Source organism: Bubalus bubalis, chromosome 1, assembly GCF_019923935.1.
Source record: "Bubalus bubalis isolate 160015118507 breed Murrah chromosome 1, NDDB_SH_1, whole genome shotgun sequence".
Lineage (NCBI taxonomy): Eukaryota > Metazoa > Chordata > Mammalia > Artiodactyla > Bovidae > Bubalus > Bubalus bubalis.
The window spans coordinates 136,341,581-136,629,938 of NC_059157.1; the positions used below are offsets into that span (position 1 = coordinate 136,341,581).

General features: G+C 36.8%; 1 protein-coding gene, 1 long non-coding RNA gene and 1 other non-coding gene across 9 annotated transcripts in view; 2 read left to right on the forward strand and 1 right to left on the reverse strand.

The window, feature by feature from the left end:
• Positions 1-13,463: 13,463 nt before the first annotated feature.
• On the forward strand, positions 13,464-230,727 carry LOC123334037. Of its 2 annotated transcripts, none has more exons than XR_006551779.1 (4): positions 13,464-13,573; positions 193,897-193,966; positions 227,513-227,630; positions 230,670-230,727. It is a non-coding gene; the product is annotated as an uncharacterized LOC123334037 (long non-coding RNA). The 2 variants fall into 2 exon arrangements; XR_006551780.1 differs by lacking the exon at positions 13,464-13,573 and adding an exon at positions 108,115-108,185.
• On the forward strand, positions 207,726-207,832 carry LOC112587532. The gene has a single exon (XR_003112064.2). It is a non-coding gene; the product is annotated as a U6 spliceosomal RNA (small nuclear RNA).
• A 14,389-nt stretch (positions 230,728-245,116) lies between the features above and the next one.
• NAALADL2 (N-acetylated alpha-linked acidic dipeptidase like 2) overlaps positions 245,117-288,358 on the reverse strand; it is a 1,624,416-nt gene continuing 1,581,174 nt past the window's right edge. For all 6 annotated transcript variants that reach the window (XM_044938294.2, XM_044938269.2, XM_025283251.3 and 3 more), the window contains one exon: positions 245,117-249,105. In XM_044938294.2, the coding sequence (XP_044794229.1) occupies positions 248,907-249,105 (199 nt within the window). In that variant the 3' untranslated portion in view covers positions 245,117-248,906. The remainder of the gene's footprint in view (positions 249,106-288,358) is intronic.

The window sequence follows — 288,358 nt, forward strand, 5'->3', positions numbered from 1 at the left end:
AAAAGAACTAAGACATGCCAGTCATCTCTCTACAACAACCAATAAGACATCCATAAAAGAAACTGAACAGAATAGATCAGAAATGGCAGAATGGGGTAGTCTCATAATGAAAACCCTGTTGAAGAAAGTAGGTCATGCCATATAAAACTACTGGAAAAAAAAAAATCAATAGATGTAAATCCACATGTGTCTGGTAATTAAACTTCTACAAGCTACCCTCAAAAAAGGAAGAGAAGAAAATTGCAATATATCAGTCCAAACTGAGTTTAAGATCCTTAGATAAAGATGTGGTAATAAAGATCTGCTAATGAAAATTCTCTGCCAAAACAAAGCAAGCAAAAAAACAAAAAAAACAAGCTAATGGTAATTATATTACAACACCCCAAATATAATTGCATATGCTCAACAGGATGTAAAGAATTGTGGATAAAAATAAAGAGAAATAAAATGTGAATTGTTTGAAATTGTGAAAGAAATAGAGAAAAAATAAATCAGAAGTAAATCTTAATTTACTAAATGCCTAAGTGGAATTTATTTAAATGAAAATGTAATAAGGGGCTCTAAAAAAAGCAAGATAATTACCAAGAAAATAAGAATAAAGACTAAGTAAGGGCCAGGTACAAATTTGTTGAAATGGAAGACAGTCAAGAAAGAACTAACATCTGTAAAATAGAAAATAATTGACATTTAAAATTATAATCCAGTATTTAATCATAGCTCCTTAAGATATGTGGATTTTTGTTGCAAATGTATAGAGTTCTGATGAAAAATATTTTAAGTTAGTGAATATAAAATAAGAAGCTTAGATATTCAGAGAAACCTGAAGAAAGCTTTAGAAGACCATAAATGCTGTAATTTTTGAATTACCATTTTGTTCTGATTTTCTTTTGAATAGTTGTAATAAAAAATGACAAGTGGAAAAATGAATTGTATCTGCATTGTATAGGCACTTTAGAAGCATTTTCTCATTTAATCATTCAAATAATCCTATCATTGTTATTATTTTCATTGTGCAGATGGAAACAGTGAGGTTTAGAGGACTTAATAAGAGTTGGGATTTTTATATAATCTATTTTTTATTCCAAATTAATTGATTTTAAAAATTAAAAAGTCTTCTCAAGAATGGAAAGGTTAAGAAATGAAATATTCAGAAATTATTTTTCCTATCTCTTTTTTCACTGGCAAAGAATGAAAGTTTACATACAAGCTTTTGTGCTGTGCTGATATGCTGAAGGCATTGCTTTTATCCGCTAGATAATTTATTATATGTTAATATATCTTGCATCTTCTGATTTGAAAGTGAAAAAAGACACATCCTGATTAGAATTTCTATGGCAGTTCTATATAGATTTTACATTATTTCCAGATAATTATTTGAACTTATCTCACTTTGTTTTCCATTTCCTGCTTTCTCTTTTCAGAGAGGTAATTTCTTATAAAAATAACACCTTATTACAAAGACTAGTACATTTGAGTTTCTCTAAAACTTTTTATTCTTCCACTTTTATTTCTATTCTTGCTCTTCAAAGCAGCTTTATTTGTTCACCAATCAACTTAAAGTACCTTTATACTATCAATCAGTCATAAGATTTGAATGAATCATTTTCTTAAATATCTTTAGCAATAAAAATTAATGTCTTAATATTAAATATTAGGAACTGTATGTAAATTTCTATTTTCTTTTTACCCTTTTCTATCATATTGGACTCTTAAATTTGACAAAAATAATACTAGAAGTAAAATTTGTCTTGTTTTAATTTTTTTATAAGAATAAAAATAGGACTTTGTTAGTTATATTTAATAAAAATTGATTCTAACCACTAGAAAAAAAATGAGTGAGGCAGAAGCTCAACTGGTATAATTCTATATTTTGCATTCTTTTTTGAGTCATGCTCCTCTAATTTTATCTTTCAGACAGTATATTCCCACTCAGCTAGAGTTTTCCTTTTGAGAATACAGAGAGATCCCAACACCCTCTGCTAAGCTATCTCAGTGGGATGGTATGGGGAGGGAGGAGGGAGGAGGGTTCAGGATGGGGAACACATGTATACCTGTGGTGGATTCATTATGATATTTGACATAACTAATACAATTTTGTAAAGTTTAAAAATAAAATAAAATTTAAAAAAAAGAATAATAAGTTTAAAAAGAGACATAAGCAGTATAATAGAAATATCCATATATCGTTTTCTTATTGAAATACATGCTACGTTGAGAAACAAGTCACTGTGGTGGGGGGGGTGGATATATGGTTATTTAAGCCAAACCAAATACTCAAATTTTGAAATTTTATCAGAAAATTTCAATAGGCTAATAACTGAGACCTATACTGCTAATGTATCAGAAATGTTATTCCTTTGACTGTTGATAATGAACCAAAAAGAAATCAATTACATAAAAGCACAAATAATTATGTCAGTAAGAGGAAACTGATTTCATATTGCCACAACTGCATAAATATTTCTGTTAGGTAGTTAGGAAAAAGGAGTCCAAAATGACAGTGGCTAAAGACAAAGAAGGGAAAAGCCCATGAACATAGAACAAAGGAAGGTCCGAGGACTGGAGTGAGATAGATGTCAGGGAAGTGTGTAATTTCCTCGGTTCTGTCTCATTGCAACAAAAATTTGAAGCAACGGACCAGTGTTACACCCCTCGAATGGACCAGTGTTACAGATCTGTGTTATACAGCTCAGTTTTATTTAAAAAGTAAAGGAAAATACATCCTCGAGGCATGAAGGCATGCCAACCCAAAAGACTAAAAGAGAAGAGAGGCCTCAATCCTTCTAGGCTTCCTCCTCTTATACATTTCTCTCCTCCCCACTGAGCCTGCCGTGTTTAAATTGGGATAGCCAGGAGGGGTGTTTGTTTTACTTGAGGTCCTCACTCTGGTCCTTAGACCTTCCTTTGTACTATTTTCACATGCTTTTCCCTTCTTCGTCTTTCAGCCACTGCCATTTTGGACTCCTTTTTCCTATTATAACTATCTAACATTCCCCCCTCGAGAGGTGGGAGGTCCAATTTTTTGGGAATAGGGGCATCAAGGTCTCTCTGGCTACTTCCTGATGAACTGGAACAGCAAGGGTCATTGGGCCTCCCTCTCTTGCTAGTCTCAAGCCTCAGAGTCCTTATAGTGGTGTCCATCTAAGGGTGTGTGATATTTTCTGCGGTTGGCTATAGTTTTATATATCCTTGTTGAACTGGCACAACATGTTGTAGCTTATTGACTTAGGCAGAGATGAAATGAGTTAGACTATTGATAATACATGGAGCAATCATAAGCAGCATCAATATGGTGATAACAAGGATTAGTAGGGGCATTAGCCAACTCAAAATTCCCCATAGCCAGGAGAAGGATCCCCCAAAGAGAGATTGTAGCCACCCTGAGAACTCTCCAGCTCATTCTTTGAGATCCAGTAGGATCTGAATGTTTTTCTTGAGGACTGTGAGACTTTCTTTAACCTAGCTGGAGGCATTTACTCAGAAACAACATATCTCATTCAAGATGGCTCAAGTCCCTCCTTGTTCAGGGATCAAGAGACCTATCATCTGTCTGTTTTGGAGTACAATGCCTGCCAAGCTGTGTTGGCTTTTTAGAACTGTCCTGAGAAATCTTATCCCCAGAAAATTAATTTTGGGGTTGCTCGTTAGAATGGCATTTCTGAATAGGTATCTGAGATCTCCCAGGGGCTCACAGGTATATTGAGTGTCCTCTTCTGTTTTCTTCCATGGCTTGACTCGTGAGTAGTGAATCCAGAAGTCATGTCCTGGTACCTTGACTGCTGTGGGGGTAGAAAGTATTACAGGGTAGGGGCCCTTCCATATGGGCTGGAGTTGAGCCTTTGGGGACCCATCTTTCCAGATTTTAATTAGGACTTGAGTCCCTGGAGCATATAGTGGTGACTCTTTAGAATCTTTTGAATCCTAGTTGACATCCCACAAGTATACATCCTGTAGGAATTGCCCAATGGTTATGGTATAAAACCGGAGGGTCTGAGCTTCTGGATCTAGGAATAGGTCATTGACATAAATAAAAGGTCTCCCATATAGCATCTCATAAGGACTAAGACCACCTATTCCTTAGGGGCAATACAGGTGTGGAGGAGAGCTATTGGTAAAGCCTCCTTCCATCCCAGGGAGATCTCCTGGGTTATCTTTCATCACTGATTTTAAGAACTGACTGACTCTTTCTACTTTTCCTGAAGACTGAGGCCTCCAGGCACAATGGAGATAATAAGTAATGCCCAATGCTTTACAAACCCCTTGGGTGACCTTAGAAGTAAATGATGTTCTATTGTCACTTTGTAATGACCTGGGCAGACCAAATCTTGAAATGACTTCATGGAGCAGTTTTGTTTTGTTTTGTTTTTTACCACCTCTTCAGCCTTTTCAGTCCAGGTGATAAAGTCTTCAATCCATCCTGTGAATGTATCTATCATGACTAATAGGTATTCATACCCTTGAGAAACTGGCATCTGGGTGAAGTCCACCTGCCAGTCCTCTCCTCATGGTAAGTCCCATGCCATTGGACATGTTGGGCCAGCTGGGATCTTTGAGCTGTTTCGGGATTGTTTAATTGGCAAGAGGGACAAGAAGAGACCCCCATCTTTGGAGGGCCTTCTCCCCTAAATGTAAGGAATTAACCAACTTTCTCTGGAGGTTCCCAGACAGAAAAAGGAATCCCTCCTTGTGGAACCACCCCATATGATCTTCTTGAAAGCCCTCACTCTTGGCTTTAAGAGTCTCATCTTCAGTATATGCAGGAGTTTCTGATATATTAGTCTGTGGAACCAAGGTGGCAACCCCTGTTAAGTCATTGTTCTGTAATGCTGCTCTCTTAGCTGCCTGATTAGCTGCTTAGTTCCCTCATGCCACTTTCATGCTCCCTTTTTGGTGTCCTTTACGAGGGGAGACCCAAACCTCAGCAAGCAGATGTACTACCTCTAAGAGCCTAAGGATTTTATCACCATCTTTGACTGGGGACTCTTGGGTGGTCAAGTGGCCTCCATCTTTCCAAATAGCAGCATGTACATGTAGCACCAGAAAGGCATACATGGATTCAGTGTAAATGGCTACTCTTTTCCCTTCTCCCAGCTCTAAAGCTTGAGTCAGGGCTATAAGCTCAGTTAATTGAGCTGAAGTACCTGGCAGAAAAGGTTTAGACTTTATGGTCTCAAAATTGGAAACTACTGCATATCTGGCTCTTTTTTTTCCAAGACAAAGCTGCTTCCATCAGTGTACCAAATTTCCTCAGGATTGGTAAGAGGATCTTCTGAAAATCCCTCTCAGTGTTTTGTCCAATGGGCCAAAGTTTCTATGGAAGAGTGAAAGGGGAGAGAACGTTGGGTTGGGTTAAGAACCTCACAAGGGGATGTAGTCAGGCCTGGATTTTCCATCAGCACTACTTGATATCTGAGAATCCTTTGATCAGACATCCATAAATGGCCTCTCCCATTCAGGAGTTGTTTCACTTGATGGCTAGTAAAAATAGTTAATTTGCCCCCAAGACAGAGTTTTAAAGCATCTTCTATCAGGCTGCAATAGCTGCAAGACTTTAAAGGCAGGAAAGATCTCTTCCCAATAAGGGAGTTGGACACTCAGGGACTACCAGAAACTGGTGGGAAAATATTTGTCCATTCCAGCAACAAAGAAGTGCTCAAGTGAATCTTTTTATAATTGTTTTTCCTGTAGCACCCAAAATGGTACAGGTTTGGTGGGGGAAAGGCTCTGGAGCAGGAGATCAAGACAGAGTAGGTAGCCCCTGTGCCAACCAAGAAATTCTTGGAAATATCTGCCACATGCATCTAGTTGCACCCTTGGCTCCAGTCCAGGGATGGTTATCTGTGACAGGTGGGCTGGCTGAGTGGGCCACTTCAGTCCTGTTGAATTATCTTGAGGGAAGGCTTGGCACTTGACCCTGAGGCTCTTGGATCCCAAGGGCAGAGTGCTGCCCAATGTCCCAATTGATGGCATTTGTAGCAAGCCCTTTTAGGAGGCTTGTCATGGTTTAGACATTATTTGGCCCAATGTCCTGCCTGTCTACAGATTAAGCATTTGCTTCATGCCTTGTCCTTTAAAAACTGGGGGTTTGTCATAGGGCTTTCTTGGAGGGCAGCCAGCATCCGGGTATGGCTTGTCTGTTTCCTTCTCTCCCCTTCCTGGGCCTTGGCTTCCCTCTCCTGTTCTCTGTTATAGAAGGTATTGTGGCTATCTGGACCATCTCATCTAAAGAGGCCTCAGGGTCCTGCTGCTGTATTTGTTGTAACTTTATCCTGATATCTGATGCACATAGGGACAGGAATTTGTCCTTTAAAATCATCTATTCTTTGTAAGAGTCTAAGTCTAGATTGGTAAACTTTTGGAGGGTCTTTTAGACTTTACAGAAAGGCCATGGGGGTTCTCATTGGATTCCTGTTATTGCTGAGACTGGGCACAGTCCCACAACTAATAAGTTTCCTTCTATTTTCATGGGTGGACTTCCTTAGGGGTGGGTCTTTCTGAAGCTTATCCTACCCAGTACTGTCGAAACCTGAGAGCCAGGAATCCCCGGGTCAGGGTGCGGATCCCCAGGCAGGCTGAGGCATGACAGCCTCCTGAAGATGGAATCCCTGAGCTGGTCGAGGCAGGTTGGCTGCCTAAGAATTGGGTCCTTGGGCGGTCCCTGGGCAGGTCAAAAAATGTCGACCACCTGGGATGCCTGGAGTGGTGGATCCCCAAACAGGTTGAAGTGTGACAACCTTTCCAGGACTAGATCCCTAGTCAAGGGAGGTCGACTTCCTAGGACCCTCAGACTGGAGTTGGTCATCCCCAAGGTCTCCAGCATGACCAATGCTGTGTATGATTAAGGGGTTGTAACAGTGACAGCCTGTATTGTTTTGGGCTCCAAAATCACTACAGATGGTGACTGAAGCCATGAAATTAAAAGACGCTTGTTCCTTGGAAGAAAAGTTATGACCAACCTAGACAACATATTAAAAAGCAGAAACATTACCTTGCCAACAAAGGTCTGTCTAGTCAAGGCTATGGGTTTTCTTGTAGTCATGTATGGATGTGAGAGTTGGACTATAAAGAAAGCTGAGTGCCAAAGAACTGATGCTTTTGAGGTGTGGTGTTGGAAAAGACCCTTGAGAGTCCCTTGGACAGCAAGAAGATCCAACCAGTCCATCCTAAAGGAAACCAGTCTTGAATATTCATTGGAAGGAATGATGATGAAGCTGAAACTCCAATACTTTGGCCACTAGATGAGAAGAACTGACTCATTTGAAAAGACCCTGATGCTGAGAAAGATTCAAGGTGGGAAGAGAAGGGGATGACAGAGGATGAGATCGTTGGATGGCATCACTGACTCAATGGACATGAATTTGAGTAAGCTCTGGCAGTTGGTGATGGACAGGGAGGCCTGGCATGCTGTGGTCCATAGGGTTGCAAATAGTCAGATATGACTGAGCGATTGAACTGAACTGTATTTTAACTCATTGCTGGTTTTTCCACCGTGGACGGGAATAGATACCATGATGTAATCCAAGCCTGTGCTCTGAGACTGGGAACCTGGTGAAACAGCCATAAACCTTATCCTCTTATTGCTCTGAAGGAACGTAAGTCATTGATTTCTTCCCTTAGTCCTCTATAAGAACAGTTTAGGGTGTTTTCAATAGTAAATATTTCACTGTCATAGACCCACTGTAGGTAATAACAAAAGTAATGACAAAGGAGTGGGTTATCTGGTCTTGTTAGGGTCATTTAATAATAGAGGTATTTTAATAATAGGCTGGGTGGAGTGATACTGCCTACAAGGGGGCAGGGTGCTGGTTGTAGGAGTTAGTAAGTGGCTTAAGAACAAATTGATAAGTGACAATAGACCAGGTGTTCCATAAAAGTGGAGTGGAGATTTGATCCAGCGGTATGTTTGTAACTTTAGAAGTGTGGCAAAGGTTTGGGCCCAAACGGCCTGCAGAGCTAACTCCCAAAGTGGCAAACATTATCCCTGGAAGCCCAATTGCCCTTGAAGGGATGCCACCAGCAGATGAACTTCTAGCAGGCATTGTGTTCTTGTCACCTGCCTTAGCAGGTTCACTGAGAGATACTGTTGTTGCACACGTTATAGGAAACATGGAAGATGAAGACCTGAATCCTAGAGGGATTGAATATCATACAGTATTTCCTTCCCAAAGGCCAGCTATTTTCTGGTTGTCCCTCCATGAGATTGTAGAGGCAACACTGTGGGCCCAGACAGGGCTCAGGAAAAAAAGTGTGAAAGAGGAGGGAAGGAGAGAGGGCACAACTTTGGAAAGAATGACATAGCCCAAGGGCATAACATAAACCAATTAAAATCAAATGGGTCCAAGATGACAAGTCAAATTCAACTAAACCTTGATCCCCAATCTGCAAGCTAAATGACACCCTAGAGGTGGCAGGACAGTTCCAGTTCAGTTCAGTTCAGTTCAGTTGCTCAGTCGTGTCTGACTCTTTGCAACCACATGGACTGCAGCACACCAGGCCTCCCTGTCCATCACCAACTCCCAGAGCTTACTAAAACTCATGTTCATTGAGTCGGTGATGCCATCCAACAATCTCATCCTCTGCCATCCCCTTTTCTTCCCGCCTTCAATCTTTCTCAGCATCAGGGTCTGTTCAAATGAGTCAGTTATTCCCATCAGGTGGTCAAAGTTTTGGAGCTTCAGCTTCAGCAGCAGTCCTTCCAATGAATATTCAGGACTGATTTACTTGAGGATGCACTGGTTGGATCTCTTTGCTGTCCAGGGGACTCTCAAGGATCTTCTCCAACACCACAGTTTAAAAGCATCAATTCTTTGGCGCTCAGCTTTCTTTATAGTTCAACTCTCACAACCATATATGACTACAGGAAAAAACAAGCTGTGAATAGACGGACCCTTCTTGGCAAAGTAATGTCTCTGCTTTTTAATATGCTATCTAGGTTGGTCATAACTTCCAAGGAGCAAGCGTCTTTTAATTTCCTGGTTGCAGTCATCATCTGCAGTGATTTTGGAGCCCTCCAAAATAAAGTCTGTCACTGTTTCCACTGTTTCCCCATCTATTTGCCATGAAATGATGGGACTGGATGCCATGATCTTAGTTTTCTGAATGCTGAGTTTTAACCCAGCTTTTTCACTCTCCTCTTTCAGTTTCATCAAGAGGCTGAAGTTCTTCTTTGCTTTCTGCCATAAGGGTGGTGTCATCTGCATATCTGAGGTTACTGATATTTCTCCCGGAAATCTCGATTGCAACTTATGCTTCATCCAGCCCAGAGTTTCTCATGATGTACTCTGTATGTAAGTTAAATAAGCATGGTGACAATATACAGCCTTGACGTATTCCTTTCCCAATTTGCAACCAGTCTGTTGTTCCATGTCCACGTCTAACTGTTGCTTCTTGACCTGCATACAGATTTCTCAGGAGGCAGGTCAATTGATCTGGTATTCCCATCTTTTTAAGAATTTTCCACAGTTTGTTGTGATACACACAGCCAAAGGCTTTGGCATAGTTAATAAAGCAGAAATAGATGTTTTTCTGGAACTCTCTTGCTTTTATGATGATCCAGCGGATGTTGGCAATTTGATCTCTGGTTCCTCTGCCTTTTCTAAAACCAGCTTGAACATCAGGAAGTTCACAGTTCACATATTGCTGAAGCCTGGCTTGGAGAATTTTGAGCATTACTTTACTAGCCTGTGAGATGAGTGCAATTGTGTGGTAGTTTGAGCATTCTTTGGCATTGCCCTTCTTTGGGATTGGAATGAAAACTGACCTTTTCCAGTCCTGTGGCCACTGCTGAGTTTTCCAAATTTGCAGGCATATTGAGTGCAGCACTTTCACAGCATCATCTTTCAGGATTTGAAATAGCTCAACTGGAACTCCAACACCTCCACTAGCTTTGTTCGTAGTGATGCTTTCTAAGGCCCACTTGACTTCACATTCCAGGATGTCTGGCTCTAGGTGAATGATCACACCATCATGATTATCTGGGTCGTGAAGATCTTTTTTGTACAGTTCTTCTGTGTATTCTTGCCACCTCTTCTTAATATCTTCTGCTTCTGTTAGGTCCATACCATTTCTGTCCTTTATTGTGCCTATCTTTGCATGGGCAAATGACAGTTCCAAGGCACTGTCAAAAGAGGGAGGTGTGAGTGGTTCCCCAATGGTTGGGATGATCCTCCCACTCCTTAGCATTTGAAATCACCTAGCTAGCAAAAGCTAACCACAACACATTCCATGGCTGCTGCAGTCTCTTCTGTAATGGCCCACACCCTGTGGATTGTGCTTCTCTCTGAATCGGAACAAATCCACTTCCTACCTACTGCTGTGTCTCGAACTGAATTTTTTGTAATGAGACATCGGAGCCTGAGCTTCATTAGGTCCTGAAGCCAGGCACCATGGGTTTTGGCTTGGCTCAAGTCCTAGGAGAGAGGAGCTGAAGGAGAGGAGGAAAAATCAGTGGAAAAAATGTTGAGGAATCCCCCTCATAATCTGCTGGAAAATCTGCTCAATACCTGACCTGTGCTCCCAGTTTTCATTGGCCTGATCCTTGGCACAAAGAAGATTAAGGACAGGAGAACTCCAACCCGCTCAGGCAACAGCTACTGGAGCCCAGGAGATTTCGGAGCCTTTGTGACACACTGGGGAGCAGCCCAAGCCAGAGTCCCTCAGTTGCACCCACTGCCACTCACCTGTTCACAGGGGATTTCAGAAAACAAGAAGCAAGAGATTATAAAGGAATTAAGATTTTGTTAGGCATATGTCCTTCCAGCCATAGGAGTGAGGACCTCCTACCTTAACTGGAGGTCTTCTGGAATCTGAGACTGAGCCATGTGAGCTTTCTGCTGAGTTTGTTTTTCACTCTCAGTTTCTAGTACACTGGGCTTCTTGTTACTTCCCCTGCACTCGGTTTTCTTTACCTTCAGGTTCCACAGCAGTGAAAGCCCAGAGATTTCACTGAGTTTGGCTCCTGTTGTGCTTGGCCTCCTCCTTTCAGGGGCTGAGCCAAGGTTGTTTCAGCCAGGTTAAATCCAAGAACAGCACCATAGATGTAGGGGGAGTATGTGATTTCCTCAGTTCTGTCTCATCACAACAAAAAATTTGAAGCAATGGACCAGCGTTACACCCCTCAGACGGACCAGTGTTCCAGCTCCATGTTCCAGCTCAGTTTTATTAGAAAGTAAAGGAAAATACATCCTTGAGGCATGAGGGCATGCTGACCCAAAAGACCCAAAGAGAAGAGAGTCCCCAATCCTTCTAGGCTTCCTCCTTTTATACATTTGTCTCCTCTCCCCTGAGCCTGCCCTATGTAAATTGGGCTAGACAGGAGGGCTGTTTGTTTTACTTGAGGTCCTTGCTCTGGTTCTCAGACCTTCCTTTGTTCTATTTTTGCCTGCTTTTCCCTTCTTTGTCTTTTAACCACCACCATTTTGGACTCCTTTTTCCTATTCTATCTACCTAACATTTCTAACCTATACAATTGTGTGTATATAAGCACTGTGGGGAAAAGAAAAAATTCATGACACTATGAGTGAGTCTTTGGTAAATTGTAAAATGGCTATAAACAAATGCATTCATGCCCTTATAATGTGCCATTGCATGTCTTTTCATCAAGAAGTGGATCCTAATTTTCACCAAAGTGGATCATATGCTTTGCTTTGGCAAAAGACCTTTAACAAATATGATGCAAGGAGAGGCTTGAGAAACACTTTCTCAGTAAGACTTTCTCTTCCCTCCTATGTTCATTGTATCATTATTTACAATAGCTGAGAAATGGAAACAACCTAAATGCCCATAGGGCTTCCCTGGTGGCTTAGGCAGTAAAGCTTCTGCCTGCAATGCAGGAGACCTGGGTTCAATTCCTGGGTCAGAAAGACCCCCTGGAGAAGGAAGTGGCAACCCAGTCCTGTACTCTTGCCTGGAAAATCCCATGGACAGAGGAACCTGGTAGGCTACAGTCCATGGGGTCGCAGAGAGTCGGACACGACTGGGTGATTTTACTTTCACTTCCAAGTGCCCATCAAAAGATGAATGGACAAAGGAAAATAAATATAATGGAATATTGTTTATCCATAATAAAGGAGAAAATCTAAGCCAAAGCCCCAGTTCGTAGCAGAGACAGTGGCTGATCACACAGATGTGACTGAGCCCAGCTGAAACCAGCAGAAGAAACACTCATCTAAGCCCAGGGCCAAATAATTACTCATAGAATCATGAGTTAAGTAACAGATTTCTCCTAAACCACTAAGTTTTGTTATGTACTGAAAGCTAGCTGAAGTAGAGCATGCTGAGTGGGTTGAGTTGTAGTTGTTCAGTCATGTTCAAATCTTTGTGACCCCATGGACTGTAGCCCACCAGGCTCCTCTGTCCATGGAATTCTCCAGGCAAGAATATTGGAATGGGTAGCTATTCCCTTCTGGGAGACCTTCTTGATCCAGGGATCAAATGTGGGTCCTCTACATTGCAGGCAGATTCTTTATCATCTGAGCCACCAGGGAAGCCCCAGTAGAGCATGTTCAGTTCAGTCACTCAGTTGTGTGCAACTCTTTGTGACCCCATGGACTGCAGCACACCAGGCCTCCCTGTCCATCACCAACTCCCAGAGTTTACCCAAACTCATATACATTGAGTTGGTGATGTCATCTAATCATCTCATCCTCTGTTGCCCCTTCTCCTCCCACCTTCAATCTTTCCCAGCACCTTTTCCAATAAGTCAGCTCTTTACATCAGGTGGCCAATGTATTGGAGTTTCAGCTTCAGCATCAGTCCTTCCAATGAATATTCAAGACTGATTTCCTTTAGGGGCATGTTGAAAGTGAAAGTGAAAGTGAAGTTGCTCAGTCATGTCTGATTCTTTGCGACCCCGTGCATTGTAGCCTATCAGGCTCCTCCGTCCATGGGATTTTCCAGGCAAGAGTGCTGGAGTGGATTGCTATTTCCTTCTCCAGGGGATCTCCCTGACCCAGGAATCGAACCCTCGTTTTCCGCATTGCAGGCAGACGCTTTACCGTCTGAGCCACAAGGGAGGCATGTTAGGGGGACTTAATTTAACCTGTAGAATCCTGGGGGCTTTTCTGAGGAAAGTATCTAAAGAATGAATATAAGAGAGTCAACCAAAGAATGGAGGGGGAATATATTCAGACAGAGATAAAAGCATGTGTGAAATGAGAAAGAACTTGATATACTTAAGAAAATAGAAGGATGAAAATTTTCTTTCTTCAGATTTTACATTGTTCCAGAATCCCAATGCTTTCTTCCCCATGTTTCCCTATATACAACCTCAGACATAAGTTTTAATAATTAGGTTTCTATCTCATTTTCTGTTTGTCCAGCAGACAAAAACTCCAGATTCACTGCCTGTGGGTTGCTCTTATTTTTATCATGCTCTTTCCAAAGGATTGCAATGTTCCTCTGACCTTGAGTTTGCTGATTAGGTTCCTGCTACTTGTTGATAACATTTCTGATGCACATTTCTTAACATGGCTTGGAGAACTGACATTCCTAGATTTCCTTCTCTACAATTTCTCATACCACCACACTGTAGAAGTCTGAATGGAAAAGGTCATTGTGAAAGATGGTCATTCAGGTAAGTAGTTTGATAGATGATCAGATGATCAATGATAAATAAATGATTAATAGAAAGATAGATGTTAGGTAGGTACATGGATAGATATGGACAATTAGATGAAAAAGCAAGTTAAAACATCTATAATGTAATCCCATTTTTATAAAAAACAGAATAATATTATAAGCAACCCATGTACTTACAGACATGCACATATATATGCATCAAACATAACAGAGGTCGCTTCTGCTTATATAGTCCCAAAATTATAATTCTTTTTGTTTTCTATACTTCTGTATTGTTTGAATACATTGATTTAAAATTTCTATCTAAGACTCACTCAGGATATGTGTGTGTGTATTTTAGTTAAATTAGCTGCTGAGATATAAACAAAAAAGGTACATTTTCCTTGGCCAGTTAATGAAGATTCATGTCAGGCACTTATATTTATGGCTAAGAGTAGCAGAGTTGACAGGGCTTGAAGAGGCCAATTTATGTGAGTCAATGTCAAGAGAGATGAACTAGTTAAAATCTGAGTGTGGTATTTACACAATTTGCAGCATGCCACCCATGACACCTTAATAGTCTCACGGGGTTATAAGTGTTTTATTATAAAAATCTATGCTTACAAATGAATTCTTTCTGTTTTTCTAAAACAAAAGTAGATAAAGACTAATTCAAATATGCTTTTTTAGTTAAATGTTGCTATGATTGAATTTTTGTCCCTGTAAAGAGGGAGCAGGTAACATAGGAATATGACTGAATATTTTGCTTTTCTTAATGGAGCCAAAGTCAAAAAAATATAAAAAGCAAGAATCATAGTTTTCAGCATCTCTCTCCCTTATATGTAGACATGTAAGAAATATGCTTAACAAATGCTCACACATCTGATCACATTACAATTACCTTGTGAGGCTGTGAAGCATGTGCTATTATCCTCCTTGTTTTTATAGTTGTAATATCCAAGGCTCAGCATTAAAGGACTTATTTAGGGTTACACACTGGGTCAGTTGACTGTTTTTGCAAAATCAATAAAATAATTCTTTGGGTAAGTTTAAATTATTCCTCCAGGGACAATTTCAACTGGAGACATATTTCTTTTCATGAATAGTTTCTTTACAGGACAGGTTAGTTTCTTTACAGGACAGGTTAGTAGACGGGACAGTTTTATTACAAAGTATTTGGTCAAACTAAATTTGATTTTCTAGATGACTAAGTAGCCATTTATTGTAGATAAAGATTTTAGATAATATGAAAAGGTCAGGTAAGAGCTGAAATATGTAAATTTTGTGCTACCATTCATTTTATGTCAACTATTTCTTCATTATGTGTGGAGATTTTGGAGTTGATTTCTCTCATAACACTCAGGCAGTATGAGAGTGTTTCATTTTGTATTGATGAAATCAATAGAAATTCAGGCTTTCTTTACAGGATAACCATCATCAAACATCTAAATTGTTTTACAGATTTTTATTACTCATACTTTTCAACAACCTTGTGAATATGTGAACAATATTAACTTAAAATGTAAACAGGGAAGAAATATCTTAGGCATAACAAGTTAAATGATTCCTCATATATATAGATTTTTATATTCCTCACAGCTTCATGAATTATTAGTTTAAAATGATACTGTTGACTTTCTTTGTGTCCTCTGTTTATTATTAAATATTTTATGTGAATTTAATACTGATTACAATTCTGGAAAAAATGTGGGGATAAAAATTTTATATCAGATCATAGCATAAATTCATTCTATCAGGTATTTCTATTTTTTAACAAAAGTTCTGCATGTGTAATATAATTAAAATATTTTATTCATCTCTGAGGATTAAGTTTTCATCTAATTCATTTTATTTAATTTAGAAGTAATGCTCATTTGTATGACCTTTCATAAATATCTCACTTGTATGAATAGTTTAGGAGTTGAAATAAATACTAAAGAGTTAAAATTTTCCACCAAATTGGGGCTATCTAGATCTGGTTGTTAGTTAAGAAACACATTTATTTTCACTGGGTCTTCTCTTTCTATCAACCCTTATTAGTAGGCATCACTACTAATTGCAAAATATAACTTTAGGGGAAATAAGTTGACATGTTCCAAATCTAATAAAACCTCTGCTATGCAGCTGACTTAAGAAATAGTGCAAATAATAAGTTTTTTTCTATGTACCTTTATGTATAATAAATTAGGAGAAACATTCAACAAATAAGATTGATATTTTTCTTTTTAGGCATCTTGATCAAATAACAAATCTCTTGATAAACTTTGATGAGTCTGAGAAACAGATGTTTTGGGCAACTGACTTCCAAATACATGTTTTTACAACTTGATGTTCAAGGAAGGGATATTACTGGGGAGATCCACTGTTACAAAAGAGAGCAAATAAGAAAAGGAGATGAGAGGAGAAGGGAAGAAGGAAACAACTGAAAATAGTAGTGTCCATGTGCTTCTCTACTATCTGTAGGAGCATAGAATGGTGTTATAACATTGCAGGGTGAAAAGTGACCTTGAGAAGCCTGAGGAAATAGACTCTCTCTTGAAGTGAGAGTGTCATCCCCAATGCCTGCCAAGAACTCAGAGGCAGGGCTCTGACACTGCATCAGAGTGATGGTGGAGGTTTGGCCAACAGGGTGAACCCTGGGCAGTGTTGGCAGAGGGCATCAGAAGAAGGGTTGTGCAAAATGCCTCCCTCAAATGGCTTCGAGGAAGCTGATTTCAAGAAGGCTGAGACAGAAAGGCACGTTGTTGTTGTTCAGTTGCTAAGTTGCGTCCAATTCTGTACAACCCCATGGACTGAAAGCCAGCTAGGCCTCATCCCTCATCATCTCCCAGAATTTGCTCAAATTCATGTTCATTGAATTGGTCATGCTATCCAACCATCTCATCAAAGGCACATATACATGTCTTTCATTCAGCAGATATTTGTTGAGTATCGCTCATCAGGGATTATACTTGTTTCTGAACCCAAACAAGTTGGGTTCTTGTTAAGACTGTTGAGACTGACCCTGGAGAATCCAAAACATAACTATAGACACCTTTTTTTTGCTAGGTCTATTCAAATTCTATGTGTGGTAGCATTATAAAAACCAGCAGAATGATTCCCTGATTTTAAGGTTAGCTCATTTATTCCTAAGAATGTTGTGTAAGTTGTCTGTGATCCTTTACTTACAATTGAACTGCTGACCCAACTTTCCCTAAGAGATTGTCAGGATGAATTCTTTTATGCCTTACATTTCTAATTACCTCACTTAAATAAAAAATCCTAATGTGAGGATTCCTCTTCCCAGTTCTATATCACTTGGAATAATTTGCCTTACTTAATTTCAATCCCCTGCTCCTTTCCTGAGTTTTCTTTCTGATGGCTAATGACCATTAACAACAGCAAAGACTTCTATGTCCTTAACTGTATCTCTGAAGCTTTCTTCCCACCCCAAACAAAATCTGCTCTGCCTTGATGACTCCCTCTCAAATGAAAAGCCTTCACATGTTCCTTGTCTTTCACAGTCTGTGTACCTTTATCCTGGCATTAGGATACAAATCCTCCTTGCCCTCTGTTGCTTCCTTCAGTTAATTTCTTCTCCAAAGCCCAGGGCTTTAGACAACCATTTCTTTCAACTTTCCCATCAACTTCTTTCCCCTTGTTCATTGCCAGCTTTCCCACTACTATAATCAACATTCTTGGCAACTTCACCACTCACATGGACGATCCTTTCAAAGCCTTCATCTCTAGTCCTTTCATCTTTTCTCCTCCATATCATGTCGTCCACACTCTCACAGATACAGTAATTGCATCAAATGTAAAACTTCCAAATATCCTTCCTTTTTGCCACTTCCTAGTCTTCTAGCTTATATCCCTTAGCATTTCTGTAGCATTTCTTCCACTTCACAGAGAGCTCTAATATATTACCTATCACTTTCTTATGCTCACTAAGTTTGTCTTCATGTTCCCTTTTATACTGTAAAATCTATTGTTTACTTAAATGTCCTTACACACCCTCTACTTGTTTGAATATGAATGGTAAAACCCTAGCTAATGCTAAAGGTAATTTTCTATTACCTTTGTACCTGAGTTTAAGATGACGAATATTTCTAAAGAACACACACACTCACTGACTACCTCACATTAAATTTATGTTTCAATATATGAATTCTGGGGAGGCACACAAACATTCAGTTCATAATAAACACCGACCTTCCAACCTGAGACACAGAGTCATTGCAACAGATTCACACACCTGCAACCTGAAGCAGAGTTGGCTGACTAACCTGAAGATCTGAAATGTAAAGTAGAACTACTTTAGCTAAACTAAAGACATATAAACCAAAAATAAATGCTTCTTGTTTTGTACCCTGAGCCCTCTAGCTTTCTGAGATTCTCTGTGTTCAGCTATATCCATACAGCAAGTTCACCCCTGAACACTACATCAGTATGGTCTCAGGTGACCAGAACTCATGTACTCAAGAGTCTCATGCTTTCAGGATTGAAATCTAGATGCTATTTTTGAGTATTTTCACCTTCACTCCGCATCCAAAGAGTCACATACTCCTGCTTATTCTTTTGCACTTCTGAAAATCACAATGTCAAATTGTAAAGATTACCTCAGCATTTTCACTCAGTTTTCCCTTGTATCCTGTGACTGTATTTTCTTTAGCCACCTGCCCACATTTTGTTCTCTCAAAGTAACTCAAATTCATGCCCTGTATGTTAGATTTCAGCTTTTACTCAGTTTTCTTCCTATCCTCAAATCATTTAAACATCAATTTCTTCTCCTTAAATCATTAAAGCTCAGCTCTTTCAAAACAAAGCCATGTTAAGCTAATTATTTCTGTATCTCAGGGAGTAAATTAATAGATATTTTGTTTATGGCTGCTATGTGCAGGGTTTTATGCTAGCTTTTTCGGGAGTACTGAAATGTATGAGACACAGTCCACGACCTCATTTACACTTAGGTTTCAGAGACAAATCGCAGTTAAAAACCACAGAACAGGATAGTATAAGATAGGCACCTCATGGGATGGCTAAGTGGTCCTACCATTGTGCCATAGCTGGTCTGTATATATTATGTTTCAGCCACTTTTAAAATTCATCTTTCCAGTAATGTTGATGTTGAGTATGTACTAGAGGGGAGAAAATCATTTAAATTTAGAATGCTGTCCACTTAAACTATATGAAATTTTGTCAAAAATGGAAGTCAGAAAATGCTGAAATATAAAGGTATATATATTAGCTTCATGCTATGAAACACAAAGTTAAAAAAATAAAAATTTTCTCTTTACTCATGTGGATAACTAATATTTGCAGGAACTTGAAGTTTTAATATACAGTCTCTATTTAGTAAAATGGGAATAATAAAATTCAGTATCTGCATTGGCAGGGCTTTAAAATCAATTTAATCTTTATAAAGTAATTTAATAAAAATATTAATCCATTAGAGCTGTAAAGAATTACTGGTTACATGTTTTTATCATGGATTCTTATTAAAAAACAAAATAATCATTTTGTTTTCTTTAAAAACAAAATAGTCACTCTTTTAGTGAGCCTTCTAATTAAAAAATAGTTATTTCATATATGAATACTGACTTCTATGGTGAGTATGCAAAATTCCATGTTATAGCCATCGTTCATTTTTTTCTTATTGTTTTACACAGTAATTTAACTTAATCCAATATTTGTGTGTATAACTAAGAGGCCCAATGAGCCAGAACAGATTTTAAGACCTTGTTGCCCCTTTAACTGAGAAGTCAGTTTGACACTATTTCCTTAAGGAAATAATCAACAGATTTGCATAACAACAGACGGCATCAAGTTTTACTGCTGGTCCCTGAATTACAATATTAAATTTTGTGTTAAAAAAGGTATTAGGCACACAGTCTTCTGGAATAACCATAATCATTACATCATATTGCTTTCAATTTGAATTAGCATATAAATGAACAAAGATGGCCAACCATGTAGCCAAGATGAAATTTGCCTTCTTCAGTATTTAGTTGCCTTGGAAGCAGATTGTATAAAATGTAAACTGGTGTGCTTAGATGCTGATATTTGTTTGTCTGGAAATTTAGAATTCTCAAGTTAGTCTTAGGATTGCAGAGGCACACAGAGCAATTATCTAAGTTTTCCCAAAAGATTTTTGAAAACGTGTTAAAAAATGTCAGAGAACTAAGCAAGTAGAAACAATGGGCATTCGGAGTTCAGTGGACAAATGCACAGGGATATGAAACAAAATGATACATTATAGTAGCTGTAGCCTTACCACTATAGCTGGCTTACCACCAGCTATAGTCATGTGAAGAAAAAGCCCTGGCAAAATATAGAGCAAGAATTGGTGGGATGGTCTATGGATAATGGAAATCATTGCAAGTATTCAGTCATGCAAACATAGGATCCTATCTGAATTATCAGGTGGCTGAGATCAGTAGCAATGTGCAGACAAAGAACAGAATCAGAGGGATACGCAGTATTTGAAAGTCAGAGCAATAGTCTCAGTGAGAGATGATGCAAGTTTGAACCAAAACTTGAATGTTGGAGATGCAAGAGGAATATCTTTACTTATACAAAACATAGTGTGATTAGAATCTTTTGGACTTGGAAATGGATGAAATGTGGTAGTAGAATGAGAAAGAAAATAAATTCAAGACAATTACTCAAATTCAGAATGAAATTGGATGAAACAGGATGAACCTTTGCTAGTAACTGAGCTAAGGAGAAGAACAGAGAAGCCAGTTAGTCTGAAGTATGTTCTTTCTGATCTGCTGAGGAAACATCCAGTTGGCAACACCCATTGAGTAGTTCTCATAGGGATGGTCTACTCCAGGCCTGAAGTCATTGACTTGGGTATCAGCACATGGTGATTCAATTCTTATGTGGTTGCCATCATCTAAGATTGTGCAAAGTGAGAGTAAAATAGAACAAGAACAGGATCCTTAGACCCACCAACATTTAAGAAGGACCTGGAAAAAATGAATTCACAGAGGTGACTTAGAAGGAATCATTCAGTTCAGTTTAGTTGCTCAGTTGTGTCTGACTCTTTGCCACCCCATGAATTGCAGCACGCCAGGCCTCCCTGTCCATCACCAACTCCCGAAGTTCACCCAAACCCACGTCCATCGAGTCAGTGATGCCATCCAGCCATCTCATCCTCTGTCGTCCCCTTCTCCTCCTGCCCCCAATCCCTCCCAGCATCAGAGTCTTTTCCAATGAGTCAACTCTTCCATGAGGTGGCCAAAGTACTGGAGTTTCAGCTTTAGCATCAGTCTTTCCAATGAACACCTAGGACTGATCTCCTTTAGGATGGACTGGTTGGATCTCCTTGCAGTCCAAAGGATTCTCAAGAGTCTTCTCCAACACCACAGTTCAAAAGCATCAATTCTTCAGTGCTCAGCCTTCTTCATAGTCCAACTCTCACATCCATACATGACCACTGGAAAAACCATAGCCTTGACTAGATGGACCTTTGTTGGCAAAGTAATGTCTCTGCTTTTGAATATGCTATCTAGGTTGGTCATAACTTTCCCTCCAAGGAGTAAGCATCTTTTAATTTCATGGCTGCAATCACCATCTGCAGTGATTTTGGAGCCCAAAAAATAAAGTCTGACACTGTTTCCACTGTTTCCCCATCTATTTCCCATGAAGTGATGGGAATCATTAGAGAATCATAATCAGAAGGAGGATGGGGGGAGATTCCTAAAATCTAACTCAAAAGATGAGGGAGAGGTTCAGAGGAAGGAATGGATGTTAATGTCAAAGACCACCAGATAAGGGCTTCCCAGGTGGTGCTAGTGGTAAGGAACCCACCCACAAAGGCAGGATACATAAGAGACACGGGTTTGATCCTTGTGTTGGGATGATCCCCTGGAGAAGGGCATGGCAACCCTCTCCAGTATTCTTGCCTGGAAAATCCCATGGACAGAGGAGCCTGGCGGTCTTTGGTTCATAGGGTCACAAAGAGTTTGGACATAACTGAAGTGACTTACTGCACACACACATGCACATGCACAACATAAAGACAGAAATAATCCAATGGATTAATTAACTAAGAAGTAATTGATACATTTTATCAGAGATGTTTTAATGAATGCTCAGATATGGGAACCTGATTTCAGGGCCTCACAGCATAAGCAGAAAGACAGGAAAAAGACTGAGTGTAGTTTGTGTTGACCTGACTATGTGCTGTGCTTAGCCTCTCAATTGTGTCTGACTCTTTGCTATCACATGGACTGCAGCCCACCAGGCTCTGTCCTTGGGAGTTGACCTGACTATAAAAGAAGATAAAATAGTTTCTTAAAAAGTAATATGGAATTGAGGGATTTTAAAAATTTCTTCTGTTCATTTGAGAGTAAACTGGAATGTGCTTTTTTAAGTCAAAAGAAACAAGGAGGGGAAGAAAAGTTAAAATTTGATGGTACAGGATAAGAAATATTAAGAGAGAAAATCTCTTGAAACAGTAAGAGATGATTAATAAGTCAAATCTATTTTGACATTTTTATTTTTATTTTTTATTTTTTTTACTTTACAATATTGTATTGGTTTTGCCATACATCATCATGCATCTGCCACGGGTGTACACGTGTTCCCAATCCTGAGCCCTCCTCCCACCTCCCTCCCCTTACCATCTCTCTGGGTCATCCCAGTGCACCAGCCCCAAGCTTCCTGTATCCTGCATCAAACCTGGACTGGCGATTTGTTTCTTATATGATATTATACATGTTTTAATGCCATTCTCCCAAATCATCCCCCCTCCTCCCTCTCCCACAGAGTCCAAAATATTGTTCTATACATCTGTGAAGTAAGCCAGAAAGAAAAACACCAATACAGTATGCTAACGCATATGTATAGAATTTATAAAGATGGTAATGACAGCCCTGTATGCGAGACAGCAAAAAATTTGATGGTACAGGATAAGAAATATTAACAGAGAAAATCTCTTGAAACAGTGAGAGATGATTAATAAGTCAAATCTATTTTGAAGATTTTAAACTCTTGTAAGCACATAAAAGTTAAAGTAACCAGGATATTTTTGTTTAAAAAAAAAAGAGTAAGTTCTCATCTTTAGACTTTCAATTTCCCAATATCAACCCGTGACTATAACTGAAACCATCCCAGAGCCACCCTTCTCCATGTACTGCTAACAGTTTGGTGTATGGGTGCTATTAGGATGCTGGTTAAGTTACCTAAGTTGTGTCTGACTCTGTGCAACTCCATGGACTGTAGTCTGCCAGGATCCTCTGTCCATGGGATTCTCCAGGCAAGCATACTATAGTGGACTGCCATTTCCTTATTTATCTGGTATGCTTTGAGAACACACTTATACACATGTATGTATATGCATATATACATTGCACTTTTATAAACAATGAAACATACACATATTGTTCTGGAATTTATGTTAAAAATATCATTGTTATTTTTTCAGGCGAATGAACCTATGTATCACATTCTTACTAAGGGCTGCTTTCTTATGACTCTTTATCATGGTGAGTGGAAAGTTGCTCACTTGTGTCCAACTCTTTGTGAACCCATGGACTATACAGTCCATGGAATTCTCCAGGCCAGAATACTGGAGTGGGTAGCCTTCTCTTCTCCAGGGGATCTTCCCAATCCAAGGATCAAACCCAGGTCTCCCACATTGTAGGCAGATTCTTTACCAGCTCAGCTACAAGGGAAGCCCAAGAATACTGAAGTGGGAAGCCTATCCCTTCTCCAGCAGATCTTCCTGACCCAGGAATCAAACTGGGGTCTCCTGCATTGCAGGTGGGTTCTTTACCAACTAAGCTATGAAGGAAGCCCATGACTATTTATTATAGTATGGATGTATTTTATAGATCACCCCCACAATAATGAATGCTTAGCTTGTTTTCAGCTTTTGATATTGAAAGTTGTACTTTAAAAATAGTCTTTTATCTAAAAAAGAAAGAAAGATCAAATACAGATAAAGGTGTTATTTTATCCCTGCTTTATTGAGATATCATTGACAAATACATTTGTGGACATATTATTTTATTAATTTTATTATAGGCTATCTTAGTTTTCCCCCTTATGTTACTCTGTATTACAGGGTAGAAGAGCACCCTCCCTTGGTTCTGGAATTTCCCCCCATTGAGTCTTTGTTTTTCAGTCACTAAGTTATGTCCAGCTATTTGTGACCCATGGACTGTACTACGCCAGGCTTCTCTGTTCTTCACTATCTCCTGTAATTTGCTCAAATTCACGCTCATTGAGTTGGTGATGCTATCTAACCATCTCATCCTCTGCTGCCTCCTTTACCTTTGGCCTTCAATCTTCCCCAGCATTGAGGTCTTTTCCAGTGATTAGGCTTTTCACATTAGGTGGCCAAAGTATTGGAGCTTCAGCTTTAGCATCAGTCCTTCTAATGAGTATCCAGGGTTGATTTCCTTTAGGATTGACTGGTTTGATTTCCTTGCAGTTCAAGGGACTCTCAGGAGTCTTCAGCACCACAGTTCAAAAGCATCAATTCTTTGGCACTCAGCCATCCTTATGGTTCAACTATGCAGGTGGTGCTAGTGGTAAAGAACCTGCCTGCCAATGCAAGAGACATAAGAGATACAATTTCAGTCCCTGGGTTGGGAAGATCTCCTGGAGGAGGACATGGCAATCCACTCCAGTATTCTTGCCTGGAGAGTACCATGGACAGAGGAGCCTGGCAGGCTATGGTCCATAAGATCACAAAGAGTCAGACACAACTGAAGTAACTTAGAATGCACACACTGGAAAAGCTATAGCTTTGACACGACGCACTTTTGTCAGCAAAGCGATGCCTCTGCTTCTTAATTCACTGTCTAGGTTTGCCATGCCTGGGGAATCCCAGGGACGGGGGAGCCTGGTGGGCTGCCGTCTATGGGGTTGCACAGAGTCGGACACGACTGAAGCGACTTAGCAGCAGCAGCAGGTTTGTCATAGCTTTCTTTCAAGGAGCAAGCGTCTTTTAATTTCATGGCTGCAGTCAAAGTCTGCAGTGATTTTGGAGTCCAAGAAAATAAATTCTGTCACTCTTTCCACTTTTTCCCTTTGAGCCTAGGTACAGGAAAAGACACATGTCATTTCAATATCCAGCCTCTGTTTATGAACCTCATAAAAGGCCTAAGCAAGGGTTGCAGTCTTCTTCCCAAAATGTCTCTTTTCAAATTTGCAAGGCTTTTCCGAGCCAGGATATAACCTGTCCATCTGCCAATGTGTGGGTTTTGGAGAACATTTCTTTCTTTAGTCTGTGCCCTGGCTCTGCCCACATATATTTATTCACCTGCCTACTCCTTTTCCTCCAGGGGAGAGTTTTCAGTAATGATTCCTCTAGTCTTTGATCAGTTTTGCTTTTCTAACACACAGTTTCATATACTTTTTCACAAAGTGGTCTCACTAGTGTCATGACATTTGGAGAGCCCACATAGGAGAAATCAAGCTGTTTCTACTGTTTTTATTTTCCATTTAGTTGATCTGATGTTTAAACAATCAGCCAAATTCTGTTAGGCAACTGTGTTACAGAATTCCAGTGAGTGAAATGATGATAGAATCCCAAGCACCATAATTTTCTAAATCTACTTTTTAATGAGAATATTTTTTGTAAGGAAGACAGCCACAATAAAGCAAATTATTACCTAGAAAGAAAAAGTCACAGTTTGATCATTTCAAAGGCATCAAAAGGAGGCAAAAATCTCTAAATATGATTTTGAAGATTATATATTATTAGTGAAATCTTTTAATGCATCAATAAAATTAATTAAAATCTGAATGCTGAGCAGAAAAGCAATTCTATCATTTCAATAACTGTTGAGCATTAGTATTAGTAACATAAAACTTCATAGTATCTTTCTATCTAACCATATTAAACTTTTAAACCCTATGTAGATTATTGTTTGCTTTCTGTCTTGAAATTTCTGCTTTTGTGAAATTAGCAATGTTCTTGGTTCCCTTCTCAGGGGCAAGGCTCAGACATTTAAATTTCAGAAACAATAAAATAAGAACAATAAATATAGTGTGAGGTGAAGAAATGACCATAACTGAGCACATTTGGATTATTTATTCTGTCCTACATAATTGGTTCACAGGAGTTTTTTGTTAAGTGGAAGAATGAATGATGAAATTGTGGGGAAGACATTTTGTGTATACATTTTGACTATAAAATGAGGACTATAGAAACTCCTCATTGTCTGGGAATTTATCATATGAATTTTAGCAAATGGAGTGTTGGATAGGGCAGAATATTATCCATAAAAACATTTGTTTAAAAATTAATTATTGTTTTGAAAAAGCTAGACATGCACATTTTTTCTACTCACTTTCAATTTTTAGGCCTTGCTTTATTTTCCTTTTTATTTTTAATTATGTAAAATATTTATTCTGCAGTCAAAGCCATAAAGCAAGTTTAGTCCTGTAAGTTTCACTTATGTGATTAGTTTATCACTCATACTGCTTACATAGTTGTTTTTTGTTTCTTATTCTAATGTCCTTTTTCTTAGAAAATATAAGCAAATCAAGATATGCATACACATGTGGTTGGCACTAATGTTAAAGAACCCACCTACCACTACAAGAAACATAATGAGACAGGGGTTCAGTCCCTGGCTCGGGAAGATCCCCTGGAGGAGGATATGACAGCCCACTCCAGTGTTCTTTCCTGGAGAATCCCATGAACAGAGGAGCCTGGAGGGCTAGAGTCCATAGGGTCTCAAAGAGTCATACATGACTGAATCAACTTAGCATGCACGCACACATACAGACACATATGTTTCTCTTTCAAATGTGAAAGATGCTTTTGTATGAAGAAACTATGAAAATTTCACCTTTCTTAGAAATTATTCCTATGACCAGTATATAAAGAGCTTTCACAATCCTTTTTATATATTCATAATAATTCATTTAAGGATAAATCAGAATTTATTTCACCAGTCCATGCTGATAAAATAGAGGTATTACCAATCTTTAGTTATTATAAAGAAAGTCACAATATTCTGTGTATGTGTCTTGATTTATTGTTGCTAGCATATCTAGAGATAGATTGCTAGAAGTAGAATGGATAAAAGGTAGACGCATAAGCAATTTTGATAAATCATACAAAATTCATCTCTGAAGAGGTTATAACATTTGAATTCCAACTAATGATAGTCACTTAAAGCAGCTTGTTTTTTGTGTGTCTGGCATTGTTTTAAATTACGAGCTATATTTTGTGGTAATCCTGAGGATCTAAATTTTTTCTTCCAGCAAGGGTTTTGGTTTTTTCCCCCAAACTGCTATTGATTGCTTTTCACTTTCAATGTTCTGGACATAAAGGAGTCTAGGATTAAATACCAACTGCTACCCAAAAGCACAAAGCATAGAATTCCATTTTTATTCAGGTGTACTTTCACTTTTCACTTTCTTGCATCGGAGAAGGAAATGGCAACCCACTCCAGTGTTCTTGCCTGGAGAATCCCAGGGATGGCGGAGCCTGGTGGGCTGCCGTCTATGGGGTCACACAGAGTCGGACACGACTGAAGTGACTTAGCAGCAGCAGCAGCAGCACACATGCGTCTAAAAAGCAAACCCATCTTTCAGGTAGTGTAAACCTCAGTACTTCTTTTGTTTAGAGCTTCATGTTTTTTTTTTTTTTTAAAGGGAAAGGGTAGATTTCCAAGGCTTTCTAGAAAGTCTAGAGGAGTTTTGCAAATGTTTATTGGCTGTAATTTATCCACAATCTAAATGTACTTTGCAGAATGACCTTTGGGTTGAATCTGCTCTGCCGTGGTACTGGAAGTAAAAATTATATTTCTCGAAGACTTTTTTCTTTGCTTCTTTATTTGAGGTCTTAAGCTCTTTCTCATTCTCAAAATTGTGTTTTTCATTTTGGTTAATTAATCTTGACAGAGAATATTTGTCTGTGTGTTTTATATTGATGATTTTAATATTCCTAGATATATTTATTAGTTCTACTCTTTGTGGTTCATCCAGCTACTGGATTTATTTGTTGTCCATCCTTTATAATCTAGTCATATTTATAATATTTATAATTTTTAAGTTGAATACTTATTTCTCTCATGTTTAATAAGTAAACTGTTTAGAGCTGATTACTTATTCTAATTACAGATTTGGCTATATCCCATACATTATTATATGTATTACTTTCATTGAATTCAATTATTTAAGTAAGTTATTATTTATAAGAATTTCTAAAAGTGAATATATATGTGTGTGAGTTGCAATGTTTCATATCTTTATGTTATTACTTTCTAGTTTTATTATAGTTTGGCCAAAATATGTGACTTATAGGGTTGATTATTCAGATGTATTGAGGTTTCAGATATGTGAAAGCAATGTAATCAAAATTTGGTAATGTTCCAGGGGTAATAAAAGATAATTATTCTCTGTACTCTGCTTATATAACTCAGATTCACTGTGGACATATCAGCCTAAACTTTCTCACTGTGCCAATGACCCGCATCCCTCTGCAGGGCCTTTTGTCCTGTATGGTAGTTGATTAGTTACCATAACAGTCCGTTACCAAATCTTTGATCCAGTGAGGCTGAGAACATGGGCTCTACTACTTTAGGAATAGAATTTCTCTATTTAATTTCTTCTTGAGGTCCAGGAAGCCACTATGCCAAAATTTTTATGTATTCAAGATATTTTTCTCTTTAGTCCAGCTTCCATATGAGGTACATCATAGGGCCATTTTCAGCATGATGCTGCAAAGCCTTTATAGGTAAATTCTTTGTGCCTGGGATGTTTTCTATTCAAGGGGGTCAGTTTGCTTTCGGAAAGCCTAAAGTAGCTGCTGATGCATGCTGTGTGCTGTTCCAAGGAAAGTGGCCTTTATCTTAATGTTAGTCTGTTTTTAGTGTAAGCATCCAAATACACCCTGTCAAAAAGAAAATGCTAGGTGTGGGGCATTTGGGCCCAACTGTGCTCTGTTTATATCCTATGGCTTAAGTACCATCTTCTCAGGAAGGTCAGTTGTGAATAGATTTGTGCTATTCCTTTCAATCTGATCCTATCTTCATTTTATATGAAAGAAATTCTCAAAGTTTGTCTTTTATGGATAATATCCTCCCTTATATAAGCTTTCCTTCACTTTTATAGACCTTTGGTCATTTAAGTCAGGATTTTAAAAACACCAGATGTCACTTGAGATGCTGTTTTTTAGCAATCCTTTGAGTCATTTTTACAAGCATTGTGGGGCTGGTTGATATTTTAAATTCCCACCACCACCCCCCCCACCCCCCCACAACATGCAAATAACTTAAGTTGGTCTACCAACCTGGAAGTATGATTTAACTTTGTAAAGATTACAGTAGCAGGGATACGTATAGTGGACCAAGAGGTATGGGCAATTGAAATAGAGTTATACTTCATAGAATGAAAGAGAGGATAAAAAAAAATTTGCCCCCAGCTTATCTTTACCTATGCGTACTAATTTTGGAATGTTCAAATTAATCAGAATGTCAAATACCTGGAAGTCCACAGGTACTGACGTTTTTATTACTTTCTCAAGATATTTTGCTAATTGGGCATTTTAGTAGAGACTGGAATTCAATTAGCATTTTTAAATCAATGTCTCTTACTGTATTTCTGTTTCAAAACCTCAGCAAACAATAACTAATGAGAAAGAATGGCTAGAGTGCATTTTCCTATTTCAGAAATCAGAGGACACAAAGCGGCAAATCTGTAAGATGTTTATTATACTGAGGGTACTGAGGATGAACAACAGTTTTTGATGCACCAAGTCAAAGTTCTACATGAAAATTATCAGGCAGTACTTTCATATTTTAAGCCAAAATTGTCAATAGTAAGTAGATAATAGGTAGGTAGATAGTGCAATATTGTAAAAACAATATTGCAGAGGAACGTGGAATGTTGGGTTCATGAATCAAGGCAAATTGGAAGTGGTTGAACAGGAGCTGGCTAAAGTGAATACTGACATTTCAGGAATCAGTGAACTAAAATGGACTGGAATGCGTGAATTTAACTCAGATGACCATTATATCTACTACTGTGGGCAAGAATCCCTTAGAAGAAATGGAGTAGCCCTCATAGTCAACAGAAGAGTCCAAAATGCAGTACTTGGATGCAATCTCAAAACGACAGAATGATCTCTGTTTGTTTCCAAGGCAAACCATTCAATATCACAGTAATCCAAGTCTATGCCCCAACCAGCAATGCTTAAGAAGCTGAAGTTGAACAGTTTTATGAAGACATACAAGACCTTTTATAACTAACACCCCAAAAAAGATGTCCTTTTCATTATGGAGGACTGGAATGCAAAAGTAGGATGTCAAGAGACACCTGGAGTAAACAGGGAAATTTGGCCTTGGAACACGTAATGAAGCAGGGTAAAGCCAAGAGAACACACTGGTCATAGTAAGCACGCTCTTCCAACAACACAAAAGAAGACTCCACATGGACATCACCAGATGGTCAATGCTGAAATCAGATTGATTATATTCTTTTCCGCCAAAGATGGAGAAGCTCTATACAGTCAGCAAAAACAAGAAAGGGAGCTGACTGTGGCTCAGATCATAAGCTGCTTAATTGCCAAATTCATAATTAAATATAAGAAAGTATAGAAAACCACTGGACATTTCAGGTATGACCTAAATCAAATCCTATAAGATTATACAGTAGAAGTGAGAAATAGATTCAAGGGATTAGATCTGATTGAGTGCCTGAAGAACTATGGATGGAGGTTGGTGACATTGTATAGGAAGCAGTGATCAAGACCATTACTAGAAAAAGAAATGGATAAAGGCAAAATGGGGGTCTGAGGAGGCCTTACAGATAGGTGAGAAAAGAAGAGAAGCTAAAGGCAAAAGAGAAAAGGAAAGATATGCCCATTTGAAAGCAGAGTTCAAAAGAATAGCAAGGGGGAGATAAGAAAGCCTTCCTTAGTGTTGAATGCAAAGAAATAGAGGGAAAAAATAGACTGGGAAAGACTAGAGAGCACTTCAAGAAAATTAGACACCAAGGGAACATTTTGAGCAAAGATGGGTACAATAAAGAACAGAAATGGTACGGACTTAACAGAAGCAGAAGATATTAAGAAGATGTGGCAAGAATACATAGAAGAACTATACAAAAAAGATCTTCATAACCCAGATAGCCACGATGGTGTGATCACTCACCTGGAGTCAGACATCATGGAATGTGAAGTCAAGTGGGCCTTAGGAAGCATCACTATGAACAAAGCTAGTGGAAGTGATGGAACACCAGTTGAGCTATTTCAAATCATTAAAGATGATGCTGTGCAAGTCCTGCACTCAATATGCCAGCAAATTTGGAAAACTCAGCAGTGGCCACAGGACTGGAAAAGGTCAGTTTTCATTCTAATCCCAAAGAAAGGCAATGCCAAAGAATGTTCAAACTACCACACAATTGCACTTATCTCACATGCTAGCAAAGTAATGCTTAAAATTCTCCAAGCCAGGCTTCAACAGTACATGAACTATGAACTTCCAGATGTTTAATCTGGATTTAGAAAAAACATAAGAACCAGAGATGAAAGTGTCAACATCCATTGGATCATCAAAAAAGCAAGAGGTTTCCAGAAAATCTTCAACATCTGCATTATTGACTATGCCAAAGCCTTTGATCGTGTGGATCACAACAAACTGAAAAACTCTGAAAGAGATGGGAATACCAGACCACCTGACCTGCCTCTTGAGAAATCTGTATGCAGGTCTAGAAGGAATAGTTAGAACTGGACATGGAACAACAGACTGGTTCCAAATCGGGAAAGGAGTACATCAAGGCTGTATATTTTGTCACCCTGCTTATTTAACTTACATGCAGAGTACATCATGTGAAATGCCAGGCTGGATGAAGCACAAGCTGGAATCAAGATTGCTGAAGTAATAATAATAACCTCTCAGATATGCAGATGACACCACCCTTATGGCAGAAAGCAAAGAAGAACTAAAGAGCCTCTTGATGAAAATGAAAGAGGAGGTGAAAAAGTTGGCTTAAAAGTCAACATTCAGAAAACTAAGATCACGGCATCTGGCCCCATCACTTTATGGCAAACAGAGAGGGGAACAACAGAAACAGTGAGAGACTTTATTTTCTTGGGCTCCAAAATCACTGAAGATAGTGACTTCAGCAATGAAATTTAAAGATACTGGCTCCTTGGAAGAAAAACTATGACCAACCAATATGATAGCATATTAAAAAGCAAAGACATTACTTTGCCAACAAAGGTCCATCTAGGCAAAGCTATGGTTTTTCTCTGCTTTTGAATATGCTATCTAGGTTGGTCATAACATTCCTTCCAAGGAGTAAGCGTCTTTTAATTTCATGGCTGCAGTCACCATCTGCAGTGATTTTGGAGCCCAAGAAAATAAAGTCTGACACTGTTTCCACTGTTTCCCCATCTATTTCCCATGAAGTGATGGGACCGGATGCCATGATCTTCGTTTTCTGAATGTGAGCTTTAAGCCAAAGTTGAAACTCCAGTACTTTGGCCACCTCATGCGAAGAGTTGACTCATTGGAAAAAACTCTGATGCTGGGAGGGATTGGGGTCAAGAGGAGAAGGGGACGACAGAGGATGAGATGGCTGGATGGCATCACTGACTCAATAGATGTGAGTCTGAGTGAACTCTGGGAGTTGGTGATGGACAGGGAGGCCTGGCGTGCTGCGATTCATGGGGTCGCAAAGAGTTGGACACATCTGAGTGACTGAACTGAACTGAACTGATGGTTTTTCTAGTAGTCATGTACTGATGTGAGAGTTGAAATATAAAGAAAGCTGAGCACCAAAGAATTGATCCTTTTGAACTGTGGTGTTGGAGAAGATGCTTGAGGGTCTCTTGGACTGCAAGGATATCCAACCAGTCCATCCTAAAGGAAATAAGTCCTGAATATTCATCAGAAGGACTGATGTTGAGGTTGAAACTCCAATACTTTGGCCACCTGAGGTAAAGAACTGACTCTTTGGAAAAGACCCTGGTGCTGGGAAAGATTGATGGCAGGAGTAGAAGGGGACAAGAGAGGATGAAATTGTTGGATGACATCACTGACTTGATGGACATGAGTTTGAGTAAGCTCTGGGAGGTTGGTGATGGACAGGGAAGCCTCGTGCTGCAGTCCATGGGTTCACAAAGAGTTGAACATGACTGAGCGACTGAACTGAACTGAATTAGATAGATAGATATATAGCCAGGGCTTATAGGGTACAACATCAGTCTCTTAGTCGTATCTGATTCTTTGAGACCCCCATGGACTGTAGTCCTCCAGTCTCCTCTCCCATGGAATTCTCCAGCCCAGAATACTGGAGCAGGTAGCCATGCCCTTCTCCAGGGGATCTTCCTAACCCAGGGACTTAATTGGGTCTCCTGCATTGCAAGCAGATTCTTTACTGTCTGATCCAGCAGAGAAGCCCTCAATATCTTCAATTATATAAATAACTTGGTTGATTTTAGAGCACTGGACTCTGGTACCATATGTTTCCTTGTGTAATTTTACATGATCTATATATATACATAAATCTTATTTTATTTATATATACATATAATATTTTATTTATGTATATGTGTGTGTGTGTGTGTATATATATATATATAATCTTTTTGTCTCCACAAAATTTTTCTGCTACAACAAATAAGAGTAAGAAACCAAACTCTTGTTCAACTGCAAGAGTGGGCCTAGGGTATTGATGAAAGGACACTGACTCTGCTTTAAATATTCTTTATTGGCTTAAAATTATTCACATAGTTTTGTAGCAAAAGCTGGCATTCTGTTTTTCTCCCTAAGGCAAAAAAAAAAAAAAAATGCTGTCTTATAGCAAAATACTCATTTAAACTGAAGGAAGATGTTGATAAGAACTTCAGCTAAGGGAGCCAGTCAGGTTTCAGAGCCTCTACTATAACAGGCTTTTCCACATGCTGAAAGTGAAACCTGATGCAGGATAGAATGCTTCCTCTAGGTAGAACAGCATGCATTGAGTCGTAACTCCCATCACTTTCTTGCTGTAAATCCATGAGAACACACTACATCTCACTTATATTCAGTTTCCTCATATGTATGTTAGAAGGATAACCAGATCTCCCTCTGAGGTTTGTTGTTAGAAGAGCATTACTGACATTGGTAGGTAAGTACCAACATTCAGAAATGGTCTTCATGCTTAAAGGCACAGACCTGCTGATGAATCTCATCCTGAGCATCCACCTGTTTCAAAGCCCTGGTGTTAGAAGGTCATAACAGATATATATATATAAGCATAAATTTTATATATATTTCAGATGAGGTTCAAAAGTTATTGGTCACCAAATATGACATATCTGATTGACATTCAGTTGGAGAACAATGGTATTTTATTGATAATCATGTAAGTCAGAAGAACTCGATAACTATAGGTACCATATACTTGACAAATGATAATATCATTGTTGCAAAGTACAACTGCCAGAAAATATGTCAGTGTTAGTTCAGTAAGCCTGGGAGATTTTGGATTCTGGGCCATGGCTGATGAGAGTTAAAAGACTTGTGACCAAAACAGAGGCCATTTGAATAACAGCAGTGTTTGGCAATGCATACTACACTCTCCTAGAACGATGCTGATGATCTTAATACAGTGGTAACAAAATTGATTACTCTTACAATAGACATTTTTTAACTTTTAGAAATATATTTTCATCTCAAGAATATTTTGAAGAAGGAAATGGCAACCCACTCCAGTCTTCTTGATATGCAGATATGCAGTCACTTTACAAACATTGATACAAATAAAAAATACAAATGTTTTAGAATATATATATGTATATTCATCTTTTACACTCATTTTTACAAATATGAAAAGGAAAAACCAACTCATACAAAAATTAAAATATCAAAATTGTAAGATAATTATAGACTTATTTTTTAATTTACTTTTTAATTGGAGGGAAATTGCTTTACAGTACTGGTTTTTATGGTACCACAAAGTGAATCAACCATAATTTTATTTATATATATATATATATATATAAAATATATACATCCTCTCCCTTTTGAGCCTCCATCCCTCCCCCACCAGTTTCACCCCTCCAGGTCATCACAGAGCACCAGGCTGGGCTCCCTCTGCTATATAGCAACTTCTCATCAGCTATCTGGGCTTCCCAGGTGGCACTAGTGTTAAAGAATCCACTTGCCAATGCAGGAGATGCAAAGGACGTCGGTTTGATCCCTGCATCAGGAAGATCCCCTGGAGTAGGGAATGCCAACCCTCTCCAGTATTCTTGTTTGGAAAATCCCATGGACTACAGTCCATAGGGCTGCAAAGAGTTGGACATGACTGAGCAGGTTAGCACACATACACACACACCAGGTATCTATTTTACACATGATAGTATATATATATTGATGTTATTTTCTCCAAAAGCACCACTCTCTATTTCCCCCATTGTGCTCACAAGTCCATTCCCTACTTCTGCATCTCCATTCCCTGCAAACAGGTTTGTAAATACCATTTGTCTTGATTCCATATATATGCATTAATATGCAATACTTTTTACTCTTTCTGACTTACTTCACTCTGTATAACAGGCTCTAGGCTTATATACATCACTCAAACTGACTCAACTTTTTAAATTTTTTATTAAAACAAAAAGATATAGTTACTATTTCTGTTGAGTTGCAACCCAAAGTTGATATTTTAAGATTCTCAGTTCAGTTCAGTTGCTCAGTCATGTCCTACTCTTTGTGAACCCATGGACTTCAGCATGCCAGGCTTCCCTGTCCATCCAACACCTGGAGCTTGCTCAAACTCATGTCCATCAAGTCAGTGATGTCATCCAACCATCTCATCCTCTCTCGTCCCCTTCTCCTTCCACCTTCAATCTTTCCCAGCATCAGGGTCTTTTCAAATGAGTCAGTTCTTCGCATCAGGTGGCTAAAGTATTGGAGTTTCAGCTTCAGCTTCAGTTCTTCCAATGAACCCCCAGGACTGATCTCCTTTAGGATGGACTGGTTGGATCTCCTTGCAGTCCAAAGGACTCTCAAGAGTCTTCTCCAACACCACAGTTCAAAAGCATCAATTCTTCAGGGCTCAGCTTTCTTTAAGATTCTCAGAAAGAGATAATTCTAATGTGTATGAGAGAGAGAGAGAAAATAAGGAACGTTAAAAACAAGCTAAAATCTCTTACAGTCATATTAATAAGGTAACAGTAAAGTTGTCACAAGCTATGGCCACTTACTGAACAACAGGATGGGTCAGTCTACCAAGAAAGTTTCTACTGCTTGGAAGTACTGAAGTCTGGACAACTATGTGCAGGCCTACAAGAAGGATGATGCAGAAGAGAATGCCTTATGTTTTGAAAAATGTTTAGATAACTTGAAAGAGTTTAGGTAACTCTTACAACTCTACATTTCATAGCAGACTTTAAAATGTCAAAAGATCTAAATTTGTTTACATAGAATATGTATTTAAATACTGTAATCAGCCTCCTCATATGATATCTATTTTATTTTTAGTTGCACGAGAACCAATGTGTGCTTCCCTGATAGCTCAGTTGGTAAAGAATCTGCCTGCAATGCAGGAGGCCTTGGTTTGATTCCTGGTTGGGAAGATCTGCTGGAGAGGGGAAAGGCTACCCACTCCGGTATTCTGGCCTGGAGAATTCCATGGACTGTCTAGTCCATGGGGTCGCAAAGAGTCCGACATGACTGAGTGACTTTAAAAAGAAGATAACCAATGTAATCATCAATAGGATCAAATATGACCAAAACAGGCATGAAATCCATGCTTAGGAACTGTTCAAATGAGTAATTTCAATTCCAAACTAGACCATTCCATTATACAAAATAAAAATATCCTTTGACTATCAAGGAGATTTCAAAATTGTCCTAAACCACAGGACATAGGGAAAATATACTTTGAATATTTGGATTATATAGCAATTCCACTATAGTTAGTAGACAAAGACATACGTCATGGTTCTACTCACAGACAATCTGAAATTTTTATCAATGGCCAATACTCAAGTCCCAAATATATTTTAATTAAAAGTTAGTAGGTTAGGCAAAATTGGCCATAAAGTTAATTTTTCCTCCTCAATTTGAAATTCTAAGTGACTTAAACAAACAAACAAAAAACAACAACAACAACAAAAATATTAAGCCTAAAGTCTAAAGTACTTTTTAACCACACCAAATCTAATTTAGTATGTCTAAGTTAGATAACTCTCTAAATAATTCACTTAAATAATTGGAGATATTGTCTTGTCTTCTCTTGTGTGCATGCTAAGTCACTTCACTTGTGCCTAGCTCATTGCAACCCCGTGGACTGTAACCTGCCAAGCTTGTCTCCTTGTATATTATCTTAAATAATCAATGCACTCAATCAATAAAAATTTCTAATTTAAATTAGAAAAATTTACTGATATTTATTTTACTTATTTTATTTTGTATCAAAATAAATGAATCAGTCAGCAATAAATGGATATTCAGGTTCCCATAAATATTTTTTGATTCTTAAGAGGACTTTTTTTCCTTTAGGCAGGGATTTAAAAATAAATAAAATTAAAAAAAAAAAAACCTCGGGATTATAAATATCCTATGTTCTTGTTGTTCCATTGCCAAGTTATGTCTAACTCTGCAACTCATGGACTTTTGCAGCACACCAGGCCTCCCTGTCCTTCACCATCTCCCAGAGTTTGCCCAAGTTCATGTCCATTGCATTGGTGATGCCATCCAACCATCTCATCCTCTGTCACCTTCTTCTTATGCCTTCAATCTTTCCCAGCATCAGGGTCTTTTCCAATGAGTTGGCTTGTCACATTAGGTTGCCAAAGTATTGAAGCTTCAGCTTAAACATCAGTTCTTACAATGAGTATTCATGATTGGTTTCCTTTTTGATGGACTGGTTTGATCTTCTTGCTGCCCAAGGGACTCTCAAGAGTCTTCTCCAGCATCATAGTTTGAAATCATCAGTTCTTTGGTGCTCTGCCTTCTTTATGGTCCAAGACTCTCACATCCATACCTAACTATTGGAAAGACCATAGCCTTGATATAAGTGATGTCTTTGCTTTTCAATACACCATCCAGGTCTGTCATAGCTTTGCCACAGTTTGTAAATGTGCAAAATCCCAAAGACCAATTACAAGTCAACAATAAATTAATATAAAATCACATACAGAGCAAGATTACTGATCTATCTTTCCAAAGGAACACTCACTAGGTAAATTAAAGAACACTATTACAGTTTTGGTTTATAATTTTTATTTCTAGTTTAAAAACTACTGAGAAGGAAATGAAAAAATAAAATCATCTTTTATTTTCTGTGATTTGTATTTAGAGTCAGTGTCTTAGCTCTCCCTGAAGCCTCCTTTTCCTGATACTGTTCTTTTATCCCACTGTCTTGTAGGTTTAAACCCCACAGATTCATGGTTTAAACACTCATATGCCAAAGACTCAACTGTTTTATTTTCAAACTTTGAATTCTCTAAGGACTCCAGACTCAGTGTTATAATATGTAAACAATATAATGTTCTATAATATGTGATGTTAATAACTTTCTTCTTCTTAAACTCCTTCACTTGCTTGATGAAAGTCACCCTACCTGTCTCTTTTCTTAAAAAGCTCTTAAGTTATCTAAACCCTGCTATCCCGTTTGGCCTTTTCATAAAGTATCTCCCAACAACCTGTAGATATATTTGTCTACTTTCTGTTCAGTGTGATAACACATATCAAAGACATTCTAACTTAATGGCTTTTCTTTTGCTATTAACTTTATTTTGCCTTTCATGATGTTCTCCCAATCTTTGTGTGGCTATTTTTCCTTTATCATTTAGATTCCAGTTTAAATGTCACCACCTCAAAGAGATCATCTTATTCTACAATACATGATTCTGATTTAATTCTCTGCTCAGCTCTTATGTCTTATTGATATATTTTTAGGTATTTATATTTGAGGAGCTTGGGTGGAGAAGGAGATATTTTCGGTTTTACTTTGTTGATTTCAAAACATCTCTAGAAATTGTTGGACCGAAGTCTCAATAAATATTCATTGACTGACTAGTAGCTATTATTAATTGTATTTCAAGTTCTAATTCCAAAGAAACTATAAGACTATTTTTTTTCAACTAATTTATTTCATGCTTAGCTTTCATACTTACTCTTCTTCCATTCATTCATTCAACAGGTATGTATTGAATGTCTGCCCTTTGTAATATGTAAGACAGGTCACTCTAAATTTTCAAGTTGCTGCTTCAACCCGAGGTTGTGAAATTGAAAAACAAATGCTAAGAAATGGAATTACTTTTTGTGCTAGTTTTTCCCCTCTCTTGAAATACTACATTATTTTTTCTTTATTTCAATCTCTAGCCACTCAAGCTTTAGTTAAATTTCAAAGAGCTAAAACTGCCTTCAAGAATAATTTATTTTAAGGTCATGCCTGACCAGCTCCATTCACATAGGAGATGTTGATTATGTTCTTTACAATTTTCCTTGGGAGATTTGACGTGTATTACTGATATGCAAATTATATATTGAGTTTTGGAATTAAAATAATATGGGGTGCATGTTTGCTTTTTTGAGCAATTATTTTTTTTTTTCAACCAGTATCTCCATATTTCATGAACAGTGACTTTTCCAGTGTACATTTGTATTAAAACTCTTGCTTACTTAACTCAGTTATTTAATTCTTTATTTCATTGATATTTAGATGTCTGGAATGGAGAAGGCAATGAAAACCCAACTCCAGTACTCTTGCCTGGGAAATCCCATGGATGGAGGAGCCTGGTAGGCTGCAGTCCATGGGGTTGCTAAGAGTCAGACACGACTGAGAGACTTCACTCACTTTTCACTTTCGATCACTGGAGAAGGAAATGGAAAACCACTCCAGTATTCTTGCCTGGAGAATTCCAGGGATGGAGGAGCCTGGTGGGCTGCCATCTATGCAGACACGACTGATGCGACTTAGCAGCAGCAGCAGATGTCTGGAATATTTCAGACTCTACCTGGCAAAATAGTTTAGGTAGGTTATTGTGGAAATCTGTACTTTATACAAGTACTACCCCCCGTGCAAATCAATAAATTGAAGAATTTGTCTAACCATTTGTAATAAAATACAGCAACTTGGATAAATAGAATTATGACTTTATTCTTGGAATGAAAATCAAATATGGAAAGAGTTTAAATCAAAGATTTTGAGAGTATGTACACGACAGAAAAGGAATGGATCTAGGAAAAGTTAAACTGGGATAAAAATCTATTTGTCATCTTACTAACTCATGGGAACCTGTTTAGTTAGAGTATTAGATCACTTCTCAAATAGCACTTCTGTCTTTAGGGAAACATTTCCATTTTCAGATATAATACCTTGAAGAAAGCAAAGAACTAAATAGTAAACATTTCATAAAGCACAAAGGGACATGAATATTAAAAGTACTCATGAACACATGATTACAGTTACAGCAAATTTGAAATGAAATATTTACCTTTATTACAAGTTATTAGGCCTGTACCTATAGAACATTTAAACAAATCAATCAATTTATTATAAAGTACCAAGCAACTTGATTTCCATTTGTTGCTACTGCTGTTGCTGTTGTTATTTTATTAACCAAACTGACTCTTTTTGGTCTGAATCAATTTATTTTCTTGCTGTTGTGTAGAAACATTCTTAATGTTGGCTATGGGCATTCAATGGCAAAACAAACAACAAAACTGAGAAGAAAAATGACTGTAGCACAGATTTTAAGAAACATATTTTCCTGCTCACTGATCTCCTTTTATCTTCTGCCCATATGTTTCTGTGTTGCAGTTTTATCTCTTCCACACTTATGGAATGCTTTGGCAGGGGAAATGAATTCTGATGAGACAGTCTTGGTAATACTCCAGAACATTTTTAAGTTCAGATACCAAACATAGGACCTGCATTGCTATGTATTGCAAGGATTTAACCTCTGCTTGTCAACTCTCTCTGACTTATTTGTTTGTTTATCATGATTTTATGATGTGTGTTTGTAATACTCAGTGATTCAATTGTGTTGTTACTTTTGACAGATTTTGATCAAACCAGGGACTTATTTTTAAAAATTCACTACTTTTGGCTAAATGAATTATTTTTCAATGTATGAGGAAGATAGAAATGTATGTATCATGGAAATATATGCAAAGAAAGTACTTTTCAAGTACTTATAGGACCAGATAAAGTGCAGTCATGCAAGGTGAGGCATGTAATGCCAACAACAGTAATAGTACTGGTAGCATATTCACCCCTGATTAGCCTCAAGGGGTAATCTTGCTTTATTTCTTCTCTCAACATAATGCTTTATGCAAATAATTTACATATATTAGTAAGTCAGTGGGTTGCAGCTTTCAGACTGAATACAAAATGTGTCATCTCCCATGGTAAAAATACAGGTATTTGTATTTATATATACATTTGGACAGTTCTGAGTAATAGACAGTAATATTACTGCCACACCCTTCTCTCTCTTGCTCTGTCTATGTCTCTGTTTTTCTGTCTCTCTCAAAATTTCTCCCTCTTTCTCTTTTCTTTATTTTACTGTCTTTGGAACCACTGTTCTGCTTACACAACAAACTCTCATTCCTGCTCCAACTACAGTTGTTCTGGCAGAAATAATAGAAGAAGAGTTGGAAGAAGTAACATTCATTTCAACAAACCTTTATGAAGTGTGTACAAGGTGCTAGGTACCAAGCTCTTCCACTCATCCATTCATATTAACCATGATGGAAATATGAATAGCAATGACAGACATTTCTCATAAAAAATAATTATGCCATCATCGTTGTCTTTCATATGATACTAATTTGCATTTTGTGAAGCTACAAAGTTACACGTTAATACGCAAGATCTTTCACTGGTTATAGTTTTGTTCCCTATGTGAAGACCTCATCAGTCTTTTGTCCATTTTTCTGTTTGAGTTGCAATTATATAAGGGAATTTAGGACTGCGTGGTGCTGGAATGACTTTGAGGAGATACCCTGAGTCCAAGGGCAAAGGAGAAGCCCCAGCAACATGGTATGAGGGGCAAAATCACATTTAGAATCAAGCCCCATAACCACCAGAGATACTTAGAGAGGTCAAGCATATTTTGCATGCACCAGGATCCAGAGACCCCACAGAGACAGACAGAACTGTGTTTGAGTGTCTCCTCAGGAGGTACAGGTCAGAAGTGGACTGCTGCAGGGCAGTGGGGCCTGGGGCTCTGGGTGCAGTAGACCTGGGTATGGAATAAGCCCTCTTGGAGGAGGCAACCATTAACCCCACCATAGAGCTGCCAGAACTTACACAGGAGTGGAAAAAAGACACTTGGAGGGCACAAACAGAACCTGTGTGCACAAGGACCCAGGAGAAAGGAGCAGTGACCCCACAAGAGACTGAACGAGACTTGCCTGGGAGTGTTCAGGAATCTTGGTGGAGGCTTGGGTCAGTAGTGGCCTGCTGCAGGGTTGGGGGCACTGAGTGTAGCAGTGCTTGCATGGGACCTTTTGAAGGAGGTTGCCATTATCTTCATTACCTCCACCACAGTTTGACCTCAGGCCAAATAAAAGGGAGGGGACACATCCCCACCCTTCAACAAAAAATTGGTTTAAAAATTTACAGAGCATGGCCCCGCCCATCAGAACAGGACCCATTTTTTCCTCTCAGTGAGTCTCTCCCAACAGGAAGCTTCCATAAGCCTTTTACCTTCTCCATCACAGAGCAGATACACTGAAAACCACAATCACAGAAAACTAGCCAATCTGATCACATGGACCACAGCCTCTTCTAAATAATGAAATGAGTTCTGAGTCATGCCATGTAGGGCCACAATAAACTGTGTAAAATTCTGAAAGAGATGGGAATACCAGACCAACTGACCTACCTCTTGAGAAACCTATATGCAGATCAGGAAGCAACAGTTAGAACTGGACATGGAACAACACACTGGTTCCAAATAGGAAAAGGAGTACATCAAGGCTGTATATTGTCAACCTGCTTATTTAACTTCTATGCAGAATACATCATGAGAAACACTGGACTGGAAGAAGCACAAGCTAGAATCAAGATTGCCAGGAGAAATCTCAGTAATCTCAGATATGCAGATGACACCACCCTTATGACATAAAGTGAAGAGGAACTAAAAAGCCTCTTGATAAAAGTGAAAGAGGAGAGTGAAAAAGTTGGCTTAAAGCTCAACATTCAGAAAATGAAGATCATGGCATCTGGCCCCATCACTTCATGGGAAATAGATGGGGAAACAGTGACAGATTTTATTCTTTTGGGCTCCAAAATCACTGCAGATGGTGACTGCAGCCATGAAATTAAAACACGCTTACTCCTTGGAAGGACAGTTATGACCAACCTACATAGCATATTCAAAAGCAGAGACATTACTTTTCCAACAAAGGTCCGTCTAGTCAAGGCTATGGTTTTTCCAGTGGTCATGTATGGGTGTGAGAGGGGCTGTGAAGAAAATTGAGTGCAGAAGAATTGATGCTTTTGAACCATGGTGTTGGAGAAGACTCTTGAGAGTCCTTGGACTGCAAGGAGATCCAACCAGTCCATTCTAAAGGAGATCAGTCCTGGGTGTTCATTGGCAGGACTGATACTGAAGCTGAAACTCCAATACTTTGGCCACCTCATGTGAAAAGTTGACTCACTGGAAAAGACTCTGATGCTGGGAGGGATTGGGGTTAGGAGGAGAAGGGGACGACAGAGGATGAGATGGCTGGATGGCATCATGGACTCGATGGACATGAGTTTCAGTAAACTCCAGGAGTTGGTGATGGAAAAGGAGGCCTGGCGTGCTGTGATTCATGGGGTCACAAAAAGTTGGACATGACTGAGCGACTGAAGTGAACTGATGTAGGGTCACTCAAGATGGACTGGTCATGGTAAAGAGTTCTGACAAAACAGGGTCCACTGGAGAACAGAATGGCAAACCACTTCAGTATTCTTGCCTTGAGAACCCCATGAACAGTATGAAAAGGCAAAAAGATAGGATACTGAAAGATGAACTCCCCAGGACAGTAGGCACCCAATATGGTACTGGAGATCAGTGGAGAAATAACTCCAGAAAGAAGGAAGAGATGGGGCCAAAGCAAAAACAACCCCCATTTGTGGATGTGACTGGTGATGGAAGTAAAGTCCAATATTGTAAAGGGCAATATTACATAGAAACCTGGGATGTTAGGTCCATGAATAATCAAGGCAAATTGGAAGTGGTCGAACAGGAAATGGCAAGAGTGAATGTCGACATTTTAGGAATCGTCGAACTAAAATGGACTGCTGCTGCTGCTAAGTTGCTTCAGTCTTGTTTGACTCTGTGCGACCCCATAGATGGCAGCCCACCAGGCTCCCCGATCCCTGGGATTCTCCAGGCAAGAATACTGGAGTGGGTTGCCATTTCCTTCTCCAATGCATGAAAGTGAAAAGTCAAAGTGAAGTCACTCAGTCATGTCCGACTCTTAGTGACCCCATGGACTGCAGCCTACCAGGCTCCCCCATACCATGGGATTTTCCGGGCAAGAGTACTGGAGTGGGTTGCCATGCCTTCTCCAAAATGTACTAGAATGGGTAAATTTAACTCATATGACCATCATATCTATGACTGTGGGCAAGAATCCCTTAGAAAAAAATGGAGTAACCTTCATAGTCAACAACAGAGTCCACAAAAGAATCTTTAATCCAATTTTCTGTTGAAGGGTGGGATGTGTTCCTTCCCTTTTATTTTGATCCAATCTCAAAAACCACAGAATGATCTCTGTTCCTTTCCAAGGCAAACCATTCAATATCATGGAAATCCAAGTCTATGCCCAGACCAGTAATGCTGAAGAAGCTAAAACTGAACAGTTCTATGAAGACCTACAAGACCTTCTAGAACTAACACCCAGAAAAGATGTCCTTTTCATTAGAGGGGACTGGAGTGCAAAAGTAGGAAGTCAAGAAACACCTGGAGTAACAGGCAAATTTGGTCTTGGAGTATGGAATGAAGCAGGGCAAAAACTAATAGAATTTTGCCAAGAGAATGCACTGGGCATAGCAAACACCCTCTTCCAACAACATAAGACTCTACACATCGACATCACCAGATGGTCAATACTGAAATCAGATTGATTATATTCTTTGCAACCAAAGATGAAGAGGCTCTATACAGTCAGGAAAAAATAAGATCAGGAGTTGATTGTGGCTTGGATTATGAACTCCTTATTGCCAAATTCAGACTTAAATTGAAGAGAGTAGGGAAAACCACTAGACCATTCAGGTATGACCTAAATCAAATCCCTTAAGATTATACAGTGAAAAGGACAAATAGATTCAAGGGATTAGATCTGATAGACAGAGTGACTGAAGAACTATGGACAGAGGTTTGTGACATTGTACATGAGACAGGGATCAAGACCATCACGAGAAAAAGAAGTGCAAAAAGGCAAAATGGTTGTCTAAGGAGGCCTCACAAATACCTATGTAAAGAAGAGAAGCGAAAGGAAAAGGAAAGATATACCCATTTGAATGCAGAGTCCCAAAGAAGAGTAAGGAGAGATATGAAAGCCTTCCTCAGTGATTAATGTCAAGAAAAAGAAAACAATAGAATTGGAAAGACTAAAGATCTCTTCAAGAAAATTAAAGATACAAGGGGACTTTTTATGCAAAGATGGGCACAATAAAGGACAGACATGGTATGAACTTAACAAAAGCAGAGGATATTAACAAGAGGTGGCAAGAATACACAGAAGAACTACACACAGAAAAAAGATTTTCATGATCACTTACCTAGAGTCAGACATTCTGGAATGCTAAGTCAAGTGGGCCTTAGGAAGCATCACTGTGAAAAAGCTAGTGGAGGTGATGGGATTCCAGCTGAGCTATTTCACATCATTAAAGATGATGCTGTGCAAGTCCTGCACTCAATAAGCCAGCAAATTTAGAAAACTCAGCAGTGGCCACAGGACTGGAAAAGGTCAGTTTTCATTCCAATCCCAAAGAAAGGCAATGCCAAAGAATGCTCAAACCACTGCACAATTGCACTCATGTCACATGCTAGCAAAGTAAGGCTCAAAATTCTCCATGCCAGGCTTCAACAGTACATGAACCGAGAACTTCCAGATGTTCAAGGTGGATTTAGAAAAGGGAGAGGAACCAGAGATCAAATTGCCAACATCCATTGGATCATTGAAAAAGCAAGAGAGTTCCATAAAAACATGTACTTCTGCTTTATTGACTGTACCAAAGACTGACTGTGTGGGTCACAACAAACTAGAAAATTCTGAAAGAGATGGGAATACCAGATCACCTGACCTGCCTCCTGAGAAATCTGTATGTAGGTCAAGAAGCATCAGTTAGAACTGGACATGGAACAACATACTGTTTCCTAATCAGGAAAGGAGTATGTAAAGGCTGTATATTGTCACCCTGCTTATTTGACTTACATACAGAGCACATCATGAGAAATGCTTAACTGGATGAAGAACAAGCTGGAATTAAGATTGCCAGGAGAAATATCAATAACCTCAGATATGCAGATGACACCACCCTTTTGGCATAAAGGAAAGAAGAACTAAAGAGCCTCTTGATGAAACTGAAAGAGGAGAGTGACAATGTTGGCTTAAAACTCCACATTCAGAAAACTAAGGTCATGGCATCTGGCCCCATCACTTAATGGCTAATAAATGGTAAACAATGAAAACAGTGACAAACTTAATTTTCTTGGGCTGAGAAATCATTGCAGATGTTGACTGCAGCCATGAAATTAAAAGATGTTTGCTCCTTGGAGGAAAAGTTATGACCAACCTAGACAGCATATTAAAAGCAGAGACATTACTTTGCCAATAAAGATCTATAGAGTCAAAGCTATGGTTTTTCCAGTAGTCATATATGGATGTGGGAGCTGGACTCTAAAGAAAGCTGAGTACTGAAGAATTGATGCTTTTGAACTGTAGCATTGGAAAAGACTTTTGAGATTCCCTTTGACTGCAAGGAGATCCTACCAGTCCGTTCTAAAAGAAATCAGTCCTGAATATTCATTGGAAGGACTGATGCTGAAGCTGAAACTCCAATACTGTGGCCACCTGATGTGAAGAACTGACTCATTTGAAAAGACTCTGATGCTGCGAAAGATTGAAGGTGGGAGGAGAAGGGGTGACAGAGAATGAGATTGTTAGATGGCACCCCTGACTCCATGAACATGAGTTTGAGTAAACTCTGGGAGTTGGTGTTGTACAGGAAGGTCTGGCGTGCTGCCGTCCATGGAGTCACAAAGATCCAACATGACAGAGTGACTGAACTGAACTGAAGGAAATTTATCTCATTAATGGAGAACTTGGAGACTTAGGATAAGCAAATATTTGTGCAATTTAACAATTCTTTTTTGTTATTTTTAAAAATCTTCTCAGATTTTGTCTCTTTGACAATGTGGCTGTTATTCCATGCTCTTTCCCTCTCTCTCTCTCTCTCTCTTTTTTTTTTTTTTTAGGGAAATTCTTAACATTGATGAGCATGTATAAAACTTTATGTGTTGTAATAATTTCTTTTCAAAGAATTAATTGAAGTAGTAGCATATTTTGTTTAGAAATAGCACAGCTTTATTTATATAATTGCTAAAATTTTAGAATCATAATTTGTTTCATGGTAGATAAGAGAAATTTGAGAAACCCTATAGATTTTGAGTACTGTCCTCCTGGGAACTCATTGTACACATTGTTCTGATATATCAGTTGTTCTGAGAAAGGGTGTGGTTTATTCTGTGGATATTGTGTGTCACACTTCTTTCTTTGCCTTGGTCTTTAAGTACATCAAAAATGAATATATATGAATCAAATTCATCAAAAGAACAGCACTAAGGTAGAGTCTAGGAGGCTTTCAAACATGAATCTTCCAACTCTTGTCTGCTGTGGATTCAAGATTAGCATAAACTCTCAAGCATTGATGCGTGATGAGAGGTACAGGTCATGGACAACCTCAGGAGCTCACCCAAGGCTTACTGTTCTGAAGCATTTATTAGAACTTCATCATGTAGGCATGATTAATTGCTCATATGAGTGATCTCCTGGTGAGGAGTATTTTAGCAATGGTTCAAGTGTGAGATTGCTGGTAAGAATAAAGTTGTGCGCAAGATCTACACTCCTTTAATCTGGCCTCAGGTTGTCTCCTCCTAAAGTGATTCTCTGGTTCCTTTAATCTGGTCTTAGGTCGTCTTTTCTATAATGAAGAATGCTAACATCTTACTTTGGGGGGGGTAATTTCTATAAAGAGCTCAAAGATACTGTTATGTGTATCACTTGAGGTAGAACCAAGACCCGCCCCCCACCTCACCCCCAAAGCTGCACTTTTGTTTCTTGGCTGCTTCTCCCTTGTTTCTGCATCCCCTCCCTTCCCTGATTAGCACCTGTTTAAAAAGCTTTCATGTCCAGGATCCCCACAGGAGGTCAGTTTCAGTAGGACAAAATCAGTTCAGTTCAGTCGCTCAGTCATGTCCAACTCTTTGCAACCCCATGGACTGCAGCATGCAGTCCTGTCTGTCACCAGCTCCCAGAACTTGCTCAAACTCATGTCCATCGAGTCAGTGATGCCATCCAACCATCTCACCCTCTGTCCCCTTCTTCTCCTGCTTTCAATCTTTCCTAGAACAAGGGTCTATTCCAATGAGTCAGTTCTTTGCATCAGGTGGCCAAAGTATTGGAGTTTCAGCTTCAGCATCAGTCCTTCCAAAGAGTATTCAGGACTGATTTCCTTGAGGATTGACTGGTTGGATCTCCTTGCAGTCCAAGCGACTCTCAAGAGTCTTTCCCAACACCACAGTTCAAAAGCATCAATTTTTCAGTGCTCAGCTTTCTTTACAGTCCAACTCTCACATCCATACATGATTACTGGAAAACTCATAGCTTTGACTAGACAGACCTTTGTTGGCAAAGTAATGTCTCTGCTTTTTAATATGCTGTCTAGGTTGGTCATAGCTTTTTTTCCAAGGAGCATGCATCTTTTAATTTCATGGCTGCAGTCACCATCTGCAGTGATTTTGGAGCCCCAAAAAATAAAGTCTTACACTGTTTCCACTGTTTCCCCATCTAATTGTCATGATGTGATGGGACCAGATGCCATGATATTACTGTTTTGAATGTTATGTTTTAAGCCAGCTTCCTTCATTCTTCTTTTTCACTTTCATCAAGAGGCTCTTTAGTTCTTCACTTTCTGCCCTAAGGGTGAGAACTTGTTAAAATGTCTCATCTGCAAAACTGAGGTTATTCACATTTCTCCTGGAAATCTTGATTCTAATTTGTGCTTCATCTAGCCAGGCATTTCACATGATGTAGTCTGCATATAAGTTAAATAAGCAGGGTGACAATATACGGCCTTGGAGTACTCTTTTTCCTATTTGGAACCAGTCTGTGGTTCCACGTCCAGGTCTAACTATTGTTTCTTGACCTGCATACAGATTTCTCAGGAGATTAGTAAGGTGGTCTGGTATTCCCATATCTTGAAGAATTTTCCACAGTTTGATGTGATCTGCACAGGCTAAGGCTTTGGCGTAATCAATAAAGCAGAAGTAGATGTTTTTCCGGAATTCTTTTGCTTTTTCTATGATCCAACATGGTGAACTCTGGGAGTTGGTGATGGACAGGGAGGCTGGCATGCTGCTGTTCATGGGGTCACAAAGAATCAGACACGACTGAGCAACTGAACTGAACTGAACTGAAATTGTTTTTTGATGTCACATGAACTGATTTTATAAAGCAAAACCTTAAAGAATTAAAATGTTTCCGAATACTTTAATTTTGTCCCAGAACAAATCTCAAGAATAAGAATAAAAATTATTCAACATGCAATAAGGTAAAATATAGAATATTTTATAGAATATAAAAATAAAATATAGACTGTTTTACAATCAATCAAAAATCACCAGATATTCAAAGAAACAGGAAATAAAACCCACAATTATGAGAAAAGTCAGATATTCAAAAATGACACAGAAATAACCCAGAGTATAGTATTAGCAGACAAGTACAGTCATTTTAACTTAACATTTTAAGTCATTTTAACAAGTTCATTCTTGAACATTTAACATGTTCAAGAAACTAAAATCTTAGCTTAAGATAAAAATCTTAAGTCCAAATATTTAAGCAGTTCAACAAACTCAAAGTACAAGAAAAGTTCAAAAAAAAAAAAAAACAAAAAAAACTATATCAAGGCACATGGCAATCAAATTTATTAAAAACCATTAAAAAAACAAAAGTCTTAAACACAAACAGAGGGGAAAATAGACAAATTACATTCAAAGAAACAAAGATAAGAATGTCACCAGAGTTCTTTTTGTGAATAATATAAGCCAGAGACAGAAGAGTAACAAGAGACTTTAAAAAAAAAAAAAAAATCTGTCAACCTGATATTCTATACTCAGTGAAAATGTTTTTTAAAATACTTGAAAACTACAGATTTATTGTTATGCAGAAGCAAAATAATTCATAAACATTATACCTGCACTATAGCAAATTTATACCTTGCTTCATATAACAAACCATTACCTAAAATTGGATCATAGACTTAAGATAAAACTTAAAATATACAACTTCTGGAAGGAAAAAGAGAAAATTTTTGTGTCATGGTTGGAACAGACTAACCAAATAAAGAAGATAAATGAATGTCTAATAAGTACACGAACAGTACTCACATCTTTAGACAAGATATACATGAAAATTAAAACCAAAATGAGGTATACCTACATACCTATTAATATGTGTACACGTTAAAAAGATTTACCTTCAGTTCAGTTCAGTTCAGTCGCTCAGTCATGTACGACTCTTTGCGACCCCATGAATCACAGCACACCAGGCCTCCCTGTCCATCACCAACTCCCGGAGTTCACTCAGACTCATGTCCATCGAGTTGGTGATGCCATCCAGCCATCTCATCCTAGGTCATCCCCTTTTCCTCCTGCACCCAATCCCTCCCAGCATCAGAGTCTTTTCCAATGAGTCAACTCTTCACATGAGGTGGCCAAAGTATTGGAGTTTCAGCTTTAGCATCATTCCTTCCAAAGAAATCCCAGGGCTGATCTCCTTCAGAGTGGACTGGTTGGATCTCCTTGCAGTCCAAGGAACTCTCAAGAGTCTTCTCCAACACCACAGTTCAAAAGCATCAATTCTTCAGCACTCAGCTTTCTTCACAGTCCAACTCTCACATCCATACATACCACTGGAAAAACCATAGCCTTGACTAGATGGACCTTTGTTGGCAAAGTAATGTCTCTGCTTTTGAATATGCTATCTAGGTTGGTAAAAACTTCCCTTCCAAGGAGTAAGCGTTTATTAATTTCATGGCTGCAAATCACCATCTGTGGTGATTTTGGAGCCTAGAAAAATGCAGTCATCCACTGTTTCCCCATCTATTTGCCATGAAGGGATGGGAGAGAAGCCATGATCTTCGTTTTCTGAATGTTGAACTTTAAGCCAACATTTTCACTCTCCTTGTTCACTTTCATCAAGAGGCTTTTTCATTCCTCTTCATTTTCTGCCATAAGGGTGGTGTCATCTGCATATGTGAGGTTATTGATATTTCTCCTGGCAATCTTGATCCCAGCTTGTGCTTCTTCCAGCCCAGCGTTTCTCATGATGTACTCTGCATATATGTTAAATAAGGAGGGTGACAATATACAGCCTTGACATACTCCTTTTCCTATTTGGAACCACTCTTCTGTTCCATGTCTAGTTCTAACTGTTGCTTCCTGACCTGCATATAGGTTTCTCAAGAGGCAGGTCAGGGGGTCTGGTATTCCCATCTCTTGAAGAATTTTCCACAGTTTATTGTGATCCACACAGTCAAAGGCTTTGGCATAGTCAATAAAGCAGAAATAGATGTTTTTCTGGAACTCTCTTGCTTTTTCCATGATCCAGAGGATGTTGGCAATTTGATCTCTGGTTCCTCTGCCTTTTCTAAAACCAGCTTGAACATCAGGAAGTTCACGCTTCACATATTGCTGAAGCCTGACTTGGAGAATTTTGAGCATCACTTTACTAGTGTGTGAGATGAGTGCAATTGTGCAGTAGTGTGAGCATTCTTTGGCATTGCCTTTCTTTGGGATTGGAATGAAAACTGACCTTTTCCAGTCCTATGGCCACTGCTGAGTTTTCCAAATTTGCTGGCATATTGAGTGCAGCACTTTCACAGCATCATCTTTCAGGATTAGGAATAGCTCAACTGGAATTCCATCACCTCCACTAGCTTTGTTTGTAGTGATGCTTTCTAAGGCCCACTTACTTCACATTCCAGGATGTCTGGCTCTAGGTGAGTCATCACACCATCATGATTATATTGGTCTTGAAGATCTTTTTTGTATTGTTCTTCTGTGTATTTTTGCTGCCTCTTCTTAATATCTTCTGCTTCTGTTAGGTCTATACCATTTCTGTCCTTTATAGAGCCCATCTTTGCATGAAATGTTCCCTTGGTATCTCTAATTTTCTTGAAGAGATCTCTAGTCTTTCCCATTCTGCTGTTTTTCTCTATTTCTTTGCATTGATCCCTGAGGAAGACTTTCTTATCTCTCCTTGCTATTCTTTGGAACTCTGCATTCAGATGCTTATATCTTTCCTTTTCTCCTTTGCTTTTTGCTTCCCTTTTTTCACAGCTATTTGTAAGACCTCCCCAGACAGCCATTTTGCTTTTTTGCATTTCTTTTCCATGGAGATGGTCTTGATCCCTGTCTCCTGTACAATGTCACAAACCTCATTCCATAGTTCATCAGGCACTCTATCTATCAGATTTAGTCCCTTAAATCTATTTCTCACTTCCACTGTATAATCATAAGGGATTGGATTTAGGTCATACCTGAACGGTCTAGTGATTTTCCCTACTTTCTTCAATTTAAGTCTGAATTTGGCAATAAGGAGCTCATGGTCTGAGCCACAGTCAGCTCCCGGTCTTGTTTTTGCTGACTGTATAGAGCTTCTCCATCTTTGGCTGCAAAGAATATAATCAATCTGATTTCGGTGTTGACCATCTGGTGATGTCCATGTGTAGAGTCTTCTCTTGTGTTGTTGGAAGAGGGTGTTTGCTATGACCAGTGCATTCTCTGGCAAAACTCTATTGGCCTTTGCCCTGCATCATTCTGTATTCCAAGGCCAAATTTGCCTGTTACTCCAGGTGTTTCTTGACTTCCTACTTTTGCATTGCAGTCCCCTATAATGAAAAGGACATCTTTTGGGGGTGTTAATTCTAAAAGTTCTTGTAGGTCTTCATGGAACCATTCAACTTCAGCTTCTTCAGCATTACTGGTTGGGGCATAGACTTGGATTACTGTGATATTGAATGGTTTGCCTTGGAAATGAACAGAGATCATTCTGTTGTTTTTGAGACTGCATCCAAGTACTGCATTTTGGACTCTTTTGTTGACTATGATGGCTACTCCATTTTTTATAAGGGATTCCTGCCCACAGTAGTAGATATAATGGTCATCTGATTTAAATTTACCCATTCCAGTCCATTTTCATTCGCTGATCCTTAGAATGTCAACGTTCACTCTTGCCATCTTCTGTTTGACCACTTCCAATTTGTCTTGATTTGTGGACCTAAGATTCCAGGTTCCTATGCAATATTGCTCTTTACAGCATTGGACCTTGCTTTTATCACTGGTCACATCCACAACTGGGTATTGTTTTTGCTTTGGCTCCATCCCTTCATTCTTTCTGGAGTTATTTCTCCACTGATCTCCAGTAACATATTGGACAACTACCAACCTGGGGAGTTCCTCTTTCAGTTTCCTATCATTTTGCCTTTTCATACTGTTCATGGGGTTCTCAAGGCAAGAATACTGAAGTGGTTTGCCATTCCCTTCTCCAGTGGAGCACATTCTGTCAGACCTCCACCATAACCCGCCCAACTTGGGTGGCTCTACACGGCGTGGCTTAGTTTCATTGAGTTAGACAAGGCTGTGGTCCATGTGATTAGATTGATTAGTTTTCTGTGATTATGGTTTCAGTGTGTCTGCCCTCTGATGCCCTTTTGCAACACCTACCATCTTACTTGGGTTTATCTTGCCTTTTACGTGGGATATCTCTTCACGGCTGCTCCAGCAAAGCGCAGCTGCTGCTCCTTACCTTGGACAAGGGGCATCTCCTCACCACCGCCCCTCCTGACCTTGAACATGGAGTAGCTCCTCTGGCTGTCTTCCACTTGCGCAGCCATCGTTACTTGGACGTGGGGTATCTCCTCTTGGCCATGCTTCTGTGAGGTCCGTTGCAGCCGGCTCGCTTCTTACGGTCGGTCACAGTTGAATTACCTTATCAACTGTTTATTAGAAGGCAGAGTTATTAGAACTTCCATACATTGCTTATGCAAAAGAAAGAAATATACAACTCAACTGAAAAATAATTTGGTAGTTTCCAGAAAGTACATACCTGTTAAGCATTTTACTACTAGGTATTTATAATAGAAAAAGGAAATAAATGTCTATACAAAGACTTACTTATGAATGTTTATGGCAGCTTTATTTTTAACAGCCCAAAGCTGGAACCAAAGCAAATGTCCATCAGTAGGTGAATGGATAAACTCTATTTTTTAAAAAATAAAACAGACTACTAAACAGTTTAAAAAAAAAAGAATTTCAACAAGTGTTGGAAAACTAAGACCCTGAACTAAGTTTAATCCATAACCTGTTTTTATGTGGTCTACAAGGTAAGAACATTATTTACATTTTAAGAGTTATAAATAAGCAAAGAATATTCAATAGAAACCTTATATGGCCCACCAAAAATTTACTATACAATCTTTTTTCTTTTTTTTAAAGTTTGTTGACCCCTGCACTATAACACCCTTTTAAATTCTTATAGTAGTTTAGAAATTCCTAATTCTCATATCTAGAAAATGCCTTATTCCATAATCTCATGAAGTAGGCAGTTAAGTAACAAAATTACAGGGTTTGTTATCTGTTACAAATTCAACACTTCTGAAAAGCTTTAATATCTTCCCAATATCTTCATATAAAGTTCCAAATCATCAGCATAACTTAAAATGTTTCTTATGACCTGATCCTTACTTAACCTTCTAGTCTTGTCAGTGGCCAATTCTCACTATTTTCCAGCAAATATGGACATTTTTTTAAGCATAGGAAAGCTGCTGACTATATTAATATCAAATAAAGTAATCCTCTAGATAATGAGTATTAACAAATAAAGGCATATCAGTGTCATCAGGAAGACATAAAAAATCATAACTGTGTGTGAACCTAATAATAGAGCATCAAAATACAAGCAGCAAAAGTGGCCAGAACTGAAAAGAGACATAAACAAATCAACATTACAGTTGGAAATTAAAATACTGTCTTTTTCATAATTGATAGTCAATATCACAGAAAATCAGCAAAAGCATTGGATTTTTGAATGCACTGTATTTTCAGAAACAGTGAAATTGTAACATAAATTCTGTAGGACTTAATTACTTAATTGTCTACTTCATTAGATTATGGGAGGTGGCATTATCTAAATATAACAATTATAAATTTCCAAACTTAAAAAAAGAGCACATGCTTTTTTTTTTTTTACAGATAATTTCTTCCCAACCAATTTCTCTAGAATAACTTTAACTTATACTTTTTAATATAAATGTATATTTTGTATATTCATATATATATATATATTTATATATATATATATAGAGAGAGAGAGAGAGGGAGCTTATTTTATTTTAATCAATTGCAAGCTGTAGTACAGGAGCAGAATATCAAAGAGAAGGAAAACAGAATGAAAGTCAATATACCCAATATGCCTACCTAAACTTCTCTTTAAAGAAACTCCTTGCAGTACACTTGAAAATCATTACTTTTGATTTCCTTAAACTCTCTCTAAATCAAAATTTAGCTCCAACCTAATTTTATTCTCTTTTCTCTAAAGCACTCATCTCATGTCCTTTGATCTCAGAATACTTATTAAATTCTGTGTATATTTCTATTACATTTATTTTGTTCATGAAAGTGTCCTAAATATGACCATGTAAAATTATAACTGCACTTTGCAGAAAGTTGTACAAGTGCGGATTCACAAATATTCTGTTTTTATATTCTACTTCATATTCCTTCTTGTTTTTCCTCTTTTTGAGCAGACTCCTAAGAAAGATACCTCTATAACTATGGCCATTTTGTAAATGACATTAAGAAAGGATGTACTTTCCAGCTTAAAGGGTCTGACCTGGCATTTTTTTCTTAATAGACAAGGTGATTTTCTGAAAGATTAAGAAGAAATCAGTAAAAAGCAGGTATTGTATTCATAGCATCTATGGATTGTACCTACTTACAGTTTCTAAAAACTAGAATAACTCAAGGAATCCAATAATTCTCATACTGCTTTCAATGATTTGGTCTGTATAGGCAGTAATGCAGCCAAGAACTTCAAAATCCAGAAAGGTATGAAAAGATTGAAGCTATCCAGCATCCTAGAGGCCATCTGGAAACCACTAGTGACATAAAGCTTTTGTTTTAATGTTTCCATGGGCCCCACACAAGTTAAAGAATCTGAATAGACTTAGTAAACAAACAAAGAAAGGGTCTGGAAGGCAAACTTGGTGAAAGAATTAAATAGGAAAACCAAAAAGAAAATCTTTTCCTAAATTGTATCCATAAGCAAGATTTAACTTTTTTTTTTTAAAACAAGTTTATCCTCATGTAAGTTTCAGTTCTAAATTCATAGCACTCATGTCTTCTGGAAACTCTTCAGCTGAGAATATGTTTTCAGCTTAGAATTCTAAGATTATTAGTGACCTCAGACTTCTGAGAGAAACAAATAGAAATTGCCTCAAAGATCTCAAAGAATTCATCAAATAATAATTTTTTTTTTCAGTCACAACACATGTGGTTGTTGTTCAGTTGCTAAGTCGTGTCCAACTCTTTGTGACCCCATGGACTACAGCACGCTAGGCTTTCCTAAGGAGATAGTGTCCTTCACTGTCTCCCAGAGTTTTCTCAAATTCATGTCCACTGAGTCAGTGATGCTATTTAACCATGTCATCCTCTATGCCCTCTTCTCCTTTTGCCTTCTATCTTTCCCAGTATCAGGGTCTTTTCCAGTGAGTTGACTCATCACATCACGTGGCCAAAGTATTGGAGCTTCAGCATCATTCTTTTCAATGAATATTCAAGTTTGATTTCCTTAGTATTGACTGGTTTGATCTTCTCATGGTCCAAGGGACTCTCATGAGTCTTCTCCAGCACCACACTTTGAAAGCATCAATTCTTCAGCTCTCAGCCTTCTTTATGGTCCAACTCTCATAGCTGTACATGACTACTGGAAAAGCCATAGCTTGGACTATATAGACCTTTGTCAGTAAAGTGATGTCTGGTTTTTAATATGCAGTCTAGGTTTGTCACAGCTTTCCTTTCAAAGAGCAAGCATCTTTTAATTTCATTGCTGCAGTCACCATCTGAAGTGAGTTTAGAACCCAAGAAAAAAAATCTGTCACTGCTTCCACTTCTTCCCTATTTGCCATAAAGTGATGGAACCGGATGCCATGATCTTAAGTTTTTGAATGTTGAGGGTTTTTTTTTTTTTTGAATGTTGAGTTTTAACCAACTTTTCCACTCTCCTCTTTCACCCTCATCAGGAGGCTCTTTAGTTCCTCTTCACTTTGGTATCATCTTCATATCTGAGCTTGTTGATATTTCTCCCAGCAATCTTGTTTCCAGCTTGTGATTCATCCAGTCCAGAATTTTGCATGATGTACTCTGCATATAAGTTAAATAAACAGGGTGACAATATACAGTCTTGTTGTACTCCTTTCCCAATTTTGAACCAGTCAGTTGTCCCATGTAAGTTTCTAGCTGTTGCTTCTTGACCTGCATATAGGTTTCTCAGGAGACAGGTAAGGTAGTCTGGTATTCCCATCTCTTGAAGAACTTTCCACAGTTTGTTGTGATCCACACAAAGGCTTTAGTGTAGTCAATGAAGCAGAAGGAGACATTTTTCTGTAATTCCCTTGCTTTCTCTGTGATCCAACGAATGTTAGCAATTATCTTTGGTTCCTCTGCCTTTTCTAAACCCAACTTGTATGTCTGGAAGTTCTTGATTCACATACTGCTGAAACATGCCAGGCTCATCTGTTCATGAGATTTTTCAGGCAAGAATACTGGAGTGGGTTGCCATTTCCTCCTCCAGGGAATCTTCCTGACCCAGGGATTGACCTGCATCTCCTATGTCTCTTGCATTGAAGGCAAATTCTTTACCCAGCAAGCCATCAGGGAAGCCCCTAACATATTATTAAAAACAAGCATTAATGATCAAGAAAAGAAACAAACAATAGAATGAGATATATGAATTCAAGTATTAGTATTATTATGAGATCCAGAAAATAAATGTTTAAGTATTAGTAAAAGTAGAAGTAGACATCAACAGAGAGATAAATAAGCAGAGTATAAAATATGAATAGGCAAATGGCCAATTAAAAACCACTGGCCCTTCCCACAAGTACCCGAGTCATGGAGTGACACTGCAGTGGTGGCAGTATAGGAGTTAAAAACCCCCAGCAAAATATCTTTCTAACCCTTAAAGTAGAAAAATGGAGACCTTGTGATCTGTTTGTTGTGAAACGCCAATTATTTTTTTCTCTGTTTTGAGGAGGGAGGAGTCTTGCCAGAGGGTGTCCCTAGTCCTGTGCTACTGCACTAGTAGACAGAGGACTGAAATTCTGAGCGAAACTGTCTTTCAGAGCAGCAAACCAGGAAAAGCACTCCCTGGAAGGCAGACAGTGTGGGCAAAGCAGGTCTCCTAATTCAGTGTATGAACCACACAAGTTCAGTTTACCCCTGAGTTGAGCATATATGAGACAGATTCAAAGCAGCATAGCAAAAACCTTGGAATATATTCTGATATTAGAATCACTGCCCCAGCAACTGAGACAGAACTCTCAATCTAAACCTAATCATGCAAATTGCTAAAGAGATTGGTGGGTGATCAGAAGATTTTAATAGGACCCAGAGTCTTCACAACATACTAAAATTGTCTGAGACACAATCCAAAATTCATCCACATGAATGAACCAGGAAAATTCTTAAGGGAAAGCATTGTCAACAGATGCCAATGCGAGGATATTCCATATGGTGGAGATATCAGAGAGAAACTTTAAAGCAGCTATTTTAATCATGCTTCACAAGATAAAATATATGCCCTTAAATGAAAGATAAGAAATTCTTAGAAAAGGAATAAAGAAAACTGTAAAAGAAAAGGACAAATGGAAATGTGGCAAATATCTAAAATTATCTGTGATACCATGATACTGCAAACTATAAAACATTACCCAGAAAAATTGAAGAAGACCTAAATAAATAGATATATTCCCAGACTGGAAGATTCAAATTTAAGACATCATTTTTTCCAAAATTAAAAATATAAATTATCTAGGATAGACAAAATAATTTTTTGTTGTTGTTCTTGTTGTAATTTTTTTTTTTTGGTGTGTTGTTATTTTATTTTTTTATTTTTAATTTATTATTATTTTTTTTTCTTGTAGGATAGACAAAATAATTTTTAAAAAGAACAAAATTGGAGGACTTTAATTAGCAGATTTAAAGAACCTCTCTCTAAAGCCACTGTGATTAAGAGAATATGGAATTATCAAAAAGTTATTTAGATCAATGAGAGAGAAGTGGTGATTCAGAGATAGATTCTCATGTATTTGGAGCTAGGAAAACTATATATTTATATGGAGAAAATAAATTTTGACTCTTGCCTCATTGTTATATATAAAAATTGAGATGTATCATTGACCTTGTGAAAACTGAAGATGTAATATTCTTGAAAGGAATCATAGGAGAAAATCCTTGCAACATTCAAATAAGCAAACATTTCTTGTATTAGATACACAGGAAACCACACCAAGAAAATTAATGAATTGAACTTTATCACAAATAAGAACAATTTCCCTTTAAAAGATTTTGAAAACAAAACAAAGGATGAAAAAAAAATAGCAACAAAGAAATGGGAAAAAATTGCGATACAAATATTTGTCAAATACTTGTATCCAAAATGCATAAACAATCTTGCAACACAAGAATGTGAATAGCCCAATTTAAATATAAAATATTAAAACAAACACTTCACAAAAGAATGTATGTTTATGACAAATAGGCACTTGAAAAGATGTTCAGCACCATTAGTCATCAGGAAAATGCAAATTTATACCACAATGAGTATATCCATTAGAATAATTGCATATTTAAAATCTAATAATAAGTGTTGATGAAGATGGGTAGCAACTAGAACTCTCATATACACTGGATGGAGTATAAAGTGGTACCATCACTTTGGTAAGCTTTTTGGTTAGAATATAAGTTAAACACATACCTACCATATAGCCGAGTCATTCCATTTCTAGGTACTTCCCAAGGAGAATGGTTTGTCAACCAGTCTTCTCCCTGAGTTAAAATAGGGTCATAATATCTTCACAGAGATACAAGCAACTAAGTTTAGAATAGTGTTAGGAGACAATGCTGAGCCTTTTTACATTTTTGAAATTAAATTATATCTCAAGATTAAAATATATTTTATTATAAATTTTTTAAAAATTTTTATTTTATTTTTAAACTTTACAAAATTGTATTAGTTTTGCCAAATATCAGAATGAATCCATCACAGGTATACATGTGTTCCCCATCCTGAACCCTCCTCCCTCCTCGCTCCCCATACCATCCCTCTGGGTAGTCCCAGTGCGCTAGCCCCAAGCATCCAGTATTGTGCATTGAACCTTTTTTTTTTTTTTTTTTTTTTAATTTTATTTTATTTTTAAACTTTACATAACTGTATTAGATTTGCCAAATATCAAAATGAATCCGCCACAGGTTTGCATTGAACCTTTTTAAGGCTTTTTCTTTTGATTTTAAAGATCTTGGTAAACAGTTTATAGAAAAAATCTTGTAAGACAATATATGATAAAGAACATAGAAAATTTTAGTTTTACCTATGATTTTTACTCTCAAAAATAAATATTAATGGTTACATTCTTATTATTTCATATAGTTTTGAACATTGTAAAATATGAGATAAAATCAATAAAAATAAAGATTTTTATTATTCCTTATTATTTTAGAACAAATGTGAGATCATAAAAGCTTTTTTCAAAACTTCAGCATTACCCAAGTTACATTTTCTCTTGTTATCTTAGGTACTTTATTTGCTTCACTAGTTTTGCTTTTTTTTTTAATGCAAAAGTTTCCAATGAACAATTTCTAATAGACCTAACAGATATACAGCATCTTGTTAAAAATTCATGCTGGCCAGAATATTAGAAGGTCAGAAAATGCCTTTGAATTTATACCATGGTCTTTTACATAATTCATTCAGGTTTTAAAAGGGAAATTCCTCATTAAGTAAAGGACCTAATGCTTATTAATTTATATGCTTAAACAAGGGGCACCACTAATTCATTTATTAAATATCAGAGACCATATGCTTTCACCCCTTGTCCTCGCTTATGATTAATTGCTTTAAGCCAATACAGATGCAAGCAAGGGGGGGGGACAGTAACCTAGGTGAGTTTCTGATCTCCTTTTCTAACCTAATGGAAGATGGCACTTCTTTATATTCCTGTGCAAAAAGCTCAGATGATGCAGTTCAAAATTAGTTTTCTTGTATAACTATGAATTTTTCAATCCTTGATCAATGTGATGCAGTCACTTAGATGCAATGAAAATGATATGCAGAAATGTAGGAAGTGAATGGACTGGAAGCAGTAATGGAAGCACTAATGGAATGCCAGAGTCCATGTCCAGACTGAACACATTCCTCACGGACACATATAATTCAACAGAACACATTGCTCAAGAATGTTAGCTGGAGATAATACATTTCTAGGGCTGCCGTCTATGGGGTCGCACAGAGTCGGACACGACTGAAGTGACTTAGCAGCAGCAGCAGCAGCAGAGGATAAGGGGGTGAAGCAGAAGGAAGGAACTGTTTGGTTAGGTGAGGTTGAGGAATATTGGGTAAAACATAGATGTAGATAAGGAGAGAAAGGGAGAAAGAGAGAGAGATGTACAGATACATATGTATATACACACACATATTTCCTTCATGGTTGGTTGGCAGGTTGTATGTGTATTTTTTTTGTTTTGTCTATGTTTATCATTTAAGTTACTCTCCCAGCAAGCAGAAGAAAGACATTGCCTAAGTTGAACAGAGTTGGGATATAATTATTGTATATCTTGTATCTCACAGCCTTGACAAAGATGGAGAATAGACTTGAAAAATACAGAAGCTAGGATCTAGACAGTAAGAACTTATTAAGAATCCTGCTGGGGAACCACCATGGATTGCATGAGCTCCAACTGTCTTTAGGTCAATTGTTTCAGCCCTTGAAACATTCATTCAAAGTTAAGATGGAAAAACCATAGGAGATAGAATTCAGTTGGCTAGTTTAGGTTACATGTGGTGTTTTTATACATAAAGGGCTCCTTTGGTTTATAATTCCACCAGGAGTACACATAATCAAGGAGAAGTAACTTCAGGGAAGAGATCAAGGTACTATTTTCCAAAGAAAGGTAACTCTTGATAACTACAAGATATAATAAAACTCACTACAATGCAGGATTCCCAAGAATATTTTTATATCTATTGTTTCCAAAGTTTATTTGACTTTGACACTTTGTGAGGTTTTATATATATATATATATATATAATTTTTTTTTTTTTTCAGAACATCAATGTAACAAATAATGTTTTAGGATCCAGCCTGTGGGAAGCCAGACTTACAAGCACAGCACCAGTGATCAGACTACATTGTTAGTAGAGGACATTTATTTACTGGATATGACTCAGTGCTGTTTTTATAAAAGATCTTTTAAGTGTTTTGGATACTATGTTTTATGCATAACTACGTGCAAGTGCAAGTAAGTCAGAGAGTAAAATTGTCTTATTCTGCTCCAGTTATTATAACAAAATACTATAGCCTGGGTGGATTAAACCACTGATTTTGTCACAGTTATGGAGGCAAGAAGTCCAGGACCAAGGTGCTGGCAGCTTTGATATCTGGTTAGGTCTTGCATTCTGTCTCATAAACAACTACTTCCTTACTATGTCCTTACATTTTCTTTCCTCAGTGCCCAAACATTAGGGGAGTGAGCGGGAGGGAGAGAAAGCTCTCAGGTCTCTTTCTATTTTTATAAGGGCACCAATTCCATCATGAAGACACCATCCACATTACCTCATCTAAATCTATCTCCCAAAGACCTCATCTACAAATACTATAACATTGCAGGTTAGGGTTTCAAGATAAGAGTTTTGAGGGAGACAGAGGCATTCATTCCCTAATAAAAATATTCTAGATTATTATGTGAAAAAGGAAAGAAATTCCATCTTATAAGACTTTTTACCAAATATTAGATTGGTGCAATGGAGAAGGAAATGGCAACCCACTCCAGTACTCTTGCCTGGGAAATCCCATGGATGGAGGAGCCTGGTAGGCTGCCGTTTATGGGGTCACACAGAGTCGGACGCGACTGAAGAGACTTAGCAGCAGCAGCAGGTTGGTGCAAACATAACTGCAGTTCCAGACCGTTAATTTTAAATCATTATAAGTAGGATCAAACAAATCTTTATTAATCAGAATATGAACCATTGCAATCAACACAATTTTGCCAATGAGAAGTGTTTACTCCTGTAGCATAAACATTTGTGCTTTGGGATTCAATGAACTCTTAGAAAGCATTTTCAGCCTCTTGTTGCTCGTGGAACTGTTTTCACTGCAAAAAGCTGTTGAGATGCTTAAAAAAATGGTAGTCACTTGGCAAGAGGTCAGGTGAATATGGCAGATGAGGCAAAACATTGTAGCCCAATTCGTTCAACTTTTAAAGTGTTGGTTGTGCAATTGTCCTGGTGACGAATTGGACCCTTTCTGTTGACCAGTGGTGACTCCAGGCATTGCAGTTTTCAGGGTATCTCATTGATTTGCTGAACATACTTCTCAGATACAATGGTTTCTCTGGAATTCAGAAAGCTGTAGTGGATCAGACTGGCAGCAAATCACCAAACAATGACCATGACCTTTTCTGGTGCAGTTTGGCTTTGGGAAGTGCTTTTGAGCTCCTTGTCAGTCCAAGCACTGAGCTAACTAGTCATCGCCATTTTTTGTATAAAATCCACTTTTTTGGCACATCACAATCCCAGAGGATTCTCTGTTCCTTGTTGCATAGAGTAAGAGAAGATGACATTTCAAAATGACAATTTTTTCGATTTTCAGTGAGCTCATGAGCCATCCACTTATCGAGCTTTTTCACCTTTCCAATTTGCTTCAAATGCCATATGACCATAGAATGGTTGATGTTGAGTTCTTCAGCGACTTCTCATGTAGTTGTGAGAGGATCAGCTTCAATGATCCTCTCAATTGGTCGTACTCAACTTCCAATGACTGTCCACTGTGCTTCTCATCTTGAAGGCTCTCATCTCCTTTGCAAAACTTTTTGAACCACCACTGCACTGTATTTTCCTTAGCAGTTCCTGGGTCAAATGTATTGTTGATGCTGTGAGTTGTCTTGGCTGTTTTAAGACCCATTTTGAACTCAGATAAGAAAATCACTCAAATTTGCTTTTTGTCTAACATAATTTTCTTGGCCTAAAATAAGTATAAAATAAATAGCAAGTAATGTTATTAGGAAGGAAACATAAAGTAAGAAATGTGCATTAAAGTGATGTATAACATAACCGCACATATTAAGGATGTATTCCAATATCAAATGGCAAATTTCAACAATCCAAAAATCACAATTACTTTTGCACTAATCTAATATGTATCTTCCACACTTGTTGAATAGAGATTCAAAAGGAGAGATAGTTTTAACAATGGCAGGAGCAGTAATTAAGATTTATGAATCTTTTCTGAGTGCTAGGTCTATGTTAAACACTATGCTGCTGCTGCTAAATCGCTTCAGTCGTGTCCAACTCTGTGCGACCCCATAGACGGCAGCCCAACAGGTTCCCCCGTCCCTGGGATTCTCCAGGCAAGAACACTGGAGTGGGTTGCCATTGCCTTCCCCAATGCATGACAGTGAAAAGTGAAAGTGAAGTCGCTCAGTCGTGTCCGATTCTCAGCGACCCCATGGATTGCAGCCTACCTACCAGGCTCCTCCATCCATGGGATTTTCCAGGCAAGAGTACTGGAGTGGGGTGCCATTGCCTTCTCCACTATACATTCATTATTTTATTTAATTATCACAACAATCCAATATTGTTATTCATGTTCTAATTTTATAGGTGGGAAAATAGAAACAAAAAAGTAGCATGCCCAATGACTTGACTAATAAAATAGAGAATAACAGAAGGGCTTTATTTTTGTGTGTGTATAAAAATACCTTATTTCATTGTTCATATGTTCTCATTTATTTAAATAATGTATTGTGAACACTTACTGAAATGTACAAATACTTTAAAACACTTAAACATTACTATTCTGCTTAAAGTGTTTGTTTAACTGTTGAGTTTCGTGGCAGAAACTTTGGCTATTTACCAAAGTAACAGAAAAAAAAAAACAAAACACCTCATCTGAGTGTAAAAATTGTTATGGCTTTTGGCATATACTTCTTTTCACCTGATTTATTAGCCCTTAAAAACATGCAAAATTAAATATGTGCTACTGACACCTCTGTAAAGATTATGGTTAATTTATTTTATAATTACATCTCAGGCATTTTTATGAGAGTTGGATGACTTTAAATCTGATGTGGGATATAGATCTTTCACTCATTCAATTTAATTATGGTCAGGAGGTTCTGAGCCATTCAAAGAACAGTTTTTCCCTGCTTAGTTTACTAAGGCAATATTTATACATAGTTATCCACAGTTTGAAGAGTTTTTGAACGGAAATGCCAAAGCTTACTTCTCTTTCACAGTGTATTTACAGGCTTCAAAAATAAATAAAGTTGTTAAGAAGTTATTTTCAACAATCATATTTCATTTATTCATTCGAAGAAAGAAAAACTTGCTTAAGGCCATAACTTCTAAAGCTATTTTTGTGATAGACTAATACACTCTAATAGAACTTAAAGCACTCTGCTAGATGGCAAATATAAATTGTTGTAAGATAGTAGAAAATATACTTTTTACTTTTTTTTTTTTACTTTTTAAAAACTTTTTACTTTTTATATGCACACATACATGACTCCTACTTGAGTCATGTAGTTAAGACTGAATTTCTTATGTTTGAAAGTTGACAATACATATTAAATTCATACTGCAAGCCAGAAAACACATTTCCACATCTCTCAAACTCTCTGTGACCATTTGAAATATAATAGAGATGGGGAATGTGATAAAAAGATAAGTTGGGAATATATAACTATTTTCTTCAAGAAAAAGCAATTGTCCATATTAGGAGAAGACTAGAAGTTCCTCCTCTTCATGCATCGCAGCCTTGTGGTGAAAGGGCTTGTACAACTCAATGAAGCTATGAGCTATGCTGTGCAAGGCCACCCAGGACAGATGGGTCACAGAGAAGAGTTCTTACAAAACATGGCCCACTGAAGGAGGAAATGGCAACCCATTCCAGTATTTTTGCTGCAAGAACCCCATGAACAGTATGAAAGGGCAAAAATATAAAACATCTGAATACGAGCTCCCCAGGTCAAAAGGTGTCCAATATGCTACTGGGGAAGAACAGAGGGTCATTACTAATAGTTCCAGAAAGAATAAAGTGGCTGGTCCAAAGAGGAAACAACACTGAGGTGTGGATGTGTCTGGTGGTGAAAGTAACGTCCAGTGCTGTGAAGAACAATATTGCATAGGCGCCTTGAATGTTAGGTCCATGAATCAAGGTAAATTGGATGTGGTCAAGCAGGAGATGTCAAGAGTGAACATTGACATCTTAGGAATCAGTGAACTAAAATAAAATGGGAATGGGTAAATTTAATTCAGATGACCATTATGTCTACTACTGTGGGCAAGAATCCCTTAGAAGAAATGGAGTAGCCACCATAGACAACAAACGAGTTTGACATCCAGTACTTGGTTATGACCTCAAAATCGACAGAATGATCTTGGTTTGTTTCCAAGGCAAATCAACATCACAGTAATCCAAGTCTATGCCCCAACAACTAATGCTGAAGAAGCTGAATGAAGTTGACTGGTTCTATGAAGATCTACAACACCTTCCAAAATTCACACCAAAAAAGGATGTCCTTTTCATCATAGCAGAATGGAATACAAAAATAGGAAGTTAAGAGATATCCCTCAGATATGCAGATGACACCACCTTTATGGCAGAAAGTGAAGAGGAACTAAAAAGCCTCTTCATGAAAGTGAAAGTGGAGAGTGAAAAAGTTGGCTTAAAGCTCAACATTCAGAAAACAAAGATCATGGCATCCAGTCCCACCACTTCATGGGAAATAGATGGGGAAACAGTGGAAACAGTGTCAGACTTTATTTTTGGGGGCTCCAAAATCACTGCAGATGGTGACTGCAGCCATGAAATTAAAAGACACTTAATCCTTGGAAGGAAAGTCATGACCAACCTAGATAGCATATTCAAAAGCAGAGACATTAATTTGCCAACAAAGGTCCGTCTAGTCAAGGCTCTGGTTTTTCCTGTGGTCGTGTATGGATGTGAGAGTTGGACTGTGAAGAAGGCTGAGTGCCGAAGAATTGATGCTTTTGAACTGTGGTGTTGGAGAAGACTCTTGAGAGTCCCTTGGACTGCAAGGAGATCCAACCAGTCCATTCTGAAGGAGATCAGCCCTGGGCTTTCTTTGGAAGCAATGATGCTAAAGCTGAAACTCCAGTACTTTGGCCACCTCATGCGAAGAGTTGACTCATTGGAAAAGACTCTGATGCTGGGAGGGATTGAGGGCAGGAGGAGAAGGGAAAAACAGAGGATGAGATGGCTGGATGGCATCACTGATTCGATGGACGTGAGTCTGAGTGAAGTCCTGGAGTTGGTAATGGACAGGGAGGCCTGGCGTGCTGCGATTCATGGGGTTGCAAAGAGTCGGACACGACTGAGCAACTGAACTGAACTGAACTGAAGAGATACCCAGAATAATAGGCAAGGTTGGCTTTGTACATGCTGAGTACAAAATGAAGCAGGACAAAGGCTAACATAGTAAAAGCAGAGACATGACTTTTGTTGACAAAAGTCTGTAGTGTCAAAGCTGTGGTTTTTTCCAGAAGTCATGTATGGATGTGATAGTTGGACCACAAAGAAGGCTGAACACTAAACAACGGATACTTTCAAACTGTGGTGCTGGAGAAGACTCTTGTGAGTTCTTTGGACAGCAAGGAGATCAAGCCAGTCAATCCTTAAAGAAATCAACACTGAGTATTCATTGGAAGGACCAATGCTGCAGCTGAAGTTCTGTCCTTTGGCCACCACTTCCAATGAAGAGCTGACTCATTGGAAAAGATCTTGATGCTGGGAAAGATTGAATGCAAAAGGAGAAAGAGGTAGCAGAAGATGAGATGATTAGATGGCATCACCAACTCTATGGACATTAATTTGAGCAAACTCCAGGAGACAGTGGAATACAGGGAAGCCTGGTGTGCTGCAGTCCATGGGATCACAAAGAGTTGGACACAACTTAACGACTGAAAAACAAAAAAGTAAAACAAGCCCCTACTCTAATTCCATTTCTGATATTCAGTACTTTCCTAATCTTAAACAGATTGCTTGGTCCCCTGAAGCATGTGTTAAATGAATGGTAGACCTGTAAGGAAGCTAGGGGAAACACTGCCCAAAGTTTTACCACATTGCCAGCACCCAAACTTCACTGTTTCTTAAATGAAGTCATTCTCTTTGGTTGGAAAATTTCAGTTGCAAGAGATGTCCTTACCTTAAGGACAAGTCATCATTGCATGGCAGTAGTTTGAGGTTTGATTTGAGGTTAGACCTTGACAACAATGTTTTTTTCTACTTGTGTTTAACATACACACTTAATTTCCAAGTTAAATACCTTTTTTGTCTTATTCATTCTTTTTGGACAGACTTGTTTATCACAACCTTAAAAAAAATTAACATCCAGAATCTCAAATCCTGTATGACTTGAACAGAGCAAGAGCAAGATATATCCTGATACGGTGACTACTCTTCTGACTGGGGCTTCCCAGGTGGTGCTAGTGGTAATGAATCCACATGCCAGTGCAGGAGATTCAAGAGTTGGGTTTAATCCTTGGGTCAGGAAGATCACCTGGAGTAGGGAATGGAAACCTGTTCCAGTATTCTTGCCATGAATTCCACGAACAGAGGAGCCTGGTGGGCTACGGTTCATACAGTTGCAGAGTGGATACAACTGAGAGACTGAGCATGTCTTCTGATGCAGCTAAACTCACATTATGGAGGGTTGTTTTGTTTTAATAACCATAATACTCCAATGTATCATATTGAACATGCAAGCTGCTAAATTCCTACATCTTTTAATACATACATTGCTAAATTGCAAGACTGTTACCCTGTCCTTTCATAGCCAAATCTTAACTCAGAATCCAGGAGTCAACTTTTTCCCGGTATTAAACATTATCATCACTACTTCAGTATAAGGCTGTTTTGAAAGTAGACCTTTGTTGTGCTGAATGTTATATGTTGTTCATAATATTACGTCATCATAGCTCTTACAAGTCAGTGTCCTATTCACATCATTGGTAGAGATTTTTCAATTGTCAAATTAGAGGATTAGCCTTTATATAGGATACACTTTCTCTCTCTCACATACACAGATACATTTCACATACACTTTAGATATACTTTGGATAGTAGTTTAACCAGATCAAAATCAAATTATTAATACTTTTATTATCATGGTTAAATGCCTTGATGAAATCAGTATTCAGCATATCTGTGATCTTGCATCAATGATTAGTGTACCAATTGTATCAGAAAATGAAGTTCAGTCTTAGTATTAAATAGTTCATTTTTGAAGAGCCCTCAAACAATTTGCTAAATAATCTACTCCATTACATGTGTCATTCTGGAGCAGAGTTCTCAGTCTAGGCTACACATTAGAATCACCTGGGAATCTGGGGTGAATGCCGATACCCAGGCCCCACCCAGATCAACTGAATCTGCAGCTCTGCTAGGGGACCCTGAGAATGGGTCAATTTATAAAAAATCCCCAGGTGCTTCTGGTAGTTTTTATGGCACGCCTACCTCAAGCAAGACATAATACTCAGTTGTTCAAGTTGACTTTAGCTGAACTTCATTTCATGTGATACACTGACTTAAATCATTATTAATTGAATAATTATATGATGTTAATTAAATGATGTCAAATCGTTCCCTTTTCAATTATAAACTTATAATCATCAAGAAGGATGCCTCAGTTTGGTAATAGAATTTATTAATGTGTTTCAGTAACACAAATATTCCCTTTAATAAAACAAAGGATCATGATGTAGCATTTTGGCAGGCAGGAGCATCTAGAAAGAATTTTAAAACATGGGTTTGAGTTCATTATATTCATCATGACATTTCTATTAGTAGTAAGGGATATATATGGTTTCCATTTATAGAAGTAATCAAAACATTCTTTTTAAAAACAAATCCTATTGGGGCTTCCCTTGTAGCTCAGTGGTGAAGTATCCACCTGCCAATGCAGGAGTCGCAAGTTCGATCCCTGATCTGAGATGATCTCACATGCTGTGCAGTAACTAAGCCCATGCACCACACCTACTGAGTCTGTGCTCTACAGACCAGGAGCCACAACTGCTGGAGCCCATGAGCCCTAGAACACGTGCCCCACAATAGAAGCCACAACAATGAGACACCTCAGCACTGCAACTAGAGAGTAGCCCCCACTTGCCACAATTAGAGAAAAGCCTGCACAGCAACAAAGACCTAGCACAGTCAGAAATAAATAAAGTACAGTTATATTTTTAAAAAACAACAAATCCTAATATTGATGGTATGCAGAAATGATCATGACAAAGTTATGAAATGGACTAAGAGTGAGGAAATAGTAGTTTAAACTTTTTAGAATCTACTCAATTACCTATTCTTTTAGAAATGTTACAATGATATTTTTCATCTCTTCTCTCTTTAGGATTTCTCAAAATTGCACTCTGAATATTTTCTAAGTACTACTTAGTAAACTTGTAAGTCATTCACCATGCAGGGCTGGAGACAAGTCTTTTGAAAAGATCCTGGTTCTTGCTTAGCAGCTTATGTTCTGTGTTGGTTTACAATGTCTTTGGTCATCAGATTTTAGCTCCACAAATCTAATATTGATTCTGTGTTGTCCCAACTCAATGAGCTTCTTAATCATGTTTGAATTTTTTCTTTTTTTTTTTTTTGCCATTGTTAAATAAAAGTGGAAATCGCATAATTCTACTTTGTCTTCTGTATCTTTCTTATCTTGCAAGTTTGTGCTTTCTTGTGTTCACTCTAGCACTGAATGTAAAAGTTCTCTGGTACTTTTTAGTATTATTTTTAAAATTTACTATATTTTAGAATTTAGGATACTATAGGGCTATGCCACTATTTTAAATAGGATTGCTTAAATATATCACGTATTTTTTTTTCTGTTTTAGTTTTAGGTTTTTTTAAAATTTTTTTTCATACAGTCTATTAAATTAAAGGAAATTTCAGATCTTAAATCTTATCTTGGAGATCATTCTAGCAAGTATTCTTAATTTATAGATTAAGAAAATGAGAGCACAGGATCTACTAATTAAAAAGCAAGCTATATGCCCCAGAGGAAAGTGAAAAAGTTGGCCTAAAGCTCAACATTCAGAAAACAAAGATCATGGCATCCGGTCCCATCCCTTCATGGCAAGTAGATGGAGAAACAGTGGAAACAGTGGCAGACTTTATTTTTTGGGCTCCAAAATCACTGCAGATTGTGACTGCAGCCACGAAATTAAAAGATGCTCACAGACTGGTTCCAAATAGGAAAAGGAGTACGCCAAGGCTGTATATTGTCACTCTGCTTATTTAACTTATATGCAGAGTACATCATGAGAAACACTGGGCTGGAGGAAGCACAAGCTGGAATCAAGATTGCCGGGAGAAATATCAATAACGTCAGATATTCAGATGACACCACCCTTATGGCAGAAAGTGAAGAGGAACTAAAGAGCCTCTTGATGAAAGTGAAAGTGGAGAGTGAAAAAGTTGGTTTAAAGTTCAACATTCAGAAAACAAAGATCATGGCATCCGGTTCCATCACTCTATGGCAATAAGATGGGGAAACAGTGGAAACAGTGGCTTACTTTATTTTGTGGGGCTCCAAAATCACTGCAGATGGTAATTGCAGCCAAGAAATTAAAAGGAGCTTATTCCTTGGAAGGAAAGTTATGACCAACCTGCTGCTGCTGCTGCTGCTAAGTCGCTTCAGTCCTTCGTCCATGGGGTTTTCCAGGCAAGAGCACAGGAGTCGGGTGCCATCACCTTCTCCGATGACCAACCTAGATAGCATATTAAAAAGCAGAGACATTACTTTGCCAACAAAGGTCCGTCTAGTCAAGGCTATGGTTTTTCAGTAGTCATGTATGGATGTGAGAGTTGGACTATAAAGAAAGCTGAGCACCGAAGAATTGATACTTGTGAACTGTGGTGTTGGAGAAGACTCTTGAGAGTCCCTTGGACTGCAAGGAGATCCAACCAGTCCAACCTAAAGGAAATCAATCATATGTGTTCATTGGAAAGACTGATGTTGAAGCTGAAACTCCAATACTTTGGCCTCCTAATAAGAAGAACTGACTCATTTGAAAAGACCCTGATGCTGGGAAAGCTGAGGGCATGAGGAGAAGGGGATGACAGAGGATGAGATGATTTGACGGCATCACCAACTCAATGGGCATGAGTTTGAGTAGGCTCTGAGAGTTGATGATGGACAGGGAGGCCTGGCGTGCTGTGGTTCATGGGTTCGCAAAGAGTTGGACATGACTGTGTAACTAAACTGAACTGATATGCCCCACACTATGACAAGCATTACTAAGTGCTTTGTTATTGCACCTAATATCCAAAAAGAGAAAAGATAAAAAAATCAAAAAGCTAAGAGGTAGATATTTGCCGGAGTCTAGCTCCAGCAGCCAGGGAATCAGCCTGAAGGGGTGAGCGGTGTCAGCAGATGATGATGTAGCCTCTGACTCATAGTCCGGAACAACATGTTTGTTTCAAGCTTCAGGTTCTCTTTTATACTTTGACAAAAGCATTAGGTCAGAGGTTTTTAGTTTCCCCCACCCAGATTTACTGTACTTAACTTGTGATTACATTGTAACTCATGCTACATTCCTCAGTTTATTTCTTATCTTTCTAAATCCTGTTTGCCCCTAGCATCTTAAGACCACTATCTCCTAAAAAGGCTTCTAGCTATTCTTAATTATTCCTAAACCCTAAACTCAGCAATCTTCTTTAGCCATAAATATTTCCCTCACAAACAGGTCTCAGATAACAACCCTTCCAATGGCCTCAAGCTGTGGCCTATGTGCTTATCCTAGGAAATTCTTTGTAAAGATCCTTGAACAAATGTCAATGGTTATTTTATAGATTATTTTCTGGGCACAGCTGTAGAAGGCTTTGTGCTTTCTCATGCTTCTCTCAAGCACCTTAACATTCTTTCCAGCCAACTCAACCGAAGAAAGGAAAGAACAAGTCATAATCACAAGGCCTAACTCCTTCATCCCAGGGCTGTGCCTGCGAGATGAGAAGAGGGGGTTGGGTCCGTGCCTCCATTTTGTCAGTAATGCCTGATGCGGCTCCCAACAGATATTATTTTCTTTCCATTCTGTGGGTGAAAATACAAAAAAAAAAAAAAAAAAGAAGCTTATGAAGAGAATCTGCAATGGTTATCAGCTATTAGTTTTCAGATTTATTATGTATATCCTGTGTTATTCTGTAACTCCAACTCATATTACTAGAGTTGCTTCCACCCGAGTATTATAAAATAATGTGGATGAAACAGAACTAGAAAACTATATACCATGCCTGCATTCTTTTTGTTGTTGTTTAATCTCCATGTGTTTGTGTTTCTTACAGTTTTTTTTATTATTATTGATAACTAGTCTCATATCATTGTGGTCAGAGAAGATGCTTGAAATAATTTCAATTTTCTTAAATTTATTGAGATTTGATTTGTGACCCAAGACATGGTCTATCCTGGAGAATGTTCCATGTGCACTTGAGAAGAAGGTGTATTCTTCTGCATTTGGATAGAATGTCCTGAAGATATCAATGAGATCCATCTCATCTAATGTATCATTTAAGATTTATGTTTCCTTATTAATTTTCTGGTTTGATGATCTGTCCATTGGTGAGTAGGGTGTTAAAGTCTCCTACTATTATTATGTTACTGTCAATTTCTCCTTTTACGAATGTTAGTTTTTGTCTTACGTATTGAGGTGCTCCTATGTTGGATGCATAGATATTTACAATTGTTATATCTTCCTCGTGTATTGATCCCTTGATCATTATGTAGTGTCCTTCCTTATCTCTTGTAATCTTCTTTATTTTAAGGTCTATTTTGTCAGATATGAGGATTGCTACTCCAGCTTTCTTTTGCTTCCCATTTGCATGGAATATATTTTTCCATCCTCTCACTTTCAGTCTATATGTGTCTTTAGTTCTGAAATGGGTTTCTTGTAGACAGCATGTATATTGGTGTTCTTTTTGTATCCATTCAGCCAGTCTGTGTCTTTTGGTTGGAGCATTAATCTATTTACATTTAAAGTAATTATTGATATATATGTTCCTATTGCTATTTGCATAATTGTTTTGGGTTTATTTTGTAGATCTTTTTTTCTTCTCTTGTATTTATTAACTATTTAAGTCATTTTAAGATTTGTTGTAAAACTGGTTTGGTGGTTCTGAATTTTCTTAACTTTTGCTTTTCTGAAAAGTTTTTATATCTCTCCACCAATTTTGAATGAGATCCTTGCTGGGTACAGTAATTTTGGTTGTAGACTTTTCCCTTTTAGTACCTTAAATATATCCTGCCATTCCCTTCTGGCCTGCAGAGTTTCTGCTGAAAATCAGCTAAGTATATGAGGTTTCCCTTGTATGTTATGTGTTGCTTCTCCCTTGCCGCTTTTAATATTCTTTCTTTGTGTTTACTCTTTGTTAGTTTGATTAATATGTGTCTTGGTGTGTTTCTCCTTGTGTTTATCCTGTATGGGACTCTTTCTGCCTCTTGGACTTGATTGACTATTTCCTTTTCCATGTTGGGAAAATTTTCAACTATAATCTCTTCAAAAAATTTCAGGTACCCTTTCTTTTTCTCTTCTTCTTCTGGGACCCCTATAATTTGAATGTTGGTGCATTTGATATTGTTCTAGAGGTCTCTGAGACTATGTTCAGTTCTTTTCATTCTTTTTACTTTATTCTGCTCTTCAGAAGTTATTTCCACCATTTTATCTTCCAGCTCACTGATTCATTCTTCTGCTTCAGATATTCTGCTATTGATTGCTTCTAGAGTATTTTTAATTTCACTAATTGTGTTGTTTTTTTCTGTATGTTTATTCTTTAATTCTTCTAGAACTTTGTTAATTGATTCTTGCATTTTTTCCATTTTTATTTCAAGGTTTTTGATCATCTTTACTATCATTATTCTGAATTCTTTTTCAGGTAGTTTGCCTATTTCCTCTTCATTTATTTGGACTTTTGTGTTTCTAGTTTATTCCTTTAATGGTGTAGCATTTTTCTGCCTTTTCATCATCATTATTATTTTTTTAACTTATTGTGTTTAAGGTCTCCTTTCCCCAGGCTTCAATGTTGAATTCTTTCTTTGTTCTGGTTTCTGCTCTCCTAAGGTTGGTCCAGTGGTTTATGTAAACTTCCTATAGGATAAGATTTGTGCTGAGTTTTTGCTTGTTTGTTTTCCTCAGATGGGCAATGCTGAGTGAGGTGATAATCCTGTCTGTTGATGATTGGATTTGTATTTTTGTTTTGTTTGTTGTTTAGATACACAGGATGCTACTGGTGGTTGGGAGATGCTGGGTCTTGTATTCAAGTGGTTTTCTTTCTGTGAGATTTCACTATTTGATACTCCCTAATGGCAACCCACTCCAGTATTCTTGCCTGGAAAACCCCATGGATGGAGGAACCTGGTAGGCTCTAGTCCATGGGGTCGCAAAGAGTCGGATACGACTGAACGACTTCACTTCACTAGGGTTTATTTTCTGGTAGTCTAGGGTCTTGGGGTCAGTGCTCCCACTCCAAAGGCTCAGGGATTGATCTCCAGATCAAATTTAAAGGATGTTGTGATGTTCATTGCCACTGAAGTAGTCCATATGGGATGAAGAAGCACTATGGGAAGAGTCCATGAGTAGACACCATGTTTTGGGTCTGTTGGATAACTGAATACAACCGAGCTCATTATGCTTGCCACACAACAGGCCAATGAATCAGAGATGAGGTGTTGAGGCAAGGAAAAGACTTTAATTGGGAAGCCAGCAGACAGAGAAGATAACAGAATAGCACCTCAAAATAACCATCTTCCAGGCCTGCATTCTTAAAAGTATACCCATTGATTCTCAACTTCAACAGGGAGTTTCACGTATAGCCACAGTAACTTGCTTTGATGTTTTCTTTTTTCTCATTATAGTAATTCATGATTTTTTTTTAATCTCATGTATTCATAAAGCTATATTACTAACTAGAGCAGAATTTTTCAGCTTTAATTGCATTGCCACTTTATGCTAGATAGCTATTTGTTGGAGCAGGAGGCTGTAGGATGCTGAGCAGCATCCTTGGCCTCTACCCAGTAGATGCTGGTAGTATCCGAAAGTTGTGACACTGAAAATGTGTTCAGACACAGGCAGATATCGTGGAGGTGGCAGGCAAAACTGCCCCTGGATAAGAACAATTGCTCTGGAAGTTTGGGTCACAGGATCATATCTTTTTTCTTTCCCTAAAGTAATTTTCTATGCTCCTAAATTCTTAGTTTTAGAGTAGCTCAATTCTGTTCTTGGGCAGTTATAGACTTTTAGAAGGCATAAGAAAAGTTTTAAAGTTATCATTTACAAATCACTTTCTCCACTCTTTTCTCCATATGACATGAAAAGATCTTCTTATTTCTTTCTAAAATATTTGAAAGAGAAAATTACTATCATGACCAAATAATTCAGGAATTTATAATATATGGGCCTTTCTTCAGATGGAATTCATAGAAAAACTCTATCACTAAGACCCTTGCCATTTTTCCTGTTTTGTGACTTTTAATAGGAAATCATTGTGGTTGGTTAGGCAAAAGTAGCATATTTTTAAAACAAAATGCCTTTGCTATCTCTTTCTTCACTAATCAAGCTAATTTACAAATAATTATTTATAATCTTGACATAAAATCTGACTCATTTTTTCAGATTTTTCCTCCTAAACATGTTAAAATTCTCATTATAGCAATTTAGATCTGTGTTTCACCCCACATCTGCCTTCATGTTAATATTTTTTCATCTTATTACACTTAATCTCAGCATTATTGTTTAAAAGTGTAAAGACATTTCAGTTCAGTTCAGTTGCTCAGTCGTCTCCGACTCTTTGCGACCCAATGAATTGCAGCTCACCAGGCCTCCCTGTCCATCACCAACTCCCTGAGTTCACCCAAACTCATGTCCATCAAGTTGGTGATGCCATCCAGCCATCTCATCCTCTGTCGTCCCCTTCTCCTCCTGCACCCAATCCCTCCCAGCATCAGAGTCTTTTCCAATGAGTCAACTCTTCGCATGAGGTGGCCAAAGTACTGGAGTTTCAGCTTTAGCATATTTCCTTCCAAAGAACATCCAGGACTGATCTCCTTCAGAATGGACTGGTTGGATCTCCTTGAAGTCCAAGGGACTCTCAAGAGTCTTCTCCAACACCACAGTTCAAAAGCATCAATTCTTTGGTGCTCAGCTTTCTTCACAGTCCAACTCTCACATCCATACATGACCACTGGAAAAACCAGAGCCTTGACTAGACGGACCTTTCTCGGCAAAGTAATGTCTCTGCTTTTGAATATGCTATCTAGGTTGGTCATAAAGACATTTAGTTTCACATTAAACACACATTAAATTTTCCTTAGAATAGTATCTACACCACTGTTTTTCTTCTCTGTATTTTAATTGATATGCATTGTATTATTTATCATTGACCTTTCTTCATGCATTTGCTATCCCTTTTGAGATTTAAGAATCTTCTTGATTTGTCAGTGAATGTCCTGAAAAATATGCCCTCTATAAACCTAGAAGATGTACTTTGCACTGCAGGAGAAAATGGTTTTGTTCACATAATCCTGGTCCAAAAAACCAAATCCTGTTCTTTGATTCCACTGATGCAACCAGCTGTTCATTTTTCATATCTATTTTCTCTTCCAAAGGTATGGCCTTCAAGTTGGGGGAAAAGATTTAAACACCACCTGGACTCCATGCCCTTCAGTTCCTTACATAATATTTGAAAAGTGTTATGAGGGACTCAAGGTTTGTTGCTGTTTGCTTATTTTTTGACTCCAGTATTAATCCCATGTGTTCAGCCCAACTGGGTGAAAGGTTAATGAAATTTTTTGTTCTTAAGTGTGGGGGAAAACTCTCTCACATCTTATTCACAGATTCCAAAATGAGAGCCTAGCACCTGAACAACTGATAAGCCACGACTCTATTGCCCTTTGAAGAGAAATCATCTGTCTTTATATTTAATGTCTTACAAGTACCATTCGAATTTGGCTAATTTTCTAGATTTTTGCATTGTTATGTCAGATATGGAGTATTAGTTATTTGAAAAAGCTGCTGAATTTACTCTTGCTACATCTTCAGATGCCATAGAACTCAAATGATTAACAGAAATCTGTTAGATTTTTCTCTTTTGTCAATATTTTGAAACTTTGATTTTGTCAACCCTTTGGGTATCTTTTTTATTAAAAACTTTCTATTACAATTATTTCTCTATCCTCTCTAACTACATTGATGCTAAGTGATTGTTTAACCAGGTCACTTGCTTTTTTTTTGTCCAAGTAGTATGTCCAACTTCCATTTATGGAACTTTCTATTGGAGTTTCTCAGACAGTAGGAAAAAGTTTACATAAAGCCAAGAGCTATTTGGAAATGATTCCTTACTTCTCTTCACTTCCATATACACATTACTTTACAACTCCTCCAAAAATGTTTCTTTCATCCATTCACTCTGCACATATATTTCATCACTGTTCTAAACTCTGAGTATTTGACTGAAAACAACATTACCAGGACCATATTCTTGTCATGCTTACCTTAGTGTAAGGGGAGGCAAAGAGATGGCAAAATTCAATTCAATACATACAATAATTTCACATAGTGATAAAGCTATGTAGAAAGTGAAATGGGGTTGTATGTAGGAGAAAAGTGGCATATCTTTGCATGCCTTGAAGATAACTTGGCCAGTTCTGTCTTACTTTTGGCTCATGCAAATGCACAAGCACGTTGGCTAGTGGCACACCTTACCCTGATTCTGGAACAGTCACTCATCCTTGACTAGCAGCAGATAACTCCAGAACATCAAATTGGAGCTGAATTTGCATTATATTTGTTTGCTTACTATTCCTGAGAACTATTTCAGATGTTGGAATAAATATAAAATTTACACATACCCAGAAATAAAGGTAAATATCCCAGTCATTAAGACAATAGATTTTGGTATCAGAAAAGAAAAACAAAAATTTTTTATTTTCAGAGTGGCTGGAGGCTAGCTTTGAATTTGAGCAAATGTACTTACTTCTTGGAGCCTCAGTTACCTCACCTATAAATTAGAGCAATCCTGTGAGCAATCTGTGTCATAGATTTGGAATCAGAATAAAATGTAATATCTAACCAAAAACAAATAACTGAATACCCAGCATAGGACAACAAAAATATGAGTTATCTCTTCTGTTTTTGATAGCAGGTGGGGTAGAGTGTTATCTCTTATTTCTATTCATTTTTGATATGATGCTACTTGATCTAGAAAAATTTTAAGACTGTAATGTTTATTTGTGATAACAATAGCATGCTGACTTTTCTAGCATAGTCCCCAGTTTTTAAACTTTATTCCATTTTAAAAACTATCAAGCCTGTCTTGGTTTTCCTTGGTTTTCTGTTTGAAAAATAGGAATAAATTATAGATACTTCAAATATACTGTGCTCTGTGTGTTGATAAATAGACCTTGCTTTTCCTGCTTTTTGGCTGGCGGTACCATCTTCTGTACAGATGATTTAGAAGCCAGATGCAGAGCAATTTGAGATGTAGATGCCTCATACTGTGAAGCAATTATTGCCCTAGAGGCTCTTATCCTGCCTGTTTATAATTTTGTTATAAAGCAAACAAACTTTTTACTGTGAAATATTCATCAACCTGTAGCAACAGAATCATTAAAGATGCAAATTTACATGACCATATTGGTAGACATGTTGTAAGGGTCTGCATCATAGCATTAATGGTAACAAACAAAATCTAGGATTTTATCCAAACGCATTTATTATTGATGGAAGCTTATTTGCCAGTCCCCTGTTTTGTTTTCATTGCTCAAAATGTAGGGGGAAAAACTCTCAGGGAAAGATTATAAAGCAAAAGCCTAGATAACTCAATTAAAGTATTTAAAATCCTGAATAAGGGGTCTTGGAAATAATCTAGTAAGAAAAAAAGAAAAAGAAAAGAGAGACAGAGAGAAGTAGATATAGTTGTATATAAAAGAGAAGCTATATTGATAGGGGAAGGAAATGGGATTGAGGTGAAAGACAAGTCAGTGTTTGGCCACATAACATCTGTTCATGTCCTATCCCTGAAAATAAAGATATGCACTCAGAATATTTTGATTATCTTTCTGCCTAACACCCAAGTAACAATAAGAATTGTGCATAGAATTTTATATCATTGTCAAGTAAGTACACCACCAACTTTACTGTTAGGGGAAAAAATATTCATTTTAAAGGGAAAGAGGAAGTCTGGATTTCCTTTTAACTTCTGGATAAAAAGAAAAAAAAAATTACCTCAGGGAGAAGTACAATTCAATTTCACTTTTTAAAACCCATATTTGTAAAATATCAATCAAACTGAAATAGGAGAGGCCTCCATTAGACTGGATAACACAGACATTTATTTTTTAATACAATATGATTATATGTTTATATTTTCTACTGCCTCTGAGAGGATCAACAGCTCTCTCAGTGAGAGAACAGGCTTTCTTCTGTAAGTTTCAATTTGAAGGAGAATAAATATATGCTATACATTCAGATTTCAAAGGTTTTCACTTTATCTAAGTGCCAAGGCACTCTTTCTATGAGTGATTTCTTCAAAACTCCTAAAATAAAAAAAATGTTAAAACGTTTATACTTCTGGATGGAAAATATTGGAGTAATCATTAAATGAAAAAGGCAACATCAGCAAAGTCAAAATGTCTTAATGTCAGCTAGACAGCACAAGAAGAATATTTAAACATGAGTGAACAACTTGCTCCTCTGGTATTCATTCATCATGAGGAAAAGGAAAGGGGGTGGAATCAGTAAGGAAATAATGAAGAAAATATGTCTAAACATTTTTATTTGTCATATACAACATTTCCTGCTGATCAAGCTGGCTCCTATGGATGGCTAATGAGAAGAAAATGAAGATAGAAGTGCTAGGGGAAAAAAAAATGTAAGAGGTTTGTCTCCTTTTCATTAGAATGTACCATGGGAATATAAAAATAGAGGAGAAATGAGATTTAACATCTTTTTAGCTTCAAATGATTTGTTACTTCAAAAAGAAATTACAAAGTTCTGGCTTGTTAGAAGTTTGGAAGTCACCACTCTATCTTAACAACCAAAAACTGAAAAATCAACTCATGTTAGAGGTGTAAGAAAGTTAGGTCAGAGTAAAAGAGGTGCCCCCAAATTTAGACAGACTGATGGGCAAAAACAGAGAATCACAGCCTACTGAAGAAAAAAGCCATGCACTAAAACCTCCTGGGGAGACAGTGCTGGGGTAGGGAAAACAACTGTATTTGATGAATTGCTGGAGGCTCAGTGTGGAAAACTCTGAGAGTAAAATCTTCAACGATACCCAGGCAGTGGGAAGCCATCCACTTTTCTGAGTTTTGGAGCCTACTAGGTTCTCACAGTGAATACCAGATTAAAAATCCTCTTATACTTTTGCCATAGGTGAAAGTGAAAGTGAAGTCTCTCAGTCCTGTCTGACTCTTAGTGACCCCATGGACTGTAGCCTACCAGCTCCTCCCTCCATGGGATTCTCCAGGCAAGAGTACTGGAGTGGGGTGCCATTGCCTTCTCCAGGGGATCTTCCCTGACCCAGGGATCGAACCCCAGTCTCCTCACATTCCAGGCAGACGCTTTAACCTCTGAGCCGCCTTTGCCATAGATAGAAAAACGAAATCATGTTGAAATACTGCAGAACATTCTGTATTTCTTAACAAGGTCTGACCTCAGGGAAATGATTTAACCTGAGGGTAACCTGATGAAGTTTTATCAGAGCCTCACTGACCTGGGGCTACTGAAATACCCAACTCCACATAATACGTTCAATTCAGTTCAGTCGCTCAGTCCTGTCCCAGTCTTTGCAACACCATGACTGCAGCATGCCAGGCTTCCCTGTCCATCACCAACACCCAGAGCTTACTCAAACTCATGTCCATTGAGTTGGTGATGCCATCCAAACGCTTCATCCTTTGTCATCCCCTTCTCCTCCCACCTTCAATCTTTCCCAGCATGAGGGTGTTTTCAAATGAGTCAGTTCTTCATATCCGGTGGCCACAGTAGTGGAGTTTCAGCTTCAGCATCAGTCCTTCCAGTGAATATTCAGGACTCATTTCCTTTAGAATGGACTGGTTGGATCTCAGTGCAGTTCAAGGGACTCTCAAGAGTCTTCTCCAACACCACAGTTCAAAAGCATCAATTCTTCGGCACTCAGCTTTCTTTATATTCTAACTCTACATCCATACATGACTACTGGAAAAACCATAGCTTTGATTAGATGTACCTTTGTTGGCAAAGTAAAGTCTCTTCTTTTTAATATGCTGTCAAGGTTAGTCATAACTTTTCTTCCAAGGAACAAGTGTCTTTTAATTTCATGGCTGCAGTCACCATCTTCAGTGATTTTGGATCCCCCCAAAATGAAGTCTGTCACTGTTTCCATTGTTTCCCCATCTATTTGCCATGAAAGGATAGAACCAGATGCCATGATCTTTTATTTCTGAATGTTGAGTTTTAAGCCAACTTTTTCACTCTCCACTTTCACTTTCATCAAGAGGCTTTTTAGTTCCTCTTCCCTTTATGCCCAAAGGGTGGTATCATCTGCATATCTGAGGTTATTGCTATTTCTCCCAGCAATCTTGATGCCACCTTGTGCTTCATCCAGCCCAGCATTGCTCATGATGTACTCTGCATATAAGTTAAATAAGCAGGGTGACAATATACAGCCTTGACTTACTTCTTTCCTGATTTGAAACCAGTCTGTTGTTCCATGTTCAGGTCTAACTGTTGCTTCTTGACCTGCATACAGATTTCTTAGGAGGCAGGTCAGGGGGTCTGATATTCCCATCTCTTGAAGATTTTCCACAGTTTGTTGTGATCCACACTGTCAAAGGCTTTGCTGTAGTCAATAAAGCAGAAGAAGGTGTTTTTCTGGAAAACTCTTGCTGCTTCGACAAGCCAGTGGATGCTGGCAATTTGATCTCTGGTTCCTCTGCCTTTTCAAAATCCAGCTTGAACATCTGGAAGTTCACAGTCAATGTACTATTGAAGCGTGACTTGGAGAATTTTGAGCATTGCTTTGCTAGTGTGTGAGATGAGTGTAAATGTGTGGTAGTTTGAGCATTCCTTGACATTGCCTTTCTTTGGGATTGGAATGAAAACTGACCTTTTTCAGTCCTGTGGCCACTGCTGAGTTTTCCAAATTTGCTGGCATATTGAGAACAGGACTTGCACAGTATCATCTTTAATGATTTGAAATAGCTCAACTGGAATTCCATCACCTCCACTAGCTTTGTTCATAGTGATGCTTCTTAAGGCTTCCTAAGACTTCCCATTCCAGGATGTCTGGCTCTAAGTGAGTGATCACACCATTGTGGTTATCTGGGTCATGAATATTTTTTGTGTATAGTTCTTCAGTGTATTCTTGCCACCTCTTCTTAATATCTTCTGCTTCTGTTAGGGCCATACCATTTTTGTCCTTTATTATCCCCATCATTGCATGAAATCTTCCCTTGGTATCTCTAATTTTCTTGAAGAGATCTCTAGTCTTTCCCATTCTATTATTTTGTTCTATTTCTTTGCATTGATCACCGAGGAAGGCTTTCTTATCTCTCCTTACCATTCTTTGGAACTCTGCATTGAAATGGGTATATATTTCCTTTTTCTTTGCCTTTAGCTTCTCTTCTTTTCTCAGCTATTTGTATGCCTCCTCAGACAACCATTTTGCCTTCTTACATTTCTATTTCTTGGAGATGATCTTGATTACTTTTTCTTGTACAATGTCATGAACATCTGCCCATAGTTCTTCAGGCACTCTGTCTATCAGATCTAATCCCTTGGTCTATGTGTCTCGTCCACTGTATAATCATACAGAATTTGATTTAGGTCATACTTCAATGGTCTAGAGGTTTTCCTTACTTTCAATTTAAGTCTCAATTTTGCAATAACGAGTTCATATAAAGAGTTCAATAAGGAGCCACAGTCAGCTTCTGGTCTTGTTTTTGCTGACTGTATAGAGTTTCTCCATCTTTGGCTGCAAAGAATACAATCAATTTGATTTTGGTATTGACCATCTGGTGATGTCCATGTGTAGAGTCTTTTCTTGTGTTGTTGGAAGAGGGTGATTGCTATGATCAGTGTGTTCTCTTGGCAAAACTCTGTTAGCCTTTGACTCGTTTTGTACTCAAATACCAAATTTGCCTGTTACTCCAGGTATCTTTTGACTTCCTGCTTTTTCATTCCAGTTCCCTCTAATGAAAAGGACATCTTTTTTGGGTATCAGTTCTAGAAGGTCTTGTAGGTCTCCATAGAACTGTTCAACATCAGCTTCTTCAACATTGCTGGTTGGGGAATGTACTTGGATTACTGTGATATTGAATGGTTTACCTTGGAAATGAACAGAGATCATTCTGCTGTTTTTGAGATTTAATCCAAGTATTGCATTTTGGACTCTTTTGTTGACAATGATGGCTACTCCATTTCTTGTAAGGTATTCTTGTCCACGGTAGTAGATATAATGGTCATCTGAATTAAATTCACCCATTCCAGTCCATTTTAGTTCACTGATTCCTAGAATGTCGATGTTCACTCTAGCCAGCTCCTGTTTGACCACTTCCAATATGCCATGATTCATGGGCCTAATATTCCAGGTTCCTATGCAATATTGCCCTTTACAGCATTGGAATTTACTTCTATCACCAGTCACAACCACAACTGGGTGTTGTTTTTGCTTTGGCTCCATCTCTTCATTCTTTCTGGTGTTATTTCTGCACTGATCTCCAGTAACATATTGGGCACCTGGGATAAGACACATATTGACCTGGGATAGGACATGTCTTTCAGTGTATTGTGTTTTTGCCTTTTCATACTGTTCATGGGGTTCTCAAAGCAAGAATAATGAAATGGTTTGCCATTCCTTTCTCCAGTGGACCACATTTTGTCAGAACTCTCCACCATGGCCCATCCCTCTTGGTGGCCCATGTAGCAAAGAAGAGAAATACCCACTTCCTGTGTACTCTAGCCACCCTGTCTCCTGTCCTCTTGAGTAGGTTGTAGGCAAGGAGGTTATTTGGGCAGATTGGAGAGACTGAGATGCAAATGTGAGGTTCACACTTAGTGTAAAGACAGAGGCTCACTAAGAGACTGAGACCTAATTTTAGGGCTATGAATGCTTCCTGTTCCCCACAGATTATCACCACATTACTAAGGTCAATTTACATTTCCTTTTCCCTAGTAAGCCATGCCTGCCTATCAAGAAAAAAATCATAAGACATATCAAAAGGCAAAAGACACTCAGTCCAAAGAGACAAAACAGGGATCAGTACCACTTCAGATATTACAGAGATGTTAGAAGTATCAGACCAGGAAATTTTTTAAAAAGCAGTAATTAATATACTAAGTAATGGATAAAGTAAACAACATGCAAGAACAGATGGATAATTTAAGTGAAAAAAAAAAAGATGGAAATTTCAAGAACCAAAATAAATACGATAGATCAAAAACAGCATAACAGATACAAATACTGATTTTAATGGCTTCTGAATAAACTGAAACAACTGAGGAAAGATTCTATGATAACATCTTGATATTGAGCTTAATAACATCTCAATAGAATTCTCCAAGATCAAGAAACAAACAGACCAATAAATGAAGATCCTGGAATATCCAAGAAGTATGGGATAACTATAAAAGTTATAACATGCACATATTGGAAGTACCAGGGGAGAAGATAGAGAGGAAGAAGCAGGAGAAATATTTGAAATAATAATGACTCATAATTTTCCCAAATTAATGACACCAGTTCACAGACCCAGGAAACTCAGAGAATGCCAAGCAGGATAAATGTCAAAAAATTTGTAACTTGATGTATACTTTTCAAACTATAGAAAATAAAAGAAAAAGAAAAAACTTTCTAAGAGAAGCCAGAGTGGGAAGAAAAACATCTTACCTGCAAAGAACAAAAATAAAAATTGTATAAGATAAAAAGAACAAAGATAAGAATTGTATCTAACTTCAATTCAGAAACTACTGTGCAAGCAAGAAGAGAGTGGAATGAAATATTTAAGATGTAAGAGAAATAAAACCCACCAGCCTAGAATTCTGTACCCTGAAAAATTATCCTTCAAAAGTAGAGAAGAAGTAAAAACTTTCTTTAGATACACAAAAATTGAGGTATTTTATTGCCAGTAGACCTGTCTTTTGAGAAATTCTAAAAGAACTTCTTTAAGGAGAAGGAAAATAATGAAGATGAGAAACATTTGTCTACATAAAGAAAGGAAGAGCACTGGAGAGGTAATAAGTGAAGGTAACATAAAGTGCTTGTTTTTTTATCTTAATTGATCTAACAGATAACAGTTTGTTAAAAAATATCAACAATGTATATATACACAGTAGCTAACTGTATTTAAGTATACATACTCATATATGCTTTTATTTATTTATTTATTTTAATTTTATTTTATTTTTAAACTTTACAAAATTGTATTAGTTTTGCCAAATATCAAAATGAATCCGCCACAGGTATACATGTGTTCCAAGTGGAGGACCAAAATGATGCAAAGGATAGAAGGAAGAAATTAGGACTATTTTGTTATTATAACATAAATACAGTATCTGTGAAGTGAAGTGGTATAGTATTATTTCCAAATTGATCTGGATTAGTTGTAAGTGTTTATTACAAACTCTAGAGTGACAACTGAAAAAGTATAACTGATATACTAAGAAAAGAGAAAATTTAGCCATATGGAAACTTCCACATCTTCTTAAAGAATACCTATAAAACTCTACAGCTCACTCCATATTATTGGTTAAAAATTTGAAGCTTTTCCACGAAGGTTAAAAACATTGTAAAGATATCCCCACCCACCACTTCTTTTCCATATTGTATCACAAATCCTGGCTAATGCAGTAAGATAAGAAAAGGAAACAAAGGGATTAAAAACCAAGGAAAAAAAAGTAAAACTGTGGAGATAAGGTGGTGATTTATGTATAAAATCTGAAAGAATGGCAGAAAAACTCCTGAAACTAATAATCTATTATAGCAAATTGGAATATATGGTTAATATACAAAATTCAGTTGCTCTCCTATATACCAAAAACAAACAAGTGAAATTAAGAATATACTTTATAGGAAAATATGAGATCTATATGAGGAAAACTATAGAACCATGGTGAACAAAATAGGAGAACTACATAAATGGGGAGATAGTCCATGTTCATGGGTATAAAGATTCAATATTGTAAAGATGTCTGTTCTTCCCACTTGATTTCTAGATTCAGTGAAATCCCAAGCAAAATCCTAAAAAGTTACTTTGTGGATATTGACATAGTGATTATAAAGGTTTTTGAGAGGCAAAAGGCCCAGAATAGTCAACACAATATTGAAGGATAAGAAAGCTGGAGGACTGATACTACCCAACTGATACTACTCAAACCATATTATAAAGCTACAGTAATCAAGAGAACATGGTATTGGAGAAAGAGACAGATTAAGGGAATAGAGTAGAGAGTCTAAAGCTAGGTATGTAATTGGCTGATCATTGAAGAAGTAGCAAAGGCAATACAATGGAGCAAATATAGTCTCTTCAACAAATGGTCCTGAAACAACTGTATACCCACATACAGAAAAGCTAATCACAGACTTCACATCCTTAAAAAAAAAAAAAAAAAAAAAACTCAAAATAGATCACAGAAGTAAATATAAAACAGAAAACTATAAAACTCCTAGAAGATGACATAAGAGAACATCTACATAACTTTGGGTTTGGTGATGACTTTTTAGATATAATATCAAAGGCATAATCCATGATAGAAAAATGGATAAGCTGGGCTTTATAGAAATCTTATGTTTTGTGTAAGATTGTTAAGAGAATAACAGGCCACAGACTGGAAGAAAACATATGCAAAAACACATATCTAATAAATGACTTGTAGCCAACATATGGAAAGAATTCTCAAACTCAACGAAGAAAGTAAACAACTTGACAACTGGGCCAAATATCTGAACAGAAACCTATTCAAAGAAGATACACAGATTTCAAATATTCCTATGAAAAGATACTATATATATCATCAAGGAAATGCAAAATAAAACAATGAGATTTTGCCATATACCTATAAGAATGGCCAAAATCCATAACACTGACAACATCAAATTTTAGCAGTCTCATAGAGCAACAGAATCTTTTCTTCATTGCTGGTTGAAATGAAAAATGGTACAGACACTTTGAAACAGTCTGACAGTTTCTTATAAAACTAATCATACTCTTACCATGCTATTCAGTAATTGTCCTTGGTATTTACCCAAAGAAGTTGAAGGTTTATGTCCATAGTAATAACTACTAAAGGGATATTTTCAACAACTTTATTATAATTTCCCAAACTTGGAGTCAATCAGGTATATTTTAGTAGGTGAATGAATCAATAAACTGTGGTACATCCAAACAATAGAATATTATTAAGTGCCAAAAAGAAATGAGCTGTCAATCCATTAAAAGGTATGCTGCTGCTGCTGCTAAGTCTCTTCAGTCATGTCCGACTCTGTGTGACCCCATAGACAGCAGCCCACCAGGCTCTGCCATCTCTGGGATTCTCCAGGCAAGAACACTGGAATGGCTTGCCATTTCCTTCCCCAATGCATGACAGTGAAAAGTGAAAATGAAGTCGCTCATTCATGTCTGACTATTAGCAACCCCATGGTCTGCAGCCTACCAGCCTCCTCCATCCATTGGATTTTCCAGGCAAGAGTGCTGGAGTGGGGTGCCATTGCCTTCTCCGATTAAAAGGTGTAGCTGCTGCTGCTGCTGCTGCTGCTAAGTCGCTTCAGTCATGTCTAACTCTGTGCGACCCCATAGACGGCAGCCCACCAGGCTCCCCCATCCCTGGGATTCTCCAGGCAAGAACACTGGAGTGGGTTGCCATTGCCTTCCCCAACGCATGACAGTGAAAAGTGAAAGTGAAGTCGCTCAGTCATTTCTGACTCTTAGCAACCCCATGGTCTGCAGCCTACCAGCCTCCTCCATCCATGGGATTTTCCAGGCAAGAGTACTGGAGTGGGGTGCCATTGCCTTCTCTGATTAAAAGGTGTAGAGGATACTTAAATACATTTTACTCAAAGAAGCTAACCTTAAAAGACCACATACTGTATCATTCCAAGTATACTACATTCTGGAAAGACAAAACTATGGAAGACAATTAAAAAAAAAAAAAAGTGGTTACAAGTGGTTAGGAAGAAAGAGGGACAAATAGGTGAAACTCAAAGTTGTTTTTTTAATGGTAGTGAAGCTACTTTGTATGATACTGTATGGTGGCTACATTTCATTATAAATTTATCAAAATCCATAGAATGTACAACACCAAGAGGAAGCCCTAATGTGAACTATGGTCTCTAGGTGATAATGATGTGTCAATGTAGATTGGATTTTAACAAATGTACTGCTCTAGTGGAGAATATTGATAATGGCATGTGTGGGGGCAAGAAGAATATGGGAAATGTCTCTACTACTCTCTTAATACTGTATGAACCTAAAATTACTTTAAAATAGTCTAGTTAAAATTAGGGGAGCTTATTGAAGTGATGGAGAAGGCAATGGCACCCCACTCCAGTGTTCTTGCCTGGAGAATCCCAGGGACGGGGGAACCTGGTAGGCTGCCATCCATGGGGTCGCACAGAGTCGGACACGACTGAAGTGACTTAGTAGTATTGAAGTGATAATTTCACAAATATGTAAGTTAAACCTTACATATTTACATAAACCTTGTGTTGTTTGCTTTAAACTTAAATTGGTATATGTCAATTGTATCTCAATAAAATTAGGGGAAAAAATGTGGAGAAAGATTTATACCAGTCTTGCTCTAAATCTTGATAGATATTAATCCACATGTTCTGTGCTGAGTTGATGTCAAAGGCCAGCCATAAACTCTCATGGGATACCAATCCACTTGCTGAGATTTTTTAAACCATTTTGATCTATTTTTATTGTTGCCATTTGTTTGTAGCATCAGGTCTGAAATAAATGAATAATAAGCCTCTAGGAAAGTCAGACAGAGAGAGTTCTTTCTGGCTCACCTGGGACAAAATTCAGCATTTCTTTTCCATTTTTTTTTTTTTTTTTACAAGCTATAAGCACTAAGAATCCCACTTAAATGGAGACTGAGAATCTCTGAAGAAAAGCAACTATTCAGAACTTCTAATTAAAAATGCTATAGATCTTTTCAATGTCAGTGTTACAACATGCCGGGAAAACTGCTGTTCACCAAGCTGTAAAAAACTCCTGAAATTGATTTGATATTTTAATATGTCCTGTCAGGAATGGTGACTGAGCAGAGATTTTGCCTTACTTACAAATTCATAATTTAATGAATACTGGCAGAAGACTTGAGACCCCTAGGTCAGAGACAAAACGGATGGCATTAGTCACTGCATAGCCAGAGCCAGAGTATTGTGAATTTCCTGGCATTCCAGTTCTCTCTGGGCAATACGATGAGATCCAAGTGATACCAGAACATCAGGCAGGTGGGATATATCAGATCTTCATGAATATCTTTGTATAACTGCAGAGATTTCACAGACACGCAGATGTCCGAGCAACAGTTCTTAAAGTGTTGCCCGGAATAAGCAGCATTTTTGATGTCTTCTGAGAACTTGTTACAAATGCAAATTCTCTAGCTTCAGCCCAGACTTAGGGAATCAGAAACTCTGGGGTTGAAGCCCAGCAATCTGTATTATTTTAGCAATAAATCTCCAAATGATTCTTATATGCACTAAAATTTGAGAATTATTAAAGGAAGAACACAAAAAGCTTGATTTATAAACTCATAAAACAATGGTTCTGTTAATGTTTTACAAGATACTGCCTTTGCTAGAATAATTGCCAGAGCTATAGCTTGTGCATGTGTTTCATTTATCCATTCATTCTTTATCATCTATATACTGTTAAACTCAGTCACTCTTAAGTACTCAGCATATACAAGATAACATTATTTTTTGTGCTTAGGACACAGCAGAGAAAAAAAAACAGTAACGGGTATGAAATGCCACATACTCAAATTAGTAGTAACAAGTAATTTTAAGTTTTGCTGCTGCTGCTGCTGCTGCTGCTGCTAAGTCACTTCAGTCATGTCCGACTCTGTGCGAGCCCATAGACAGCAGCCCACCAGGCTCCCCCGTCCCTGGGATTCTTCAGGCAAGAACACTGGAGTGGGTTGCCATTTCCTTCTCCAACGCATGAAAGTGAAAAGTGAAAGTGAATTCGCTCAGTCTTGTCCGACTCTTCGCAACCCCGAAGACCGAAGCCTACCAGGCTCCTCCGTCCATGGGATTTTCCAGGCAAGAGTACTGGAGTGGGTTGCCATTGCCTTCTCCGAATTTTAACTTATACACAATAACAAATAAGTGAATAGTTTTTACCCATGCTTAGTACACATTAAAATCACCTGGAGAGCTTGACTTAGTTCCACACAAAGCCAATTACATTAGGAATTTGGGGTTGTAACACTGTTTCCCAGGTGATTCCAATGCAACCCAAAGTGAAGAATCATTCACTAATGTTGATTATCTTATTTAAATAGCATGCTGTTGCTGCTGCTGCTGCTGCTAATTCGCTTCAGTCGTGTCTGACTCTGTGCGACCCCATAGACGGCGGCCCACCAGGCTTCCCCGGCCCTGGGATTCTCCAGGCAAGAACATGGAGTGGGTTGCCATTTCCTTCTCCAATGCGTGAAAGTGAAAAGTCAAAGTGAAGTTGCTCAGTTGTGTCCGACTCGTAGCGACCCCATGGGTTGCAGTTCACCAGGCTCCTCCCTCCATGGGATTTTCCAGGCAAGAGTACTAGAGTGGCATAAACGACCTTAACTACTGAATCTGATTATTGACATTCTCTGCAGTGAGATATTAACAAATGGTCAGCCTTTAGTCACAATATTTTCATGTTGCTAACATTAGTGCCTATGTGCATCCATCCCCCTAGATTTTTTTCCAAGAAAATCCAAACATTCTATACAAAAATAGGCACCTTGGGGAGTCAAAGAAATATTTCTTGTTTCTGACATCAAATACATCAGTCAATTTACATTAAGTTCAAATATCTCTTTTTAGAATCTTTAAACTTAAAATAAAGATACATCATATCTAAAGAGGAGGGTAGATAAGATTTTAAAGAAATTTTTCCAAAGCTTCTTTTTTTTTTCTTCTTTATGTGATACTAGAAGATGAAATAAGAAAGTAAGAAATAATGTGAAAATTGAATGAACTTAAAGGGGATTCACATTGGAAAAGAAATTAAGCTATGATTTGAGATCCCCTCTAGAAAATTTACCTTTAGAATATCTAAGAAATAATTAACCATTTGAAATACAGAAAAGATTTTAAGAGATTGCTTATATATGTAGTGATGAAAGCACTATTCTGGGGGTAGATCAGATCAGTCGCTCAGTCGTGTTCGACTCTTTCCGACCCCATGAATCGCAGCACGCCAGGCCTCCCTGTCCATCACCAACTCCCAGAGTTCACTGAGTCTCACGTCCATCGAGTCAGTGAGGCCATCCAGCCATCTCAATCTCTGTCGTCCCCGTTCTCCTCCTGCCCCCAATCCCTCCCAGCATCAGAGTCTTTTCCAATGAGTCAACTCTTCACATGAGGTGGCCAAAGTACTGGAGTTTCAGCTTTAGCATCATTCCTTCCAAAGAAATCCCAGGGCTGATCTCCTTCAGAATGGACTGGTTGGATCTCCTTGCAGTCCAAGGGACTCTCAAGAGTCTTCTCCAACACCACAGTTCAAAAGCATCAATTCTTCGGCGCTCAGCCTTCTTCACAGTCCAACTCTCACATCCATACACGACTACAGGAAAAACCATAGACTTGACTAGACGAACCTTTGTTGGCAAAATGTCTCTGCTTTTGAATATGCTATCTAGGTTGGATATAACTTTCCTTTCAAGGAGTAAGCATCTTTTAATTTCATGGCTGCAGTCACCATCTGTAGTAAGAACATGTTAATTTATTCCCAGTCCTGCCTCTTATGCATTAGACAGATTTGAAAAATCTTGTACATGCTTCTTGATCTGAAAAATTCTGTCAGGCATTCTTTATTTCAAGATCAGTGATCTGTTGTCATAGTTGTACTACATGGTAAACAACCACAGAACCTTAGTGGCATACAACAATGATTTATTAAGATAATGATTTTGAAGTTCAGAGATTTCAGGTAGGTGGTTCAGGTTTCAACTAGGCTTGCTCACATGTCTGAGAATCAGATGACTATAAGGTGGGGGCATCTGACTATAGGCGGAAACAGCAGAGCTCTGTTCCACACTCTTCTCCATTATCTCTGGCAGGCTAGCTGAAGCATCTTCTCAAGGAAGATGAGAAAGAGTGGGAGTACATGCCAGTGCTTTACAAGCCTTAAGTCAAATGGAAGACCACTATGAAGTTATATGACAGAGTTCATGGGTATAGGGAAGGGGGAAGAATTGGGAATTGTTTTCACAATCTACCACAATTCACACTCCAGCATAATTATTCTCATTCCTTCCACATGTAAAATACATTCACCCATCCCCAGACCTTCATCCATCATTTTAAAATTCAGGATTGTGTAAGGTTTCTTTTGATCAGGAGGTTTGTAAGTGAAAAAAAGTATGAAACAGATACAGCAATCAATCACTGGTCAAAAGTCATTCTGGAATTCTGGGCAAATATTGCCAGATAAAAAGTTGCTAGGCTGTTGATTGATGAAGTCAGAGGAAAATGTGAATAGATGTACATAAAATGTATTTTAAAAAATAGAGATAGGAGGGGTCAAAAATAGTTTTTAGGGAGAATAGTCAGAATGCTGTTAAATAATAGAGGTGCTATTAATTATACAGTGCACATTATAAACTGTAACTTAAAACCTCATTTTTTATGAATACATTTTTTTAATTGCAATAAACCCTTTTGGTAGAAACTCATTTAAAAAAAAATGAAAATATATGTTTCACTGAAAAAAAGTACCAGCTTTTCATTTTGCAAATTTGATGATGAATGTTTAACAAAAACTAGATGTCAGAATTTTATATTTATCAGGATGATTTCATATCTTCCTTGGTAGCTCAGACAATAAAGAATCTGCCTCCAATGCAGCAGCCTCAGGAGATGCAGGTTTGATCCCCAGGTTGGCAAGATCCTCTAGAAAAGGGAATGGCTGCCACTCCAGTATCTTGCCTGGAGAATTCCATGGACAGAGGAGCCTGGTGGTCAACAGTCAGAAACACCTAAGCAACTAACACTTTCAGTTTCTTTTCATGGTATTAGTAATTCTATACAAACTGTAACAGCAGAAGAAAATTTGGTTAACAACTGTCATCATATTCTATACAAAAATTATATTAAAATGATAACTGAAATGACAGTTTAATACCTGTAGCTTTAAAAAATGTATTTACATATTTCTTTATGAAGCATGATTTTTCATTTACATTCAATTCAGTTCAATCGCTCACACATGTACGACTCTTTGTGACTCCATGGACTGCAGCACACCAGGCTTCCCAGTCTATTACCACCTCCCAGAGCTTGTCAAAACTCATGTCCATTGAGTCAGTGATGCCATCCAACTGTCTCATTCTCTGTTGTCCCCTTCTCCTCCTGCCTTCATTCTTTCCCAGCATCAGGGTCTTTTCCAATGAGTCTGTTCTTCGCATCAGGTAGGCAAAGTATTGGAGTTTCAGCTTCAGCATCATTCCTTCCAATGAATACTTAGAACTGATTTTCTTTAGGATTTACTGGTTTGATCTCCTTGCAGTCAAGGGACTCTCAAGAGTCTTCTCCAACACCACAGTTTAAAAGCATCAGTTCTTCAGTGCTCAGCTTTCTTTATAATCTAATTCTCACATCCATACATGACTACTGGAAAAACAATAGCTTTGACTAGATGGACCTTTGTTGGCAAAGTATTATCTCTGCTTTTTAATAAGCTGTCTAGGTTGGTCATAGCTTTTCTTCCAAGGAGCAAGTGCCTTTTAATTTCATGTCTGCAGTCACCATCTGCAGTGATTTTGGAGCAGCCCAAAATAAAACCTGTCACTGTTTCCACTGTTTACCCATCTATTTGCCATGAAGTGATGGGACTGGATGCCATGATCTTAGTTTTCTGAATGTTGAGTTTTAAGCCAACTTTTTCACTCTCTTCTTTCACTTTCATCAAGAGGCTCTTTAGTCTTTCTTTGCTTTTTTCCATAAGGGTGATGTCATCTGCATATCTGAGGTTATTGACATTTTTCCCAGCAATCTTGATTTCCACCTTGTGCTCATCCATCCCGGCATTTCGTATGATATACTCTGCATGTAAGTTAAATTAGCAGGGTGACAATATACAACCTTGACATACTCCTTTCTCTATTTGGAGCCAGTCTATTGTTACATGTCCAGTTCTCACTGTTGTTTCTTGACCTGCACACATGTTTCTCAGGAGGAAGGTCAGGTGGTCTGGTATTCCCATCTTTTGAAGAAGTTTCCAGTTTGTTGTGATCCTCACAGTAAAAGGCTTTGGTGTAGTCAATAAAGCAGAAGTAGATATTTTTCTGGAACTCTCTTGCTTTTTTCGATGATCCAGTGGGTATTGGCAATTTGAGCTCTTGATCCTCTGCCTTTTCTAAATCTGACTTTAATATCTGGAAGTTCACAGTTCCCGTATTGTTGAAGCCTGGCTTGGAGAATTTTGAGCATTACTTTGCTAGTGTGTGAGATGAGTACAACTGTGCAGCAGTTTGAACATTCTTTGGCATTGCCTTTCTTTGAAATTGGAATGAAAACTGATCTTTTACAGTCCTGTGGAAAATGTCATTTACATTAAACCATGGTTTTTGATTTGGGAAATACATTTACCAATTTCTCTTCCAAGCTTTCTTTTGAACCTAGAAAAGTGAAGCAATTGTTTTTAACAATTTGATTCCATTATCAGAAAGAACTTTTAAAAAGTCAAATTACATCATTTTTACTTTTGTTAAGTGTCATCAGATATTTTAAAAAGACAAATTAATTCTGAGAAGAGTTTGATATTTTTCCATCAAGTAATAAAGAATCAAAATAAAATTTCTATAAATTAATTTTTCACCTGTAACACCTGACAATATTGTAAAAAATACTGCAAATTTAGTTAAAATCTCAATACTTAAGATAAAATTATTTACCATTAAAAAAAAAAAAAGCTGTTGAAGAAGCAGCTCCATACTGGAGAAAATAAATTATTCTTAATAATTAGGAAGCCAAATGAGTGAAAATGTACTTTGGGTTGTGGTTTTAGTATATATCATTATTCTGTCTATAGAAGTGATAATGCTACACTAAGCAAATCAGAAACTATAATTGTTAAGATTTATTAATATTTATATACTGTTATTGGAGAAGAAAATGGCAACCCACTCCAGTATTCTTGCCTAGAGAATCCCGTGGACGGAGGAGCCTGGTGAGCTGCTGTCCATAGGGTCGCCCAGAGTTGGACATGACTGAAGTGACTTAGCATGCATGCATGCATTGGAGAAGGAAATGGCAACCCTCTCCAGTATTCTTGCCTGGAGAATCCCAGGGACTGAGGAGCCTGGTGGGCTGCCACATATGGGGTCTCACAGAGTCAGACACAACTGAAGCGACTTAGCAGCAGCAGCAGCATATACCGTTATATATGTGGAGGCTTTCCTGTTGGCTCAGCAAGTAAAGAATCCATCTGGAATGTTATATATGTGTGTGCATAATTTTATACAGTTCAGTTCAGTTCAGTTGCTCAGTCATGTTTGACTCTTTGCAATCCCATGGACTGCAGCATGCCAGGCCACCCTGTCCATCACCAAATTCCGGAGTTCACTCAAACTCATGTCCATTGAGTTTTGCATCAGTGATGCCATCTAACCATTTCATCCTCTGTCATCCCCTTCCCCTCCTGCCTTCAATCTTTCCCAGCATCAGGGACTTTTCAAATGAGTCAGTTGTTCGCATCAGGTGGCCAAAGTATTGGAGTTTCAGTTTATACATATATCTATATAAAGTTAAATAATCATATGTAGACATTAAGACATGGACTTCCCTGTAGCTCAAATGGTAAAGAACTTGCCTGCAATGCAGGAGACCAGGGTTTGACCCTGGATTGGGAAGTTACTCTGGAGAAGGGAATGGCAATCCACTCCAGTATTCTTGCCTGGAGAATTCCATGGACAGAGAAGCCTGGTGGGCTGTAGTCCATGGGGTTGCAAAGAGTTGGACACAACTGGGTGGCTAACACACACACAGACATTAAGATAAATAAAAACGGAAAGAAGTTGTCATCAGCAGATTTTATTTGAAGGATATACACTAACAGACAAGTTATCATAGATTAAAGGCAGGAAGATATGATTACAAAAGAACAAAGAAAGGTCAAATATATGTGTTAGTTGCTCAGTCGTGTCCGACTCTTTACAACCACATGGACTATAGCCTTCCAGACTCCTCTGTTCATGGAGTTCTTCAGGAAAGCATACTGGAGTGGGTAGCTATTCCTTTCTTCAGGGGATCTTCCCAACAAGGGATCAAACCCAGTATCCTTCATTGCAGATAGATTCCTTACCATCTGAACCACCAAATAAATAATGACTGTCTAAAATAATAGTAATGATAATTTTGGTTTTTAAATAATATATACATATATGTATATATTACATTAGCATAAAGATGGATGGTAGTCATTGAAAGTAAAGTATTCAAAAGTCTTTATGTTATCATGTAAATGGTAAAAGTATAATTTTTAAGTCTTTAATAGTTCTGTATAACATTTTGTATTATCTTTGGTTTTCCCTATAATGAAAGTAAAATGTTTCACTAAGAAGATAATAAAACAAAAAATCCAAAAGGCTATAATAATACTTAACCCAAAAGAAAGCATAAAAGGAGTCAAAGAGTAATCTTGAATATTTGGGACAAATAAAAATAGGAAGAAAGTCTGTAGAGTTAAACTCAAACATTTCAGTAATTACATTAAATGTAAACATTTTAAATATTCCAATTGAAAGATAAAGATTATGCAGATGAATTAAAAAAAAAATCCTATTTTCTGCCTTAAAAGAAAATTCTTAAATACTAAGGAAATGTGAAAATTGAAAACAGACATATATGCAAGCCAGCACTAACCAAAAAATAACTGGTTTCACTGTAGTGGTATCAGGTAAGTGAAAAGTGTCAGTTGCTCAGTTGTGTCAGCTCTCTGTGACCCCCATGGACTGTAGCCTGCCAGGCTCCTGTCCATGGAATTCTTTAGGCAAGAATACTGGAGTGGGTAGCCATTCCCTTCCCCATGTGATATTCCTGACCCAGGGATCCAACTGGGGTTTCCTGCATAGCAGGCAGATTCTTTACTGTCTGACCCACCAGGGAAGCCCATTAGGTAAGGTAAGCTTTCAAGCAGAAAGTATTACTGGAGACAAAGAGAACATATTATAGTAACAAAAGGATCAGTCCACTAAGAATATTTAACAGTTTTTAATTTATGTGTTACTACTATCATAGTCTCAAATACATAATGCAAGAATTAAAAGAACCATAAGGGGAAATAGATAAACACACAAATTGAAGAGTTTTAACAGTCATCTCTCAGTAAATATAAATATAGGAAAAAATGTTTTATAAACAGACATACTATATATTTTCCATTTTAGATTGTTTTAGCTTTTAAGCTTTAAATTTGTTATTTATGAGCCATTTGCCAAAACTTAAGTAAGTACAATGAGCCAGACTAAGATATAGAAGGAAAAATGAATCCTTTTCTTTAAGGAACTCACAAAAGAATGGGTAGATACAATATAAATAGATTATTGCATTACAGAATAACAGAGTTACCTTGCAATGGAGATGTGGGGAAGAAGATGTAGGATTCAGAAAATGTACTTAACTTTATCTTGAGATGTGAAGAACGATTTCATGAGTGAACAGAGCCCTGAAAGAACACTAAAGCCCTTCAAGAAGGGACATTATTTCTTATTCATTTTGCATTATCAGTGTCTAGCACACCTGAGAACAGTTTTTCACCTGAAAAACAGAATAAAGAATGATCCAGGCAGATACATGTTGCCAAGAGAGAGCAAAGGACCTGCTGGTTCTGTGCAGGTTTTATGGAGCCTGTAAAAAGATTAGATAGGAAAGGTAAGTTGGCAACTAGGTGTAAAGTAATTCAGATGACCATGACCTCTGTATGACTTGAGGTTCTTCCTGAAAATAACAAAAGGCAACAAAACACTTCAGTTATCTTTTTGATAGAAAGATTTTATAGTTTAAGTGTGAAAAAAAAAAAAAAAGAGGATCACTTATCTATCAAGTATTGACCCAAGAAGAATTTGTGGAAATATTGAGTATTGTCTTGTAGAGCTTAAGAAGGTAGTTTAATAAGTATGTTTAAAATGTTCTCTATTTGGAAATGCCAACATTTTCCTTTTGTGCAGTTATTTAAATAATATGAAAAATTTTTATGTATTATATGTAAGCCAAATTTTTCACTGAAATTGTTTGTTGCAGTTGTTTGAACAACAAATATATTAAATATGGCCTGATTCAGAGCTTGTATATTCTTGTCTTAAAGCTAAATGTGGATTCAAAAGAAAACTGACACCTACGGCAAATATCATCCTAAAAAGATATTTTAGAAGAATATTATACCATGATTTTACTTTTACTAGTATAGGCTTTCTGGTAAATAATGTGGTTTTTAATTAAATGACCATTTTTTGTCCAAGTAATATATCTCTTTTAACATAAATAATTGCAAAACAATAGTGGAAAAAAATGAGTCTATCTAGAGTTAAATAAAAGTTAAATAAAAGTCATTGGTGACATAAAGATAAAAATATACCAAAATCTTAACCAATAGGAGAGGAAATACACTTTAACACAGGAATGTCTTTTGAAGAAAGATTTTAAAGGAAATATTGTAAACTATTCCATATTCAAGGAGTATATACAAAATCACTACCTGGATTATAATTGATGAAGTCACATGTAATGAAAAATTTTGACAGTATTTAATTTTGTAGTTTAATGGAAATTTTCCAAACATTTGCAAAGATCTACAAAGTTATTAGAGTCAAGTATATTTATACATGTGATGGAGTTCAAGGCATGTTACCCCCATATATGGCACTTTCCCATATTGAATTTAAAGTTGAAGGAGTTTGAGAAGCAGGAAGCAGGTTTTGACCTCCTCCCCCTGTACCCTTTTTCTCTGAAACAGGTCATAAAACTCTCCTATGAGAGAAAGCCTGCCTATACCAAGGAAAGGAGCATCCTTGTCTCTGAAGACAAACAGACAGAAAGGAGGATCCTAACAAACAGGACTCTGTAAGTTTCCCCCAGTTTACTCCATTTACTTCTTACTCCTTAACCTGCCATATTTACTACTGCCTGCTCTTCATCAAGGCCCTGGTGGCTCAGATGGCAAAGAATCTGCCTACAATACAGGAGACTGAAGTTTGATTGTTGGGTCAGGAAAATCCCTGGAGAAGGAAGTGGCTACCCACTCCAGTATTCTTGCCTGAAGAATTCCATAGAGAGGAGCCTGACAGTGACACTTTCACTTTCACTCTTCATCAAACAGCATAAAAATGCACAAACAGCATAAAAATACACAGGAGAAGGCAATGGCACCCCACTCCAGTACTTTTGCCTAGAAAATCCCATGGATGGAGGAGCCTGGTGGGCTGCAGTCCATGGGGTCCCTAGAGTCGGACACGACTGAGTGACTTCACTTTCACTTTTCACTTTCATGCATTGGAGAAGGAAATGGCAACCCACTCCAGTGTTCTTGCCTGGAGAATCCCAGGGGCGGGGAAGCCTGGTGGGCTGCCGTCTATGGGGTTGCACAGAGTTGGACACGACTGAAGTGACTTAGCAGCACGCTTTACTGTTGGAGAAGGTAATGGCAACCCACTCCAGTACTCTTGTCTGGAGAACCCCATGGATGGAGGAGCTTGGTAAACTGCGGTCCATGGGATCGCTAAGGGTCGGACATGACTGAGCAACTTCACTTTCACTTTTCACTTTCATGCTTTGGAGAAGGAAATGGCAACCCACTCCAGTGTTCTTGCCTGGAGAATCCCAGGGACGGGGAAGTCTGGTGGGCTGCCGTCTATGGGGTCGCACAGAGTCAGACACAGCTGAAGCAATTTAGCAGCAGCAGTAGCAACTATTTCTAAGGAGAGTTTTATTTCCCCGTGAAGGCTCCAGGGTCATGTAAAACTTATGCTAAATAAGTTTGTATGTTTTTCTTCTGTTAATTTGACACTAAAAGGATTGAGAAAAAATTTCCTGCCCTGCACATAAAGAAACATGTATAATGGGGAAGAGGAGAAGAAAATGTAACAAAAAAGAATAACAAAATTAACCAGTTTTGAAAATAATGTTACATTTAATTCTGGTCATAAATTATGACTACATCCTATAAATATATTAATGCTTCTTATAATAGGATATTTGGACTTCCCTGGTAGCTCAGATGGTAGAGAATTGGCCAGCATGCGGGAGACCTGGGTTCAATATCTGGGTTGGGAAGATTCCCTGGGGAAGGGCATGGCAACCCACCCCAGTATTCTTGCCTGGAGAGTCCCCATGAATTGAGGAGCCCGGCGGGCTTCAATCCATGGGGTTGCAAAGAGTCGGACATGACTGAGCGACTAAGCACATAATAGTATATTTAATTACCTGATAAACTGTAATGGCTACTTCAATAATCTACAATTTTTAAGTTTCCTAAATATTCATTTACATGATACACTGTAACAGCTCTAAGACTTTTCAGTCTATTGGACCACTGACATGAAATTTACAAAATTGTTAAATACGTATTTACATGATGACTGGGAAAGCTTTTATACAAAGTCAATGATCTGTTTCTTCAAAATGCTTGAGAATATTTACAAAAGATCAGTTTTTTCCTTCTTCTTCCTTTTTTTTTTTCAAACAGCTCTCAGTATGTGTTTCCTTTCGTGCAGAACAGTTATGTCCTGTTTGTCGTTAATGTGTGAAACACAGGTTAGCACAGTAAGTTTTAATGTGCCTGGTGGAGATATCATATTAGTAGGACAATATCTCCTTGTGTAAATAAACAAAAATGCGTATTTATCTGAGAAACCATGAAACTCAGATTTGGGTCCATCACTTTTGTCCCTCCAAATAGGAAAAGGAGTACGTCAAGGCTGTATATTGTCACCCTGTTTATTTAACTTATATGCAGAGAACATCATGAGAAACGCTGGACTAGAAGAAACACAAGCTGGAATCAAGACTGCCGGGAGAAATATCAATAACCTCAGATATGCAGATGACACCACCCTTATGGCAGAAAGTGAAGAGGAACTCAAAAGCCTCTTGATGAAAGTCAAAGTGGAGAGTCAAAAAGTTGGCTTAAAGCTCAACATTCAGAAAACGAAGATCATGGCATCTGGTCCCATCACTTCATGGGAAATAGATGGGGAAACAGTGGAAACAGTGTCAGACTTTATTTTTCTGGGCTCCAAAATCACTGTAGATGGTGACTGCAGCCATGAAATTAAAAGACACTTGCTCCTTGGAAGGAAAGTCATGACCAACCTAGATAGCATATTCAAAAGCAGAGACATCACTTTGCCAACAAAGGTTCATCTAGTCAAGGCTATGGTTTTTCCTGTAGTCATGTATGGATGTGAGAGTTGGACTGTGAAGAAGGCTGAGCACCAAAGAATTGATACTTTTGAACTGTGGTGTTGGAGAAGACTCTTGAGAGTCCCTTGGACTGCAAGGAGATCCAAACAGTCCATTCTGAAGGAGATCAGCCCTGGGATTTCTTTGAAAGGAATGATGCTAAAGCTGAAACTCCAGTACTTTGGCCACCTCATGTGAAGAGTTGACTCATTGGAAAAGACTCTGATACTGGGAGGGATTGGGGGCAGGAGGAGAAGGGGACGACAGAGGATGAGATGGCTGGATGGCCTCACTGACTCGATGGACGTGAGTCTGAGTGAACTCTGGGAGTTGGTGATGGACAGGGAGGCCTGGCGTGCTGTGATTCATGGGGTCGCAAAGAGTCGGACACGACTGAGTGACTGATCTGATCTGATCTGACTTTTGTCCCTCAGCATACTAGTCCTTAACTCACACACTAAAACAAATCCAGCTAATCAATATTCATGAAACTATTTAAGCATTCATATATACCACTGCCTGTGTCCATCAAATTGTCTTTCTTGGAATCCTTTTGGGACATTATTTTTATGTTTATTTATCTAATATTTAATTATGATTTATGTTATAAATATTTCTTTGTCTGTCACCATTGGATTGTTTCTTTAATCCAACATCTGCCTTATTTGTTTGCCAGGCCCTATCTTCCTACACTAAATGATAAATAATTATTTGCTATATCTTTTTGTTATATTAAAATGCTTTTAGTAAATTACCAACAATTGTCCCCATAATATCAATTTAATTTTCTTGTATTAAATTATTCAAAATGCCAACCTGACACTTTGTGGTAGAAAATGTAGAACTACATATTTTGTTGTTGCAGGTAATAATAAATATGGAGAGAGAAGATGTTACCTTCTTTTATTTTTAAATGAGAATGTTAAATTAGTTTGACCAGTTAAAAGATGTAAATTATTCTTTATTTCAGATGGGATTTTGGTGACTCCATATGTTCTATAAAGCTTTAGGAAAGGGCCACACAACACAGTGTATTTTGCTTGCTGAATTTTTTTCTTTCAATCATAGTTCAATGAAAAGGTTGACTGTTTGCTTTTTAAAATCTGTTGAAGATTTTTGAAATATATCAGCAGTTCTCTTTATTGTGTTATGAGTTGGATCCATAGTAAGACATGAAATAAAGATAAGGCCAGAAAAACGTTTCTTAACATTTTTCATAGTAAAAGTATTTATTTGTATTTGAACACCTAAATCATTATATATATAGGAAATTTCATTTATACTATTTTATACTGAAATTTTATTCCTCTTACTATTTTTCAATATCAGCTAACAGAATTATTTTGGCATTCAAACATTTAATGCAGAAAATGATCCAGTCGCTTGAAGATTTTTATGTCTTTTGTTTTTTTCTGAGTTACAGTAACATCTGTCACAATTAGGGAGGCTTAGGAATTAAATGCATAAACCAATATTCAATAGTGCTTTAAAAATAAAAGTGTATTTTTTAGAATGTATAAATAAGTTTAATTAGGCCTCTGAATTTCTAGAGGCAGAACTGCTGATCTTTTGAACTGTTTGTTGATAAGCGTCTTGAAGCAGGTCAAAATTTGCCATGTAATTATTTGGCAGTATTCCTATACATGCATTTTGGAAAAGTGTAAAATTGACTCTTATATCTCCTCCTCTGGGTGGTAATAGAACTTGTAGCATTTGAGAAATGTGTTACATTTGTCAGTCAGGACCTTCTTGTCTCTATTTTATTTCAACTCTACTAAGGAAAATAAATGTGGCCATTCTGTTTCCAATTACAAAAACATTTCTACCATGGTTATGCAGCTACTTTTTTCATTCTTATTGAATAGTTTCATTTTCATTTTTTAAATTTCTTTCTTTCGTGTTCTGGTAGGCATGCCAGAAAACCAGGAATGGAAATAAAAGAAGTTATTTCATCCAAATTATAATTCTAAAAAACGATAATTGCATTTCCATCAATTCATTTTTCATGTGATTTTAAGGAGGGTGGATTCAATCTGTGGTAGGCTGATGCTCAGACCTGTCCAGTATCTAGGTTTGTCTCTTACACATAAGCAGTTCACCAATCCTTGGGTGGATTCAGCATAAAAGTAGACCATTACCTTAAGCCAGAAAGGATTTTTTAAAGTACATTGCTTTCTGCTGATAAAGGAATTCTAAGACTTTAAATCCTGCCATTATTTATGTACTACACAGCCCATGAAGAAAATGATCTGCCATAGTATTAAGGATGAGATAATACATTCTTTAGCTTTAAGGTAACAAAATAAAAAGGCGATGACCTTTAACTAATAATCTCTTGCAAGAAAGGTCAATAACTGCCAGGGAAAAAGACAGGTTTTAAGTCTGTTACTGAATTAGAAAAAATCAAACTTTGGAAAGGTTTTGTATATTTTGTCAAATAGAAAATAGGTCTGAAGTTACATTGAATATTAATAAAGTATTTAGTGGTGCATATTTTAGTGATTGAGTTTAAGAATTCAGATAGTAAACCATGATATTGAATATTAACAAATAATTAAAAGTAAAATTGCAAGAATAAAAGGAAAGAACCTTAAAAATAATCTACAGATTTTTCAGAATAGAAAAAATACTCAGCACAAACCAGGATTAGGTAACAATTTAGGAATTTATGAACCAACATTAAGAAGCAAACAGACTCATATTTAATTAGATTTCTTTCACATCAATAGAAAATTTCCATTTCTAAAAGTTGGTATAACTACCATTATAAATATAAGAACCAAAATTGGTTTTAAATTTTAAACATTTAAGTCACTTTGAATTCTTTGACGGTTTAAAGGAATATGTTCTTAAAGTAAAATAAAAAACCTTATGTGGTCATTTGAATGGCAAGCTATACCACATGAGCTTCTGTGTGACCCAAAAAGAAGAAACAAATGTAATCATAAGACTTTCAAATAGGCAACCTATCATTTTGAAAACTTTTCTATCTTTTCAAAGATATGTTAACAATGCCATATTAATGTTCTTCAATAATTATACAACATAGACTCATTCACTTTCACTTTCATGCATTGGAGAAGGAGATGGCAACCCACTCCAGTGTTCTTGCCTGGAGAATCCCAGGGGCGGGGGAGCCTGGTGGGCTGCCATCTATGGGGTTGCACAGAGTCGGACATGACTGAAGCGACTTAGCAGCAGCAGCAGCAGCAGCATTCAGTAGGTTCCCACCTAAATTCAATGCCAGACCAGACACACTGCTTTCTTACACTAAAAACAAGAAATATGTTAACTCAAAATATTACCCCCTTTTTTTATGGCATCTGCTATGATAGTCTGTACTGAATTTATTGTTCATCTAACTCAAAAACTCCTTTTGGATGCCTGGTAATATTTAGTTCCCTATGTCTTTCAAATATTTGTAGATTGATATATTATAAATGTTGATAATGTGTTTAACTTGCAGGATTACCTTACAACTTTAATGTTTTACTAATTATTTTTTATTTATTCTTTTGATTAAAATACCATCTTTTCCAAATTTAATTCCTAGAGTTTATTATCAGCACAAAACAAATATACTGTTTTTTAATATTAATTATTAATTAATCCATATTACAATATTCTCCTATATTTTTATTCTGTAGGTTTTGGGGGTTCCTGTTTGCAAAAATCACACTTAACAATTATATTCTTTCTATATCTATGTTTACATATGTGAGATCATACTATTTCTTTACTACTACTACTAAGTCGCTTCAGTTGTGTCTGACTCTGTGCGACCCCATAGAGGGCAGCCCACCAGGCTCCCCCATCCTGGGATTCTCCAGGCAAGAACAGTGGAGTGGGTTGCCATTTCCTTCTCCAATGCATGAAAGTGAAAAGTGAAAGTGAAGTCGCTCAGTCGTGTCAGACTCTTAGCGACCCCATGAACTGCAGCCTACCAGGCTCCTCCATCCATGGGATTTTCCAGGCAAGAGTACTGGAATGGGGTGCCATCGCCTTCTCTGATTTCTTTTCTAGTCTCATAAAATTGAAATTAATCAGATTTCCATCTTTTCTACTGTTGAATATAGCTTAAACAGTAGTTAAAGATCTACAAATCAATTAAATATGAGATAGGATTCAGCTGTGAAACTGTCAGGTGCCCATGCTTGTTTTAAGGTTGATCTTTAGTCATTTTCCGGAGAAGGCAATGGCACCCCACTCCAGTACTCTTGCCTGGAAAATCCCATGGACGGAGGAGCCTGGTAGGCTGCAGTTCATGGGGTCACTAGAGTCGGACACGACTGAGCGACTTCCCTTTCACTTTTCACTTTCATGCATTGGAGAAGGAAATGGCAACCCACTCCACTGTTCTTGCCTGGAGAATCCCAGGGAGGGGGAGCCTGGTGGGCTGCCGTCTCTGGGGTCGCACAGAGTCGGACACGACTGAAGCGACTTAGCAGCAGTAGCAGCAGTTAGTCATTTTTTCATTTGTTAAGGCCTTTTTGAGTTTTTTTTTTACATCTTCTTGAGTTTATTTTAGTAATTTAAATTTAGCTAGAAAGTCACTCCTTTTCTTTGGACTTTCAAATTTGTGTTGAGAGAGTTAAGCATGGTGTTTCCAGTGTAGTTTTTGGTGCATCTTCTTTTGTATGACTGTATAGTTTCTCTACCCTTCCTTTCATCGTGAGATCATCTGTGATTTATCTGTTTTATCTTTTTAAAAAAATTACATTAACCAAATTTTGTATGAATTTTATTTCCTACCTTATTAGTTTCAGCTTTGTGTATATATTTTCCTTTCCTTTTTTTTTTTTAAGTAAGTGAAATAAATCTTTTAACACTTTCCTATGAGTACAAATTTCACTGTGAACCACAATTATGGTATCATAAATGACAATTTTCATTTCTTTCAGAGGATTATAATCTTTATTTCTATTTTAATCTTAACTGCATGTGATGAAATGCTTCATTTCCAGTAGTTCAGAAGTTATATTTAATTGTACTTGACTATCATCAGAAAATAAAAGTTATATAATGATCTTTTTTATTTTTTTGGCTTGGTAAGATATTTTTTAATCCAAATACATGATTGACTTATGGAGTTGGTGATGGACAGGGAGGCCTGGCGTGCTGCAATTCATGGGGTCGCAAAGAGTCAGACATGACTGAGCGACTGATCTGATCTGATCTGATATATATGAAAATGCACAAATTATTAATACTGTATGGTCAGCCATTTCAGATGGCTATTCTCTTGCTGTCTGTACTTCCCCTGCTCGATGAGTTCCTGCCTCACTCACCTGATCATCCAGTCTTCTTAATTATAGGGCTCAATCAGTAACTGCCCCACAGGCCTTTGCCCTCTGCTGCAGCTGCTAATTTCCCTGGAAATTGACAAGTAAACCTGACTATCATTTCCTCCTATAAATGCTAGCTTCTTTCTCCCCTAGTAGTAAAGACTGCTGCCATGTCTTGGTCACTGTCTGCCCCATATGGTATGGTGTTACTCCAGGACACTTTGTGTAAGATTCCCCCTTTACAATAAGTCATTGATGTCTCTCTCATTGTCTAGGCTCTTTCTTCCGTCTTGAGGCTGGGTAACTACAAGGCTCGAAGGCCTCCTGGGTGATAGGTAACAATACAGCTCAAGGCAGCAATCCAGAAGTTGCCTTTGAGCTACCTCAAATCTCCACCCTAAATGCCAGAGGTAACTATTAACCTGGCTTCTATATCATAATTTAGTTTTGCCTGACTTTGACCTTGATATTAAAAGGAGACAGTATATCTTTCTTAATGATTATTCCCTCATATTTATTATATTAGATTAATCCATGCTGTTTTATGCTATTGAAGCTTATTCATTATTACTGTTGAAATATATAGGGTTTTGCGGTTGGAATATATCCCAGTTTATTATCCTTTCTAGTATAGATGGATGTTTGTTTTTTTCCCCAGCTTAGAATGATTACAAAAGTGATCTTCTAAATAATTTTATATGTGTATTTTGGTACTCATGTGCATTCATCCTTTTAAATTAATATTTAGAAGTGAACTTTCTAGGTGACAATGTCCAATTATAGTTGATTATCTCAAACAGCTTTACAAAATAGTTATTTTTGTTCTCATAGCAATGTATGCATTCCTCTTGCTCCTTATCCTCAACAATATCAATATTGTCAATCTTAATTTTAGCCATTGTAGTAGCATGTAGATGTATAAAACTGTGGGCTTCATTTGCTTTTTCCTTCTTATCCATGATGTTGAGAACCTTTTCATAGTTTTATTAACTATGTGGATATACTTATTGTGGAGGATGTGTTCAAGTTTGTTCCCTAATTTTGTACTGAATTGACAGTCTTTCTTCACTAATGGGTAGCAGTTTGCTGTTTATTCCCGGCAGAAACATCATTAGATACATAAACTGCAAGTAGCTTCTCTTATTTTCTGATTGGTTTCTTTTCTTCTTTGTAATAGCTTTTTAATTAAACCTTTTTATTTTGAAATAATTGTACATATTCCCATGAAGTTCTAAGAAATAATATAGTATCCCATGTACTCCATACTCAGTTTCCCCTTTGGTAATGCTTTGAAGAACTATAGAATAATAACACATCTGGATACTACCATAGACACAATCAAAATACAGAACATTTCCATTGCCACAAGGATCTTTAATGTTTTCCTTATATAGCCACACCCACTTCCCCTCCCTCTAGCCCCTCTTTAACTAAGGACAACAACTAATCTTTTCTCCATTTTTATAATTTTGTCATTTCATGAATGTTCTGAAAGTTGGATCATACATCATATTTTGAATTTGGCTTTTTTCATATGGTACATTTTTCTGAATATTCATTTAGGTGCCAATAGTTCACTTAATTTTATTGCTGAGTGGCATTTCATGGTATATTTGTACCACAGTTTTGTTTTTTAAATCATTAGCCCATTGAAAGATATCTGTGGTTGTTTCCAGTTTGGAGATACTAAAAACAAAGCTACTATTTGTATCCCTATACAGGTTTTGTTTGTTTGAGGGGATAGTAAGTATTCATTTCTCTGAGATAAATACCTAGGGGTGAATTACTGGGTTGTGTGTAGTTACATATTTCATTTTTTTAAGGAAATTGCTAAATAATTTTCCAGTGTGGCTAAATACTGTTTTACATATTGCATTCCTACAACAATGCATGAGTGATCTAGTTTATCTGTGTCCTTGCTAACATTGTATATTTGGTCAGTATTCTCTAGTCTTTCTGATAGATATATAATAATATCTAATTGTGGTTTTAATTTGCATTTCCCTAATGGCTAATAATTTTGAGCACGTTTTAATGTATTTAACCTTTGTATGCTATTAATACCTTTAGTAAAATATCTTCACATCTTTTGCTCATTTTTTATGTGTGTGTGTGTGTGTATGTGTGTATATATATATATGTGTGTAGTGTGTGTGTGTGTGTATATATATATATATATATATTTTTTACTCCTGAGTTTTGAGAATTTTTATATTTGAGATAATGGTCCTAATCAGGTATGTGGTTTGACAATGTCTTTTCCCATTCTAAAGCTACTTTCTCATCCTATTAACAGGATCTATTGCAGAACAAAATTTTACAATTTTGACAAGGGGCAGCTTATTAGTATTTCTACATATGAATGATGCTTTGGTACCAATTCCAAGGACTCTTTGCCTAGTCCTAAATTTTAAAGATATTCCTCCTTTTTCCCGAAAGTTTTATAGTTTTATGTTATAATTTTAAGTCCAAGATCTTTTTGTTCAGGGAATGATATTTCTTCCCCTATGGATGTCCAGCTGCTTCAGTATCTTTTGTTGAAAAAGTGATCTTTCCTTCACTGAATTGCTTTAAAAGTTTAACTTTGTAAAAACCATTTGAATTTTTATGGGGGTCTGTTTCTGGGTACTCTGTGTTCTCTTGACCTGTATATCTAGTTCTCTACCAATACCACAAAGTCAAGGCTTCTGCAGGGCTGGCTTCTTCCAGAGGGTCGACGGGAGGGTGTGTCTCTCACTTCTTTCAACTTCTGCTGGCTGCTAGCATTCCTTGGTTTGTGGCCGCAGTACTCCAGTCTCTGCATTCATTGTCACCTTGCTCTCTGTGCTTCTGTCATCAAACTTTTCTCTGTATTCATCTTGTTAAGATACTTGTGCTTACATTTAGGGACCACTTGAGTAATTCAGGAGAATCTTCCCATCTCAAGATAGTGAACTTCTTTGCAAAGTTCCACTTGTCATACATGATAGCATTCACAGTTTCCAGGGTTTAAAATCTGGATATCTCTGTGGGTCATTATTTTATCTACCACATGTAGTATGATTTGTATATTATATGATTAACTCATTTTGAGTGTGAAATTCCATGAGTTTAAGTAAATTTGAGTTGTACAACAATAAGCAACAACAATTTAATTAGAACATTTCCTTTACTCCAAGAAGAAACTATATGCCAGTTTGCAGTTATTCTTTTTCCCTGCCTCCAGTGCCAGACACTATCAAATACTAATCTACTTCTTTCACTACAGATTTAGATATTTATTTATTTATTTATTTTTTATTTTTTTAAATTTTATTTTATTTTTAAACTTTACATAACTGTATTAGTTTTGCCAAATATCAAAATGAATCCGCCACAGGTATACATGTGTTCCCCATCCTGAACCCTCCTCCCTCCTCCCTCCCCATTCCATCCCTCTGGGTCGTCCCAGTGCACCAGCCCCAAGCATCCAGTATCGTGCATCGAACCTGGACTGGCAACTCGTTTCATACATGATATTTACATGTTTCAATGCTATTCTCCTGGAATTTAGAAAGATGATAACAATAACCCTGTGTACGAGACAGCAAAAGAGACACTGATGTATAGAACAGTCTTATGGACTCTGTGAGAGAGGGAGAGGGTGGGAAGATTTAGATATTTATTTTTAAAATTTATTTTATTGAAGTATGCAATAAAGTTTACAATGTTGTTTTAATTTCTGCAGTACAGCAAAGTGATTCAGTTATATATGTGTATATATATATTCTTTTTCATGTTCTTTTCTGTTATGGTTTATCTCAGGATATTGAATATAGTTCCCCATGCTATAAGTAGGACCTTGTTATTTACTTATTCTATATATAATAGTTTGTATCTGCTACTACCATACTCCCAACCTATTCTACACACCTCTCCCTTGGCAACAGGTCTGTTCTCTACATCTGTAAGTCTGTTTAGGTTTCATAGACATAGACAAGTTCATTTGTGTCATACTTTAGATTCCACATATAAGTGAAATTATATGGTATTTGTCTTTCTCTTTCTGACATGCTTCACTTAGCGTGACAATCTCTATTTGCATTTATGTGGCTGCAAGTGGCATCATTTCATTCTTTTTTATGGATGAGTAGTGCTCCACTGTATATATTTACACTTCTTCATCTACTCATCTGGCAATGGACATTTGGGTTGTTTCCATGTCTTGTCTATTGTGACTAGTGCTGCTATGAACATAGAGGTGCATGTAACTTTGAATCATAGTTTTGTCTAGATATATGTCCAAGGGTGGGATTGCAGGATCATATGGTAACTTTTAGTTTTTTTGAGAAAGCGCCATACAGTTTTCTGTAGCGGCAACACCAATGTACATTCCCACCAACAGTGTATGCGAGTTCCCTTTTCTCCACACTCTCTCCAGCATATGTTATTTGTAGACTTTTTGATGATAGCCATTCTGACTGATGTGAGGTGATACCTCACTAGAGTCTTGATTTTCATTTCTCTAATAATTAGTGATGTTGAGTATCTATCTCTTCATGTGTCTGTTGATATCTGTATGTCTTCTTTGGAGAAATACCTGTTTAGGTCTTCTGTCCATTTTTTGATTGGGTTGCTTGGTTTTTTATCACTGAGTTGTGTAAGTTGTTCATCTATTTTAGAAATGGACAAATTTAACTATTTTTATATGAACATTTCATATAAATGCAATCATATCGTATATGTTACCATATATGTTACCTTTCATCTGGCTTCTTTCACTTAGCATAACATTTTGAAATTCATTCATGTTACATTATGTTTCAGTAGCCTTTCTGTTTGACTGATGAATTATATTCTCTTGTGTGGATGCATCATATTTTGTCCATCCCATTCACCATTGATAGACATTTGCATAGTTTTCATTTTTTTCCCCATTATTTAAAATGCTCATGTGAACATTTAACGTACAAGTTTACATTGTAGTAATGTATGATCCCCAAATCTCAATGGGATATAGCCCCAATGGTTTATTTTATTTTATTTTTTTGTCACTTTTCACAACTGCCATGTCTAGGATGCAGCTTTGCTCCATGCTATCTTTATTCTAGAATCCAGGCTGACAGAGTAAACCCTAGCAAGCCCATGTTGTGGCAAAGGAATAAAAAGGCAGGGTGGACCATGAGCTGGCTCCTAAAACTTCTACTCAGAAATCACACATTTTACTTTACATACATGTCATTAAGCAAAGTACCACAACACCTCTCCTTACATCAAAGGGGCCAGGAAACATAATGCTTCTACTAGGAAGGGGAACAAATATATAACCACAAAAGTGTGAGCCACATAAACTATCTTACCTAGCAAAATTGTAACACTAACTAAAAATTAATTTATCTCTAAATTTTCATACAAACAATGATTGATGAACTATGATTCCTTCTAATAAAAGAGTGTTAGGAAGTATTAGAAAGAATGAGGAGAATATCTATGAACTGATATATCTGAAATCATTTCATATATTGTGAAAACAAAGCAAGCTGTATATTGTGAAAAGAAAATACTAAAGTGTATCTCCTGTACAGTATCTGTTATATAAGAAAAAAGGAATATAAGAAAGTATTCATTCATTCACTTATCTGTGCAAAAGAAATGTGAGACTGATAAGCCATAACTAATTATATTGATTATCTGAAGATGTAGGTGGGTATAGGTTAGAAAGTATTAACGAAATGATAATGTTTCAATAGGGATGAAGGGAAAATGGATCTTCTGTATTTGTTTATCACTCTGACATTTAGAACCATTGAAATGGTTCACATTTCACAATAATAAATATTCTAAGTCAGCTAGGAGGTGGGAGAAACCTAAATGCACTACAAAGAATAGCATGTCAATTTATTTGTATCATAAATGAATAACATAAACAAAACTAAGTAGGTGGGAAGAAAACAACTAAACTAACTTTGGAAAACGGAATTTCAGCTGTACAGTGTAAAGCTAAATACAAGGGTACTATATACAAATATGCTCTAGTTAGTACCCACCCCCCACCATAGGGGATGTGAAATAGCAATTCTGAAACTACTTTATGACTTAAAAAGATTAAGTAAATCCATTTTGAACAATGAGAGGTAAATCTTTCACTATGGGGGAAATAAGTGACACATATTGAAAGCGAGAATGCTAAAATCAAACCTGGAGCATTAAATCAGAATCAGAGGTGTCGGTATGAACTCATGGCTGTATACATACACAAAACATATGATATAGAAATAAATAATAAGTTTCCTAGCTCTGTCCATTGACTGGGCCTTCAAGTAGTGTGTACAACTAACAAGCAGATTTTGGTTTCTAAATATCATTTATTAATAAAAGGAAGAAGGGATAATTGGAAAAATGACTGATTCCAGAGATGAGGCAGGGAAAATACATGAGTCTGAAATATGTTGTGATTCCAAAAAGTGAATAAGTGCTCAAGAAAGGATTGAGGCATGTTGGGATAACCTGAGGAGCCAATAGCCAAAAATGGAACAGTTTGATCAGCAGTATAGATATAGTATTTCATTAATATAATATTTCATTGTATTCAGTTCAGTTCAGTCGCTCAGTTGTGTCTGACTCTTTGAGACCCCATGAATTGCAACATGCCAGACCTTCCTGTCCATCACCAGTTCCTGGAGTTTTCACAAACGCATGTCCATTGAGTCGGTGATGCCATCCAGCCATCTCATCCTCTGTTGTCCCCTTCTCCTCCCGCCTTTAATCTTTCCCAGCATCAGGGTCTTTTCAAATAAGTCAGCTCTTCCCATCAGGTGGCCAAAGTATTGGAGTTTCAGCATCAACATCAGTCCTTTCAATGAACACCCAGGACTGATCTCCTTTAGGATGGACTGGTTGGATCTCCTTGCAGTCCAAGGGACTCTCAAGAGTCTTCTCCAACACCACAGTTCAAATGCATCATTGTATTCTATAGAATATATTCTATATACTATTTATTTTATATATTATGTGCATTCTATATCCTTCAGGTTTATATCCTTCAGATATAAATAATTGACTAAATAAATGTGGGAATTAGAGGCAAGAATCATTGAAAGATGATGCTAAAGTTAGTGGGCAAAATTATAATGGTATATGGGATCTATGCTTAGACTCAAAATATCCCCACACATGGTTCTTTCTGCAAGGATGGAAATAACAATGCTATAGTGGAGAAATCTGGCAGACACCAGTTAAAACAAGAAATTAAAGTCAGCGCCACAACTAGTAAGTGATGTTGATATCATATACCCCCTCATATGATGGCCTGAAAAGGGTGCAACTTCATTCATATGGTATTTTTGGCAAAAATACATAACCTTAATCTGATCCTTAGAAAACACCAGACAGATTCAAATTCAGAGACCCTGTACAAAATAAATGTCCAGTAGCATCAAAGTTGTATAAGACAAACAAAACAAGCATTATGGAACTGAGGTAGACCGTAGGAGACTAACAGGACATGACAACTAAATGCAAGGTGGGATCCTGCATTGGAGCCTCTTCACATTCTTGGTATGTGCTCCCATAGGGCTGAACCTGACTGAAGAAGTACTCTGACTAGTCTCCTTTTAAGATTCAAGACCAGGAACCTCAGGTGTACTTCGAATACTGTGCAATAATCATACCATGTTCCATCATTCATTTACTTCCTCACCCGCCTCAATGAACATTTCACTTTATTCTCTCCTCATCTAACATACTCTACTTCCTCTTCCTCTTTATTCTTATTTTATCATCTTGTCCCAGCTGGTTCAAGTGGTAAAGAGCCCACCTTCCAGTGCAAGAGATGTAAGCTACTCAGGTTTAATCCTTGGGTCGGGAAGATCCCCTGGAGGAGGGCGTGGCAACCCACTCCAGTATTCTTGCCTGGAGAATCCCTTGAACAGAGGAGCCTGGTGGGCTACAGTCCATAGGGTTGCAAAGAGTCAGACATGACTGAAGCGACTTAGCACACACAGAGGTTATTTCACTAGGAAATCAAAATAACCAGAAAGAAATTCCCAATGTTCACCTTGGCACCTGGTATCATCTGGTCTCATACGGTGGCTGCTTTTTTGTTACTAAAGTTGGACTGATTATGATCTTATTTAATGCCAAACACTTCTCTCATAGTATAAAATTCATTTCTTCTTACCTCTCTAGTGCATCATTCAACTTTCCCATTTCATTCCTGTATCATTGTTTTCTCTCTCTGCTGCATCCTTGTTATGAGACATTGTCTTGCTAATTTGCCTTAAAAAATCATGTTGACACAGACACTCATCTATTTTTCTGCTCCACTTTACGGCTAAATCCTTTGAAAGTATTGTCAATATTTTTCCTTTCCTCTGACCATTGTCCATTGAATCCACTCCAATATTGATTTTGCACCTAGCGCTCCATTAAACTTCTTCTTGTCATGTCAGCAGTAACCTCTACATTGCTAAATCCAATACTCAATTAATAGCTATTGTAATACTTGACCTGTTAGCAATCAAGTCAATCTACCTTCACCCTTAAGAACTTTTTTCTTTTTTTTGGACTGGGTTCCCAAAACTACAAAATTATGGCTTTCATCCAGTGTCATTCCTAAAGTCAAACTTTGGGGGTGCCCATATTCAATCCTTCTGGCCCTTCTTTTCTATATTTGCATCACTCTATAGATGTTCTCATTCAGCTGTATGTACTTAAATATTATCCATATGCTAATCATTCCCAAAGATATATCTCTGGCCAGGACCTTTCCTTTGAATTTCAGTCCAGTATATCACTGACTGCCTACCTAATATTTTAGATATCAAATAGATCTCTGAAAGCTAGCATGTCCATTTTATTACTCCTCCAAGCCCACTTTATCTAATGCCATTATGATTCCAGTTATTATCAGCTTCATATTTCTAGTTAGACAAGTCAAAAAACTTGAAGTCATGTTTGAATCTTCTCTCTTTCTCACACCCCAAATCCTACTCATCAGTAAATCATGTTTGATTTTAACATTTTTTACCACTTACTATTCTAGTGGAAATTACCAGAACTTACATTATGCCAAGAGCCTCCTGATTTTCCTGAGCCTACCTTTCACACCTACCACCTGTTTCTACACTGTACAGAAATCATTTCTTTTAAATTATAAGTTAGATTGTATCACTTTTAGTTAAACCTTCCAATAGTTCTCGATTTCATTTAGAAAAAAAATCAGAAATCATCAAATGGCATAAAAACCATATGTATCCTCAACTTAATATCTCTTTGACTTCATCAACTACTGTACTCTCTTTGCTCTCACTGGCCTTTTTGCTGTTCCTTGAATGTATCAGGCACAGGTCTTAAGACTAACTGCTTATTACTTTTCAAAAGGATTTCTCCCATGTATCTTCATGACTCCTTTCATCACCTTCCTAAAGAACTTATCAGAGTTATGGCCATTCCATTTTAATTTTCAGAGCTTCTAACACAGTGCTTTGTGCTCCTTAAACTAACAATATATGCTCTAACAAAATAATAATATTGTATTTGACATGTTTATTGAAAGTCCTTCCTTTACCTGCAATAGAATGTAAGATTAATGAGGATTGTTTATGTATTCCCTATTGTCTCTCTACCATGCAAAATAGTACACAGTAGGTGCTCAGTAAATATTTAATCACTGCATAAATGAACAATCTCAGTTTCAACCTCAGTAACATAGAATGATTTATGCCTGAGCTTTCTTTCCAGATAAAACAAATGTTCTTTGTAAGATACAAAACATTGAACAAATGAGTGATAGTAGTATATTCTTCAACAGCTATGAATGTAATCTTCTGAAATAGCTTATTCATTATTTTATCTTTAGACCAAAAATATGTCTCATGGAGGTGGATGACATAATGCAAAAGACTAAAATTAATAGCTCAGTCTTTAAAGACTTTTCCAAACACTATTCACTTTCAAATATTGAAAATCATATTTTAATCAAGTGTATATGAAATGAAGTTATCCTTCAAGAGAAGAATATGGCCAGTAAGAATTTCATTCCAAATAAGAGCATGTTTGCTGGTTCTAGGGGTTATGATGTGTACCTAACCCCTACATTAGGATGTGTGTTCATATGTGAAAGTGTCATTAGTCGCTCAGTCATGTCTGACTCTTTGCGAGTCCATGGACTGTAACCCCTCAGGCACCTCTGTCCATGAAATTCTCCAGGCAAGAATACTGGAGTGGGTTGCCATGCCCTCCTCTAGGGGAATCTTCCTGACGAGGGATTGAACTTGGGTCTCTGCATTGCAGGCACATGCTTTACCATCTGAACCGCCTGGAAAGCCCAGGTTAGGGTACAGCTTTCAGCTAACCTAAAAGCCTAGGATGTGACTTTTGAAAGCCGCAATTCAAATCAACCACTAATGATAAAAGTAGACTTTCTTTTTTCAAATCACTTTATTACTTTGCACCTTCTCTCTTTTCTTGTTTCTACTTTTATGTATATATCAAGACCAGACAGACCTACTCATGGTATTTCTTACCTTCAAAATTACTTTAGGATAGATAAATATCCAAAGCCATGTAGTTTTCTCTTTAGTAAAAAAAAGAGAAAGCTTTTAGTCCTTGAAGATTTATATTTTTTTGATAGCGTTAGAATACAATTTTATATTGCTCATAGTAGCTTACCAATTATTTTCTTAAAGTCTTTAAAGATTTCCCAAACTATAGCAAATGCACTTAGGCTACAGAGACATCAAAATGTATAAAAGAGTCAACTCCTGGCTGTAGGCAAACCTCAATTTAGTATGTGAAAAGAAACACTGTGACAACCGATGTACTGAAGAAGATAAAAGAGTAGTCACTAAGTAGCACAGCTTTAATGAACTGACCCAGAGTATAAAAAAATAATTAGACTCATAATTAGAGAGTAGTAATTCATACCTGAAATTATATGGAGTTTTTGGTTGAATTGATGCAATACTTGAAATGCAATCCAACCTTCACTGTCGTTGTGAGCAAGATAAGACCTAAAACTTATCTTCCCTCAGAAGCAGCACTGACTATGAAAAGTGCCCTGTGTAAGAGCTCATTTTTAAAAACAAAAATTTTAGTTCCCAGATATTAGCAGTTGAGCTAACAGTAGAAATTGGCCTGTTCCTTCTACCCTGCAAATATCAATACTTTCTGCTATGGGGTATCTTAACTATCCAATGAGACAGCTTAAAAGTGCACCAAAGTTAAAAATATCCATTTTCATTGGGCAAAGTCATTTAGTAGACATCATAAGTAGTATAATGAATTAGAGAAATCCCGGAGAAGGCAATGGCACCCCACTCCAGTACTCTTGCCTGGAAAATCCCAGGGATGGAGGAGCCTGGTAGGCTGCTGTCCATGGGGTCGCTAAGAGTCAGACATGACTGAGCGACTTCACTTTCACTTTTCACTTTCATGCATTGGAGAAGGAAATGGCAACCCACTCCAGTGTTCTTGCCTGGAGAATCCCGGGGACGGGGGAGCCTGGTGGGCTGCTGTCTATGGGGTCGCACAGAGTTGGAAATGACTGAAGCGACTTAGCAGCAGCAGCAGCAGGCTGTTCCCACTGAAATCACTTGAGCCTAACATGAAGTTCACTCAGATACCAAGTCATTCCTAGGAGCTCAGAGAAAAATCTCAAAGAATGTGCAGGCTGTTTGGGGCAACAAAATTACTATTAGCAATTAATGGATAGAAGTGATCTCATTTTCATACCTGAAGTAAAACCACCAAAGAATTAGATTTTGCTTTTAACATGTTCTTCATACCCAGCTGATTTTTTGTTTCTTATCTCCTATTTCTATTCCCTGTTTCATTCTGCTAAATGCATGATTCCATCATTAAGCCAGCATCTCCTGAGTTCCGACTATGTGCCAGGTACACAGATCAGTAAATTATGAAGCATGTGTTTTCACAGGGATCTTTGCTAACTCCATATATCTATTACTATGGGGCACTTCACACTGTTCATTGTTTATGATGATTAATACACTCAATGCTCACAACAACCGATGGATGTAGGTATTTGATCATCATTTTATAAATAAGAAAACATCACATCAGACAGTGTAGAGCTGGCTTTAAGCCCAGTCTTCCTGACACAATGACAAGCCCCTCTATGACCAAATTACCACACTCTTTCAATATGGACCTTCTACATTCCCCACCTTCAGAGCTACTCCACGTTGTTTAGTTTATCCACAAAGCTTCACCCTTTTGTCCTTGATGATGAGCTGATGGTGAGCTCCAGCACTGAACCTTTTTCTCTCTACAATAGTCTCTATTTGTTTCAACTATACAGATCTCTTTATAAAGCTCTGGAAAATCTTCAGTCTCTGCTAGAGAATACAGGAATCACTAATAGAGGAGCTGGTTAGGATCCTTCAAGGAGGCAGCAAGAGGAAGGAAGGGGAGTATGACCTTTAAGTGAGAAAGAAACAGCTGAGACAGGTAGGGATGAGAAACATGACTCAAAGGCTGGAGCAGGATAGAGAAAAGATATTTTTAGTGACAATTTGCAGGTGTTCCATTGTATCTTAAGCAGATCTGGATTATAAACAGGAGAAGTATAAAATCAGAATTTTTTTTTTTAAGAAAAAACAATGACTGCGTTCTGTTTGTACTTGTCTTCAGCATGTGCTTCAGAGTGGATGCAGAATGTTATTAAATCCAAGAAAAAAATAAATATGAATTTATCTGTTTTGGGTATTTCTCAGTAGTGCCAGAAATCCAAACCTGTATATGTTGTAGGACTCTGTCACAGACTCTAAAAGGAGTGATGAAATACATATCTGATGGTCTCAGTTTTTTTCTGAACAATGTCTGTGTGAGGCAGTGACCATGTTAATTTCTTAGATTGTACAACTGTTTCTACAAGGCAAAGAGAATCAGGAAGAAGAATGATTTTCCCATTTAAGTCTTACTGGAGAATATTTTGGCATGTAAAGAGAATTAAAAAAATTATGCTATAGGGGCTAAAGTTTAAGAGCCATTGGCTTTTAAAAAAGATTTTATTGAAGTATAATTGATTTATTAGGTTGGTGCAAACGTAATTGCGGTTTAAAGCCTTGAATTTTAAATCATTATAACTAGGCTCAAACACATCTTTATTAAGCAAAACAGGAACCATCACAATCAACAAAATTTTGCCAACAAGAAATAAATTTATTTACTCCTGTAGCATAAAAATCTGTGGATGAACTCTTGGAAAGCATTTTCTGCCTCCTGCTTATTGTGGAAGCATTTTCCCTGCAAAAAGTTGTTGAGATGCTTGAAGAAGCAGTAATGAGTTGGCAAGAGGCGAGGTGGATATAGCAGATGAGGCAAAAGTTTATAGGCCCACTCATTCAACGTTTGAAACATTGGTTATGCAATGGGCAGTTGGGTGTTGTCATGAAAAAAAATTGGGCCCATTCTGTTAATCAATGCCAGCTACAGGCATCGCAGTTTTTGGTTCATCTCATCAATTTGCTGAGCATACATCTCAGGTGTAATGGTTTCACTGAAATTCAGAGAGTTGTAGTGGATCAGACTGGCAGCAGACCACCAAACAGTGACCATGATCTTTTTTTGTGCAAGTTTGGCTTTGGAAAGTGCTTGAAGCTTCTTTTTGCTCCAATCACTGAGCTGGTCATCACCAGTTGTCATATAAAATTCACTTTTCATGGCACACCACAATCTGATTGAGAAATGGTCTGTTGTCATTGCATACAATAAGAAAAGATGACACTTCAAAACACCAATTTTTCTTTTATTTTTTGGTCATCTCATGAGGCACCCATTTATCAAGCTTTTTCACCTTTCCAATTTGCTTCAAATGCCGAGTGACTGTAGAATGGTTGACATTGAGTTCTTTGGCAACTTCTCATGTAGCTGTAAGAAGATCAGCTTCGATGATGGCTCTCAATTTTCACTGTCAACTTCTGATGGCTGGTCACTACACTCCTTATCTTCAAGGCTCTCATCTCCTTTGCAAAACTTCCTGAACCACCAAGTTCCTTATGTTCCTTAGCAGTTCCTGGGCCAAATGTGTTGTTGATGTTGCGAGTTGTCTCCACTATTTTACGGCCGGTTTTGAACTCGAATAAAAGAATTGCTAAATATGCTTTTTGTCTAACATCATTTGCATAGTCTAAAGTAAATATAAAATACTCAAGCAACTAATAGTCATTAACAACAATACATAAAATGAGAATGCATATTAAAATGATGTATAGCATAATCACATTTATTTAAGAATGTATCCCAATATCAAGTGGGAAAGTTCAACAATGCAAAAGCACAATTACTTTTGCACCAACGTAATACAATGCTGTGTTAATTTTTGCTATATAGCAAAATGATTTAGTTATACGTATCTATCTATCTATATAGATATATAGATTCTTTTTCAAATTCTTTTTCATTATGTTTTATCACAGGATGTTGAATATATTCCCAGTACAATATAGTAAGACCTGTTGTTTATCCATTCTATATGTAATAGTTTACATAAGAACTTTTTAAAAAATCTTTTTTTTAATTTATTTTTTAAATTTATTTTTGATTGGGGGGAAAATTGCTTTACAATGTTGTGTTGGTTTCTGCCATACAACAATGCAACTCACCCATAATTATACATATACCACCTCCCTCTTGAACCTCTCTCCCCTCCCCTCACCCTACCCCTCTAGGTCATCACAGACCACTAGGCTGGGCTCCTTGTGTTTAAAAACAACTTCTTGCCAGCTATCTATTTTACACATGATAGGCACCCCACTCTGTACTCTTGCCTGGAAAATCCCATGGAAGGAGGAGCCTGGTAGGCTGCAGTCCACGGGGTCGCTCTGGGTTGGACACGACTGAGCGACTTCACTTTCACTTTTCACTTTCATTCTTTGGAGAAGGAAATGGCAACCCACTCCAGTGTTCTTGCCTTGAGAATCCCAGGGATGGGGGAGCCTGGTGGGCTGCCGTCTATGGGGTTGCACAGAGTCAGACACGACTGAAGCGACTTAGTAGCAGCAGCAGCAGCAGTGTACATATGTCAATGCTACTTTCTCCATTTGCCCACTCTCTTCTTCTGCCAATGTGTCCACAAGTCCATTCTCTATATCTAAGTCTCCATTCCTTCCATGGAAATAGGTTCATGAGTACCATTTTTCTTGATTCCATATATATGAATTAATATATGATATTTGTTTTTCTCTTTCTGACTTTTCACTCTGCATAACAGAGAGCCATGCACTTTTGAGCAGACCTAACTATTCTGAATTTGTATTTTAGTGATAAATCGAAAACCTGGCTAAGGATGCAAGCTTTAGAATTGGAATATGGGTTCAAATCTAGTCTCTGCTGCTTACTAGATGAGTCCTCTCAGTTACACAGTTGACCTGTGAAAGCCTTGCCTACACCATCCATAAAATAAACACAACATGCCCTACTAGAATAAATAGAACAATGATGGTAAAACATCAGAAAGAGTCCCTAACTCACAGCAGACAATCAATAGTAGCTTTTCAAATTTTATGTCGTAATGGCAGGAACTTGTATAAACTTTTAAAGTTCTAATTAAAAGGAAGAGAACAGAGGAAAAAAAGATCTCAATTTAGAATTCCAAAGCCTCTCAGAATTTCTTCAGTGAAGACTATGTTTCTTTTCCCTGGAGTTTGAGTAGCCACATGAGACCTGCTGTGGACTGGGGCTCAGCAACGACATGTCAGGATGGGTTCAACTCCATGACACATATGAGATCAATGTTAGCTCCCTCAGGGTAGATACCCACCTCAGGGACATTTCTGAGGCCTCTAGAATTTTTGATGTCACCAAGCTGAGCTAGACATGCACACACAACACTCCATGGGGAAAAAAGTAAAACTTTGCTTTTTGACAAGGAAAGTGGAATGATGTTAAATCTTTGCTAGTTCCACTTAAGTTAAGACACAGCCCTCACAGCCCCCAGTTCTCTAAACTATAAAACCTTCAACCTCTGCCAACAATGCTTATAAATTGTGACTCATCTCATAGCACCTATTAGCAATCTTCAGTGCTAAATTGGTACTTTCAACGTGATAAGTGCCTTTCTAACCTGTGAAAGAGCATCCATTTTCTTTTCCACTTAGAAGTGAACTGGAGGTATTTTTATTGTTGCTGAGTTTTCATGTGTTACTGAACTAGTGGAGAATCCCCTGCAAAATACTCTGCCTTAAACTTGTTAACAGTGTGTGAGGAAACAGTCTTAACACTTGAATCTTCATTCCCACATCAAAGCAAATAATCATTATTTTAAGTCATTTCAACTCCATCCAAACAATGTAAAGGTATCACAGACTTTATTACAGTAGTTCCCCCTTTTTCACAGGGAATACGGTCCAAGATTAACAGCAAAACTGATAATAAAATAATAATAACAAAACAGAGCAGTTACAAAAATAAACTATAGTAAGAATGATGTGAATGTTACCTTTATTTCTCTCAAAATATTATTATAGGATTGTACTCACTTTTGGAGAAGGCAATGGCACCTCACTCCAGTACTCTTGCCTGGAAAATCCCATGGAAGGAGGAGCCTGGTAGGCTGCAGTCCATGGGGTCGCGAAGAGTCGGGTAGGACTCAGAGACTTCACTTTCACTTTGCACTTTCCTGCATTGGAGACGGAAATGGCAACCCACTCCAGTGTTCTTGCCTGGAGAATCCCAGGGACGGCGGAGCCTGGTGGGCTGCTGTCTACCGGGTTGCACAGAGTCGGACACGGCTGAAGCGACTTAGCAGCAGCAGCAGCAGCAGTATTCACTTTTCTTCTTTTTGTGATGAGATGCCTACACGGTGAGATGAAATCAAGTGAATGACATAGGCATTGTGATGCAGTGTTAGGCTACTTACTGTTGACCTTCTGACCATGCATCTGAAGGGGGATCATCTGCTTGGGGTGGTTCTGGATCACCCAGCATGATGATGTTGATGGTTGGATGTTAGTAACAGATGATGTTGATGGCTGGGGATCCAGCAGAATGGAGTAGCACAGTGGGAGATTTCATCACTCTACTCAGAATGGTGGTGTACACAATTTAATATTTATGATTTATTTCTAGGATTTTCCATTTAATATTTTCAGACTGTAGTTGATTGCAGGCAACTGAAGCCACATGAAAAGAAACTGGGTGTATATGTATGGGATCTGATAGGTGATCATCTTCAAAGTGAGAAATGGTTTTTTTTGTTGTTCAGTCACTAAGTTGTCTCTAATCTTTGTGAATGCAGTTATTGGAGACCAAAAATTTCTTGACACTGACTCATGCAATAAAATAGAGTTGTTCCTTTAAGAGCATAGCAACTTGCTGTTGGTACTTGCAGTTTAATATCAGTACTCTTCTATAAATAAAATTACAATGTTTTTGATAATAATTTTATTAAAAAATTGTCAGGTAAGAAGGAAAGATAGTATACGTTCAGTGGCAACTAAGTTTGTCAGGGGACTTTTTATCATCAGTATTGGAATAAGAGAGAAAGAAAATGATGAGCAAGAGGCCCAGTGAAAATATGAAAGTTATGTGCTTTCAGGAATGTGGCCAAGAGACACAGAAAATTATTTCTGTGCCTAAGCATGTCATCAGACCTGTGGAAGAAAATAATATGTAGTCTGCAAATACAAAAAGAGTTGGCAAAGAAAGATAACGTCTAGCATATATATAGTAATAGGTTAATAAAGGAGAAATAGGAGTGAAAATAAAAATAAGACACTAAAGATGGGATGGAGAAAATTAATGACAAAGGAATAATGCATCAGTGAGAAATGAAATTACTAATGAAGGTGAAAAAGAGTTCATAAATAAATGTACTGGTATTCAGAACATTTTCCATTTTAACCTCAGGTATCAAATGCAGTTAAAAAAGAGTAATATAATGTAAGGACTTAAGAGTTAGCCTAGGTAAAAAAACTTTAATTCTATTTTAAAGAGGGGAATGAAGGCAAAAGACAACTAAAATTCCCTTAATGACAAAGTAATTTGGTGTTACTTATTGGATACGAGAGTTGGACTATAAAGAAGTCTGAGCACTGAAGAATTGATGCTTTTGAACTGTGGTGTTGGAGAAGACTCTTGAGAGTCCCTTGGACTGCAAGGAGATCCAACCAGTCTATTCTGCAGGAGATCAGTCCTGAGTGTTCATTGGAAGGAGTGATGTTGAAGCTGAAACTCCAATACTTTGGCCACCTGATGTGAAGAACTGACTCATTTGAAAAGACCCTGATGTTGGGAAAGATTAAAGGTGGAAGGAGAAGGGGATGACAGAGAATGAGATGGTTGGATGGCATCACCAACTCAATGGACACGAGTTTGAGTAAACTCTGAGAGTTGGTGATGGACAGGGAGGTCTGGTGTGTTGCAGTCCATGGGGTCACAAAGAGTCTGTCAGGACTGAGCAACTGAACTGAATTGAACTGATTGGATACAATGTCAGTATCAGATATTATAGAATATTCTAAATAACATTGAAATGCACAAAAGTGATACACTTTTCTGCAAGGTTCAAGATTAAGAAATAAAAAGACATTTTTCTTGCTGAGATTACTGTATAAAGTATCATCATCACATCATGTAGTTGCCCAGTCACGTCCAACTTTTTGCAACCCCATGGTCTGCCAGGCTCCCCTGTCCATGGGATTCTCCAGGCAAAAATACTGGAGTGGGTTGCCAGTTCCTTCTCCAGGGGACCTATCTTCCCGACCCAGGGATCGAACCCTGGTCTCTCACATTGCAATCAGATTCTCTACCATCCAAGCCACCAGGGATTATAGTGGTTGTTTGCTGAGCATACATTACTTGCTTCCCTGATGGCTCAGTGGTAAAGAATCTGCTTGCCAAAGTAGGAGACACTGGTTCGATCTTTGGGTCCAGAAGATCCCTGGAGAAGGAAATGGCAACCTACTCCATTATTCTTGCTTAGGAAATCCCATGGATGGAGGAGCCTTGTGGGCTGCAGTCTCAAAGAGTCAGACACAACTAAGCAACTGAACATATACACACATTCATAGAACAGACTGAAACAAAGAGGTTAAGACAGAGTAAAAGCACACAATTTGCAAGGGCTTGAAATCAAATTAATGTCTGTTTGACTTTGGATCACTCAGTTCTTCAACATGTGTGGCTGGAGGGAATTTGTGTAATTGGGAGAGTTATTTACATGATAAATATTATGTTATTACTTTCATATCTTTCTACTTATTCCTAAATTAACTCATATATTTATTACCCCAGCTCCATTTTGGAGAAAGACTGAGTTAAAAATAGTTCAAAGTAGATAATATCAAGATAAATGATAAAAAGATAAAACATTAAATCTTTCATAAAACTACATTAAATAAATTATACTAGTCATTCTTATTAAATTTCTAAAGGCTTCCATATATAGAACTGATAAAATCAATCTCCAGTGATTACCTAAATAAATAATAATAAGACTCAGGGAGAAGATTGAAAAATAATGAAAACCTGATAAAATAAACCTGTATGATACATTAATAATAATAGTAAGCATTTATTGACCTTTACTTTGTGCCTTAGAAAGCATCACTACAAACAAAGCTAGTGCAGGTGATGGCATTCCAGTTGAGCTATTTCAAATCCTGAAAGATGATGCTATGAAAGTGCTACACTCAATATGCCAGCAAATTTGGAAAACTCAGCAGTGGCCATAGGACTGGAAAAGGTCAGTTTTCATTCCAATCCCAAAGAAAGGCAATGACAAAGAATGCTCAAACTACCGCACAATTGCACTCATCTCACACACTAGTAAATTAATGCTCAAAATTCTCTAAGCCAGGCTTCAGCAATACATGAACCGTGAACTTCCTGATGTTCAAGCTGGTTTTAGAAGTCAGAGAAACCAGAGATCAAATTGCCAACATCTGCTGGATCATGGAAAAAGCAAGAGAGTTCCAGAAAAACATCTATTTCTGCTTTATTGACTATGCCAAAGCATTTGACTGTGTGGATCACAATAAACTGTGGACAATTCTGAAAGAGATGGGAGTACCAGACCACCTGACCTGCCTCTTGAGAAACCTATATGCAGGTCAGGAAGCAACATTTAGAACTGGACATGGAACAACAGACTGGCTCCAAATAGGAAAAGTACATCAAGGCTGTATATTGTCACCCTGCTTATTTAACTTCTATGCAGAGTACATCATGAGAAACAGTGGGCTGGAAGAAGCACAAGCTGGAATCAAGATTGCTGGGAGAAATATCAATAACCTCAGATATGCAGATGACACCACCCTTATGGCAGAAAGTGAAGAGGAACTCAAAAGCCTCTTGATGAAACTCAAAGTGGAGAGTGAAAAAGTTGGCTTAAAGCTCAACATTCAGAAAACAAAGATCATGACATCTGGTCCCATCACTTCATGAGAAATAGATGGGGAAACAGTGGAAACAGTGGCTGACTTTATTTTTGGGGGCTCCAAAATCACTGCAGATGGTGACTGCAGCCATGAAATTAAAAAGAGCTTACTCCTTGGAAGAAAAGTTATGACCAACCTAGATAGCATATTCAAAAGCAGAGACATTACTTTCCCAACAAAGGTCTGTCTAGTCAAGGCTATGGTTTTTCCAGTGGTCATGTATGGATGTGAGAGTTGGACTGTGAAGAAGGCTGAGCGCTGAAGAATTGATGCTTTTAAACTGTGGTGTTGGAGAAGCCTCTTCAGAGTCCCTTGGACTGCACGGAGATCCAACCAGTCCATTCTGAAGGAGATCAGCCCTGGGATTTCTTTGGAAGGAATGATGCTAAAGCTGAAACTCCAGAACTTTGGCCACCTCATGTGAAGAGTTGATTCATTGGAAAAACTCTGATGCTGGGAGGGATTGGGGACAGAGGAGAAGGGGACGACAGACAGTGATATATATCAGTTCAGTTCAGTCGCTCAGTCGTGTCTGACTCTTTTCGACCCCATGAATCGCAGCGCGCCAGGCCTCCCTGTCCATCACCAACTCCCGGAGTTCACTCAGACTCACATCCATCGAGTCAGTGATGCCATCCAGCCATCTCATCCTCTGTCGTCCCCTTCTCCTCCTCAGTTCTCATACTAGTCCATATGCAGCCACTCCTAATTCATCCACAGTATCATTTAAGTGTTCCTCTCAGTTGTTTGCGTCAATAACTTTTGCTCCAGGTAAGCAGCTCTGATCTCTGGCTCTCCAGATGAATCTGTCTCTCCAGATTTTAGTACACTGGTTTGCCCTGCAACTTTAGATCCATGATGGGTACAAGAAAAGTAATCAGTTTTCAGTCTGTTTAACTTTTTCTAGTTGTGAGGACAGGCATGTGGACTCAGCTCTTTACATGTCAAAGTTGAAACAGGAAGGACCTTTGACCTCATATTATCACCTCCTTTTTACAGGTGGTGAAATTAAAGAGCTCACATAACTTGCCCAAGGTTATGCTCTGAGAATTACTGAGTCAAAGGCATGATCTTAACCACTATGGTGTACTCTCTCTATATTACATAAAAATATTAAAGATGTGAATAAAATCATGTTGGAACAACATATGGGAGTAATTATCTTTAGGAATTAACTCTATAAAGGACAGCCTTATGAATGAGGTAACATGCGTTACTGCAGAAAATGAGGAATTTGCCAGACATGGAGGGTGGGAACTTCTAGGCAAAGGAACAACATGTATAAAGGCATAGAGACATTGAAAAGAATGTCATCTGTTCAGATTCAGTTACTGAAGTAGAGGATACATGTTCAGGACACTGATAAATCTGGGGACAGATCTTGCTTTTGTGAAGGACAGTTCTCAGGGCTGTGCATGGAATTTATAACTGACAAAAAATGAAGTCTTTTAAAATGAAGGATTCACTAGAAAGATGGCCCATAGGAGGTAAGAGATAGTAGCAAGAATTTAGTAAAGAGACTTTAACTGAGTCAAGAATAAAACACAAGGGATGTGTTTACATACTTGATAGCTTATATGCAATGTTTGATTAATTTTGGATAAAACAAAAATAGCAAACCACAATCTCTCAAGAGGCCGATTGAAATCTCCCCAAGCTCTCTCTGTTGCTAATTAAAGTTCTCATCAGTACACAGCACCTAAGGTAGGTGAACTTATTTCCAAATCAAAAATAGACTCAGAGACTTTGAAAACAAATTTATGGATACCAAAGTGGGAGGAGGGATGAATTAGGAGTTTGGGATTAACATAAACACACTACAATAAGTAAAATAAATAATCAACATGGACCTACTGTACAGCACAGGAACTCGACTCAGTATTCTGTAATAACCTATATGGGAAAAGAATCTGAAAAAGACTGGACATATGTTTATGTATAACTGAATCAGTTTGCTGTATACCTGAAACTAACATGATGGTATAAACCAACCATTGTTGTTGTTGTTTAGCTGCTAAGTTGTGTCCTACTCTTTTGCAGTCCCATGGACTGTAGCCTGCCAGACTTCTCTGTCCATGTCATTTCCCAGGCAAGAATACTGGAGTGGATGTCCACTTCCTTCTCCAGGGGATCTTCCTGACCCAGAGATTGAACTCATGCCTCCTGCATTGCAGGCAGATTCTTTACCATTGAGCCACCAGAGAAACCCAACTATTCTTCAATGTAAAATAAAAATTAAATTTAAATAAAAAATAAAAATAGAGTTCTCATCAGTATACGGCACCTAGGGTAGATGGGCTTCATGAGACATTTTACCCATATTGTGAATACTGACATCACAGGGATTTGAATTCATGTAATGCTACTGTTTAATACTTACATCACATAATTATTATTTTTAAGTAATTTTAAAAAGAATTAATTTATATATTTATTTTTGGCCGTGCTGGGTCTTCGTTGCTGCATACAGGTTTTTCTAGTTGCAGTTGAGTGGGGGCTACACTTTGTTGTGGTGCACAGGCTTCTCATTGTGGTAACTTCTCCTGTCTTGGAGCACAGGCTCCAGGCACACAGGCTTCAGTAGTTGCCGCACTCGGGCTACAGTAGGTGTGACACAGGGGCTCGTAAGTTGTGGCTAGAAGAGCCTAGAGTGCACTGGCTCCAGCAGTGACAGTGCACGGGCTTTAGTTGCCTGTGGTGTGTGGGATCTTTCCAGACCAGGGATCAAACCCATGTTCCCTGCATTAGCAGGCCACACGCATCATCTACTGCACCACCAGGGAAGTTCACATTATTATTATTTTTATAAAAACAGGTCCTGTTACTAAAACCATACTTGTAATTAAAAAAAAAAAAAACGGGTATCAAAGTCTCAAAATATTCCTATAGAAAAATGGTTGAACATAGTTATAATTCCAGCAAAAGCAATTTAAACAAACAATAGGCAGTGCACTTTTAAGGCATCTTCTTTCACCCAAGCACTCTTGTTTTGAATATGACTTAGGATAACCACAACGATGCATGTAAGGTGGAATTTGTCTTTACCTTTTTCTCTAAGTTCTCTGAGTTTTGAAACTGTGCACCCCTTAGCAATGTTCTAAACTACTTTTCTGTAGAACAATTTATGGCAAATGGAACTTTGTGTTCAATTCTTTATCAGCTGACCACTGTATTGATATTCATTTTTTTTCCATGATGTTCTTACTCATTCCTATTAACATTATAGCATTTATCTATATATCCATGCTTACTTCAAAAATTAAAAGTGAAAGACAATTGTAACCTTTATTCTGCCATCCTTAATCAAGAAATATAATACATAAAAAGCCAACCAAGCAACCAACCAATAGAACAAACAAACAAACAACTTAAAGGAAGGTAATTGTTTAAATAATTAAATAGTAAATATTGGTGCTCCTACCTTCTGGTGTTTAAAATCTAGGCTAGCTAGGATGGTAGCTAACTCATTCACTTTCCATGTGTTTAGTCGCTCAGCTGTGTCTGACTCTCTGTGACCCCACGAGCCTCCTTTCTCCAGGCAAGAATACTAAAGTGGGTTGCCAAGCCCTCCTCCAGGGGATCTTCCCAACCCAGGGATCAAACCCAGGTCTCCTGCATTGCAGGCAGATTCTTTACTGTCTAAGTCACCAGGGAAGCCCATTCATTCACTCTCCATTGTCACCAATTTGAATCGGAAAGCAATTCCATATAATGATTTCAAACATATTTTATTGCATGATTATCGGACATTATTACAAAAGGAGTTGGGAGAAGGAATTAGGCTGGGCTGAAAGTAGACCCCCTGGTCATTATTCTCTAGGACTAGAATTGTCTGAGTGAGGGATTCTGATCCTAAGTTTACAGAGACAATGAAACTAAGCATGAAAAACTAAAGCTAGGTTAGAAGCCAAAATTAGTAACTCATAGAAGGGAGCAGAAATGAATAACCAAACCAAAATAAAGTGGTTGGGAACAAATAAATATGAAGAACAGGAATACAACAATGATAAAATTGGGAGATAAAGAAAGAAAAAAAGAGTTATCCATCAAGTAACAAACGTTAAAAAACTGAGCATCTAATTCAAATATGAAAAGTTAAGAAAAATTGCTTCATTCTCTGTACATCTCTGTCTTTGTCTCTGTTCCTGTTCCAGATTGGATATTTAAGGGATGATGCTCTTCACCATGTGACCTAGTCAAAGCTCAGAGAAAACAGGATTTCAGGCTCCACTGGACTAGCAAGACTAGATGCACAATTATCATCAAATAAATCAGTTCTACTAGCAGTGTAAAATTTAGTTTGTGTGCACTCAGTTGTGTCCGACTCTTTGTGACCCCATGGTCTATAGTTCACCAGGCTCCTTTGTCCATGGAATTTTCAAGGTGATAATACTGGAGTGGGTTGCCATTTCCTTCTCCAGGGGATGTTCCTGACTCCAGGATCAAACCTATGTCTCTTGCATCTCCTGCTTTAGCAGGCAGATTCTTTACCAGGTGAGCCACTGGGGAAGCCCTTTGTAAATAGCAAGTTAATTTCAGTGAAATAACAACCAAAAAAAAAAAAATCAAGAAGCCAAAAATGTCTCAAATGTCCATGAACAATGTTGTGATGTATAAATAGTTTTAAACAAGTTTTAAACTAGTCTCAAAGCATCATTTTATTACCTAGTGTGAAACAAGTTTGACTGTTGAATAGTAAAGTTTCATCAATGACTACTATATAAAATCTACAGCATAATATATAATGCATTCATTGAATAAAAATATTGAGTATGTCAAATATTAAATAGATTAGTGAGGTTGATTCCAGGAAATTCAGAGAAATTCAAGGAAAGCATCCAAATTAAGAAAAGAAATGGTAAAGGAAAAGTCATAAAAAATTTAAAGAGGTGTGAACATAATGGGTCAAGCAGTCTTTATCTGCTCAGAGGATTTTGCAAGAATAAACCTATTAAAAGAATAAATTTACTGCAAATCTCATCCTTACAGTTTCTGTAGTTAGAATGAAACTCATTTAAATGAATATTTGATAAATGCATAAATGAATAAAGATGAAATGAATAAATGAATGAAAAGGGAACATAAATACTAAATGGTGGAAATTAAATGAATAATTCTCTTGAATAAATCAATTTCACTCGAGTTTGCCAGCATTCTATGTAGAGCCATATCATCTAAAATGGTAATTCTGAATGGATCATGTTAATGAATTTCTCTACACAAGAAGTATATAAATTTATGGCTGTAATCAATATACTCTAAATACACTTCATTTAGTATTCTGTCCTTTAAGTACCTTAAACATAAATGATATATTTTTTTCACTGAGTTAGATTATTCACCATTTCTTTCAATAATTTTTTAACATTGAGGTTACTTATGGTCCTGGGAATAGGAGGGATCCTTCTCCATGTGTTTTCTTCTCAGAACATTAAACATATTAGCCTAATTACTCCCCTCTTACTACCAGTCTTATTCTTCTGGAACATTTCCAATTGTCCTTTCTATAGCAAATTTTGGGTTAGGTCAACACAAAGTATATTGAATCCCAGTCAGACCAGCTTATAGAATTTAGGGTAAGGCAATGTTTTGTGTCTGTCTTCTGAATAGCCAAGAATATATATATATATATATATATATATATATATATATATATACACACACACACACACACACACACATACATAAATTCCTAATATTTTAAAAGGAGAATTATGCATAAAAAACACTCATTTTCCTACCATGAAGAAAGATGACTAGAATTTTTACAAAATAAAACTTGTGAATATTTTATTAACAAGAAGGGTTTCATACATTTAAGTTTCTGGAGAAAAATCATCTCTTGAAGGACAAAGTTCTCAGATACTGCTTAAATGAATAGCTAAGCCTCATTCCTTTGGGATTAGAAGAGTGATTATGTTGAATTCAGTCAGTATTTTTTATATTCATGAAAAATGTGGACAATTAAAAAGATAATCCTCTTTTAAACTTTCAACCTTAAACAGTTAATTTACTTAAACTACCAATTCTTTTGAAATAGTGCAAAGGTAAACGTTAGCCTGAATCACTCTGAATTATTGCCAAATCCATGTTAGTGGGCTCTAAACTCTTAAAATTTTTAATTCTGTTTAAAAAAAAAAACTCACAAGGTTCTAATTATTAGTACTACAAATTAGCAGGTATGTACTTTTGGAAATGTACGAAATTAGCTCATGGGAAACTTTGTCCCTGTGCCAAATCTGCAGTTGGCTCACTGTACAATTTCAAACATAATACATAGCTTTTATCTAAATATTCTAAATGCAGAATTATCTATATATATATTTTAATAAAAATTACTTATTCTAATTGGAGGTTAATTAATTTACAATATTGTATTGGTTTTGCCATACATCAACATGAATCCGCCACGGATGTACACATGCTCCCTATCCTGAACCCCCCTTCCACCTCCCTCCCCCTACCATCCCTCTGGGTCATCCCAGTGCACCAGCCCAAAGCATCCTGTATCCTGCATCGAACCTGGACTGGTGATTCATTTCTTATATGATATTATACATGTTTCAATGCCATTCTCCCAAATCATCCCACCCTCTCCCTCTCCCACAGAGCCCAAAAGACTGTTCTATACATCTGTGTCTCTTTTGCTGTCTCACATACAGGGTTATCTATATATTTTTAAAGCATTTTCATTTGCTTTTTAAAATTGTATTTATTTATTCTAATAAAATTAATATGTACAAAGGAAATATATAATTTATATTTAAAATACATAATGATATTAATTTCCTTAAATACCGCCTAACTCAATAACTAGAGCATTTCAAATGCTCATTCATTCTCATATGTGTCCCCCACCCCTAGCTCTTTGCTTTGACTCCTCCATGTTTATCTTTCTGTTGTTTTTAAAATAGTCTTATAATAGATCTTTATATCCCTAAAAGTTATTTTTCTTGCTTTTACTTCCAGAAAAGTAATACACTATATGTAATTTTCTGAGACCTGTTTTCAGTCAAATTATTTTTTTAACACAACACTATCTATAGTATATTACTTCTTATTTTGAAATATATTTTGTTTTTGAAATATTTTATCTTGCCTTCTGAGCAAATATATTTTTGTGGTTTTCCTAATTCTTTCTTCTTTCATTTAGCACATATTTATTGAACACCTACTAGCTGCTAGCTACTCTTTCAGTAGAAAACACACATACACAGTTCCCTGATACTCATGGAGTTTATATTCTAATAAGGATAAACATCCTTATTTGTGAAATTTGTGGAACCATTATCCAAATATTCTATTTTATAACAGAATATAAAATATTAATATTTTATTAATATTAAAATACTTTACCTGTGGCTAAGATAATTTAATTTCAATCAGTAGTAATAATAATCAGCATCCTCTACAAATTTTGGTAATGCCAAGCTGTAAACATCTTTCATCTAAGGCTGAAAAATAGTAGTAAATTTCAGTTTTTATTTTTTAATTATGGGTGAAGTTGAACAACATTTTTATGCTTACTCATTACTCATATTTTTTTTTGAAACCTGTTTGTGTCTTAACCCTCTTTTCCTATTGTCTTCTTAATGTTGATTTGTGAGAGTCCCTTATGCATTTCTAGGTAACAATTCTTTTTTGAAAATATAGTCTAATTTTTTTATGAAGTCTTTTGGTAAACAGAAGGTCTTAATTTTTAAGTAGACAAATTGGTCAAGATTTTAGGATAGGTTTCTTTGTAAGTTGTTAAGGAAATCCTTCCCAATTCAAAAGTTATAAAGATATTCTTTAATTTATTTGTTTAAATATTTCAAAGTTTTGTCTCAATGCCCTTATTCCAACTGTAATAGATTTCTGTATGCAGAGTTGTTGTTGTTCAGTTCCTCAGCCATGTCTGACTCATTGCAACCTTGTGGACTGCAGCACACCAGGCTGCCCTGTACTTCACGATCTCCTGGAGACTGCTTGAACTCATGTCCATTGAGTCGGTGATGCCATCCAACCATCTTGTCCTCTGTCATCCCCTTCTCCTCCTGCCTTAAATCTTTCCCAGCATCAGGGTCTTTTCTAATGAGTCAGCTCTTCGTATCAAGTGGCCAAAGTATTGGACTTTCAGCTTCAGCATCAGTCCTTCCAATGAATATTCAGCATTTATTTCCTTTAGGATGGACTGGTTTGATCTCCTTGCAGTCCAAAGGACTCTCAAGAGTCTTCTCCAACACCATAGTTCAAAAGCATCAATTCTTTGGTGCCTTCTTTATAGTCCAACTCTCACATCCATGTATGACTACTGAAAAACCATAGCTTTGTCTATATGGACTTTTACTGGCAAAGTAATATTTCTGCTTTTTGATACACTGTCTAGGTTTGTCATATTTGTTCTTCCAAGGAGCAAACATCTTTTAATATCATGGCTGCAGTCATCATCTGCAGCGGTTTTGGAGCTCAAGAAAATAATGTCTGTTGTTGTTTCCACTGTTTCCCCATCTATTTGCCATGAGGTGATGGGACCAGATGCCATGATCTTAGTTTTTTGAATGTTGGGTTTTAAGGCAGCTTTTTCATTCTCCTCTTTCATCTTCATGAAGAGGCTCTTTAGTTCTTCTTTGCTTTCTGTCATACGGGTGGTGTCATCTGCATATCTGAGGTTATTGATATTTCTCCCAGCAATCTTGATTCCAGCTTGTGCTTCATCCAGCCTGGCATGTTTCATGGTGTACTCTGCATATAAGTTAAATAAGCAGGGTGACAATATACAGCCTTGATGTACTCCTTCCCCACTTTTGAACCAGTCTGTTGTTCCATGTCTGGTTCTAATTGTTGCTTCTCGACCTGCATATAGGGCTTTCAGGAGACAGGTAAGGTGGTCTGGTATCTCTAAAAATTTTCTCTTTAAGAATTTTTGTGATCCACAAAGTCAAAAGTTTTAGCGTAGTCATTAAGTAGAAGTAGATGTGTGAACATTTTATTTTATTTTTCCATGTAGATATGAATTATTTCAATATTATTTAACAAAATGATTTATGCCATCCCCAGGAAATTTTAAAATCATCCTTTTTGAATCTCAAGATTCTAATAAATTGTGTGTGTGTTCAGTCACTCAACTGTGTCTGACTCTTCGCCAAACTCCTCTGTCCGTGGAATTTTCCGTGCAAAAGTATTGGAGTGAATTGTCATTTCCTCCTTCAGGGGACTTACCCCACCTTAAGATCAAACCCTGTGTCTAGCATCTCCTTCATTGGCAGGAAGATACTTTTACTACTGTACCACCTCGAAGCCCCTCTAACAAATTTTGTTGGATAATTGTTCTGTCATTTTCTTCCTCAAATGAAGGTAAATGTTGATGTTATTGACACTGGGTAGGGAAAGTAATCCCATCTTGCTCTTTTTCAAGATTATCTTGTCTATTCTTAGTATGTTGCTTTGCCATGTGTAGAAAAATATTTCAGAAAATTTTATTTGATTTACATTGAATTTATAGATAGATTTTGGGAGACTTTATTGTCACTATGATAGATATGTTAACTTCTCCTTGAACTTTTATCAAATTTTCTTTATATACAGTAGCTAATTTATTAGATTCATCTGAGTTTGAAATGATTATATTTTCTTGAATTTGTCAACATGTAATGATGATTTTTAGCCCTAATAATGCTTTTGTCCTTAGTTAATTTAATGCATATGTATTAAGTGTTCAGTAAATACTAGGAATTTGAGATGCAAAATAAGGTAATAAAACATCACACATTTGGCCCATTTCAAGAGTTTCTTTGGGGATGATTCCTTTGTTTGCTGGGCATGTAGCAAAGGAGTTCAGCACACATCACTTCAAGATATGCTGCTCTGGCAGATTGATTGTTTTGATTTAAAGGCAATTGAGAAAAAAAATATAAGAAAAACATTCTGATCTTTTTCCTTTTTTGAAAAGCAGGAGATGGAATTCCTGTGTGAAAGATGCCCTCCCTATACTAGAAAAGTAACATTCTTATCATTAAGAAGGAGAAGTTGAGACTAAGAGACTTCTATACAAACCAGACTTTGTTAAAATAATTCCTTTCTTATCTTCCTTTAGCCTCCCCATACAGTTTACTCAGGCTTCCCTAGTGGCTCAGTGGTAAAGAGTCCTCCCGCCAATGCAGGAGACACAAATTCAATCCCTGGGTTGGGAAGATACCCTGAAGAAAGAAATGGTAACCCACTCCAGTATTCTTGACTGGCAAATCCCAAGGACAGAGGAGCCTGGCAGGCTACACAGTCCATGGGGTCACAAAGAGTCAGACATGACTGTGACTAAACAAAAAAAGCATGATTTACTTACTTTTCCACAATTGCCTCTGTTCAACCTAATATAAAATCATCCTGGTTTCACCATTTCTTTGGGGTCTTCATTCCTTGTGAAAGATCCCATATCACATAAACCTACCTTAAATAAATGTGTATGCCTTTCTCCTGTTGATGGCTTGCTGCTGCTGCTGCTAAGTCGCTTCAGTTGTGTCCCACTCTGTGCGACCCCATAGACGGCAGCCCACCAGGCTCCCCCGTCCCTGGGAGTCTCCAGGCAAGAACACTGGAGTGGATTGCCATTTCCTTCTCCAATGCATGAAAGTGAAAAGTGAAAGTGAAGTTGATCAGTTGTGTCTGACTCTTAGTGACCCCATGGACTGCAGCCCACCAGGCTCCTCCATCCATGGGGTTTTCCAGGCAAGAGTACCGGAGTGGGGTGCCATTGCCCAGTTTAATCTCAGACTCCATCAAGAAAAAAAAAAAAACAAAAAAACTCTAAGAGATTAAAGGTAAGATATTGCCTCTCCTGCAGTAGTGAAAAATATTTTCAGGAATCAAAATCATAAGAGGCCCTAATAGCCTTGTTAGGAAGACCAATCTTGCATGAAAACTGTTCTTGTCTGGCTTGGCTGTGCCTACATAACCTGCCACTGCAGATGTGATCAGAGCTCATTTCACTGAGTCTTCTCTGTTTATTCCCCAAATCTGTTCAATATTATTAGATGACTTTTCTGCATTGTATCATTTCCACTTTCATAATAGGAATTTTCTTAACAAAACCAGATTTCCTTTAAGATTCACAATATTCAATAGAGCTCATGTACTGTTCTCACTCTCATTTCCAAAGGTCATTCTTCAGTTCAGTTCAGTCTCTCAATCATGTCCGAATCTTTGTGACCCAATGGACTACAACACACCAAACTTCCCTATCCGTCACCAACTTCCAGAACTTACTCAAACTCAAGTCCATAGAGTTGGTAATGCCATCCAACCATTTCATCCTCTGTCATCCCCTTCTCCTCCCACCTTCAATCTTTCCTGGCATCTTAACCAAAGAGTCAGTTCTTCGCATCACGTGGCCAAAGTATTGGAGTTTCAGCTTCAGCATCAGTCCTTCCGATTCATATTCAGGAAATATTTCTTTACAATGGACTGGTTGGATCTCCTTGCAGTCCAAGGGACTCTCAAGAGTCTTCTCCAACACCATAGTTCAAAAGCATCAATTGCACTCAGATTTCTTTATAGTCCAACTCTCACATCCATACATGACTACCGGCAAAACCATAGCTTTGACTAGATGGACATTTGTTAGCAAAGTAATGTCTCTGGATTTTAATATGATATCTACATTGGTCATAACTTTTCTTCCAAGGGGCAAGTGTTTTTTAATTTCATGGCTGTAGTCACCATCTGCAGCAATTTTAGAGCCCCCCCAAAATAAAGTCTGTCACTCTTTCCATTGTTTCCCAATCTATTTGCCATGAAGTGATGGGACCAGATGCCATGTTCTTTGATTTCTGAATGTTGAGCTTTAAGCCAACTTTTTCACTCTCTACTTTCACTTTCATCAAGAGGCTCTTTATTTCTTCTTCACTTTCTGCCATAAGGGTGGTGTCATCTGCATATATGAGGTTATTGATATCTCTCCCAGCAATCTTGATTTCAGCTTGTGCTTCACTCAGTCCAACATTTCTCATGATGTCCTCTGCATATAGGTTAAATAAGCAGGGTTATAAGTTATATAGCCTTGATATACTCCTTTTCCTATTTGGAACCAGTCTGTTGTTCCATGTCCAGTTCTAACTGTTGCTTCTTGACCTGCATACAGATTTCTCAGGAGGCAGAGCAGGTGGTCTGGTATTCCCATTGCTTGAAGAATTTTCAATAGTTTGTTGTGATCCACACAGTCAAAGGCTTTGGTATAGCCAATAAAGCAGATATTTTTCTGGAACTCTCTTGCCTTATTGATGATCCAGAAGATGTTGGCAATTTGATCTCTTGTTCCTCTGCCTTTTTTAAATCCAGCTTGAACACCTGAAAGTTCTCAGTTCACATACTGTTGAAGCCTGGCTTGGAGAACTTTCAGCATTACCTTCCTAGCATGTGAAATGAGTACAGCTGTGCAGTAGTTTAAACACTCTTTGGCATTGCCCTTCTTTGGAAGTGTAATGAACTGATCTTTTCCAATCCTGTGGTCACTGCTGAGTTTTCCAGATTTCCTGGCATATTGGGTGCAGCACTTTTACAGAATCATCTTTTAGGATTTAAAAAACCTCAACTGGAATTCCATCATCTCCACTAGATTTGTTTGTAGTGATGCTTCCTAAGGCCCACTTGACTTTGCATTCCAGGATGTCTGGCTCTAGGTGAATGATCACACCATCGTGATTATCTGGGTCATGAAGTTCTTTTTTATATAATTCTTTTGTGTATTCTTGCCACCTCTTCTTAATATCTTCTGCTTCTGTTTCTTCTGCTGCTGCTGCTGCTAAGTCACTTCAGTCGTGTCCAACTCTGCAACCCCATAGATGGCAGCCCTCCAGGCTCCCCTGTCCCTGGGATTCTCCAGGCAAGAATACTGCAGTGGGTTGCAATTTCCTTCTTCAATGCATGAAAGTGAAAAGTGAAAGTGAAGTCGAGGTGCATACAATTTTGGTCCTTTATTGTGCCCAACTTTGCATGAAATGTTCTCTTGGTATCTCTAATTTGCATGAAAAGACCTCTAGTCTTTCCCATTCTATTTTTTTCTACTGTTTTTTTGCATTGATCACTGAGAAAGGCTTTCTCATCTCTCCTTGTTATTCTTTGGAACTCTGCATTTAAATGGGTATATCTTTCCTTTTTTCCTTTGCCTTTCACATCTTTTCTTTTCTCAGCTATTTGTAAGGCCTCCTCCAAACAGTGGTTTTGCCTTTTTGCATTTCTTTTTCTTGGGGATGGTGTTGATCACTGCCTTCTGTACAATGTCACAAACCTCTGTCCATATTTCTTTAGTCACTCTATCAGATCTAAAATAAGATCATTCTTATAGGCTTAAAATCAGTTGTCTTTTTAGACAATAATTGGTTAAAAAATGAACATTGATTCAATTTAGGTTAATGCAACTGAAAAAATTTCCTTCTAGAAGGGAATTTTCTGTTCTGGAATTACCTAGCGTATGGATGGTAGAGAACTTTGTTCTTCTTCTGAATTTTGTTTTAACCAAATTTAAGATCTGGAGTTCGGAGAAGGCGATGGCACCCTACTCTATTACTCTTGCCTGGAAAATCCCATGGATGGAGGAGCCTGGTGGGCTGCAGTCCATGACATCATGAAGAGTCGGATACGACTGAGCAACTTCACTTTCACTTTTCACTTTCCTGCATTGGAGAAGGAAATGGCAACCCACTCCAGTGTTCTTGCCTGGAGAATCCCCGGGACAGGGGAGCCTGGTGGGCTGCCGTCTGGACACGACTGAAGCGACTTAGCAGCAGCAAGATCTGGAGTTACTATAATAACTGTAACTAACTTGAGATGAAAGGATATGAAGAGGAGCAGAGTGAGGAGAACCATACAGAAATGGGACAGGGATCATTAAAGCCAAACTTTTGAGCCAAACCAACCTTTGACTTTCTGGTTTGAGTTTTGGACCACCTGCTTCCTGTTTCTGCCCAGCATCCATGGTCATATTCCATCCTGGCCAGGGTTGGGCCCAGAGACAGGGATGCTTGAAGTCTAGCTCAACAAGTTTTAGGACAACACCCTAAACACCTGTAAGAGTCTACACTTATGGATTTCTCTGTTCCCAGGAGAAAATGGTTATGATATGAAATAGAAAAATTGGAAAACATATGACATAAATAAAGAAACCATATAAGAAAGGCAAAACTATCTTTTCTGTTTTTGTTTTTTTTTTTTTTTTTTTTTTTAATGAGCCTACCATTTACATTGGCAATGGTCACTAGAAATCATGTATCTGGCCTCAGTAATTATTTGAATAGCACCTAAAGTCATCCAATGGGAAACAGCAGGTTCTGTGTCCACCTACCTCATAATAACCAAATGAGATCCAGGTGTAGACAGCAGGGCCTACCTTCAGGTTCAGCCATGAGGTTGCCAATCACACAGTACGTTAAATGAACAGCACTTGAATGGCACCCCCTGGAGTTATATAACATTTACAAATCTGTTTACAGAAAAGAAACCTTACTAAGAAAAACAAGTTAAGAACAACAATTATAAAACTAGAAAAATTGCTTTCTTTTACTTTCTTTTCAAGATTCCTTTGAAAAGTGATGCATTTAATTTTATTTAATTCAGAAATTTCTTTTTGGCCTTTAAGTTGTAAATAGAATTGTTCTAGTATTCTTTACATCTTGAAGTTATTACGATTTATTAAGTCATTTATTGCTAATACTGAAGTACATTATAACAGATAAACCTGAACAAGAGTTACTTTTCATCATGATCATTTAACAACTAAGGAATTCAATGCCATGAGAATTAAATTTTTGTCTATTTTTATCTATTTATTTTCACTAGTTCATCTACTGATTTCTAATATTTTGTATTTGAAGATATTAAAGTTCAATATTTTTACCTGCATATGAAATACATTTCCTCATTCTAATAATTAAGATTTTTATGTTAGGTTAAGGAGAAAAGTTTATTAAATTCTTCTAAAATCTATATATTCTCCCCAAATCAGGAAGACCAGATACTAACCAAAAAACCCCTCTGTTTCTTTATACAAAAGCAGTTTTTGTAAAGTAAATATACTATAGTTTTATAGTTTAAGTAGGCAAGTGAAAAAAAAATTGTAGCATCTTTGATTTGAAAAAGAGAGAAAAAAGATAGATAGATCTCAGGAGAGTAGTCCTTAAACCTTGCTGACTTCTCTGCTATGAATCAACTTGGAACTGGAGCATGCTAGCAGCATTTGAACTATATAAAATGCTCTCCACATGATATATGTTAATTGAGCTAGAGTCTCATCTCACATAACTTAATTGGAGAATGATAAAGGTCATTAAATTTTAGGTGGCTATGTGGATAACATATAGAATGATAGAAAGAGAGGACCACAAGAAAATGTGAAACCTGGAATAAAGAAAGCAGAATGTATACTGTTAGGAGGTTTTACCAATAATTGTGTAAGTAATCAAGGAAAGTGCATAGCTAATATTTCCCTTCCCACTCTTGATGCCTCCTCTGAATTTCCTATATCTTGAGAAGTATCAACCATCCTTTCTTTTATGCAGAGAGTAAATAAACTTTTTCCATGAATAAAATAAGTCTTCTTAAATAGTGTATCTGGAAGAAGAAAATAGACATTATTTTTGATACATCAAAAAAGCTGGATTAAATTTGAATTAAAAAAATAGGTGTTTATAGGAAGGCATATACAGTTTAGACTAGAACAACCCAGAATTATTGAAATTCACTCACAGCTTAAGTTTAGTTTGTCTCTGTTTCTCCATTGTTTGGAATAATGTGTATAGAAACATATCTATAAGCAACAAAGCACATGATTGACATCTTTTCTAAGACCTAAACACTTTCTTGAGCTCTTACACTTGGTTATGAGAATTCAGCATTTGTATGTTCATTTCATAAATCTCAGTAACTTTAAAGAATTCTGCACTGAACTCAAATAGAAACCCCCTCACTTTGTCTGTCTCTCTAGGCACCTTTGTATTCAGGTACTTTACATAAAAGGAAATCAGAGTAAGAGATTAAAAACCCTAATGTTCTGATCAAAAAATTTAAAAAAATAAATAAACATGAAGAAATAAGTCCCAACCATAGTTTCCTATTAAACTCTTCAAAGTGTAGCTATAAAACTGATTTAGAAGAATTACTGTTGAAGCTTATCAAAATATACCATTTGTGACATAGTCCGTTTTTTTAGGTTACTGATTTTTAAAATTATTTTTGTTAAAAGAACATTTCATAGTCAAATGGAAACTTCATTTGGGAAGGCATCGTAGCTGTCTTGTTCAGCTTTATGGACTAGAGATCAACCAATTCCTGAATGGATGAATCCATCTTTATTGAAAATATAGATTTGCTTGTTAAATAACACAACGATAGTATTATAACAATACTCCCTTGAAAACTTAAATTTAAATCCAATAATAGGAGTAAAGAACAAATAGATATGTTTATTTAAACTTGGAAAACAGAGGAATGTTGATATTTCAATTTGATGTTTGTGAAAATGAATCCAGCAGGAAAATAAGCATTATTAGTTTCAACATTTCACTATTTTGTGGTTATTTTAATTTAGCAGAAGTTTACTAATATAGAATAAGATCTACTTTGAAAATATCATTGAGTATACTTTTTATATGTTTATAAAATAAAAGACTTCTATCATACCAACAGAGCCAAAATTACTTTTTTCTTCTTTTAAAAAAAAATTGGAGTATAGTTGATTTATGATGTGTTAGTTTCAGGTGTACAGTAAAGTGAATCAGTTATATATGTATCCACTCTTTTGCAGATTTCCTTCTCATTTAGGTCACCACAGAAAATGTCTTCTTTTTTTTTTTTTTCTTATGTGTGTGTATGGTGTTTGAGAGTGTTTTAATTTCATTCTTTTCATGTAGCTATTCAGTTCTCCCAGCACCATTTACTGAAGAAACTGTCTTTTCTCCATTGTATGTTCTTGCCTCCTTTGTCATAGATTAGTGGATCATAATTGCATGGATTTATCTCTGGGCTTTCTGTCCTGGTTCATTGATCTATATTTATGTTTTTGTGCCATTACCAAACTGGTTTGATTACTGTAGCTATGAGACCCCGAATAACCAAAGCCATCTTGAGAAAGAACAGAGCTGGAGGAATCAGGCTACCTGTCGTCAGACTATACTACAGAAGTACTTTCAAAATGACTGCACTTTTAATCTAGTTACCAAATACTAATTTACATTTTTCCAATAAGCAGACTTAGTCTTTGAGAAAATTTTTATACAAGATATATCTTTCAAATTATTAATGTAGCATATAAAGGGCATAAAGGGATGTAAATCTCTGTCTGTTCACGATATTTCTTACATGAAAAGTCAGCAGAATTTCCACAAGCTCAACTGCCATTTAGTCAGCTTTTTTAAGAATAGTGTTGATGTTTAAACTCTTTTATGGGTGCCAAGATTCACTGTTTAAATATTCAGCTTTAAAACGATTGCCAGAAAATGACACAGTGCCATTTCCCTTCTCTTGTATGTTTGATTTATAAAATTAAATTGAGTTAAAAGTGAGGCATATTTTTGCCAGAATTTCATTAGACAAGCAGATACTTCACATCAAACTTGTGTAATATTTTTTGCACTTATCAATGCTTCAGGTAAAATTCTTACATTTTTCAGTCATGGTATCTATGTAGAAAATGTCTTTTAAAATGCACTGAAAGAGGGAAATATTTTAATGTCATTTCTATGAAAGTATAGAAAGATGCTTGTCAGTTTCCTGACCTGATTCTTTACACATTCAGAAAGTCTCAGAACTCGAAGAGAGGACTAAATTTTCTTTATTATTAGGTCTGCCAAAGATTAGACTTTATGTAATTACCTAAACAAACAAAAAAAATGGTTAATTACTGCAATATAATTTCAGGCCTTATATATAAATCCCATTGCTTCTTATTTAAATAACATTTCTATATGAAAATTCATAGGATTTAATAAGCATATCCCCTGGAGAAGGAAATAACGATTCCAGTATTCTTGCCTGGAAAATCCCATGGACAGAGGAGCCTGGTGAGCAATATTTCATGGGGTTGCAGAGAGTCACACACAACTGAGCAACTGAGCACAGTAAGCACATAGTTAAAATTATTTTAGCCACTGATCTGATTAAGATCTGTTTCCTCTCTGATTCAGATATAAGTCATATTCAAACTCTACTTCCTTGATTGCCTTTATTGTCTTCCCTACTTGGAATGACATGGCATTTTCATTCATCAATTTATCTTTTTAAGAACTTCATCACTTTGTGCTTCTGCTCTGGCCCTAGTTTGATTTTAGTTTGTCAGTTCACATATAGCTTCCATGCACCACCTGTAACTTTGGGCAAGTTACTTGAGTTTCTATCCATAAAGCATTTATATACAGCAAGCTTCAAGCCTTTATTACCCTTAGCACAGGCTTTCATTGTTCTTTTCACCAGAGTCTGCACCTTTTTACACTGCCCTTTCCTTCTGATGAATACTTACTGGATTCCTATGTGGTGGCATATAATCTGTTACTTAATCATGAATTCATTTCTTTTAGTGAGTCTTGTTGCATCAAGGCAATTGCAATCCCCTTGAAGAGAATCCATCTGTTAGCTGGTTGGCATTATACAATGTTTGGCCACACAACATCCTTGATAATTTAAAATAATACCCTACAAATTACAGAAGCAGTAGTTATTATCATAACAAAAATAGCTAGCATTCATTAAATTCTTATGCTTGCAACTGTAGCACTTTTACATTCATTGTCTTTTTAAATCCATATAATATTCTGAAATAGAACCTATTTTCACATTATCTTACAATGAAGGAAGTGAAAAATGGGAGAGTGGAGTGACTTTCTCAAGATTACATAACTACCAGTAAGCGTCGTTATCATCATTGTCTTTGGTGGGCCGATAGGGGCTGCCTGGCCCAAAAGCACAACGCACCTCTATCTTCCTCACAGCCCCAGAGCTTCACATTCTTATTGCATGAACTCTTCATTCTTATTTCTGTACTTCTGTCCAGTCAGTTCCACATAGCACCATGTGTTCCATGTTCAGTTTCCTATAGCATTAGGGAGAAGGGTGGTGATTAGTAATATTTGAAGCCTGTCTCCCTGTGGAATCTCTATAGAGTTCTTTTTTTTTTTCCTTTTCTTTTTCTGTTCAGTTAAAGAAATGTAAATAGACTGGAGTCTGTCAACACCATACAAATCTTAATCTAAAATGGATTTTTAAAATTGCAATTGCTTTTCATTATATTTGTATAGCAATTGCTTCATTAATATGAATGTCTTCCAGGTTTTATTTTCCAACTTCTTAACAAGAACTTGTCATAGAATAAAATGGTCAATTTCACAGAATACTGGATTTGGATAAGAGTTTAGAGACGCTCAGTCCCATATATTTTGTCAATGATGAACCGGAGCTTAAAGAGGGGTCTTACCCATGTACCTTATTTAGGCTGACAGATAAGCTATTGCGATAGAGATTCAAAAATACAGGAACTACAAAAACATCACTTTTCCTTCTCTCTTTTTTGTGGAAGCCCTTATGTGAAAGGCCAAGATCATCAGGGAATCTCTGCTCTGCTTGTCAGAGAGCCAGATTTTTTTTTCTTTGTTGCTCTCAACTCTCCTATAGTATTTTCATATTGTGCATGATAGAGGCCGAGACACTGCCTTGGCACATCTACCGACGGGAAAAAGGAAAGAGAAGTGGCAGAAGTGTTCTATCTAAAAGCCAAGATCCAAAGGAACACATGACACATCCACTTGTAGTCTGTGGGTAAGTTTAATCAGAGAGTCATACCTGACTGCAGATGAGTCTACAGAGTGCATTCTATGCGGGCAGCCCTAGGGCGAGTTTGGGCACTATGGTAACAGGGAAGCTGGACTTTGGTGAACACCTGCAGGTCCCACCAGGACACATAGAAAATGTAGATGGAAGACTTATACTGCCAAAATCATTTGCACTACTTTATGTTGAGTAAATATATAATGCTAATGTTTTACAGGCTATTTGTCTACTATTATTTTCTTACTTACATATAGCTGTTGTACTAGTGCTATTTGTTTCCTATTGCAACTTATGAGAATAAAAAATACTGTGCTTGTCAAAACTGTTCTATAACTTCCAGTCAGTTGATGTGGCAGGGAGACATGAGTGCTGACTTTTTTAATTGTAATAAAGGTGCACACATACAAAGAACATATACTTATTATATAGTCAGAGACTTTTGAATTGAGGTAGATAATACAGGTATTCAAGTGTCTGTACCTTTAGTAACATCAGAATTTTTGAGTTACAGACTACAAGATGAGGAATCCTTTCATGAGGGTTGCAAGAGAAAGTTCAGTGGTAACCATGGTGAGGTAGGTTATCCACACTTGGATTAAGACCCATCAGGAATCAAAATCAGAAGACTGCTTTATTCATACCTTTATTATTTTGTAACAGTGATTCTATATGATGCCTTGATTTTACAATAAAATAGAATTAAATTTAAGAAGTTCAAAGTTAGACAATTATTTGCATTTGACTTCTATAACTGTAACAAATAGATCTAAAACTTCTAGCACAAAAGCTGTTGCTTGTTGTGTTATATACTGTTACACAATGGCAGAAGACAAAATGCAGTTAGATCCATTTGGCTCATTCCTTCATATATATATATATATATATATATATCAGCTGGAACAAACATTTGGAATATAACTCAGATAGGAGACTCCAGAATTTGTCATTTGGCCCATGAGCCCTACTTTAAATTCTCTAAAATTTCCTTATCAAAAATAACTGATTTTATTTTTTACATTGTTCAATATCCATATGGCACATAAGAGAAATGGGTACATCAAAGTGCATATCATAATCAGGGAATTCTATGTAATTCTGGGATTATACATTACTTCTACAGAAAATGTATTTTTGAAATATAAAGAGTATCAACAATACTGTCATAAATGGTTGATTATTGTCCACATTGCTCATAGATTTTATAAATTAGAAGATCTGGGATAATGAATTCTAAATAAATATTTGTCCAATGAATGTTGATTCTTAAAGATGCATTCACATATGACTGACTTGTTCATCTATGGATATTAACTGTTCAAAATTCTGGAATCTGAGTGATTTGAATTTGAATCCAAGCTTAGTCACTTATATGTTATATGGGTTTCTTAGTTAAGTTCAGTCGCTCAGTAGTGTCCAACTCTTTGCAACCCCATGGGCTGCAGCACACCAGGCTTCCTTGTCCATCACCAACAACTAGAGCTTGCTTAAACTCATGTTTATTGAGTCAGTGATGCCATCCAACCATCTCATCCTCTGCAGCCCCCTTCTCCTCCTGCCTTCAGTCTTTACCAGCATCAGGGTCTTTTCCAATGAGTCAGGTCTTTGCATCAGGTAGCCAAAGTATTGGAGCTTCAGTTTCAGCAACAGTCCTTCCAATGAATATTTAGGAATGATTTCCTTTAGGATTAACTGGTTTGATCTCCTTACTGTAGAAGGGACTCTCAAGAGTCTTCTCCAATACCACAGTTCAAAAGCATCAATTTTTCAGTGCTCAGCTTTCTTTATGGTCCAGCTCTCACATCCCTACATGACTACTGGAAAAACCATAGCTTTGACTAGACAGAACTTTGTCAGCAAAGTAATGTCACTGCTTTATAATATGCTGTCTAAGTTTGTCATAACTTTTCTTTCAAGGAGCAAGCATCTTTTAATTCATTGCTGCAGCCACCATTTGCAGTGATTTTGGAGCCTTAGAAAATAAAGTTTCTCACTGTTTTCCATTGTTTCCCTATCCATTTGCTATAAAGTGAAGCAACTGGATTCCATGACCTTAGTTTTTTGAATGCTGAGTTTTAAGCTGACTTTTTCTCTCTCCTCTTTCACTTTCATCAAGAGGCTCCTTAGTTCCTCTTCACTTTTTACCACAGGATGGTTTCATCTGCATATCTGAAGTTATTGATATTTCTCCTGGCAATCTTGATTTCAGCTTGTGCTTCATCCAGCCTGGCATTTTGCATGATGTACTCTGCGTATTAGTTAAATAAGCAGGATGACAATATACAGCCTTGATGTAGTCCTTTCTCAACATGGAACCAGTCTGTTGTTCCATATCTGATTCTAACTGTTGTTTCTTGACCTGCATAGAGACTTCCCAGGAGGCAGGTATCCCCATCTCTTTAAGAATTTTCCACACAGTCAAATATTCCACACTGTGATCCACAGAGTCAAAGGCTTTAGTGGAGTCAATGAAGCAGAAGTAAATTTTTTTTCCTGGAATTATTCTCCTTTTTATATGATTCAACAGGTGTTGGCAATTTGATTTCTGGTTTCTCTGTCTTTTCTAAATCCAGATTGAACATCTGGAAGTTCTCAGTTCACATACCTGTGAAGCCTAGCTTGGTGAGAATTTTGAGCATTACTTTGTTAGTATGTGAAATGAGTGCAATTGTGCAGTAGTTAGAACATTCTTTGGCATTGCCTTTCTTTGGGATTGGAATGAAAACTGACCTTTTCCAGTCCTGTTAAGTTTCATAAATTCTCAGGTTCTCAGATTTCTGCAGTTGATAATAGGAAAATAAATGCTTGTGAACTTTTAGCCAGCAGTAGACACTGGTTAACAGGCTAAAAAATGACTAATACAGCAACAGATGTGTAGTGTGTGCCCAAGAAATGGTAGCCATTTCCATTCCAACTCTGCCCCTATATTTTCCTGTACAATGACTGAATATGATTTATTTCCACATCTCAACAATGTCTAGTTAAATGCCTTGTACAATAGATAGATTTGTTGAACTGACCTGCATTTGAAATAAATTGTAAAAAAAATACCAATATATTTCAAGAGAAAACATATCTTTTGGTTTATACTATCTGGACATCACAGATGGAAAATTATAATTAATTTGCCTCTGATCTGAAATACCAGATAATAACTTAAATCCTGCAATTTAGTTTGTGTGCAAAGACTCAGTCTAAGATAAATATTTATGGTTTTCTTTGGAACTAGTGTGTCTTGGCAGTTGTTCAATTCACTAGATGTGCTATTAAAACAGTATAACTGATTCAGCAGTTTCACTCAGGTGTGGGTTTGCCTAATGTTGCAGATCTCCTACAATACCCTGGAAAAGAATAAATAAGGGAATCCAGAGGTTACACTAGTTATATAGTCGTTAGGAGCAGGCTCCATAGTGACTTGAAGTGACTTTCTTAATTGTAATTTCTCCATTTTTCATTATACTTGAGTCTTAAATTATAACTGACTACCTTCCTTAAACTCTTCATGACAGGTCTCATGCTGACCTTGAAGTAAATATAAAGAAGAAAGCAGATGTTAAATCTCTTCCTCACCTAAAATACAAATAAGGACAATACATGAAAAAATAAAATCAGCTGTGCTCCCTAAGCCCTGTTTTTCCTCATACTTTTTTTGGTAAATTTTTATTTCTATCTTGAAAAAATGTTTTTCACACATTTTAAAACAGTACTCATCCTAGATTTTACACATCACAGTACCTGACAAAACTGTTAAAATATAATTTTATAGCTATTTACTACATAAATTGAGATTATATGTATGCTCACATTTCTTTCATTCTTAAGAGTCCACTGGCATTATTTGAAAAATGCCCATTGTTGATGTTACCCACCCCTCCCACAACTGTTTAAGAATCTGAGGCTTAAACAAAAAACAAGAAGGCAGAATCTTGCTTCTAAAAACCAGCGAGAAAGTTCACTGCTTATGTTTTTCTCATGATCTCACAGTGAGATAGTATTAATTTGGAACAGCCTAGTTCTTTGGGCATTTTCATAATCTGTGATGAGCCCTTGATGATTGACTTCAGTGTCTAAGCTCAAGGGCGCCCCAGATTTGGAATTGCATTCACAATTCTCTTAGTTTGTGATTTACAGACACAGTGCTAGGTGGGTTGAGTTCTGAAGACCTAAGCTTCTCTCAACAGAATGTTAGGGTAAATACATTAGCCTAATTACTGGTTTACACTCTCCTTTCCTTGTGGGATTGTTTTTAAGGGTCTTGGTCAGGCTATGCTAGTTACTTTCAATGAATTCCTACCTTTGAAAGTCAAGAATAACAAATTTGGAAATTTAGGTAAATTGAATCAATTCCACTTTAGATTTGCACTCTAGAGGCTTAGAGTAATAACACCTTTTGAATAAAAATAAATGTTGTTATACATTTTACCTTGGTAAATGGTACATTTTGTCACATTTTATTTGAATTCAATGTAGGAAATATTTAAATAATAAATACTATTAAGTCTTTGAAGGGATATAAATTCCTCAAATCTGAAAGTACTTAAGAATTCAGTTCAGTTCAGTTCAGTCACTCAGTCATGTTCAGATTATTTCAAAACTGGTAGATAATTAGATTTTAAAATACATTTCTTCTATTAAATCAGGGTATTTTCACAGGAACTGTAAATAGAAATATCATAATTTTTATCAGAATTAAAAAAGAATCTCTTTTGCTTGAGAATGAGTTGGATTTTTGTGCCCCGGTTCTAATAAATCTAATCTATCATAAGTGACAGTATGTGATTTCTGAGACCAAGTTCTAAAAAGCACTGTGGCTACCCCATTGCTCTTTCTCTTAGATTGTTACTTCTGGGTGAATCCACGTGCATTGTCATAAGGATACTTAAATCAGGCCTATGGAGAGAGCCACATAGTACAGAACTGCCGCTTCCTGCCAGTAGCTGATAGAGAAATGAAGCTTCTCACTAATAGCTACATGAATGAACCATTCTACAAGTGGATGGTCCAGACTCAGTCAAACCTACAGATGCAACCTAAGGGCATCTTAACTGCAATTTCGCAAGAGATCTCTAGCTAAGAACCAGTTCACTAAGCCACTTATACATTTTTTAACCATATGCACTATGAGATCATAAATGGTAGCTGTTTTAAACTGCTAAATTCATGGGCATCTTTTCATGTAGTAATAGATAATATCATCTTCAAGAATTCATTCCTTCCACTGATTTCTACCACTCTCTAATTACTTATTCTGAATTTTGATAAATAAATTAGCTGACTGAATGCTTGTACAGAATTTTTTTTTCCAGAATTATTTTCTACATTCTGTGTATAAAGAAAATCTCTAGCATATACATACAGCAATAGGACCTTTGCTTGTCCTGCCTCAAACACATCTGTACTGCTGATGAACTGGAGAGAATTCAAGAAGTTGTCATAGACTTATAGCATCAGAATGACCTTAAAGGGCAAACTAATCCAGCCTACCAATTAACTAACCAATGCATAAACTAGAACATCCATTTCATCACTCATCAACTGTATTTGAACTCACAGTATCCAAAGAACAGGCTTCTGTCTGCAGACAGCTATAAATGTCAGAAAATCTTCTTTTATATTAAGTGTTTGACCCTTTCAATTGAGCTTATGTTTTGAGGGTAGCCATATAGAACAAGTCTAGTCTCTTAAAAAAAAAAATCGACCCTTCCTTTTAAAACTGAAAAATGCAAACCTATCTTAACACTAATATTAATCAGTTCATTTTCTTATTTATTTATTCACTTACTCAAAAAAATCTTATTGGATCTCTACCAAATATAAGTCACTATGATAGAAATTGTTTACAACTCAACAATGCATTCAAACACATTGTATTCAAGAAAGGAAGGTAATATATGGAATTCAAATCATTGAATTAATTATGATCATCGTAATAAGGTAATACGAACACATACTATTTTTCACCATGAGGAAAGAGTTAAGATGGTAGAGTTGAGACTGCTGACTTCAGGAAACTGCTTGTGTGGCTGGCATCGGGGAAGATGGATTTTGGGAGTGCTCCCACCATTCCTAGAACTATATACTAGTTCACTGTGCTTAAACTGTTTGTGTAAAAACTATAGTTTATGCTGACCACCTGCTTTCCTTCCGGGAAGCTGGAAATTCAGTACATTCTAGGCCAAGGGTGCTTATGTTACCAATCGCCAATAAAAACCCTAGGCAATTAGTCTTTAATGAGCTTCTCTGGTAACTATAGTTCACACATGTTCATACATTCATTGCTGGAGGAATTAAGCATGTCTCTTGTGAGTCACTGGGACAGCACTTTTAGAAGCTTCAGTCTGATTTCATTTGAAATTTGTCCCTGTGCCTTTTAGTTTTACTGATTTTGCTTTGTATATTTGAATCAAGCTGACAGTTCATTTTTTTTTTATACTGTCATATGAAAACAACAAAGTTGGGATGAAGAAATAAGAAGGAACAGTCACCAAGCAGAAACATTGGGAGTCTCTATGTGTTCACTTTTAGATACTAAAAAGGAAAACTAGAGATATACCTTCAGGGCAAATGATAGTCGATGAAAGAATGTTTGTGTCACTGTGCCTAAATCAAAGCTCTGACCTATGCTAACTCTATACTTTTCTTTCCTTAATGTCCTTAAGCAAGTGTTTCATTCAATAGAAATGCCTTCATAACTATAAACTGTGAACTATTTCTGTTTACTTATCTGTAAAAATAGTTAATAATAGCATCTACTCTCATAATTTTATTCTGAATATTAACTACAAAATGAATATGAAATGATTTGAACATCACTGTTTCTGGAACATCATGAGAGTTCAATAAATGTGAATTATTTACTACCATAGAAAACAGGAGAGGCTTCCCTGGTGACTTAGATGGTAAAGAATCTGCCTGCAACACAGACACTAGGTTCAATCCCCGTGTCTGGAAGATCCCTTGGAGAAGAGAAAGGCAGCCCACTAAGTATTCTTGCTTTTGACTTTATGTATCACATCAAACTGTGGAATATTCTTAAAGACATGGGAATACCAGACCACATTATCTGCCTCCTAAGAAACACGTATATACGGGATAAGAAGCAACAGGTAGAACTGGACATGGAACAATAGACTAGTTCAAAATTGGGAAAAGAGTACATCAAGGCTGTATATTGTCATCCGACTTTAACTTATATGCAGAGTACATCACATGGAGTTCTAGGCTGGGTGACTCACAAGCTGGAATCAAGATTGCCAGGAGAAATATCAACAACCTCAGATGTGTAGATGATACCACTTCAATGGCAGAAAGTGAAGAGGAACTAAAGAGCCTCTTGATGAAAGTGAAAGAGAATAAAAAAAACTGGCTTAAAACTCAACATTCAAAAACGAAGGTCATGGCATCCAGTCCTATCACTTCATGGCAAATAGATGGGGGAAAAGTAGAAACAGTGTTAGATTTCATATTCTTGGGCTCCAAAATCAATGCAGACAGTGACTGCAGCTACAAAATTAAAAGATGATTACTCCTTGGAAGAAAAGCTATGACAAAACTAGACAGCATACTAAAAAGCAGAGACATCACTTTACGGACAAAGGTCCATCTAGTCAAAGCTATGGTTTTTCCAGTAGTCATGTATGAATGTGAGAGCTGGAGCATAAAGAAGAATTGATTCCTTTGATCTGTGGTGCTAGAGAAGACTCTTGTGAGTCCCTTGGACAGCAAGGAGATCAGACCACTCAATTGTAAAGGAAATCAGTCCTGAATATACATAGAAAGGACTGATGCTGAATCTGAAGCTCCAATACTTTGGCCACCTGATGCAAAGACCTGAATCATTGGAAAAGACCCGACTCATTGGAAAAGACCCTGATGCTGGGAAAGATCGAAGGCAGGAGGAGAAGGGGGTGGCAGAGGATGAGATGGTTGGATGACATCATTGACTCAATGGACATGAGTTTGAGCAAACTCAGGGAGATGAAGGACAGGGAAGCCTGGCATATTGCAGTTCACACGGTCACAAAGAGTGGACATGACTTAGTGGCTGAACAATGGTGTTGAAAAATAGAAAAGAAATAAAAAAAGTTCTTCAAAATATCACAGAAACTAAAAAAATATAAAAAAAATAAAACAGCTGAATAAGACATAAAAGATAAAAAAGGTGGAAAATAAGCTGGCAGGACTCAGTAGTCCGAAAAAGGAATGAAAAAATAGTTATGGCAATTCTCTGGAGGTCCAGTGGTTAAGTCAGCACTCATGCTGAGGCTAAGGTTCAGTCCCTTTGGGAAACTATGATCCTCCAAGCTTAGAGTTGCAGCCCCCCAAAATATAATAATAATAATAATAAAAGCAACAAAACTACACAAAATAATGCAAATATTAGAGAAATAAAGAATCAGCCTGAGGAAATCATCAAAGTATTAAAAGACAAAGAACACAGATTTTTTTAAAAAAAGCAGACAATGATAACTGTGAAAGATAACACAAATGGATTCTAACACATGCACAATTATGTTCCTGAAAAAGAAAATAGAAAAATTAAACAATAAAATCTATACTTAAATGGAATAAATGAAAATTTTCCTGAAATACTTAAATTTGAGGGGCAAAAAGATTCACATAGTAACCAAATATAAGATGTATCTTAGTGAAATTAAACTGAACTTCAGGAATAAAGAATCCTGTCATTAGTCAAGTGAGAAACAGAAAAGAACAAGAGATATACCTTGTTGTTGAACCATTGTTTAAGAAATTTTAAGGCAAAATAGAAAATACTAAAGAAATTTACACCTTTCTAAGTTCCCCTGATTAAAAGGCAACAATCATGTGTTCTCAAGTTTGCTAGAATTCAGTGGCACTAGTGGTAAAGAACCTTTCCTCCAATGCAGGAGACATGAAAGACACTAGTTCAGTCCCTGGGTTGGGTGGCTTTGACTAGACAGACCTTTGTCGGTAAAGTAATGCCTCTGCTTTTTAATATGTTGTCTAGGTTGGTCACAGCTTTTATTCCAAAGGTGCAAGAGTCTTTTAATTTCATGGCTGCAGTCACCATCTGCAATGATTTTGGAGCCCAAGAAAATATGTCTCTTACTGTTTCCATTGTTTCCACTGTTTCCCTGTCTATTTGCCATGAAGTGATCGGACCAGATGCCATGATCTTACGTTTTTGAATGTTGAGTTTTAAGCCAACTTTTTCACTCTCCTCTTTCACTTTCCTCAAGAGGCTCTTTAGCTCCTCTTCACTTTCTGCCATAAGGGTGGTGTCATCTGCATATCTGAGCTTATTGATATTTCTCCCAGCAATCTCGATCCCAGTTTGTGCTTCATCCAGCCTGGCATTTCGCATGATGTACTTCGCATAAAAGTTAAATACCCTCTGAATACATCCTCTATGCCTCTGAATCTTTAATTCTTATATTTTTAGTTTGTTTTCTTTTTAATCTGTCATCTGGAGACTATCTCAATTTCATCTTTCAGGCTTTCTTTTTGGTTTTTCAATTCATCAATATTTTTAATTTCTAAAAGAATTACCTTACTGACAACATTAATTTAAATATTTTATTTTAAATTTCCTTTCATCCGTATCTTTACTCTTAACTATGGTGGTTCTTTTGGTCATAACAGTTATTCTCATTTGTTTTGTGGGCTTTCCTCAAATAAAAAGTTTTGTCAATTTATTGCTTTAAAATGAATCTCTAGATCGATTGATATTGATATCTGCAATGAATTTTCTTTCTCATTGTATGGGGTAAATTTGTTTAGGTATTTTCCCCAATGCTACCTTTTCCTTAAATGAGAGCTCTGATCTGGAGCTCTGCTTCAATGGGAGGATTTATGCATTGACTTTGGACATTGCTTTGAGTAAGGGAGCAGGCCAATTGGATGGGCCATACTCCTTGAATGTTACAACAAATACACATTGCTCTTCAAAAGCTTAGACAGTGGTCTTTCAGCTCTTCAGTTCAGTTCAGTCACTCAGTCAGCTCTTTCTTGAGGTTCAGTTCAGTTCAGTTCACTAGTTCAGTCATGTCCAACTCTTTGTGACCCCATGAACCACAGCACGCCAGGCCTCCCTGTCCATCACCAACTCCCGGAGTTCACCCAAACCCATGTCCATCGAGTCGATGATGCATCCAACCATCTCATCCTCTGTTGTCCCCTTCTCTTCCTGCCCTCAATCTTTCCCAGCATTAGGATCTTTTCAAATGAGTCAGCTCTTTGCATCAGGTGGCCAAGTATTGGAGTTTCAGCTTAAACATCAGTCCTTCCAATGAACACCCAGGATGATCTCCTTTAGGATGGACTGGTTGGATCTCCTTGCAGTCCAAGGGACTCTGAAGAGTCTTCTCCAACACCACAGTCAAAAACATAAATTTTTCTGCCCTCAGCTTTCTTTCTAGTCCAACTCTCACATCCATATATGACCACAGGAAAAACCATAGCCTTGACTAGATGGACCTTTTTTGGCAAAGTAATATCTCTGCTTTTTAATATGCTGTCTAGGTTGGTCATAACTTTTCTTCCAAGGAGCGAGTGTCTTTTAATTTCATGGCTGCAATCACCATCTGCAGTGATTTTGGAGCCCAGAAAAATAAAGTCAGCCACTGTTACCATTGTCTCCCCATCTATTTGCCATGAAGTGATGGGACTGGATGCCATGATCTTAGTTTTCTGAATGTTGAGCTTTAAGCCAACTTTTTCACTCTCCTCTTTCACTTTCATCAAGAGGCTCTTTAGTTCTTTTTCACTTTGTGCCATAAGGGTGGTGTCATTGCATATCTGAGGTTATTGATATTTCTCCTGGCAAACTTGATTCTAGCTTATGCTTCTTCTAGCCCAGCGTTTCTCATGATGTACTCTGCATAGAAGTTAAATAAGCAGGGTGACAATATACAGCCTTGATGAACTTATTTTCCTATTTGGAACCAGTCTATTGTTCCATGTCCAGTTCTAACTGTTGCTTCCTGACCTGCATATAGGTTTCTCAAGAGGCAGGTAAGGTGTTCTGGTATTCCCATCTCTTGAAGAATTTTCCACAGTTTCTTGTGTTCCACACAGTCAAAGGCTTTGGCATAGTCAATAAGGCAGAAATAGATGCTTTTCTGGCACTCTCTTGCTTTTTCGATGATCCAGTGGATGTTGGCAATTTGATCTCTGGTTCCTCTGCCTTTTCTAAAACATAGGGTAATATTTGAACTGGGACTGAAAGCTGTTCCAGAACTAATCAAAATTGAGCCCTGTAGGACTAGTTTTGATCTTCATATACTCTTCAATATTTTGAGTATGACATCACCCTTTAAATATTACCTACCTCTTTGCTAAACTTTTTTAATGTCCACCTTCCTAAAATTTAGGACAATGTTTGGTTTATTTTCTCTGTAGCTATTTTTATAGAGGTATAATTGACATTTATATTAGATTTAGACATTCAATGTTTGTATACACTGAGAAATGATCACCACAATAAGTCTAGATACCATCTGTCACCATATAAAATTACAAAATTTTTTCTTGTGATGAGAACTTTTAATATTTACTGTTTTAGCAACTTTCCAGTATGCAATACAAAGTTATTGACTATATTCACCATGGTATACATTACATCTTTTTGATTTATTTATTCAATAACTTGAAGTCTGTACCCCTTGACCACCCCCATCCAATTTTGCCCATCCACCAGCCCCCCTCTTCTCTGGCAACCATCAATTTGTTCTCTTAATTTCTGGGTTTATTTTGTTTTGTTTTACTTGTTTATTTTGATTTGGTTTTTAAATTCCACAAATAAGTGATCTCATGTGGTATCTGTCTTTTTCTTTGCATGATATTCTCAAGGTCTATTTATGTCATTAAAATGGCAAGATTTCAAAATTAAACCACAATAAGAAATCACTTCATAGATTTAGAATGGCTATATTTTTTTAATAAAAGAGACAAGAAATAACAAGTGCTGGCAAGAATGTAGATAAAAAGTTACCCTCATGAACTGCTGGTAGGATGTAAATTGGTTGCAGCCACTACAGAAAGCAGTATGGTTGTTCCTAACAAATGTAAAATAGAGCTATCATATGATCCAGCAATTTTACTTCTGAGAATTTATTCTAATAAAATAAAAACAATAATTTTAAAATATATGTATACACTTGTATGTTTATTACAGCATTTTTTATAGTATTAAAGTTATGGAAAAACTTAAGTGTCTATCAATGGATGAATGGATAAAGAAGACATGGCACATATCTGTAATGAAATAGTACTCAGCCATAAAAATGAATAAAATCCCAGTAGCTATTCTTCATAAACAAAAAGGTAAACAAACATATAATTTCAGTGCATAAAAATAGAAATCATTTCTCCTATTTTTCTCAAGGAGACAAGGAAAATTTGTGTGTCTTTTCTATATCTGCACATACTTGACATTTGTTTTATTCATATTTATACATACATTCTTGTTTTGAATTTGTATTTTCTTTTTAGATACCATATGTTCACTTTAAAATGTGTTAACTTAGAATCCTTTCTTAGATTTAAGAATAGTCAGTTCAGGTAAATTAGACATATAGCCAATAAATTTTTCAAGAAGATTAGTAGGTGCATTGAAGAATAAAATATTAGCAATTGGTTCATTTAATAAGCTTTTTTGAAGCTCTTATGATTTATTACTATAGTCTGTATTTGAGATTAGTATTACAGATTTGAAATAAAATTGAAAAGAAATTCCTTAATCATACTAGTTCTATATCTGATGCCAATAATAGCACTAATACTTTTCAAAATATTAATCTTTTTCTCAGGACATTTTTGTAGGTTCCATTCATTTACTTTGTCCTTAGATGTTCTTATTTTTCTCCTTGAGAGTTGATAGATTCCTCCTTTCACAGAGAAGTCATTTGATGGGCCCATTTTTCAACCCGACTTTTGTTTTCCTTGCATCAGTAATAGAGTCATCATTATTCTTCTCACCAAGATCTAGTTCATTATCTGATAAGAACAAATATTCTTCACATTCAATTTTGGATATTTGATTTTTCTTATTTGTGTTCTCAGTCGGCAAATACTCATTTGCTGGAAATGAAAATTCATTCTTTCCCATACATGAATTATTATTTATCTCATTAATATAGCTTGGTTACCATTTTTTCTTTCATCATTACAACTAAGATATTTACTTCTCTGTTATTTTTATAGTTTTAATTAATGAGAGTTCATGCTAAGTATTTCTGGTATTTCCTGGTATTAAATATACAGGTAGCACAAAGAAACATATCCTGAATTTGCAGAGGATAATAACTTTATTGAATTTATTCTCTTTTATTTAAATGAAACCAAAAGCATGCCAAACATAGAACATTTACTTAAGCTTTATCCATTCCCCACAATACAACATAACAATTTCTCTAGCACATCAGAGATTTTATGAACAATGCACTTTCTTTAACTCTGTTAAAGAAAAAAAAAGTGCATTCACTTTGATGAAACTGAAATAGCATCAAGATCTAAAATGAGAATGAGTAGGGAAACAATAATTTTATGGATGTCTAAAATAGCAGCTTTAAAAGCAGAATGTTCAACCAGGCAAATTGATTCCACCATCTTCTCCTCTGGCATAGTCTAACATGTTTGTAACCTAGTCTCTTGGTTGCTCATACCAACTAAAAGATGCAATTAACTACCCTAGAAGAGATACTTGATAATGTAAGAAAGATGATGTGAATTTGCTGCATTTAACTATAGCACACTGCTTCTGGTGATCCTCTGCAAAATATTATCTACGTGCTGTAGAGTAACAGGCATTTTTAAAAAGAAATGTTTCTATGATTCCAAGGATAAGATTCCCAAAGGGTATGAGGTTGAGTACTTAAGAAACCCTGAAATTTTACTATACCAAATTGGGAAGAAGAGAAAACCGGAGAGCCACGAAACACACACACATACACTTCTGTCAGTCAAGTTCTCTAATGGAGAAATAATTTTGTAATGTGGCAGAGTCAAAAAGATTACTGACTAATCTTCTTAAAAGTGTAAAGAAAGTATAGTTTTGTGTGCAGGTCAGACATCCTAAAACAGTTCCTTTTATTGGGAATAAAAGGAATATATGAGACAAAATGTTTGTTGAATAAAATATGTGAGGTACTATGCAGATATAAATAGGAAAAGATTATATTACAGAGATTTTAGGTAGGATAAGAGAGCTAATTCTCTAACAATATATACTATATCATTATTACTGATCTGAACTTTTCATACAAGATGATACTCTTTACACCATTGTCTGCAATATTTTTTCAAGTTAATTATCTAAATTTTCCCAACAATATAATCATGTCACCCTCTTCTACTTAATTTTAGTAACAAGTCTTTAAGGTTCTGAATGTGGGCTCTAGAAACATAATTACCAGATTACCTCCTTTCATACTTCTGAATAACATGGGTAAATGTGGTAGAATGAGCGTGTTATTAGGTAAATTTGTAAATGCCTAATGCCTGCATTCAAGTAGTGCTAAATAGTGAACAGATGGCTGACTAGAAAGCGACTTTCACTGCACATTATACAATATGTCCTCAGTTTTGACCTATCAATATATATTTTCAACTTGGATAATAAACTTGCTAGTAGATATTTCAGATATCACAAAGCTGAGAAAGATAGTTTTTGTTTTAGCTGACAGGATTGAGATGCTTTCAAACTCTGATGTTGGAGAAGACTCTTGATGGTCCCTTGGACTGCAAGGAGATCCAACCAGTCCATCCTAAAGGAGATCAGTCCTGGCTGTTCATTGGAAGGAATGATGTTGAAGCTGAAACTCCAATACTTTGGCCACCTCATGCGAAGAGCTGACTCATTTGAAAAGACCCTGATGCTGGGAAAGATTGAGGGCAGGAGGAGAAGGGGACAACAGAGGATGAGATGGCTGGATGGCATCACTGACTCGATGGACGTGAGTCTGAGTGAACTCCAGGAGATGGTGATGGACAGGGAGGCCTGGTGTGCTGCGGTTCATGGGGTCACAGAGTTGGACACGAGTGAGCAACTGAACTGAACTGAACTGAACTTCGGTATTCTTACCTGGAAAGTTCCATAGACAGAGGAGCCTGGCAGGCTATAGTCCATAAGTATATATATATATATATATAACCACATAAAATATGATTAGTGTGAGGGAGTCACTGATAGTCCTTATCCTAAATATTAGCAAAGTCTTAACATTTACCTAAATTTAGAATTTTTAGATTTCTACATAAATAATATTGTCCTCCTGAATTTTATCCACCAACACACTGTGTGGACCCATGACCTGCAGAGCACTTGGGGAGAAGGTGGACTGTGCTCTCTTCCTGTATCACAGCCTTAAGTACCTGGGGATATCACTCTTAGAAATAGCCATGATTTTATGAGAGCCACTCTTATAGTCTATCCTCTGCATAAAAGCACAAACATAGTTGATTAGCTGTCACATTAGACTGAGCTGTGAATATAATTATTGTATTTTGAGCATATCATAATAGAATTAGTAGATTTTTTTTTCCGTTCTTAAAATCAGGGGAAACCTGTACTTTCCCTGAACGGATTTGTTTTATCTTATGAACACTGGTTTCCTCTGTTTGCTTTTGCAATGTGTAAGCAAAATAAAGATGGGAATTTGTGATCAAACTCTGGCATTCTACTGTTAAGCATTATGAAAACATTTCCGCATATTGTTTGCCCACGGATTATCATCTATGTTCCATCCATTACTCAGATCCTTTTTTTAACTTAGTTTATCCATTAGTATTACACTTATTTTTTATAAATTACATAACTTTTATGGAAGATAGAAAACAGGGAGTGAAAGAGAGATGATAACCATGATTGCAGACCACAAATGAAAACATAATTTCTATTATAGTAATTGAGGTGAGAAGAAGTTCTAAGGAATTACAAGTATACCTTACTTATTAATGACACATAATAATAGTTCTTACTGGGATTCCCAGGTGGCTCAGTGGTAAAGAATTCGCCTGCCAAGCAGGAGACACAGGTTCAGTCCTTGGGTCAGGAAGATACCCCATTGAAGGAAACAGCAATCCACTCCAGCATTCTTGCCTGGGAAATCTCACGGACAGAGGCACCTGGTACGTGGCAGTCCATGGGATTACAAAAAAGTCAGACACGACTTAGTGACTAAACAACTAAATAAAGTAGTTCTTATTATTAAAATGTTATTTATTTGAAAATTCTCAGGAAAAATATATGCTACATGACGTATGTATATGATGTAAAACACAGAAAATGTAACATACATATATAACTGAACATATACACTTGTATACAATGTATAGTTACGTGTAATATACAATAAATAATATATGATCATAATACATGGTGATATATAGTCCATAATATATAATACATATATGTACGTGTGTGCTAAATCGCTTCAGTCAAGTCTGATGTCTTGTGACGCTATGGACTGTAGCCCACCAGGCTCCTCTGTCCATGGGATTTTCTAGACAAGAGCACTGGAGTGGCTTGCCATTTCCTCTTCCAGGGGATCTTCCTAACCCAGGGATTGAACCAGCATCTCTTATGTGTCCCACATTTGCAGGCAGATTCTTTATCACTAGAGGCACCTGGGAAGCCCTACAAACATAATACACTGTAGCATAATATATGTGTACAGTATAGTATCTCTCTTATACTCTATATGGGTTAGTGTGTGTGTGTTTGCATATACATTTTTCATGGCTACTTGAAATGTTTAATAAAATGGTAGAGAAAGCACTGTACATGTAGGAATTTGGGGTTTAGGGGAATACTCTGACAACAATGTAGTCTGAAAGAATTGACTATTATGTGAAATGAAGCTGGAAAAAACAATAGCTGAAGGTATAAATCAGATACTTTTCAGTATAGCAATTTTGTTATGGTCTCCAGTTCTAAATATTTTTCTAATCTTGATTATTATTTCTTGTTTGACCCATAAATTATTTAAAGGTGTTTTTCCCCTAAGTGGATGATTTTTTCTTTTCTTTTTTTTTTTTGTTGTTGTTGTTGTTATTTATTTTTAACCTCAGTTCAGTTCAGTTCAGTTCAGTCGCTCAGTTGTGTCTGATTCTTTGCGACCCTATGAATCGCAGCACGCCAGGCCTCTCTGTCCATCACTAACACCCAGAGTTCACTCAAACTCATGTCCATCGAGTCAGTGATGCCATCCAGCCATCTCATCCTCTGTCGTCCCCTTCTCCTCCTGCCCCCAATGCCTCCCAGCATCAGGGTCTTTTCCAATGAGTCAACTCTTCCCATGAGGTGGCGAAAGTACTGGAGTTTCAGCTTTAGCATTATTCCTTCCAAAGAACATCCAGGACTGATCTCCTTCAGAATGGACTGGTTGGATCTCCTTGCAGTCCAAGGGACTCTCAAGAAGCTTCTCCAACATCACAGTTCAAAAGCATCGATTCTTCGGCGCTCAGCTTTCTTCACAGTCCAACTCTCGCATCCATACATGAGCACTGAAAAATCATAGCCTTGACTAGACAGACCTTTGCCGGCAAAGTAATTTTTAACTTAATTGTATGCTAATCAAATGAAAATTTTATGTAACAAATTTTTTTAAAGTTTAATGAGACATTTTATAACCATATACTTACAACTATATATTATATGTTTATCACCATATATATCACATATTGTGTGTATATTTGTAAATGTACATGTATAATATATAATATGTATGTTTATATACACATAGATATAGATTTATATCTTTTATATTTTCATTAAATTAAATCTGTTAATATTATGGCAAATTTCTGGTTATTTCCTTAAAGTCTTGTTAATTTTTCCTTAGACTACACAAAGTTTATTTCTGCTTATATATCATTCTGATCCAAAGCATTTGTCATTATGTATTTATGCTTTTAATGTCATACAATGTTTTACCCGTAAAATTCATTTTGCCTGATATTAACATGGCTACAACTGTCATTTGGTTAGCTCTACTTTGCATATTTCCCATTTATGTCTGTTTCTTACACAATTTTTTTACCCCTGTAAATTAGGTATCACTCTTATAAACAGGATATAGCACTATTTTAAATCCTTTTTGACAGTTTTCATCTCTACTTGTAGTTTTTATCTCTTTATATTTGTTGTGATTTCAAGTATATATGGTTTATTCCTATCATCAATTTGGGGCTTTCTATTTGCTTAGCATTTTTGTGATTTTTGTTCTACTTGCTTTCCTTCTTTTTAAAAAAAAAATTATTTTAGTATAGTAGATTTACAGTTGTGCTCATTATTTTTAACTCAGATTGCACGCTGAACAAAAGTGTGAACCAACCCTGATGAAAAACTCAGATCCTTTTTGTATCCATAATACAAAAATATGATGATTAATATCAAAAAATGCTCTACACAGGTAATTTTAGAATTCTCAAAGTACTTATTTGATACTAAAAATGATTTTTTCAAGTAGTATCACAGTGCTAATAATCACTACCACGATTAAGTTAATTTTAAGATGATACAATGTGAATCATCCATTTCTTGATTCTTAAAGCAAATGAGTTATAAACCCTACCTTCTTGTTTGACAAACTAACAGACAGTTTTTCTAATGAAATGTTTCATTAATATTAAGGAATCTGGATTTCTGCTTCCTAAATGAGACTCCAAAAAATAAAAAAAGTTACAAAACTTATCTTCATCCAACTATTACAGTACAACATCTTATAAGACATGCTATAAAGTATAACTCATTTCTGTCCTTTCCTCAGTTTTTACAACTTTCATGAAGACTATGCCTTTAATGAATAGTTTCCATTATTTTGACGGTACAGATTCTTTGAAAATTAACTCAATGGACTCTTTATAAACCTATTTGTTTTTTATTGCCCTTATTGGGAATTCCTTCAGTTTATTTGGAGGTTTTTAATTTTTATTTTATATTGGAACATTGTTGAATGACAATGTTATGTTGGTTTCAGATGTATAGGAATTCATTCAGTTATACATATATATATATATATATATATATATATATATATATTCTTTCTCAAATTCTTTTCCCATTTGGGTTATTACAGAACATTGAGCAGAGTTCCATGTGCTATACAGTAGACTTTTGTTGGTTATCTATTTTAAATATAGCACTTTGTACATGTCAGTTAAAAACTCCCAATCTATTCCTCAACTCCACTCTTCCCTACTGGTAACCACAAGTTCATTTTCAAAGTCTGTGAGTCTGTTTTATAAATAATTTCATTTATATATATATATATTTTAGATTCTGCATAAAAACTATATTTTTGTTTTTCTCTGTCTGACTTACATCACTCAGTATGATAATCTCTAAGTCCTTCCATGTTGTTGCAGATGATATTATTTCTTTCTTTTTAATGGTTGAGAAATATTCCATAGTATATATGTATCGCATCTTTATCCATTCCTTTGTCGATGGACATTTAGGTTGCTTCCATGTCTTTGCTATTGTAAAAACACTACAATGAACATTAGGGTGCATATATCCTTTCAAACCATGTTCTTTTCTAGGTATATGCCCAGGAGTGGTATTTCTGGATCATATGATAGTTCTGTTTTTAGTTTTTTAAGGACACTTCATTCTATTCTCCAAGGTGGCTGTAACAATTTACATTCCCACCAACAGTGTAGGAAGATTCCCTTTTCACCACACCATCTACAGCATTTATTCTTTGCAGACATTTTAATGATGGCCACTCTGACTGCCATGAAAGGATATCTCATTTTAGTTTTTTTTTGCATTTATCTAATAATTAGCAATGTTGAGCATCTTTTCATGTGCTTTTTGGCCATCTTTGTGGAGAAATGTCACCTTAGGTCTTCTGCCTATTTTCTGATTGGGTTGTTAGTGTTTTTTTCTTTTTTTTAATGTTGAGTTGCATGAGTTGTTTGTAAATTTTGCAGTTTAATCCCTTGTTGGTTGCATCATTTGCAAATATTTTCTCCCACTCTGTGGGTTGTCTTTTCATTTTGTTGACGATTTTCTTTGCTGTGAAAAATCTTTTTAGTTTAATTAGGTCCCATTTGTTTATTTTTATTTCCATTACTCTAGAAGACAGGTTGAAAAAGATCTTGTTGTGATTTACATCAAAGAACATTCAGGCTATATTTTTCTCTAAGAGCTTTATAGTACCTGATCTTATATTTGGGTCTTTACTCTTCAGCTTATTGATGTGGTATATCACATTGATTGATTTGTGAATATTGAAAAATCTTTGCATCCCTGGGATTAATCCAACTTGATCATGGCTTGCTAGTATTTTGTTGAGGATTTTTGTGTCTATGTTCATCAGTGATGTGGACTTGTAATTGACTTTTTTTTTTTTTTTCAGTATCTTTGTCTGATTTTGGTATCAGGGTGATGGTGACATCATAGCATGAGTTTGAGAGTGTTTCTTCCTCTGCAATTTTCTGGAAGAGTTTCAGAAGAATAGGTGTTCACTCTTCTCTAAATGCTTGATAGAATTTGCCTGTGAAGTCATCTGGTCCTGGACTTTTTTGTTTGTTGGGAGTTTTTAAATCACAGTTTCAATTTCTGTACTTATGATAGGTCTGTTCGTATTTCCTATTTCTTTCTGGTGGATTCTTGGGAGATTGTACCTTTCTAAGAATTTGACCATTTCTTCGAGGCTGTCCATTTTGTTGGCATAGAGTTGCTTGTAGTAGTCTCTCATGATCCTTTGTATTTCTGCAGTATCCACTGCAACTTCTCATTTTTAATTTTATTAATTTGAGTCCTCTCCCTCTTTTTCTTGATGAGTCTGGCTAAAGGTTTATCAATTTTGTTTATATTACATTTATAATCATCATATCTTCTTCTTGGATTGATCATAATGTAGTATCCTTCTTTGTCTCTTGTAACAGTTTATATCAAAGTCTATTTTGTCTGATATGAGTATTGCTACTCCAGCTTTCTTTTGATTTTCATTTTTGTGGATTTTTTTCCCAATCCCCTCACTTCCAGTCTGTATGTGTTCCTAGATCTGTACATGTTCCTAAGTCTGTCTTGGTCTTTGGTTGGAGCACTTAATCCATTTGCATTTAAGGTAATTTTGATATGTATGTTTCTATCATCATTTTCTTACTTGTTTTATTTTTTTTATTTTTACAGTATATGGACTTAAAATTTCTTTTTTTTTTTAATTATTTTTTTAAAATTTTATTTTATTTTTAAACCTCAAACACTGTATTAGTTTTGCCAAACATCAAAACAAATCCGCCACTGGTATACACGGGTTCCCCATCCTGAACCCTTCTCCCTCCTCCCTCCCCACACCATCCCTCTAGGTCGTCCCAGTGCACCAGCCCCAAGCATCTAGTATCGTGCATCGAACCTGGACTGGCAACTCATTTCATACATGATATTACACGTGTTTCAACGCCATTCTCCCAAATCTTCCCACCCTCTCCCTCTCCCACAGAGTCCCTAAGACTGTTCTATACATCAGTGTCTCTTTGCTGTCTTGTACACAGGGTTATTGTTACCATCTTTCTAAATTCCATATATATGCGTTAGTATACTGTATTGGTGTTTTTCTTTCTGGTTTACTTCACTCTGTATAATAGGCTCCAGTTTCATCCACCTCATTAGAACTGATTCAAATGTGTTCTTTTTAATGGCTGAGTAGTACTCCATTGTGTATATGTACCACTGCTTCCTTATCCATTCATCTGCTGATGGACATCTAGGTAGCTTCCATGTCCTGGCTATTATAAACAGTGCTGCGATGAACATCGGGGTACACGTGTCTCTTTCCCTTCTGGTTTCCTCAGTGTGTATGCCCAGCAGTGGGATTGCTGGATCATAAGGCAGTTCTATTTTCAGTTTTTTAAGGAATCTCCACACTGTTCTCCATAGTGGCTGTACTAGTTTGCATTCCCACCAACAGTGGAAGAGGGTTCCCTTTTCTCCACACCCTCTCCAGCATTTATTGCTTGTAGACTTTTGGATCGCAGCCATTCTGACTGGTGTGAAATGGTACCTCATTGTGACTTTGATTTGCATTTCTCTGATAATGAGTGATGTTGAGCATCTTTTCATGTGTTTGTTAGCCATCTGTATGTCTTCTTTGGAGAAATGTCTATTTAGTTCTTTGGCCCATTTTTTGATTGGGTCATTTATTTTTCTGGAGTTGAGCTGTAGGAGTTGCTTGTATATTTTTGAGATTAGTTGTTTGTCAGTTGCTTCATTTGCTATTATTTTCTCCCATTCTGAAGGCTGCCTTTTCACCTTGCTAATAGTTTCCTTTGATGTGCAGAAGCTTTTAAGTTTAATTAGGTCCCATTTGTTTATTTTTGTTTTTATTTCCAATATTCTGGGAGGTGGGTCATAGAGGATCCTTCTGTAATGTATGTTGGAGAGTGTTTTGCCTATGTTCTCCTCTAGGAGTTTTATAGTTTCTGGTCTTACGTTTAGGTCTCTAATCCATTTTGAGTTTATTTTTGTGTATGGTGTTAGAAAGTGTTCTAGTTTCATTCTTTTACAAGTGGTTGACCAGATTTCCCAGCACCACTTGTTAAAGAGATTGTCTTTAATCCATTGTATATTCTTGCCTCCTTTGTCGAAGATAAGGTGTCCATATGTGTGTGGATTTATCTCTGGGCTTTCTATTTTGTTCCATTGATCTATATTTCTGTCTTTGTGCCAGTACCATACTGTCTTGATAACTGTGGCTTTGTAGTAGAGCCTGAAGTCAGGCAGGTTGATTCCTCCAGTTCCATTCTTCTTTCTCAAGATCGCTTTGGCTATTCGAGGTTTTTTGTATTTCCATACAAATTGTGAAATTATTTGTTCTAGCTCTGTGAAGAATACCATTGGTAGCTTGATAGGGATTGCATTGAATCTATAAATTGCTTTGGGTAGTATACTCATTTTCACTGTATTGATTCTTCCAATACATGAACACGGTATATTTCTCCATCTATTAGTGTCCTCTTTGATTTCTTTCACCAGTGTTTTATAGTTTTCTATATATAGGTCTTTAGTTCTTTTAGGTAGATATATTCCTAAGTATTTTATTCTTTCCATTGCAATGGTGAATGGAATTGTTTCCTTAATTTCTCTTTCTGTTTTCTCATTATTAGTGTATAGGAATGCAAGGGATTTCTGTGTGTTGATTTTATATCCTGCAACTTTACTATAATCATTGATTAATTCTAGTAATTTTCTGGTGGAGTCTTTTGGGTTTTCTATGTAGAGGATCATGTCATCTGCAAGTAGTGAGAGTTTTACTTCTTCTTTTCCAATTTGGATTCCCTTTATTTCTTTTTCTGCTCTGATTGCTGTGGCCAAAACTTCCAAAACTATGTTGAATAGTAATGGTGAAAGTGGCCACCCTTGTCTTGTTCCTGACTTTAGAGGAAATGTTTTCAATTTTTCACCATTGAGGATAATGTTTGCTGTGGGTTTGTCATATATAGCTTTTATTATGTTGAGGTATGTTCCTTCTATTCCTGCTTTCTGGAGAGTTTTTATCATAAATGGATGTTGAACTTTGTCAAAGGCTTTCTCTGCATCTATTGAGATAATCATATGGTTTTTATTTTTCAATTTGTTAATGTGGTGTATTACATTGATTGATTTGTGGATATTGAAGAATCCTTGCATCCCTGGGATAAAGCCCACTTGGTCATGGTGTATGATCTTTTTAATGTGTTGTTGGATTCTGATTGCTAGAATTTTGTTAAGGATTTTTACATCTATGTTCATCAGTGATATTGACCTGTAGTTTTCTTTTTTTGTGGGATCTTTGTCAGGTTTTGGTATTAGGGTGATGGTGGCCTCATAGAATGAGTTTGGAAGTTTACCTTCCTCTGCAATTTTCTGGAAGAGTTTGAACAGGATAGGTGTTAGCTCTTCTCTAGATTTTTGGTAGAATTCAGCTGTGAAGCCGTCTGGACCTGGGCTTTTGTTTGCTGGAAGATTTTTTATTACAGTTTCAATTTCCGTGCTTGTGATGGGTCTGTTAAGATTTTCTATTTCTTCCTGGTCGAGTTTTGGAAAGTTGTACTTTTCTAAGAATTTGTCCATTTCTTCCACGTTGTCCATTTTATTGGCATATAATTGTTGATAGTAGTCTCTTATGATCCTTTGTATTTCTGTGTTGTCTGTTGTGATCTCTCCATTTTCATTTCTAATTTTATTGATTTGATTTTTCTCCCTTTGTTTCTTGATGAGTCTGGCTAATGGTTTGTCAATTTTATTTATCCTTTCAAAGAACCAGCTTTTGGCTTTGTTGATTTTTGCTATGGTCTCTTTTGTTTCTTTTGCATTTATTTCTGCTCTAATTTTTAAGATTTCTTTCCTTCTACTAATCCTGGGGTTCTTCATTTCTTCCTTTTCTAGTTGCTTTAGATGTAGAGTTAGGTTATTTATTTGACTTTTTTCTTGTTTCTTGAGGTATGCCTGTATTGCTATGAACTTTCCCCTTAGGACAGCTTTTACAGTGTCCCACAGGTTTTGGGTTGTTGTGTTTTCATTTTCATTAGTTTCTATGCATATTTTGATTTCTTTTTTGATTTCTTCTGTGATTTGTTGGTTATTCAGCAGCGTGTTGTTCAGCCTCCATATGTTGGAAATGTTTTTGTAGGGGCTTGTTTAAGGGTCTGCTGTTTGCTCAGTAAGACTTCAAGTATCCTATCTGCTGATGGGTGGGGCTGTGTTCCCACTCTGTTGGTTGTTTGGCCTGAGGCATCCCAACACTGAACTCGACAGGCTGTTGGGTAGAGCCACGTCTTGGTGAAAAATGGAGGCCTCATAGGATGGCTCATGCCAATGAGTACTACCTAGAATTACTACCAACAGTGTCTTTGTCCCTGAAGTGAGCCATAGCTGTCCCTCTACCTTTACAAGAGGCCCTCCTGGACTAGCAGGTCATTCTGGCACAGGTTTTTTAGGAGGTCACAACTTTTTTCCCTGGGACCTGGTTATCACAAGACTGTGGTGCCCTCCAAGAGTAGAATTTCTGTTTCCCCCAGGTCAGATCAGATCAGTGATTCAGTCGTGTCCGACTCTTTGAGACCCCATGAATCGCAGCACACCAGGCCTCCCTGTCCATCACCAACTCCCGGAGTTCACTCAGACTCATGTCCATCGGGTCAGTGATGTCATCAGCCATCTCATCCTCTGTCGTCCCCTTCTCCTCTTGCCCCCAATCCCTCCCAGCATCAGAGTCTTTTCCAATGAGTCAATTCTTCGCATGAGGTGGCCAAAGTACTGGAGTTTAAGCTTTAGCATCATTCCTCCAAAGAAATCCCAGGGCTGATCTCCTTCAGAATGGACTGGTTGGATCTCCTTGCAGTCCAAGGGACTCTCAAGAGTCTTCTCCAACACCACAGTTCAAAAGCATCAATTCTTCGGTGCTCAGCTTCTCCACAGTCCAACTCTCACATCCATACATGACCACAGGAAAAACCATAGCCTTGACTAGACAGACCTTTGTTGGCAAAGTAATGTCTCTGCTTTTGAATATGCTATCTAGCTTGGTCATAACTTTCCTTCCAAGGAGTAAGCATCTTTTAATTTCATGGCTGCAGTCATCATCTGCAGTGAGTTTGGAGCCCAGAAAGATAAAGTCTGCCACTGTTTCCACTGTTTCCCCATCTATTTCCCATGAAGTGATGGAACTGGATGCCATGATCTTCGTTTTCTGAATGTGGAGTTTTAAGCCATCACTTTCATCAAGAGGCTTTTTAGTTCCTCTTCACTTTCTGCCATAAGGGTTGTGTCATCTGCATATCTGAGGTTATCGATATTTCTCCCAGCAATCTTGATTCCAGCTTGTGCTTTTTCCAGTCCAGAGTTTCTCATGATGTACTCTGCATAGAAGTTAAATAAGCAGGGTGACAATATACAGCCTTGACGTACTTCTTTTCCTATTTGGAACCAGTTGTTGTTCCATGTCCAGTTCTAACTGTTGCTTCCTGACCTGCATACAAATTTCTCAAGAGGCAGATCAGGTGGTCTGGTGTTCCCATCTCTTGAAGAATTTTCCACAGTTTATTGTGATCCTCACAGTCAAAGGCTTTGGCATAGTCAATCAAGCAGAAATAGATGTTTTTCTGGAACTCTCTTGCTTTTTCCATGATCCAGCAGATGTTGGCAATTTGATCTCTGGTTCCGCTGCCTTTTCTAAAACCAGCTTGAACATCAGGAAGTTCACGGTTCACATATTGCTGAAGCCTGGCTTGGAGAATTTTGAGCATTACTCTACTAGTGTGTGAGATGAGTGCAATTGTGCAGTAGTTTGAGCATTCTTTGGCATTGCCTTTCTTTGGGATTGGAATGAAAACTGACCTTTTCCAGTCCTGTGGCCACTGCTGAGTTTTCCAAATTTGCTGGCATATTGAGTGCAGCACTTTCACAGCATCATCTTTCAGGATTTGAAAGAGCTCCACTGGAATTCCATCACCTCCACTAGCTTTGTTCGTAGTGATGCTTTCTAAGGCCCACTTGACTTCACATTCCAGGATGTCTGGGTCTAGGTCAGTGATCACACCATCGTGATTATCTGGGTCGTGAAGATCTTTTTTGTACAGTTCTTCTGTGTATTCTTGCCATCTCTTCTTAATATCTTCTGCTTCTGTTAGGTCTATACCATTTCTGTCCTTTATCGAGCCCATCTTTGCATGAAATGTTCCTTTGGTATCTCTGATTTTCTTGAAGAGATCTCTCGTCTTTCCCACTCTGTTGTTTTCCTCTACTTCTTTGCATTGATCGCTGAAGAAGGCTTTCTTATCCCTTCTTGCTATTCTTTGGAACTCTGCATTCAGATGTTTATATCTTTTCCTTTTCTCCTTTGCTTTTCACTTCTCTTCTTTTCACAGCTATTTGTAAGGCCTCCCCGGACAGCCATTTTGCTTTTTTGCATTTCTTTTCCATGGGGATTGTCTTGATTCCTGTCTCCTGTACAATGTCATGAACCTCATTCCATAGTTCATCAGGCACTCTATCTATCAGATCTAGGCCCTTAAATCTATTTCTCACTTCCACTGTATAATCATAACGGATTTGATTTAGGTCATACCTGAATGGTCTAGTGGTTTTCCATACTTTATTCAAGTCCTGTGGAATTCCTGCAAGTTCCACAGACCTTCAAAGCCAGATTCTCTGGGAGCTCTTCCTCATATTGCCTGAACATCCCTACCCAAGCTGGGCAGCCTAATGTGGGGCTCAAAATTTTCACTCCTGTGGGAGAATTTCTGTTGTGTAGTTGTTTACTAGTTTGTGGGTCACCTACTCGGCATGCATGAGTTTTGATTATGCCCCTCCTACCATCTCACTGTGGCTTTTTCTTTGTTTTTGTATGTAGGGTATCTTTTCTGGTAGGTTCCACAGTGGTTTTGGGTGTTTTTTTTGTTGTTGTTGTTGTTCAACGGCTGTTCAGCAGTTAGTTGTGATTTTATTGTTTCCATAAGGTGAGTTTATGTATTTCTTCTCTGCCATTTTGTCTCCAAGCCTACTTGTTTTCCTTTAGACTGGAGTTTTATTTGTATCACTCATTTGGAAATTAAATAGTAAACTTACTTCTTTCTGCAATTTCCTGGCTTTTCCTCTTCAGAGTGGTTTTCATTCTAGCTTAGTCTTCTACTGAGATATAGCTTTTTGAGGTTCCAGTTTTGGAAGGAGATTGCTTATCTGTTTTTATCTTTGTATTGGGCATAGGCTTGTTTGCTTCTTCCTAACACCCTTGCCTATCCATCAAAACTGAATTTCAAGGTTAGCAAATTACAGAGATCCATAGGCCCAACTCCATACATACAGAAAAAAGGTGTATCTTCTTCACTTTATAGCTCCAGAGGATTCATTTCTAAAGATTTAATTTAAAAAAATTGTGTTATTTTTTAAAATCCATCCTTGGTTATTTTCAATGGGTCAGTTATCATGTTTCGCCTAATTCTAGAAATAAGTCACTTAGAGGAGTTTGAGAAGATTAAAGAATAGTTTCCAGTACAGACTGTGAAGGATAATATTACAATGATCTGTAGAATGTACTCATTCCTTCATGTTCTATTTCAAGAATTCCAGGAGTGAATATTTTTACTTTGAAATTTTTAGTATTGTACTCCTTTTGATAGGATTTGTATAGACTCTAATTAACTATGTTTCAGAATCTTTTTCTTTCTTCTTTAAAAGAAATCTTTTATCTTTAAATCTTTAAACCTTTAAATCTGTAAGATTTGTATTGTTGTGTCTCATTCTGATTTCTTTTCTACTTCAGATGCTCCTTGTTTATTTGATATGAAAAAATACCTGATCTGAGCCTAACAAGTGATCTTTAAAAATTCAATTAGCTTTCTTTAATGTATTTCATGCATTTATAGCATCAAAGAGCCACATTACTGCAAATTAATTTTGAGAATGGTCTTTGCTACTGTTCTTATATCTAGGAGAGGATAAAAAGTCAATTTCAACTCAATTTGCTTTTTGTATATTCCAGATGATGTGTTATTTTTAAATTAAAAAATGAAATCTTTTATAGCGTGTTTATATTTTGAGTGAAGACAGGCAGGTGAAATGGGTTTAAGACTATTTGCAAATATTTTGCTGTGATTTAACTTTGTAAACATATTTACATTCTATTTAGCCTTTTACAATAGAAAATGTTATAACATCTGTGAATGGCAATGACAATGGCATACCTTGTCTGTTAATATTTTATAAAATTTGATCCTAAATATTTACATTAGCGCTGAAAATATAGGAACAAACGAGTCCAAATTATACCTATCACAACATGGGGTTGCATTATCCAGGCCCAAATAAAATTGAATGCTTACAATCATCTGTGAATTCAATTTGGAGATGAATGAGGGGAGGGGAGGTCTCATGTACAATATTGTTGGAAAGAAGTCACATTGAGTTTGCTTTAAGAAGATATTAGAATGATTGACTATGGGCTTTAGAAACCTCAATTATCTAAAAACTAGCAAATACATATGAATAGATATAAAGTACCATTCTATGATAATCAGTATAGGAAAGACTCATATTCTTATGTCCCATGTCCTGAATTTCAAAAATGCACAATTTGATTTCTGTCAGAGTCCTGTGTAATAGTAACCTCATCCCTATAGGAATTAAAAATGTTTTCTAGGGCAGTCAGAGAATAAAAGATTTCTTTGTCCTGAGGGCTCCCAAGGTATTTTGCTAACGAACAGAGAGTAGGAGGAAAACAAGGGCTGTAGGCCACTTTAAAACGAGCAGTGGGCATCAAAATCCACTGGATTTGGAGCAGAGAGTTTTCAAATCTTTGACACTAGATCAGTATAAATATTTGTCTTGAGGGATGCTCAAGGATACACTTAGAAATGGACAGGACAAAATTGGGAAGAAAGATGAAATATATGGGTGGCTTATTATCCCAACTGCCCCTCACACCTCAGTTTGGCATAGTGAGTCCTGAGAGCATGGTGGGTTTACTATGTGGAAAGCCAGGAATGCCTACAATAAGGGCACTGAGCTTAGGAGCTAGTAGAAGATTTTGTGGGATTTTGCTACATTAATTTAAAAAGGAAAATTCAGATAAGAAATAGAAAAATCAGACTGTTATTAATATAACAAGGAAATTTGTATGACTTTTGTAAATCTCAGTTCAGTTCAGTCACTCAGTTATGTCCGACTCTCCATAACCCCTGGGCTGTAGCACACCAGGCTTCCCTGTCCATCACCAACTCCCAGAGCTTGCTCAAACTCATGTTCATTGAGTCTGTGATGCCATCAGACCATCTCATTCTCTGTTGTCCCCTTCTCCTCTGGCCTTCAATCTTTCCCAGCATCAGTCTTCTAATGAGTCAGTTCTTCCCATCAGGTGGCCAAAGTATTGGAGCTTCAGCTTCAGCATCAGTCCTTCCAATGAATATTCAGGACTGATTTCTTTTAAGACTGACTGGTTTGATCTCCTTGCAGTACAAGGGACTCTCAAAAATCTTCTCCAACACCACAGTTCAAAAGCATTAATTCATCAGTGCTCAGCTTTTCTTTATAGTCCAACTTTTATATCCATAAACGACTACTGGAAAAACCATAGCTTCACTATATGAACCTTTTTAAGTCTGCTGCTGCTGCTTCTGCTAAGTCGCTTCAGTCATGTCCGACTCTGTGCGACCCCAGAGACGGCAGCCCACCAGGCTCCCCCGTCCCTGGGATTCTCCAGGCAAGAACACTGGAGTGGGTTGCTATTTCCTTCTCCAATGCATGAAAGTGAAAAGTGAAAGTGAAGTCGCTCAGTCATGTCCAATTCTTAGCCACCCCATGGACTGCAGTGTACCAGGCTCCTCCATCCATGGGATTTTCCAGGCAAGAGTAAGTCTAAACAAATACAAATGTATTTTTGCAACTTTATTAGGCATCATAGAATTATTTTAATAAAATCTAATTTATAGACTATTTGATGTATAATTATAACATAAATTGAATTTATCTATGCTCTCTTCTTCTACTCCCCCTCCTATCCAGTTATCCTGCTTAAAACAGAGTTGGTTTCACTCAATTAACATGTGTTAGAACGGCGATTCCCAAACTTTTTGGTATCAGGGACCAGTTTCATGGAAGACAATTTTTCCACAGATAAGGGGAGTGGGGTGCCTTAGGGATGGTTCAAGTGCATTATATTTATTGTGCACTTTGTTTCTATTATTATTACACTGTCATATATAAGGAAATAATTATACAACTCACCATAATGTAAATCAGTAGGAATCCTGAGCTTGTTTTCCTGCAATAGATGGCCCCATCTGAGAGTGATGGGAGAGTGATAGGAAGCAGCTATAAATACAGATAAAGCTTCACTTGTTCACCTGCCACTCACCTCCCACTGTGCAGAGTGGTTCCTAACAGGCCATGGACCAGTACTGATCCGTGTCCTGAGGGTGTGGATTCTTGCCTTAGAAGATGTTTTACAGATGTTTCTATGTGTACACTTATGTCCATGTCCAACTCTTCTCACATTAGCAGTGCTTTCCATGATTTCCTAAGCTCCTGCTCAATAAAAGAATGGAAAATAAATGTGCAAAACAAGACACTAGAGAAGCAGAAGGAAGGCAAGAAAGACAGTGGTAAAGTTAGGTAAATGAGTGACAAAAAGGAATCAGAGTGACAGTCAGGGAGTAATAGATCTTTGTGAAATAAGGCATGACTTCAGTCATAAAGCAGCCATACTATATACAAACTTAACTCATATTTTAAAAAGAAGATAATATAAATACTTGTCTTTTCCCTCCATCAAAAAACTAATAAAGACTAAAGCAAACATACAATATGTATATATTTTTAAATATTAAGCTGTTTTGTAATTACCTACATTCCTTCCCTTCTTGCTTAGGGCAAATTAAAAGGTAATTATGTATTTCATGGATGAATACATAATACAAAAAATGTCTTTATCTGTAGATAAAAATGTGTGACATCATTAGTATTTACTTATCTGGCTGAATTTGTTCTAATATAATTAAGCAGAATAGATTTATTTATTCTAAATGCATCATATTTGTGGCTCTGTATGATATTCTCTAGGGCCTTGATTTAAAAAAGCATGTCTACATTTTTAAAAACTGCTTACCAGTTGAGCACATTCCAAAGGAATGCATATTGCCTGCAGCTGAAACAACGAATTAGGTTTTCAACTATTCACATTGCTACATTCCTGCTGCCAGGAACGTGCCCAATGCTGGAGAACCTTTCCCAATTCTGCCTCTTGGCACATGGAGAGTCACTGTTGAATTAGAATCTCTTGTAAGATAAAAGGACAGATAAAAATGACATCCAGTTTATTGTGGGGAGAAAAAAATTTTTTTTTTCTTTACACTCCTCTGATTTAATTTAATATACTTTCATATATTCAGTAAAACATTTGGTTAAATTTTCTCATCTTTCATACTTGAGTCTGATAACCATGCATCAAACTGATGAAATCTGATCAATCAGACCTTTCTCCCTAAATCTTCTCCTTATCGCCTATAATACCCACAGTAATTCTCCTTTTACAACACTATGTTTAACTCTCTTCTATAAGATTCTGGGATTCGTTGATGAGTCCTCAAGAGATGAGAAGACACAATTCAGGAAGAAAATTAAGAAGTAAAACCCCAGACTTCCCATACTAGTTTCAAAAATGCTTGGCTAATTTTTGTGTGTATTGAGGTTTCATACAAAATTATGTTATAGCTTTAAAAAATATTTATAATGAGCTGAAAATTAAATAACCTGAGAAACATTTTAAAATAAACACACTCAAGATTTCTATTGAAAGGCAAATGTTAGGTAGGAAGGACATGATATCCTGTTGAATATCACTTAAGAACCTCTTAACAGGAATAATTTGATCACATTGGATACCATCGACTAGCAAAGACTTGACACAGACTGTCATTTTTCATTTCAGGCTAAGAAAGGCACCCCACTCCAGTACTCTTGCCTGGAAAATCCCATGGATGGAGGAGCCTGGTAGGCTATAGTCCATGGGGTCGCTAAGAGTCGGACACGACTGAGCGACTTCACTTTCACTTTTCACTTTCATGCATTGGAGAAGGAAATGGCAACCCACTCCAGTGTTCTTGCCTGGAGAATCCCAGGAACGGGGGAGCCTGGTGGGCTGCCGTCTCTGGGGTCGCACAGAGTCGGACACAACTAAAGCGACTTAGCAGCAGCAGCAAGAAAGGTTCAAAGTTTTTCAACCACCCCATTATCAGGAGTGTGACTTTTACTTAGGAATCATAAACAGCCGGGAGATAAAATAGAGAAAGAGAAAAGAAGCAGGAAAATAACGTATAAAATTTACATATTAGCAGATTAGTTTCCTAGGGCTGTCAAAACACAGTGTCATAAACTGGGTGGATTAAAACAACGGAAACTTCTTTCTCATACTCTTAGCTACAAGTCTGAACAAGGGTGTGAGCAAGGCCATGGTTCCTCTGACATCTGTAGGGGATTCAGATGTCCTTGACTCTTCCTAGCTTTTGGTGGTTTGCTAGAAGTCTTCAGCATTCCTTGGCTAGCAGCTGCGTAACTCCAATTTTTGACTTCAGCATCACATAATGATCTTTTATGTCTGTATCTTTACATGGCCATCTACTTGTAAGGCTGCCAGTCATGTTGAATTAGATAACCCACCCTATTTCAGTATGAGCTCATCTTAACTATTATATCGGTCATTACTCTATTTCTAAATGTCACATTCTGAGGTATTGGGGAATTCGGATTTCTTCTGAGATGGGGAAAAGTATAGAATTCAATCCATAGTATCTGAGTTCAGCAAACTATCCATGGGCCAAACACAGCCACTGTTTTTATAAATAAAATTGTATTGTAACACAGCCTACCAATTATTTTATAGTTGTCTATGACTGCTTTCATGCTGCATTGGTAGAGTTGAATAATTGTGATAAAGAACTTAAGCCTCCTGAAAATCTATATATTTAATATCTAATCTTTTGTACAAAAAGTTTTCTGACTCCTGCATTAGACTAAAATCATCCTTCTTTTTGTTAATATGCAAATGACATTGAAAAAGAGAGATAGACAGATGGACAGACTATGGGTTGAACTAAAACACATTGCCATATATTTTGTAGGTCCTTCCATCAACAGATGGGGTCTATTTTCCACCCCTTGAGCCTGGACCAAAATTGCAATCTGTTTTGACTAGGAGAATGTGGCAGGTGATACCATCTGAGATGTTCATTCTAGGCCTCAATGGATTCTCCAGCTTCCTCCTACTGTAAGGATGCTTCCTTTGCAAAGCCTTGACTAGACACTTGGATGATAAGGACTAAATCTAATAATGAAGAAAGAGAGAGAGGTCAACCAATAGCCAGCAACAGGGTTCTGGATATTGAATGGGTGTGTCTTAAATCCACCAGCCCTGGTCAGCCCTCTGGATGTCTACAGGTGAAGGGCTACATGAAGAGAAATTATCAGAAGAACCACCCAGCTGAGCACTTATCCAACCCAAAGACTTATGAAAAACAATAAATCATCATTGTTTTAAAGATCAGTTTTGGATGGATTTATTATATAATAGGTAACAGGGTCTTTTCCAATGAGTCAGCTCTTTGCATCAGATGACCAAAGTATTGGAGCTTCAGCATCCATCCTTCCAATGAATATTCAAGGTTGATCTCACTTAGGATTGACTGGTTTGGAAAAGACCCCGATGCTAGGAAGGATTGAAAGCAAAAGGAAAAGAGGGTGAACAGAAGTTGAGATGGTTAGATAGCATCACCGACTCAAAGGACATGAACATGAGCAAACTCCAAGAGATAGTGGAGGATAAGGAAGCCTGGTTCGTGGGGTCACAAAGAGTCAGACACGACTTAGTGACTGAACAACAACACACTAGGTAACATAAGAGAAACACTAAAACTGTGTGAATAAGTTTTTGTTGTTGTTGTTGTTTAACTTGTCTGAGTGTTAATTATATTAGCTACCTCCTTGGCAGTATTGAGATAAACAGAAATATCTTGCTATAACTCCCCTAGAGTTTGCTGTCCCTTCAGAAAATGTATGCTTCGGTTTCCCTCTCTCCTCGGTTTTAAATCTGACATTTTCTTCTTTTGTGTGGTTCACTAACTTCTTTAATACAGCATGCCACAAATGGTGATACTCCTGGTACATAAAGTAAAACCTAAGGTTGCTTATTTAAGTTAATTTTTGTGTAGTGTAATTTGTCTGAATAAGATAATAAAATAATTCCATTTTACACTGACTTGTGCTATGACCCAGCACTTAATTTTATTTTAATATAATTTTAGCAAAAAGCATAGGGGCCATGGTACTGCATGCATTTTTGTGTACAGAATTGAAAAAATCCACTTATATGCTTTCATATGCTTTACTCAATGTAAGTGTATCAGCTATGGATAATGTCCCATTTTAAAAAATATTTCATTAAAAAGGGATGAATCTGTAGTAATTTTTCAATAGAAGAAAGAATGTTACCTACTTACTATCCCCAAGACACATATTTAACTATGAATATTTACAGAGATTTCAACTATTTAATTGTTATTCTTTCTGCCTCCATATGAAAGATTTTTATAGAAGACATTTATACAAATGGATGGTCTTTCATTTGTATGTGTTTTCTTTTCTTTTTTTCTTTTTAAGTAGTCAGACGCTTGGCTAGTTTTATTGAATATACCATAGGGAACACTAACTGCAGACATAAAATACATATTCTTAAATTAGACATAGAAGACTTTTCCTGCTTTTATTGCAGCGACAATATATCATGGCAAAGGCCTTGTTTAAGACAACTTGAAAGTTACTGTGACCTAATGAAGACAAAGGATATGGGGGATACAGAACTTATTAATACAGAAGTAAGTCAGTGCTGCCCATTTTAGGTGCAAGAACGTATCTTGTGTAAGTGTTCACAGAGAGCAGGAAGGGGGTGAAGTGACTAATATCTATTCTATCCCAGTCCTGAAAACACTTGTAAAGTCCACACTTGCTAAGACTCACAAATCCTGAATGTTAATACTGAGAATAAAGAGAGCTGTAACTACAATTTGCAAGTGCTCATCTCTGTAACAGACTCAGTAACATTCTCTTAACTGCTTTCACGCCTGGCTTTGTATTTTTATTTCTCATTTCCCAATACATACTATACGTTTCTACTTGCTTGTAAACTTTGTTTTATTAGATAATAATAAAAATAAAATGGAGGAAAAGGCCAATCCTTTATTGGAATAAAACTATCCAAGTTAATTCTACTCTAAATCCTAGCAGTACTTAACTATAGGAAACTGAAAGGAACATACACTATCTAACAAAATGCTAACTGATTACTAATGAATTAAGAAGGAATAAAGTACTTATAGAAAACTACAGAGCTCTTCTGTGTACAAATCCACTCTACAGCCCCTCAGTTACCATAATTTTTTAACCAGCAAGTGGGTAACCACTGCATAACAGAGCTAGATTAAGGGAGTTTATTTTAGCCATATACTTGGTTTTTTGTTTGCATTAATTTTGCATGTGACTAAATTCATCCTTTAAATATGAAGAAATGTATTTTATCTGCACTGAAATTTTTTCTTCAAATCATTGTACCACTTTTCCTACACTCTCAGCCAATCTGTGCAGGGTACCTTTCACACAGACAATATGGAGTTACCTGCACATGCATTCTGATAATCCTGATGTTTGGACAGGATTGACTTCATTACCAACTCCAGTGGCGGGGTGCTGATTGTCTCAGACCAAGCAGAGCTTATCAACTTACTAGACAGAGTGACTTATTCAAAGATAGATTTTCAAGCCAATCAGAGACAATAAGATGTGATATTTTTTCGGTGAGATCAACTCTCTCTTGTCGTATAGAAGTATAATACCAGCTTGAAGCTGCTCAAGGTCTCCAAAAAGTCAGCAAAGGAGAACACCTAGAGGAAGTGAAGAAAAATACCATAAATGCATTGATTTCTGGAGGAGGAAATGGCAACCCATTCCAGTATTCTTGCCTGGAGAATTCCATGGACAGAAAAGCCTGGTGGGCTACAGTCACATGGGGTCACGAAGAGCTGGACATGACTGATGCAATTCAGCAGCAGCACCATTGCTTTAGTCCTGAACTGATTATGCTGGATTGTGCTGTATTGACTTTAATAAGCCAAGCACATTTCTCAAAATATTCTTCCTTTATGGTGCTGGGTTAGAGCTGGTAAAAAAAGGAACTTACACAGCATTTTGAAGAGATAAATGAAGCAGCAACTGTCAGAAGTTCATTGTGGTCAGACATGACACTACATCGCCTCACAGGTCAGTCAGTCCCAGCTTGTCCTTCTTCTCCACTCAGTATACAGGTAGTCTTCCTGAATTGTAGCTCTGATGATTAATAGGAGCCCTAATCCAGATCCTTGGACTCAAATCTATAGAGGCGGTAGCTACCCAGGGACTCCAGGTTCTCATAGACCTCTTCTCTGTTCTCCCTTTATGGTTCCATTGTGATTACTGAATGTGCTTGGATTATCAGCTTTTCCCTGAAAATTCTTACTTGTTCAACTATGCAGTGCTTCAAGCCTAAACTCCATTTCAGACCAGCAATTCCCCAGCTTCTCCCATATTTCTGTTAAGTTTAATTCTATAAAATCTTATATCTTATTTGTATGGTATTCATACTGGCTCTGCTTCCTTCACTGATACAGATATTGGTAGTGAAAGTGGACTTAATTGGTTTCTTTAGGACAATTTGAAGAAAAAAAATGATAAATTATGATTTCAGAGCTTTAAATGTCTTCAAAAAAAAAAAAAACAACACTGCATAAGTAATCAGAAGAAGTTTAAAACCTTCCTTAAAGCAATATACTTAGACCCAAGCAGGGGCCCTTCCCTTGGGCCCTGCATCTCAGAGATTCCACAAATTGGTATACCTTATTTAAAAATTACTGGTTTTCCCCAGAATACAGTTATCCTATATGGGTTCCTCATGCTACATGTACAATTTTTTCTAAGTATTCCTTCAGTTTCTAGAACTGTCTTATGCTATTAAGGACAGGGAGGGATATTAGGCAGAGCACCCCAAACCTAATCTAGGATCTTCATGGGTCATAGTTCTGGTTTTTACCATTTGGGATGATGGCCAAACTTTTACTTCATGTAGGGATCCACCCTAAGCTCTGTATCTGGGCTTTTATTCCATACAGGTGTAATCTGATCACTTTCCCTGACTAGAACAGTAGTTAATTTACAGTTCACTGTTTTGTGTGAAGTTGCACCAGCTGAATGGTATTGACATCCTGAATTTGTACTATACTCACTCATGTTGGACATAGAACAAATTTAGGGCTCTGGGCTATCCACATTCCTTCACTGACCCTTGGAATGAACCACATCTCGGGTCCATGTGTCAACTCTCACTTGGGCATATATTGACTACAGTGCTCTCTCTTGACTGTTTCATTGACAATAGCAGCGAGTCCTTATTCCTGTGCACTTCTAATAGTGACACTCAACATGGTCACCCTTACCTTCCACAGGTTCCACACCACATACAAGGTATTTTTTCCAGAGTATTTATACCTGTGATATTCACAAATTATCAACACCATTGTCTTGCAATGCCAATGGGCCTTTCTGATTGATATCTTCTGTTGCCTTCAGTTGCTGTGGCTGTGTCATATTTTCTTAGATCAGTCCTAAGAACTAACAGGTAAGGGACAGAAACTCTATGTGAATGAAAGCCTTCACCTCAGTTCACCCCAGGGCCTTACCTATCCTCCTTGCTGTTATCAGTTTGTGAAAAGCAAGAAGTCTTGAGAAGATACGGTTGGACAATGAGCTGTTCTTTGTTTTTACTTCACATGTATACCTGTGGTGAATTCATTTTGATATTTGGCAAAACTAATACAATTTTGTAAAGTTTAAAAATAAAATAAAATTAAAAAAAAATCCAAATGGTAAATTTAATGAGACCAAATATTAAATATCATTTTCCTGTATACTTTGGTTGAGACTTGCACTTGTGGTTATCATAAACAAGTTCCATTTATGATAGCAATCAGTTTGGGGAGAGTCCCTGGAAGTCAATATTCATGGACAACGGTAGGGATATTGCAGTGTCATGTGTAACAATGTATTATAAAAAGCATTGAATAAATGGCATTAGGGAATTGAAACAATGAAAACAGATTTTGAAGAGCCATGGTATTTTGAGTCCACTTAGTATTTTTTAATATTGATGATCATAGTCATAATTTCTAAGATCCTGACTTATTTTTATAACAGCCATTCTACTTATTTTCATAAAAGCCATTTTCAATATGAAAAACATAAGATTATTTCTTATAATTAAGGAGTAGAAAACAAATATCTTAAATAGATATCAAAATTTTAAATCAAAACTATTTAATTATAGCAGAAATATTCACTTTAATGAAATCTACTTTGGGGGGCTCCAAAATCACTGCAGATGGTGATTGCAGCCATGAAATTAAAAGATGCTTACTCCTTGCAAGGAAAGTTATGACCAACCTAGATAGCATATTCAAAAGCAGAAACATTACTTTGCCAACAAAGGTCCGTCTAGTCAAGGCTATGGTTTTTCCAGTGGTCATGTATGGATGTGAGAGATGGACTATAAAGAAAGCCGAGCGCCAAAGAATTGATGCTTTTGAACTGTAGTGTTGGAGAAGACTCTTGAGAGTCCCCTGGACTGCAAGGAGATCCAACCAGTCCATCCTAAAGGAGATCAGTCCTGGGTGGTCTTTGGAAGGACTGATGTTGAAGCTGAAACTCCAATACTTTGGCCACCTGATGTGGAGAGCTGATTTGTTTGAAAAGATCCTGATGCTGGGAAAGATTGAGGGCAGGAGGATAAGGGGACAACAGAGGATGAGATGGTTGGATGGCATCACTGACTCAATGGACATGAGTTTGGGTAAACTCCAGGAGTTGGTGATGGACAGGGAGGCCTGGCGTACTGCGATTCATGGGGTCGCAAAAAGCTGGACATGACTGAGCGACTGAACTGAACTGAACTGATTCAATGTTAATTATTTTTATAAATATAAAACTTCAACATTTTGGCACTCAATGTCTAGCAAATTGCCAATATAAAGAATTAATATTGGCCTTACAATATTAGAGTCAGACCAAAATATATACAAATATATGAGTAACATAAGAAAACATTTCACAGCCACAGATATTTTAAATACCTTTAGAACCACAAGTTAAAACAGAAAGAGAAGCAACAAAAAGTGCACTTGGCAGTGTACTTTTATTATGTAAGATTTTCTTACACTCGGAGAAGGCAATGGCACCCCCCCTCCAGTACTCTTGCCTGGGAAATCCCATGGACGGAGGAGCCTGGTAGGCTGCAGTCCATGGGGTCCCTAAGAATCGTACACGACTGAGCGACTTCACTTTCACGCATTGGAGAAGGAAATGGCAACCCACTCCAGTGTTCTTGCCTGGAGAATCCCAGGGTCGGGGGAACATGGTGGGCTGCCGTCTCTGGGGTCGCACAGAGTCAGACACGACTGAAGCGACTTAGCAGCAGCAGCAGCAGCAACTATTACATTCATGATATCTGAGAGCTAGAATTGACATAATATTGTTTTTTTTCTTATCTGTTACCCAAGTGATTTTATAGCTTAAATCCTTACCTCACTTCAAAAAAGAGTCTGTCACTGGCACACACAAATTACACTGTGTATAGGCATTCAGACATGACTTTTGAGAGCACAGAACACAAGATATATTGAGGTTTCTATGACCTAATACTTAATACTCAGCAGGATTGGTGGGTACTCTTAACATGTAGCATCCTTTAAAGTATGGAATCATGGGTCCAGTTCTAAGAGCTGGCTTTTAAATTTTAGCTTTCCTGAATTATTTGGTATCAGAGAGATTTCTTGTCACACTTGCGGTTGACACAGTGTTGACCTAATTGTGTTGTTCAATATCACAGATCCCAAATGCAATCTCCTTGTATTCATAGAGAATAGAAACAATAGAAACACTAGGAGTATTTTTCCTGTAAATTCTTATTTGGTATTTTAAGTTACCAAGGGCAAAGTCCTATGTCTATAGTGCTGATGGTCTTAGTATATTATGAGTCTGTGTTTTTCCAATTCATAATCCATCTCCATTTTAGCACTTCAGAATTTGTTGGGGGAGAGGAAGAAAGAGTGGGCCCAATCAATTCCATTATTCCATTATCTGTTAGTCCATTGTTGATCCTGATCATAGATCATAGAGATAGATAGGCATATAAATATATATATGTGTGTATGTGTATACATATATATGTGTGTGTACATACATATATGTATATAAATCTACACACACATGTTTCTGTTCTTGTATGACATTTGACTTGAAAGGCATTAAATATGATGATTGCAGATTGCAACTTGATATATTAATAATTCCCATAATCCATTTTAATAACGATCCTACTGTATGCATGATTTCATTTGAAGTAAAAGTTTTGAAGTTGTAAAAAGTGCCAGAAAGCAGGATATCTACTTCATGGATGTGTTATTTACCCTGCTGGGAAAGTTTTGATTATTTTATGGAGAGCCTTCTCCAGTAGAGCTTACACTTTGAAAATTTATGATGGAGTTTCACATTCTACAAACTTTCCCAGATTTTGGTTAAATTAAGAGGCCTTCTGGACAGCTTTATCATAAAAGCTGCATACAAGGCTATTTTACAACCTTGCCAGGTAACAGTAAAGAGACACAAAGTTTCAGTGATATGGAAGCAGGAATGATTTCACCAAGCTATAGATCCTATAAGTAAGTTTAGGTCTGTGAATAAGTTCCCCAATGTGTTAATTTTAGATGGTTTAGGGGCTGTGAAAACATTTTGAACATTTTATGAGCACTCTTGAACACAGTGTACTTCTATTAAGACCAGATTTCTTTACAACTTCAAGACTGAATGTCATTTTTTAAATAATTGAAGCCAAAAGATCAATATGAAGCTTTTCAAAATGCCTAAAAGTAGTTGATCTAAACAGAATATGCTCACTTTTTAAGATGGATTCTGCATTTAATTGTTTGGTCCTATTTACCCTCTGTCTTGCTTCTGTTGTCTTAATCTTTGTTAGTTTCAGTTTCCTAATCTCTATAATTTTTTTTTTTTTAATTAGAGGATAACTGCTTTACAATGTTGTATTCATTTCTGCTGTATAATGAAGTGAATCAGCTATATATACATATATATATATATATATATATATATATATATAACATATATCCCCTCCCTCTTGGACCTCCCCCCTCCCACCCCACCCGTCTAGGTCACCCCTCTAGAGCACCAAGTGTAACTCACTGTGCTATACACCAGGTTCCCATTAGCTATCCACTTTACATGTGGTAATGTATTTATGTCAAACTTAATCTCCCAATTCATTCCACCCTCCCATTAACCCACTGTGTCCACACATCCATTTTCTATGTCTGCATGTCTCTTCCCGCATAAATGTGGTAAATATATATAATGGAATATTGCATATGTGCTCAGTTGTTCAGTCTTGTCTGACTCTTTGTGACTCCGTGGACTGCAGCTTGCTAGGCTCCTCTATCTATACAATTTTTCCAGTTAAGAATGCTGGATTGGGGCACTATTTCCTACTCCAGGAGATCTTCCCAAACCAAGGATCAAACTCACATCTCTTATGTCTCTGCACTGGCAGGCAGATTCTTTATCACTCTCACTGCCTGGGAAGCCCATAATGAAATATTACTCAGTCATAAAATGAAATGAAGCTGGATCATCTGTAGAAGTATGGATGAACTTAGAGTTTATCATACAGAGTAAAGTAAGAGAAAAAGAAAAACAAATATTATATATTATCATATATGTGGAATCTAGAAAAATGGCACAGATGCAATGGGTTTTTAAATAAGACCTCATATAATTGTTGTAATGACTGATATAATGCATGTAAGCTGATTAATAAGATAATGCATATAAAGCCAAAAATATATTACCTGGTACATGGTAAGCACTTAATATAGTTTTTCAGTTATCAACAGTTTTTAAAGATAGTATGTGCAAAACACTGGTTGAATAGTTGTGTAGTTTACCCATACTATTTCATTGTCTCACTTTTTAAATGTCTGTCTTAATAAATACAAATTTGATACATAAAAAATGGCATGGAATTCACATGCTACAGGCACAATGGTGAAAGTGACCTCTAATTTTTCTTATGACCTCAAGATTCCATAGAAATTTAATCTATAATTAAACATTAGTTGCTGCATTGAGTTCACCAAAGAAAGAATTTATATCCAGGAAAGGTCAGGGTAAGAAATATAGATATTACCTATATATAGACTAAAATATGATAAACTAGAAGGATGTCATCAAATATGGATTGTGTGATCTGTAACATATAAAAGATGTGTCTAACTATGAAAGGGAAAGATTTTAAAATAATGCTTTAAATTGCATGCATTCAAATTAGTGTTTTTGAGAAAGAAGGTAGTAGGGAGAGGAGTTAAAGATGAAAAGAAAGTACATGTAGTCACAGTCCTAGTTAATTTTTTGTTACAAGTAGGCAGACTCCTAACTAAATAGCTTTTAGCTATATACACACACACACATACACACACACACACACACACACATATATATAAATCCTGTTTGTTTTATTGTTAGAAGCAGGCATTCAAACTCTTTAAAAACTATTAATCCTACAAAGTGCTATTATTCCCATCATACTACAAAAGATACAAAAGCTCAAGAAAGAAATTATCTAGTGATACATGGGTTATATATGGAGCCACCAGGATTTAAACTGAAACCTGTTTGAAAAAAATCTATGCTCTTTCCACAGCATCATGCTGCCTTTCCTGGAAAGTGAGTACCAGCTGGGCAAATATCACACCTCGATTTCTGTTTTTCTTTGTTTTACTGTCATCTAAGACAGTGCTTTAACAAATTACATGTACTCATTTGGATTTCTGTCAAAAGAACAAAATGAAACAATGAATTTCAGTGACAAAAAGCTCACTGCCTAAAAGGCATTTATTTCCACGTTCTTATAATTTTAAATGTTCAAAACTTTCTGACATTGGATAATGGACTAAAGTAAATTAGTACAATGAAATTTCTTTTTTGCTCCCTTAGGATAGGAAACATGTCTCATTTTGCTTTGTTTTTCCAACCATAGTGACTGGAATTTCAATGAATGTTTCTTGAGTCAATGAAAAGATTTATATGTGTGTTAGAGAGGCAAGTAAGAATAGTGATGAATTTCACATTTGGGACATTGTATAGATATTTTTGGATGCAAATGTGCAGCATATGTTTCTACTTACACTGCAGAAAGTCTCAATATAATTGTATATTAACAACGACTAATATAAATAAGCAAAAATTGTGTACTGCTTAATGTTCACTATGCTATGCTATGCTATGCTAAGTCACTTCAGTCGTGTCCGACTCTGTGCGACCCCAGAGACGGCAGCCCACCAGGCTCCCCAGTCCCTGGGATTCTCCAGGCAAGAACACTGGAGTGGATTGCCATTTCCTTCTCCAATGCATGAAAGTGAAAAGTGAAAGTGAAGTCACTCAGTCGTGTCCGACTCTTAGCGACCCCATGGATTGCAGCCCACCAGGCTCCTCCGTCCATGGGATTTTCCAGGCAAGAGTACTGGAGTGGGGTGCCATTGCCTTCTCCTAATGTTCACTAGTAAAAATAAAACTTCTCATCTCTATTTCTAGTTCTTTTCACTATATTGTAATTTATTTAGATCATAAGATCTTCACCTAAGGTAGCTGTCATAAATAAGTAGTATTTAAATGATCAAAGAATTAAACTAAAGAAGAAATATAGAAAAACAAGGACAATTTTCTTTTTATTAAGATCATTACAATCACTAATTTGATGTGATATGTGGTCTTAATAAGAATAGTAGCCTGCAGTTAAATAATGATACATTTAGGCTAAAAGCAAAAATATAGGTATAGGGGAAACCCAATTTGTTGAACCACACATAATTTAAATTGAACTATATGAGATTATGATACTTGGTCACATTTACCTATAAAAACAACAATTTCATATGGTTGAACAGAAAAATGAAGGGCACTCTGTTGTTTTTGTTGTTACTTAGTCTCCTAGGTTAGAGCTGTAAAAATGGAGTGTAAGTTTTGTTATAAAGGACTGTTGGAGCATAGAGAAAATTCAATAAATAGTAGCTATTATTTGTATTAGTAATAAATTAGAACTTTAGCTATCATGTTGTTGAAAGCATACTTTTATTGTGTTAAGGAGCTGGCCTCCTGCTATTGATCTTTTTCTAAAATATATTGTACATTATGCTCACACTGTTCTTCAGATGTTCTGAATATGAACTAATCCAGATAGAGAAGAGTGTAGACCTGACCAAAGGTGTAGTGCTTGACTTTCTTTTCTAAATATCACAAATACACACGCAAAAAAATTTCCTTCAGGAAAATTCTTGAGAAGCCCAAGAGACTTCTTGCTCAATTCTTTGCCAAACGAAACCTCTAGACCTTTCAAAATTCGTTTCAGATGTACTCCCAAGGAGCACAACTGTCTGATCTGCACCTTGAATGGCTTATAAGCGGTGCTGACCTATATTGTATATGCCGAGCATGGGTCTTTCCAGGATGTCAACAGAAGTTTTGTACATAACACTGGTTCAGAATGTATAAGAAAAATCTGCATAGCAGAGGAGTAAATGGATATTTTCTATTTTTTATTTTAAATGATACCAGTACCTCTAATTTTTCAAGTGTCAAGAAAATAAAATAATAATGGCAGTATGAAGTATAATTTTGCAACTGCATTAAACTGAAAATCATTTATGAAGTCCAATCATATAAGAAAAATTTTCAGATGGGAAAAGTAAGAATCCCCTTGACCTAATTAAGCAATCATCGGCATAGTAATTTAGAGTTAGTTTGCTATTTGTCCCTGTTTTTCTCTCTACATTTACCAAGAATATTACCCAGTGGTGTGTTCTGTTTTTATTTGCCAAGCACTGATTTATATGTCACCCTTTATCCATATAAGCGCCCCAGGTTGTGCCAGTGGTAAAGAATCTGCCTGTTGATGCAGGATAAGCTAGTGACTTGGGTTCGATCCCTGGGTTGGGAAGATCCCCTGGAGGAGGAAATCCACTCCAGTATTCTTGCCTGGAGAATCCCATGGACAGAGGAGACTGGTGGGCTACATGCATGGGGTTACAAAGGAATTGGACACGACTGAGCATGCATGTACTACTTTACCCTATATAATTTTTTTCATTTTTCTTACATAATATCTTTCTTTTTTTCTTTCCCCCCCTAAGTACAGGGTTCTGTATAACACGTGGAAGATACTAAACACGAACTCCTTTCTTGGCATCTGGCTCTAGTCTGCCAATGTAAGTTGTCCTGGGAATTACTTTGAAGTTCTTTCTTTTACTCTTCAATTGATTTTTCCACAGAATGTCAGCTTTTCCCTCTAAACCACATCCTTAGTGGCTGTCAGCTTCTGAAAAAAATATGGGAAGCGGCACTTAATACCACAGTTACCTGCAAGATCCCTGAAGCCAGACAGGATCAGGCTTTACTGCCTCAAACCTGCAGTATGGAATGGCAGCTCTATTGCCTGGGTCACTTGCTAAGGACAGGAAAAAAAAAAAAGAAAAAATGTACTCGAAGAGTTGCATGTAATAAGGAAGCAAAGCTGTCAAGTACAAACAGAACTGAAAACAGCATTTTGCAGAACCAGAAATCACTGCTTGAAAATAAGACACATGGCTGTAGGCAGGTCTCACAGTTGGGTGGTGAGCTGTCTTCAAACACGGACTGGAATTACCTGCACATCAGATGGACCAAGGCCATTTTATGCTTTGTCAAGGAAACTGGGGCCTGAAGGAATACTCAAGGAAAAATTTTTAGAAGACTTAAGAGTCATAAAATACTTTAGGCGTGAATGCAATTTTAGTTTTTCCAGAGATATCTACATTTTATCCAAAATTACATGTTTTATGTAAACCTTAATTGAAGGAGCTTTTGAGTTAATCCATTATCATGCGTCATCACTAGGGTAGGGATCTGAACAAGGAGAAGGAACTGTTAAATTAACCTAATACCAGATTGTCAGTTCTGGGAGGTACAAGCTTCATTTACTTGATCTATGAGAATGATTATATGTTAGAACAGATGAGGGCCGGAGGGATTCTAGACTCCAATCCTATCACTTTTTTTGGAAGAAGATGAAAAAATTGAGGACTAGACTTGAAATGACAGGAGAGAAAGCAAACTGAAATTCCTGCCCTAAGGATAGTGTCCACAGCCACTTTCATGCTTGTAGTCAAATGTTCAACTTCAGCCTTCTAAAGCAGTTTCTCTCTGCATTTTGAGACTCATATGTAAAGAGAAATGTTGCCTATAGTTAATATATCATATTATGAGTATTGGTATTGGTATGAGTTGGTATTATATATGTAAAGCTATATATGTGGTTATATATCATATATAACTAACATTTTAATACAATGTACTTTGGGGTTTTTTAAATCTATCTACTCATATATATATATATATATATATATATATATATACATAGCTATACACGTGTGTGCCTGTATATATGTGTGTGTGTATATGTGTGTATATAGGACATAAGACAGTTTCAAGGGTTCCACGAGGTCTTTCTGTTTCCAACCTCACATCTGTGTAAGGTTAGGTTTTCTTCATGTACATCAATTAAAAACAACATACACAACAGGTTGAATTCAGAAGCAGGTATGAGAATCCAAAGAGATTTGCAAAACTATAAAACCACTACCTTTATTAAATATGTTATTTTGGAAAGTTTAGTGTTTTTTGTAGCAATATACTAGTTATATGAACATGAAATATGTTTTATTTAGCTTAAAATAAATAAGTAAATATTTAAACTGTTTTAGTATCTAATATAATAACCACCAATAGATGCAAACCATATTAACAAAATATCTTTGGGATTCTCAATAATTTGTAACAGTATAAAGAGTTCTTGAGAAAAAACATTTTGGGACCCTCTAGACTAAACAATTATCCATAAAGTGACTTAGAGTAAGAGTTCTGGGCATGAGAAGGTCTTGTACTGAATAGTGACTGGTTACCCTGAAGTTCCTGGCTTTGAAGGGTTTGAGAGAGGCCAACTAACATAACAATGCAGAACACAGACGACTGAGGTGTACACAGAGAAGAAATAAATGAGGACCATGTGGGCAAGAATTCTTCCCAGGTAGTGCTAGTGGTAAAGAACCTGCCTGGCAATGCAGGAGACTAAGAGATGCAGGTTCAATCCATGAGTTGGGAAGATCCCTTGGAGAAGGGCACAGCTACCCATTCCAGCATTCTTGCCTGGAGAATCCCATGGACAGAGGAGCCTGGTGACAGTCTATAGGGTGACAAAAATGTTAGACACAACTGAAGCAACTTAGCACATAGCGGGCAATAATAGACCAGAAATGTATCAAGGGCATGAGTAGAAAGACTAGAAGGAAAGCAGACCCGGAGCAACACCAGAACAGACAGGATCCCTGGGTCAGTGCGCAGTGGCCACACCCTTCCCATTATGGAGTATCTGGAGTGAAAATGAGCTTCTATGTTCCCTTGAGACAATCCCGTGTACAGGGATGTCTGAATGTATGGCCACTACACTGACACTATCTCCAGCTCTTTCTTATTTTCTTATGTATCTGCAAACTGAAGGAGGATTTGAAGAAAGTCATTACAAACAGGCAGTTCTATGACTTTTCTGATCACTCTTGAGGAAGAGGAAGTCTTGGAATCACTTTGAACAGCAAACATAGTCTCAATGACATGGCTGACAAAGATAAAACCTAGTTACATATAATGACCAGAACTCCAACTAGATTTGGAGGTAAATCACCTCTTCCCTCCGTTTTTTGCCAACTGGAGACCTTGGAGCAGCTTCTTGGGACAGGCGTTGGGCTCTTTCTCTCCTTACCCACCCATTAGGGTGCCTCCTTGCTATGCAGGCAAATGCCTGCCTTTTCTCTCTCCATTGCTGCTGCAGAGGTTCTAGTGTTAAGGGATTTTATCTTCTCTGAGCCTGGCAAATATTGACAGCTGATTCATGTGGAGGCATTTTTTGTGGATTTTCTGGAGATTTTCTGGCTGAGTCTCTCTAATTCTGACTTTCTTCATGTATACCATGCTGCATTTAGTCACTCATTCTTGCCTGACTCTTTGGAACCCCAAAGACTGTAGCCTCCCAGGCTCCTCTGTCCATGAGGATTCTCCAGGCAAGAACACTGGAGTGTGTTTCCATGCCCTCCTCCAGGGGATCTTCCCAATCCAGGAATCGAACCCAGGTATCTTCCATTGCAGGTGGATTCTTTACCATCCGAGCCACCAGGGAAGCCCCTTCATGTACACAGAGCATCTTAAATTGGCCATACAATTACTTTCTCCACTTCTGCTCCCAAGAGTCCATCCAAAAGCTGACCAAGGTCCCTGAGGTTACTTCAGATTGAAATTTATGCCACAGTTCATGTCTAGTCTCCTGTCATCAAAGTACAGTTACAAGCTGCTGTGATGAAAGGCTTCAGATACGCTGTGTGCGTGTATATTGCCAAAATTGCAATGACTACTTTCAAAGAAATCATCTTTACTCTTTTGACCTTTTTTTGTTGTTGTTCAGTCACTCAGTTGTGTCCAACTCTTTGACTCCATGGTCTTCAGTATGCCAGGCTTTCCTCTCCTTCACCAACTTACTCTCTTGCTCAAACTCATGTCCATTGAGTCAATGATGCCATCCAACTATCTCATCCTCTGTCACCCCCTTCTCCTCCTGCCATCAGTCTTCCCCAGCATCAGGGTCTTTTCCAATGAGTCTGTTCTTTGCATCAGGTGGCCAAAGTATTGGACCTTATTTACTACTGCTAATAGTAATAGGGTTCAAAGTCATATAACTAATTTCTGGCAATTTAATTTAAAACTTAGAAAAAAAAGAAAAAGAAAAAACACACACCTCTTTTGGAGTGAAGCATCTATTTTAGATTGATGCCTTAGTTGAAACTTTCCAATTTAAGGCCCTGTTGCACATCCTGGTAATGAGCTCCCTTTAATTGAAGAAATCTGCTTTTCTTTGCAACATGAAAGAGCCTTTTAACATTAAATTTCTTATGGTGTTACATATAAGAAGTACACTTAGCATTATGACCCAATATGTGCATAAACATAAATATTTATGAATTTATACACACCCCCAAAAGTTTCTCAAAATCTTCTACTTCTCTCAAACTTTATTCTTATCACATTTTTTCTTAGCCCTTATTGTGATTTTTTATTTCTCAACTGTTTATTTTTCTTCTTAACAAAAAATATTTCTCATTTATCCCTCTACAGTGAGCCATTATTTCAGTTTCAAGCCACAGTAAAAATAAATAAATAAATAAATCAGAAAAAATTTCCCCATCTTTGACCAAATCATAATTACCAATATAATAGAGGATTTTAGGGGAAAATTAATCTTTCCTTTCAGAGTTATGAGAGACCTTATAGTCTAGGAGGCAGCCTGAAAACAGTATTTAGAAGAGTGGATTTTGGGAGAAAGTGAAAATGAAAGTCGTTCAGTCGTGTCTGACTCTTTGTGACCCATGACTATGCAGTCCATGGACTATTCTCCAGGTCAGAATAGTGGAGTGAGTAGCTGTTCCCTTCTCCAGGGGATCTTCCCAACCCAGGGAGTTAACCTGAAATGATAGCTGTTGTACATCTTAAACATCTACCTTTGGAAGAATTATTCTTTTATCCCCAACCATGTAAATTCTGCTTAAGTATTTTGCTAAGATATCATGGTACATTTTTCTAGGGAGAAGGGAAACGTCTAATCCAATAATACAATAAATGTGACCTGTGAAGGATTGTATAAAGAAACATCTTACTAGCAATGGACAAAAAAAATTTCAGAAGAAATTGGGACCCATGAGAGCCACTGTATTTATTTCATGATTATCCCTACAATCAATTCTGCTTATGTGGAAGTATGAGCAAATCAAGAACTGATGTATTGACCCACAACTTACTCAGGGCCAAAGGCTGTATCAGAATATGTTGGCACATCAATAGGCATCTTTTACTCCATCTAATAATTTTAATAGTTTTCAAAGGCTTTTGTAATAAGTACCCAGACTTAGTGGCTTAAATCACCACAATTTACATTCTCATGTTTTCAAGATCAGAAGTTTGAGACTGAGATGCCAGCAGGTTGGCTTCTTCTGAGGTTTCTTTTCTCTTTTCCTTGTGTCTTTTCTTGGTTTTCCCTCTTTGTCTTTCTTTTGTCCTAACCTCTTCTTATAACAACACTGATCATATTGGGTTAGTACCCACCCTTTAGATCTTGTTTTAAGCTTATTACCCCTTTACAGACCTTACTGCCAAATACATTCTCATCCACAGGTTACTGGGGGTTAGGGCTTCAGTATAGAAATTGGGCTGGGGAGCGGTACAGTTCAGCTCACAACATTGGTTTAGTTATAGACCTCTACTAACCTGACTGAGTGACTTTCACTTTCACTATCCTGCTACCTGCTAAAGATGTTGGCACCTAGATCATAATATTTATTTTTTCCTCCTTCCTGTCATCATCATGAATATCTTCAAGATTCAGGTAGACAATGGCTCTATCTCAACCATCATCTACATACTTCACATAAGTAGTTCACTTCTATTATCAACCTCTAATTGTCGAGTCCAGCTCGACAGCACAGGTTCCTGAAAGCGTGGTACAGGGAAAGAATGAGAAACACTCAAAAAAGTTACCACCAACACCCCCATGAGGTGAAGGTGCCCAAGCTGATCTCAAGTCTACTTATTTATACTTTTTGAGACTTACTTGTACAAGTTTATATGAGCATAGCCGGCCAAGTGGCCTTCAGTGATAATCCTGTGCCATTAACATTTAACATTTTAGTATCCCTGTTTTTCTGCCTCAAGTACAAAGACACAGTTAATCTTTATGTGCCTCCCAGGTGCCAAAGATAGGAACAGTCTGTTGATGGTTTCCCATCCCCAGGCATATATCGTGCTTTCAAGATGTTTTTTGTTCCTTCTTGGATTCCTTCAGGAGTCACATATTGGAATTCTGTCCTCTCAGTAAGATTGTTTATTTTTTTGTCAGGCCTTTTAGTAGGCCTCTCTCCTATACCTAATGGTAGCATTTATATCCATTTCACCATTGCAGTCTTATATTTCAGTGCCTACTGTGTTACCAAGGCTTCCCACTCTTTTAATTCTCTCAAACTTTGTACTTACCACACCTATTATCAACCTTCATTGTGATTCTTTTTAACTCTTTTTCTTACAAAATAAATCCCCTTCTTTTAATTTCTTCTCTACTGAGCCATTAATTTGTCTTCAAACCAGAGGAAAACATAAATCAGACAAAAATTTCTTATCTCTTCTTCCACATGTAACTGTTGAGTATGTGTATTTTCTACTACTGCATAACAGGTTACCACAAATTTAGTACACAAATCAAAAATTATGAGTTTAGAGCTTTCATGGGTCTGTAGTCCATGTGAGAGTTAACTGTATCCTCTTCTGGGGTCTCACAAGGTTGAAATTAAGGTGTTCGTGCCTGTATGCATGCTAAGTCGCTTCAATTGTGTCTGACTCTTTTTGACCCTATGGACTGGATCCCGCCAAGTGCCTCTGTCCATCAGATTCTCCAGATAAGAGTATCAGAGTGGGTTGCCACGCCCTCCTCCAGGGCATCTTTCCCGCCCAGAGATCGAACTCGTGTCTCTTACGCCTCCTGCATTGGCAGGAAGGTCCTTTACCACTAGCACCATCTGGGAAGCCTAGACCTGCAATCTCTTCTAAGGCTTAGCATTCTCTTGCAAACTCATTAAGGGAGGGAAAAATTAATTTCCTTGCTGTTCTGACTGAAGTTATTGCTTGTTCTTGCTAGCTATAAACTAGGGCCTGTTCTCAGCCTCTGAAGGCCTTCCTTCAGTTCTTTGCCTTGTGGCCTCTTTCTCTTTATCATATCAGTTTACTTCATCTTTGATGCCGACAGAAGAATCTCTCTGTCACTTCATCTTCTTTTAGAGGGCTGACCTGTTTAGATTAAGCCAAAGATATGATTTAAATCAAGGTTTTAAATCAAAGTCAACTGATCTTTAACCTAATAAGGGGAATGGTATCTCATCATATTCACTCTTCTGGAATTTTAAAGGGCATGTAAATTAGAAGATAGGAATCTCAGAGTCTAGCTTAGAAATCTGGCTACCCCAAGACAGCTGGAGAGCATCATACAACTGTGTGACCCCAGAAACTTCAAATGCATAATATCCAAAAATTGATTATATCCTCAACAGAGTCAGACATGACTGAGGTGACTTAGCATGCTTGCATGCAGCATGCATATTATTCAAATTAATTTTTTGTGACTAAGGACTGAATAAGTATGTGTTTAATGTATTAACAAAAGGAATAAGTGTTGTATTGTGATTCAGAAAAAAAAGATCTTATTCATACTCTAAGCTTTGGTTTTCCTTCAAACTCTCTCCAATTCTAACATTAAATGACAATGTAATTGTACATCTTTAATAAAAGAAAAACTTCCTCTTGAAATAAGAAAAGTCATACCCTTTAAAACTACTTTTGTAGCTTGTTAGGTTAGTTTGTATTTCCAATGGAGAATATAAACATGAAAAACAGATCTCTTTGTAAAATAATCATTGGAGAACAAGAATTATAAAATTATTATGCTATAAATTATTTAGGGACTTGTTATGTTACAGTGAGAGAGAAGCAGTGTATAGTCATCAACTAATCTGCAAAAATTCATTAACACCCTCACACTGTTTTATAATTTATATTTTGATTAACCTCCTTATACAGTTTTGGGACTTATACTTTGTGTATATAATATATAATATAATCTAGGAGTGTGTATATATATATATGTATATATAATAGATTATATTATTATTTGGGGCAAGGTCTATGTATTATTCATCTTTGTCTTCTTAGCACCAAATAAAATACCTAGAACAAGGAAATTATTAGTTATTTATTGAATAAAATAAAAGACTGACTAATGAGTAATCTGATGTACAGAACACTGAAACAAAGCTTGCAAAGGTAAGATACTTTCTTAGGTCATAATTTTCAAAAACATTTGGAAATGTAGAAAGAACAGTCCAGAAGATGTTAGTGCTAAAAATACAGACTTGAGATACATCCATGAAGGTGGGTTTGTTTGTACATATAAATTAGGGCTAATACTACAATTAACTTTGATCATTTTTACCCACAACCTATATGCTTCTGTATTGAATTTTTTTTATATTAATTTAGCTCCCAGTCTCCATTTTCTTACCATTCTAATATATAGTACAGACACATTTAGATGAAGTATCACAAATCATCAAGATATTGCCCTGCTTCAAAGGCACAAAATATTCCTCCTAATTACCAAATTCAGGTGAAATAACCTGGTCCCATTTTACCTTTATAGATCAGCATGCCAATTCCGGTTACTTGTATTCTAATCTATTCAATGCAACCTTGGTTCCTAAAAATATTGGTATACGTAACTGCTCATTCTGTTTTCTCTCTCAGGATTAGCTTCCTTCATCACTGTATTTCAAAATTTTAACATTTTCAAAGATCTGACTCATATGTTGTATTTTTCTTGAAGTCTCCTTAAACTTAACAGCAAGAAAGTGTTTACACGCTCTTGTCTTTTACAGCATGTTTTTCTGTTTTCTTATAGTGCTTATTGTCTGTTATCATATGCAATAGTTCTTTATATGCTTTATGACTTTCTCATTGAATGGAAATCTTTTTTTTTAAGATAAGGGTTTTTGTATTTTGGAACCTACTTTTCTGTGACATGGCACAAAATAGACTCAGTGGAGTATTTTTTCATTGGCAGTATACAATAATCATTGATTGAATCTTATAATATGCCTCATACTTTGCATATCTATCCAACCAACAACACAGATACAGGGTCCCTAATTTAAAGAAAAGACACAGTCATATGTTAGTAACAGGATAGAGATTTGTATATTAACCTGTCAAATTTTAAAACCCATACACTACTGTATAACTCAGCTCCCACTCTAGTGAAGAAACACCTTGATAAAACTTTAAAAAGAATTAACCTTTCACTGTTTGAAAATTAAAATTTTGGTTTAGACACACTTACACTTGTGCCTCTATTTTTTAAGCATTTAAAAAATTTAAGTATAGTTAATTATCAGCGTCATGTTAGCTTTAGGAGTAAGGCAAAGTAAGTTGGATGTGTGTGCGTATAGTCTTTTCCAGATTGTTTTCGGTTATAGCTTATTACATGATAATGAATATAGTTCCATGTGCTATATAGTAGGTTCTTGTTTATCTATTTTATATATAGTAACATGAATATGCTAATCCCAAACTCCTAATTTCTTTCTTCCTGTCCCCCCACTATCTTTTTTGATAACATGTTTGATTTATATGTCTGTAAATCTATTTCTGTTTTATAAGTTCAGTTCAGTTCTCTTCAATCACTCAGTCGAGTGCAACTCTTTGTGATCCTATGGACCGCAGCACTCCAGGCCTCCCTGTGCATCACCAACTCCCAGAGTTTATTCAAACTCATATCCATTGAGTTGGTGATGCCATCCAACCACCTCATCCTATGTAGTCCCCTTCTCCTCCTGCATTCAATCTTTCCCAGCATCAGGGTTTTCTCAGAAGAATCAGTTCTTCCCATCAGGCGGCCAAACTATTGGAGTTTCAGCTTCAACATCAGTCCTTCCAATGAACACTCAGGATTGATCTCCTTTAGGATGAACTGTCTCCTTGCAGTCCAAGGGACTCTCAAGAGTCTTCTCCAACACCACAGTTCAAAAGCATCAATTCTTCTGCGTTCAGCTTTCTTTATAGTCCAACTCTCACATCCATACATGACTACTGGAAACACCATAGCCTTGACTAGATAGACCTTTGTTGGCAAAGTAATGTCTCTGCTTTTTAATATGCTGTCTAGGTTGGTCATAGCTTTTCTTCCAAGGAGTAAGTGTCTTTTTATTTCAAGGCCTCAGTCACCATCTTCAGCAATTTTGGAACCTCAAAAAATAACATCTGCCACTGTTTCCACTGTTTCTCCATCTATTTCCCATGACGTGATGGGACCAGATGCCATGATCTTCGTTTTCTGAATGTGGAGTTTTAAGCCAACTTGTTCATTCTCCTCTTTCACTTTCATCAAGAGGCTTTTTAGTTCTTCTTCGCTTTCTGCCATAAGGGTGGTGTCATCTGCATACCTGAGGTTATTGATATTTCTCCCAGCAATCTTGACTCTAGCTTGTGCTTCATCCAGCCCAACGTTTCTCATGATGTACTCTGCATATAAGTTTATTAAGCAGAGTGACAATATACTGCCTTGACATATTCCCTTTCCTATTTGGAACCATGTCCAGTTCTAACTGTTGCTTCCTGACATGCATACAGATTTCTCAAGAGGCATGTCAGGTGGTCTGGTATTCCCATCTCTTGAAGAATTTTCCACAGTTTATTGTGATCCACACAGTCAAAGGCTTTGGCATAGTCAATAGCAGAAATAGATGTTTTTCTGGAACTCTCTTGCTTTTTCTACAATCCAGCAGATGTTGGCAATTTTATTTCTGGTTCCTCTGCCTTTCTAAAACTCAGTTTAACATCTGGAAGTTCACGGTTCAGGTATTGTTGAAGCCTGGCTTGGAGAATTTTGAGCATTCCTTTGCTAGTGTGTGAGATGAATGCAATTGTGTGGTAGTTTGAGCATTCTTTGGTATTGCCTTTTCTAGGGATTGGAATGAAAACTGACCTTTTCCAATCCTCTGGCCACTGCTGAGTTTTTGGCAGAAAATGAACACGTGAAAGTGAAAATCTCTCAGTCATGTCTGACTCTTTGTGACCACATGTACTATAAAATCCTAGCAGACCTAACAGACCTACTGTAAAGACCTAACAGAACCAGACCTAACAGAAGCACAAGCAGAAGATATTAAGAAGAGATGGCAAGAATACACAGAAGAACTGTACAAAAAAGATCTTCACAACCCAGATAATCATGATGGTGTGATTGTCTGGCTCACCTAGAGCCAGACAACCTGGAATGTGAAGTCAAGTGGGCCTTAGGAAGCATCACTATGAACAAAGCTAGTGGAGGTGATAAAATTCCAGTTGGGCTATTTCAGATCCTAAAAATGATGCTATGAAAGTGCTGCACTCAATATGTCAGCAATTTGGAAAACTCAGCAGTGGCCACAGGACTGGAAAAGGTTAGTTTTCATTCCAATTCCTAAGAAAGGCAATGCCAAAGAATGCTCAAACTACCACACAATTGCACTCATCTCACACACTAGCAAAGGAATGCTCAAAATTCTCCAAGCCAGGCTTCAGCAATACATGAACGATGAACTTCCAGATGTTCAACTGGTTTTAGAAAGGCAGAGGAACCAGAGATAAAATTGCAAACATCCGCCAGATTGTAGAAAAAGCAAGAGAGTTCCAGAAAAAACTCTATTTCTGCTTTATTGACTATGCCAAAGCCTTTGACTGTGTGGATCACAATAAACTGTAGAAAATTCTGAAAGAGATGGGAATACCAGACCACCTGACATGCCTCTTGAGAAACCTGTATGCAGGTCAAGAAGCAACAGTTAGAATTGGACATGGAACAACAGACTGGTTCCAAATAGGAAAGGGAATATGTCAAGGCAGTATATTGTCACTCTGCTTATTTAACTTATATGCAGAGTACATCATGAGAAACGTTGGGCTGGATGAAGCACAAGCTAGAGTCAAGATTGCTGGGAGAAATATCAATAACCTCAGATATGCAGATGACACCACCCTTATGGCAAAAAGTGAAGAAGAACTAAAGAGCCTCTTGATGAAAGAGGAGAGTGAAAAAGTTGGCTTAAAACTCCACATTCATTCTGGCTTACTTCACTCTGTGTAATAGGCTCCAGTTTCATCCACCTCATTAGAACTGATTCAAATGTATTCTTTTTAATGGCTGAGTAATACTCCATTGTATATATGTACGGGAGGAGGGTTCAGGATGGGGAACACATGTATGCCTGTGGTGGATTCATTTAGATATTTGGCAAAACTAATACAATTTTGTAAAGTTTAAAAATAAAATAAAATTTAAAAAAAAACTCAAAAAAAAAAAAACACCCCAAAAAAACTCCACATTCAGAAAACGAAGATCATGGCATCTGGTCCCATCACGTCATGGGAAATAGATAAATAGATGGAGAAACAGTGGAAACAGTGGCAGATGTTATTTTTTGAGGTTCCAAAATTGCTGAAGATGGTGACTGAGGCCATGAAATAAAAAGACACTTACTCCTTGGAAGAAAAGCTATGACCAACCTAGACAGCATATTAAAAAGCAGAGATATTACTTTGTCAACAAAGGTACATCTAGTCAAGGCTATGGTGTTTCCAGTAGTCATGTATGGATGTGAGAGTTGAATTATAAAGAAAGCTGAGTGCAGAAGAATTGTTGCTTTTGAACTGTGGTGTTGGAGAAGACTCTTGAGAGTCCCTTGGACTGCAAGGAGATCCAGCCAGTCCATCCTAAAGGAAATCAGTCCTGGATGTTCATTGGAAGGACTGATGTAGAAGCTGAAACTCCAATACTTTGGCTACCTGATGCAAAGAGGTGACTCATTTGAAAAGACACTGATGCTGGGAAAGATTGAGTGCAGGAGGAGAAGGGGACTACATAGGATGAGGTGGTTGGATGGCATCACCAACTCAATGGATATGTGTTTGAGTAGGCTCCGTGAATTGGTGATGGACAGGGAGGCCTGCTGTGCTGCAGTCCATGGGGTCGCAAAGAGTCGGACATGACTGAGTGATTGAACTGAACTTATACCCTTTTCGGGCTCCAACTGAATCAAAACAGATAATCAATAGACATTAACAACATGGTAAAAGTAATGTTAGGATTATAAATATCTTGAAGCAACCATCATAAAAATGCTTCTAGAAGCGGTTATGAACAGGATACAAACAAATGCAAATATAGAAAGTCTCAGCAAAGAACTAGAACATTGTAACCATTAAATAGAAGATATGAAAATCCAAATATAAATTTTAGAACCATAAAATATAATAATTAAAATTCAGTGACTAGACTCAGTTAACAAATAGAACATATAAGTATTTTGGAATACAGCTAAAATGGTGCTGAGAGGGAGATTTATAGCACTAAATGCATGTGTTAGAGATGACAAAGAGTCTCAAACTGATAATTAAGCCCTTCCTTGAAAACCTATAAAAAGAAAGGCAAAATGAACCCAAAGCAAGGATACTGAGAAACTAGATCACTCATACATTTCTGGTGGGAGTAAAAAATTTTACAGCCACTCTGGAAAACAATTCAGCAGTTTCTTAATAAATTAAACATTCAACTACCATCCAACCCAGCAATTCCACTTCTTTGCCTTTACTCCAGAGATAAGAAAACTTTTGTTCACACAAAATCTGGACATGAATGTTTACAGTAGCTGTATTTGTACAAGGCCAACATTAGTAAAACACAGAAGTGCTTCAACTGGTGAATGGTTAAACAAACTCTAGCACATTCAAACCACATAATCTAGCTCAGCAATAAAAAGCAATGAACTATTGGTACATATAACAACTTGGACAAATCTCCACACTGAGTAATACGCTGAGTTAAAAAAAAAAAAGCCCCTACGTATAGGTTATATACTATATGATGCAATTTATATAACACTTTTAAAATGATTAAAATTGTAGAAATAATAAACAGATTTCTGGTTAACAAAATTTAAGACCTGAGGAAACTGTAAATGGCAATATGCAAGATCCTTGTGATGATGGAAAATTCTGTACCTTGACAATTCAATGTCAGTATCTTTATTGTGGTATTGTTCTGTACGAGTTTGAACTGCATGGCTCCACTTGTATGTAGATTTATTCAATAAATGTTTAGTATATATCCATGGTTGGTTGAATCCTGGAGTATAGAACCTCAGATAAGGAGGGCCAATTCTAGATTCATACATGGATTTTTGACTCTGCAGGTGGTGGGTAGCTCTAGTTCTCTTGGGTTGTTCATGTGCAAACTGTAGTTTTAAAATGTTATTGTTGGTGTTCACTTCAGCAGCACATATACTAAAATTAGAATGATACAGATAAGATTAGCATGGCCCCTGCACAAGGATGACATGCAAATTCGTGAAATGTTCCATATTTTTAGGTTCAAAAAGGAGGGGATATATGTATACCTATGGCTAATTCATGTTGAGGTTTGACAGAAAACAACAACATTCTGTAAAGCAATTATCTTTCAATAAAAAAATAAATTAAAAAAAGAAAAAAGTTATTGTTGGGGAAACTGGGTAAAAGGTACATGGAAGTTCTTTGTATTATTTCTTAAAATTGCAGGTGAGTCTATAACTATCTCAAAATATCATTTTGCTTAAGACAATACTGTTAGTTCTTTCAGCCACTGACAAACTGTAAGGGAATCAAAAGGTGTAAGTATGAGTTTCTTAAAGTAAGATTCCCTCTGCATTATGCCAGAATTCCAGATGAAAATCATTGATTAGTAAAGCAAGTTTTCAGTGGTTGAGTGATGATTTGAAGATATTATTTGATGAGAGGATCGAGGTATTCCCAAATTCTGTTTAGATAATCACTCCATATCCCCACTGAATTTCCAAAGGAACTACCTACACATAGAAAACACAGGGCAAAGATACCATTTTACCCACGGGCAAAGTAGCTTAATACCTCCCAATCCTGAGCTCAGGTAAATTTAGGAAGGAGAATATAGATTCAGTTCAGTTCAGTTCAGTTTAGTCACTCAGTGGTGTCTGACTCTTTGCGACCCCATGAATCGCAGTACGCCAGGGCTCCCTGTCCATCACCAACCCCCGGAGTTCACTGAGACTCACGTCCATTGAGTCGGTAATGCCATCCAGCCATCTCATCCTCTGTTGTTCCCTTCTCCTCCTGCCCCCAATCCCTCCCAGCATCAGGGTCTTTTCCAATGAGTCAACTCTTCACATGAGGTGGCCAAAGTACTGGAGTTTCAGCTTTAGCATCATTCCTTCCTAAGATATCCCAGGGCTGATCTCCTTCAGAATGGACTGGTTGGATCTCCCTGCAGTCCAAGGGCCTCTCAAGAGTCTTCTACAACACCACAGTTCAAAAGCATTAATTCTTTGGCGCTCAGCTTTCTTCACAGTCCAACTCTCATATCCATTCATGACCACAGGAAAAACCATCACCTTAACTAGACGAACCTCTGTTGGCAAAGTAATGTCTCTGCTTTTCAATATGCTATCTAGGTTGGTCATGATTTGCCTTCCAAGGAGTAAGCATCTTTTAATTTCATGGCTGCAATCACTATCTTCAGTGATTTTGGAGCCCCCAAAAATAGTCTGACACTGTTTCCACTGTTTCCCCATCTATTTCCCATGAAGTGATGGGACCAGATGCCATGATCTTCGTCTTCTGAATGTTGAGCTTTAAGCTAACTTTTTCACTCTCCTCTTTCACTTTCATCAAGAGGCTTTTTAGTTCCTCTTCACTTTCTGCCATAAGGGTGGTATCATCTGCATATCTGAGGTTACTGATATTTCTCCCGGCAATCTTGATTCCAGCTTGTGCTTCTTCCAGCCCAGTGTTTCTCATGATGTACTCTGTATAAAAGTTAAATAAGCAGGGTGACAATATACAGCCTTGACGTACTTCTTTTCCTATTTGCAACCAGTCTGTTGTTCCATATCCAGTTCTAACTTTTGCTTCCTGACCTGCATATACGTTTCTCAAGAGACAGGTCAGGTGGTCTGGTATTCCCATCTCTTTCAGAATTTTCCGCAGTTTCTTGTGATTCACACAGTCAAAGGTTTTGGCATAGTCAATAAAGCAGAAATAGATGTTTTTCTGGAACTCTCTTGCTTTTTCCATGATCCAGCGGATGTTGGCAATTTGATCTCTGGTTCCTCTGCCTTTTCTAAAACCAGCTTGAACATCAGGAAGTTCACAGTTCATGTATTGCTGAAGCCTGGCTTGGAGAATTTTGAGCATTACTTTACTAGTGTGTGAGATGAGTGCAATTGTGTGGTAGTTTGAGCATTCTTTGGCATTGCCTTTCTTTGGGATTGGAATGAAAACTGACGTTTTCCAGTCCTGTGGCCACTGCTGAGTTTTCCAAATTTGCTGGCATATTGAGTGCAGCACTTTCACAGCATCATCTTTCAGGATTTGGAATAGCTCAACTGGAATTCCATCTCCTCCACTAGCTTTTTTCCTAGTGATGCTTTCTAAGGCCCACTTGACTTCACATTCCAGGATGTCTGGCTCTAGGTCAGTGATCACACCATTGTGATTATCTGGGTCATGAAGATCTTTTTTGTACAGTTCTTCTGTGTATTCCTGCCACCTCTTCTTAACATCTTCTGCTTCTGTTAGGTCCATACCATTTGTGTCCTTTATCAAGCCTATCTTTGCATGAAATGTTCCCTTGGTATCTCTAATTTTCTTGAATATAGATTAGGAGGAGGCTTACCAAATGGGGCCTCTCTCTTAATCCTTAAATTAGATTCTGAGATCATTATCATTTTAGTTAAACCCTAAAGCAATGATGAGTATACACAAGGAACTGTGAACTCCTGAAGAGAGGAGACAGGGTGAAGACAGCATGACCATGATCTTTAAATGAACAGTGATCCTGCTTCCAGTAAACTTGACTGATGTCTGGTTCAAGACTTGAATAGCCACCTATCATGTACACACGGCTTTATTTAAAATAGATAACCAACAGAGACATACTGCATAGCATAGGGAATTCTGCTCCATATTTTTTGAGAACTGTAATGGGAAAATAATTTGAAAAAGAAAATATACATGTGTATGGATAATTGAATCACTTTGCCATACACCAGAAACTAACACAACAGTGTTATTCAACAATGCTCCAATATAAAATGAAAATTAAATAAATAAATAGCTACTTGACAATGGGGGAAAAACTAGGGCATAGTTCAGGTGAGAGTTCCTGTAAAGTTGTTTGGTTCTTGACAATCACATTTGGAATAATTTGACCAGAATTTTCACTTACGATCAGAGCATTTTGCATCAGTTAGACAAAATTACATAAGAAGGATTAAAACATCTAAGGCCTAATTACTCTTTCATTACTCAATTACTGTAGTGCGTACTTGTAATTCAGCACTTCTCCTCCTCCAAATGTCTTATCATCTGGGAGTATTACATCATACAAGGAGTAATCAAAATACTTAAAGGATCTGCATGGAAGAGCAGGGTACAGAAATATCATTCTTAAGCAGAGTTCAGTGGAGCCTTTTAGGAACTCAGGCAATGTCTCGTGGTAGTGATGCCGAAAACAGGTCAGACAGGCCCAGTAGGCCTAATGAGACAGACCTAAAAGGAAATGGCAATCCACTCCAGTGTTCTTGCCTGGAGAATCCCAGGGATGGGGGAGCCTGGTGGGCTGCCGTCTATGGGGTCTCAAAGAGTTGGACATAACTGAAGTGACTTAGCAGCAGCAGCAAGAGTTTATTTAGGCTGTGCTTTTCTCCTGTTTTCTCTGCCCATTCTGAAAGCTGGTTCTCCAGACCTCTTGTTGATATCTTTCCCAGTCCATAGTCACTAGATGAATTTACTCTCTGAGCAGGTTAACCAGAGATGTTTCTGTTGTTTAGAAACAAGAACACTGAATGGTACTATTAAGTACAGGAGAGGTAATGGATGTTCAAAGAATTTGAAATTAGTTATCTTGCCTATTTGGGCCTGAAAATAAACATAATCCTGCTGGGTTTCAGGAATATAATTCTGGCAGACTATAACTTGAAAGGATGGATTTTCTAATTAAATTATCAACTGTGTACTCCCAAAATAAATTGTCCTTTGAAAGCAAAGCTGTAAAATAATGAGTTGCTTCTGCTTTGGAACAGCAAAAATAGAATTCAGGAATGATGGAGTCCATTGACTATTTTTTAGGACATTTTTTGAGTGTCCTAATAAAAGAGAATGGCAAGCTCGAAAATCCTAAATTCTTAATGCACATTCTAAATCCCCACATTTTCTATGATCATATTACAGCTATAGTTGCAGGCCTGCAGGAGCCAAGAATCAAATGCAAAATTTGAATCTATAGTTTGCCAAATTGTAACACCCATTGATTTCAGTTAATCATCAAATCTCTTTTGGGAAAATTAGAGCTTTGGTTAGAGTTAAGCAGAAATCTAAGAACTGGTGTTAAGCCAAAATAGGAAAGATTCAGAGTACCCTGTTTAACCTGACCCCCAAGCCCACAGGGCCCCCTTACCCCTGCTATTTGAGTCCTTCTTCCCTTGGTTGTGACTCTTTTTCCTTGCTTATAGATGCTGCAAGTCCTTAATCTAAATAAGTTATTTCTTCAAAAAAAATCTTCATTGCTTATCTCTTACATTTTATTATTTCTAGATTTTTAACTTTTACCTATATATATGCATGATAAGACATTTAATGTTCTGAAATAATTATTGCTAGTTCTAACAGCTGGAGATATTTAATCATATAGCTTGCTGACTAAAACCTGAACTCAATGAAAATACACACCAAATGAAGTTGAAATAAGATATCGTTCTTGAATTAAGATATTTTTCTTGGTATAACGGAATTCAAAGATTCTATAATTAGAAATGCTAGAAAATATGTATCATTTGTGACCTACTATTTTGTTCTGTTTGTTTTTACTATATACCCCATGAAAGTCCACAAAAAGTGATGAGGTGCATGCCAAAGCTTTGAAAAGTGCTTTGATACCCGTTTTTCATTTTGTTTTCCCTTTAGTTTTTTTTATAAACACGATATATTCATGGGAGAATATAAAGTTGAAATGAGCTTCCTGATAGAAATCTGAGGCAAAGGGGCAGGTTATGATGAGATGATGAGAGTATTTGTGATAATTAAAATGGTCATAGATTTTTGATAGTTGCTAACTGGTTATAGGGTTTCATAGAATCACAATATATGTACAGTACACTAAAGCTTTTATTACTTAGGGTAGGACAGACTGTGAAAATATGTACCAAGTACAAACACACACTCACACCAAATATATGCACAAATATATAATCCTCAACACTCAAAAATTGTATTTCTTTCCCAAATAACAATTACAAATGGTTCCAGGATAGAAGTTGAGGAAGGAGGACATAGACACTACAGAGCTGTTCAGTAATCCAGGATGATGGTGCCTCTGCCAGCCTCAACATGCAGCTTCAATGTGGGATCTTGGGATACTCTGGAAGGAAAAAGGATATGAAGGAGTAAGAGGTTTTTATGACCAGATCTAGAAGTGGTAGACAGCATTTAAAGTAACATTCAGTTGACTAGAATTCTGTCATGTGGCCACATGCAGTTGCAGGAAGCAAAACTATAAACTTGCTGTGGTCCAGGGGAGAAAAGGATGCCTATTTTAGTGAACAGCTAGCAGTTTATTTATTTATTTTTTTAAATAAAAGCTATATGAGAGAAGCTAATGGAATCATAATGTTACTGTTACAGCCATTCATCCCAATTCTCATATTGAAAATGTTGTCAAGACCCGAGTCTACTACACTTTGAGGGAGCCAGACTCATTGGGAAACATTCTGAAATCACATCAAATATATGCTTGGTGAATATTTCTCCCATCTTTTCTCAGAGATCAGTAACTATTTACAAAGTAACTGTACTATACTGGGAAATGGGAAATATCTAAGTCTTTTGGAAAAAAAATTTTAATTAATTAATTTTTTAAATTGAAGGATAATTGCCTTACAGAATTTTGTTGTTTTCCATCAAACATCAACATGAATCAGCCATAGGTGTACAAATTATTGATCACCAACTGTGAACTAACAGAATACCTACCCCTGGGAGGTTGGTGGTTACAATTTTGTTTCTCCTCCACAGGTTTCAGAATATTGAGATGAGAATCACAAAAGATTGAGAGAATAATGGATATTAATCAGAGCTGAACTGTTGGGTGCCTCCTTTGTCAAGAGACTGAGTATACAGAAGACAAAATTGCCCTATACTAAACTTTAGAATTCTTTTATGAAATACAATGTGAGAAAAAGACAACTGTGGATATTGAACAACTAAGGGGGTAGATTGCAGTGAACATTTGTTTTGGTCTTCCTAGCATCCCAAACATCCTTCTTATTTGATTGGACCTCAAGAAAATGCAATGTCAAGGTCTTTCTTTCCACAGTGTAAGACAGATGGGGCAGAGAGTCTCTTTTACAGTTTTCTAATACTTGTGGTGGGGCTATGTGACCTCGGCTCAGTCTACCAGATGCTCTAGCATAGAATTTTGGATCTTGGAGGTTTGACATGAGAATCAGAGGAGACAAAAATTATTCACACTATAGGGTATACAGATTAAGAGGTATGATGTGTACACATGAAACTCATATAATGTTATAAATTGGTATTACCTCAATTAAAAAATATGTATTCAGTGAGGATCTTTGGTATGGTTAAGAGCCTGTGAGTTGAACTAAAGCTATTAGAGACTAATTCTGATATGATTTTGCTGTACATTTCTTTCCTCATTTTCTGACATTGGTTTCCCAATGCTTTTGTCAATTCTGTGAATGCTAAAGTATTCCTTATATATGTTTCCTTTCTGTTTAAATTGGTCAGATATAGTTTTTGTTTCTTAAAAATACAAAGCATCATTAAAAAACACCACCACCAAACAACAACAACAACAAAATGTTTACTCATTTAGTCAGGATGAAAGGATCATTTGGAAAACATGTTTCAGAAGGATGAATATTGCTAAAGACTACTTTCTTTAGAAATAATGTTAAAATTATAAAATTAATGTTAAGATTATAAAAATCTGGTATAAAGATGATATATGAAGGAAAGCAAATAAAAAAATTGAGATTCTAGTTAATAAATTAAAGAAAGAAAATTAAAAACAATTCATTATTTTAACTTAACTCAATATATCTTTGTATTTACCTTTTTCCAGTCACCCTGCTAGGTGTTTATTGTTATGATATCTTATATAATGGTCATGTAGTCATGTAGTCATGATAACTACATGAGGTTCATGCTATCACTATTTTAAAGACAAGCAAATGATCATTTGATAGTTTTGTGACTTCTTATGGCTTTCTGGGTGATAACGGAATCAGGGGCATGATTTTGACCTTAGTTCAGAATCTGCCTTTTTTTAATTGAAAATTTCATAAGACTCCCAAAATGAAATATTTTGCTGCATGACTAATGTGGCAGACTGATTGCATTAACTATCCCAATAGTAGTCTCTGTATGTGCTTTGAAATAATGCTTTTCAGCAACTTCCATCAAAAGATGAAGTCTATTTCACATCCCTTAGATCAAGGATTAACTTATATATTTTTCTGATCCATAAAATGTGGCAAAAATAACATTCATTAGCCGTTTTAGTCAACTCATTAGTCATTTTAACTAAGTAATTAATCTTAACAAAACCTTAGTCAAGAGACTTTGCACCTATCTTTTCTCCCTTAGATGGGGTGATCATCATTTGAACAAATTTGAGGCAACACAAGAACAGGTAGACTATCCCCCAGCACCCTTCCACCTAACCAGAAATATATAAGTGAGCCCAGCATAGACCAAGCGAGTTCAGAGCACTTAGCCAACTCACAAATTCATGAGAAATAATGAGTGGTAGTTGTTTTAAGCCACTAAGTTTTGGAGTGACTTCTTACCCAGTAATAGTTAACTAATACAAGTAATATTTAGTATTCAAGAAGGCTTTAAAATACTATTATGCTTATTGAATCAACAAAGCAAGTTTATGGCCTCTGCAATCTGAATGTTGTGAATTAAATACATTGACTCTATTACTCAAATACATTGAATTTTGGCATTCTATGAAAAAATATGTTTCTGTAAGATTATAATTAATCAAAAATAATTGAAGTAGTGGAATTAGTTTAGAGGATTAAGATACTTTTATATTTCAGTGATTAAATTTAAATATATATATATAGAGAGAGAGAGAAAGAGAGAGTATAGGTCTTCTTGAGTCAGGATCAAAAGAAGAATTGATGCAGTCCATCTGACAACAGAAATATTAGGAAGTGGTAATATTTATTGAGTGCTTACCCTGAGCCAGGCTCTATGTAAGTACGTAGTCTTCATACTCATTTTTAACCCTCAGTGACACCCAATCTGTACGTTCTACAGGGAATCCATACATCCTCAGGGTCTAGTTTGATTAAAGGTAAACCCACAGAGCACAAGCTGTCACAACTCATCAGAATCAGTTTGCAGACTGCAATACACAAAGCTGTTCTAGGGGTAGCAGCAGCAGCTGGGGCAACACTTTTGAAACTCAGTGAGCATCCAAGAACAGAGTCAGCAGGCTGAAGTTTCTGCAGTGAATTTTGCATGGAGAAGGTAGTATGGAGATTTCTGGAGTCCATTAAAGGGGTTTCCAGTACTTCAGAAAGGACATTCAATTGAGAGTTTCTTTCTATGTCTGAGGAAACCAAACTACTGTTTAATGAAGTCCTAAGCTAAGACAAGTGGCCACTGGAGGAAACAGTTGTTTGAAAACAGAGCTTACCCTCTGTTCACGGTTGTCTTCTTCAGAATCATCTGGGGGATGTGTTTTAAAATGCAGATTGGTAAACTCAACCCCCTGCAGCTTCTATTTAGTATTCTGAGATTGAAATCAGGAATTTGTATTTGTAACAAGTATCCTCACTGAGCTTTACAGTTAAGCAAATTTGGGAAACACTGCTTGAGTGATGTAGGAGTTAGAACATCTAGATCTCCTGCAGCAGGCAGCAAGGGAGGGTATAACTAAGAAGCAGCAAAATCACAGGCAAAACTGAACAGATTAGAAAGAGGGGATTGTGTGAAACAAAGGGCAAGTTTTTATAGTCCAAGGTGTACTTGAGAAACAACTGATCTCATACTTTTCTGTGTGACCTAAGTTAATGATTAATTCAGTCATTCTTCATATACTGAGTCTTAATGTGGATCAGGCACCAATCTGGGTTTGCTGAACTAAAAGATTTATTATAAATTACCCCATCTCCAAGTGTGTCACAGTCTAATAAGAGAAATAGATATGCAAACAGTAATTAAACAACCTCATAGTTTTGATGTTGTGATAGAAGTGCAAACAAAATGAGAGGGAAGTAGAAAAGGGAATCATTAACATTTTATGGGAAAAGGAGAAGTCATGAAAGATGTTAGTGAAACTTAATCTTGAAGGATAAGTAAGAGTTGACCCATGGCATCTCAAGCAGAGGGGACAAGTATATGAAAAGCCATTTAAAGAATCAGACATTTTGAGTGAAGGCTAATGAAACCAATTATGGCTACAGAGTAGAGTCCAGGGAGGAGAGGCATGCAGAAACCAAGGAAATTAGGGTCAAGTAGTAAAAGGAGCACCCCACTCCAGCACTCTTGCCTGGAAAATCCCATGGATGGAGGAGCCTGGAAGGCTGCAGTCCATGGGGGTCACTGAGGGTCGGACACGACTGAGCGACTTCACTTTCACTTTTCACTTTGATGCATTGGAGAAGGAGATGACAACCCACTCCAGTGTTCTTGCCTGGAGAATACCAGGGACGGGGGAGCTTGGTGGGCTGCCTTCTATGGGGTCGCACAGAGTTGAACACGACTGAAGTGACTTAGCAGTAGCAGCAGTAAAAGTATATCATACTCTTACTCTAAGAAATCTGGAAATTATCCAAACTTCTATGAAGATTCAATTCAGCCATCTAGGCATCTTTTTTTTTAACAGAAAAATAACTATCAATTTTATTTTTAAAAACACTTTCTACATTTAATACAGCACATGCACCATATGGGGATTTCCCATATGGTGGTGCTAGTGGTAAAGAACCTGCTTGCCTATACAGGAGACATAAGAGATAAGGGTTCAATCCCCAGGTTGGGAAGATCTCCTGAAGGAGGGCATGGAAACCCATTCCAGTATTCTTTCCTGGAAAATCCTGTGGACAGAAGGCTATAGTCCATAGGGTCACAAAAATCAGACGTGACTGAAGTGACTTAGCATGCATGCATGCATGCACTATATGCTTTCAGTATATGCTACTAATTGAATGCAACAAAATGATACGACACTCTAACCATCAATGTGATGGGGTTTGGAAGTTAGGTCTTTGATAGATAATTGGGTTTAGATGAGATTGTGGCCCCCAAGATAGTATGAGTGGCTTTATAAGAGAGACCAGAGCTCCCCGTTTCTCTGCAAAGTGGGTACAAACTCATGGAGAAGGTGGTGATCTCTAGGCCAGTAAAAGAGCTAACACCTGCCTAGCCCTTTGATCTTGGACTACCCAGAACCATGAGAAATGAATATCTATTGTTTAAGCCAACCAGTTTATGGCTTGTTATGGCAAATCAAGCTAAAACAAGGTACAAATCCACTCTGTTTACATTTCTGTGTGTTGGAAATATGTACAGATGGTAGGGCAGGGGAGAAGCCAGAGGAAGAATTCAGAAAGCCAAAGACTGCCTTGAACTTAGAAGTCAGGTTTAGAAGCCTATTTTTGCAGCCTATATGATTATAGGTTGTTGCAGCATTATATCAAGAGACTTGAAAGGTACTGTAATTTTCCATCCCTCAGCTTGTCTAATTCATAGCTAAACACTGTGACTTGAATGAGCTAAATGTATATGTGAAAAATTAGGGTGCCACAGAAAGGGAATTGGGAAGTAAAACTGGGAAAATATGAATTAAAGTAGAAAAATATAGAATATAAGTACCAATCAAATTAGGTAAATGCATGTTAGGTGAGCCAGATTGTCTTATGGTGAGGACCAGTATAGCTGTGACCCTCACACTTTAGTTGTTGATCTTTCCACTATTTTCACTCTTACACATACATTTACATTTGAAGGGCCATCTATAAGGTTTTTTTTTTTTTTTCCATCTTACAGTACTCCCAGTGTCAAGATTCATGAGGTCAGATGTAAAGATAAATTTGTTGGTGAAGCTGCTCTCTCCTAAGGGCGGGGAACTCAATCATTTTTTTTTTTTTTTTTCATACTGACCTTGTCTTGTCTGGAGATGAATCAATGAATCAAGTAAGAAATAGTAAATCATGAATAAATGATTTATGCTTGGCTTGATCAAATATGATAGATCGCTTGGGTTCCTGACTATTACTGTGTATAAAGATTTATATAATATACAAGTGACTGCGGACTGAAGAAAAAAACTGAGTTTTCTCCAAGGATATAATCCTATGTAACACTTTAAAAGTTATTCCAAGTGATCAGTTCAATAAAACTTTTTTTAAAAGTAATGAATGCATTCTTCCTTAGTTTTGCCCTTTCTCCTTTTTTTTTTTCCTTTTTAGCCATAATTCAACATCAATAATTCAGCATCAATAATATAATACCAATAATTCCAAATCAGTTTGGTAATGGATCTTTCTTTTTAATTTTTATTGGAGTATAGTTGCTTAACAGTGTTGTGTTAGTTTATGCCGTACAGTAAAGTGAATCAGATATATGTATGCATATATCATCTCTTTTTGGGATTTCCTTTCTATTTAGGTCACTACAGAGCACTGAGTTCCCTGAGCTATACAGTAGGTTCTCATTAGTCATCTATTTATACATAGTATCAATAGTGTATTTATGTCCATCCCAATCTCCCAATTCATTCCACCGCCTATACCCCACCTTGGTATCCATATGTTTCCCCTCTAAATCCATGTCTCTATTTCCATTTTGCAAATAAGCTTTTCTATTCCATTTTTCTAGATTCCACATATATGCATTGGTAATGGATCTTTCTTACTGATCTACTAACTCAAATTTCTGGAAAATTCTCTACAGTCTTTGACCAGCAATAAACTAATAATGCATTTACTATAGTCAGTGATGAACTAAGAGATAAATGATTGAATTTCCTCTGGATAAGTTCTCATATGCCAGGTATTTCTGAGATGAGGAGGGAGGGATGGAAAGGAGATAACAAGGCTATGGGAAGGAGATTTCAAGGCACCCCAAGAAAGCAAGGCTAATTCAGCTTTTCAGGCTAACACCTCCTAAAGATGATCCATCTGATTTACCAACTTGTATTGCATAATTTTTCATGTGAGCCTTTTAGAAGAATAAATTGGGAGTTGATTGATGAATGACTACTCTGAAATTGGGAATGTATGTCACACACAGTGTGTTGGAAGCAGAGGTTTGAGATGGGAAATATTTTGCTTTCTCTGGTAATTGAAATGACTATAATTCTTCATAAATGTTATTACATAATGAAAAGCACTATCTGCCATGAATTTGCTGTCATCAACAAAGTAGAAATAATGGTGACGGTTTGAATTATGTGCTTGGCAATCTGAGTATCCTGTAAAATCATCTTTCTTGATCTTAAAAAATATGTGAGCAGTAGTCAGTGTAAAATAGAAATCCATATACTATGCAAAGTTTATGCAGTATTATAAAGAATCAAACAATAAAAAGTGTTTTTAATGTATTAACCACACCTTTATAATTTCTATTGGGTGAATTAATTTGACAGAGTATGTTAAATGTATTCTATGCTGTACACCCTAAGAGAACAAAAAATATCCAGGCAAAGGTAGATGCAGAGGGGCTTAAGAAAGCACATTATATTGATGAAATTCAGAGATGTCATAAGAAAGAGCACTGGGGATATTTCTAGCCTGTTCCAAAGGAGAACATTTGACCTCACTTTATGCAGATCATAGAAATATACTTTACTCTGCAGAATAATAAGTACAGTTTGTTTGCTTGTTTGTTTTCGGCAGTCTTTTCTGAGGCTTATTTTCTTTTTGATATTCTCATATTTCAAGTTCCATTCTGGGCACTTAAATGAATTTCTGACTTTTGAGGACCATTTCATTTTGAAGTTCTCAGGCTCTTTAAAATATTCATATCAGCAAGGAAGATGCAAAGAATATATCAAAAACAATCTAAAATAATTAACAGGGTTGTGCTCAGTCACTTCAGTCGTGTCTGTCTATTTGTGACCCTATGCACCATAAACCCGAGAAGCTCCTCTGTCCATGGAATTCTCCAGGCAAGAACACTAGAGTGGGTTGTGGTGCCTTTCTCCAGGGGATCTTCCAAACCCAGGGATAGGACCTGTGTCTTCTGTATCTCCTGCATGGCAGGGAGGCTAGTTACCCACTAAGCCATGTTGGAAGCCTAATAAACTGGGTTAAGTAAGCAAAATTCTGACTTCAAATATTCTTGCCCCCTAATAAACACACCCCTGGGCTTCCCTCATAGCTCAGTTGGTAAGAATCTGCCTGCAATGCAGGAGACCCCAGATGGATTCCTGGATCAGAAAGATCCACTGGAGAAGGGATAGGCTACCCATTCCAGTATTCTTGGGCTTCCCTTGTGGCTCAGCTGGTAAATAATCTGCCTGCAATGTGGCAGACCTGGGTTAAATCTTTGGGTTGGGAAGATCCCCTCCACTCAAGTATTCTGGCCTGGAGAACTCCACGGACTGTATAGTCCTTGGGGTCCAAAGGGTCGGACATGACTGAGAAACTTTCACTTTTTCAAACACATCCCTTGAATGTAGGCACTACCTGTGAGTATGATGGAGGTCACTCTCATGATTAGTTTACTTACATAGCAAAGGTGAAGGGATTTTGGAAATGTAATTAAGGTCTCTGATCAGTTTTACCTTGATTTAATCAAAAGATCTTAAGAAATCAAGTGAGTTCTTTACCTTTGAAAGACAGATTAGTCTTTCCTTGAGTTCAGAGACATTTTCATGCAGGCCTTGCAAAAACAAACTACCCTGAGTTATACAGCTGCAAGAAAGTGAATTCTGCCAATAATCACATGGGCTTGGAAGAGGACCCCACACTGCAAATGACACTGTAGACCTGGCTGACATCTTATTGCAGCTGTGTGAGACCCTGTGCAATGGAGTTGTAATGTAAGTTGTATCTGGGGCTTCCCTGGTAACTAAGAGGTAAAGAGTCTGCCTGCTAATGCAGGAGACCTGGTTCAATCCCGGGGTTGGAAAAATCCCCTAGAGAAGGAAATGGCAGCCCACTCCAATATTCTTGCTTGGAGAATCCCATGGATAGAGGAGCTTTGTGGGCTACAGTCCATGGGGTCACAAAAGAGACACAACTTAGTGACTAAACAATAACAACAAAGTTGTAGCTGGACTACTGACCTACAGAAACTATGAGATGATACATTGTTGTTTTAAGCTGCAAAATTTGTTGTGATTTGCTTATATCTGTAGAAAACTTACTAAAGGATATAAGGAATGTGTATAGTTACATCAGCATCAATAACAATCTCTGTGAAAGTGAGAAGTGAAAGTCATTCAGTTGTGTCAGACTCTTTGTGACTCCATGGACTATACAGTCCATGGAATTCTCCAGGCAAGAATATTGGAGTGGATAGCCTATTGCTTCTTCCAGTGGATCTTCCCAACCCAGGAATCTAACCAGGGTCTCCTGAATTGAGGCAGATTCTTTACCAACTGACCAATCTCTGTAGATAACTGTATATAGCTATAAATAGATTTATTATAAGGAATTGGCTCATGCAATTTGAAGCCTGAGAGATCTAAGATTTGCAGATGGAGACCCAAGATTACTGATAGTGTAAGTTCTAGTACAGGTCTGAGTTTAAAGGTCAAAGTCAAGTCAAGTCGCTCAGTCGTGTCCGACTCTTTGAGACCCCATGGCCTGCAGCCTACCAGGCTCCTCCGCCCATGGGATTTTCCAGGCAAGAGTACTGGAGTGGGGTGCCATTGCCTTCTCCGTCATATCTCTTATTCGGAAGAAAATTTGGACATAAGGGATCTCTGTCCATTTCCATTGTCTTTTGCAGAATAATTCTAATTGCAGGATGGTATTGTAATTTAAAGTTCCATCTTCAGGCCAGTGTTCTTCGTCCCCCAGTGGATAGTGTGGCCACGCAGTGGCACAAAAGAATTTCAAACGACTTCTCCTTAGAGCTAGAGGGTCGAACAGCTTCCAGTTATCAAGGATGCATCTCAAAGGCATCTGCGGGGAAGTGGATTGGTTATTTCCCATCTTAACTGGAGGTCTTCTGGAATCTGAGACTGGGCCGCGTGAGCTTTCTGCTGAGTTCGTTTTTCACTGTCCCGGTTTCCAGCACAATGGACCTTCCCCTGCCTTGGGTTTCTTCACCTTCCTCTTCTAGCGTGGGAGCTTTGCTGAGTTGGGTTCCTGCTGTGCTTGGCCTCTTCCGCGCGGAGGTTGTTTCAGCCAGGTTAAATCTGAGCCATGGCACCATAGATGTCACGCGAGTGTATGTTCCTCGGTTCTTGTCTAGTCACAACAAAGATTTGGAGTGACGGACATTAAAGCCCTCAGAGCATCACAGCTCTTGGGTCTTGGACAAACCGTGCTACAGCTCTTAGGCAAATCAGTGTTACAGCTCTATTTCATTTAGAAGATATCAGGAGAATCCAAGACTGGAAGAGAAGAGAGTGGAGGAGCGTGCAGGGGAGGGAGAGAGTGAGAGAGTGGGAGAGAGAAAGAGAGTGAAAGAGAGAGAGAGTGCACGCACGCAAGAGAGAGGTAGAAGACTGATATCTCACTTAGAGATAGTCAAACAAAGAGAGGGATTTCTCTCTTAATTGTTTTTATTCTATTTGTGCTTCCAACAGATTGGATGAAGCCACTCAAATTGAGGAGTGCTTTACTCAGTCTTTCAATTCAAAAGTTAATCTAGACACACCTTCACAGACACAACTAGAATATTGTTAAACTAAATATCTGCACCCCATGTCCCAGTTAAATTGACACATAAATTAATCCTTACAAGAGATAACAAAAGGGATAACTTTATGTAAATACTAGACATTTCCTGTAGATCTGCTTTAAGATAAAATTCAATGCATGGCATAAGATGAATGAGAAATTTAAAAGTTTGTCTGCAGCTCTAATAGTTTATTCCATTCTTTTTTATATTAATATTTATTTTAGGTTTTCTATCCTTAATATTTTTTAATACAATGCTCATTCATTGCTTCAAAGAAACAAATTACTGAATAACTAATATTGGGCATAAGTGTCTGTGGGTCAAACCAAGGTTAGGCGCTCTTCTCTATTCTTCAAAGCATTAAAAAATACTACATGTGTTATTTAAAAAATTTTTTTTGGCCACACCCCATGGCATATGGGATCTTAATTTCCCAACCAGGGGGTTCAGCTGAACCCACACCTCCTGCATTGCAAAGCAGCATCTTAACCACAAGACCACCAGGGAAATCCCTATATGTATTATTTAATTTAAACAAATTTGAATACTTACTAGGTGCAAAATAATGTACTATGTACCATGAGTAATATAAAGAAGCTGAACCTCCAGTACTTTGGCCATTTGATGCAAAGAACTGACCCATTGGAAAAGACTCTGATGCTGGGAAAGATGGAAGGCAGGAGAAGGGGACGACAGGTGATGAGATGGTTGGATGGCATCGCCAACTCAATGGACATGAGTTTGAGTAAACTCTGGGAGTTGGTGATGGACACGGAGGCCTGGCATGCTACAGTCCATGGGGTTGCAAAGAGTCAGACACGACTGAACTGAATCTATATTCTAACCCAATACTTACACATGACTAAGTGACTGAACTGATCTGAAGTTTTCTTGAAGTTGAAATAAACCTAAGATTATGTGTGCTTGCTATTTTTTTTTTTTTCAGAAGAATGTGAGAATATTCAAATCTAATCTGGTACATTTTTTCTAATGGAAGCACTTGTTTTCACCAAGTTTTATGACTGCAACATTCTCCTATAGGTCTCAAGTTTTTAGACATATTTAATATAACACTCAATATGCTTACTTTTGGTAGTTTAAATCCTCTTTAAGACCTTGATGCCTCTAATTTTTGAAGACTTGGGTAGTGAAACACTTGGTAATTATTAGTCAAATCCATTTTACCTGCTTTCACCAATCAAAGTTGTTTTAATTGCTCCTATGAAAGACTTGCATGTTCTCTACCTGGAAGTAACCTAAACAATGGAATGTTTGCCAGAGTTGTTTTTCAGGAGTTTCGAGTCATCTTCATCAAGTTGAAGCTGAGCTGGTTAAAACTGAATAAGGTCACCAAGCCTCCAACTAGGCAAGCAAAAGTGTTCACTCTGTGATATTTTGACATAAGAGAGTCAAAAACTCCAGCCTCAGATCTTCTATGTGCCTTCATTCTAGACCATGCAGAGGCCTGTAGCCTAGCTACACTTGTGCAGAACTACAATTACCAAACCTTTTTCCAATTACCTTTCCCTATGCTCACCATGCCTTGGACTGCCCTGCTTCTTTATTGGCTATCTTAGAAATAATCCCTTGCCTTTGAGGAGACAGTCCTGAGATTGGTCTTGTCGCCTCGGTTGGCTGCCTTGTGAATAAGCATTCTCCTTGCTGCAAACCATGGTGTCTTAGCATTTTGACTTGCTGCATGTTGTGCAAATGAATCTGGGTTCCATCACAGTAGACCTGTTGTCCAGGAACAGACAGGAAGGTGAGTTTGTAAAAATGATGGAACTCCATGGTGTGCAGGTATAGACCATCTTGGTCTGAGCATGGCTGCTTTCCGTGTGTCTCTGGAATGGGCAATCCTCTAGAATGATTTTTGGTCTCTCTGACCTAAGTTCCTCTACTCGCTGCTTAAAGGTAGAAACAGATACCATAGTGAGGCTGTGTGGACAAAGATGAGGAAATGTATGCAGATGTGGTGGTCCTCCATTTTCACCCGTTTAGTTGCTCCTGGCTCCCCTCTAGCTCTGATTTTCCTTAATGAGGCTTTAATGGCCACCTGTTTTGATAATTTTTTTTCCTGTGCATTCTTGGATTTCTCATGCTTGCTGGTCCATTCAGGAAATCTCTTCCAGTTTAGCTTTTTTTTTTTCTTGTTATACATTTCTGCCATTTTGGGGGGATACAAGGTGGATCAGAAAGACTATCATGTATTTTTAAATCTCTGCCTTTAGCTGGAAATCAATGTTTTCTTCACTTTTTGACATTTTGGTCACATTCCTCTGGATAAAGTCTGGTTTATCAGTGTTCTTTTAAATTGCTGCACAGTACTGAATAAAATATTCTATTTGTTCTGTCATGAAAAATATGTGAGCCATCACCTCCCTTGGCCATTAAATTCCTATGAATTCAGGATAAAATTAGCACATTTTGAGAGTCATCATATTTGCTCTAATAGAAATTAAATCAATTAACACCAGAAGTTCTTTTAAAATGTTATTTTTGTAGATAATATTGATGTTAAGTTAAACAATCTGTCTTATACTCATGCAGTTGAATTTTTGATCTATTTCACTTCTTTATCCCTGTCTTTTTTAATTTGATTTGTTTCCCAATTTATTACCTAGCACTTCCTGCTTTCATGTAAATTATGATCAATATGACCAAAGCTAAAAATAACTTTTTCAAACAACCACTGTATTTTTTTCTTGAATGTACAATTCACATACTAAATAATTTTAGGGATATTTTAAAAAATTCTATTAGTTTAAGTACTTTTGTAGAGGAACTATTCATTCAATGAATATTTATTGAGTACCAAGTCAAACTTAAGATATTAGAGACAGACAAAATCAAATAGACCCTCACAGAATTTTTTGGTGAGAGGAAAGGACTATTGATACCAACAAACATGCATTTCAGAACCATAACAGTGGAAGATTATTGTTTTGCCAAGAAATAAATAAGATGATTTGAGAGACAGTAATGAAGTGGCTACTTTAGATTTGCTGTTCCTGATAAATAATTTTTTGTGTTAAGGGCAGTGTTGGATATAAGAACATGGCCTCAGGCACATGACACTTGAAAAAAGTTCCTGAACAATTTTTAGCTGCAGCCTTTCATCCACCAGGTTGTCCGAAAAAGACTAAGGCTTCAAAATAAAAATTCACCAAGGATCCCTAGCCAGTTGAGCTGCTAGGTAACCTAAGGAGGTGAGAATTACAGTTCCCAAATGAGCTGATGATGTTATATGTATCATAAATTTTATGCTTATTTTGATTATGATCAAAATATTTCCTGTTTTACCTTAAATGATCTAAAAAGTTTCATCTTAGGGAAATTGAGGCAGTAATATAGATAGATAGATGTAGGTGTTTTTTCCTGAAAATAATTGCTTTAGCAAAAATTGACTTTATAGCTTCAAATCTATATACTTCCCACTTGCCTCAAGTTCTAGTGTTGTTTCAAATTGTTACTCTAGAATTGTTCACAGATGGTCTTTGCTTCAGATCCTTTACTTACAACATTATTCTTTTAAATTTATATTTTTTCCATCTTAATGTTTCTGTAACATCCCTTACCTTCCATAATTTTTATTCATTATCTAATCTTGGGAAAAATATGTATTTTTATTCACTGTCAATTGTAGAAACTGATGTTTCTTTATAGAGCAACTTGAAAATAATTGTTGAAATTTAGGGTTCATGGAGATCTTCCATTTCAAAATGGCAAATTGAACATAACTTTTTTTCCCCTTACCATTTTAAAGCCCCGTAAGAATGACAAAAACATACCAGAAGCATAAAAGCAGCAAAATTTTATAGAAATGAATACGATAGAGCTAATGCATTCCTGAATAATGGTTTTCCACACACTTCCCTAAAGTACAAAATGGAGGAGTGTTTTTTTTTTTTTTCTTCCTAAGGAAAAGGTGCAGAAACATCTGCCTCTAAGATTGGAGGCACCTTTTGTGCTGATTTTAAAGGAATATAGACATTCCTGTCTCTCCACCTCTCCCATGAGGAGCACTATAAAACTCAGTTTAACTAACAACTTAACCAGTCATGTGGGACAGAACTTTCCCTAGACCTCTTGAAATGTTCAAGCACATAGAAGTGTGATTGTCTTTCCTTTTCCAGGCAGGAAGACCGTCCAGACTGTTCTAAGCAGCTTCTTTTTTCTTCTAATCATTCACTGAAGAAATACATATTGGATGCCTACTTGTTGCCAGATACATGAGGCATTTGGCATAAAATGGTGAGTAAATAAAACATTGATGCTGTCTTCATGAAATCTACATTCTAACATGGGGAATCAATTACACACACACAAACACAGAAAATATAAAATCGCTAAATTCCATGACAGAAATGGGAATTTCTATGTTGGTATGGGAACAATAGGAGTATTTGATATGTTCTGAAACAATTTCATAAAAAGGTGAAAATCTAACTGTAGCCTGGAGGATGTACAAGAGGAGCTAACTAAGGTAAGAGCATTCCCAGTAGTGACAACAGTCTGCATAATGCACTGTGCCAGGAAGGTGCTGTGAAAGTCCAAGATTATAATAAAAAGCCAGTGAGATTAGACATGTGAATAAGGCCAACATGTATAGGGTAACGTAAGACATGTGTGTTGGTTAATTTTATGTGTCACCTTGACTGGTCCACAGGATGCTCAGGTATGTGGTTAAACTTTATTTCTGGGTGTGTCTGTGACAGTGTTTCTAGAAGAAATTAACATTTGAATTAATGGGCTGAATAAAGTAAATGGCCCTTTCCAATGTGAGTGGGCATTATCCAATTTCTGGAGAATCTGAATAGAACAGAAATGTAGAGGGTGGGTGAGTTTACTTTCTGCCCAACTGATTGAGCTGGAACATAAATCTTATATAAGAAATAACAATTTAACATGAACATGTACAAAGACACTATCTCTTGCTTCTAAAGACCTTAAATAGTAAATATTCTTGAAAAGAGAGTCCTCAACAAAAACAATCACAAAATGTGTTGAAATGCCATGGAGAACATTCTCCCAACACTGGATTTCTAAATAGGACTATTTCACTTAGCCATAATGTTCTTGAGAGCCATCCACGATTATGTAATAGATCAATAATTTGCTACTTTTTATTCCTGGATAGTAATCCATTGTAGAGTTATTCCATAGTGTGTTGTATCGTTTCAACAGTTCATGGACATTTGTGTTGTTTTCAGTTTATGAAAAATCATTTTATGAACAGAAGTAAATGTCTTTGCCAAGGAATAAGTTTTTATGTCTCTTAAATAATTACACTAGGACAAGATTTTGGGGTCACATGGTATGTATAGTTATAAAAAATTGTTGAGTCATTTTGCAAAGTGGCTATAGCATTTTGTCTTTCCACCAGTAGTGTGTGAGAGTTTAAGTCATTTCATATCCTTGTGAATTTTTGTATTGTTATTCTTTGTGCAGAGGTAACACATTATGGCTTATTTGAACTGATTTTGCATTCATAATTCTTCTTTGGTGACATATCTGCTCAAATTTTTTACCCACTGCTTTAATTGTTGGTTTTGTTTTTATTATTGAGATATGAGGTGTTTATATATTCTGAATGAATTTCTTTATCAGATAGTCTTTGCAAATAATTTCTCCCAATATTTGGCTTGCCTTTTCTCTTTCTTAAAAACATCTTTTGAAAAGCAAAGTTTTAAATATTGGTAAGTTCAATTTTTTTAAAGTTATGGTTTGTGTTTTCTGTTTTTTATCAAGTAAATCACTGCTTATTTTATGGTCACAAAGATTGTCCATGTTTTCTTCTGAAAGTTTTTAGTTGCCCCTCTTAAAGGCTTTTGAATATATATTCATTACCTAGCTTTTGTTCTGGGTTATATTTTTGTTTGTTTCTGTTGCTGAGGAAGTGTGGGCCTCATAGTGTAGGTTAGTGTTTCCTCTGTGGTTTCTAAAAGGGTTGTCTAAAATGTGTATAATTTCTTCCCTAAATGTTTTCCTAAAATTCATATGTGAATTCAGGTGGTTCTGGTGTTTCTTTGTGAAATTAAAAAAATAATAATAAACTTCTTTAAGAGGATTTAGGTTACTTATGTTTTTCTTGAGGAAAGAATGGTATTTTATGTCTTTCAAAGGACATTTCTATTTCATCTAACTTTTAAAAATCATTAAAACAAAATTTCTTTTTCCTATCTATAGGCATGTTTTTAAAGAATATGATTCAGCTATTGTTGAGTGGAATATTCCATAAGTGTCAATTAGGTCAAGTTGATGCATTTTTAAGGAATATTATATCTTCTTGATGAGATTACCACTTTATCACTTTGAAATGCCTTTTTTATTATTTAAGTATGGTTAATTTACAATATTACATTCATTTGAGGTATACAACATAGTGGTTCAATATTTTTATAGATTGTATTCCATTTAAAGTTATTAAAAATAATGACTACATTTTCCTATACTATAATCACTGGTAACCACTAGTTTGTTTTTCATATTTCAGTCTGTTTCTGCTTTGTTATTCACATTAGTTTTTATTTTTTAAATTCCATGTAAAATTGATAGCACATAGTTTTAATATTAGTCTTTTTCTGCCTTATTTCACTAAGCATAATAGTCTTTAGGACATCCATGTTGTTGTAAATGACAGAATTTTATTCTGTTTAGCATTGAGTAATATTACAATGTGTATATGTGTGTGTGTGTACATATATGTATATATATGTGTATATGTATATATAACATGTCTTTATCTGTGAATATTATATTATATAGCTAGCATATTATAGCTAGTGTAAATAGTGCTGCTATGAAAATTGGGATGCATGTATCTTTTTGAATTAGTGGTTTTCATTTTCTTTGCATAAGGTTATTCTTTGTTTTTAATTTTTTTAGGAACCTCTATACTGATTGTCATAGTAACCAATTTACAGTCCCACCAACAGTATACAGGGGGTCTCTTTTCTCTGCATCCTTGCCAGCATGTTTATTTGTAGACTTCTTGGTGATAGCCATTATGACAGGTGTGAGTGATAACTCACTGTAGATTTGATTTTCATCTCTCTAATAATAAGCAATATTGAGCATCTTTCCCTGTGCTTGTTAGCCATCTGTAATGCTTTTTTGGGGGGAAAATGTTATTCAAATCTTCCGCCTTTTTAAAAAAAATTGGGTTTTTTTTGTTTTTGATATTGAGTTGTATCAGCTGTTTATATATTTTGAATCTTAACCTGTTATCAGTCATTTTAGTTGCAAATATTTTCTCTAACTCACAAAGTTATCTTTTTGTTTTATTGACAGTTTCCTTTGCTATGGAAAAGCTTTTAAGTTTAACTCCTGCTGCTGCTGCTAAGTCGCTTCAGTCATGTCCAACTCTGTGCGACCCCATAGATGGCAGACCACCAGGCTCCTCCATCCCTGGGATTCTCCAGGCAAGAACACTGGAGTGGGTTGCCATTTCCTTCTCCAATGCATGAAAATGAAAGGTGAAAGTGAAGTCGCTCAGTCGTGTCCGACTCTTCGCGACCCCATGGACTGCAGCCCACCAGGCTCCTCCGTCCATGGGATTTTCCAGGCAAGAGTACTGGAGTGGGGTGCCATTGCCTTCTCTGTAAGTTTAACTAGGTCCTGTTTATTTTTGCTTTGGTTTCCTTTGCCTTAGGAGATCAATCAAATAAATAAATAAAAATGTTACCAAAATTCGTATTAGGGTGTTCTGTCTCTGTTTTTTTTTTTTTTTTTTTTTTTATGGTTTTACGTCATACATTTAGGTCTATAATCCATTTTGAGTTCATCTTTGTATAACGTGACATTGCCATCTCATTCTTTTAAATACAACTGTTCAGTTTCCATAGCACTACTTCTTGAAGAGACTGTCTTTTTTCAATTGTATATTTTTGCCTTTGTTGTAAATTAATTGACCATAGATGTATGAGATTTTTTTTTTTTTTTCCTGGGCTGTATATTCTGTTCCATTGGTCTATATGTTTGTTTTTCTGCCAGTACCATACCATTTTGAGTAATGTAGCTTTTTTAGTATGGTCTCAAGTCAGGAAGCGGAGAAGGCAATGGCACCCCACTCTAGTACTCTTGCCTGGAAAATCCCATGGACAGAGGAGCCTGGTAGGCTTCAGTCCATGGGGTCACTGAGTCGGACATGACTGAGCGACTTCACTTTCACTTTTCATTTTCATGCATTGGAGAAGGAAATGGAACCCACTCCAGTGTTCTTGCCTGGAGAATCCCAGGAAATGCAGAGCCTGGTAGGCTGCTGTCTATGGGGTTGCACAGAGTTGGACATGACTGACGTGACTTAGCAGCAGCAGCAGCAGCAGCAGAAGTCAGGAAGTGCGATACCTACAGCTTTATTATTTTTTTTTTTTCCTGAAGTTTGCTTTGTCTATTTGGAATATTTTGTGGTTCTGTATAAATTTTAGGGTTACTTGTTTTAGTTCTGTGGAAGATGGCATGGGTGTTTTGATTGGGAGTGTATTAAATTTGTGATTCCTTTTGGTAGTATGGACATTTTAACAATATTAATTATTCTACTCCAAAAGCATGAGATATCTTTCCATCTCTTTCTATTGTCTTCAGTTTTATAGTTTTTAACTTACAGGTCTTTCACATACTTTGTTAGCTTTATTTCTAGGTATTTTATTCCTTTTGATGCAATTTTAAGTGACTTTCCTTGTTTGTTTTCTATAATGGTTCATTATTATTGTATAGAAAAGCAACACATTTCTGTTTAGAATTCTTATATCCATAAATTTTACTGAATTCATGTATTCTAATAGTTTTCTGGTGGAAATTTTATGGTTTTCTATATGTAATAACATGCTGTCTGCAAAGAGTGACAGATTTACTTCTCTTTAAATATGGATACCATTTTATTTCTTTTTCTTATCTGATCTCTGTGGCCAGGTCTTCTAATATTATGTTAAATAGAAATGGCAAGAGTGGGCATCCTTGTCTTATTCCTGATTTTAAAGGAAAGGCTTTTAGCTTTTCACCACAGAGTATGATGTGAGCTGTGGGTTTGTCACAATGGCCTTTATTATGTTGAAATATGTTTCCTCTATACCAGCTGTGCAGAGAAGGCAATGGCACCCCACTCCAGTATTCTTGCCTGGAAAATCCCATGGATGGAGGAGCCTGGAAGGCTGCAGTACATGGGGTCGCGAAGAGTCAGACATGACTGAGCAACTTCACTTTTACTTTTCACTTTCATGCATTGGAGAAGGAAATGGGAACCCACTCCAGTGTTCTTGCCTGGAGAATCCCAGGGACAGGGGAGCCTGGTGGGCTGCTGTCTATGGGGGTCACACAGAGTCGGACACAACTGAAGTGACTTAGCAGCAATGTGTTTCTCCTAGGGTTTATTCTTTATGGGATTCTCTGTGCCTCCTGGACTTGGGTGGCTATTTCCTTTCCCATGTTAGGGAAGTTTTTGACTATAATCCCTTTGGATATTTTCTTAGTCCCTTTCTTTTTCTCTTCTTCTTATAGGACTCTTATGACTCAAACAGTAGTGCATTTAGCATTGTCTTAGAGTTTCCTGAGACTGTCTTCAATTCTTTTCATTATTTTTTCCTTATTCTTTCTTTCTTCTTTTAAATGAAACAAAGATGAATATTTTTAATGATAAAAAGTACAATTCACAAAGAAGATAGACATCATAAACCATTAGACATTTATAAACCATTAGACACCTAAAACAAAAATCAGAAGAAATATAGGAGAAAAGAAAATATATAATCATAGTGAGACATATTATTTCTCTGAGAATATTTTATCAACTGAAGAAAAAAATAAGATAGGAGCATCTTGAAAGATGTCATTAATAATTTAAATAAATATATTTATATTAATTTATATTACTCATATCCTACAGAAATATATTTAAAATTTTGTATCTCATACATTGTTATTAGATGTCAATAGCACATTTAAAAAAAACTGGCAAAAAGATAAACATTACTAAATTTCAAAAGGTAGAATTCTTTTTTGTGTGTGATTCAGTTATCTATACACACAGAAATTATTTTTAAAATTATTTTCCATTATAGATTACAAGATATTGACCATAGTTCCCTGTGCTATACATTAATCTTTGTTGCTTGTTGCATATCTATTTTTTTTTAATTAGAAATCTAGCATTCTATACATACTAAGTCAAACAAATGGAACCAAAATGTCATAAATTTTGTAGTTGGGCAAAAATTCATAAGTTTTCTAAAATATATATGTTTATACATATTATGTATACATGTATACAAAAGCTTTTCTATTACACTTGATGAGGGCTTGAGAAAATACATCAGAAAAAAGAGATGGAGAAATTCAAAACCAACTGAATATGAAATAGAAAAAGTGAAACAAACTAGATAATAAAAGTTCCTCATATAATCCAATGTTTTAAAACCTGGCTGCTCATTAGAAACATATCTGGAACTCAGGCAAAAATAGTATCTGGCCATTTGTATTTTTCAAAAAAATTCCAAGATAATTATGATATGCATGTGGATTTTAAAAAGTGATTACAGGTTTTTCTATTAAATGGTAGTTTTGGTGATATAGAATTCTATTATTTTTCTGTTGAACAATTATGATACAATGGTATTAAGTGACTAATAGTTACATAATCACAATAATAAAAGATGTTTATCAGTTTTCACAATCAATAGCTAGACAAAAAAAAAAAGATAATTACAAGCTATAATGGGAACATAATTAACCTAACAATATAAAATTATTACATACAGTTTCAGGGGTCAGGCAGAGTGATGTGGTAAGTGGAAGTGCATACAAGCACATGTTTTCATCTTCTCAGCCAGTCTATGTCCTTTGGTTGGTGCATTTAATCCATTTACATTTAAGTTAATTATCGACATGAATGATACTATCACTTTTCTTAATGGTTTTGGGTTTATTTTCTGTAGCCAAATCATTTATTCCCTTCTCTTTTTCCTGCCTAGAGAAATGCTTTTAGCATTTATGGTAAGGCTGGTTTGGTAGTGCTGAATTCTCTTAACTTTGCTTGTCTGGAAAGATTTTGATTTCTCCATCAAATCTGAAGAAGAGTCTTGCTGGGTAGAGTATTCTTGGTTGTAGCTTCTTTATCATCACTTTGAACATATTATGCCATTCCTTTCTGGCTTGTAGATTTTCTGTTGCAAAATCAGCTGGTATCCTGATAGGAGTTCCCTTGTATGTTATTTGTCATTTTTCCCTGGTTGCTTTTAATAGTTTATCTCTGCCTTTAATTTTTGTCAGTTTGACTACTATGTGTCTTGATGTGTTCCTCCTTGGGTTTATCCTGCCTGGGACTCTCCATGCTTCTTTGACTTGGTTGATTATTTCCTTTCCCATGTTAGAAAATGTTTCAGCTATTATCTCGTCAAGTATTTTCTTAGGACCTTTCTCTCTTTCTTCTCCTTCTAGGAACCCTATAATGCAAATATTTATTTGTTTAATGTTGTCTCAGAGGTCTCTTAGGTGGTCTTCATTTTTTTTTTCATTCTTTTTTCTATATTCTGTTCTGTGGCCGTGATTTCCACCGTTCTGCCCTCCAGGTGATTTATCCTTTCTTCTGCCTCAGTTATTCTGCTATGGATTCCTTCTAGTGCGTTATTCATCTCTGTTTGTTTGCTTTTTATTTCTTCTAGGTGTTTAGTAAACATTTCTTGCATCTTCTCAATCTTTCCCTCCATTCTTTATCTGAATTCTGATTCATCTTCACTATCATTATTCTGAAGTCTTTTCTGAAGGGTTTCCTGTCTCTACTTCACTTAGTTGTTTTTCTGAGGCTTTATCTTGTTCTTTCATCTGGAATATAACTTTCTGCTTTTTTCATGCTGATTGTCTCTAATGTGCTTTTGTTTTAGTGACTGTGGGATTGTGGGTCTTGCTTCTTCGGTCTGTCCTCTGATGGATGAAAGTAAGAGATGTGTAAGCTTCCTGGAGGAAGGGACATTTTGTTCTTGTTCTTCAGTCACTCAGTTGTGTCTGACTCTTTGCAACTCCACGGACTGCAGCATGCCATTATGTGTGTGTTGTGCTTTGTTCAGTCATATAGTTCAATTACTAATTATTAGTGGATTTTAGCTTGATTCAGAAGTGTCAAGAGCAGCCTTTGACCTAGGAATAGTTTTGCTTACTATTAAGGAGATATCCAAGGACTTGGGCAAAGTACTTGAAAGGATATTATTATACAGCTTCGCTCTGCTAGTCCCAACCCAGAGCTTATTCAGACTTCTGTTTACTGTTTGTTCTTTGAGCAGCTTCCTAATAGCCCACCCTACATATTCAAGTAAAGGTTCCTATCTTCAGATAAAGAAAGCTCTCTTTCTCCAATATCCACTCTCTATTATTCTGTTCTTTGTATTTGATCAACTTACTGCCTTTGGGCAGTAAGCAGGGCAATTATAGGGCTCACCTTGTTTGTTTGTCTTCCTTCAGGAATCTTATTTTTAGATTGCCTATTGTCTAATGCCCAGGAAAACCTTTGTTTCATACAGCTTGCCCTGTTTTCTAGTTTATAGTAGGAGGGTAATTTTCAAAACAGTTGACTCTTTTTTTTTTTTTTTTACATTTTATTATTTATTAGTGAAGTATAGATAATTTACAATATTGAGTTTAGTTTCAGATGTAAAGCAAAGTTAATATTTTAAAAATATGAGAAGTGGTTGATTCATTTATTATTGTTGTTGGTCTTCCTGGATTGATATTTGTTTTTTTCCTTCTCTGCTATATTGGCTTTCCAACTACATATGTATATTTTTTTCTGGGAAAAGTGACTTCTTACATTCATTTAATGGCCTATCTTATTTTTCATTTTTAAAGAACTTTCCTTGCTTTATTATTATGTTTATTATTTTTTGTGAAAATAGTATCTTCTCAAATTATCATACACATTAACAATTTAAAGAGGTTCTCTTTTCTTTGAATTATCTCTTTTCTTAGGTGTTTATTGATTTTTTTTTTTTTTTTTTTCAATTCTCTTTTAGACTTCAACTGTTTGGTACTTCTTTATTTCTCTATATGTAAAGATAAGTGTGAGTTTTTTTTTTTTTTTTCTTTCGTGTCATAAGGCAGGTTTGAGTAACTTTGAGATGACTTCATAAGATTTATTTCAGAAAAGAAAGATGTATATCATATGGGAATTGGGGGCTGGAAGTTGTCTTACTGCAAGAATGAAAGCAGTCACACAGATATTGAAACTTGAGAATGCGTGTTACCAGTTGGAAAATTCAGGCCCTTCAATTTGGCTGGAGTAGAAAATGTGAGACAGAGAAGAGGCAAACCCTGAGGGAGAGGTAGGGTGGGACTCACTTGTGAAGGATCCTGAATATCATCATAAGACATTTGGATTTTATGCTGAAGATGATGGGAAAACCTCTTTGACTCTCTACTGTGAGGGGAATCTGTTCAGTATGTACTACTACATGCTCAGCATGTACTTTATTAATCATTTTAAGTATTTTATAATATTTATACCAAGTAGCATCTAAACTAGTAAATAAGCAGTCTAGAAGTTGCTCCTCTCACAAAAAACACAATATTAAATTGTAATTTTGCTGAAGTGAGATAAAAGATATAGACTTCAAAGCAGAAAAGTATGGGAATGTCCTGGCTTTTGTCTCTGACAAAATTTGCATAATCTGCTTTTTTTTTTTTTTCTGGAATGCTATTCTCTTTATCCCCCCTGAAGGACTTCTATTCATTCTTCAGACTCCCGAGAAAACCTTCTTGGCTTCTTAAAAGATTTAATTGTTTTGACCCTCTGCTCACTTTTCACCTTATTTAGGCCTCCATTATAAGACTTAAGGCTTTACCACAGCTATGTGTTTATGTCTTTTGCTTTCTTAGCTCTGCCTTGGAGCTACTCATTTTTTTGGTTATGAAGTGGTGTAAGGAAATTACTCAAGTCACTTCGGACTGTTTTATTATAGATTAAGTGACATCCATTGATTCAGGGGAAAAAAAGGATCTTAATACATGTGTATAAATAAGTTAGGTATGTTCATTCATTCATTCAAAGAAGAACAGAGAGCCATTTAGAGATTGCAGTAGCCATGATGTGTGTGGACTTGGTCCCATATCTGCCCACCTACATCCTCCCATTGGGCTGGGGCTGGAAGCAGAAATTTATTTCAGAGCCTCTCATGCCATCAGGATTCCAGTTTGATCTGCCAAGGAGAGGGACTCAGAAGAAAGTCAAGGAAGTGTGGAAGATTTTTGTGCTTCTAGTAGGGGAGGTAGAGGAAATACAGGCTCCCAGACTTCTGATCAATTCTGTCATGGTTCTTTAAGCCCTGTGAGTGGTGCTTAAAGCAGCAGCAATAAAGTCTCCAAGAGTGTGTAGAAGGTTGGCTCCTGGGTCCTCACAGGTGCCTCCTTTATGTTTCTCCCACCCTAAGGTCAGTAGTGGTTTCCTACAGTTACTGATCTCTGAAAAACCGTAGCTTCACTTTTTTTGTATAGTAGCCCTTTCAATAATTTTGGAATAATTTTTATGCTTTAAAATTCCCTTTGCTTTAAATACTTGTGTCTACTGTAATGCATGGCAGAAGGAATGTTGGCATTAAATAAGATTGTGGCAGTGGAGATGGAGAAGTGCCAGTTTGGGGCTGTATTTTGCAACAAAGCCAATTCAACTGGCTGATAGATCGGATATAGGAAGTAAGGGAAATAAAAGGATCAAAGAAGATTCCTGTTTTTAGTAAGAGAATCCAGAGTATTTACTAACACAAGGAAGAATTTTGAAGAAGAGCAAATTGGACAAAAAATATAACTGTGGTGAAATTTTATCTGTAAGCACTTAGGATGTCATAGAATTCCTTCTAATAATGCCTCTTCCTTTATAAGATTAGTAGAGTTGAAGGAGGAAAGAACAAATGAATTGGGTTTAAAAAATTGTGTTCTTTAGAAAGACATATTAGGGCACTGGCTATAAGTGTGGGTTCCAGGATCAGACCACCTTATTAGAAATTTGTTACTTCAGAAATTTTATTTAGAAAACCACAATAAACACACACACACACAAAAGTGTGAATTCCACAATAAACACATATGTATCCACCACCCAAACTGACTAGGGAGGGTGTAAAGAAATGAGAAGAAAATCTGATATAACTCTCTTCCATTTTAGTGTATGTGCTTCAATTCCTTTTTCTGTTAAAAAAAAAAAAAGGTAATAAACAAAACAGCTATAGTGTTCTCTGTACCCCTATCCTTACCACTGTTTCCCTCCTACCATGAATCAAATTATTTACTTTTCAGTCTGTATTTTTATACTTTGAATACACATGTTAGTCATAGGTATATAATTTTGTACATTTATTTTACTTTATGGTTAGAATCATATACATATTATTCTGCAGAATATACATATGCAAAATACATATTATTTTTTCAAAATTTTTGTGTGTAGCATAGGTATACCTGGCACAATGGTAAGCTCCTGAAAAATGTTAGCTGTCATACGGCAATGATGTTGGAGATAAGAATGAAGGAGGAAACAGACAGAACAGGCTCTATCTTGAAAGCAGGACTCCATCTTGGGCTGTACTCCGGACTTTGAGCTATATGCCCAGTATCTATGGAAACGACATACAAACTGGAAAACCAGGCCCCTGGAAGAAAGTACCCCAGGGCTTGTACCTAGACTCTTCATCTCCTAAAAGAATACCCTAAATATCTGTGTAACAGAATAGAATCATACATTCTATTATGCTTATTGGGGTATGACCACAGGCCTATTGATAATTGTCCACTGTTAACTACCTAGGCTTAAGGTGTATGAATCACAGGTTAACTTTGATTGTATGTTTCTTTTCCTTTGTTCAGACTAGTTTCAGGGAATTTGGGTTTGGGCATGTACACATAGGGTATATAAGATTTTCACAAAACCTGGTCAGGGTCCTTGGCTAAGAGGGGAATCTGCCTTGGGCCCTCCGGTGTAATAAACTGCACTCCACTATCTACATTTTCCTTCTGAGTGAGTTTGTTTCCCAGAATGCGTGGGTACAACAAGAACACTCTGCTTTAGCCTTAAAGAGCTGAAGGAAGGCCCAGTGCATTAGCTATGTAGCCTGAACATTTGATGCCTTTAAGCCATCTCTGCTCTATCAGTATCCTTGTGACAAATTACACTATTGAGAGTCCCTCTGAATCTAGTATTGCCAATAGTTAATCTGAAATGTTATATTTTATTTGGCTATGAAATCCTAGAAGAGTGATCCCCAACCTTTTTGTTACCAGGAACTGCTCTCATGGAAGACAATTTTTCCACGAACTAGGGCTGGGGTTGAGGGATGGTTCATATGGTATTGCAAGCAATCGGGAGCTGCAGATGAAGCTTCACTAGCTTGTCTGCTGCTCACCTCCTTGTGTGCTGCCAGGTTCCTGGCCATGGACCACTACCAGGGTTTTGAGACCCCTGTTCTAGAAAGTAAAACTGTGTTAATCATCTTTATACCTCCAGCCCTTAATGCAGTATATTGCCTAGAATAGGCTGTCAATGTTTGCCGAATAAGTAAATGAGTGAAATCTACTAATCATGCAATAGAGATCCGTTAGGAATAAAGAATTGGCATTTTCTAGTATATATTTGAGGGAACAAAACTCCTTAGCATTAGAGTTGACACAAATGCTGTTACTTGGTATTAGAGGTTGGCACAGATTTTAAAGCTAAATGGCCTAAAACGAGGTCTGCATGTTTGAGAAAAGAATGGAAGGCAAAAAAGAAAAAGATGATAAAATCTTACACTATGTTCCTGAGCAAGGCTTATTTCTGTTTGGGTGTAATATACAATACAGATAAATACATAAAAATAAATCACACAATTGCACTCATCTCACACATCAAGTAATGCTCAAAATATTCCAAGCCAGGCTTCAACAATACATGAACTGTGAACTTCCAGATGTTCAATATGGATTTAGAAAAGGCAGAGGAACCAGAGATCAACTTGGCAACATCTGCTGGATCATTGAAAAAGCAAGAGTTCCAGAAAAACATCTACTTCTGCTTTCTTGACTATGCCAAAGGCTTTGACTGTGTGGATCACAATAAACTGTGGAAAATTCTGAAAGAGATGGGAATACCAGACCTCCTGACCTACCTCTTCAGAAATTTGTATGCAGGTCAGGAAGCAACAGTTAGAACTGGACATGGAATAACATACTGGTTCCAAATAGGAAAAGGAGTAAATCAAGGCTGTATATCATCACCCTGCTCATTTAACTTATATGCAGAGTACATCATGAGTAATGCTGGGCTGCATGAAGCACAAGCTGGAATCAAGATTGCCAGGAGAAATATCAATGATCTCAGATATGCAGATAACACCACCCTTATGACAGAAAGTGAAGAAGACTTAAGGAGTCTCTTGATAAAGTGAAAGAGGAGACTGGAAAAGTTGGCTTAAAGCTCAACATTGAGAAAACTAAGATCATGACATCAGGTCCCATCACTTTATGGCAAATAGATGGGAAAACAGTGGAAACAGTGGCAGACTTTATTTTGGGGGGCTCCAAAATCACTGCAGATGGTGACTGCAGCCATGAAATTAAAAGACACTTTCTCTTGGAAGGAAAGTTATGACCAACCTAGACAGCATATTGAAAAGAAGAGACATTACTTTGCCGACAAAGGTCTGTCTGGTCAAAGCTATGATTTTTCTAGTAGTCATGTATGGATGTGAGAGTTGGACTGTGAAGAAAGCTGAGCACCAAAGAATTGATGCTTTTGAACAGTGATGTTGGAGAAGACTGTTGAGAGTCCCTTGTACTGCAAGGAGATCCAACCAGTCCATCCTAAAGGAAATCAGTCCTGAATATTCATTGGAAGGACTGATACTGAAGCTGAAACTCCAATACTTTGGCCACCTGATGCAAAGAACCGACTCATTTGAAAAGACTCTGATGCTGGGAAAGATTGAAGGCACGAAGAGAAGGGGATGACAGAGGACAGATGGTTGGATGGCATCACCGACTCAATAAACATGAGTTTGAGTCAACTGTGGGAGTTGGTGATATACAGGGAGGCCGGGTGTTCTACAATCCACAGGGCTGCAAAGAGTTGAACACACTGAGCAACTGAACTGAAAGATAATTTATTACTAATATAGACTAACAACTAATTCATTTTGTATGTTTATAACAAAACACAGTAAAACAATGATTTTTACCTGTATTTAATATTTGTACATGGGCATTTTAAATATTACTGTGTCACTGCACATACACATTACATTTATGAATCAGAAAATATTCCTTAAAAGATGCCTTCATTTCATAGTATTCAACTATGTGCAAATATTTAAACTAAAATATAAAATATTCACTTGTATTCTTAATGGACATGATGTACCAATCTTTTTTTTTTTTGGTCACTCCAAATCACAACATACTTTTCTAAGTAAACCATATATCAAGTCATGTGAATAGTACATAAAATGTTGTAAAATAAAATCACAATTGGGTTAAATATAAAAAGCACTAGATTTTTGGTGGACATCCACATATTATAGAAATTAGGCCTTCAACCCTATATAGTAATTAAGAAACTAGAGACACATGCCTCTAAATCAATCATTCAAAATCAGTAACAACAAAGACACTAATAATGAATTAATTTACAATGAAAACATTTCCAAATCACAGATGTAATCTATTTTGAACAATATTCAACACTGTAACAGTTCGGTGCAATTTAATAATTGGGACACCCCTTGAGAGAGATTTATTTTTTAATCAAACAAATTTAAATGAAGAAACTGTGCTCCAATTTTACCCAAAGTTAATTTCTAAATCTTTATAAATCCTCTGCTTATCACCATTTTTTAGGGCTATATTTTTTATTTGCTTTTATTATTTGTTATTATACAATTAAATTTTACTCATAAAATTTCATATATCTAAATGTTGCTATGCTGCTGACATGGCTAAAACTATTTCATGTTCCATATTAACATTCCAAACACATATGAAGCTATCGTCAGTGATGTGTTGATTTTTCTAGATGTCTATAAAAGCAAATTAGCCCTTCAAAGAGTCTTAGAAAGCTTTTTTTCTTTTCTGAATACAACTGCATTCATATTCTAAAAGTAGCAAGTCTGAATATGTGGGAAATATTTGCCATTAAACCTTCCTATGTGAAATGTAAATACAAAATCACCTAACAGAGTCCTAGCTCAGCTTCTAAATGGAATTATGTATAACATCTTTGGAATATAATAATGTGAGCTACACTTAACCATCTTGGCACTTTGTCCTGCAGACTAATTGCAATGTGTAGTAAAATATGTTGTTTCTTATTAAACAGGTATGACAAACTTGTCTTTATAGACCAATAGCATTTTCTCTGACTTTCAGAATAAGGTAGTCACTTGCAGCAGCTTGATATAAAGGTGGACAAGTCAACATTAATAAAATACTATCACATATACTGAAAGCATGATTTAACAATGGCTAACAATTTCAAAAGATAAAACACTTCAAGGAGTGTCCACCTGTGTTATTATTATGTTGAATAAATAGTCTTTGAACAAATTAGAGAGTTAAACTTACTGAGCAGGCCAGATAATTAAATAATTACACATTTTGATTGAAAAAATATGTAGTTCATTAAAATAGAGACTCTAACTTCATTTCTCTAGCTAAGCTTCTGTTCCAATGCCAAGTTTGTACTTTAATTAGAACAAAAGACCAACATTAACTTCAATACAACATAATAATTCATGATAATGATTGTATATTAATCTCTTGAGCTTGCTGGAATATAGCACATGACATATGGCATGGTACAGGCACCTGTGTGATCCTTTGGGGACTGAGGTCGTACATATTAATTAGCCCCTGGAAAATAAAGTCTGCTTTCTTCTGAGAAAAGCTACTTCAGTGCTTATTGGCTTAAGACATCAAAGGGATTTGAAAGAATGTTGTTAGGTTCTGCCTACACTTGTTAGAGCTTTGTCTAGATGTAGGTTCTGCATCTAGAATCAACTGCAATTAGCTGAGTTAATTCTTGACAGAGTCTGCTTAAGAAATTAGAGTAGTCATACATTTCTTTGGCCTTGATTGTATTTTGTCTAAAAAAAAAAATCAAAATTGCCATTTTGGTTACAAAAAACTGCGTAACTATTTTAATTCAAATACAAAATAATCTAACCAGAACATATTAAAATTTGAAGTAGCTTTTTCTTGAATCCTACCTGAAAGTGCCTCAATTTAATCCTTTGCCTTGTAAATTCAGATATCATCTGAGTATGAGAGTCTAAATGTCTTTAAGAAATATGCCATCTCACAATCAGCCAGCTCTGAAGATTCTTGATGGTCCCAGGAATGCTCAAGGCACTTCAGTGTACATCTTTGAAGGATAATGGAAAGGTATTACGGAAATAAAATTCTGGCTGATTAACAGATAAATGTACATTGAAAAGACTAAAATTACTTTCTCATAGTTAAAAAAAAAAAAAAAGCCTAATCCCATTCCTAGAGTATATCTAAAAAGGGAAAACAGAACTGAGTGAACATTGTGGTGACCAAAATAGGCTAAGTTTAAGAATTTTCTTTTGCAACTCCTTTTTTACATTTACCTCACTTGAAATTCTAAACTGCATAAAATAAACCCACTTAACTGAAAAGTATTTACACTTGATGGGGAGCTTAAAACTCTTGGAAGTTTAAGTTCTTTCTAAACAGCAATTCTAATGAGTCTTTTTAAGCTAGGAATATAAACTCATGCAAGAAATACAAATTTACTAGTGTACCTAGGCAGAATATTTCTTTGCTCAAATATCACGTCTATTTTTTCTCCTGTGTTGCATCCATGCTCCTGTAATGGAACTGTTAGGTTACTGACCTATCTTTTGTAATGTATAGCCCCATTTGTCTTCCACTCAACACATGGATGGGCAGTTTAAAATATAATTCTATCGAGGGAACTTGTAGTTAAGGCACATTTAAATGGTCCTTTAAACCAATGAGATGACAATGCAATATCAAGGAAAAAGTTTAGTTTTTGGAGTAATTAATCACACATACCACAGAATGTCTCATGAGAACACTTTTGGCTAGGTCTACCAATTATGAAAATAGTTTTTCATTTGAGGCAAAGATGCTGATTCATCACTGGAACATGGCAACAAATCATTTTATTTTTGTAACACCTGTCTTTGCAATGGAGAAACCTATTGTATGCTATACATTTGAAAGTACATGTAATTTAAAATACATGTAATTTAAAAAGTCAGTTTTTCTGAGTTTTAAGTATAATATAAAACTGAGGTTGTAAGTCCCAGCACTTGGTCCCCCCCCCACTCCCCAGTGAAGGTATATATACATTTTGAGGAGGAAATTATGAGATAATTTTTCATCTAGTTGTTATGATATTCTACAATGGTAGACTTATTTTTGTGCTCTTATTTACTTATCTTCTAATTTACCTACATATGTCCACAATTGTTGGGGTGGGCTACCATCATGAGGAATAATGTTGTTGATTTCTTCAGGCTCCTTAGTTCACCCAGTGAAGTGGCAGATGACATAGTCTGATCAGTTGCGCTGCTGCTAAGTCACTTCAGTCGTGTCCGACTCTGTGCGACCCCATAGACGGCACCCCACCAGGCTTCCCCATCCCCAGGATTCTCCAAGCAAGAACACTGGAGTGGGTTGCCATTTCCTCCTCCAATGCATGAAAGTGAAAAGTGAAAGTGAAGTCGCTCAGTCGTGTCTGACTCTTAGCGACCCCATGGATTGCAGCCCACCAGGCTCCTCCATCTATGGGATTTTCCAGGCAAGAGTACTGGAGTAGGGTGCCATTGCCTTCTCCGGATCAGTTGTGCAGTAATATATTAAAAATTTCAATAATGTCATTCTGTAACTGATTCTTAACTTTCTGTGGCACCCAGCATGAATAACACAGGTCTGGACCCCAGGGGGCCCAGCAGAGACACATACATCAATCATCTTTATTAGCTATGGAAATTTGTGCAGTCACTCAACTAAATTTCCCTATCTTTTAAAATAAGTTGGCATGAGGAGTCAATTAGAAAAAAAAAAAAACAAAACACATTAAATTGAGAAACATACCTGACTTGTAGCAGGCACAGACTTAGCTGCATCTGGGTCCTTTTTTGAGAAATACAATGGTTACTCACTCTTTATTTAAAATGCCATTATTAGCAAAGCTAGAGGTATCTCCTATTATTGTGACCCTTCAAATTTTTAGTATGTTGCCACATGATATTTTCTCAGGAGGACCCAGGATTATTAATGTAGATGAGAAATCATTAAGCATAAGGATCATTTGGCAAATCTTGCTAAAAATATAGATTCCAAGGCTCCCTTCCCCAAAAACCACATTTTGAGAAATACAGATTTAAACTGCCAATTTAATATTGGGGAAAATGCTCTCTTATAAAAGTATTTTGCTTAATACCCTCCTTCCAGAGCACTGGTATCATGTGGAGACTCTCTCTACCTCCCCACAAGTACACAGGCTTGTGCCCTTTGCATGAACTCCCTGGGACAGTTCTACTTGTTAGATATATTAAGAGAATTAACTAGTCCCTAATTGAAAAGCAGTGCTTCCAGCCCATCCAGCATCTGATATAGTGACTAGTTACCTAGAATATACTGGAAAAGACCATTTAGAACTCTGTTATATGAGAAAACAAACAAGCTTAAATTTTAGCAGCCCTTCTGCTACTGAAACTGTGACTCTATCCCAATTCCTTGACCACTTTGTCTGCAGTTACTGTATCTGATGGGGTGCTGATGCTTTCCCTGACCGAAGGTAATATTCTCAGGCTTGAATCAGAATGTCTTAGGCTTTCTTTTGACTCTGGAATCTGTACTTTTTCACAAAGAGCGGTATTCCAGGTGTACCCTGCCTGAACCCAAATTGCAGTGGTCCACATCTGCCACCTTTTCTTGGGGGAATAATCATTTATGATTCATTATGGACTGGCACAATGCTATGTGTGAAGGTTGGTGAGAAGTACCAGGCACCCAGATATTTCAGCAATGATTTAACCTAACTACCAGTTCATTGAAAATACTTGTTAATAATTTGCATAGGATTTTATTTACTTGGATCATTAAGGAAAATTTTAAATGATATAAATTTCAAGGAATCCTGAGGTAATCAGACTATTGCAGTAATGTTCCTGGTTAAGAGGTTCGTTTCAGTCAAAGATGAGCAGCATTTATAGAATTGGTGGATGTCTTTTTCAATTATAATTCAGTTTCTTCACATCATCTTTTAAATAGGCTAATAAAAACATGTTAGTTCATAGTTAACTTCAGTTTCTAAGTATCAAATATCATATGATTTAGAAATAATAATTACAGAATATTGAGACTTTGATCTCTGCAGTGTGGGTTAGTTAAATACACAATCTTTCAACAAAAATGTGCAAACACAAATATTCATGTTCTCAACACTATTGGAGTCTAAAGGAGTGAATTTACTTAGGATTTTGTTCTAAAATGATAAACTACCAAATCAATAACTATTTGTCTTTGTCTGTTTTAAATCCAGCTCCAAAGGAAGAATTAAAATGAACACACTGAAACTTGATTCACTATTTCTGATCCTTTGGTATAGGGATTCTATTATTTGACCTGACACAAATCCGTATGTGTATTCCTCCTGCCTCTTTTCTCTTCTTTTCTGTGGAAGGAGAGAGGGCACTGACACCAAGGCATGTGGGAGTTTGGTTCTTTAGCCTCTTCCTGTAGCCACTTCTCAACATAGCAAATACTTTCAGACAGACACGTGCATTGGTTAGAAATATATGTTGTAAGGTAGTTTCCTTTCTTATGTAAAATATGTGCACACAAGCAATTCACTGAAATTGAGTTTCTGCTTGAATTATCTAGCTAATTGCTTCAATTCTCTTCTTTGCCTTAAGCATATAAACATTACTGATGGTAAGAACAGCTGACCCTTATAAATCAGTTAATCAATGCTGACTAATTCCCTTTAACTTCAGTTTTCCTTTAAACTAAGATTAGGTGTATCTTCATTCATACACAGCAAAGATTTAGACTTATGGGCACTATTTGTGAAGTTTCTCTGGAGGTGTGTGATAGGGACATGTGTTTGAATGTTGTGTTAGAGAAAAATAATCCACATAAAATATTCTGAAGATATGCTTCCTAAGAGAAATTGCTTTATCCAATACCAAATCAATTTCTAAAGGTAGGCTCAGAGTTTAAACACTTAATGGAATTCTGTGGTTAGGGGAATAGTGGATACTAAGGCCATTCATTGGCCTTAGTGTGAAAAGCTTCATTTACAACATGAGAGAAGAACTGAAGCATGGGAAAGATATACTCTTAAAGTAATACAGTATTTTCTGCCTAGAAGTAGAAGCATGAATATATTATGTGTTGTCATCTCAATCACAAGTAAGGATAGAGAAGGAAAAAAAAAGTTTTTTCATAGAATTAAGGAGCTTTTTTGTTGATCAAAACAACTATTTCATTCATCAGAAGTCCTTTTTGTTAGTGGCAGAAATAGCAATTTGATACTTTTTAAGATATTTTGAGTTTTCAAAGAGAAACTTTGCTACTTTCCTGTGGATATTATATGGTATTCTGAGAAAACTGCCTTTCAGCAAGGAGTTCCAGAAAAGATACATGAATGAGGAGCAAAGTGAGATGCTTTCATTTTAGAGTAGCTCTATTTCAGTGCTTCCAACAGAAACAACACAGGAAGAAATACATATTTTCTCCCTCATAATACATACATCACTCCTGAAATTTTTACAAAATCAACTGATACAAATGAGGGGTTTCAAAGCTAGTCACCTTATAAGTGGTTAGGAAAAAAATTTACAATTAAATTGCTCTGTGCAGCTACCTTGTGATTTTCCCCTGGAATGTTTATGGCTCTTTTTTTTTTTTAAATTAATACTTAAAAAAATACATTTTCATAACCAGTGTATTACTACATCTAGTTGTGTTATAACAGGCACTTCATTTCATAAAATAGACACATTCAAAGTGGTTTTCATCAACCAATCACTCAGTCAGAATACTTGTTGTTCATATTGAATATTTGATAGTAAAAGTTAATCTGAAACCATATCAACTGTCCATTTCTATTACAGAAGGTAGGTCATTAAATCTCTAACATAGGGAAATGATTTCTATTCCTACATGTTTTATCCATAGGAACAAAGATTGTCCAGAACTTCTTGGAAATTTTTTCCCCAAATATTTTATATATATATATATATATATATATAGAAAAATACAGCAGATTTCTTTTTAATAGATAAATCTTAAGTATTATTCCCAATAACTTGCTCTTACATAATCAGAAATCTAGATATAAGAAAAATATTAAATGTGCAAAATGCTCTTTTTACACATACATCAAAAAATACAAAGGAAGAATAGTTTTATACTTATATAAAAAGCCATTGAGGGGAAAAAGTCTTCCATGTCAGAAAATCTGGTGAGATTAGAGCTTTAGCTTGAGGAATTGTAAACAAACTTTTTAAAATGCTGAGAGTTTTCTCAGTTCTTTCCAACTAAGACACTCTCGAACACATCAAGTCCCGCTTTGAAGTAAACCTGAGCTGCATTAATGCTGTTCAACACCTCTGACAGGGCTTCTTGAAGGGTCTCATTTGATGCAAGTGACTTGCAGTGCTCCCAAGCCTCCAGGAGTATTGAAAACTGGCTTGTCTTCCCATCAAGGTGATACAGGATATTTCTGAAAAAACAAAACAAAACAAACAAACAAACAACACAGAATGAGTAAATGTTTTAGGCACCATGCTATTTTGTATCAAACATTGTAAAAAATATTTTCAAGAAACAGTGATGTTTTAAATAAATGATATAATTATAAGAATACAATATTATCATTTTGAGGCCACTATTGAATGAATGGATTTAGACATTGATCATCAAAAGTTCCCTCTAGTGATGCGAGATATAGAACTAGACAGTATGTACCTCCTGATGGAAGTACATAATACTATCAGTGAAATAAACTATTTTTGCTAAAAAAGAAAAACAGAAACAACAACAACAACAACACTGAATCTGATGAAGTTTCTAATTGCTCATAAACACAAGGGACAGAAAACATAAAAATAATACCGTCGTGTGTCATCAGCAAAATACTGTGAGAAATTCTGTAGGACAAATGGCCCAGTTTATTCAATGACCAAATTATAACAAGAAATGGGTGACAGAGGAACTGCTGGACCAGGGTTTCTCAGCCTTTCACTACTGACATTTGTTGGGGGCAGGGGCTGAGGTAGATAATTCTTTATTGTGGCAGCGGTCCTGTGCATTGAAGGATATTTAGCAGTATCCCTGACCTCTACCTACTGGGTACCAGGAACACCCCTCCTGTAGTTGTCCCAGTTATTTTGAACTACTATACCAGAATACCATCGACTGGGTGCGTTAAACAATAAGCATTTATTTTTCACAGCTCTGAAAGCTAATCCCAAGATCAGCATGCCAGTATGAACAGATTGTCAGTGAGGGGCCTCTTCCTAGTTATATTCTTCCATGGCCTACTGCATGCACACAGAGGGATCCCATGTCTTCTCTTCTTTTTGTAAGGGCTTTAATCCCATAATGAGGGCCCCACCTGTATAACTGAACCTAAGCTGAATTACTCCCCAAAGGCCCATCTCCAAAATATAGTCCCATTGAGGTTAGGGTTTTAATGCATGTCTTTATATTGGGAGAATACAAACATTCAGTTCAGAGCTGTTGTACAAACCAAAAATGTCTCCAGACTGCCAAAATTGTCCCTTACGAGGCAAAAGTGCAACCAGTTGAAAGCTGCTGCTTTAGATTAAAAGAAACATCAACCTATGTAGTAAAGTACAGATTTTCTAGGTCTTTATTCAAACAATTTTAAAAATGAGAAGTAGTATAAAAGTTAATACTAATAAGGATTTGTTACTATTAAGAAACAATATTTTAGGTATGAAAATGGTATTATCAGTATATTTTCAAAGTGTTCTTAATCTAGAAACACATACAGTAATATTTGTGAATGAAAAGTTACTACCTTTAAAATTTGCTTCTAAATATTTGGAAGGAAAAAAGGAGAGTGGAGCTATGGACATTGCAGGTAGAATAAGATTGACCATTAGCTAATAATTGTTGAAATCAGTAATGTATTCATTATCCTGTTCTCTTTCTTTGTGTTTGACATTTAGAATATAAGTGTAGAGTATGTAGTATGATGGTGCTTTGAAATTTATCCAAATATCTGAGAAAGAGGTATTTGGCCTTGGGCAAGTCTAAAGAGATTCCTTTTATTAGTTGATAAGTAGAAAGAGATGCATTTTGGTAGAAAGGAATGGATTATTGCATCATTTGACTTATTTCCAACCCAAACTATCTGAGCTAGCTGAAATTCCATGCTCTAATGAGAGGCAAATATATAAATAATTAAAATAAGGTCATTAATTGTCATGCTAGAAATGTAAGGTCTAGTGATAACAGATGAAGGTTTGCCACTGGCAAAGTTTATCATGGAGAATATTTCATCCTGAAGGATGTTGGGAACTACCAGCTATAAGGGCAAAAGAAAGGAAATGAGCTAGAAAGTGGATACAATACCCTATGCAGGAGGAATTAGCATATGCAGAGGTATGGATTTATAAAACAGCTTACTATTCTTAGTGGATCAATGCCAGTGCTGCTGTATGGTCAGAGCACAAGGCCAGGGTGGGCAGCTATAGAAGAGTTGGGAGAGCAAGCCATTGGCCACATCATACAAGGCCTTCCATATTAAGCTAAGGAGGTTATACTTTTTCTTATGGGCAGTAGGAAATGAATGAAAGCTTTTAAGTAAGAAGGAAAGATTATTTGACTTTATTTTGGTATAGTTACTTTGGTTGTAATACAAAACCCGGAGAACCACTTATTCCAGATGAGAAGTAAACAAAGATGTCAGTGACACTAGTGCTAAAGAATGCACCTGCCAGTGAAGGAGACACAAGGGATGCAGGTTCAATCCATGGGTCAGGAAGATGCCCTGGAGAAGGACATGGCAACCCACTCCAGTATTCTTGCCTGAGAAATTCCATGGTCAGAGAAGCCAGGTGGACTACAGTCCATGGGGTCGCAAAGAGTCAGACATGATTGATCAAATGGAGCAAGGATGCATAGTTAAGTTTGAGAAGATGGAGCAAGGGCCACAGCATAAGATTTAGTTAATTTATAATTATCCCTAGTACTGACTTAGTGGAGAAGGGATAGGCTACTCACTCCAGTATTCTTGGGCATCCCTTGTGGCTCAGCAGGTAAAGAATCCTCCTGCAATGTAGGAGACCTGGGTTCAATCCCTAGGTTGGGAAGATCCCCTAGAGAAGGGAAAGGCTATCCACTCCAGTATTCTGGCCTGGAGAATTCCATGGACTGTATAGTCCGTGGGGTCACAAAGAGTCAGACGTGACTGAGTGACTTTCACTCACTAGGACTGACCTCAGTTTTAAATAGAATTCTGGATCATTGTTTCCTAGCTGATCAAGACTCCACTACTTGAGCCCTCTCCTGAACTTTGTAAGCTCAATAATGAAGCCTGTAACGTCAGTGTAAATTACATCAGTTAGGTTATGTTGTATTCCCTGTACTCTGGTGGTGAATGGACATTGAAATCTGCTTCATCACTCATGACAGAACCCTGCAAGTTATCTCTTTTCCTTAAGTATTCAACTGGTCTCTGAAGATACTCACTCTTCCATCTTTTTCATGTCTTTTTGTTTCTGTTATTGGGCCTTGATCCCAATATTTTCAAGGATAGATTATGATATTCTTGCTTTACATGTTTGAGTTGAGAAATATGTTACTTTATCAAGTCTACATATGTTAGTTTATCAAGACCAACCTAGACAGCATATTAAAAAACAGAGACATTACTTTGCCAGCAAAGGTCTGTCTAGTCAAAGTTATGGTTTTTCCAGTAGTCATGTATGGATATGAGAGTTGAACTATAAAGAAAGTTGAGCACTGAAGAATTATGCTTTTGAACTGTGGTGTTGAAGAAGACTCTTGAGAGTCCCTTGGACTTCAAGAAGATTCAACCAATCCATCCTAAAGGAAATCAGTCCTGAATATTCATTGGAAGGACTGATGCTGAAGCTGAAATTCCAATACTTTGGCCACCTGATGCGAACAGTTGACTCTTTCACTCTTCTCTTTCACCCTCATCAAGAGGCTCTTTAGTTCCTCTTCACTTTCTGCCATTAGAGTGGTATCATCCGCATTTCAGAAGTATGCAGATGATACCACTTTGTATTAAGGAAATTTGTAGTCATAAAACTTTGTGTTAAGGAACATATATTCTCTCTAGATATGGGAGGGAAAAAAAACATCTTCCAAATGGAGAGAGGCAAGTTGGTCATGAGCAATGCTTTAGCTATGAGCTATACCCTGAGAAAAATGTGGATTCAGTTTACAAGGAGAATACTCCTTGAAATAGAGATTTCCATCTTGCTATTTCCACAACCTTCATAAAATTAAAGAACTTTTCAGAAGAAGCCACTGTGCTGTGTTAAAATAATCACGTAAGAATATGTATATACATAGACATATGTATACATGTGTTTTATGTGTAAAGGTTTCTACTATATAAAACTGACAAAATAATGAAAATTAGCAAAACACCTAATGGAAGTTTCCCTAAATATTAGTTTTACATTATTAAATTGGTGGGGTGGGGTGGCAAAAAACCCCACTAATACAGAGGAACCTTGATACAACCATGGAAATTTCCCAGATGAAGATGAAACTGCTTTGGATACTCATATGTGTTCTCCTACATGACAGAGACTATACACAAGTCACATTTTCATGTTAACATAATCCTTAATTGCCATTAAAAAAAAGGAATGGGTTTTAGTGTCAGGATACCTATCAAACATTTTTAAATTCACAGTAAACCATTTAGATAGATTGATAGATAAAAATGGGTTTAGTATTTTGAGAATAAAAGTAGTTTAAAATATATGTTAATTAATCATTTTAAAAAGTATTCATTGTAGACAACTTATACTGCTTTACTACTAAGGGTTACTAAATAGTATAAGAAAATATTTTATCATCTTATTAATATTCATAGTTTTGAATTCTCTTCCTCTACTTTATTAGCTTCATGTTTAATTATAAATCATTTAATGGCAAATATATTTCTGGAATTAAGAGTGCAAAAATATTTTCAAAAGCTGTACCAAATACTTCCATTCCTTGAGGGTATACTATTCAGCATGCTGACAAAGATATTGTAATCATTGTTATTCAGAGCTGCCCTTTAAATGAGTTGTACCATTGCAATTAATACATTATGGGAAATATCTTTAATGATTTGGGGGCTGTTATAGTGACTATTCCACATATTCAAAGCTCACTAGCATGAAATATATTCCTAAATACACATTCTATGGTTATTAAATGTTAAATGTTATTAATATTCAGTATAATGATAAGATATTAATAAAACATGCTCATAAAGGTTATAGGATTAATCCCTCAATGACAGTTCATTTAAGCATGAGCACAATCTCTAATATATTTACATAAAACTTCAGCCATAACTAGTATAAAATATTGAGAAGAGAGATAATGTGGAAGAATAAAAATGCATCCTAGAAAAAATGTTTAGGTCTAAGCACAACACATACAATCACTGTGGTTTTTTAAAAAACTGGAAAGCAATACATATAATTCTTAAAGACCAATGCAATGGAATCTGCAATGTGCCAACATTTGCTTTTTTCTAACTTGTAAGCAACTCAGTAATACTTTTATAATGACTATAAACAAGCCATGTGCATAGAAATGGGTCCTTTTTGGTTTGTGAAATTTCTACAAGGAGCTAAACACACTTTCCATATGCTACATGATTCAAGTAGTAGGCTGTGGCAAGCTATTATGTAAGATAAACACTCATATCCATTTCGACCCAAATTGGATACAAATCAGCTTAAAACTACAGATGCTTAAATTCTGGTTGAAGATAAGTGACTAGTATTCTTTCATCATAGTTTAAGAGGGAAACTTCATTCAGGGTAGCTGCTGACTTAAGACAATTGATCTTTATTATAGTAGAATTTATTTATTTTTTACCTTGATAGATTGTTTTACCTTAAAAACAAGTCGAGGAAAACAAAAGTACCTTCTTTAAACTTTTATGAGGATAAATTCACCTATTGATCTTCAGAAGCAGCTTATCTTTTTACTATTTCTCTTTTGCATACTAAAAACCATTTAGCTTCCTGCTAACAGAAAATTAAGTTCAGTATTTGTAGACCTTTTTCCAAAAAGTATCATCATATTATTTTAGTTGTATTATTTGAATGGAAGACAAAAAAACACAAAGCCTATCCATTTCTGTGTCTATATACTTGTTAGTTCTGAGAAATTTCTTACATATTCATTCATTTGTTAAGTACCCCCAGGGAGCAAAACTGCTACTGTACCATGTTTTTAGTATGCAAATTATTACCTTTGAAAATATTTCAATTAGATCAATGTTTGTTATGGAAGCATCTAAGCCAAAAGGTCTTTATATTCTCATATTGTATGACCAAAACTGAACCTCAGTTAAATGAAGTTAAAAGATGTCAGCAGTATGCATCAGAATATTCAAATATGTTTCTCCTTCTCATGTATAGAATCATATTTTTCAGATTAGGAAAGACTTGGAATTAACCAATAGCCAGTCAAAAGGCGCATGTCTTGTAGGAAAATAGAGTGGAAAGAAAGTGAGCAAATACCCTTGAAGAGTTTCAATGTCAACAGTCTGTTCTTTATAACCACAAGGAATTACATGCCTTATTGAACCATTCCTGCTCTTACACCTACTTTAGTTCAATTCAGAAGTTTCCTGGCAGAAAGAATGGACTGTGTTATTAATTCAATAAATCACCATCCTATTTGCATACACATAACATGCATTTCAGTATGGCATGTAGAGACATCAAACCTAATTAAAATATTACTTAATTGAAATCATTTTAGTAGTTATCATGTTTAAAATAACATTAATTCCACCCTCATGCCTATCTTCTCTCATCTGTAACAATTTGGATCTTATAAATGTAATTCATACAGTCATCCTGACCCACACACAACACAAAGAGACTACTAAAAGGAAAGTGTAATACATTATTGATGACACTAATGAAATTACAACACACATCACTCATTTTAATGGGTCTGTTTCAATGACACATCACGGTGACCAGGAAAGAGCAGTGCCAAACTCAGAAACCTAATTAATAACTCCCGGCAGCATCAGTGAAGGAGATGAAGCATCTTTACTCAACTGACAAATCTTATCCATTCAGCTAAAGCAAAGGAAAACTGAAGAAAATGAATTTTGAAACAAAGGCATCTAAAGTCTTCATGAGTCATTTCCTTGTGTGTGAATTAGCAAATTAATGATGGAAATGATGACTCTCTTTCAAATGTTCCTTTTATATTCATAAATGTGCAAAGGATGCCACCCATTCTAAATGTGAATTAATATTCATTAGACCCCATGTCGAGAAAGTCCTAAATGAAACTACACTAAATAATAAGTCACGTCTTTTAAAATTGACTGGGTATGCATGTGGAATGCAGAAAGAAAAGGTCAGTTCAGTACCTCACAACTGTTGCTCACTCTTTTTAGGGATTATACGAGTTGTACTCCATAGTTAACAGTGGATTACTATATTTATATCAACATTAGAAAATATTATGTGACTTGGATACTCTATCCATGAGAAGTCACAAAATACCTGGCTATATTATTTATAGTACAAATGTCCATTCAGCTAAATTTAAATATGGTCTATACTAGCAAAAGCATCAATGAGAATTAAGACCATTGTTGATACTGTCAAGCCATAAATTCACTTTGCAGACAACTGAGGCAGAAACACATGTGTGATAGATTGTTTGTTTGCAAAAATGGCTATAGTTATTCTCCTTATATGCAGGCCACTTCAAAATATGACTGCAGTTCTTTCCAACAAGAGGTGGCATCTACAATCAAAAAATGGGCCAAAGAACTAAACACACATTTCACCAAAGAAGACATAAAGATGGCTAACAAACACATGAAAAAATGGTCAACATCATTCATTATCAGAGATATGCAAATCAAAACCACAATGAGGTACCATCTCATGCCAGTCAGAATGGCTGCTATCAAAAAGTCTACAAATAATAAATGCTGGAGATGGTGTGGAGAAAAGGGAAACCTCTTACACTGTTGGTAGAATGCAAACTAGTACAGCCACTATGGAGAACAGTGTGGAGATTCCTTAAAAAACTGGAAATAGAACTGCCATACGACCCAGCAATCCCACTGCTGGCCATATACACCAAGGAAACCAGAATTGAAAGAGACACATGTACCCCAGTGTTCATTGCAGCACTGTTTATAATAGCCAGGACATGGAAACAACCTAGATTTCTGTTGGTAGACGAATGGATAGTGGTACATACACATGATGGAATATTATTCAGTTATTAAAAAGAATCCATTTGAATCAGTTCTAATGAGGTGGATGAAACTGGAGCTTATTATACAGAGCGAAGTAAGTCAGAAAGAAAAACATCAATACAGTATATTAACTCATATATATGGAATTTAGAAAGATGATAACAATGACCCTATATGTGAGACAGCAAAAGAGACACAGAGAGATGTAAAGAACAGACTTTTGGAATCTGTGGCAGAAGGTGAGGGTGGGATGATTTGAGAGAATAGCATTGAAACATGTATATTACCATATGTGAAATAGCATCAGTCCAGGTTTGATGCATGAGACAGGGTGCTCAGGGCCAGTGCACTGGGATAACCCTGAGGGATGGTGTGGGGAGGGAGGCAGGAAGGAGGTTCAAAATGAGGGACACATGTACACCCATGGCTGATTCATGTCAATGTATGGCAAAAACCACTACAATATTGTAAAGTAATTAGCCTCCAATCAAATGTATCCTAAATAATCTTATTGATTATATAGCTATTAAAAAAAGACCATATATTCCTTTATAACCATAGATACAATTTTATTTGACTGAAAGGCTTTAGATAATTCATTCAGTTGACATTTGAAATAGACTGTATTAAGGTAAGAAATGCATTATTCCTCTTGAATAGAAAGTACATTATTATTCAGTATGATTTGAAAACTTAAAAAGTCAATAGAACATTAAATGTTTGCTAAATTTTAGCTAAAAGAAAAAAATAAGGACCAAGTAGAATACCTGATCTATTGAAGCTCTGAATGTTGATCACAGATGTTGAAGGTATTTAATGAAGGAATGTACTAATGTAAAATTAGTCATAAACACTTGAAAGATTACCTTTCACATTTTATAGAATTGTTATACATGTTATTAAACATCCACTTTGAAAGTGTAACAAAAAATAACATTTTAAAGGAACTCTGTTCCTTAACTGTGTAAATTTGCTCACAATTTATTTTTGTATTACTATCTATATTATTGCTGCTGCTGCTGCTAAGTCACTTCAGTCGTGTCCGACTCTGTGCGACCCCAGAGACGGCAGCCCACCAGGCTCCGCCATCCCTGGGATTCTTCAAGCAAGAACACTGGAGTGGGTTGCCATTTCCTTCTCGAAAGCATGAAAGTGAAAAGTGAAAGTGAAGTCGCTCAGTCATGTCCGACTCTTTGCGACCCCATGGACTGCAGCCTACCGGGCTCCTCTGTCCATGGGATTTTCTAGGCAAGAGTACTGGAGTGGGTGGCCATTGCCTTCTCTCTAGTCTAAGGAAATAGGAATGCTGTGTTTCTACCAGTAAATAAATGGATCCAATACAATTTTCTATGAAAATATTTTAAAAATAAAATGATCTTTTTAAATACTATTAAATTTTTCAGAATACAAGTACCAGATAGGCAAATTCCTATTGTTTATGTTGAAACTGACAATTAAAAAAATTTAGATTGTGAGTAAATAGTAGAAATGTCAGTTCTTTGCTTTGGGAATTCAAAAAGAATATGCATTCACCTGTGCTCTCAGGTATGGGTGTCAAAGGGTTGAAGAGGGTCCCCAGGTATCTAACTCAAAGAAGGTATACATTTGGTTATACCAGTCAAAGTTACTTATATCTAATTTGAGAAAAAATATACATTTTTTGATAGTGGGTACAAAAATAAATATACTGCTGCTGCTAAGTCACTTCAGTCGTGTCTGACTCTGTGTGACCCCATAGATGGCAGCCCACCAGGCTCTGCCATCCCTGGGATTCTCCAGGCAAGAACATTGGAGTGGGTTGCCATTTCCTTCTCCAATGCATGAAAGTGAAAAGTAAAAGTGAAGTCGCTCAGTCGTGTCTGACTCTTCGCAACCCCATGGACTGAAGCCTACCAGGCTCCTCCATCCATGGGATTTTCCAGGCAAGAGTACTGGAGTGGGGTGCTATTGCCTTCTCCAACATAAATATACTACCACACATGTAAATGTAATGGTTTACAGAAAAACATTGAGAATGAGACAGTAACCAAGGGAAGCTGAGTATCACAGAGCACCATCAAGATTCTTCTATAGCAGCATATTTAGGACATTGACATTTCAGATACTCCTACTGCCACCACTTCCTTAAGAATACTTCACAACCACTGCAACTTTGCTGTCTCTTAACATTTGCTTTGCCATTGCCAGAATCCTGATCCACAAGTAGCATGAATAATCTTGAACTGTTCCTACATCTTTGCCTCACTTCTTTCAGATATGAAGTCCTGGGAGAGCTCATCCAACTGGCTGAACTTAGGTCATATGCCTGTAATCTAGGAAGAAAATACCTAGATTCAGTCACCTGTGGAGGAGCTAAGCCCTACTTTCCACCAAGCTCATTATAAGGAATTTCCCATTTATAGGAAAGAATTCTGATACCAGAAAGATTTTTTTTTTAATTTAAAAAACTTAATTTAAAAATCTAATACAGTTATGTTAAGTTTAAAAATAAAATAAAATTTAAAAAAAAATAAAAAAAAAAAAGAAAAAAAAAGAAAAAAAATGTAAAAGCCATAAAAAAAAAAAAAAAAAAAAAAAACTTGAAACCACAACTTAATACCTACTATGTTAGTGATGGGAAGGGAGAGTGTATTTCCACAGGGTTCTCTTGGAATTACGCTGCAAATTGCTGTTCTACTATATTGTAGTTTTCCCGTTCATGTTAAATGTTTGCAAGTACTCCGATAATATGGCAGCAGTGTTTATCAAATTGAATATGTACAAGAATAAGCTGAGGCATTTTTAAAACAGCTCAAGGGATTCAGATGCAATGAGTCTGGGATATCTCATAGGAGTACACGTTTTTTTCCTGTGCTCCCTTAAACCTAATGGGTGACACCCAAGCATACTCAGCAATTCCCTCCCGTGAGTTTTATATTTACCAAAAGGTCGTGGTTTGGCCTCAAACTAGCTTCATCCAGTGATATATTATTATCTACAGAATTACGTGATTTATTTAACATTATGATAAATAATGACATATTGAGTGTAAAAGAATCATTCCTGTGAAACTGAACCTGAATGTGTTGGAAAGATTCACAAAGATTAAGTGACACAATGGGAGTGTTGGTGAATTATATGTAAAGAGATAACTGAATAGATCATTAGCAAGGGGAGCAGGGATCTATAGTGACAATGGAGAAAGAATCTGCATTTAGATTGTTTTGCAAATGCCTATTTATTTCTCCAAAATGAGAAAGCTGAAATTGGAAATCTCAGATGATGTATCCTTAGTGTGGCTTAAACAGGAAAGTAAATTAGAATTCCAATTTGCATAACAGAACTCAAAGAAAAGTCCTTGGTCCTATATCAAAAGATCAGTGATGAATTTTTGAGTTAAAAATAAACTGCTTTTTCTATCACTTGACCATTTACTGGTTCTGACCGTGTCAGATGAAGGAATGTTTGCCCTTTGGGTATTAGTCAGAACTTCAGTGTTAAGAACTAGAAAGACATAGATATCATCTTGAGTTCCAACTATCACGGACTGGCCATTGTGACTTAAAGTATAAGGTAACAATGGATTGGGCTATTTCAGGATCTAAAATAAAAGGTTTTTCATGATTTAGATTTCTATGTGTAGACCTCACTTAAGATTTTTTAGCCCATTCTCTTGGTAAAAATGTATAAGTTTCTTGAATTAATCAGTGGATGTATAAAACAAAATCAAAGGAGAAAGTCATAATTATTTGGCTTTGCTAATTAGAGTATAATCAACTCAAGTAATCCCTTCTAAATTGTATATTCTAAATTCTCTAGTTTTCCTGTTTATGGATCAAATTTTTTTTTAAAAATTAAGTTTTCCTTTTACTTGCTGCTCTAGACTGTGTGGTCTCTGAACAATGACCCAATCCATAAATAATCAATTAAATTGTACTAAAAAATTAGAATTTATGGGCATTTTTCATAAATAACTCTGTTGCTGGATATTTAGTTCTTTTGCAAGATATGTTAGTAAGTGTCAATGTCTGAAGTACAAATTACTTTTTAAAGTAATTGACTTTATTCAGTGAATAATGTTAATCTGTAGTTACCTTTCTTGAAGACTAATATTTAGTATATGCAAAAAATAGTACATTCAGTTTTTAACTGAACCTTTTGGGGAGCTATGGCCCTAAATATAGAAGAAAAGTAATTGGTTATTTGCACTGCACATCTGGATATGAGTCATCTTGAAATTTTGTTCTATCCTTAATGAATGTTCTGGCAGACAGAAATATTAATCCAATATTTTAAAAAACAACATCACTAAGTGAATCCTGACCCATATAAAAGCAAGACATTTAGTAGTAGGTATGTCTAAATTATGCAAATGTCAGTTATTCTGTGAGGTGATTGTTTAATTTCATAAAGTACATTAAGATGATTAAATCACATGATTTTAAAGAGTTTTGATATTTTTAATACTTAGATAAGGCAGATTCAAAACAGTCTACATTTGGATGGAAAATAGAAGAAAGAATATAGCAATTACTATACTAATCTCATCATACATCAGAAAATCTAAGAATTTTTATGTATAAGTTGATAGAAATTAAGGAACAATAATTACCTTGAGAGCTCAATTTATGAAATATTTATTAAGCACCAAGAACTATATGGAATACAAGAGTGGTCTCAGTTCCAAAGAGATTTTGAATTTTGAGTTAAGTGGGAAGAGGAGAGTTTCAGAGCTATTGTCTTTTGCATATGAGGCTAACAAAACAAACCCTGATATTCAAAAAGTCTACCAATTTTCTTGCCCATGAAGACCTCAAATGAAAAAATTTTAATAACTGTATATTTTATATTCCCCTGGTGGCTCAGACACTAAAGAGTCTGTCTGCAATGCAGGAAACCTGGGTTCAATCCCTGGGTCGGGAAGATCCCCTGAAGATGGGCATGACAACCCACACCAGGATCTGTGCCTGGAGAATCCCATGGGCAGAGGAGACTGACGGGCTACGGTCCACAGGGCTGCCAAGAGTCGGACAAGACTGAAGTGACAGCCCACAGGCCCACCCCCATACAGCCAGTAAACTTTGCTTTTCCTCTTCAATGGAATTTAAAAATTATTAACTTTCTAATGAAGATAAGTTATAGTGATAACAATTATTATTGGTAGTATTGAGCAGCTGTAGAGAAATGAAGACTTTGAGGATTAAACCACACTAGTTTTGCCCTCCTGTGGTTTTATTAATGCATGAAGTATCAACTCAGAGAAAATCCTACATCTGATGATAATGTGGAAACATTTCTTTTTATTCTTGCTCTTTAAGTATTTATCACTTGTCTATACATTTTTGAAATGCAAGAATATATGTGTGCATATAAATACATATGTGTGTATTCATAAATGTATGTGCGTAGATAGATATGTAATTTGTGCCACACTGGACTATGAAGAAAAAAATCTAAATTTTATATCTACCTCCTATATCATATAACTGAATAGTAAGCTGGTTGTTATACTATAAAATATTACATTTATTAGTAATATAAATCAATAAGGATAAAAGACAATGAAAACTAAACAAATGTATTGTGTTCTAAGAGATAAAAGGGTAATTATGTTGTTTTATGGACACCTGGGTAATTATGTGAAGATAGAAATTCCCATGTTATTTACAGGCTGTGGAAGATTTCCATAACAGCCTGTCTTGGTATCTGTTCTTAAATCACACTCTTTTCTGCAATTAAAGGGTAATCTCCAAATCTTAACCCTTATCATATTTTTTTAATCAAAATAGGACTTTATTTACAAAATTCTGATTGCATCAGTATTCATCCTACTTGCATAGTGTGATGTTAACTTGGATACCTAAGTTTATATGCTTACTGCTTCTTTGCCCTACTGAGTGAGGAAGAGCAATTTAAAGAAGCTAAATGCTTGAAAAGAAAACATGAATCACATTTAAGAAGAGATTATAGGAACTTCCCTGGTGGTCTAGTGGTTAAGACTATGCTGCCATTGCAGGGGGTGCGGGTTAGATCCTTGGTAGAGGAAACTAAGATCCTACATGCCACGTGTCTCTGTCCACCCCCCCGCCCCCAAAAAAAATATCCAGCCCAGCATGTCAACTCTGATTTAATAAACAGTAAAAAAAGAAACTATAAAAAGTAATTTCAACAACAAAGAAAAATGAAAAAATATGAAGTATTACTAAATGATCAGTATAAAAATCTTGTCTGGGTCTAAAATCCATGCTCTTTCTCAGGATACTAGTCTTCTTTCCTATCATCACCACTGCATAGCTCTGTGATACATGGCACATTAAAGTTATTTAACTCCTTTGAGATTCTTCTTCCTTACTAGTAAGACGGGAAGTATTATTTATAGTCTAGAGTTTTTGCAGTAATTAGCTAAAGTATCTAAAGTGCTTAGTTTTGGCCTGGCATATACAGTAAATACTTTATAAATAGTAGCTATTCTTATTTTTTTAACTTTTTAAATTTTATATTGGAGTGTAGTTGACTTATGATGTTATGTTAGTTTCAGGCATATAGCAAAGTGATTCAGTTATACATATATATGTAGATACCTGTTACTTTTCAATTTTTTTTCAAATGGTAGCTATTGTTATTACTTTACATTTCTGGGTTTTCCTTCCTTGGACACATATTACCTCCTCCCCTTAATTCTCATCTAACTCTGTCCTTAGTGCAACAGAGCTGTGAGATCATCAGATAACTTTTCATACCCAATAGAGTTCGTCCAAAAGGAAGTTTCAGGGAACAAGAGAAAGACAGCTTCTAAGGGTTTGCCAAGAATATATCACCTCTTGCCAGTTTCTGTACCAGTAAACCATCTGCCTTTTAATTATCGAAAATAGCACCCGTTCACTTTGCTGTATACATACAACATATATGTATATGAATGACTATTTTAAAAGGTGTTTTTCAGGTCAGAATAACCTGTTTTCAGATGGCTGGCAGGGACAATACATGGATACACACGTATATGTGAAAATGTTTTGCTAACCTGTATTTTAGACTATTAGAAAAAAATGTATCTTGGTCCATTGGTAGATTAAAAAGCAGGTTCTTTTTACTTGTAATGCTTAAAGGATTATGGTAAATCAATGAATAAAAGTTCTATATTCTCTAACTTGATATATGGAAGGAAATCCAGCTACTAAATCTGTGAGGTACTAATGAGAACACAGGTTTCTCATGATCTGGAGGAACCAGAACACAAATTTGATGAATTTCAGAAAGGAACACAACCCTTATGTTTTGTCAACAACTGAAGGCAAACTTTGTTGATTTACCTCAGCGCAACATGGCATGGTTTCATCATGTTACTGATCAAACACCATTGTACTCTTTGATGGATACTTGTCTCTTAGTCAGACCTCCTCAAGAACAGAGTTTCTTGTTCACTGTGGATATCACCAGGCTTCTAACAAGTAGATATGGAATAAATTTGATGGTATAAATTTATAATGGTGAAAATACTTGCTAATATTTGTAGACAATTTAACATATTGTAGGAAATATGCCACCCAAACATGCCACTTCAGCATAAGAATTATTTTTTAATTGTCTTAGAAATGTTATAGGAGTTTTTAAAATTATATTTATTTATTTATAATTGATTGATGATTCCTTTACAATATTGGTTTGATTTCTGCCATTTTTCAACATGAATTAGCCATAGGTGTGCATATGCCCCCTCCCTCTTGAACCTTCCTCCCTCCTTCCACCCTTTCCCACTCCTCTAGGCTGTTACAGAGTCCTGGTTTGAGTTCCCTGAGTCATACAGCAAATTTCCACTGGCTACTTTACATATGGTAGTGTATATGCTTCCAATTTAGCATAAGAATTATTTTGATCTGAAAACAATTGAGAAACTATAGACAGAAAAGCTGCGTATCCTCCCCTAACTGTTTATCACTAGAGATGAATTTATATTCTCATCAACCCAGAGACACCATCAAGAGGAATGTATATAACAAATCTTACTAAAATAGCCCTCATCAATTTTTAGCTTCCCCCACATATTTCCATTCCTCTAAATATATCCTTTCCCACAGTGTGCTGCCCTTGGAAGGCTATAACTCTCTTGTGGGGCTTGTCACTTCTCTGTAAATTCATTGCTCTTTTTTTTTTTTTCAATTTTATAGAAGAATAGTTGATAATGTTGTGTTAGTTTCTTCTGTCCAGGAGAATGACTCAGTTACACCCCCCATTGACATGTATAAGTACATTTTTTTTTAATATTCTTTTCCATTACAGTTTGTAACAAGATATTGAATGTAGTTACCTGTGCTATACTTTATTATTTATCCTATATAAAATAGTTTGCCTCTGATAATCCTAAACTACCAGTATTTCCCTCCCCTACCCACCTACTACCTGGCAACCACAAGTCTGTTCTCTAGTCTGTGAGTCTGTTTCTGCTTTGTGGATGTGTTCATTTTTGCCTTTTTTTAGATGCCATATATAAGTGGTATTATATGGTATTTGTCTTTTTCTTATTTCACTTAGTATGATAATCTCCAGTTGTACCCATGTTGTTGCAAATGGCATAATTTCATTCCTTTTTATGAGTGACTAGTATTCCATTGAATATGTGTACCACATCTTCCTTATCCATTCATCTGTTGATGAACATTTGGGTTCCTTTTATGTCTTACCTTAATAGTGCTGCTATGAACATAGGGGTGCAAGTATCTTTTAAAATTATAGGTTTGTCTGAGTATATGCCCAGGAGTGGGAATGCTGGATCATTTGGCAACTCTAGTTTTATATGGAAATTTCACACAGTTTTCCAGGGTGGCTGCACTAATTTGTATTCTCAACAACAGCAGAAGAGGGTTCTCTTTTCTTCACACCCTCTCCAGAATCTGTTATTTGTAGAGTTTTTTTGATGGCCATTCCAACCTATGTGAGGTGGAACCTCACTGCAGTTTTGATTTGCATTTCTCTAATAACTAGTGATATTGAGCATCTTTCCATGTGCCTGTTGACCATCTGGATGTCTTTTTTGGAGAAATGTCCATTTAGGTATTCCACCCATTTTTTGATAGGGTTGTTTATTATTGTTGTGTTGTATAAGTTATTTGTATATTTTGCAAATTAAGTCTTAGCATCATTTGCAAATATTTTCTCCCAGTTTATAGGTTGTCTTTTCATTTTTTAATGGTTTCCTTTGCTGTGCAAAAGCTTGTGTTTAGTTAGGTCCCATTTTTTTATTTTATTTTATTTCTATTGCCTTGGTGACTCACATAAGAAAACATTGGTAGAATTTATGTTAGGGAATGTTTTGCCTGTATGCTTTTATAGGAGGTTTATAGTATCTTATATTTAGGTCTTTAAGCCATTTTGAGTTTGTTTTTGTTTATGGTGTGATGGTGTGTTCTAACTTCATTGATTTACATGCAACTAACTTTCCAAACACCATTTGCTGAGGAGACTGTTTTCTCCCCATTGTATATTCTTGTCTCATTTGTTGAAATTAATTGTCCATAGGTGTATGGGTTCATTTCTTGGCTCTCTATTCTATTCTATTGCTGCATATGTCTTTGTGCCAATACCATGCTATTTTGATTACTGTAGCATTCTAGTAATGCCTGAAGTCTGGGAATGTTATGACTCCTGATTTGTTCTTTTTTTTTTTTTTTCAGCATTGCTGTGGCAATTCTAGGTCTTTCACAGTTATATATAAATTCTTTTTCTGTAAAAAATGTCATTGGTAATTTAATAGGGATTGCATTAAATATGCAGATTGCTTTGGCAGTATGGCCATTTTAACAACATTAATTCTTCCAATTCAAGAGTATGGAATATATTTTAATTTTTTTATCATCTTTAATTTTCTTTATTAATGTTTTGTAGTGCTCAGCATGTAAATCCTCCTTGGTGAAGTTTATTTGATGTGATTTTAAAAGGGATCATTTGTTTACATTCCCTTTCTGATACCTTGTAGCTCAGCTGGTAAAGAATCTGCCTGCAACACAGGAGACCCTGGTTCAGTTCCTGGGTTGGGAAGATCCCTTGCAGAAGGGAATGACTACCCACTCCAGTATTCTTGCCTGGAGAATTCCATGCACTATTTATACATGGGGTCCCAAAGAGTCAGACACAACCAAGCGACTTTCACTTTTTCTGATATTTTGTGGTTAGTGTAAAGAAATGCAACCAATTTCTGTATGTCAGTCTTGTATCTTGTTACCTTGTTGAATTTTTTGATCAGTTCTAGTAGTTTTTGTGTGGAGTTTTAGAGTTTTCTATAGATATATTATCACATCACCTGTTTGTAATGATAATTTTACCTCTCCCTACCATTTTGACTTCCCTGGTGGCTCAGATGGTAAAGCATCTGCCTATAATGCGGGAGACCTGGGTTCGATCCCTGGGTCGGGAAGATCCTCTGGAGAAGGAAATGACAACCCACTCCACTACTCTTGCCTGGAAAATCCCATGGATGGAAGAGCGTGGTAGGCTATAGTCCATGGGGTTGCAAAGAGTTGGACACGACTCAGTGACTTCACCTCACCTCATCATTTTAAATTCCTATAATTTCTTCTCTGTTTGCTATGCTTAGAACTTCCAATGCTATGCTGAAGAGTAGTGGTGAGAATGGGCATTCTTATTCCCAATTTTAGAGGGAAGGTGTTCAGCTTTTCACCATTGAGTATTATATTGTATGTGCATTTTGTCATAAATAGCTTTGTATCACATTGATTGATTTGTGTATGTTGAATCATCCTTGTGATCCTAGGATGAATCCAACTAGGTTGTGGTATATAAGATTTTTTATGTGCTGTTGGATTTGTTTTGTGAATAATTTGTTGAGAATTTTTGCATCTATATTCATCAAAGATATTGACCTGTAAATTTTTGGTAGTAAACCTTTTGTCTGAGGGTATCAGGGTGATGCGTATTTTATAGGGTGTCTTTAGAAGTGTTCCTTAGTCTTTAGCCTTTTGGAAGAGATTGAGTTCTTTGTATGTGTGCTAGATATCCTCTGTAAAGCCATCTGGTCTTAGACTTTTGTTTGTAGGAAGCTTTTTTTTTCATTACAGAGTCTATTTCATTTCTGGTAATTGATCTTTTCAAATTATTTATTTCTTCTTGATTCAAATTTGGTGGGCTCTATGTTTCTAGATGGAGAAGGCAATGGCACCCCACTCTAGTACTCTTGCCTGGAAAATCCCATGGACGGAGGAGCCTGGTGGGCTGCAGTCCATGGGGTCGCGACTGAGTGACTTCACTTTCACTTTTCACTTTCATGCATTGGAGAAGGAAATGGCAAACCACTCCAGTGTTCTTGCCTGGAGAATCCCAGGGACAGGGGAGCCTGGTGGGCTGCCGCCTATGGGGTTGCACAGAGTTGGACATGACTAAAGCGACTTGGCAGCAGCAGCAGCATGTTTCTAGAAACTTGTCCATTTCTTCAAGGTTTACAAATTTGTTGGTATGTAATTGTTCATAATATTCTCTTATTTTTTTTTGATTTCTGCATTATCTATTGTGATTTATCCTCTTTCATTTCTTTTTATTTTTACTTTTATTAGAGTATGATTGCTTTACACTTTTGTGTTAGTTCCTGCTGTACAACAAAGTGAATCAGCTATATGTAGATATATATCCCCTCCCTCTGAGACCTCCCTCCCATTCCCCACCTAATTCCACCCATCCAATGCCCACAGAGCATGGAGCTGAGCTCTATATGCTATAAATCAGGTTCCTGCTAGTTATCAATTTTACATATGATAGCTTGTTATGCCAATCCTAATCAATCAATTCATACCATGTTCCCCTTCTCTGCCTGTATCTACATGTCTTTCCTGTAGATCTGTGTCTCCATTTTGGTTCAGTCACCAAGTTGTGTCCGACTCTTCACCATCCCAAGGACTACAGTATGCCAGGTTTCTCTGTCCTCACCATCTCCCAGAGTTTGCCCAAGTTCACATCCAATGAATCCGTGATGCGATCCAACCATCTCATCCTTTGTTGCCCCTTTCTCCTTCTACCTTCTATTTTTCCCAGGGTCTTTTCCATTGAGTTCAGCTGTTCACATCAGATGGGCAAAGTACTGAAGCTTCAGCTTCAGCATCAGCCCCTCCCAGGAGCATTCAGGATTGATTTCCTTTAGGATTGACTAGTTTGATCTCCTTGCTGTCCAAGAGACTCTCAAGAGTCTTCTCCAACAGCACAGTTTGAAAGCATCATTTCTCACCACTCAGTCAATGGGCCAGCCCCCTCACATCTATACATGATTACTGGAAAGACAATAACCTTGACTATATGGATCTTTGTGAGCAAAGCGATGTCTTTGCGTTTTAACACACTGTCTAGGTTTGTCATAGCTTCCCTGCCAAGAAGCAATCATCTTCTAGTTTCATGGCTGCAGTCACCTTCCACAGTGATTTTAGAGCCCAAGAAGAGGAAATCTGTCACTGCTTTCACCTGTTCCCCATTTATTTGTCATGAAGTGATGGGACCAGATGCCATGACCTTTGTTTTTGAAATATTGAGTTTTAAGCTGACTTTTTCATTCTCCTCCTTCACCTTCATCAAGAGACTCTTTAGTTCTTCTTTGCTGTCTGCCATTAGAGTGGTATCATCCCCATATCTGAGGTTGTTGATATTTCACCTGTCAATCTTGATTCCAGCTTCTAACTCATCTAGCACAGCATTTCACATGATGTGCTCTGCATATAAGTTAAATAAAGACAGTGACAATGAACAGCCTTGTACTCCTTTCTCAATTCTGAACCAGTCAGTTGTTCCATACAATGTTCTAACTGTTGCTTCTTGACCTGTATTTAGGTTTCACAGGAGACAGGTAAGATGATATGGTATTCCCATCTCTTTAAGACTTTTCCACACTTTGTTATGATCCATACTGTCAGAGGCTTTAGTGTAGTCAATGAAACAGAGATAGATGTTTTTCTGGAATGCTCTTGCTTTTTCTGTGATCCAGAAAATGTTGGCAATTTGATCTTTGGTTTCTCTGCTGGCTTCAGTATTATGTGAACAGAGAACTTCCAGATGTTCAAGCTTGGTTTAGAAAGAGCAGAGAAACCAGAGATCAAATTACTAGTGAAAAAGTTGGCTTAAAACTCAACATTCAGAAAATGAAGATCATGGCATCTGGTCCCATCACTTCATGGCAAATAGATGGGGAAACAGTGGAAACAGTGTCAGACTTTATTTTTTTGGGCTCCAAAATCACTGCAGATGGTGATTGCTGCCAAGAAATTAAAAGACGCTTACTCCTTGGAAGGAAAGTTATGACCAACCTAGACAGCATATTCAAAAGCAGAGACATTACTTTGCCAACAAAGGTCCATCTAGTCAAGGCTATGGTTTTTCCTGTGGTCATGTATAGATGTGAGAGTTGGACTCTGAAGAGAGCTGAGTGCCGAAGAATTGATGCTTTTGAACTGTGGTGTTGGAGAAGACTTTTGAGAATCCCTTGGACTGCAAGGAGATCCAACCAGTCCATTCTAAAGGAGATCAGCCCTGGGTGTTCTTTGGAAGGAATGATGCTAAAGCTGAAACTCCAGTACTTTGGCCACCTCATGCAAAGAGTTGACCCACTGGAAAAGACCCTGATGCTGGGAGGGATTGGGGGCAGGAGGAGAAGGAGACGACAGAGGATGAGATGGCTGGATGGCATCACCGACTTGATGGACGTGAGTTTGAGTGAACCCAGGAGTTGGTGATGGACAGGGAGGCCTGGCATGCTTTGATTCATGGGGTCGCAAAGAGTTGGACACGACTGAGTGACTGAACTGAACTGAACTGAACTAGCATGGGAGATGAATGCAATTGTTCAATGATTTGAACACTTTCTTAAGTACTCCCTTCTTGGGAATTGAAATGAGGATTGGCCTTTTCCATTCCTATGGCTACTGCTGGGTTTTCCCAGGTTTGCTTACATTATTGAGTGCAGCACATTAATAGCATCATCTTTTAGGATTTTAAATAGCTCTGCTGAAATTCCATCACCTCCACTGGCTTCATTGGCAGAAGTTTTTCTTAAAGCACACTTGACTTCACAGAATGTCTGGCTCTGAATGAGTGACTATACTATCATGGCTATCTGGATCATTAAAGTTCTTTTTTGTACAATTCTTCTGTGTATTCTTTCCATCTCCTCTTGATCTTTTCTGCTCCTGTTATGTCTTTACCATTTCTGTCCTTTATTGTGCCCTTCTTAGGATGAAATGTTCCTTTGATATTTCCAATTTTAATGAAGAAATCTCTGGTCTTACCCTTTCTGTTGTTTTCCTCTATTTCTTTGCACTGTTCATTGAAAAGTGCCTTCTTGACTTTCCCTGCTATTCCCTGGAACTCTGGATTTAGTTGGGTGTACCTTTCCCTTTATCCTTTGCTTTTTGCCTCCCTTCTTTCCTCTGCTATTTGTAAAGCCTCTTCAGATAATCACTTTTCCTTCTTGCATTTCTTTTACTTTGGGATGGTTTTGTTCACTGCCTTCTGTCCAATATTATGGACCTCTGTCCATAGTTCTTCAGGCACTCTGTTTACTATATCTAATGTCTTGAATCTATTCATCACTTCCACTGTATATTCATAGGGGATTTAATTTAAGTCATACCTGACTAGCCTAGTGGTTTTCCCTGCTTTCTTTAGATTAAGATTGAATTTTGCTATGGGGAGCTGATGATCTGAGCCACAGTCAGCTCTAGGTCTTATTTATATTGACTGTATACAGCTTCTCCATCTTCAGCTACAAAGAATATAATCAATCTGATTTCAGTACTGACCATTTGGTGATGTCCATGTGTAAAGTCATCACTTCCATTGTTGCAAAAGAGTGTTTGCTTGGACCAGGGCATTCTCTTGGAAGAATTCTGTTAGCCTTTGCCCTGCTTCATTTTGTACTGCAAGGGCAAACTTGTCTGTTACATCAGGTATCTCTTGACTTCCTAATTTGCATTCCAATCCCCTATGATGAAAATGATATCTTTGTTTTGCTGTTAGTTCTAGGAGGTCTAGGTCTTCATAAGACCATTCAACTTTGGCTTCTTCGGCATCAGTGATTGGGGCATAGACTTGAATTACTGTGATATTGAATGGCTTGCCTTGGAAATGAACTGAGATCATTGTCATTTTTAAGGTTGCACCCAACTACTTCATTTTGGACTCTAGTTGATTATGAGGGTACTCCATTTGTTCTATGGGATTCTTGCCTCCAGTAGTAAATATAATGGTCATCTGAATTAAATTCACCCATTCCTGTACATTTTAGTTCACTGATTTCTAAGATGGCAATGTTTATTCTTGCCATCTCCTACTTGCCCACTCTAATTTACCTTGATTCATGGACCTAACATTCCAGATCCCTACGCAATACTGTTCATTACTGCATCAGATTTTGCTTTCATCACCAGATACATCCATAACTGACTGTCATTTCTGCTTTGGTCCAGCCACTACATTTTTTTCTGGAGCTATTAGTAGTTGTCCTCTGCTCTTCCCCAGTAGCATATTGGACACCTTCCAACCTGGGGGGCTCATCTTTTGGTGTCTTAGCTTTTTGCCTGTTTATATAGTTTATGGGGTTATCTTGGCTAGTATACTGGAGTGGTTTGCCATTCTCTCCTCTGGTGGATCACATTTTATCAGAACTCTCCACTATGACCCATCCATCTTGGGTGGCCTTACACAGCATTTCTCATAGCTTCACTGAGTTACACATTGAGTTCCACAAAGCCCCTTCACAATCACAAGGCAGTGATCCATGTCTCTATTCCTGCATTACAAATGGGTTCATCTGTACAATTTTTTAGACTGCACATATATGTGTTTATATATATATATAATCATTATATATATATCTGTATATATATATATTATATATAATGTTTTCTTCTCTTTCATTTTTTATTTTGTTTATTTGGGTCTTTTCTATTTTCTTCATAGTGAGCCTAGCCAGAGATTTATCAATTCTGTTAATCTTTTCAAAGAATCAGTGCTTGTTTTTATTGATTTTTTTTTCCTATGACTTTTTAAATCTCTTATTTCCTCTCAGATCTTTATTATCTCCTTTTTTCTGCTGACACTTTGTCCCTTTCTAATTTTGTTTTCTCTTCTTTTTCTAATTCTTTTACGTGATAAGTTAGGTTGTTTATTTGAGATTTTTCATATTTTTTGAAGAAGATCTGTATCACTATGAACTCCCTCCTAAGAACTGCTTTGTTCCATCCCACAGATATTTTATGGTTGTGCTTTAATTGTCATTTGCCTCAATGTATTTTTTACTTTCTTCTTTGATTCCATCATTTACCCATTGGTTTTTAGTAGCATATTGTTTGGTGGCTCAGTGGTCAAGAATTTGACTGCCAAGGTAGGGGACACAGGCTCAGTACTACAGTTGGGGATATCCCCTGGAGAAGGAAATGGCAAACCACTCCAGTATTCTTGCCTCATGGACAGAGGAGCCTGGTGGATTACAATGCATGGGGCTGCAGTTGGACATGACTTAGAGATTAAATGATAACAACAACATGAAGCATGTTGTTTAGTCTCTGTGTAATTTTTTTCTTATTTCTTTTGTGTGTGTGTGTGTGTGTGATTTATTTCTAATTTCACTCCATTGTGACCAGAAAAGATTCTTGAAATAATTTCTGTACTCTTAAATTTGTTCAGGCTTATTTTGCACCCTAGTAAGTGGTCAGTCCTAAAGAATGTTCCATGGGCTCTTGAAAAGAATGTGTATTCTTCTGTTTTTGGATGTAATGTCCTGAAAATATCAATTAGTTTAACTGTTCTAATGTATTATTTAAAGTCTCTGTTACCTTATTGATTGTCTGGAAGAACTGTCCATTGACATGAGTGAGGTGTAAATATCTCCTACTATTATTGTATTTCTGTCAGTTTCTCCCTTTCTGTCCATTAGTTATTTATTTTTATGTTTTTGGGTGCTCCTATATCGGGTGCATATACACTGATGAGTATGATATCCTCTCCTTGTATTGATCCTTTTATCACTATATTTCCATGGAGAAGGAAATGACATCCTACTCCAATATTCTTGCCTGGGAAATCCCATGGACAGAGGAGCCTGGCGGGCTATGGTCCATGTGGTCACAAAGCGTTGGAAATGACTGAAGTGACTAAACAAGCAACTATGCACTGTCATTCTTTGTATTTCTCTATAGCCTTTGAGTTAAAGCCTATTTTGTCTGATATGAGCATTTTGACCCAGGCATTATTATCATTTCCATTTGCCTGAAATATCTGTGCACCCACTTCCACTTCAATCTATGTGTTTCCTTTATCCTAAAGTGGGTCTTTTATAGGTATCATATTGTAGAATCTGTTTTTTTTTTTTTAATCCAATATGCCACTCTGTGTCTTTTGATTGGAGCATTTAGTCCATTGATACTTAAAATAATTATTGATAGCTATGTATTTATTGTCCCCATTGATTTTTTATTTCTTCTCTATCCCTTTCTGTTTTTCCTTTTGTGGTTTAATGGTTTTCCTTCTACTATACTTATGTTCTCTTCATTTTGGTTGTAATGAATCTATTGTATGTTTTTGATTTGTGGTTACCCTGTATTTCAAATATGTTGACTCCTTCATATATCTACTTGCCTTAGACTAATAGTCTTATAAACTCATTCTAGCGGGAAATTATCTACATTTTCTTATTCTCTTTCATCACATTTTATAATTTTGATATCCTCTTTTGCATCTTCATATTCATTCTTATACTGTTCATTTTGGTTATCATCACCTTCACAGAATATTTTTTTAATCTGTGTACTGGCTTATTTGAGCTTCCCAAGCAGCACACTGGTAAAGAATCCACCTGCCAATGCAGGAGATGCCAGAGACATGGCTTTTATCCCTGGGTCTGGAAGATCCCCTGGAGTAGGAAATACTGGAGCAACCCACTCCAGTATTCTCGCCTGGCAAATCTCGTGGACAGAGGAGCCTACTAGGTTATATAGTCCATGGGGTTGCAGAGAGTTGGACGTTACTGAGCATGCACACACGCATGCACTGGCTTATTTAAGGGATTTACTTTCCAATTGTAATTTTTGCTTTCCTATAGATTTTTATTTTTTATTTAGAGGAGATCTGTCAATATTTCCTTTAGGATAGGTTTAGTATTGCTGTATTCTTTTAGTTTTTGCTTGTCTAAGTAATTCTTTATCTCTCCTATTCTAAATGATTTTCTTGCTGGGCTGAGTATCCTCGTTTGCAGATTTTTCCCTTTCAGCAGGACTTTGAATAAATCTTTCCACTTTTATCTGGACTGCAATGTTTCAGTAGAAAAAAAATCAACTGATAGTCTCATGGGAATTCCCTTGTAGTTCTTTGTTTTTCTTTTGCTGCCTTTAGAATCTTTTGCTATTTTTATTATATATCTTGGTGTAGATCTGTTTGTGGGTATCTTGTCCTGAACTCTCTGTGCTTCCTGTATCTGGATATGTTTTCTTCTTTAGGTATGGCAAGTTTTCCATTTGGCATGCTTTATGTTATCCAATAAGTCTCATATTGCTTTCATTTTTTTCTCCTTTAAGTTTCTACCTGCTCTTCTAAATAGGTGATTTTCATTATTTATCTTCTAGATCACTTATTCTTCTACATTGTTCATCCTGCTATTCATAGCCTTTAGTTCAACTTTCATCTCATCAAGTGAATTTTCTAATTTTTCTTGGTCCCTCCTAGTTTCTAGTTCTTTTTTATGGTATTCTGCATTTCTGTTGATAGTTTTCCTTTATTCCTTCAGTATTTACATTATCTCCTTTTTGAACTTTGTGTCTATTATATTGAAGAGGTCTGTTTCATTGTTGTTCTTTTAGGGGTATTCTCTTAATCTTCTTTTTGTTGTTCACATACATTTAAAATTTTTTAATTTTTACAATATTATTAGTTTCAGCAAAGTTATTTAGTTAAACAGTACATATACATATATTCAATATTTTTATATTCTTTTCTCATAATCAGAAATGTTTCCTCTGTTGCTTCTACTCTTTTACTTATATTTCTCTTGCTCTATGAGTTTGGGAGAAATATTTATCTACTGTGGTATTAGAAGGCTATTTTTATGTGGCTAAACCCATGTGTACCCAGATGGATTTAATATTTTTTGGTGCAAGGGCTGTTTGAGAATGGATACTTGCCACCTCATTCCTGGTGTATACTCCTATCCCCTTGATAGGAGGTATGACTGATGTGGGGACCAGAGCCTGCACTGGATATTGAGTTGGGCTTCCTCTTTGTTCTGTGGTTGTCAACAGCTCTGTTAGGAGTAGGATATGCCCCCTAGTTGGAATAGAAACCCCCAAATTATTTTCAGAGGTGTGTTTCTAATCTGGCATGTGAGGTAGGCAGGATTGGAGCACTCTGACTGGGAGAAGAACCACTGGATATTTCTGCACTGGAGCTGTTCACCTATAAGTGTGATCTGTTGTGTCACCTTTATCTATTGTGCAGGCTCACAAAGTACACTCTTGTTGGCACTGCCCTTGGCCCCACCTCAACTGCCTCAATTGAACACTGGCAATTGACCCTAGTGTTGTTCAGGCTTTATTTTCACAAGGCCACAAACTCAGGTCCACTGAACTCAGGTCTCTGGACCATAGTAGTAGTCATATATCCAGGCCCCACTGTGGGAGCTGGGGAGGTGGCTCCAACACTAACCCGACCCAGTCCCGAAGTGTACGTGCCCACAAAGCCCACAGATACCAAGGCTAGACCTATCCCTGCCACAGGACCATCCATTGTCCTTTCAGATACTTCACAAGCACTGAATTTACAAAACTGGTAGCTGAGTTGTAAATCTGTGGTTCAGGCCACCATGAGGAGAGGTTTCAGCTCTGCTTCCTGAGTCACATGACCCCTAGGAACTCAGCTGTGATTTCACCCCCACTTCTGCATGCAGGCAACACACTGGCAGCTGCTCCCAGCATTGCAGAGGTGGTGGCTGTGGCAAGCAAGCCAGACTGGGAGGGAGCCCCTCCTGGAACCTGCAGAGGCAGGGGCTGGAGGTTGCTTAAGGAGACTGTAATGGCAGCCTTGTCCTTCTCTTCAAATGCCACTTGACAATGGTGCTTAGCTTCTGTGGCAGCCTGGACTTCCACAGATACTCTTGATTGCAGCACCCTAGAGTCCAGCACCTTCAGGCTGTCTCCATGCAGCCAATACTAGTTCTCTTCCTAGATATGTCCTCTAAATCCCTGTTCCAGCACCCAGCCGCTGCCTGTACCAGCAGACACGTGTCTCAGGCTGGGACCTGAACGGCAGTGGCACGGACCCTCTGGGTAGGTCTCTCTCTCTGTCCTGCCTACCACAAACCAGTAGTTGCACTCTCCTCTGAGCCTCTGAAGTTTGTTTTCTCTCCTTACTGATATCCTCAGTGAGGGGCTTCCCAGGGTGTGGGAACCTCTCCTCTCCTTCAGCTCCCTCCCAAGAACACAGGACTCATTCTGCATTATTTTTTTTCCTCTCTCTCTCTCTGGTCCTAATTAGTTATGTGGAGACCTTTCTTGTCCTCTCAGGTGTCTGAAGTCTTCTGCTAGTGTTCTGAGGGTGCTCTGTGAAAACTGTTAAATTTGTAGATGTATTATTGATGCATTTGTGAGAAGTAGTTTGACATTGTACTACTTCACCGTCTTGATTACAATCCACCCATTGCTCTTCTTTAAGATGCTATAAAAATACAAGTTCTGACCACCCCTTTGAGTTACTCATCACTGAGTTTCTCTTCTGTGGACACGTGCTTCATGTGTTAATCAACTGTTTGTTTTTCACTTGTTAATCTATCTTTATATGTCTAGTTCGCAGGGTTCCAGCTAGTGAACCTAGGGAGACGGAAGAAAAGTTGCTTTTTCCCCTCCCTACAATATACTGAGCAATATTCTAAGCATTTTGAATACTCTAGCACATTTAATCCTTAAAACAACTTAATGCAACATATACCATTAGTGCTCAGCTGCCAAGTCATGTCTGACTCTTTGCAACCTCATGAACTGTAGCCCACCAGGCTCAGACTTTGTCCATGGGATTTCCTAGGCAAGAATACTGGAGTGGGTTGCCATTTCCTTCTCAAATACCATTAGTAATACCCATTTTACAGTGAAAGGAAAAGGCATAGAGAGATACAGCAGTCTAACATCACATAGCACTTAAGCAGGAGGGGCAATATTTAGAAAAGCAAATGGTTGAAAGGGTTTTGAGTATCAATCTCTATTTTGGGACTTATATCAAAATCATATTTCAGCTAGTACTAAACTTGAAACTAGGACTGGTAGACAGAAAAGTTCCAAAGAAATAATGAAATGAATTTTTCCAAACTGCCATAAAAGAGAAAACCCCAAAATTACAATAATTCATGGCACTGGCAATAAGAAAATAGTAAATAAAATTTTCTCCCTACTCTGATAATGATTTCCTTTAAAAAATATCAAGTGGTAAGAAATACTTGCCTGAGGATGTTTTCTAACAAAAGAGAGAGGTGATCACATATTACTAAGTACTTCTCCACCCGCTGTGAACACTTAAAATTTGTGTCTTTTTTTAATTATCAAATTTTATCTAACATATTATAACATTTAAATAAATACTATAACTAAATGTTATAGTATAGTTACATATACTTCAAATATGAGACCTGTACTCATTTTTCATGAGTGTTTTCTTTTTTTATTGAACTACAGTTGACTTACAATATTGTGTTAGTTTCAGGTATGGTATACTGATTCAGTTATAATTTTTTTCTTATTCCATTGTAGGTTACTAAAAGATACTGAATATAATTTCCTGTGCTATACACTAATTCCTTGTTACTTATCTATTTTATGTTTAATAATTTGCATCTATTAATCCTATACTCCTAATTTGTCCCTGCCCCATCTACCTGCTTTGATAAATATGTTTTTTTTCTGTATCAGTGAGTGTGTTTATGTTTTGATATTATTTTATTTGTATTACTTTTTAGATTTCACATAGAAGTAGAATCTATATTTGTCTTTGACACGTAATATTCTCTAGGTCCATCCATATTGCCGCAAATGACAACTTTTTTTTTTTTTATATGACTGAGTAATATTTCACTGTATACATATGCCACAACTTATTAAGCCAATCATCTGCTGATGGGAACTTGGGTTGTTTCCTTGTCTTGGCTATAGCAAAGAGTGCTGCTGGGAACATTGGGGTACAGGCATCTTGCCTGGAAAATCCCATGGACGGAGGGCCTGGTGGGCTGTAGTCCATGGGGTCGCTAAGAGTCGGACACGACTGAGCGACTTCACTTTCACTTTTTGTTTTTCCCACATATACACCCACAAGCAAGTTTGCTGGATCATACATATGGTAGTCGTACTTTTAGTTTTTCAAGGAACCTCCATACCATTTTCCATAGTGGCTGTACCAATTTACATTCCCACCAGCAGTGTATGATGGTTCCTTTTTCTATACATCCTGTCCAGCATTTATTATGTGTAGACATTTTCATGATAGCTATTCTGACCAATGAGAGGCAGTACTTCATTGTGGCTTTAATTTGCATTTCTCTAATAATGAGCAATGTTGAGCATCACTTTATGTGTCTGTTGGCCATCTGTATATCTTCCTTGGAAAAGTGTCTATTTAGGACTTCTGCCCATTTGGGGATTGAGCTTTTTGGTTTTTTCAGTATTAAATTTTCTGAGCTGTTTATATATATTGGATATTAACCCCTTATTGTTCACACCATTTGCAAATATATTCTCCCTTTCTGTGGACTGTCTTCTCATTTTGTTGAAGGTTTTCTTTGCTGTGCAAAAGCTTTTACATTTGTCTAGGTACCATTAGTTTATTTTTGTTTTTATTTCCTTTGAGTTGGAAGAATCATCTAAGAAAATATTGCTACAATTTGTCTGAGAACATTTTGTCTATAATTTTATTCTGGTTTTTTCCTAAATGAAATTGCTTTTTACCTTTCTCTTTCTGATATTTTATTATTAGTGTAAAGAAACGCAACACATGTCTGTAAATTAATATTGTATCCTATTATATTACTGAATGAATTTATTAGTTCTAATAATTTTCCTTTGGGTCTTTTTTGCTGTTATTATTATTTTTAAATTGTGATATAATTAATGTATAATATTATAAAAAGTTGGGACTTCCCAGGTGGCTCAGTGGTAAAGAATCTGCCTGCTAATGTAGGAGACGTGGATTTCATCCCTGGGGAGGGAAGATCCCTTGTAGAAGGAAATGGCAATCCACTCCAGTATTCTTGCCTGGAAAATCCCATGAACAGAGGAGCCTGGTGGGTACAAGTCCATGAAGTCATAAAAGGGTCAGACACAACTTAGCGACTAAACAGTAACATTATATTAATTACAGGTATGCAACATGGTGATTCAGAACTTTTAAAGGTTATACTACATTTATAGTTATTATAAAATATTGGCTATATATCCTATGTTATACAACATATTCTTGTAGCTTATTTGATTAATAATAGGCTGTACCACTTAATCTCTGACCCTATCATGTCCCCACCACTGGTACCCACTAGATTTTTATCTGTATCTGTGAGTCTGTTTCCTTTCTGTTAAATTTCACTAGTCTGTTTTAATTTTTAGATTCTGCCTATAAGTGATATCATACAGTATTGTCTTCTCTGACTTATTTCATTTAGCATAATACATTTTCAGTTCAACCATACCTTTGCAATGGCAAAATTTCATTCTTTTTATGGCTCTGTAGTATTCCATTGTACATATGTGTATGTGTAGTGTATATAATATATATATATATATACACTACGCATACACACAGGAAAAGGAGTACGTCAAGGCTGTATATTGTCACCCTGCTTATTTAACTTATATGCAGAGTACATCATGAGAAACGCTGGGCTGGAAGAAGCACAAGCTGGAATCAAGACTGCCGGGAGAAATATCAATAACCTCAGATATGCAGATGACACCACCCTTATGGCAGAAAGTGAAGAAGAACTAAAGGGCCTCTTGATGAAAGTGAAAGAGGAGAGTGAAAAAGTTGGCTTAAAACTCAACATTCGAAAAACGAAGATCATGGCATCTGGTCCCGTCACTTCATGGGAAATAGATGGGGAAACAGTGGAAACACTGTCAGACTTTATTGTTTTGGGCTCCAAAATCACTGCAGATGGTGACTGCAGCCATGAAATTAAAAGATGCTTACTCCTTGGAAGAAAAGTTATGACCAACCTAGATAGCATATTGAAAAGCAGAGACATTACTTTGCCAACAAAGGTCAGTCTAGTCAAGGCTATGGTTTTTCCAGTGGTCATGTATGGATATGAGAGTTGGACTGAGAAGAAAGCTGAGCGCTGAAGAATTGATGTTTTTGAAGTGTGGTGTTGGAAAAGACTCCCGAGAGTCCCTTGGACTGCAAGGAGATCCAACCAGTCCATTCTGAAGGAGATCAGCCCTGGGATTTCTTTGGAAGGAATGATGCTAAAGCTGAAACTCCAGTACTTTGGCCACCTCATGCGAAGAGTTGACTCATTGGAAAAGACTCTGATGCTGGGAGGGATTGGGGGCAGGAGGAGAAGGGGACGACAGAGGATGAGATGACTGGATGGCATCACTGACTCGATAGACATGAGTCTGAGTGAACTCCAGGAGTTGGTGATGGACAGGGAGGCCTGGCGTGCTGCGATTCATGGGGTCGCAAATAATCAGACATGACTGAGCAACTGATCTGATCTGATAGTATTGTTTCCCTATAGATTCCATGAAATATTCTACCTTGGGTCATTAGTCCTCTCCATTTTGCAGTTGGTCCGCATTATGAGTACTGTCTGGGTAACAACATCTGAATCATCAGTGATGACCAAAATGTTCCACAACATATGCATTTTTTTCATTTCCTCTTTGATTTCTTCAGTGATCCATTGATTCTTTTTTTTTTTTTGAAATCTTTCTGGCAGTTCTATTTATTTATTATTATTTTTTTAATTTTAAATTTTATTTTATTTTTAAACTTTACATAACTGTATTAGTTTTGCCAAATATCAAAATGAATCCGCCACAGGTATACATGTGTTCCCCATCCTGAACCCTCCTCCCTCCTCCCTCCCCATTCCATCCCTCTGGGTCGTCCCAGTGCACCAGCCCCAAGCATCCAGTATCATGCATCGAACCTGTTGATTCTTTAGTAGCATATTGTTTAGCCTCCACAAGTTTGTGTTTTTTTGCAGTTTTTTTTTCCCTTGTAGTTTATTTTTAGTCTCATAGCATTGCAGTTGGAAATGATGTTTCATATGACTTAACAGAAATTTACCAAATAATTTTTTGTGGCCCTGTATGTGATCTCTCCTGGAGAATGTTACATTTGCACTTGAAAAGAATATGTATTCTGCTGCTTTCAGATGTAATGTTCTATGTGTGTATGTGTATTACATTAATTTGATGTAATATATCATTTAAGGGCAGTGCTTCTTTATTGACTTTCCGTCTGGATGATATGTCCATTGAGGTAGGTGGGGTGTTATAGTTCCCTATTATTAGTATCTTATTGTCAGTTTATCCCCTTTTGTTTATTTGCTTTGTGTATTTAGGTGCTCCTATGTTGGATGTAAATATATTTACAATGTTATATATTCTTCTTGGATTCCTCAATCATTATATAATGTCTCCTTTATCTCTTGTAACAGTCTTTAAAGTCTATTTAGTTTGATATGAGTATTGCTACCATATCTTCTCTGGATTTCCATTTGTATGGACTGGTTTTTACCATGCTACCACTTTCAGTCTGTGTGTGTCATTGGATCTGAAATAAGTCTTACAGACTTGCTTGACTCCATGTATGTGGGTCTTAATTTTGTATCCATTCAGCCACTCTATGTCTTTTGATTGGGTCATTTAGTTCATTTATGGTAATGATGTGTGTGTTCTTCCCATTTTTATTAATTATTTTGAGGCTATTTTCATAGGTATTTTTCTTCCTTTCTTCATCTTTTGCTCTCTTGTGATTTGATAACCATATTTAATGTTATGTTTGGATTCCTTTTTCTCTTTTATTTGTGTATCTATTATAGTTTGTGGTTACCATGAGGTTTTTGTATAGCAGTCTATATAGATATATGATTGTTCTAAGTTGTTGATCTCTTACTTTCAAATGTGTTTTAATAACCTTGCATTTGTATTCTCCCCTCATGATTCCTATTTTAGGTATCATATATTACATCTAATTGTTTTGTGTATCTCTTAAGTGCTTATTGTAGACATAGATGATTTTACTACTTTTGCCTTTTAACTTTCCTACTAGCTTTGGGTGTAAATGGTTTCCAAACTTTAGGGTTGTCTTTATTCATTAGCTTTTTAACTTTGTAATTTTTATGTTTCTAGTTGTGGCCTCTTCTTTTTTTGCCTGGAAGAGTTCCTTTAACATTTGTTATAAAGCTGGATTGGTGGTGCTGAACTATTTTATCCTTTGCTTGACTGTAAATATTTTTACCTTTTCATGAAATCTGAAGGAGAGACTTGAATAGAATATATTTGGTAGAATATATTTGGTTGTAGGCTTTTGTGTCTCATAACCTTAAGTATATTGTGGCACTGTCTTCTGACCTACAGAATTTCTGCTGTAAAATAATCAATGGATAGCCTTTGGAAGTTCCTTTGTGTGCTGCTTGTTGCTTTTCCCTTGCTGCTTTTAATGTTATCACATTATCGTTAATTTTTGAGATTAATGTTAGTGCACAAGATATTGTCCCAGAGGTATCTCTTAAACCATCCTTATTTCTTTTTATTCTTTTTTTTTTAAATTTCCTGTTCAGTAGCAATGATTTACACTACTCTTATCTTCCAGCTCACTGATCATTCCTCTGTATCATTTATTCTTCTTGAATGTTTTCTGTGCCTAGGACTTCCAATATCATGTTGAGTAGAAGTGGTGAGAATGTACATCTTTGTCTTGTTCCTCAATTTAGTAGAAGTACCATTGAGTATTATGTTGACTTTGGGATGTTGTAAATGGCTTTTATAGTTTTATAATGTGTTTCTTTTAAACCGACTTTGATGAGAATTTTTGTCATGAAAGGATGTTGAATTTTGTCAAATGATTTTTCTGTGGCTACTGAGATGATCACGTGGTTTCTGGTTATGTTAATGTAGTGTATTATATTAATTTACATATGTTTAACTACCTTTGAGATCCTGGAATCAATCCAACTTGGACATGGTATATTATCCTTTAATATATTGTTGGATTCACTTTGCTAATATTTTGTTGAAGATTTTTGCATCTATACTGATCAAAAATATGAGCTTGTAATTTTCTTTATTTGGTAGTATCTTTGTCTGCTTTAGTATCTGGATGATGATAGCCTCATATAACGAATGTCAGAGTGTTTCCAAATCTTCAGTTGTTTGGAATAGTTTGAGAATATTAGGTATCAATTCTTCTTTGTATGTTTGGTAGAATTCCCCAGTGAAGTTGTTTCCAATGGTTTCTAGTATGTAACTTTTATTCTTAATTTTTGCTTTTTCTATATTTGTCATTTACTGTCACAGGCACCAAAAATAGCATCATGAAAATAATTCAACATAGAGAGAATTTCTTTTTAAAAAAAGAAAAAGAGATCTGACTACTCTTTCAGAAGTTTTATAAGACTACCCTGCTGTGAGCCAATTCAAATAAATTAGATATTTCATCTACAAGATGTAGGATCCCTGGGAACGTCTAGTGTAACATGTTCAATCAAATAATGAATAGATATATGTAATTTTTAATTTAGCTCCATTAAAGGAAAAAACAGGTGAATTAATTTTACTCTATTTAATAACATTTCAATATGACTCACTATAAAATTACTAATGTGATACTTTTCACTTCATTTCAACATGAATCAGTATAAAATTACTAATGTGATATATTTCACTTCATTTTTTTCATAAAGTCTTAAAATCCAGTGTATATTTTATACGTTTTATATCTCAGTTTGAACTAAGAGGATTTCAGATTACATCTGCCACAGTTGCTAGTGACTATTGATATTTCTCCTGGAAATCTTGATTTCAGCTTGTGCTTCTTCCAGCCCAGTGTTTCTCATGATGTACTCTGCATAGAAGTTAAATAAGCAGGGTGACAATATACAGCCTTGACGTACTCCTTTTCCTATTTGGAACCAGTCTGTTGTTCCATGTCCAGTTCTAACTGTTGCTTCCCGACCTGCATACAGGTTTCTCAAGAGGCATTTCAGGTGGTCTGGTATTCCCATCTCTTTCAGAACTTTCCACAGTTTATTGTGATCCACACAGTCAAAGGCTTCGGCATAGTCAATAAAGCAGAAATAGATGTTTTTCTGGAACTCTCTTGCTTTTTCAATGATGCAGTGGATGTTGGCAATTTGATCTCTGGTTCCTCTGCCTTTTCTAAAACCAGCTTGAACATCTGGAAGTTCACGGTTCACATATTGCTGAAGCCTGGCTTGGAGAGTTTTCAGGATTACTTTACTTTTGTGTGAGATGAGTACAATTGTGAGGTAGTTTGAGCTGGAAGAAGCATAAGCTGGAATCAACATTGCTGGGAGAAATATCAATAACCTCAGATATGCAGATGACACCACCCTTAGGGCAGAAACTGAAGAGGAACTAAAAAGCCTCTTGATGAAAGTGAAAGTGGAGAGTGAAAAAGTTGGCTTAAAGCTCAACATTCAGAAAATGAAGATCATGGCATCTGGTCCCATTACTTCATGGGAAATAGATGGGGAAACAGTGGAAACAGTGGCTAACTTTATTTTTTGGTGCAGATGGTGACTGCAGATGGTGCAGATGGTGACTGAAGCCATGAAATTAAAAGACACTTACTCCTTGGAAGGAAAGTTATGACCAACCTAGAGAGCATATTAAAAAGCAGAGACATTACTTTGTCAACAAAGGTCTATCTAGTCAAGGCTATGGTTTTTCCAGTGGTCATATATGGATGTGAGAGTTGGACTGTGAAGAAAGCTGAGAGACAAAGAATTGATGCTTTTGAACTGTGGTGTTGGAGAAGACTCTTGAGAGTCCCTTGGACTGCAAGGAGATCCAACCAGTCCATCCTAAAGGAGATCAGTCCTGGGTGTTCACTGGAAGGACTGATGCTAAAGCTGAAACTATAATACTTTGGCCACCTCATGAGAAGAGTTGACTCATTGGACAAGACCCTGATGCTGGGAGGGATTGGGGGCAGGAGGAGAAGGGGACGACAGAGGATGAGATGTCTGGATGGCATCACCGACTTGATGGACATGAGTTTGAGTAGACTGCAGAAGTTGGTGATGGACAGAGAGGCCTGGCATGCTGCAATTCATGGGGTCACAAAGAGTCGGGCACAACTGAGCAACTGAACTGAACTGAACCATATTGAACAGCATAGATAAGGAGGTTTAGATAACATAATTATGAATTATCTTTAAGTAAAATGGCTAATTGTTAAAATTAAAAAAAAAACTTTATTTAAGATCCTTTTTATTTCCCTATGAACAAACCAGTGATTCAAAGTCATTTCTATTTTACTGTGTTGTTAGTTTCTTTATAGATATTTGATAAGACAGTAGGAAGAAGCAAGACATTTTTTTTAAATGATGGTTAAAAGATATTCCTGTGCTTAATAGTTAATTTTTTACCATTCATAAAGTCAAGTATTTGGGCCTAAAAGCTATGTGGTGTATATATGGATGTCTTTTTTGAGTTATGAGACTGCTAACAGTTAGCTTACCCTAACTTTCACTAGCTAGCATTTTAACAAGGAAAAAAAAAAAAAAAAAGAGAGACTGACAAATTCTTTACAATCATGTTAAAAAGAATTTTGAAGATATCCTTTGACAGCTGGGGCTTCCCTGGTGGCTCAGATGGTAAAGAATCTGCCTGCCATGCAGGAGACCTGGGTTCAGTCCCTGGGTCAGGAAGATCCTCTGGAGAAGGAAATGTCTACCCACTCCAGTATTCTTTCCTGGAGAATTCTATGAACTGAAGAGTGTCGCGGGCTACATTCCATGGGGTCTCAGAGTTGGACACAACTGAGCAACTAACACATTCACTTCACTTTTCTACAGGTAAGGCCTTGGCATCACATAATTCAAGAAAGAGTAAGGATAAATGACCATATTATAAAACCCTGAAATAATGGGGTATGTTAGAAATGTTGACAGATCTTTAATTGTAGCAGCACAAAGTGTGCTGCTCCATGTACCATATATCATTGATAAATAGCAATTTAGGATGCAGTTTTCTCCCTTGACCTTCAAGCTCCAATTGTGTTTTGACCATCAAGAGCCTGTAAATAATATAATTTACAATCTGTGAAAAGAGACTATGTGGACACAACGAACCACATATATGTTACATGGGGAAAAGGGAGATATTAATGTACAGTTGGTCTCATAGCCACAAATTCAGCCAACCTTACACAGAAAATTCACTGATGTTAACATGTCACTTTTTAGTCAGTGTCCAATGGCTAATGTTTATTCTTAGGTGTATTATTTACGATCCTATAACACAGGCTAATTTTAGAGAACTTCAGACATTGGCCTGGTGAATCTTTAGGTCTCCAAGTTTTCTCAGCAAACATTTTTCTGATTATTGTCACTGTAGGATGAACACCCCTGGCCTACACAAAAGCAAAAATTTACCCTCTTTTTCCAGAAAGAGAAAGCTGAGACAAGGATAAGTTTGTTTATGTATAGTAATACTCTGAGGCTGTGCTTCTAGAACATAGCAATTAAGCTGAAATAAACTAAAATAGCACCTGCACAGGCAAATAATTACCAAAAAGCCCAGAAGACTGCCTATAGGAGGAGATGATACTGAATAACTGAGGCAGTCACCAGCAACTAGACACAATGACATCAATTAGAAGTAACCAATAAAAACAAAGGAGTAAAAAAGGAACTACCATAACACTGAACTGTTCATTCATTTTCAGCAGCAAATCATCTACAGTTATTTCAATTTAGCTCAGTTCTGTCATTCAGTCATGTCCAACTCTTTGTGACCCATGGGCTGCAGCACACCAGCCCTGTCCATCACCAACTCCTGGAGTTTACTCAAACTCATGTCCATTGAGTCGGTGATGCCATCCAACCATCTCATCCTCTGTTGTCCCCTTCTCTTCCCGCCTTCAATATTTCCCAGCATCAGGGTCTTTTCTAATGAGACAACTCTTCGCATCAGGTGGCCAAAGTATTGGAGTTTCAGCTTCAGCATCTATCCTTCCAAAGAATATTCAGGACTGATTTCCTTTAGGATGGACTTGTTGGATCTCCTTGCTGTCCAAGTGACTCTCAAGAGTATTTTCCAACACCACAGTTCAAAAGCATCACTTTTTTGGTGCTCAACTTTCTTATAGTACAATTCTCACATCCATACATGACAGTTATTTAGTCATGGGGCAAATGACTCACTAGTCTTTAAGGGCTTTGTTATATTAGGAGAGAACGCATAATTTTGATGACTTTCAATTGGCAAGAGAATGCTAAACATTGTTAAAATGATTTTGAGAAACATAAAGTGATACC